A 276,400-nucleotide genomic window follows, 5' to 3' on the forward strand; every position below is an offset into this window, starting at 1 on the left:
TGAATGATCTATAGGGCTGGTAGTTGGATCTTTTTGGTTCTACTCTAAACATAGCTTTAATTCCACCAAGGACGAGCGGATGAGCTTGCCCTTGTTGTTTGGTGACGGGTTGCGTGCATGGCTTGATCTCATGTGGTCTTTGAGAATGAGCGCAATGATGTCGGTCGTCTTCTCCACACGACCCATCGTCGTCTTATCTTTCGTCCACGGTCAGCATGTGAAGCTGCTCGTCATGCATGCGCACAACTGCTAACGTCGGCCTCCTTTCCCTCTATTTAAGGCGACGATTCTAATATTTTCTGAGGAAAGTATTTAGGACAGTCATAAAAAAGGAAAGGAAAAGAGTGTTTTCGAGAATAAAGGGAGAGATCCCATGCACGTAGGAAGCAATTAACATGTCATATTGTGTGGAAACACAGGCAACCCGAGGGTGAACACCTTCATAAGCCGTCGAAGGAGCCGCCTGGTTGCATAACAATGGCCTCCGGCAACCGTCTTCACCTCATCATAGTCATCCTGCTTCTACTGAACATCCACCACGCAAACGGCAGCTGCTTTCCGGCCATGTTCAGCTTCGGCGACTCGCTTCAAGACACAGGCAACTTCGTCAACACCTACGCCAATACCTCCGTCAGCAAGCCGCCCTGGGGGCTGACCTACTTCCATCGTGCGACGGGGCGGTTCTCCAATGGCCGACTCATCTTGGACTTCATCGGTCTGTCGTCGCACTGATCAACCACTGCTGCGTCTCATAGTTGAATGAAACTTGACGCAGTAATCGTTTTCTTGTTCTCGGATGAAACTTGCAGCACAAGCCGTTGGATTGCCGCTGGTGCCGCCGATCCGTGGAGGAGGGGACTTCTCACGCGGCGCCAACTTCGCGTTTGCAGGGGCCACAGCGCAGGACAAGTCCGCCTTGGCCGGCCTTGGGCTTGATGTTACCGGTTGGGGTAACTACTCCTTGGCCGTCGAGATTGAGTGGTTTAAGGACCTGCTTCGATCCGAGCCGTCCCTTGCAGGTGAGATTCTTGACACTCATGTTCTTAACTTAGCTTCAGATCAAAGAGAGAGAGAGAGAGAGAGAGAGAGAGAGAGAGAGAGAGAGAGAGAGAGAGAGAGTTCTACGAAAACTTGAATTCTTGTTCTAACAAGGGATGCATTCCCAGAACCAACCTTCTTGGGCAACTCGCTGTTCATGGTGGGAGAGATTGGAGGCAATGACTACAACGCCGCGTTGGCTCAGAACATACCGGTAGATCAGATCACGAAAGTATTTGTGCCCTCTGTGCTTGGGGCAATCAGTTCCGGGATCACCGTAAGTCTCGTAACACTTGTTGTTTATGAACATGTAATCAGCTACATATATACACGTTGCTTCGTCAAACTCACTTCACCATTTGAAAGCTAGACTTTGATCGAACTCGGCGCGAGAAACTTCATAGTTCCCGGAAACCTACCGATCGGCTGTGTTCCGGAGTGGCTCGGAAAGTTCTACAGCACAGATTCTGGAGACTATGATGAACACGGCTGCCTCGTGTGGATGAATGACTTGTCGCTGTACCACAACAAAGCGTTGCAGGATGAGCTAAACTGGCTCATGGAGCTTTATCCGAATGTAACCATCGCCTACGCTGATCTTTTCGGATCCGGCATGAGGATGTTCGCCAATCCACAACAATTCGGTGAGCTTCTTACAGTTCCATGAATCCTCGTGTCCAAGAAATATGTTCTTGCCGCACCTCTCTTGATCAAAGGTTACTACTTACCATCGTTTTAACAGCATGATATTTATGTTGTTGCAGGCATCACAGTACCTTTTACTGCTTGCTGCGGAGGCCACGGACATGGATGCGATGAAACTGGACCTGTTTGCAGCAATCCATTAGCCTATGCTTCTTGGGAAGGATTCCACCCAACCGAGGCAACTTACCGTGCCATTTCTGATGGGTTGATCAGAGGGCCATTCGCCATTCCTTTGTTGAACCAAACTTGCTCGAGCTAAACATGCAAGAAAGAAAATAAGCTCGGCCACATATTTGTATGCTGCATTTTGCCATGAAGCTTATGAGAAAGGAGTAGAAAAGTCAGTTTGATCATCCAAAAAGCCTTGTTTATGCATTGCCTGGTAGAGCTTATAGTTTGGATTCCTAGAGTTCCAGGAGAACATGGAAGGTATCAAAGCAGGATAGTTAGAATCGTTTAAGTGTTCATTTTTCAGCATTGAATCAAACATATTCTTGCGGCACTCGTTCTTCATTTGCTCTTGCGCTACAGGAGATGCTAAAGTACAATGTTCTTCTTGCTTCTTTAATTTATAGGAATATTAGGACTCTGGAAATTAGTTGATTTCTGCATCAACTAGCAACATATGTTCCTAGAATAAAAATTTAGGTCACTGATTGAGAGATCAATCATGCATCACATGCTCAAAAAAATAATTAAATGCCCAAAAGCTTCAGTGGCCGTCCGTTCTCTCGCTATCGTGAACAAGCTGTGCCGGCCACTTCGCTTAAAGTGGTCGCGTCACGATCAAACAAAAAGCGTCTCAAAGACTTCTTTATTCCCTAAATTATTTGAACGAAAGGGCCCACGCGGGCCCCGCCTCTCCTCCAATAAGTGCAGAGCGTTTGGCGTACTATGCTGAAAGCGGTTTTTTTTTTATTCGTTTAGACTTCACCTACGTTCCTACTCCGCCTGTTGTTGGAGGATCCTTTGACCCCACATGCGGGTCCCACTATCTCGAATAAATCTCTGATCTCGGCTATTGTGGTTCGGTTGACCGAATACGTGCACCCGTCTTACTTGTTCCTCGGAGATTATTCGACTTACTTGGGGTCCCACATGAATTTTCTCCGATCAGTGTCCGAGACGACATTGATGTAAATGACGAACGCATATAACGCAGGTTCATCTCTTCTTCTGGATACCAAGTTCGGGGGAAAAATTGCGTTCGAGGGCGAATCTAGCCGACAAATGATTAGCTGTTCCTCCCCTCCGGTGGCCTCCGGCCGCGGCCTTCGCCTCCTCGTCGTGCTGTTCCTACTCTTCACCGGCACGGCCGTCGGATGCTATACTTCCATCTTCAGCTTCGGCGACTCGATCGCGGACACCGGAAATGCGATAAACAGCGGCATCATTGTCGAGTCTGTCCGCCATCTTCCGTACGGCCAGACTTACTTCGGCCACGCCACCGGCCGCTTCTCCGATGGCCGACTTATCGTCGACTTCATAGGTTCTGCAGTCTCTCTCTCTCTCTCTCTCTCTCTCTCTCTCTCTCTCTCTGCATTAATTGCGTTTGTTCTTGACATGAGCTTTTGGACGGTACTCAATGACTCTCCCCAATTGAACATCGATTTTCTTTATTTTCTTCTCATCTTCTATAGTAAAAGGCTATGATTTTTAAGCTTACAAAGATTGGATGTCTGAGATAGTGAGAGCTGTTGGTGAGCGCAGCGGAGGCGATGGGACTGCCGATGCTGCGCCCGTATCTCGCAGGAGGGAACGCCGAGGACTTCCGGTACGGGGCGAATTTTGCCTTCGCAGGAGCCACCGCGCTCAACGCCAGCTTCTTTGAGGACAAGGGATTTCAGTTTTCGCCCATGGAGTACTTCTTGGGTGTTCAACTTGAGTGGTTCAAACAACTACTGCCTATACTCTGCTCCGAATCAAGTGCGTACTTTACCTCCAAGCTTTCGAATTTTCTGCCTCGTCTTGTTTTTATCGGATGAGATTGTAGAGTCGGTCAAATGTTCCTCACATCAATCTCTAGGGAAAATTAATAGATTAAGTAATCTACTGAATAACATAGTAATAAGAAAAATATACATAAAGACATTAATTGTGGATTCAGCATTGAGTACTTATGAACTCAAACTTGATTGGTTCAACAAACTCTTCCTGTTGCCTTCCTCTATATTGTGTTTCATATTTCCCTCAAATATGAAGCAAAAAATTCACTTACTTATTCATCATATCATAGTTTTAATTGAATCATTCATGGAGCCTTTTCAGTTTTGAACTGTGCAAAAACTAAACACATTAATTGCTTTCTAACAAGTTTAGCTTTGAACTATGATCTTGATGATAGCACTAAACCTACTCCATGGCCTACAGATTTATCATATAGCTAAGCTACTTGGCCAAACTTGGTTTGAAAATTTTGCATAAATCTTTGCAAGTATTTATATAATCTCCTTGTGGAATGTTATAAGAAAATTTCTAATTCTTGGAGAGGCAGTGCATGTTGCTCCAGTGTTAGATGTTACGAATTTTATATTGATCTCAATGTTTTCTATTTACTGACAGACTCTAAGGACGTATTAAGCAATTCTCTGATCTTAATGGGCGAGATCGGAGGCAATGACTACAATTATGCATTTGCTCAAAAGCAAAGCATACAAGAGATACGAACTTATGTACCAAGTGTTATCGATGCTATTCGTCAGGCAGTCGAGGTAAGTCTACCTATCTTGATATGTTAATATTCTGGCTTCTGTGTGCATTTTTTTGGCATTTTGCAATGTTTCCTAAAAGAATTTGCTCCAGTGTAACACTCATTTTGATCGCTAGGTCTTGATCCAACTTGGGGCAACTACACTGGTTGTTCCAGGGAATTTCCCAATTGGATGTGTACCAGCATATCTTTCAGATTACCAGAGCACAGTAGCTGAAGAATATGACCCACAAACAGGCTGCATAAGCTGGTTGAATGAGCTGTCTGAGTACCACAATAGCATGCTTCTGGATGAACTCAATCAGCTTCGAAAAGTTTATCCACATGCCACAATCATATATGCTGATTATTATGAAGCTGTCCTGAATATACTCCGCTCTCCCCAACAATTTGGTATGCTCTCGTTATATTATCTTGGTACCACGATAAGTATGTTTTACCTGTCATTATTACATTATTATCACATTTGAATCGGAAACAAAGCTTAACAACTATATTCAGCCAGTTGTTACTGAAGTACTTTGTTACTTGGAAGTGAGCTTTGTGCTACATATACAAAAGCTTCTTGAAGTATTTTGTTTTAATAACTATGACATGCGTGTATAGCATCGAGTCCATACTAGCTTCCTATAATAATTTATTTCCAAAAATAAAAAGAAAAATTACCAATTTATTGAATTCTGGTCCTTTCCGTCAATATAAGGCCCTTGATCTTGCCAGGGATAAAGTAGTTTGCAAATTATGATCGTTATCATGCTAATTTTGAGACTCTAGGTATCAGAGGAACATGCATTCTTGTTGCAAAATTTGTCTCGTCATGCATCATGTACTTCACTATCGATCCGAAGTAGCTTTCTATTAAGCATGAAACGTGTTACAATATGAGAATTCATAGCTGCAGTAGACCTTAGGGCGGAGCAATGGAACAACTTATTTTTTGGGCTAAGACACCAACTGATGTTACCCAAATATACTATTTCATCTTTGAGCTAAGATCATCGATGTGGTTTCAGGATTTAAGACACCTCTTGCTGCCTGTTGCGGAAGTGATGGCCTCTACAATTTCAGCTGGTCCAAAATGTGTGGTACTCAAATGTCAAAGGTGTGCAGCGATTCATCGGATTCTTTGTCATGGGATGGGATTCACTTTACAGATGCAGCTTACAGCACCATCGCTCTCAGCTTATTGGATGGAACCTATGCTTATCCTTCATTCACTGAAGCATGCACAAACTTTCAGCAGAATGCAGCTCTCTCACAATAGTATGCTCTTTCATCGACTGCTAAGTAGTTTATTAAGGTGTTCTTCACCTTGTTTGCAAGCCAATAAATTGTTATTCCCTCCAAAGCTCGACATTTTGCCCAAAAGACAAACGTCATAAGTGGCAGCAGCTATAATATCTCAGCCATGTTCTGTCTCAATGTAGTTCATAACATTCTATTACATCTATCAACATAATCTTTTAGATGATTTAGTTATAAACTAGAATTTCGTATTGTATCAGAGCAAGAAAGACAAAGTTCACTATCACCTTTAATAGTTTGATGGTCAAGTTAAGTCTTTTTATAGTCTAATTTTTCTCACCAACGAATTCAAACTTTTTTTGTGTTGGATTTGAGGGGGAATTTCATGTATCAATTGGAGCTTTTAGATGCTCAGCAGTTGTCTAAACTTTATAATATTTGATTGCATTAGGTCCATGAGATTCTCTCCAATCAAACCATATGTTGCAATTAAGTGGAGTTGGTCATTTGAATATATGATACCTGTAAACTTGATTAATTGATTAGCAATTAACAGAAAATGTTTGATATCTTTCATGTTCTCTTTCCCCTGTGTGCAGTTGTTGCCAATCCAAACTACTGAGTATAAAGTGTCTTGTTGAGTAGGAAGTATCCTTTTATAGCTTGTCTAAGAGATTATGTACCGATGATTTTTTTCTCCCTTAATATAAATCAAGTTATCATAAATAATGTGTTATTTTATTTAAGTGATTAACTTTCTTGTTTGTATAATATAATTAATAAAATAATTAAAATTAAGTTTTAATCAAGTGTATAAGTTAATAATTTTATAAATCAATTAAATTATTAATTAATTTATTTCATAATGAGTGATGTGATTTTTAAAAAATAAATAATTAAATTTTATTTTTGTGTGTGAATCATAAAAAATAAATATTATAATTCTATCTTATATGTGAAATAATAAAAATTAGATTATTGTTTTTTTTGTGGAAAAATTTATCTTCTCTTATATAAAGGGTATTCCGAGAGTTAAGGAGAAGATTCCAGGAAGAGATAAGATCATTTACCTTTCTGTATTATATTTTAAAATATTTAATATTAAAATTAGTATAATTTATATGATGTATATTTTAATTTTAAAATTTTATGATTAATAAATAGTGATCATTTAATTATGATGTTAGAATGATTAGTTAATTTAATGTTAATAATAGTTTTAATTTCTTTAATTAGATATATTTATATTTTAAGAAATTATGTGTGAATTTTTTATGATTTAATTAGTTTTAAATTTGGAATCATGAATTTAAATTAGTTATTTCACGAAGAAGAATGAATTTAAGATTAATTATTATTTTATAATATTTTAAAGTACTTATAAAAATATTAAAATATAATTTAATAATAAAAGTCAAATTAGAGTTGACCTAAGTTAAGTTTATTAGTCAGCTCGGCCCATATGATCGGGCATGACCCAATACATATATATGTCTAGGTATGGTCTAACCTATGTGGTTAGATATGACCTAGTCTGTGTGATCAGGTATGACCCAATGGGTAGGTACAACCTAACACATTTGATCGGACCCAACTTATGTAGATATATACAACTCAACCCCATGTGATTAGGCATGACCTAACCTATGTGATCAGGTATGACTCATCCCATATGGCCATGTATGGCCTAGCCTATATAGCTAAGTATTGTCTAATCTATCTAGTTAAGCATGATCAAATTTATGTGGCTCGGTTTGACTCAGCTCATATGGCAAGCATAACTCAACTTATGTAGCGAGGTACGATGCAACTCATGTGGCCAAACAGAACCTAGCTAATGTAACCAAACATGGTCTGGCTCATATGGCCAAATACGACCCAGCCCATGTGGCCAAGCATGACCCAATCTATGTAGCTATGCATGACACAACCCGCAAGCTAAGCGTGATTAACTTCAGTGGTAAGGCTTAACTCAACTTGTGAGTAAGGCTCAACCTAAGCCGTGAAGTTATGCCCATCCAGTTATGCGACTGGCACTAAACACATCGTCGCCCTTCTATCCAACCTATTGTATCTCAACCTAACATACAACTTGAGATAGGTACGTGCGATGCACATGACTTGTTCAAGACTGATTCGATTTAAGCTAGCACTATATGATATAACCTAGTTTCTTCTTCCTTTATTGGTTTAAACCAACTGGATTAGACGTGTTTGAATGGTTCAAACCAATTCAAGATGATACCAAACTAACTTGAAGGCCACTTAACCTGATTGAAATTAAATAAATTTAAATTAAATCATGTTCCAAACTAGTATGTATGGTTTCAAATTAATCATAAAAATAATTTTTATGATTTTTCAAAGATTCCTATGGTTATTAATATGTTTTCATCACCCTAGTAAGAAGATTTAATTTTTTTAATTAAAAAAAACAATTGTAGAGATATTGATTTGAATTCAAAGATGCAAAAAAAAATCTTTGTAAATTATGAATAATAAAATAATATATTTTTTTTAAATAAATCTGAAATATGACAGATTAAGCCTAAAATTTGCACCATGATTGGAGTACTGCACGATAAAGTTACAGTGGTTTCATAATTTAGCATAGGTTTGTGTCATCTCATTCAAGAACATATTACTACTGCCATATAGGAGACTGTAAATGACATCTCGGCAATCAGTGCTCATAGGAGAAAGGAGGAACTCAGACAACCACAACATCGAATGTCCTTTCTTTATTACAGAACCATCACCTTGTCTTCCTCCTCGACTTCGCCTTGTTCCTTTTGTTGCGATCTCTGCCAACCATGAACATGATCACCACCGCGGCAGCAGCCACACCTACCGTGCAAAGAGTTCCCACACCGGCCAATCTCCACATCGAACAAAAGCCATTGCAGTCATCAGACATCTCCTGCTCCAAGTACTCCCCGACAAGGGCTTCATCTTCTTCGCTGACAACGAAGCTGGACGGCGGAGAGGACTCCTTTTCTTCCGGTTCCTCAAGATCGGCGGCCGCTGCCGGCGCAATCTCATGTGAAGTCGCTTCTGCATCGTGCCGAATCCACTCCTTTGTTGTTCTCGGGTAGCCTGCAAAGTAGTCGGCATCGATGCTGCAGGTTGCTGGGAAGAAATAGGGTCGCTGGTTTGCATCGAGGAGGCCATTCTCGGTGAGCAACTCCCACTCCTCCAGCTCCATACTGGACGACTCTGAGGTTTCCTACGCAAAAGGAGAGTAGATCAGGAAACGAAGGATGAAAGAAGAAGATGCATGGCATGATGTTATATATTGTGCAAATGCTACTACATGGTTGGTATCATTATTCGATGGAAGTCACTGCCAGACTTGTTCATCCTAGAATTCTTGTGCATGTTTTTGGTTGCAATTATGTGTAAGGAGTGGCCTCCATGCATCTATCTATCTATCTATCTATCTATCTATCTGCACTCACCAAGAAACTTCCTGAAAGGAAATGAGACCACTGTGATATCTACTACTCCTTCATATATATCAACTAATTATTTCTTATTTGTTTCAACACAGGAGTTTCTTGGAAGCTTTCCATTATTTTTGCCATTTCTTTAACAATTGGAATTATGATGACATGATTGTTGTATGAAGACCCACAAATGCTAAACAGAAATGATAGGGAGCAATTCATGTTGAGAAAAAGGCAAAAACAATAATAACAACACAACATTTTATATAATTACATTAGCATATATATATATATATATATATATATATATATATTACTAATCAAGATGTTTATGAACAAAGTTCCATTTTAATAAATGCATAAGGCAAATATTTCTAAGAATACATACAAATATAACACATTACAATTTTCATTTACCTATCTTTATCATATCACAGATCATTGATCAAGAAGAATAAATAGGATGATCCCACTTCTCAATAATAATTTGTGGAGCAGAATGAAACATATGGAATAGGACATTGGATTCCTGACATGAATGGATGACCTTAATATAATATGATAATTATGATGAAGACAAAATTTTGCTATCAACTATAATAAAATAGTTGGTCTTAAAATGAATTTAAATCAAACCAAATCACATTTGACTTAAAACCGAACGATCCGTAACGAGAGTTTGGGTTCCAATTAAACACGATTAGTTCGACAACCTAATCCACAGGGTTTAAACTGAGATCAAAATTTGACATTATTTACGAAAGAACAAAAAAATAAAAAAGAGAGGAGGAAGATGAGAATCTTTTAAATGAAAAAGTCAGCCTAAGAAAAGCTGAAGAGAAAACTTTGTTTGGTTGTCTCTGTTGAAAACAACAGCAGGTTGAGCCATCAGCTGCCATTTTCATTCTGTGATTGCTTTATGCCATTGCAAAAGCGAAGGTATGTTCTTAAACTTCAATCTGTCGAGACTAAGTTCTCAAAGTATAAATGTTGACCTCACTACTGTAGGATAAGCACAGGCAATTTTTGATCATGGTAGAGTCATTGTCACCCTTTCCATGACAAGAGATGCTTGTCTATTGGCATAAGTTGCAGAATAAATTAGTCAAAATCCAGACCACATAGTAGGGAATGAATGTTTCACACCAATCAAAAGCAGAAAAAGGGAAAAGTGGGCTGCCAAAGCCATTAGTTTTTTTGTACCAACCTGAAATCAGTCAGAAGAAGCCTCATTAGAAGTGACATAGTTTGAGAGGCATTAAGACTTTCTATCTCTACTAGATTAAACAATGTTTGGAATAGAATATACAAGAAGCTTTGGAATTTGATATGGATTACTCAAAAGATGCTTCTAATTCTTCTATTATGGGTTTACTTTACATTCTGCCTGTTGAGGGTCGATAACCATTTACATTCTTCTATTTGATCGTGTGTCGATCTTCCAATATCGATTAGCTAATTGATGAAAGAAATGTGGCAATGGTGCTCGCCAAGAGCCGAACACAATAGGTTCCTCGGTATCAGAATGATTCGTGGGGAGAATATAAACTTAGCTCAATTTTTTTGGCCCTCAGGGATTCATTCCTCCAGCAAATGGATATTTCCCAATTGCCTCTCGGAATTGCCACTTGCTCTTTGCCTTTTTCTATTGTGCTCGCTTTACTTTTGTGGTCGGCCGAGATTATACAGTGACCGAGCCAAAGCAAATTCTCTCGAGGTTGCCCCACTCCAGCTTCGGAGCCTCTCCAAGTGGCATCCTCTTCTTGGTACAAATACGATGCTATCCCTCGTCCTCTTCCTCGGTCCCCAAACGAGCTCTCACATGGCTCCGGCACTCGAGGTAGGTCAGCTCAAATTCGTGGTGTCTTGAAAGGATTCATGCACTGAGATGTGCTGTGTTGCACTCGCAGGCCAGATCGCCGGTCACGGAGTTGCAGGTCCGGATGGACTGCGGCGGCTGCGTGCGCAAGATCAAGAAGGCAGTGCACAGCGTCCATGGTAATGAATCACGTCGATGGTGAGAGAGAAGAAGGTTTGGGGTGATGGTTGCTGACTCTTGTGTCACTGATCAGGAGTGCATGACATCCACGTAGACTTCGCCCGGCAGAAGCTGACGGTGGTGGGGAGTGCTGATCCGGAGATGGTGGTGAAGGCCATCAAGAAGGCGGGGAAGTTCGCCACCATCTGCTCCCACTCGGAACCAGCTGCCGAGCCCGGCGGGTCCGAGCCGGCGGTCGACGCTGCTGACCAGCCTCCAAGCGAGTCTCCTCCGGAAACACCGGAAGAGCCACCTAAAGATGCTCCCCAAGTGACCCCATCCGCGGATGCCAAAGACGAAGCAGCAGAACCAGAAGGCGCGGCGGAGATCCATATGGTGCATCACTACCCGTACAGCTTCGACCACAGGGAGCAGTGGAGCCATGACCCCTCGGGCGCGCATGAGATCAGATACGAGGAGCCTTTTGTCATGCACAGCTACGGTACCAGCAGCGGCCATAGGCCGCATCCTTACGTATCAGCTGCACGAGACATGAGGTACGGCAGCGGAGATGGAAGCCAGATTGCCACTATGTTCAGTGACGAGAACCCAAATGCCTGCACCATAATCTGAGGTCGCAGAAGAATGAACGACAAGAACGATTCAGAATCCAAAGACAGCAAAGAAGTTGGCTCAAAACCATGTAAACTAAGAACATATATTTGAGTATCGAGGACAAGAAGAGATGCTCAGTTCGTCCTGGAACAAAAAGTATGACGTTATTGGTGAGATAAGAACTAAATTGACTTCATAATAACCAGTAATATATTGAAGCGATGTGAATTGCTACTGCTCTTGTTGATGAAAGCCGAAGCAAATCTTGTCGCAAAACACTGAGGACATCACAAACTTATCTGAACTAGTCAACAATACATGTATGCATATGGGAATGGATCTATGCAACCTCCACAACCCTGTCTGTCATTGGAATCATGTAAAGTTTCTCTGGAAATATTCGTCACTAAATGGACCTGAAAACTACTCCAATTATTACAAATCATATAATTATTTGCATTGTCCACAAGCTCCGAATTCTTAAATATAGTCGGATAGTAGTCAGCAAACTCAGCAACTGGAGTACTATCTCTGCATCAAACCTAGTGGCCACTTTTCGATATTATGTAGACTACATCCCTTGCAGCTGTGCTTGTGTGGCATGAGTTGCAGTTCTATAAACTCCTACAGCTTGGCTCTTCGAAGTTCCAATTTGGCTATGGTTCCCAGATGAACTTCGTCGGGGCCATCAGCAATCCGCAGAGTCCGAGAAGTAGCCCATAAATGTGCGAGAACAGTGTCCGATGACAAACCAGCAGCACCGTGGACTTGCATTGCAAAGTCCAGCACTTTCAGGGCCATACTTGGTGTGGCTACCTGCGACAAAGATGAGTAGTACCAGTACTTTTATACTTTTGTCATTCCAGATGCAAATTATTCCAAGGTAGCTGTCATCATTCTACCTTGGCCATGGCGATAGTTCCACGAGCTTTCTTGTTCCCAAGTCGATCCAGCTGATCTGCTGCTTCAAAAACCAAGAGTCTCGCTTGCTCCAATTCTACTCGGCACTATGAAAAACAAATGACAAATCTGTAAGATCTTAGGGATGCATCGACAAGGACATTTTATCTCAGATGTCCAAAATGATAGAAAATGGCAATAACAACTTTTTTAACATAGTTTTCACAAAAATAAAAACATAGTTTGTACTGGCTTGGCAAATTGTCAGTCGGATCAAACATTAGCAATGATGAATTTTTTCCATTTCTTAATTATTATTTTTCCCAATGATAATGACAGCATAGGTTGGCACATATCGATCCGACAATTCATTTAGTATTTGGAAGAGCTTACATGTTTTACATATATATAGGATAAAACAAACTTATAAAATCAAATGGACTGGACGGCTGGACCGAAAAAATCAGGAACAGTACCCTGAACTGGTTCGCCATCCAAAACTTGAAAAGCCTGAAAATCCCTTAACTTGTTATTTATTAGCAAAGATACTTGAATTTAACCCAAGGGCACTTGAGTGTTTTTATATAAAAAAGGAAAGAGAAGGAAATCATATTATATTCATTACCCTCTCATCCCTTCAATGTGTATGTTTTGTTCCTATCATCCTCTTTCACTATATTAAAGATTATTTTTCTATTTTATATTTTTACATAACCTATAAGTATATGTTACTTTTCAAAAAGAATTATAAACCTACACCGTGACCAGTTGACCCACCAATTCCACAAATGACCCAGTGATCCAAGACTCAATGCGTTGATAATCCGGTTCGGTTATGATAACTGTCGAACAAATTAACAAGCAATTTGTATGTTTTAGTATAGCACATGAGGCACCACCAGAAACCATTATATCTAACATAATTGCAGGTGAGGAGTGCTTGAACCTAACCTTTGACAAAGACCATTGATGGGCCAAACTGATGGGCAACAAGATGAGTTTTATAATGTTTTGATAATTAAAATGCTGGAAAGTTTATAATAAGCTATTCCCAGAGATCACAAGAGCACGAACATGAGCTACAATTTTGTAATAGGTGACTAAGAAGTATCAACAATAACAAAAAGAATTCTAAATAACAATGTGAATGAGGATTTAATAAATATCGATAGGTTTCAAAATCAAAGTAATACATTCACTAAATTGAGTGGTGTTTTTGAAGAAGGGGCTTGAAAATCTTATCCTATAGTAAAGGTAGTCCTCTATGACAAATGGCATGCTTAATGAACTCGAGAACCACCAAGGTTAGCAACTAGTTTCATCCATGTATTGAAGCAAAGGATCCTGCATGGGGATGGCAACAGGTAACACTTAAACAATTGTGATACCCTTTAATCAGGTACGAGACAGAATTTGTGTGCAAAAGATATATCCAAGTCAAATTCTGGTCCAGCTTTGGGTTAGAATAACCTACCTATTGTCATTTCTATCATCAGGCAGGGATGGCAGGGGTCGGGTTTTTTTGAGCGACCAGGTCTACCTTATGTACTTAAACCGGATACAAATACCCTTTAATTGGATTTGAAATGAGTCTGGGGAGGAAAGTGTATATCCAAGTTGGGTCAACATTGAGGTTTGGGTACCTAGATAGCTGGTTGGGTTCAGGTTTGGGGTTGGATAAAAATTGCGGATACCCAATCCACTGCCATATAAAATCCTCCTCCACATAATATGAATAAAGTAAATGGACTTTGAATCTACCTATGTTTAATCATCTTGGTGAATTACATGCCCATATGCTTAAAGTACATGCAAGTATGTGACCAAAAAGAAAGTATTTTTTTCTCACATAAAGACACTTGCACTTACATCTTAACAGTGGTCATACTTGTTTCAAGATAGGCAACTTCACAACAATAATCCAGTTAACATCCTTTTTTTATATTTTTGAATTTTCATTCCTCCGACACAAGATATCATATAACAAATACAATTCTTAACCCAAAAAAGAGTATCAAGGAGAAAGTACCTTGGCAAGATCTGACAAGAAGGATCCCTGCTCAGCTATCAACTTTCCAAAGACTCTCCTTCTGAGTGCTCTGTCAACTGTCATTTGCATACCGCGTTCTGCTGCCCCTATGAGTCTCATGCAGTGATGTAATCTGCCAGGACCAAGTCTACCCTGAAAATGTGAAGATGTGAAGATATCATGCAAATGTGAATATTCTGTGACAAATTCATGATGGAATGATGCTTACTTGTGCTATCTCAAATCCCCGGCCTTCCCCAAGCAGGATATTCTTCACTGGCACGCGGACATTTTCAAAAGTTATTTCAGCATGCCCGTGAGGTGCATCATCAAAACCAAAAACTAGTAACGGCCTTCTTATATGCACCCCTGGAGTATTGACATCCACTAAGATCATTGATTGCTGCTTATGCATAGGAGCAGAAAAATCTGTTTTTCCCTACATGGTTTTTTGTTTCAAATATTAAGATACCATAAAAAGAATAATATTATCATTCTAGTCTTGAACAACATGATAGTGATATCAAAACTTACCATTACTATTAGAACTTTGCACCTAGGATCCATTGCTCCACTTGTCCACCACTTCTTTCCATTTATGATATAAAAGTCACCTTGCCTATGTCACATTTTTGGAAACATCAGTTCAAAGTTGAAATTTCAAAACACATCATTTCGTGTTAAATAAATCTTAAGACAATAGCCAATCAAGAAGATGGAAAGAAAAATGGATGATAAAATTTACGAAAAGCATGGTCTCGGAGCAAGAGAAAGAGATGACCATAAACTTAAAGATAAGTAATGTTTAAGGATAACATGGAAAGCCCATATGAGTATTACTTGCATATATATGTTCCAGGTCATGAATTATATTATAGAGGAACACAATCTTTAACCTAGAAGAAGTCACTGAACTGGAAGAAGCTGATAATTGCAGGGCCTAACTACAAGCTATTAGACACTGTATAATTGTTTAGTTTGGAGGCTATTTTTTTCAGTTCTGAGGACAAGAAAGTGATTTGTTGAAAGGATTTTCCATATATTCACTCACTTGTCTAAGGCTGTTGTCAACTACCTTCAATGAATGAAAGTGATTGACCAAAGTGTCACGGACAAACTTCTAAACAAGGTGTTTGATGTAATGCTTATATCTGTCCGTGTCTGTTGGCATGTTCATGCCTTGTACAGCATGTAAAGGGGCGGCCGAAGGCTTAATAGTCCTATTTTAGTTGGGTTGGTGGCCTATTTAGGCTTGTAAATAAAGGTTGTGTCATGTGGACACGTGACAGAGCTTTTCGGTCTGTAATGGACCATTTTACCCTTTGTTGTGCCACTGTTCAGAGCTTGTAAAGTCTGTTTGTAATTTGCATTGTCTATGAAGTGTTTTTCGGAGATGTTTGCTTGTGGATCCCGATTGTGGTGTTCTCTTTAACCCGTTCTCTCTTTTGTTGGTCCTAAGGGACAATGGGAGGCTTCGGGGAGGCTGACCTTCGTGGACGGACGCGCGAGGGTGCCGCACGACTTAGGCAAAACCAGCTAAGTCCGTGTCATATGGTATCAGAGCGGGACAAGCACTCATAGAAACACTTGACATGCAAACGTGGGGGACCTAGCGGGGCTGCGTTGAGGGCAGTCAGCACACGCGCGACCGTTTGAGGGAAAACGGGCATGGAGATGTAGGGAAAAGAGTCGCTCAGAGGAGCGGGCATCTGAGATTGGCATTCAGAGGAATGGCCAACCCTTCGCGCAAGAGGCACCACGAGAACAGGCAAGCTTGGAAGAATTTGGAGCGCACAAAGGTTGGGATGGCTGAGTTTGAGCTACGGCTCAACGTTGACAACTATACTTGATGGTGCTCTAGGCAAGCGAGACGCTTGGCAAGAATGAGACTATGCAAGGTGAAATGAGTTGCTCAACGACCAAAAGAGTTATGCAAAGCTCACAGAGGTGAGGGGAATTGCTAACTCGAAGAATTTGGTACTCATGCATGGGCTTGTATGCGGACGACGGAATGTTCGTGGCCATCCCAAGGCGACCGAGACTCGGCGCCATGGAGCATTGAAACTTTCTCTTCGGCATGCGAAGGATACGTCCGGAGGAGGCTGAAGTGTGCAATGAGTTCAGCATGTTGCTAGGCCTTGAGGGGTGCAGCGGTGGTTGTATTGACGTGGAGGCGCAATCTAGCAAGTGCGTTTGCAAGAGGCAAAACAATGCACAGTTTGTTCAGCAGATCGGAGTAGTCCAAGGGGATGGTGATCTCCGAAACGAAGAGAGATGTTGCTCCAACGGGACAGTTATCCAGGAGGGATAAGTCTCGGCTCTCCAGAGGGAGAATCATGTGAGACGGACTTCACATGTTGAGGAGGAGTACCTCACAAACAACAACTCTATGAAACTCAATGGACCGAGCAAGCAGCGAGGAGTTGTCGCATGATCTCGCTCGAGAGAATGCATTGGTGGATGCATTGCGAGATCAAGTGGGGGAGCGACCTAAAGCAACTTATGAAGGCACACTGGGAGTCGATGTGGAGATCGGACTCAAGGGAGGGCTGACCCGTGGAATGGTGGGAGCGAGGGCCACCATCGACTCAATGCGAAAACGAGGAGCGGAGCAACTTGGGTGTAACTTGGCGAAGTACCCAAGCCGTATGAAGGGAGCCAGCATAGAAGTTGGAACGTGGAGCAGAGGCACAGTGCTTTCCTTAGACAGAGGTCAAGGACATGAACTCTTGCAGAGGCAATAGTAGGATCATGTTGTTCCATGGGTCCTTCATTCTGACGGAGCAGACTCATCTTGCATGGTGCCAAAGACGAAGGGAGCTTCGGGGCACATGCACCTTATCTCGGAGAAGCATTTGATGGAGGAACTAAGGCGACTCAATTTGCGGAGGCGAAGTTGGGGTCAGAAGGCCTTAGCACGGGGCAAGAGGACGCAGAGGCGGGTACTCTTGAAGAATATGCCACAGTGTTGCCATTCGAGTTGCTATGAAGGAAGCGGTGTGCAGTGGAGATTGTGCTGGTAGGGGCAGAGGCCCAGGATCCAGACAATGGTGCACAAATTACAGTGAAGTCGGTGGACTTCGGGAGCTACTAGGCGACGGACTGTCCTAGAGCGGTGCTTCATCTAGGTGTGACCCAAGAGTGGGTGGATGAAGGTCGATTGCCAAAGGAGCGAACAAAATCGAAGATGGAGGAGACCCTGCGATGTATTGGCAGAGGCCACACATGGAGGGTTCACAATTCGAGTTTATTCCACAAGGATCAGAATGCAATGGAGATGTCACCAGGAGGCGACATGGTGCAGCGGATTGTGGTGGAACAGTTTGTGGCAATGCGACACACACGACATAGTCCCGGGAGGGACTGGATCATATGGAGGTATGATCGGGAGCTACTGGAAGCTCAACTTCGGTGAACAACACGACGACAAGAAGGGCTATGGATTCAAGGAGTGAAGGCCATGGTACCGCAGAGGTGGGTCTTCCGTGCGTGCATCGAATTTTGCATCGGATGAAAACCTTGGTCATCAGCATATGGGGGCTGGGTTCCACCAAGGGAAAAGTTCGAATGCAAGTACCAGTGAGTTCCATGGGAGGAACTTGATCATGCAGAGGTATGATCGAAGCAGCTGGAGAGTTGGACTGCTCCAGAGCTCATATTTGCTTAAGGGAGCCCGGCAAGTCAGAGGACAAGGCCGAGTAAACGAACGTTGCTACCAAGGAAGCTAAGGAGAACAAAATCGGTGCAAACCCTACAACGTGATGGCAGAGGCCATGCATGGGAGTTGCAGTCTGTCTTTCCATCGACCAAACGGACTGCTTGGAGAACACAGAGGTGTTGAAGCAGGAGGTCGAAAGGGGCGAGGAAGCGACAACGAGTCCAGCGGGACTTAGCTACCCAAAATCAAGCATCAGTTAGAATGGAGGTGGACTCGGAGGAGTGCCACGGAGACATATCTACTGATCGTGAAGAAAAGGGATACAGATGTGAGGAGACGGATAGTAGGACCATGGGCATGGCAGCGCCATGGTACCGCAGAGGCGGGACTTCTGTGAAAGTCATTGATCCCTTGCTCTCATGGAGGGAGAGCGCTTGGTCGTGAAAGGGGCCGAGGAGGTGGAGAATGCAGAGGCAATCTTCAAGTACCGAGACAAGGCTGAAGGGCAGAGGCCGAAGAACTTCGTAAGACCGGTGTCAACAAGTTTCTCATCAAGATAGCCGTAAGTGAAGGACTTCGGGTCATGCAAGAGTGCACGACCAAGGAACGAAGCAAGCAGTACGCGGTGCTGTACCTTTGCTACTCAGTGGAGTAGGCGGCAGGGTTGATGGAGAAGACGGTACAATCCCAGAGGCGACCTCATCTATCAGAGAATTACTCCAAGTTGGGGTGAAAACTTCCCGCATTCCAGAAGTTCGATGGCATTGAGAAGGTGAATCACAGTAGCTAACTCAACGCAAGGAGTGCAAACACTTCAAGTGCTTCAGAAGTGTGAGCAAAGAGCAGACGAATACCAGTAACCAGCTCGATGCATGAAGTACAACCTCGAGGAGGCGGGCGAAGTCAAGTAACCTTTGCCTTCTCAACTCTTAAGAGGATGGGCGAAACCGAGTACCCCAATTCTCTTATCTATCCAGCAGAGGAGCTCTGCACAAGTTCAAAGACCCTTCGAAGATAATGGAAGACAATAGTTGTCAAATCTTCACCAACGGTGATCAGTGCTACTGAGAGTAGATTGTCCGCTTCATTTCCCAACGAAATGCCAATCGAAAGCGGAAGTGATGCGAACCTACTTGGATGCGACAACTAACTGAAAGAAGAGTCAATGAGCAGATTTTGTGGAGGAAGGACCCGAAACTTCAGAAGTTTGCGAGGCAATGCTCGTTAAAGCTCCAACAAGCATCCACCCAGTTCAAGTAGCATGTGGAAATTTTGAGAAACTGGCACAGTAAGAATGGTCTTTTCCTTCATTTGGTGGATCCGCAGGAATCAACGAGGATCAACACAACTCAGCCAACCCCACACCAGAGTCAGAGTCATTGGTGAGTTGAAGCAGCATGGCGGATCAAAGTTCGACTACTCAAAAACAGCAACGGAGAGCAGCTGGGAGCCAGGAGGCGCATTGCAGCTGGAGCAGAAGATTGAAGACTCAGTAAAGACGAAGAGTTGCAGTGTTCACAAAGGCTTCGACGAGGACGTCGAAGGGATAAGTGGGGGAGAATGTCACGGACAAACTTCTAAACAAGGTGTTTGATGTAATGCTTATATCTGTCCGTGTCTGTTGGCATGTTCATGTCTTGTACAGCATGTAAAGGGGCGGCCGAAGGCTTAATAGTCCCATTTTAGTTGGGTTGGTGGCCTCTTTAGGCTTGTAAATAAAGGTTGTGTCATGTGGACACGTGACAGAGCTTTTCGGTCTGTAATGGACCATTTTACCCTTTGTTGTGCCACTGTTCAAAGCTTGTAAAGTCTGTTTGTAATTTGCATTGTCTATGAAGTGTTTTTCCGAGATGTTTGCTTGTGGATCCCGATTGTGGTGTTCTCTTTAACCCGTTCTCTCTTTTGTTGGTCCTAAGGGACAATGGGAGGCTTCGGGGGGGCTGACCTTCGTGGACGGACGCGCGAGGGTGCCGCACGACTTAGGCAAAACCAGCTAAGTCCGTGTCAAAAGGGCGCTCCGCAGAGCAGTGGATGATTTAAAAATTCGACAGACTTTTGAATATACAACATGACCTCTTGTGGGCTGTGAATTCACCTACTCTATCTTGAAGTAGATTCCACGATTCTATCCTTCCTGAACCAACCTAACTTTGTGCTTCAACCACATTTGAACTTTTTCCTTAATTCTTACATGTAACAATTGACTATGGTAAAAGCCCAATTAAGCTCCATATATCAATTAGCTAACATATGAAAGGAATGGTTAATCCTGCACTATTTTTATCTGTTATGCAGCACTAGATTTACACATAAGAAATAAATAAAAGGTTCTTTTGATACATCTGTTATCGAAGTAGAAATACTATAAAATTTAGAGATCAGATTTGAACACTCAAAGGGTTTTACATATATCTTTTAAGACTGAAAACAACAATATGACCACAGTTGCAGCAGAAGACAGCAAAAGCAAGGAATAACAGGGAGGTATTCTGGTGTAGAAACTCTCTCTCTCTCTCTCTCTCTCTCTCTCTCTACACACACACAACAAGAAAAAGGCAGCATCCACCAAAGCACACCTTTCATTGAAGCAATCTTGTGTAAACAAGAAGTCGTGCTTCTACATTCTGTATAATACTCAACCAACATCCTCTATCACATACTATTAATCGAAAACAAGAATAGATATGATGTACGTCTGTTTTTTCCTGTAAGACATAATACATCTGCTTCAACTTCTTCATTCACTGAATGTCAATATTTTTCCAGACTAATTCATCCTAATAAGATTTTGATGATATACACATTGATTGTAATAAAAATGGAGATGAATGGCTCTTTAACAGAGAATGTAAACTTGCCATGTGGCAATTAACCAAAAGACAATAACAAAGAGAAGCATGTAGCATTAGCTAGAGACAAAAAAAGCCAAGCCCAACAAAGACACTGAGCACTATGTTGAGGAAAACATGTTCAAACAATAAATAAGCAGTCTGGACAGAAAAAAACTTGCCAGTGAATATTACCTAGTGAGTGAGCATTCAATGTTGGTTGCATCGGAAGATGCAACTTGTGGCTCAGTCATCGCAAATCCAGACCGAATCTTTCCTTCTAGTAGAGGAATTAGCCACTCTATTAGTTGTTCCTTAGTACCGTACCTCAATAAAACCTGAAAAAAGACAATACTGGAACAGAATAAATACCTTGATCTCTTACCATAGCATTGTCAACCATATTTTGGCTTAGCAAAGTGTTTGATATTGCTAAAATTATTGTTGCCTGCTTATAATACATCTTCCTGTTAAGAAGAAAGGACAGCTGAAGCTGACAGCATTCAGTCAGAAATTATGCAAATACTATTATGACACTGCATAATTACCATAAACACTAGATGAGTTTGCTTCTTGGCCTCTTGATTCAGAATACATAATGGACAATTATAGAAAAAGAAATTATGATAAACCATGATGAATTATTATTAGCAACTTATAAGTTCAAATCAGAGCAAATTATGCTTGATAAGCAAATATTAAGAAAGTATCTCAACATTCACCTTCAAAAATTCAAGATATTTAACAAATTCCAACAGCTTAGGTCCCTTCATCAGTAGAGGATTCAACCTTAAATTCATAATTTATCATCTCGATATGCTGATTTGTGATGATGTAAAGGGCATACCTAGTGCGCTGGCTTGTGATTATATATCGTAATTAATTTGATTATTAAGTTGATTATCTGGTTTGAGTCATCCGTACTGTGCATGGTTTCTCCATGAAAACAATCTTGCTTTTTCTGTTACCATCATTCGTCAATCTTGGTTTCTCCATGCTATAGCCATATTGACATGCCTACATTTAGGTATTTCTTGATCATTCTTAGGTCTAATAAATTTCACTGTGACCCTAAATCTTGTAACCTCCAGCCCAACACCTATTTTCTTCATAAACATGGCTACCGTTGGCCACCTAACAGTAAATCATAAATTTTGACTTACACCAGCAGCGTTCTTTAAGATTAAAAGATGTAATGCATAATGTGCTTCATTATACAGTAAAAAATTAGTAACAAAGCAATAAAGATCCAATAGTATTATATATAAATATATATTACTAATATACATGCAAAAATATGTTTGCATATACTGATTAGGCTGAAGTAAAAGATTCGCAATATAACAAAGGAAAATTTATAAGACTATAGAACGGAAATAACCCGGATGAGTATCACACTACCTCCATATTTCCTGTGTCCGGTGCACCACAGTTGAAAATTTGTGGTGCCCAAATTGAACGGCCCATAATCTCACACAAGTATCCATACTCAAGATTCGAAAGTCCAGCACCTAGCAAGTTACTATTCGAAGCTCCAGTAGAAAAATATTTTTGTTCTTCAAGCAGCTTTCTTGCCCTAGCAGCACTATCTAACTGCAAATGCATCAATGTGATATGCAACTGAAACAAAACACTAAATAATCATATGGAAACCAGAAAAGAAGGTATCTAACAATAATAGAAAGCAATAGATCCACCAAATTGCATCACATTTCTTGAAGATATTCTTAAGAATATTAGTGAAGTAAAAAGATAGAACATAAAGCCTTACTGGAATCCACAAGTTCCAGAGGCCTTCCTGCTTTGCTAACTCTTTTAACTTTTCTTCATCTGGATGAACTGTCCAACGCTGACTTGATTGTGCAAGTCTATAAAATTCACTCTCATTTTGGTATACATGATCTTGCATAAACTTTAACAATTTCTTCCTAAGCTCCAAAACCTTTTGACTAGGCACAGAACATCCCTGCTCCTTCATGGACAGTGAATGGTCATCTTCTAACCTTTCAGTTGCTCCTTGACTCAAAATTCCTGAAGACAGTACGCAAATAAACTTCTACATAATGGCAAGGAATAAATTTAGAGCTAAAGGGATACTGGTATGGAATTTTGCAGACTAACAAGAAAGATTCAAGCAAGTGCCTCTATTAAAAATCTATTATTTATTCTAGAATAAGCTATTCAACTGTAATATCTATCACCGACTTTAAGATTAATATGATATATTCATTATAGGAATAAATATTAATATTCAATAATACCTTAAAATTTTCTTATCTATCATACATATGGCACACAAAAAGATCCAAAACAAATTTGCTAGTAGTTTTAAAGAGAACAATGGGTCTAAAGTTGTGCTTCTCTAAACTTCATGCAGATGACATGTTGGACAATGAAACGATGACATGAAAATGACTATTTGAAGAGAGCACCCGTTGGATTTGGAATTAATCTCAAATTCAAAAGCATCTCCCCTTTTGTGATGATTCCCTTGAGAGATGAAGGGCTACTATATATTCTCCCCTTTGTATTGTGTGGTAGAGGACAGTGATAATTAACATAGTAGCAGTGAACACCCAACATTATAGCTTATGGCAAATGACAAACACAACAATAGCACGTCTCCTCTATTTCATATATATACTTATATAGTCATATGTTTTTTATTTCTCTTCTTTGGCATCCTTCTTGCCAGCCTCCTACATGTCACCTTTCTTCTTTTTCGAAAATAGAATTTATTTATAAGATAGAAAAATCAGTATAACCTTCAAATAATCATTAAAGTCCATACAAACTTAAACGTCTCAATAATATAATTCATGTTCTCCCAAAGCCACATGTGACCATCCTGAAACAAAATCATAGAATATGCAGTATGACAAATTTCCATATTAACATAAGTTCCTTATGACAGTAGGATTCTGGTAGTCAATAATGTCCTATTCATTCACGCAGAGGGAATCATATCAAAATTACCCAGTGGAGGCTGGTCAGGAAGAACAGACTCTCGAGTAATATATGCCCAGGCAGAATCAACTAAGACATTAGCCATCTTTCCAGCATACCGAGCACGCTCTCCACCTGAAGCATTACCCTGTATTTGTTCAAAACTATTACAGACTTATTTTTCAAAATGTCCAAACTTAATGATTTCTGATGCTAATACCAGAGTCCATCTATGATATACTCCTGCATAAATAGATGCACCACGGAACAAAGAAAACGCCATATAGAACTTCCATTCTCGAACTGGCCAGGGCCTTCTCTGAATTTCATCGATTTCAGGTGAGCAAACAAATTAATGATACCTCAAAAAAATGCAATGAAAATCGATGAAGCTACAAGCCTACAACTACATGTAGAAAAAAACTGTCAAAGTAATGCTTACAGCTGCAGAGCAATATACTGCCAAGTATTCCACCAAGGAAGGAATGCCTTCTGGGATGCCACTAAACTCGAGTCCATATGATTCACATTCTCCCAAAGCCACGTCAACAATATACAGCTGTACAATTATCATCAATAACTTCTGATTTTAATCAATGACATTGTCAAGCTTTGGACCCATTTTGAATCTTTTAAATCCAAAATTTCCAAGTATCCCATATTCCTTAATGATGACTCAAATGGTTCAGAATGCTTAAAGAAATATATTGTATTTCTACTTAAAGATTATATATGTCCCTGTCATGTCTAGCTCCCCTGGTTTATATTAGTAGTACAAGATGTGTAAGCCGTTTTGTATCTGTGACAACTGATATTATACAATCTGAGTTAAAACCATTTTCATGAAACATTCGAAGCTCATAAAAGCACAAAATAACAGAGATTTAACAATATAATGTTCGTAACAAGCTACTGACCAAGGCACTGTATGCAACATCACACATTTGGTTCCCTAAAGTTGATAGTTCCCAGTCAAGAATGCCAATCACTTGATCCTGCAAAAAAAGAGGATACTCGTTCTTAACCCATTATGCAATTTGTTGAATGCTGCGTGTTTTCTGAACAAAAATGAAACATTGGACAATAAATTGCTAGTTATGAAGCTATATAATATAGACAAACTTTTCATCCTTTAGTTTTCGTTTGTAGAAAAGATCAAGGCATGACATGAAAAATCAGAGTCCTTCTACTTTATATTGTAGCTACAATGCACGCAAAGTTACACAACTTTTTTAACTCTCTTTAATGCTTTACTATTGATCAGTACATCGACCATACATGAGTTACAATGCTAATTTCATCCCTTATAATTCTGAGATCAGCCCCTTGGTGGCTGGCCCATTATTGGGTTCGACCGACCCCAGAAAGGGCCAGAAAGGGCCAATTGAAGACCAGATAGTCCAAATTTGGTCCTGACACTCTGGTAGCAGTATGATAGATTTGTAGGTCCATATGGACTGTTCCTAGTCCTGAAAGCACTCCTGAGAGAAACTGAAGATTTGGAGGCCAACAGCAAGACCTTGACTTGTAGGGAAGAAACTGAACACAATGCATTGATAAAAGTCAACCCTTGATTTGGAAGGTCGACCAGCACTGTAAAGATCGCAAGCCATGTTACAAGGGATGAAGACAAGGGGTTCATCTAGGGCAGGACAACAGGCAAGGCTTTCGTACAGGTCTAATCCTAATAAATCTAGGACTCAAACATACAAATCTGAATATGCATGTGGCCAGTAAACAAATATAAATACTTGATTATTTTATTTCGAGCACAGAAAAGCTTTCTTCTATCTTCAACTTGGCCTTCCAGAGCAACCTTACTCTGTCAAAGCAAAGGATCCCTAGTTAAAAGGGGTTGTTTAAAACAAGGTCCGCCATACCGTACCGTACCGGAGTTTCGACCCGGGCTCGGTACGGTATGGTACCGGTGTACCGGGCGGTACACCAGGGCGTACCGAGCAGTACACCCTGGTGTACCGATATTGTAGCACTGTAGCGGTACAGGATGATCCGCGTACCGAGTACCTGGCGGACTGGTACGTACCGCCCGGTACGGCCGGTACGCTTCGGTACGGCAGACACTGGTTTAAAATGTTATTGTGTTTATGTGATGTATGTGTACAAGATAAGATTCTTTGTATTACTAATCCCACATTTATTCATGCAGCTCATGTGATTCAATTAAAGCAAGACTTGGCACAATAATAAGGTTGCTCCTATGCAATATAGGAGAACATGATTCCAGTCATGAAAACAACCTCTTTACTTCTAGACCTAAGATTGTGTACATTAACTCTTGTGAGATATCATATTGGCACGAGATTGGTGGATTGGTTTTGCCCTTTCTAGCTTATAAGTACTTTTATATAATTATGAATTCTATTTTACATTTATGTGAGCAGATTCATCAGAATTTAACACATGGAAATGCAGTATCTTTCTATAAAACAAGGAAAAAAATAAATAAATATCCAGAACAATCATTTTTACAACATATATGTGCATAAGGTGGACCGAAACAATATCAGTTAAAATAACAGGGCTCTGTTTACAGCTACCCTTATGAGAACCAAGAGTCATGAAAAGCAAATACCTAAATCTTTCCTCTAGAGGCTTACTTTTCAACTTGTTGATCTAGCATAGTTGTATAAATAAATTGTGATACAATTTGGAATTAAAATGCATATATTCTAGCTGATCAGAAACAAATTTTAAGAACCTTGACAGGGTGAAAAACTAGATTATCGATTCGATAGTCTCCATGAACAAGCCCAGTTCCTGTTGCTCCTAAAGAATCTTCAGCAGGGATATTTTCTCTGAGCCAAACAACCAGATCAAGCATTTTAGGATTTCGATCAGGTTTCCCTTGACCAGTTGAAGCAAGATACTGTTTTCCCCATCTTTCCACCTAACAGACAAAAACATCATCAAAGCATAAATAAGGTTTTACATCTTTCCTCATTTTTACAGTTATGTAGTTCAATCTAACAATAAACTTCATTAATCTTAGAAGGGAAAGATACCAAACATAACAATCTCTCAAGAACAGAAAAATGAACAGAGTTGTTAGAACCATGGAGCAGTAAGAGTTCCTCAAGGCACCAAGCCAAAATCTTAGGCCTGCAACTAAGTTAGCAGGTTGGAACAACTATGATGTAATAGTATGTATTGCAGCTTCTGTCACAGGTAGTATCCAGCATGACAAGTGGTTCTGATTCATATCAAATTGAACTTGAAAAGCTTAACATCTTTAGAACATAACTTAGTGCTTTGTAATGTAAAGCTAACAACTGTTGTACAAGCAAGCATATCATTCTGAGAAATAACGACACCTTGAGGGAAAAATAAAAAGAATTCCTGCACAACATGCAGACTAGCTTATCTTGTAAAAACTTTTCTTGAATGCTCAAGGCCTGGTTTAGTATTAGTTCCATATTCAAGCTATTTAAACCAGCCAAATGACATCACCTGTCTCTTGCAATAGTTGTCTCTCCTGCCAAACTTTTGCAACCCAATCAAATCCACATCAACTTTGTGTAAAGAAGCTAGAGTTTTCGCAGTAGCTTGATATATAACCTTCCTCCTTTCTGGGCTCAGTCCCTGAACATGAATAGTTGCAGATTGATATAAAAATTCAAAAATAAGGCAACTCACGAAAAGCTAAAGGTAAAGATAGATGGTGCGTTTCGAATTTTCTCCCCAAATCGAAACATCGAAGAAGATCATCATGTGCAAGCCTGCAACCATTCTTGGAAGCAGTTTAGACTTAAATTCACAAGATACTGCTTGCACAACCCAGGTGTTCCATTCATATGTGATGCATACATGAAACAGTTAAAATTATTTTTTTCCCTCAGAAAATATTTGAAAGTGACAGATAATTATGTGAACTACACATTAAGCAACAATAGAAAGTTAACCTACTGGTAACTTATTATCCATGAAAATCCGTCCCTCCAAGTACTCCATAATGTAGAAAGATGTACCAATTATGCTTGTATCATTGCACAAGCAGAAAACCTTTGGAACAGGAACATCTGTGTGCTCACCTAAAGCCTTGAGAACCTGTACAGAAGCAAAAAAAAAGACTGATGAAAATCAATTGGGTGATCCTCCAAAACACAAAAAAAGAACAGCCAACTAACAAATGGCCATTCAATGCATGGCACTAGAACATATTGCTAAAAGTAAAACTTTCCAAGTTAAAAGTAAACACTCAAAGATATCATTGTCCAGTTCATCCAAAAGCCCACACACTTAGCAACTATCTCTTAAATATGATGCACAAAAATACCTAGCCATTAACATGGACAAAGTTTGGAAATAAGTAAGGTCTTGCAGCAGTGACATTGTGTTCTGACTATAAAATCCAGGAAACAACTTGAAAAAGCAGGAAGAGCATAAGAAGAAATCATTTTAGATAAACAGCTCTTAAAACAATTTGTTTCCTAAGAGTAAATGACTCTTAGAGACATGTGAGCATATCTATTTACAAGAAATATTTGAATAAACAACTTCCACTCAAATCATTAATTAGCCATAACCAAGATTTATCCAAATTGGACCATTCAATCTTGTACGGAAAGAAAAAGAAAAACCAAAACACATGCATTGGAAGCTAAAAAATCATCCTGTGTGTGATTTACAACTATTCAAACGTTTCTTCATGCTCATAGAGCTTCAGTAAAGTACAGGCATAATAGGCGGATCAAACCAGCCTGCGAGAATTTGTTTCCTTCCTTTTTCTTTCTTCTCTAACTATCAAATAAAGAAGCACAAAAAGTCAATATTATGAACATATTAACCCTAAAAGTCAAATCTACCCTCTTTCAAAAAATTCCAGAAATAAACCGTCAGACAGACGAACTCTCTTCATAAATCGCACTCGTCCAATTCATGAAGCAAGATTCTTCTTTTCCAAAAATCAGACATTTTAAAAGCCCAATTGCTCTTGCACGCCCATGCCAACATATCCTATAAATCTTACAACGAAACGTAAGCATAAACGAGCAGATCGCATTCATCCCGAAGGCAAAGTTCGCTCCTTTCCTACTAATATTTAGTAATAACAGATCTACCTATTTAACCAACAAACGAAGCAGAAGGAAAGCTATACCTGAAATTCCCTCTCGACGGCATGGGCGGACTCGAGGAGAGCACCAGGAGGCTTCTTTCTCAGAACATAGCGCTTGACGACGCCGGGGGATCCATGGGAAGCGACCTCCAAACAGAAGGTCGGATTGGATTGGCCATAGCCGAACTGGGAGACGCTGAACTTAGCCGGCGCTGCGGGTAAGCCCGCCACGTTGGCGGCGGCATAGCGGAGAAGGGCCGCCTCGTCGAAGCGGTGCGCCGGCTGCACCGACCGGAGGAGATCCGACGTCGAGAAGGCCATCGCGACGTAGCAATCGAGAAGCTCGAGGGATTCCGGCGAGGGTAAGCGGGAGCACGGCCACGGAGGTGCGTCACGTTCTTTGGTATGCGATCGTGAAATTTAATGGGGAGAAATTAAAGGCACTGACAAGCTGCCGCGTGGGCTTCTCTCTAGCGACAAGCTGTAATATATATATATATATATATATATCTTAGGAACCACCACAATCTTAAAAAAATTTCACAATACACCTTGAAAATATCGTCTTATTTCTACTTCCATCATATCCATAATAGTCATCATCCATAACCCTCATATGAGGATCGTTATTACCGTCATTGTTGACCTCGCCGATCCTATCCCTATATCAACAACCCTTACACAAGGAAGTAAGGCGTGTGAGAGACATTATTATTCACTCATAATTCTTGTCGTCATCGCTTGCAACCCTAAACCTAAGCCTGAGTGTCGTCCTCTATCTTACCCATTAGCCTTCGTATGAGGAAGGAGAGGACGCAAGGGCCATCGTCGCCTCTATAGATTCCACTATTACCTTCACAGGCATAGGAGACGAGTCTGACAAGAGTCAAAGCAAAGACAACGATGACCCTCATGGCCCTTCATTCCTCACACGATGGCTACTCACAAGCATGATAAGGGCGAAGGCGATGACAAGTCTAATGGGGCTAAGGGCAAAACGATCATTTATATAAAAAAAAATTATAAGAATATTTTTCAATGTTGAGATGTCTTACAGCAAATTCTCAAAGTTGTGAGCTTTTTTAAAAAATTCACATATATATATATATATATATAACTTCAAAAATAATTTTATTTTTTCCCTAAAAGATTTCATTTTTAATTTATTTCCACGTAACATCTCCTATTTTTTAAAAGACAAGATTGGCCATGATCTCTACCTTGCCGATCGTACCTCTAACCCATAGCCCCATTATGGCCACTCATTGCCTTCATCTCGCTATGAGGCTCCGTCACCTTCTCATGGCCATGTTCACCCCATTGTCCTCACCCTCAACCTCATTTGTTACTATCGAGATATTGTTAAGGCCTTATCATCATCGTCATAAACCTCGATAAAGGAGGAGGTAGCCAAGGCAAAATTTTTCCACCCTCCTCCCCCATATGGCCCCCCACACTAAAGGAGCATGCTTTCGCCCCTTGTCACTCCTTCAGCATAAACGAATGTATACTTTCAATGTAAGGGAGAAGGGAGGAGAAGCCTCGTTGTGATCGCTTCCTTCCCCTCCATCAAACTTAACAATAGGGATGATAGGGTAGAAACAAGAACTTACAAGTGACAGGACAAAGACAATAGGGCCTCATAATGAGGCCTCAAGAAGAGGTTCAAGCGACGGATGACAACAAGAGATATAGGCCAGAGTAGTCTCATCTTTTAGATACCAATGGTCGTTCTTCGATAATAAACCAAAAAGAGAGTTCTCTATAAAAAAATTTATAAAGATTTAAGATTTTTTTAAAAAACTTATCCATATATATATGAAATAAAATTATTATATTTATTCTGTTAAAATATAAATGAATTAATTAAATTTATAATATGACAGCTATGTGAGAGAGGCAAAATCAATGACGAAAGGATTCACCAAATCAATGTAAGTGGGTTTTGTTTTCTTCTATTATTGAAAGATTCACATGATCTCTTGACAAGAAACTATTACACGTTGATGGAAAGGAGGCTTCTAAAAGGTAAAACCTCCCAGATAAAGAAAGAAATTTCTCATACAACTAACTCCATTGCTTTACTTCCTTTTAACTTGTGTTTCATCTTAACACTTAGAGCATCGTTGGATTTACCCTTCGATTGTTGTTCCTCTATAGCTTTACTCAGCCTTGCATGTTATCTTGACATGATGTTCATAGTGTTTTCTAAAATCTATCTGTTTATAATGTCGTCGTTCGGTATATTTATGTGTTTTTTTTTCTTATATTAAAAGATAAACGAAGCAGACAAAATTCAATTCTATGATCTTAATCAAAGATCTTACTAATTAAGCTAGATGACATATTCACCTATGCTGAATTTAATTAAAAACAATAAAAGATTCATGTCATAGTGTAAGGAAGAACATTAAGATCTCAAGATCTTTCACACATCAAATTATTATTTTTTTCATCTGGTTTTTTCTCCAATAATGTTTACACATTTTTTACATCAAATTACTGTTCATTTAAAATTGGCATACAAAATTATGTTCTACATTTCCTCATTATTTGTCCTCCGTGAAAAAGACCCACATCTTTGGACTTGAGTACTGGCTTAATTGGACTGGTCAATCAGAAAGACTTCGACAGTATCAGAAAAGGAAATATGATTTTCTACCTTAGTTCTCACAAGATCCTGGATTGACAGTATCAGAAAGGTTTTTTCTCTTGTTTTTCTCACCTTTATTTTCTTTTTCTTTAAGGTAGTCCAAAGATTCTTGGATGATCCTTTGGGTGTGTATCAGTAGCGGAAAAGCCTCCTTGCATGGTGTTAACTCAAAGAAGAGACCTGCTTGTGTTTATCAGCAGATAAGCAGGTCAGACTGCCTTCATAATAGCTCCACAAACATCTCTAATCACATGGCTTCACACATCAAAACCAACAGATACAACCAATCTGGCATAGTTGCTTGCATTTTCCAAGGACCCAAGACGGAGTAGAGTTTATAGTCACTAATCCTACTTGTCCAACATAATATGACCACATCAGTATTCAATCAAATCTACAAGTTATACACATTCTACGAACTAGAAATGCATTGCAACAGACACCAGTCTCCCTGCACAATACCACTCAGAATATATGTCAAGACAAGCACTGCACGACAAATTGCCGATCAACTAAAAGGCAAGTCGGTGACAACAAAGGTGCATAATGATTGATTGCGGGCGACACAGAATCCAAATATACAAGTTCATGTGAATCCTAGAAGATTTAAAGAAGAGGAAAGTCGTACATTTTCCTGCCCTTAGAATGTTGACCTTGCTCATTTTCGATGGCCCAGAGAAATCTGTTTGCTAATATGGCACAAATTTCAACCAAAAGTTAGGATATTTCCCTGATAGATCAACAAATACATTGTTCAAAGCGGTTCAAGGTGAAAGTGGAGATGTGCATGAGATATACAGGGAGTGCAGAAGATCCTTAATAAGATAGACAAGCCAAAGATTCGGAGCAGAATCCAGGCATCGGATTAGCAGGAAGAACTCACAGTCATCCAGATTTGAATAGCAAAACAGCCTTCGAGTCAACGTAAAAATAAAGGAAGTGGTTGGTCTCATGTGTTACATATGATCCTGCAAAGGCAGAAGCCAGATTAGAAAGAATACTTTACACAGTAGAGAGAATTGTGATGAGACAATAATGAAAATAATTAATTCAGTGAAGGAAAAACAAGTGCCAATCTATCTGAATAACAGAAATTGCCAGATTGATTCATCATATTATATAGGCACTTCATAGGAGAATTTATGTCCATTATCTGTTTGATGTTGCTTTATTATGATTCACAGTTACGATAATTTCTTTTATATTACAAATGAGGGAAGCCAAAAGACCACACAAGGTTATCTTAAAGGATAGCACAATCCACACGCCCTACATCAAGAATGACCCTGGGAAGGAAAGAGAGAAGTTTTGTCAGATGGATGATTCATGTTAAATGCTTTTTGCATGTCAATTCAGTGGCATATTATGTACAATAAAAACAGTGTAACGAGGAATCCCAAAATGAATCGGGTCGGGTGAATTAGAGAATAGACAGACGTATGTTGGCATTCCATAGCTTTCTGAGACTGAATTAGGGGGCTATTATATTCGTTATATGGGTCTCTTTAAACAGGTCTTTAAAAGTTAAAACTAATCATAAAACGGACAGAAATGTCAACATATTGGATCAGACTAGCCAGTTCATTCCAATTCTCAGAGGCCAGGTCACTGTATCTTATTGATACCCTCATCCCCTCAGCTCCCCAAATAAAGAATCATTAACGACTAATTTCAAAAACTGTGATTGGAAGTACAAATTTAAGATGTCACTCTTTTGTTATTTTCTAACATACAGCTTTATCCAGCATAATTATCCCTGTACGGAAAGAAAACATGTAAGACAGTAACCTTACTATTATCTCAATCAATTTTTGAATATTGACAAAATTGTGCAAATAAATTATAAGTTATAACTGAAAACCAGACTCAATACTGTTGTTCACAAGTCACTGTAACATCACAACATAGCGTAAACATGCCACATCTGAACAATGATGTCATGCAGAACCTGTATGTGGCAATTACCAAATGGAACAGAAAGTACTGCAGGAACAACTATGGCTACAGAAAGCTACTATGATCTACATGCCCCAGTGCACATGTGTAGCAACAAAATCTCTGTGGCCGCTGGTCCTAGAGATACAACAACTCCAGGTAATTTGTGTCCTAATTGCTTCCACTGAATATACTCCATTCAAAATAAATGAAGCACATCAAAATGTGGCACAGGATTGAAAGATTTTTGGTGGCAAGGTAACATAGCAATCAAGAAATGCAGTAGACAAGGAGATAAAGTATTGGACAATTTTGATAATTTCCTCTGCTTGCAATAGAAACATAGGAAGTATGCATCTCATGAACACTTCTCTATTGTTAGGGGAATAGAAGAGCTAACCTGCCAACAATTGCCATCAGAAAGCATAAATTTTGAAGTACCCTTTGTTAGAATAAAATTACCTGTATGATCATATTTTCATATGCAACACTAATAGGATAGTGATCCAAGATTTCCATGATATACTCAACAACTTACATAAACACAATTCAAAAATATATATCACACAGATAAACAGGTCACAGCAGTCTCACTTCATGTCACCTTATGCAGATGAAAAGGAAGTGACACAGGTGGTGGACGAGGCATTAGACTGTTGCAGAATAACTGAATTTTTTTATATCCAAAATTTAGACATATCACATACATATCTTCCAAAGGAAGAACATTTATAATTAGTCACTATGACTCAATTTCCAGTGGTGATATTGGTTACTAAGTCAAGATTAGGAAAATTGTCTCTCTATCTACTGAAGTAGGCCTACGACCAATGGCCCTCTCCAAACAGTGTAATTGCAAAAAGCCTCAAAAGCATTGGGGCCACCCCTCTTCATGGTTGACTTCCAATAGCTATTTTATTCTTGTTTCTGTTTAAGTGAAATCAGAGTAAAAAAGTGAAAGTTACCAGTCAACCAAGCATGACAGCAAGTTTAAAAAATGTGTGATTTCTTCCCATTACCTACAATAAATCTCCTCTATATAACAAGCATCCGCTTAACATTAAAAAGAAAATATCTTTACATCTGAAATAGAATTAGAAGAAACTTAACATATTAGGTCAAATATGTAATTAAAATATGTAAACAAAAGGAATTTCTTTATTAGCTAACCATCCAAATTCCTTTGATGACACAGGAAAACCGGGATTTGAGATTGGTAAAGATATAAGGAAAGAACATCGTAAGAGCATACATGAAAAAAACAGAGAGGTCTCCATAATGAAGAAATTAATGATTTTGAGCCACTAAACAATTGTCGTGGAAAAGAGTAGAGTGAGATAATTATTAGGGTGCACTTAGAGAATAGATACACATTTGAATATCAGTGCAAGTCAAATAATTATGTGAAAAAGGTTACATGGAATCCGTAAATACCTTAGATAGAATTTATTTATATAGGTAACAGGACAATCAGTCATATGATGAGAAAAAACATAAAACAACAAGTGACTTGGAGAGGTCAATGCACCAATCCAGTGACCCAATAGCAGGTCTACAGATTCTCTTACAGTATGTGCTAATCCACGGAATATATTTTTACAAAATATTTTTATTTTCTTTTTTCCTTTGGAACAGAGGGGGTCTGCCCTTTGCATGCATCCGTATATCAGAAGAACCATGGTGCTATGCTGGTAAGCCGGAATATCTAAAAACATTGACTGCCGTCTACTAGAACTACAGAGGTAAAAACTGTTTTGGGAAATGTTCATGTGGTATGCAATCAAACCAAAATTGTTTGACAACTATACTCTGATACCTTACGGTCAACAAAACTTGTGTCTATCGATATAAGATGAGAGAAAAAACATATATTAAAAACACAATATCGAAGGAAGAATAGATTGTGCACAGAAAAACCAACAACATGAAATAAGGCGAGGCAAGTTCTTGGCCGAATATTTTCTAGTAAACTAGCAACAAGAAAGGTTCTGTAAAGCAACTATAAGCACTAACCTGCAGAAACCCATTAATGAAGCATTTATGGTTAAGTTAATTACTAGGATACAAATCATAAAAGATAGACATTCAGATGCTTGGTGCACTTAGTTGGAAGTTTAATTACGTCCAAAACAGCAAAATATTCAAACGCAAACACTACTTCATGCTACAATTAACATGACTATGATACTGCAACATAACTCTCCGATCGTTGAGGTCCATCCACAGAACCACTGAAACTAAATAAGTACCTCTGACATCATCCTTCCGCATCAGTCTACAACTTAGTATAATCTATGGAAGAAAACAATATCCCTTCGAAACCTCACCAGCCCATCAGCTATAACTACAAATCTTCGATGGATGTATCTCTGTGAAGTAAAGCCCAAGTAGACCAAACAATACGAATCATGAAGCACTATAAATTGAAAATAAAGAAAAAGAGAAACTGATATTTACGTCCGAAGGATAAGAACGAAGCGAAAAAAAGGAAAGCAAGGAAAGGATGGATACCGAAGTTGCGCCCGACGATGCAGTGCCAAGTTTGCCCATACTTCTTATCGAATTCCTTTTTGATGTATTCGGCGATTTCCTTCTCCAACCTGTGTTTCTCAAACGCCTATTTGCGCCAACACAAACACGGAGAAACGAATCAAGGGAGAAACCAAAGATCGGTGAGCAAAGTTCTTCACGGATCGATGAAACGCAAACAAGGGGCTCGAGATCGAAGGAGGCGTACGGCGCGGGCGCAGTCGATCGCGTCGTTCCGCATCTTCTCGCTCATGTCGATGCTCTTCAGGACGATCTTGGGCGACGTCGCCGCCTGCGCCACCGCTCCTACGCCGCTCTTGCTCTCCTCCGCCATCGCGGCTCTCTGTCTCTGTGAATGGACGAGGAGAAATCAAAAAGAGCTCGGCGAAGCTCCGAGCCAAGAATAGGGAGAGGGGCGGATGGGGGAAACGCGATGTAATCGTAAGGTAACTCTCACCGCAACTCGTGGATCGGGTGCCGCCGCCGAGGCTCGATCCAGATAATGCATAGACGAGGGAGGCGTCCCATTGGTTAAAGGCCGACGTGGCTTTCTTTTCAAGTTCCTTCTCTCGTGTCTGGTACCTCTCCCGAGACACAGGATCCCCCGCCGACGTCGTGCGGCAGTACACGCAGTTGTACCAACGTGGCGCTGATGTGGCTGATCATGGACACTCAATCAAGTGGGTCCCAGTTGGTGTCCCACGCAGTTCAATTTTGCGATAAGTGACGCCAGCGGGGAGCCGAGTCGGCACGCCAACGCAACTTTCTCGGTGCGACGAGCCTCCTCTCACAAGGATCGATTCCGTCTCGCCAATCCGAAGGAGAGAGGCTCGGATGGAAGAACCTAAAAAAAGCTCAGAAACATTGTTCTGAAATTATTTCTTGTTCTCATACGGATTGCAGCCAAGAAAAGATGTAAGCAACTCAAATACCAGTATGAAATGGTGCAGCCAAAGGTAGTGGGCTTCCCCTGATGCCAAAAAGAAATATAGGAAGCATTTGAATTCAATTCAGTGGACATTGGCTTTTCAATGTCCAACATGCAAGAAAGAGGAATGAATGCTGATGGTCATTCTGCATAGAAATCGTAAGAAAGAGGAAAGTCACATTGCAGAGGTTGCTGAGGGAATTGGGTACACATAGAAACTGTGTACATTTGCATTGAGGAGGTGAGATTACTGTACAAGCTCTGCAGGGACTGAGGAATTAGAGTGGCGACATGACTGCATCCCACAGTTGCTATTGAAGGTACAATAAAAGCTCCGAGCTTTAAAGGTGTCTGAACTCAGCGTTCGATCTCCATTAAGGTCTGCATCAAACTGTCAATGGCTTCTCCATCTTCTGGAGGTTTGATGCCAAGTTGTTGAGCTGCAACCCATGTTTTGTGGAGACTGAGACGGAGCAGCAGGAGGTGGTCCTTATACGACAAGCAGGAATCATGGGGTCAGCAAGATCCATCATCACCATCATTACATGAAGCATGGATCAGGGACCAGTACTGATGCAACTCCCCAGGAAGGATTCCAGACGCCAATTTCTCGAGTTATCTTTGTACATACATCACATCAAAAACTATGTTTCAAGTTGGCTTATTATCCTATCAAGGAGCAGTTCATAGCTCTCTCTCTCTCTCTGTCTGTACTGCTGGGTTTAGATCAGGTTGTGGGCACAAGTGGCAATTAAATATTGGATGATGGGAACAGAAACGGGCACCGATGGAGTGGGGAATGGAAAGGAATCAATCTTCAGATCAGAAGAAATATCCAAAGACTCAAGTTTATTATGTGATCAAATCTTCTTGCGATAGAGGGAATGGGGGTGGGTTGGGGAGGGCAAAGCGGGTGGCTGCTGACCACCTCCTGTGGCTGTACTGGTGGCACGTGTATCTTCATCCCCATCGAGGTATATTTATTGCCTCCCCATGCCTCTGCTCCATGTTCCTTTGTCCCTGTCTTGATCTCCCCCTTCATTCACTTGCTCAAGAAATCCCTCTCGAGTCCCCTGTCCTCAGGTTCCCACACCATTCGTTTCCTCAAGGTCATGCTTTGATGCTTGCAGGAGCTGTTGCCAAACACATGGAGGTGGAGTACCAGGAGGTGATCCAGAACTTGATATCTCTGATCTCTGCCAAGCTTCTTCTGTCATCATCTTGTTTGTGTGTCTCGCTTTCCTTTAGCTCTTGCTTTTTTTGATCCTTCCTTCTTTCACGGTGATGATGATGGCAGGAGTACATTAGGAACTCAAGAGGTGTGCGGCTTTTCACATGCAGATGGCTGCCCACTTCTTCTTCTTCACCGAAAGCCCTCGTCTTCCTCTGTCATGGTCGTCATGATCTCTTCATTCACAGGCTACTTGGTTGTCTTCGGTCCATACATAACATCATCTCATTCTTGGTTGCAGGATACGGCATGGAATGCAGTGGATTCATGAAAGGTGAGATCATCACATCCATCTTCCCAAGTTGAATGGAATGGGTTCTTTGGTGCATGCTGGGTGCTGCTGTCCCCTTTCCCTGGACTCCATGACTGCAGCAAGTACTCTGTTCCAACTTCTTCAGAAGGCTAATAATTGCTTGTGCGGGCAATGGAAGGTTGGGTATTAATTGCATGGACTTTCTTGTGAGAACCTGTGACTTTTGGAGAAAAGGCCAAAGCCAAAGTCATGTCCGCTAAGAACTTTAGGGTAAAACATGGAGGGCTTGGCCGGTTGGGGAAGGAGGATGGGGACATTTATTTTCTTTGCTTCTTCCCATGCCTTCTTCATTTACTTTATTTATTTCTTTTGATGTCATCATGCTTTCAACTTGATATGGCATGAATTACTTCCTTCCATGCCACATTTTACTAATTAGATTTTAATAAAAATTATAAATAGAATTTTAAGTATTTTAAATTTAATTAAATATATAAATTTTTATAGATCTCAACAACGATAAAAAAAAATTCATATGATTTTTGTTATTGCTATTTCCTACTAATTAGTCATAAGCCATTGTTGTCTACTATAATCATCATTTATGTATTTGAAAAATTAGTTTTTTGAGTAGTGAAGCTAATTATGAGAATGTTAGTTAGCTTAGCTGATAATAAGAATCTTGACTAAGATTTTGGTATTAAGTTCTGTCTTCACTACTTATGATGTGGAAAAATGAAAAGAATGATGATGATTATGACATCATAATGTTATATTTTAGCTTAGTATTGCATTGTAGCAATGTATATGTTATCTTCAAGTGCCATTTTTAATGACTTATTTATGAGCATTTATAAAAACAGTCAGTTCCAATGAGGCCATGTCACTTTCGATACTACACAACTCTTAATGGTTGTAGTTTGGTGAACAAACAAGAAAGCCACCTCTTCCAATCTATTCCAAGTAAACACACCACTAATTAGCAAAGGTTGAGAATTTATTATGCAGCTGCATTGCCCTCGAGTTGTGGCGTCTCGTCTCGGTCGTCCGATCGGGGACCGACTCCGGTCGATGGAACGATCGGACGACCACGAGTGATTTGGTTCCATGTGGGGGCCCATGTAGTAATTGTGGTCGTCCTAGTTGTTGTTTGTTTGGGCTGGTGAGGCCCACAAAGTATGGTTGGTTGGTGACTGAACAATGTTTGATGAGCAGGGAAATTAATGTGGTTAGATTTATGGAGGAGGATTGGGTCCATTGTGTGTGATCTGATGACAGTGATTTATGATGGTGGTGTTAGGGTGCGGCACCAAGTTGGCGGCGGCCGGATTCGGCGTGTTCGGCCTCGATTATGAGGGACACGGGAGGTCGATGGGTGCCCGATGCTACATTAAAAAGTTCGATAATATCGTCGCCGATTGCGATTGGTTCTTCAAATCTGTTTGCGGTAAATTCTATGTTCTTAAGTCTTTATGTTTATCATAATATTGGTATTCGACATGGAAAATGCTTCTTACATCTTTAACTAAAAGGGTGTGAAGGTGATATTGTCATTTCTTTGTGCGTACAGTTCTTTGTCATCTTAGGCACTATTTATTGTTCTCACATGGATTGGTAGAAGTAAAGATGCCTTTGTCGATAAAAAGGGTTGCTAGACATGCATGAATGCTAAATGTAACGTGTCTTGGCCAAACATGCACATCTTGAAACATGCGAATAAATCCTTTGAATTCATGGTGGCAAATAGCAAATAGAGACATGTAGTATCGTCGTTGTCGTCGTCATCATCATCATATCACCATGTATCATTGTGGTACAGGATCGTCGGAGAACCAAGACAAGTGTCGATTTTTGTATGGGGAGTCGATGGGTGGCGCGGTGGCGCTCCTCCTCCATCGGAAGGACCCAACTTTCTGGGATGGTGCGGTTCTCGTGGCGCCGATGTGTAAGGTGGTGATATGTAGAATATATATATATTTTTTTTTACGAATGATAAATTATGAGAATATGATTTTATCGAATTTGTGATATGATAATATGATAAAGTCTTTATGATTGATATTCTACGAAGATTAACATACCTGATTACTGTGTTGCTTTACATTACGTGCAGATATCAGAGAAGGTGAAGCCTCATCCGGTGGTGGTCAATCTTCTAACTCGGATAGAGGAGATCATACCCAAATGGAAGATTGTTCCTACCAAGGACGTCATTGACTCTGCCTTCAAAGACCCAATCAAGCGTGAAGAGGTTATGTATTGACATTTCCATATGTTATATCTTAATATGAAATAATAATCTACTAACTATATATGTATATATATTATATGTAGATTAGGAACAACAAGTTGATCTACCAAGACAAGCCGCGGCTCAAGACCGCGCTGGAACTGCTTAGGACAAGCATGAACCTCGAGAGCAGCTTAACCATGGTATGCCTTCTTTTACTACCATAAACTTACCGCGGGTTTTCGGATACACTCAAGGCCGTTCCGGGAGTCGGTTACTGGCGGTGAGGTTACGCTGATCTGATGTCGTTGCTCGGGCGGCGGCGTCGGCCGCGGAAATGGCAGGTGACGCTGCCCTTCTTCGTGCTCCACGGGGAGGCCGACACGGTGACCGACCCGGAGGTAAGCCGAGCGCTGTACGAGCGGGCCGGGAGCAGCGACAAGACCATCAAGCTCTACCCGGGGATGTGGCACGGGCTGACCGCCGGGGAGCCCGACGACAACGTGGAGGCCGTGTTCGCCGACATCATCGCGTGGCTGGACCGTCGGAGCGTCTGCGGGGCGCACGACCGGGTCGATCGGTGGCCGATGAAGGCGAACGGGGACGTGTGGAACGCCAGCCCCGATTCGCCGGTGGGAGGGGGGCGGTGGTCGCGGCGACCCGGGAGGTTCCTCTGCGGGTGGAAGGGGCGGACGCAGCATCACTCTGCCATGTGAGAGAGATTGTCATGTGATGACGAACAAGAAATAACGATAACAACAACAATAATTATTAGTATTTTCAATTTTAGTAATTTGTCGAACAAATAGTGTGTTTTCGGTTCTTTACATAATGAAAATATCAATTTTGTAATTATAAATTCTAATATATATAATAAGCTCAAACTGATAATTGCTATTATCCTTAGCTAATATAAATATTAAAAATAAATCCAAAATATTCTCATTAGTGTCACAAATTATGTTGTCTTTATTCCTTTTTCTATAGTTATTTATTGTTGCACATGGATAGTTATTTCAGCAGTAAGCCTGCCTAAATCTTTAAATAAGGATTCACAACATAAATAAATTGGATAAACCATTACCACACTAATTACTTAGATAAAAAAAATAATTATGTTTATTTTGAAGTTCCGATAGAACAAAAATAGAACAGTTTATCACCAAGATATTGTTTAGCTCAGAGTATTTTAAGTTTCATAAATGGTATCAACCAAGTGATATGACAATTATTAGTAAAAGGAGTAGACACCCACTTACCAAAGTCAAATTTTGACATCTACATAGTGAATCTAATGATTGTGCCATCCAAAATGGCTTCTTCCCTGTTTATAAATGCATCACACATATATCTCAACTCATAGGCTTATCATGCAGTCTCCTGATATAGAGGCAAGATTAAAAAATAAAAAAGATAAACTATGATAAACACTATATTAAATTCATATAACCACAATAAAAGGACAGCTGATTCAATCTCTAAAAGAAGGAAGATAAAAAATTATGATGAAAAACACATAAGAGAGAGAGAGAGAGAAAGTGCATTGCAGCTAGCTCAGCCATCGGGCTACTGCAGCACGAAGAATTTAAAAGAAAAAACATGCTGAATCATTAGGAATATCAATGAAATATAAGCTGATTTTCCATTGTGCTTCTGTATGGGCCTTTCATCTTTGCATAGGAATCGGGTTTGAGAGTCAGAACAGCAACATGAGCAATGTGTGTCTTAAGGAGATCCATTGTCCGTGATGGTGGCGGTGCCCGATGTGGTTAAATCAACTTCGGAGTGATCACCAAAAATACGCTTGCGGAAATCAAAGACCATAAGAGGGAGACCCTCTCGTAGGGAGATCTTTGGTTCCCAGCCAAGCAGCTCTTTGGCGCGGGTGATATCAGGTTTGCGCTTGTGGGGATCATCTGCTGTGTTTGGTCGGAACTCTATCTTGGCATCAGGGTCGATCGTGTCCTGCACCACCTTTGCAAGCTCCAGCATGGTGAATTCTCCAGGGTTTCCCAGGTTGAATGGACCGACATGCTCACCCTCCATCAACTTAATCAGCCCCTCCACCTGCGTTTTGTGTTTAAAATTCAACTCAGGAAATCATAGGAAAATGTCAAAGCTACGTTCCATCTATTCCTTTAAGTCCCTCATAATTGAAAAAACTTCAACAACTACTGGATCCTTTTTTCCTGAAAATAATTCTGGGGATACCACCTGCAACTCTAATATAAATGACATATCAAACAAACGGAAACAACTCTATCGGGATCAAAATACAAGGGATGCTGGGAACCTTGAGGATGCTGCCTAATCGATCGATGACGATATCGGAGTATGGTGTTACAAGTTCAACAAATTTTTTTTTGCAAAAATGAGGTAAAATTTAGATAGAAAATGAAGTTTTACACTAAAATATTGGACTAATGATACCATGAACTAACTCAATGGAAAATCAGAGGCAATGAAGCAAAAAGAAGCATCGGCTAATTATCTACATCTAATAGTTTGGCCATATACATGAATGTAGTTGTTAGATATACAAATTCTCACTGGACCCATCCCTGCCAATTGCATGAACTTTGGGACCTACATGTCCGTATTGGTGGCACAGGTGACATTACAAACAGGAATGAAATATCCAAAGTTCCAGTGTTGCTAAGTTCGTTGGTAAACACAAATGTAAATCATTTATACCAAAAGTAAAATCCGAAAAACCATTTTAATTCACAGTTGCTAAAGTAGGAAGAAGGCCCTACCAGATCAGAGACATACTGGAAGCTCCTGGTTTGCTTTCCATCCCCATAAACAGTCAGAGCCTCCTTCCTCAAGGCCTACAAGAGATCATGTCAAAACTAGATGCCAATAACCTGTAACAAGATGGTTGAGGCTTATAAACATTAAATTAAAATACAATCTGTAGCACACCTGGGCAACAAAATTGCTCACTACCCGGCCATCATCGATGCACATCCGAGGCCCGTAAGTGTTGAAGATGCGAGCAATTCTCACCTGTAAACAAGATTTTATGTTACTCTTCCAAAAGACTGGTTCAAAGAGATTAAGTCAACAACAAAGTTTTCGCATCATTGAGTTTGGTTAGAGATCGATGACCTCGACTTGGGCACCACGGTGGTAATCCATGGTCAAGGTCTCTGCGGTTCGCTTGCCCTCGTCATAGCAGCTCCTAACCCCTGCAGTTGTCAAGCATAAAAAAAACAACGTGAGTCATAAGATATCCCATGCTTTGTCCCACAAATGAAAAGAAGCAGACCTCGGAACTGGTCCATTCCAAAGTCCCAACCACCCCAAGACAAGCTGTTCCTTGCAAAAGCAAATCTGATGATGGAGTTGCCACCTCAGGAGGCATGCATTTGCAGTAGAAGACTTTCCAAAGGCAAACAGCTGGAGAGATGGATCATGAAAGAGATTGGTGGAAGGAGTCATACCAATGGGATTGACGTTGCCCCAGTATGTCTCAGTTTGTGGATGCTGCAGGGGATCACCATAGACCTCACTGGTACTGGTGAGGAGAAATCTGGCTCCTACTCTCTTGGCCAGGCCGAGCATGTTGAGAGTTCCCACCACGTTGGTCTTGTGCACCGACAGCACAGGAGCTAGATGAATCAAGGCATTCAACAAGCAAAACGTGATACTTCTTTTTCCCATCTGCTTCGTGTAGAAGATCTCACCCAACCATTAAGCACCACTAATCAAACTGAAGAGTCCAAATCAAGATAAATAGTATCAAGAGAAGTCATCTTGTTCGCTACAAGGAATCGAACTCGCACCAGAGTAACAGCAGATGTTGTTGAAAGCAACGAATCTTAATCAAAGACAAAGAAGTTGTGACTCTATTTACAGAAATCCTTAGGATTAACAGTCCACACCAAAAATTCTAAATTGAATCAAGATCAATAACCCATAAAGAGATCTTAATAAAAGATAGGAATTTGCAAATGCGAAGGAATAAAAAATCTGAATGGCGACACAAGAGGAAAAAAAATCGCAACTTTATGAGATTCTATGAAAGAAAACCGAAAACCGATTGCCGAGGAGCGATCTTTATCACAGAATTATACGACCAAATCGGAGAAGAAGTTGAGAAAAGGATATGATCGTCTTAACGGGGTTGAACTTGTAGTGGACAGGGGACGCCGGGCAGGCAAGGTGGTAGATCTGATCCACCTCCAGGAGAAGCGGCTCCACCACATCGTGGCGGATGAGCTCGAAATTGGGGTTTCCGAAGTGATGCACCAGGTTCTCCTTGCGCCCCGTGAAGAAATTGTCCACCACGATGACGCTGTCCCCCCGCTCGATCAAGCGGTCCACCAGGTGGCTACCCACGAACCCCGCGCCGCCAGTGACCACGACGCGGAGCCGCTTCCGCTTCAGACCCAGCGGCACCTTTGCCCCGACGAAGCCCCTCTCGAGAGCCGTCCGGTACCCGCCGTGCACCGCCGGCACCGAGAATTGCCGGGCGCGGTCAACCACGAGGCGGGAGTCGTAGCTGGAAGGCGTGGCGGAGGGGGGCGCGAAGGCGAAGAAGACGGAGACCAGAGCCATCCCGACGAGCACGAAAAGGAGGCGCTGCTCGCGGAGGAGGTAGCGGAACGGCCGCGCGAGCCAAACGACCCGCTTTTCCGGCCTCGGGGAGTACTCGCCGCCGTCCTCCGCCGGCGGGCCGTCGTGACCGCGGTAGATGAGCTCGGAGCCCATCGCGGATTAGAGGGATTGCGATACCGAAGGCTTACAGGGAGTCGTAAGCACAATGGCGACGAAGACGCGCTCTTCTCGAGGGGAGAGAAGGGAGGGGTATTTTGTATCGAGTTTGGAGCACCAAGGGCTTAAACGTAATTTTATCACTTCCGAAATGACTCTTTTACCCTAAAAAGGCTTTCGATTGGTGCTTCGTGGAGCGAGCCGCGACGGCGTGTAATTTGTGAGACCCAAATGGGGCTTTCCTGTCTTTTCGAAATGTTTAATAGCTTCTTCCGATCGAATCATTAGATACGATGCCCCGATTAGGCCAAAAGTCCTCCTAATCCTTCTCATTGGAATATTATTACCAAAAAGCCTCGTTCGATGGTAAATATAGTTGGGGGGATGGTTGTTTCACATGATCCGGTCAACTCATTACCCATTAATCCTTTGTTAAATAGAGTGCATTATTTGTCTAATCAGTGCATCAATATCTTGATCATATCTAAATGATTTGATTAATGTCTTGACGTGTTTGATTAGGACTGATATTTTTATGCCTCCGTGGAAAAAGATTATCCAACTTCTCAATAATTTTATTATTTTGTGGCCTTTATTATTTGTATTCCCACAGCCACAGCTTTTTTATGGCGAATTTGCATCCTTTGGGACCTTATCTAATCATTTCGCGAGGCTATCGTATCCTTCCAGCCATCGGTCGAATCTCTCCTCCTTGGCCTCTTCCTCCGCCTCCTCCTCCTCTGCATCGTCCAGCCCCAAATTCCCACCTTCCTCACCTTCTCCTCTTCCGACTCATCGTCATCATCGTCATCCAGCGACTCGATGTAAAACCCACGAAAGGAATTGGGTGAGCACGCATCCTCCGCGTCGTAGAGATCGATGCAGTCGTCCCAACGCCAGAGCCGGGGCCTGCATTCTGGCTCCTCGCTGATCGTGGCACGGACTTCATGCCCTCTGATGACCACGCAATGGCCCGAGTTGGCTTCGAGGAACTCGACGGCGTCCCCGGAGTTAACGATCTATCACGATCTTAGTTGAAATTGCCTAAGGCATGAGGCACCATTGCGGCCACGACGCGAACTTAGCTTGCGTTGCTTAAGTCGCAAGGCACCCTTGCGACAAATATGCGAACTTAGTTTGCATTGTCTAAGTCACGCTTCGTCCTTGCGATATTGCTCCGCAAAGATCAGCCCACTTGTAACCTCTCGTAGGTCCTGAATGACCTATAAAAAGAGAAAGTTGATTAGTTTGAAGAACGAGCGATGGACAAATCCCGACATCTCACGAAAAGGGAAAGCTTTACAAGCAATTCAGCGAGCACCTTACGTGCACAAGAGAAAATAGGGAGAGGGGGAAAATAAGGACTTTAGAGGGTTGAACGAATAGTTGCAAATCCACAAACAGTTGCTCACTAGGTGCCGTGCATGACAACAAGTTCCCGTCAAGATAACGTATAAACTTACGAAAAGTTCAACACCCGATACTATACTGAAGCCCCATCTAGCCTTGTGCCACTCGGGGGGTTCAAAGGGGCTGAGATGGCTAACGTTTTGGTGAGCGGAAGCGGACTACAGAAAACAGCCCATGGCACATGAAAACGGAGCTGTTTTAGGCTGTTTTGCTCGGTTCGGTGAGCGGTCGCTTTGTAGTGCTGCAACTTGTTCGAACTTACATTTTTACAAGCAAAATGACTTAAAATCAAGACAAAACATGCTGTCAAGCAACTGTACATGTCGATGAGAGTGACGAACGGTTCGTTGAACAGAATTGTTGCAGGTGCATGATGATCGTTCATGACATTCTCCCCCACTTAAACTCTCGATGCCCTCGTCGACGCTTGTTAGTAGTTGTTGATGATTGCTTCTTCATGTCATAGGGCGTCTTCAGGCTCCCAACTGACTTCAGTTCGGGGAAGCTTTCACCACTTCATCAAGTACTCTGTCTGCTCATCTCCATTGGGCAACTTTATCTTACGGTTCGCTAGAATAGTTTCAACTCGTTTCTCGTAAGAGGCTATAATGGGAGGTAGCCGAGTTGGAACACTTCGGGAAGCATCTTGCTAATCCAAGTGGTAGGCTTTTAGGTTGCTGGCGTGAAGAACGTTGTGAATTTTGAACCACACCAGCAACTGTAACTTGTAGGAGACGTTGCCTACCCTGCTGATAATTGGGAAGGGCCCTTCATATTTACGCACCAATCCTTTTTGGACTTTTTTCCTAAAGAATTGGAGTGATGCTGGTTGGAGCTTTACCAACACCAAATCGCCAACCTTGAACTCTTGTGGTCGCCTTCCCAAGTCTGTGCACTTCTTTATCCTTTTTGTCACCTTCTCCAAGTAAGCTCGTACAATATCTGCATTTCGGTGCCACTCCTTTGCGAAGTGGTAGGCTGACGGACTACTCCCAGTATATCCAATTGCCATGGTGTGAGGAGTTGACGGTTGTTGTCCTGTAATGATCTCGAAGGGGCTCTTGTTGGATGCAGAGCTCCGCTACAAGTTGTAGGAGAATTGGGCAATGTCCAACAGCTTCACCCAATCTCGTTGATTGGCACTCACGTAGTGCCGAAGATATTACTCCAGGAGTGAGTTTATCCTCTCGGTTTGGCCATCCGTCTGGTGGTGGAGACTTATGGAGAAGTATAACTTGGATCCCAACAGTTTGAATAGCTCGGTCCAGAATCGTCCTAGGAACCGAGCATCTCGATCACTGATGATATTGTGCGGGACTCCCCAATGCTTCACTACATCCTTCATCATCAGCTTGGCCGCCTCCTCTACTGAACAATATAGGAGAGCAGTAATGAAAGTTGCATACTTTAAAAATCGATCAACTACCATGAGTATTGATCCGAGTCTCCCTACTAGTGGCAAGCTTGATATGAAGTCTAAGGAAATACTCTCCCACGGTCTTTCTGGTACGAGCAATGGCTCCAAAAGTCCTACCGGCTTCTACTGCTCCGCCTTGTCTTGTTGGCAAGTGAGGCACGTTCGAACGTATTCCTCCATATTAGTTCTCATCTTCGGCCAGTAGAAGGCCCTCTCCACGAGAGCCAACGTTCAATGAATACCTGGGTGTCCAGCCCAAAGGGAATCGTGACACTCTCTTAAGAGTTCATACCTTAAATTGTCCACCTCAATGTATACGAGTCCCTCCTGGACCCAAAATCGTCATGCCTTGCCTTCTTTGATGAGTTGCATTAGGATAATTGCTTGGGGGTCACTATACAGTCCATCCCTGATCCCGAAAAGGAAGTTGAAGTGCAATTGACTTGCTTTGCCTCCGCCCTCCAATTGTACGGCATTCACGTGCTCCACTTTCCGACTCAGTGCATCAACCATGACATTTGCCTTTCTAGGCTTATACTCCATTACCATATCAAATTTAACCAGAAAGTCCTGCCATCGTGCTTGCTTTGGGGAAAGTTTATTTTGTGTTTGGAAATAGCTCAGGGCGATGTTGTCTATCCTTAGCATAAATCGCGATCCGAGAAGGTAGTGTCACCAAACTCGTAGACAGTGCATCACCGTTGTCATCTCTTTCTTGTGCACTAGATACCGTCGCTCGGTCTCATTGAGCTTGCGGCTCTCGTAGGCCACCGGATGACCCTCCTGCATGAGTACTCCCCCAATAGCGAAGTCTGAAGCATCTATATGGACTTCAAAAGGCTCTCCGTAGTCCGACAATTTGAGCACCGGTTCTTTTAGAATAGCAGCCTTCAGATCTTGGAATGCTATTTCACATTTGTCATATCACTTCCAAGGCTGCTCCTTCTTCAGCAACTCTATCAGTGGAGTTATACGCTTTGAATACCCCGCTATGAAGCATCAATAGTAGTTAATGAAACTAATGAAGGATCTCAACTTTAGCACCTTCTTTGGAGTTCGCCATTCTGCAACCGCTTGCACTTTTGATTTGTCCATCCGAATGGAGCCATCACCGATTTGATGCCCCAAGAATAAAATCTCCATTTGGGCAAAGTAGCATTTCTCCCTTTTCACAAACAAAGTGTTCTCCCTGAGAACCTTGAAAATTGTCCGAATGTGCTTGACATGCTCCTCGAGAGTTTAACTGTAGACGACGATATCGTCCAAGTAGACAACCATGAACTTATCCAAATACTCCTTGAATAGTTGATTCATAAGAGTGCAAAACGTGGCCAAAGCGTTGGTTAAGCCAAAAGGCATCACTAAGAACTCAAATGCTCCATACCTGGTCACACAGGTAGTCTTCGCTTCATCGCCTTCAGTAATGCGCACCTGCCAATACCCCGACCTAAGGTCAAGTTTTGAGAAATACTTGGCTTTGCCCAACTGGTCGAACAAGTCTGCAATGAGCGGAATGGGATACTTGTTCTTCACTATCACTTTGTTGAGGGCTCTGTTGGGAAATCATAGGGGGGGCGACATCATATGCGCAGCGGAAGAACAAGAAAACAAAAATCCCCGATTCCCAAAAAGATGTTCATCGTCGTGCGAAGATTGGTGCGCAAAATCCGCAAAAACACAAAAACTGCGTATAGAGATTGTGTTACCTAGGGAGATCGTATATCCCTGTTTCCTTGCAGATCCTTAGGAGAGGGTGAAGGAGGTCAAGCGTCCTCCTCTCTAGCGGTGATCCACACAGCAGGGTTGCGACGACGCTCCTCAAAACTCCAGGCCTACTCTGAGGTGGAGAGGGAGAGGAGAATAGGAAGGGCAAGCAAAGACTCTAGCCTATGAGGCTGTGAATCCCTCCTATTTATAGAGATCCCGTGTCAAAACCCTAATGGGTCCTTTCCCTAGTGGGTATTGGATCTGCATCCAATAAGACAAGGGCTCCGTCGGATATCTCATATCCGAACCTCTACTCATCGCAATGCCTACCATATGTGTGTGACCCTCTAGGCCCAATATCGAGCTGGCCGTGAGTCATACCTGTCAGAACTCCTTCTAACTAAGTGAATTATTATCTCTGTAATAATTCACTCGACTCATCGACTACGGAAGTACTAGGCCACTACGCCGTAGTCCCCAGACGATACAGGGGAATCCAATCCATTAGACCTGTCTATCCTCAGTTACCATGTACCTATAGTCCCTCATCCATCTAATATCCCAGAGACCGTATATCGAGCATGGTGCTGTCAGACCCATACGGTTTCTACTTGAGTCTCGCTCTAATCGGATTCTCCCGGAGAACTCTTTCTCTCTCAACCCGAATGACCCTGGCCAGGGATTTGTCTGAGCAAGAACACATGGGATATTCCTCTCATGATACCGAGAGTGGATGATCCTCTATCGACACTCAATAGCCCTCGTAAGGTCGACTACCACTCCCAATGACCAGCTGTACTAGATCTGGGAACAGCCAAACCTATAAGTCTGGTATCAAAGAGTGGAGCACTCATACAGGACATCCTTGGTGTCTCAAGTCTAAGAACCAGATACACCACTAGGACTACGGAATCGTTGTCTGACAATAAGGCATCATCAACCATCCAGCATTCCGTAAGCGGATCAATCAGTGAACTCATTCTCCAATGAGCACATGTACTGTATCCCTAGTGTCCCTACACGAGCAGCTATGAGACCAGCTGCATCCATCATATGGACGAGTATACAGCACACCAGTCTATCCGGTTATCACGATGTCCCTCTCGAGTAACCTATGACCGGGATTATTTAGGATATGTGTTTAAAGGTGAATCGATCTCATTATCGTGATCTCATCACGATCCAATTCCCATTGCACAAATCCAAGGACATCACAATACATATGCATTTATGCAATAGTTATAAAGTGATATACACCAAAAATATGATAAGCAAAAAGATTCTGTATCAAGTCACACGTGCCATCACTCACGTGATTGGCTTGCTGGGCACTTTTGACTAGCAATCTCCCACTTGACCTAAAGCCAATCACCTATGTGTCTGATCCCCATCAGACCCCTGTGACGCTCAAAGACAATCTGAGACAATGGCTTTGTTAGTGGATCTGCAATGTTATCTTCGGATGGAACTCTTTCCACTGCTACATCTCCTCGGGTCACGATCTCTCTGATAAGGTGGAACCTCCTCAGAACATGCTTAGATTTCTGATGAGACCTTGGTTCCTTCGCTTGAACAATTGCCCTGTTGTTGTCGCAATATAGGGAAATCGGCTCCTCACTATCCGGCACGACTCCCAAATCTGTGATGAACTTCTTCAACCAGACTCCCTCCTTTGCTGCATCTGATGCAGCAATGTACTCCGCCTCTGTGGTCGAGTCAGCAGTGGTATCTTGCTTGGAACTCTTCCAGCACATTGCTCCTCCATTCAAGGTGTACACATACCTTGAATTCGACTTGCTATCATCGACATCAGACTGAAAACTTGAGTCAGTGTAGCCTTCAACCTTAAGGCTATTACCTCCATATACTAGTAAAAGATCCTTAGTCCTTCTCAAGTACTTAAGGATACACTTTACTGCTTTCCAGTGCTCCAAGCCTGGATCCGCCTGATACCTGCTCGTGACACTCAGAGCATGCGCTATATCAGGCCTAGTACATAGCATGGCATACATGATAGACCCTATTGCTGAGGCATAAGGTATCATATCCATGTTCGCCCTTTCTTCTGGAGTCTTTGGGGACATACTCGTAGAAAGCGATATCCCATGTCTCATCGGTATGAGACCTCTTTTGGAATTTTCCATGCCAAACCTTTTGACAATAGTTTCTATGTACCTGGACTGGGACAAGCCAAGCATCCTTTTGGATCTATCTCTATAGATTCTAATCCCCAAGATATAAGATGCTTCTCCTAAGTCCTTCATGGAGAAATGTCTAGATAACCAAGCCTTTATTGTGGATAGCATTCCTATGTCATTCCCAATGATGAGGATGTCATCCACATATAACACCAAAAAGCTAATAGCGCTCCCACTTACCTTTCTGTATACACAAGGCTCATCTTCGTTCTTAACGAAGTCATAAGATCTGATTGCCTCATCAAATCTTATGTTCCAACTTCGGGAAGCTTGCTTTAGTCCATAAATGGATCTAAGCAACCTACACACCTTATCTGGGCAGTTCTTGGACACGAATCCCTCAGGTTGCATCATATACACCTCCTCCTCCAGGTTCCCGTTGAGGAATGCGGTTTTCACATCCATCTGCCAGATCTCATAATCATAGTGTGCTGCAATAGCCAATAGAATTCTGATGGATTTTAGCATTGCTACGGGTGAGAAAGTTTCGTCGTAGTCAACACCTTGCCTTTGACGATACCCCTTAGCCACTAGCCTTGCTTTATAGGTCTCTACCTTTCCATCTACTCCGATCTTTTTCTTAAAGATCCACTTGCAACCGATGGGTACAATACCTTCGGGTGCATCAACTAGGTTCCAAACCTTATTGGAGTACATAGAATCCATTTCAGAATTCATGGCTTCTTTCCACTTCCCGGAGTCTATACTCATAATAGCCTCCTCGTAGGTCTAAGGATCAATATCCTCTACATCCTCTGCTCTAATATGTCCCACATATCTCTCAGGAGGATGGGATACTCTATCAGACCTGCGTAAAGTTGAAACTTGTGTATTAGATACCTGAACAGACTCGGGCTGTAGAGTGGTGCTTGAGCTTGGTTCCCTAACTTCGCTCAACTCTATCATTCTCCCACTGTCTCCGCCAAGAATGTGTTCCTTCTCAAGGAACACTGCTCTCTTAGCTACAAAGACCTTTTGGTCCTCGAGATGATAGAAATAATACCCACAAGTTTCCTTGGGGTATCCCACAAATTTACATCGCCCTGTCCTTGATTCTAACTTATCGGGGTTGTGTCTTTTAACATGGGCAGAGCAGCCCCAAATCTTAACTACTTTAAGATCAGGCTTCTTCCCTTTCCATATCTCATATGGTGTAGACACCACCGACTTAATTGGAACTCTGTTCAGAAGGTAAGCTGCGGTTTCTAGGGCATATCCCCAGAATGAGATGGGTAGGTCAGCGAAACTCATCATGGACCGTACCATATCTAATAATGTACGATTTCTCCTTTCAGAGACACCATTGAGCTGAGGTGTATAAGGAGGTGTCCATTGGGATAATATCCCATGGTCCTTGAGGAAGTGAGTAAACTCTGTACTTAAGTACTCACCTCCTCGATCTGATCGAAGAGTTTTGATACTCTTTCCAGTCTGGTTCTTCACCTCATTCTTATACTCTCTGAATTTCTCAAAGGCCTCGGACTTGTACTTCATTAAGTACACATATCCATACCTTGAGAAATCATCAGTAAATGTAATGAAGTAGGAGTAACCTCCAATGGCATGAGTTGACATGGGTCCACATACATCACTATGTATGAGTTCCAACAACTCAGTGGCTCTCTCTCCAGTTCCACTAAATGGAGAGTTGGTCAGTTTTCCACGAATGCAAGGCTCACAAGTTGCATATGACACATAGTCGAATGGATCTAGATATCCATCATTTAGCAACTTTTGAATCCTTCTTTCATGGATGTGACCTAGCCTACAATGCCACAGGTATGCACTGTTCAACTCATCTCGTTTCCTTTTGGACACATTTATATTCATGATATGTGGAGTGGTGTCTAACATAAATAAACCATTATGCAATGTTCCTTTCGTGATGATCTTATCATCTAATAATATCGAACAACCATTGTTCTCAAAAACAAATTTATATCCACTAACTGTTAAACATGAAATGGAGATAATGTTTTTGATAATAGAAGGAACAAAATAACATGCATCTAATGCAATAAAAGCTCCACTAGGCAGATGTAGGGCGACCTCGCCAACAGCTAATACAGCAACTTTTGCTCCATTACCCATCTTGAGGTCCATCTCGCCTCTCTCTAGTCTCCTAGGCCTTGCCAGAACCTGCAACGAATTGCATATATGATAAGCACTACCGGTATCTAATACCCATGTGTTATCATAAGAGTCTGACAAATGGAGACTGATCATGAATGTACCTGAAGCTTCATCAAGCTTTTGTTTCGCCCTTTCTGCAAGGTACTCTTTGCAGTTTCTCTTCCAGTGCCCATCTTTACCACAGTGGAAGCACTGGCCTTTGTCCTTTGTTGGGTCTTTCTTAGCAACCTTTGCTTTACCTTGTTTGCCCTTGCCCTTTCCCTTCTTAAGGGACCTTTCTGCTTTCCTTTTCTTTCTGGTCTCACCAGTGTAGAGAACTGGCTTCTCTTTCTTAATAGTACTCTCTGCCTCCCTCAACATATTGAGGAGCTCTGGGAGAGTCACCTCAAGCTTGTTCATATTAAAGTTCATTATGAACTGTGAAAAGGAATCTGGTAGGGACTGAAGCACAATGTCCACACACAAGTTATCCTCTAGGACCATTCCTAGACCTGTGAGTTTCTCTATCCACTCAATCATCTTTAGGACATGGTTCTGAACCGGTGTCCCCTCAGTCATCATAGCGCGGAAAAGGCTCTTGGATATCTCATATCGTTGAGTCCTTCCCTGTTCCTCAAACAATTTACGGACATGTAGGAGAATGGATCTGGCATCCATCTTTTCATGTTGTCTCTATAACTCTGGAGTCATAGAGCCCAACATATAGCACTGAGCAAGTGTGGAGTCATCAATGTACTTCACGTAGCGAGCGATCTCATCCTCGCTTGCCCCTTCTTCGGGCGTAGGCATCACTGTATCAAGGACGTACACGATTTTCTCCGCTGTGAGAACAATTCTCAAGTTACGGAGCCAATCCGTATAATTTGGACCAGTGAGGCGGTTGACATCAAGTATGCCACGTAAGGGATTTGAAAGCGACATTTTCTGAAAATAAAGATGTAGCAAAAATGAATAACATGCAGATTTTGCAAGAAATAAACTATCAAGATATGGACTTCTATCTTAATATGCTCCCACTATTTTACTAACGAGTCACGCGACACCCTCAGCACGTGAAACGGAAGTCTCCGGCAGACTTCTAGTGGGGATCAGGATCCAATCAGCGTCTTAGTGTAACCTCGAGGGACTCGACCAATCACACTAAGCCTAAAAGGTAGACAACTCTTGCCGATCACAACTCCTTGTGATTCCCGTCCTGTTCGGCCTCCGAATCACCATGGCCTCGAGGGACTCGACCAACCATGATGCTCGGTTAAGTCAACACCTTCGTTACAAGATGAGTCTGATTTGATGATATACCCTCGAGGGACTCGACCAAGCATATCATGCCCTCAGGTCACCGGTGACATCTCTATGTCGTAAGCAAGATAGCGAATCGCGATATAGGTGAGTCTCGAGGGACTCGACCAACTCAACCTACACCGGGATTCGGTTCCTACTCATAACGATGGAAGGCCACGTGGGTCAATCTAATTGCCTCACGTTTACCGACTTAATATTATCGAGAGATGTTTCTATGATTTGGTCTCCTAATATGACATGTCACACATATACATATTTAATATATATCTACATCGCATGCAAATATATATACATATCTAGTATGTGTATAAGCAATCACACCAGATGATCATGGACCACAACCTAATATGATTAGGCCCGAGCCAGTAGGCCTAATCACTCAAATCAAGATCTATGTGTGCAACGGTGCATCTCCATGCCTTGTGATCGTCCATCTCGTCCTCGTCGGTTCCGTCGACATCTTGATGCATCTCCATGCATCACGATCGTCCGTCTCGTGGGTCCCGCTATGGCTTCCACGCTCCCGCTGCGCCTCCTCATGTGATTACAACTTAATCATAGGCACGCAGGCCCGATAATAAACGAGAAATATAATGGAGGTTCGCAGACCTCAATAATAATAATCACAAGTACACACATCACACGGTCCATGATCATCCGTCCACACATCATACATCACATGTATAAATAATCATCATCATGTAGGACTACTAGATAATAATAAAAATAATAATCAACTAAACCTTTTAATTAATTAATATTTTCTGAAATCAGGGACATGTAGGGAATTTCTCAATTCCTAAGGGTATTTTCGTAATTTGGACAAAAGATAGAAACTGGAATTTCTCAAATTCACAGGGGCAAAACTGTCTTTTTGCCCAAAACCCTAATTCCCTCTGCTGCTTCCGTCGCCGCCACCCTGCCGGCGGAGCCTGTGCGGCGGGGCGAGGGCACTGCCCTCGCCTGCAGGCGGCACGCCCGCTGGCGGCGATGCCGCTGCGGGTGGGCGCCCTCTTCGGGCGCCGCCGCCTCCGCGGGCGGTGCTGTCCCGCCGGGCGGCCGCCCCTGTGGGGGGGGTTTCGCCCGCGGGAGTAGCGGCGGCAGGCGTCGCGCGTCGCTGCCCTGCGGCGGCAGGCGCCGCTTCCTTTCGGCGGTAGGCGCCGCTGCCCTGCGGCGCCTCTGCCCGTGGGTTGCCAGCCCCGCCGGCAGCAAGCCTGCTGCAAGCAGGCCGCCGGCCGGCTGCTGCAGGCACAGCGCTTGCGCATGCGCCGGCGCTGTGCTGCCTGGCTGCGGCTGCGGCTGCCGCTGCAGGTGGCTGCAGGCATGCAGATCGAGGGCAGCAACTGTTGTTGCCCTTCCTTGCTTTTGCGTCAACGATTTTGACGTCAAAATTCTTCCTAAACACAATACACGCAGTTCAAAACCCACGAACAACCTGGCTCTGATACCACTGTTGGGAAATCATAGGGGGGGCGACATCATATGCGCAGCGGAAGAACAAGAAAACAAAAATCCCCGATTCCCAAAAAGATGTTCATCGTCGTGCGAAGATTGGTGCGCAAAATCCGCAAAAACACAAAAACTGCGTATAGAGATTGTGTTACCTAGGGAGATCGTATATCCCTGTTTCCTTGCAGATCCTTAGGAGAGGGTGAAGGAGGTCAAGCGTCCTCCTCTCTAGCGGTGATCCACACAGCAGGGTTGCGACGACGCTCCTCAAAACTCCAGACCTACTCTGAGGTGGAGAGGGAGAGGAGAATAGGAAGGGCAAGCAAAGACTCTAGCCTATGAGGCTGTGAATCCCTCCTATTTATAGAGATCCCGTGTCAAAACCCTAATGGGTCCTTTCCCTAGTGGGTATTGGATCTGCATCCAATAAGACAAGGGCTCCGTCGGATATCTCATATCCGAACCTCTACTCATCGCAATGCCTACCATATGTGTGTGACCCTCTAGGCCCAATATCGAGCTGGCCGTGAGTCATACCTGTCAGAACTCCTTCTAACTAAGTGAATTATTATCTCTGTAATAATTCACTCGACTCATCGACTACGGAAGTACTAGGCCACTACGCCGTAGTCCCCAGACGATACAGGGGAATCCAATCCATTGGACCTGTCTGTCCTCAGTTACCATGTACCTATAGTCCCTCATCCATCTAATATCCCAGAGACCGTATATCGAGCATGGTGCTGTTAGACCCATACGGTTTCTACTTGAGTCTCGCTCTAATCGGATTCTCCCGGAGAACTCTTTCTCTCTCAACCCGAATGACCCTGGCCAGGGATTTGTCTGAGCAAGAACACATGGGATATTCCTCTCATGATACCGAGAGTGGATGATCCTCTATCGACACTCAATAGCCCTCGTAAGGTCGACTACCACTCCCAATGACCAGCTGTACTAGATCTGGGAACAGCCAAACCTATAAGTCTGGTATCAAAGAGTGGAGCACTCATACAGGACATCCTTGGTGTCTCAAGTCTAAGAACCAGATACACCACTAGGACTACGGAATCGTTGTCTGACAATAAGGCATCATCAACCATCCAGCATTCCGTAAGCGGATCAATCAGTGAACTCATTCTCCAATGAGCACATGTACTGTATCCCTAGTGTCCCTACACGAGCAGCTATGAGACCAGCTGCATCCATCATATGGACGAGTATACAGCACACCAGTCTATCCGGTTATCACGATGTCCCTCTCGAGTAACCTATGACCGGGATTATTTAGGATATGTGTTTAAAGGTGAATCGATCTCATTATCGTGATCTCATCACGATCCGATTCCCATTGCACAAATCCAAGGACATCACAATACATATGCATTTATGCAATAGTTATAAAGTGATATACGCCAAAAATATGATAAGCAAAAAGATTCTGTATCAAGTCACACGTGCCATCACTCACGTGATTGGCTTGCTGGGCACTTTTGACTAGCAGGCTCGATAATGGATGCATAGTCGGAGGCTCCCATCTTGTTTCTTCTGGAAGAGAACTAGAGCTCTAAATGGTACTTTAGTGCTACGGATGAGACCACCGCTTAGCAGTTCACCTAACTGCTTTCTGAGTTCTGCCAACTCTGGTGGGGGCATGCGGTAGGGTGGTCTCGTTGGAGGCTTCACTACTAGCTCCAGCTCGATGTTGTGATCCACACCTCTGCGTGGTGGAAGAGTCTTCGGTATCTCGGGTGGCATAACGTCAGTGAACTCTTTCGGGACGTTCGCCACCATAGCAGGTTCTTGAATGAACTTCTCATCGAGTGGCTCTAGCTTCATAGCAGCCACAAATGTTAATTCACCTTTTCGCACCCCTTTCTTCAATTGCAATGCCAATATATGTTGGGGTTCCTTGGTTTCTCTCCGAGAGATGGGAACCACGCAGGGGTCATCACCTCCCATTATACACAGGGAGTTTAGGAACGACATGGGAACCAACTTCATCGTGTGCATGAATTCCATTCCAAGAATCACTTGAAAGTTATCTAATGGCACCACCATCATGTTGGTGTTCCTGCTCCATGTTTCGATCTTGATGGGAACTCCCTTTGCCAACCCGAAGATTTGCCTGGCCTCCGAGTTCACCGCCTTCATTCAACTTGGGCTCTTCTCCAAGATCAACTCAACTCACTTTACTTCTCGATCGACTATGAAGTTGTGGGTAGCACCCGTGTCCACCATTGCACGGGTCGTTTGGTCATTTAGCTTGATGTCTACATACATCAGCTCACTACTTCCTGCTTTTTGTAGCTTTATCTTCGTGTTCTTCCCCACTTGACCCCACATGACATTCAACAAATGCATTGCTCATATCCGGGATCTTTGCAACTCCTCGTCGTTGTTGGATTCAGAACTGCTCAAACTAAGAGCAACAGCTTTGCCCTTGTTCGATCGGGGGGGGGTGGATGGAAGTTGTTAAAGCATTGAGTGCCTATTTTTGTGGGCACTCCCTCACCATGTGTGGCCCTCTACACAAGAAGCACCCGCCAGGTTTCGAGACCTTGCCCTTCGGGCTTGGCCGTTTGTGGGAACTCTTCTTCTTTTGTTCACCCCCGAGCTCCTTCCCTCGAGAATACTTTGGAGGGCGATTGCTTGAAGATTGTTTCCTTCTTCCCGAGTCTTCAGAGGAAACAAAGTCCGTGAGCCTTTCTGTAGTAGTAATTGCCCCGACCACATCGGTGATATTCCTTCGATTTAGTTCTTGTTGAGCCCATAGATTCAAACCATCGAGGAAGCTGAACAACATGTTATTCTTGGACATATCCTGTATGTCCAGCATTAGTGCAGAAAATTGTTTCACATAGTCTTGGATGGAAGTACTCTGGCGGAGTTGTCTCAACTTTCTTCTTGTGACAAACTCTGTGTTCTCCGGTAGGAACTAAGTTCTCAACTCCCGCTTTAAGTCCTCCCATGTGTCAACCCAACACCGACCTTATTGGATCTCCTCCCAACGGGTTTGCCACCAAAGTTTTGCATCTCTGTTCAAATATATTGTTGCTATAGAAACTTTGGTATATTCATAATCGAGCCTCATAGCTTGAAAGTATTATTCTATGTCGAACAGAAAATTCTCGAGCTCCTTGGCATCTCTGCCCCTCCATAACCATGAGGCTCGGGTGCCCTCAAGTTCTGTGATGGTACAATACGGGTGTTGCTTCCTCCCGCATTTAGTGCTCTGGTGAGCATGACCACCCTTGAAGTGAGTTCCGCCATAACTTCCTATAGGTGTTGCACGGAGTCTTTGGTGTCATCTGACAGTCGGTCGACTAGGGCCTCGACCTTGTCGATCCTGGACTCTACTTCCTCTTGCGAGCTCTCTACCCCAACAAGCCTTTATTGGTCATGGTAAAGTTCCTCCAAGCTTGCTTCGAGAACATCCAAGTGGGTTTCTGTCGTTGTGAGTCTCTCCTTGTGACTCTTTTTCTCGGTTGGCGCTCCAGATTGCACCTCCTCAGCTCGTGGAGAGTAGCCAAATTCTTACTCATCATGTTCGTTGTCATGCTCCTCTTGAGCGGCTCTAACAGCATGAGAGCGAGTGTGCACATGCAACCCACCTACTGCTGCTTGGGGCCAGGGTCCAGCTTGCCCCGCCTTACTTGATTCGCCACGATGCTTTGTCATGGCAAAGTTGCGAAGTTCCTTCGCTGCTCGCTTGAAGTGCTTGCCCGCTCTGATACCACAATATCATGACCTTAGCTGGAATTGCCTAAGGCGTGAGGCACCCTTGCGGCCACAATACAAACTTAGCTTGCGTTGCCTAAGTCGCGAGGCACCCTTGCCTAAGTCACGACCTTCGTCGCTGTCCTTGTCATCCGTGTAGTCGTCTTCGTCCTCGTCCTCCCTGTTGGTGTCCTCGTCGTCGGTGTACTCTTTGTCCTCCTCGTTGGTATACTCCTCGTCCTCCTTGTGGTCACCGTCCTCGTTGCCATAACAGCCGTCGGAGGCACGTTCGCGGGGAGGGGTGCAAGAGAGGGAGGAGTTGGTACCAACATCCGATAGGCGAAGCCAGCGGTTGGCGATGAGGTTTTGGAGGACGTGATCAACCCTTAGGGTTGTTCGGTCGACGGATTTGGGGGTGGCGGAGATGGATCCGGGAGATGTCGCGGCAGGTTTATCTTAGAATTAACTCATTGGCTATTCTTTTAACTAACCCTAGGTTTGATGAGAAGAAATACAAAACAAAAAAAATAATATATTTTGGTAACCATATAGAATTAGGTTAAAAATTAATACTTATGAAGCTTTTGATAAGCATTATCTGATCTACTGAGAGGATTTGTCTTTTGGTTGGGTGCAAAACTGCTACCAATAGAGGGAGAAGGAGGAAATTTTCTAATTGTGTTATAAATCTATTTGAAGGTTTGAACAAGTTTCAGGCTTATAAAGTGATATGTGAATTTAGATATGTTGATGGATGTGCGAGTTGGTTAGCTATTTTTCTTAATGTAACGAGGTATAATAATGTATTTAGAGCTCAAAAAATAAAAGAGCAACAACGATTACGCTATTTCATGATTCCTCCTTAAATGATAAATATAAGGCTCCGTATCAAATCTCTACATCTTGAATGAATTTACTCGTCATATGATAAACTATCATGATAAATATTATTTGTTAATGATTTTATCTTAATTAATGAGAATTGAGATGAAATTAATTATAAACTTATTGAGGCATGTCTTAGAAATTAAAAGTTTTGGATTAAATATGATTAAAACTTAATATATAAAATATAATCTTAGTGATTTTAGAAATAAATAACTGGATATAATTAAATTAGATGAATAAAACGTTAAAAAAAATTGGATATCTTAGATTAATTATTTAATATGATTGAGAGACTAATAAAGATATTATTCATATAATAAAAATATAATGATTAATAAAAATATACCGAGCGATATACCAGGTTGATTGAACAGTTTAATATATTTTCTTCCTGTATCACTGCTACATACAGGTTCCATCCGATACCGGATGATCCGCGTATCGGTATGTCGTCGGATCGGTACGTATTGCCTGTACCAGACGGTACCATTCGATATGACATACCATGGTTTCAAGTTATTAGAAAAGATAAAAAAATATTTTTATTCACGAAAAAATATTTTTAGAATTAAATAAATTTAATAAAAATTATAAATTATTTTGAATTTAACTAATATATGATTTTTTTAATCTATTTGAATGATATATATAATTGATCCCAAATAATTAAGATTTTTCAATACTAGCAAGGATATATATGTAAGAAGGCCATTGAAGACCGTCTATTTTATCTCTCCGGCCGCCGCCTCCGTCTGCGCCTACCTCTTTTCCCATTCCCGCTGGAACCCTTTCGTCGTCGTCGCACGAGATCCTACGGGTGGCGTCCGCATCCGCTATTAAACCTCCTCAGTCATTGTGGAATCAGTCCTCTCTTCCTTGTGGATAAGTATAGCCCGGCTTGTATGATTCCCTAATTCGTTTATTAGATTAGATCGTGCAAGCTAGAGCCCGGTAAGTGTTGGATCGTGTTTTATACCAAATAATATTTCTTAGCACTGGATCTTTATCTTTTATTTCAGATTCAACATGGGGTATCATCGATAGGGATCTTTGTTGCGAACAAGGAAAAAGTAGTTGACCTAGAACTTCTAATGAGACCCTTTATGTGTTGCAGAGGTATATACGGTCCGAAGATATGGATAAATTGTTTCAATTTGGAAGAAAGGCTTGGTTTCTGGTGAGAGTCCTCTCAGGGTATGAAGAAAGAAGAATCCGAGCATATAGATTGCACCTCCAAAAGCGAATCGAGCAGGTTTTTTGACATTTTTCGGCTGCTTAAGCACTAGTCATTGCCGGTGATGTTTCTGGTTGTTGTTTTTGTTGCATATATTATATACGGCTCCATTTGATTAACAGTAGTAATTTGATCTAACTTACTTTTCAGGAATGATCAGATTTTGCATGTTTACGTTTTAGGATGTGCTTTGGCAAGTTTGGCAGGTGTACGCATGTCATCACTGCCAGGTTAAAATCATCTTGATTTAAGCACAGCTGCATAGGAGACCAATATGGCGGCCTGTCAATTAAGTGATACAAGTATTTGGCTTACCAAACCTACATATATCCAAATTTCAAGTTTCACGGTGGACTTAGACTTGTACTGGTTTCCCAAATATCCATCGCATTCACAGATTCTCAGTGATTTTCTGCTCAAGAAATGGCTGATGGTATGACATAATTCTCATCAGAAGTCATATACTGGGATGGCAGAGTAGAGTTATTTGGAGGTTGTAACATAGATGGATTTTCATCTTCTTCAATCTTTTCGCTACCAATACATACGCTCTTAGTGTAGTCAAGAGCCATTTTTCAACCTGAGTTGCACCACCTGCCAGTGGTTTTTAAAGAATGCTTCATAAGTTCATATGACTTTGCAACCTTAACTCTTCATTTATTTGACTAGTTTCATTAAGCAAGATGCTGAAGGTGTAGAAATAGAAATTTTAAATATGCTATACAAGGATCTGGGGCCCATTTGGAGTTGTATGATTGATTCTCAACCTTTGATATGAATAACTAACAGTAGTGGAATTCTCTTATTGGATCATTGTAGTTTTTCTATAGATTTACTTGTTCCATAATGCTTATGATCTATTATATTATCCAGGCGCAAGCTAGGAAGGCAGATCTGAGAACAATTCCAGAGCAGGTCATCCTGTCAGAAGTTCGGCGCATGGTTGAGCAGATGCAAGCACTCAATCGTCAGCTGGTAGAAACTGTAAGTCATACTTTGACATATTTATCCTTTATTTCTTTTGATATTCGAATGCATTTAAACATCTCTTCCAATGCATGATTCATCAAGGGAAGTTTTCAACTTCACATATGCTCAAGAATTATGTTCTGTTGCAAAGTGTTCATGTATTTAGTAATGTTTATTGATCATACATTTGAAAGAGAAAGAATAACCACTACTAGAAACAAGTATCCTTAAGTCATAGGAAACATCAGAGATTTGCTGTATTTTCTTTTTTCTTGAGCAATTATTTTTCTAACCATTTATCACGTGCCTCTCTTGCCTACCTTTGTCATGTGATCTGAGGCAGTGATGAGGTCCATGCAGGACCTATCTGTTGAGTCATTTGCTACATCCAATCACAAGGTTGGTGGACAAGGCAGGTTGGTTAAAAACATGTTGGAAAAGTATTTTTTGTTTTCCGCTCTATAGTATACTCTAGCACACTGGTCACGGCGTAAGTTTCTAGTTCTAGAGTTTCAATAATACGTCTGAGATAGCAGCTGTGTTGGATGGCATGCCTGGAAGCATTCATTTAGGCATCATGTGAAAACTGACTAAAATGCTTATTATATTAGATGAATTTTCCTGAAAATGCATTTGTTGATAGCTTTGGTGATAAAATATTCTTACAATGGGCTTCTGGTGCATCTGAAGTTCTTTTCAGATACAATGCTATCAAAAAGTTATTGTCCACCTGTGACCTGATAGTATATTAGTTCAAGAAGCAATTATTACACGATGTTACTGATTGATCTCACTTCACTTTGATAAAATAATTGTGGTTGGAAATATTTTTGTTAGATTAACACCTTTGAAGCTACAAATAAATGATAGCAATAAATTTTTACCATAATATTTTTCTTCTATAATTTCAAAGATCCTAGAAATGTAGATTTCAAAGATCTTTGAACCATTATGATTTCTTCATGGATCATTTTTTAAAAAAATCCATATGGGCTTGAGGTTTTGGTCTATGCGGTAGATGCCAATGGATACAGTTTAGCTGTAGTTTATTTTCACGTTGGTGGTCATTGACTATGTTCTTTGGACAAGATTATAATCCCTCCGGTTCCAGTTGCTGTCTTTATGTAGGAATTTTTTAATATTCTTGTTTTCTGTTTTAGATTTAATTTAGGTCCTAAAAAGTATTCAAAGTTGTTGGTCAGTGCTCTATATGTAACTCTATTTAGCAGCCTTTAGTTCCAAAAAGAGTCATAGTGAAGTAGTGCTCAAATTTATCTTAAGTGATGTTCAGCTAAGATGCATTAAGAAGTTTATTGTGCTGATTGATGGATATTGTAATCAGACATAAAAGGGGTTTACTTCATGAAATATCTGACTTTTATATGTGACTTTGAGGATACGAGACAGACCCTTTTCCTTTTTCTCTTCATTTTTCTTAGTTTACCTTAGCCCCATTCTAAATTCATTTTGCTTTGGGGAATTGAACAAGCTGTAGGCCCCTTCATTTCACCTACATAAGATGCGTAAGTGTCTGGATAGTTTCCATCTGGAGAATTAGTCTAGGCTACCATCATTCATTCAAATGTAAGTCTTATCTAAAGATTAATAAGTCATGTTGCTGCAACTGGATTAGATACTTAATGCTGCTGTACATACTACACCGTGATTACAAATGCACATGATAAACAACTTGAATATATCTTATTTAAAGTTGAAAAATAGTAAGCAGCAACAGTTCTGATAAACCGAAAACATATGATGGAAAAAGGCAGACATATAATGGCACATAGGTTTTAGGTATATGACACAGGTGTAGGTGCATATAGCTTATTAATTTCCAGACAGTACGTAATGACAAACCATTGAACAATAAGATAGCCCTAGAGGATGGACTAAAGTTGACAAGATGAATCGATAAATCTCATGCCTAGAGAACTCGCATGGATTTACCTAAGCATGCATACATGTTCTTATATATATTTCTGCCTTGTATTTTTCTGTTGGTTGATTATGATACCGAGCTGCCGAAAGAAGGAATGCTAAATTCATTAAGAATAGCTAATATTCATTGCTTCTCTCGGTTGGATGGTAGAAGCTATAATCCTTGTTAAAATGTCTCTTTTGTAGGAAGCCGCGATAGAAGAGTACTTCAAACCAATTGACAAGAGTGCGGAGATCATCATGAATATGCAACTTCAGAAAGACGAAAAGCAAGCCAAAGAAATGTTGAAGGTAATGCAGGAGCAGGCGATGATACAGAGAGAAATGGCACAGAAGAAACTCGAAGTCAACAGTACTAATGTCAGCCAACCTGCACCAGAAAAGGAATCTATGCCTTCAAACCAAGAACATCTCAAGTAATCCTATACCATTTTCAGCACAAACTGTGGCTTAAAATCAGTGGCATGTTTGCTGTTGCTGATTTGGTTGATCAATAATACGTTAATGGCTGTGTGAGAAACTGCACACAGCCATACAACATTTGATGTCGTTGTATCGATTTTGGCTGTTGCTGAGCAGTAAGTAGCATGTCCAAAAAAAAGTTGTCGACCCTTGTGAGCACTTGGAAGAACGAGTAAATCTGATCTCTAAAAGAATTGCTGGCTTGTTAAGCAAATCAAGCAAATTCCAGCTGATGTCAGGCTGAACTAGGAGCCTATGCATCTAAAGTAATTGGGTGAGGCTGGACATCTTAACATATTTGACTTGGTCGTTGAGATGAAGATCCAAACTAGTGTAGTTGGAACCTGATGATGATCGTTTAGATATATTTGTCATGCTTGAATGATATCGGAGAAACAAGTGATGTCTAAGACATGCCAATTCATGTCATTCACATCATGGAATTTTAGTGACTGTAGAGGGCTGGAACTCTGTTCTTCTTTTCTAAGATTTATCTTTGAAATCCAGTTGGCAAGTACTTGGGGAGTATAATAATCTTTTTACCAGTTGTAACTTCAATGAGAATAAAAGATTTTTTTTGTACTACCTAATTGATTAGAGTTTGAGTAGTAAAAGTAAATCTCTTCAATATCAATGATAAGGTTGTGTACATTTGTCCTTCTCAATCCCATATTTTACTTTGAAGGATAAATTCGCTTAAAGACACCACACAACCTACTTTGCTATTGACTTGGATGGATTTGTGTGTGAAGTGTAGTAGACCACTTTGCTACTATTAAAGGTGATTGTGGGGACATAAAGTTCAGTGTCTTTTTCTCTGTGTGTGATCCTTAAATTAGTACATTCATATCCATTTCACAGTGGCCATGGCAACCATAAAGTTCCTGGGGGCTCTTCTGGCATAGAGGTCCACTGGTACCAACTCTGCTCTTGTCAGAATAGGTTTTCAGAAAAAAGAAGAGTAACTTTCCAAATCATTGAACTCCTACAGTACATATCTGCTTGACTCTCATGACAAATTCAATAACGAACAAATCATGAGATCTTGCAATGTTGGAATAAGGAGCAAGAAATCATAATTGTGTATGAAATCATAGTGCAGTTGACTGTGCAGCCACTTTACTTGGGTTTTTCATAACTCATGCATAGTTTTGTTGACTTTTTCCTCTTGTAATCTCACTTGATCACTGCACATTCATCATTATCAACTTCTGGTGGTAGAGAGACTGCATGACCATAACACAGACCAACAGATCTAAGAAAACAGATGTAGAACAAGTGCCATTGTTAGTGATAGGGCCACCTTTCAAGTTCACCAGCCAGCCATCCAATGATGGCTACAGCAGTGGTGCCACTGCAACATTGGCTCCACAAAGCTCTATTACTACTTACCTGCATCACATTCATGCCATCTTAAAGCTGCAGAGAGGAATTATTCTTCTGTGTGGAAGAAGTGTAGCAGAGGCCTGTTCTTAGCTTCAGTTTTACCCTCCTGAAGTGACTGGTAGGTAGAAAAGGAGGGAATAGAGATGCCTGAACCACCAAACAGACGCGTACATTCCAAATGTGCAGTAAAAGAAGATGCCAGGGAGAAAGAACATTCAGATCCAGCAAGAACACATCTAATTGCCTTGAAACTTTATGCTGACAACATGATGAGTTAGGTGGAAGGGGAAATCTCAGGCAGAGAAAGAGGTGAGTTGTCAGATCTGCAAGGTGTATCTAATATGCCATAATGGTCTCCATCATGTGGAAATGAAATGCTATCTGCAATTTTTCAGTGCTCACAAAGTTGATTTAGCAGATAAGATTTGCCTGTCACCAATTAGCAGCAGCTCATAAACATCCAAACCTTACACAGTACACTCTTCTTAGTAAGATCAAGTTCTTAAGATCCATGACACATGTAGTGACACAAACAGGCAAACTTCGACATCTGCTCCTCTTTGTTCTCATGCTTAACATGAGAAAAAAGCAGATCCCAAGAAACAAAGATCATGGCCTGTTTGTCAATTTAAATAGTCATATAGCAATCTTGACTGTAAGACACAGATCATAGTGAGTGCTGACTGGTGTCAGACATTTTATATTGGCCCTCCCTCCTTAATGTCTCATCTGCAAGTCTCATGTAGCTATCTAAAACCCTGTTTAGGAACAGTACAACAGGTTAGCAGTCTCCTCTAATTGTAGTTTATTAACCAATATAAAACAGAGAGATTAGGAGAGCGACAAAACAAGACAAGCAGAGGAGTTGAGACTGACAGCTGTTAGCTTTGGGCTAAGCTTATAATTAGAGCTAATGATACAAGGACAAAGCAGCGGGGGAGGAACAGCGGCAAGGGGTGCAATCCCTGCGCCCGAGGGCGGGAATAGTGCCGGCGCCGATTTGAAAGGGTTTAGGAAAACGGGAGTGATCCTCGGAAACGAAGTGGAGTAGAGCTGCGGAGTGTCGCCAAGGACGCTACTTTCCTCTCCCAATCGCATGCGCTGCCTCGGAGAGGGTGAGTTTAGCCTCTGCATGCAGGAAAGATCTCGAATCTGGGGAAGAAAACGACGCGATCGAGAACACTTCAGGAAAACAGAGAGTAAATATCGAGAACCCACGACGATTTCGTGCCCTACTTTTTTCTTGCGTGCTCTCTCGTCCATTCTGAACGTGACTATATTGGTCCCGAAAGGCGACATTTTGGGATGATGTGCAGGTTTCCTCAGGCTTGATCATCATCTCTCTTGGATTTTATCTTTACTTTCCGATGGATTGTTTGCGTTTCCTTGTATTGTGATTCTATCATGTGTAGAAAAGATGCGATCTTGGATGATTCTGGCATTTACTCTCAAGTCGTTAGATACGAGTGTCAAGAAAGTTTGAGCTTTTGGGCAATTAAATTCAAGGATGTTAATGTTTGATTCTTCTGAGCCGCATTTTGCGACGTATATTGTAGTTTCCATGTTCGAATCTTTGAGCAGAACTTCTTTCTGTTCGCAGGAGTCTCGTGTTTAAATTTCTAGGGATTTGGAGCTACTACAGAATTGGGAAGGTGGCATTCAGACATGGTTGATTAGACGGTTGACATCGTAGAATGGATCGCCGGAGTTGGCTCTGGAGGCGGAAGTCATCGGAGAAGAGCCCCGGAGAGACCGAGAGTTCGACATCTGTATCCTCTCATTCTGAGAGGTACTCGGACGACCAGGTTTGTCGTCTGCTGCCCTCTTTGATTCTTCTTCTAGTTTTTCTTTCAGTTTACGGATTTCCGAACTCTGTAGATGATGAAGGAATCCAGAATAGTGCCTGAAGTAAATATTGCATTGTAGATCTTCCTTGTGAACAGGGAAAGGTTTGTATCATCATGAAGGCAAACTCAATATGAGAGTGCTATGAAATTATTGTGATTTGGATCTTAGAGGATCTTATTGTTCCTTTGACAGCTGACTCAAAAATTCAGAATGAGACTGATCGAAGCATATAATCATTAGTAATTCTTGGAAAAGAGAATTTGTTCACCATTGATGAGGTCACTTTTTCCCCGCAAGACTAATCGCGATCGATCATCAAGCTGTTACAAAGCTTTTCTAACATTTTTTTGCTGTTAGGAAACTCATGTAATTTGGCCTACCGATCTGTGACTGAACACTCTCATCTCGAGCTTTAGCTGAAGAGCTTAGGATTTGTTAGCCGGGCCAAGTTCAAGCAACCTAGGGCTAGTAGGTATGTTGGTTGAAGTCTCAAAATTAGGGTGAAAGATGTTGAGGAATTTCTTCATACTCTTTACATAAATGTTTTTTGCAAATCCAACCGACTAGATTATTCATATGTGCTTCTGAAAACTAAGGATTTGTGCGCTTGGGGATAAATCTCAAAGTAATAATTCGTTATGTTGATTGTAAAACAGGAGCTATCGAGGGCTTCTCCGAATGATGCTTCAGTCAGCCAAGCGCAGTCGCGAGAGGTTTTATGCAATGCCTCTGATGGTGAAGTTCATGAAACTGTGAAGAGATTGACAGAGAAACTATCAGTTGCTCTTCTGAAGATAAGTGCCAAAGAGGATCTTGTCAAGCAGCATGCTAAAGTTGCAGAAGAAGCTGTTTCAGGTAATTGGCTCTAGATCTAGCAGTCCCTTGAAGTAAGAAGAGCTACTGCTGTAGACTTGAAGAGGTTAAGATAAATGACATAGTGAACTACTAGCACATAAATTAAGAATGCCTCCTTAAAACAGATATCTATTGATTCAGGTTTACAGAAAGATCAACCATGCTTTTTGCAATATTTTATGCCTGCTTAAGAATGCTAATCAAGATACAAAACTTATGCACATCATACGGGCATAGGCTAGACTTAGTTCTGTACTCCTTGCTTTTCTCCCATAGTCGCACTCTCATTTTATGTTAGGAAAGGTTTCCTCTTAGCATATACCGATGTCTTAGTTCCCTTAATCGTGGTTTTAAAGTTTTAAAGAGTTGTTTTCAATTTTTATTTTCTAGTTTGACAATGAAGCAGGTGTTGTGACATGTTTTGCGATCTAATGATATTAGCTTTTCTCTATGCATAATCTCTAACTCTATAATGAATAAACTAGTTGATGCCTAATGATACGAAGTTATGGCAACCTTTGGCATCAAGACTATATGAGTCACTGAGCATGTTTTCGATCTCTTCCTTATTATAAGAACAAACAAAGTTACTAAAAGTTCTATCAAGTTCTGTGCTTTTACGAGATTGAAGCACATCAACAACTAAGTTTACTGATATCTCACTGATTCGTACTCTGAACTATGAAATTTGATAGGCTGGGAACAGGCGGAAGCCGAAGTTGTAGCCCTGAAGCAGCAGCTTCAGACCACACTCCAGAAGAACTCTGCCCTCGAAGATAAAATTAGCCAACTGGATGGAGCACTCAAGGAGTGTGTCAGGCAGCTCCATCAATCGAGAGAAGAGAAGGAGGAGAAAGTTCGTTATTCCATATCCGAGAAGACACAAATGTGGGGATCTGAGAAGCATGTGCTTGAGAAACAACTTGTGGAACTCACAGCACAGCTTGAAGCCGCAAAGACCAAAGCTGGAACATTTGATCATGGATTGAAAGCAAGACTTGAAGCTGTTGAGAAAGAAAACATGGCTCTGAAGACTGAGCTCCGCTCTCAATCTGAAGATATCCAGGTTTTATTGTTGGAGAGGGAGCTAAGCAATAAAGCAGCAGAAACAGCTAGCAAGCAGCACTTAGAGAGCATAAAAAAGGTCACTAAGCTTGAAGCTGAATGTAGTAGGTTGCAGATTGCAAACCATAGATCATCTTCTGCAAGTGTTCACAAGCCCATTTCATGCTTAGTTTGCGTGGAATCTCTCACTGACAGTCAATCAGATAGCGGGGAGCGGTTCCTCGGTATAGATAACGGACCTGGACGCTCAGATTCATGGGCATCTGCATTAATTGCTGAGCTTGATCAGTTCAAGAGTGAGAAGGCAGATTCAAGGATCCTCACCAGATGTCCTGTAGAGATTGAGCTCATGGATGATTTCCTTGAGATGGAGAAACTCGTTGCTTTGCCTGAGACTGATCCTGGAAATTCTGATCTTGAACCAGAAGCTGATTCCAACCAACTTGTTAGGAGATACAACCTCCTAGAAGTTGACAAAGAGTTCATGCATCATATGTTGATCGAACTAGAAGAAAAGGTTGAGAGACTGGAACATGAGAAAGCAGAACTGGAGATAGCTTCGACTGAATCACATAATCGGCTCGAGGCATGTCGCAGTCTGGTGACAGCAGCTGAGAGCAAAGTGGTTGAACTGCAAACCAAACTGGACATGGAGAATGAATCAAAACAAACTGCCATGAGCGAGTTTATGGACTTGGAGGGAAAGAGGAAGGAATTGGAGACTCAGCTGGAGTCAGCGTACTTGGAAAATGGAAAACTTTGCGAGAAGGTATCTTTGTTGGAAGAAAGTTCTAAATCTGAGAGAGAATCATCTTTCGAACTCAAAGCTTCAATAGATAATACTGAGGCTGCTAGAGAGGCACTGAACTCTCAGCTAGAATCAGCTCATTCACAACTTAGCAGCCTAAATGAGACTATTGGAGTATTAGAACAACAGGTAAAGGAGGAACGGGCATTTTCTTCAGAGTTGGCATCAAAAGTGAAGGCGTTGGAGTCTCAGCTTGAACACGCACATTCCGAAGCAAGTAAGCTACAGGAGAAGGTCAACTTTTGGGAACTGAAAGCAGAGGAGGAGACTAAATTATCTGCAGAAATTGCAATTAAACTAGAAGCTACAGAGGCAGCAAGAAAGAAACTGGAGCTTGAGCTTCAATCAGCACATGAGTTTGCCACTAAAGCAGAGGCTATAGAAGCAGCAAAAAAGGCACTAGAAATTCAACTTGATTCAGCACTCGGAGAAACCAGGAAGCTGAGCGATAAGGTGGCTTTGTGTGAAGCAAAAATTGATGAGGAAAGAGCCCTTTCTGCAGAGTTTGCAGCTAAGTGTCATAAATTGGAGGCTGATTTGTCGAAGATCAAGCAAGAAGCTCATCTCCGGAGAGCTGCAAACCCCAATCCAGAACTGAAGATAAAACAGGTGAATCATTTGTTCACTTACTATATGCAGGTTAAAGCTGTACCTCATTAACTAACTAGTAGATGTTATCATGTTATGTGTAGCAGGAGAAAGAACTTGCTGTGGCTGCTGGGAAATTGGAAGAATGCCAGAAGACGATAGCCTCTTTGAACCGGCAGTTGAAATCATTGACAGATTTGGATGACTTCATGCTTGGAGCTGAGAAGCTGGAACATGATGAAAGCTTGCAAGATCCTGGTGGTAGCAAAGCCAAAGATTTCCACCACAATGACTCATCAGAGGTAGAAGGCAGTTGTACTCTTCCTGATGGAAAAGAAAGCATCCCCCTCCAGTCTTCTTTCTATTTGCTTTCATCTTCATCCTCGAGTTTGTCTGGGTTTGTGAGATCATTACCTCACAGTAGGAGCATCAGTCATTAGAAACAACAGGAAACAAAGATGTTGGTGTTCGGTGTGTTGCTATCAGAGGATTGTTCTGTTTGGCATAAGTCATCTAATAACTTCATACTGATGTCTTAACTGAAAAATATGAGAGATAACCATATCATAGTTACAAAACTCGGAACGAACCAATAGATCCAAACAGAAAAACCTAACAGCCCCTATCACAAAGCCGATAGATTTTTCACTTATTAAGAGGAATATGCATGATACATCCAAGATTTAAGAGATAAATCTAATACTTTGTGTGGAATATTTCCAAGATACAAGATGAATACAAAAGCCAGCCACCATGTGAAAAATGTGAGCGATCCCCTGATATGCTGTTGATCTGTTTCTCATGTAAAACCTAAGCTTACAGTGAATTGGTAGTCTTTCCATCAGAGAAGTAAAAGAAATGTTAGCTCATAGTCAACACAAAAGAGAGAGCAATTTTAGATTTGGATACACTGCTACTTTTACATCAAAATGCCTTGAAAATTTCCTAGTTAATTATGGACATTTTTTACAATCTAACAGCATTACCAGAGATGTCACATGTCGCCGTCATTGTTGTTCATGGAGAAATCAGGTTCATCTGGCTTCGCCAGCTTTGGCAACTTGATGCTAGTGGCAGCCTGAGTCAGCTGAGTGACCTTCTGATGACCTCTCTTTGTGTTCTTGGCAAATTTTGAAGCAAGTATCGTCACCCCCAGATGCTGAAAATTGCTCCCAGCTTCTGTTTCAGCTAACGGGGCCTCGATGCCATCAGCATAATCCAATAGCAAAGGAGCCCCGTCAGGCTCAATGATCAGGCTCTCATCATCATCATCATCATCCACCATTTGATCATAATAGAGGTACTCCTGTGCGGCCAGCTCCTTTGCCAATTTCCTCTTCTTGTACCGCCTCCATGCAGTTTGTATGAAGCAAGCTCCCCAAGTCCGCCATTGGTAAGAATAGAACCTGAAAGCATGCTGCAGTTTCTTGCTGTGGAGGCGCTTAAATTGGCTTGCTACAAACTTGAGATCTTCAGCTCGAAGCGCAAACGCTTCAACTTCACTGAGGGCACGGACTGTTCGAGTCGATGAGGGAAAGTTCACGCTTGGGTTGGGCATCAGAGCCCATGTCAACAACTCTTCACCACAGAAATCCCCAGGTCCCAGAGTGATTGAGTTGAAGAAACCACTTCTACCGCCGTTGGTGGTAGAGCTTTCAAGTTGGCCTCGGATAATAAAAAGCATTTCGTTGACTGGGTCACCCTCCCGGACAATGTAGGTATCCTTGGTGCTCAGGGATGAGACCAGTCGTTCACATATAGCATCTAGTAGCTGATCATCCATCTGTGAAAAAAATGGGACCTGCAGCAGAAGGGTTTGCTAATGAGGTTATTTCCACTTTGCATGAATTGTCTATATTTGATTGTCGAAGAACTGCACAAAGCTATGTGCCCGTAGAAAGCCTGTAATCTAAACATAAAGCCGAAACTTTTTATCATAGTTCAATGAAATGAAAGAAAACGGGGAAAAATGTAAGAATAAAGGGCCACACTCACTCGACGAACAAGAGCAAGACATAAATGTCGTTGAATTTCACGACGAAGATCCAAAGGCAAAGATTGCAAAATCGATTCTTCATCTACACCTCTAGTAGCGAGCCACTTGTATTGTACAAAACGCCGAACACGTTCTTGTAAGTCAGGCGGAAGTTGACGATGCCTCATCCACTCCTCAGTGTCCCTTTGCTTGACTCTCCATTCTTCAAGTCTAACGGTAATAGACTGCAAGTATGTCTGGAAGTAGAAGAAGAAAAAAGAACAATGGATTATGCAACTAGGTAAACATAAATTAGTTAAGAAACAAGATAGATAAAGGACTTTATATGCAATTATCATCTTCACACTAAACAACTTATCGATAAACTTGATACGAAAATATATAATTTATGAAGTGAATTCAGTGCAATGAGATACCAGCAATAGAAAAGCAGGTTTCACTTGGTCATATCCAGAATAATCATTCTCAGCTGCAGAAGTTTAAATGTTACATGAAATGGGCCACTGACCATTACAAAAATAACTTTTATTTTACAAAATAGATAACCTGTGAAAGAAACAAAAGAATTGAAACCATTATGAGATTCTCCAATAAACCGTAATGTAAGCAAGCAAATTGGTTGACCTGATATCTAAACCTTGAGTATTCTGATGCTTACAATACCAATGTCACATAAACTATCAAGAACACAAAAAATTAAGTGCATATCTGAGAAGTCATTCTAACGTATTGTTGGGCAGAAATGTTATTCTGCTAAGATCTGTACAGATTTATAGTTGTGATCTTAGAAGAACCAAGTTTGATGATAAGTATATCCTAGAAGAGGCTTTAATCCTAATGATGAAATAATTTCAAGTCCTCTACATCTGATCCTCGATCTGAGAGTTAACCCCACATATTCAAAGACTAGTATATAAAATGATGTGACACAACTTCACCTTAGTTTAGCTTTCTGAATGATTCTACAACATCCAGCAGAATCAGAATAATTTTCATATAGAAATGTATCCTCCACTTCTTTATCCCATTAATAATTGAACCAGGTTTGCCACTCCATAAAAAATTTAGTAATACCTTGTGGGTAAGAAATACTTTATTTATCACCAACTGAAATATATTTACCAAATGAAATATTTTCTGTATTACAAAGTAATACTTTCAGTTGATAACATTCTGTTCAATTGTTATCTATGACAGATAAAAATTGATGACAAAGTGAGCATGCATTAAAGCCAAAAATGTAAAACGAGTCACTTTATTATTATGACAAAGATGTAAAAGGACAAAGTGACTCCTATTAATTAAAGCCAACTTTATGGACAATGCAAAAGGACAAAATGAAGCATAACATATATCCACATATGAATTATCAAGACTAATGAAGAATCAAAAACACAGATAACTAGATGCCGCAGACCTGGAACAAGGAAAATGAACATGCAGGCCAAAAGCTATCCACTGATATGTCATATGTCAAATGCATAAATATGTGCGAATTCAGAGTAATGAGAAAAGATCTACATATTTAGATAAGCAGGTTTAACATCTTTTTACAGAAAAATGAACAACCTTATCAACTCAAATATATTCACCAATAGCAAGCAATTAAATTAAGTACATAAGCATGTGTAGCTCAAGAAAGTTAACAGAAATGGATCATCTTTTGTGATAATAAATGGTACCTGCATGTTTCCAATTAAATGTGAAAACAGAACAAGACCCATAATGCATATGAGAATGGCAAATGTTGTTTCTCCAATATAAGTGCTTGTTCCCAGATTCTGTCCATACGAACTGAACAGAAACAAGATAAAGCACTAATTAAGTTCATAAAAATGTAATCAATAATGCACTCTAGTCAATCTTTTCAATGAAAAAGAGAACATTAATGCACAAAATGAAGTCACAAGGCAGTTGAGTTTCACAACAAAAAAATACTATTGTCGATTGACTAAAACATAAGCAAAATAAAATGAATTATCTAGTGAAGTGCAAAGACAGTTGAGTTTCATGACAAAAAAATAATATTGTCAATTGACTAAAACATAAGCAAAATAAAATGAATTATTTAGTGAACTGTGAAGACAGACTCATGATTTATAAATCCCTTAAATACAAAGTGTCAAATTTCAAATATCTGATATTATAGCTGGTTGGATGAACATGCCTGCCTTCTACAGCCCGTCTTCTTTTCAGCAAAGTCCATAAGACTCCAGAAAATGATTGGATGAACATGCCTTACCATACTGTCATTGTCAAGCATGAAAGTTCTTTTTTATAACAATATGAAGTGGACTCCAGACTATAATAATCTACTTGGGTGTGCATAGTTGTACCACAAAAGTTAGAAAACACGTCAACATTACCAAACACTATGAGGCCCATTATTAATGCATTTGTACGAGGAACTATTCAAAATTATGTATAATTATCAGCTCTAATCAACATAAACATAGAGCTATTGAACACCAATGGAATTTTTTGCTCTGAACTATGTTCTTTTTCACATCTTTGCTACACTAAACTTGAAAATAAAAGAGCCATCTAAATTCGAGAGCAAGATATGAGACAAGATTTGGCCTATCAAAAATGATTTAGGCAATCAGAATATAGCTTCATCAAATTCACCTTAGATTTTTTAGTCCCCACCAGAGGCAATACAGATACTTTTCGATGAAAGTTGCTGCAACAATCTCACTAGTCAAAGCATCTGCAAACATGCCGAAATTGAACTTGATACCATCATTCGTGGCATCACAATTACTAAGCAGAAGGGTACTGTTGCGCCAGGCCTTTCGTTCAGGCAGCTCTAAGCTACTACAGTCCAAAAAACTAGGGTTGCAAATTGGCATTGTCGTCGTGCTGACATTTTCTGCCAGGCATTCTGTGATCCAGCAGGTGTACTGGCGCTCAATGGACAAAAGATACCATAAAGCTCCCAGAACCTGTAAAGGGGAAAAAATGGTCAATTTTCTTACTCAGGAAAATATACTGTGGTAACTGAGTAGGGATAAGTGAAAAAAGAATCATACATGGCTTGCCAGCATATATAGAAGGAGATTGTATGCAGCTCCTGCCCATGCAGTTTTTGTAACTACTCCTGTGGCCTTGACGATTCGTGCATTCAAAGGAAAAATGAGAAATAACCTTGGAATATATTGGATGAAAACAATCAATGAAAGTGTATTGTTAGTGTGATTAGCCGAAGAGCTGCTCACAGCTGGAATCACAAACCAGATTATTATCTGTAAAAAAGAAAGAAGTTGTCATATTTTCCCTAAAGTGAATGAATAAGAAAATCAACAACATTTGAACATATTACATTATTTTCATGAATGTAGAGATCAATTAGAGTATCCAACAACGACTTGGTTCTGGTCAACATGTGTTATGCCGATATGGGGCCAATTAGTACAATAAAAATATCTGAAACTCAAAGAAACACCAGGAAATTCAAAATCATGGAATTTGAAGGCCTTAGATGTCATACAAAACATGTTGGATTTCTAACATTCGAAGGTTAAACCTCCTTTGGTGGTATGAAAAGAAAAGAGATAGTTATCAAGGATCCAAAATCATAGTCCCAACCAAATCATGCCAACCAAACCACAGATATGAAATCAAAAGTAAACTAGAAACATACAAAATAAACCATAGTGGAAAACAGAAAAAGAAAATATCTTAGTCAATATCGAAGTTAAATTAGAACTTCTGGAACTAGCTACAGAAATCCAAGCCAAATTCATAATTTAGCAATTGACCGAGCACAACCTCAATCCAATTCATCTCATTTGTCTACCTGTCTTTCCTTGATAATCTTTTCATCTTTCCATGTAATTTATTTCCTCAATTCATAAATGTAATAAAAAATCGATATTCCAACTTTAAGCTACAGTATGTAAGAATTTCTTTTCTTTCCCTCACTGTCTAAAAGGATCAAAATTGTTAGACAGCTCAAGATTTTTCTCATATGTTGATTGATTAGTCAAACAGGCTAATTGGTTGTAAATTAGCTAACAGGGAATTTGGACCCAAAATTTGTTCAGGACCAGAGAAATCTTTGATATACACACCTAAAGCAAGAAACATTCATATAGTAAGACAACTTATAATTGTAATTTGAGAGTTCCAAAGCACCTTGGTTTCTGGGCAGTCTTGAATAGTCGCTCTGTAAAGGATTCTTATGCTAATGATTTATGCACAAACTACAATTAATGTGTATGATAATAATATGCTTTTGCTCTTTGAATGAAAGGAAGATGACGAGAATATAGCGGAATGCAAGAAACAAACACAGAAAAAGAAGAGAAAGACAATCGGATAGGTGGATCGCGATAAATACCTACCTGGGGGATGGGGAGCATGGCGATAAGATCGATGAAAAAATCGCCTTTCAGGTAGCGCATAGCAATCTGATGGGGATCCGTGACAAGCTCGCCCCTGCCGAAGACCCTGGAGCTGGGGGCCACAAAGGCGATCCGGAACTTGAGTAGCATGTGGCCCAGGTAAAAGAGGTCGGCGACGGTGCGAAAGAAGGTGACGATGATGCCGATATTGAAGTCAATGCGGACACAGGCAGGGCCGCCGATGAAGAGGAGGTAGAAGTAGAGAGGATCAACGAAAAGGGCCACGAGGCAAGAGACAAGGAATATGCGGTTCCAGCGGAGGACAGCGTCGCCTCCGGGGTCGAGGATCCGGCGTGGCCGCCAAGGCCGGTGGCGGAGGTGGTTGAGGACAGAGGCCGGGCGAGGGGGGATCCCCGGGCGACGACGGAAGGGGAGAAACCAGGCGGGGCCAGGGCCGATGGCCCTCATCTTCCGCGCCGGAGCTCGGGCCTGCGGGCGGCGTCGGCGTGAGCGCGGCGGCGGCGGAGGGAGGGCAAGGCGGCCATACGAGGGGAGGGGTCGAGGACGAAGAAGAGGAGACTGAGAGGGTTTGGGTACGGATGGTCAGGGAAGTGCGGGGAGGCGAGAAAGACGGAGGGAAGTGCGGAGGCGTCACCATGACAGCGTCCATTGTCCGTCGACGCCTGCGAACACCAATACACTCTTAAACCTGTCACAAGATATATATATATATATATATATATATATATATCCATGCAAAGTTTGGAATACATATTTGCCATTATAAATTTTAACATATATACATAATTCCAGAAACCTAATTTTCTCATTTTAATTAAGATAACAAAAATTAGTCTTTCTTCACTCTTTGTGAGATAACAATGTCTATGTAATTTTAGGGCCACGGTCCGGTCGAGCATCTACCGAACTGAACCGGACCTACCGGGTCCGGCGACCATCCGGTTCGCGACTCAGCAAACTCGTACCGCTTACCGTCTTGCCGACCGTGTGAGTGCGGAACCCAGACACGTCCAAGCAAACGTGGCGAGAAGACGCACACGTGTTTGTCCCGCGCTTGGCCAACGAGCCACGTGGTGTTCGCCTACAGCTGATCTTCGGGAACAGCGACCGGATAAACCCCTTCCTCTTGTTGGTTGCTGTTCTTTTCCTCGAACACCAAGCCTTCAACGCCAACTAGGAAAAATGATGAACCTTGTGACGTTGGGCCTTCTCCTCTCCTCCCTCGCCGCTGCCGGCGTCTGGTCGCCTCACCACGAACCCAAGCCCAGCCATCACCAGCAGCGCCACCCCGCCGATGACCACGTCCTCCGAGAAGGCCATCGCGTCGTCGTCGTGGAGTATGAGCGCCAAGTCCCTCCTGACTTCGCTGAACAGGTTCTTCACCCTCCCGCCACCCACCGGCTCATCGAAGAAGCCAAGGATAAGATTCAGGAAGCCGCTTCGGTCCTCCCTAACGTCGGCCAAGGTGTCTCGACACCCCCTGCGCGGCCGGATGAAGCGCAAGCAGCCGGTTCCGCGAAGAGCATGATATGTGATGCCTATGGCGTGTGCAAGGAGAAGGTCGCTGCTCTCATCGGTAGAAGTAAGGAGAAAACGACCGAGATCGAGGATATCTCGAAAGATGCCGTTAAGAAGGCAGGCGAGAAAGCTAGCCAGCTGAAGGAAGGCGCGAAGGGCGCTGTGAGGGACGCTGAAGAGAGAGCATCGCAACTCAAGGAGAGTGCAAAGGATACTGTCAAGGACACTATAGACGCTGCCAAACAGAAGGCTTCCTTGGCGAGGGACAAAGTGGAGAGCACCATAGACAAAGCTTCACAGATCAAGGAGGATACCAAGGATGCCATGGAGAAGGTAGTGGAGTCCGCGAAAGAAACAGGGCAGGATATAGCTCGAAACATCTCGGGTATCGCAAAGAGGGCAGAGCACAAAGCCGAGAAGACGGCAAGAGAAACACGAGGCAACCTAACAGACATAATTAGACGAGCAAAAGAAGTGGCCTTTGACGCCGCAGTTTATGTTTGGGCGCCGGAGACTGGGCAGGCTGCGGCCGCGATACTGCACCTTCTTGGCTTCGCGACCGCGTACGGGGCCTCTGTGTGGGTGACATTTGTGTCGGGCAACGTCTTGGCGACGGCGTTACCGAGGCAGCAGTTCGGGTTGGTACAGAGCAAGCAGTATCCGGTGTACTTCCGACTGGTGGCATACAGCACCGCCCTTACTCTTGTAGCGCATTTCTTCGGTCGTGACCGGAGAATTCTGGCTGAAAGAGTGCAGGGCTACAACTTGCTCGGTGCTCTGGTGCTGGTCCTGATTAATATGTTCTTCCTGGAGCCTAAAGCTACAAAGGTGAGTCGAAGTTGCTACCGAGTCGCCTTTCTGCCGCTACGCTGCCTGTCTAACTTGTCTAAACTGGCAGGTTATGTTCGAGAGAATGAAGATAGAGAAAGAAGAAGGGAGGGGTAGGGACATGGCAGATGTGATGGCGGAGCCACCGGTGATGGCATCGGCCCCAGTTGGGACGACGACGACAGCAACGAAGAGGGCGAGGGCGACTTCAGCGTCGGTGGAGCAGGACGGGGTAAAGTGTGGATTGGTGCATCTAAACATAAGGCTGAAGAAGCTCAACACCTACTCATCCCTTCTCAATTTACTAACGTTGATGAGTCTCTCCTGGCACCTGGTGCACCTCGCACGGCAGTTGCAGGTGAGCTGTTGATGCCGGGGTCTTTGTGAGCTTAAGTCTGAACAGTTCCTGATCTAACAGAAGTACGGAGTACTCCATACTGAAAAGCTTTCGGTGATTGCGAAGATGGTAGCCTTGTAACTACAGGATTTCCCGTCTATATGAATTAGAAGTAGTAGCTAATTGAAAGATCGGAAGAAGCCTCTAAAAGCCAATATCTACTCATGTTCATGTCGTCTGTATCCATGCATACTCAATCGCTCATCCAACATATGTATCCAATTATAAATTGCGAAGATGGCTGTCTGCGTGTGGTGCGCATATTTCTCTCTCGTTTCGATACCAAATCCCTTAATTATGAGCGATGGAGTTGCTAACCCAATCAATCATCTAAAACGAATGCATTCAAGCGAACGTTTTAGGAGGGAAAAAGGAAGAATTTTGTAACGAGGGGTCAGTCAGATCTATGACGACTAAAAGAGGGCAATCAAATGCCAAATTCTTAGATGAACAGATGCGACGCAAGTGCATCGAAGAAAAGGGGTTTGGGCATCACGGAGAAAGGAAAGAGAGAACGAACAGAGGGTAATACCGAGGATTAGAACAGAACGGGACCGGCTTTTAGGGTAAACAGAATACGGGTCCGGGCCAGATCTTGAGGAGGCAGAAGACAAGGAGGTCGTCCACCACCACGAAGAAGGCGGTGGAGCCGCGCCATCGATTGGTGGCGACCTCCTTCCTCTTGCTTTTCTCCTCCCTCTTGCCGTCGCCGAAGGCTCGCGCTCGCCGATTGCTTCTCCGTCCCTTTCTTGGCTTCCCGTCCCATGTTAAGGGTGGGAACAGGCCGGGTCGGATCCTGAGTGCAACTTGCTCGATGAGAGACCCGATAGGTGGTGTAGGGTTCGGCTAGTGCTATCGGATTGGGTCCGGGGCGGAGCCAATTCGAGCGAGCGGGGAACTTGTGTAAACTTCAACTGGTACTGTCGGATTGGGTCCAGGTCCAATTCGAGAAATCCGATCCGATCCCAAATAGGTCCAAAATACGTAAGTGGTCGACACAAAATGTCAATTATATAGTTTTGTGCGAGCAAATTAGACGAGTAATGAAATTACTCTACAAATATTATCATAAATAGAAAATAATGTTTGTTTGTATGTCCTATTAAATATGAAATCATAGGGATTTATGATTTTATTATTGTTATTATATAAAAATACATACATTTTATTTGAATTTGATAATATAAATAGGGTTTGGGTTATTGGTTGATACATTATATAAAAAATAAAATATGATTATACATGTATTAAAATACTAAAGAATTTAATAATATTACAAAATATTATATAAAAACAATGGAAAATAATTATATAATAAAAAATTATATAGGGTGATTTAATCAGCCTAAATAATATTTTCGCATCATTTTAGTTGATTTGTACATGTTCAAGCACTCATAATGCTGATTAAAGAATAGGGATAATAAGATAAGTATATATTGGAGGACTCCAGATTTTCTAAAACTTTTTTATATTTTCTCTATCTATATTCTAGCATATATATCAAACATTATATCTAAAAAATCTTAATTATTGATTTTTTATCTAATGGTATCTCCCAAAATGATTTTTATCTACGAACATCTCTTTTTTTATCATTTTAATGAGAATATATATATATATTATCATCTATCAATTATCATCGATCATTAATGTATTATTATTATATTTATCTAAAGAAATAAGAAAGGGACTATAAACGGAGGTGACGATGATATAATGATTGATAAAGAACACAGAGATATTATTATGAAAATATCTTAAAAAATATTCTCAAGATAGAAACGATGTCATTCGTAAAATTCTAATAATAAAAAATATTAGGTAAAATATCTCTAAGCATTTGAACAAAATGCCCAATTTAATATATACCTTTGGCATCTAAGCAATTCCAATTTAATTAGGTATCAATAGGTTGGCACTTAGCAGGGAGGATGGCATTTACTAACATATAAACAAAATATAAACAAGTTGTGGATCTATTTTGGCAACTTTGATTCTGCATAGGTTGGGTATAGGTGGGAATAAAGCAGCAGACATGTCAGAGTGCCTGCTGAGGCTTTGATTCTATGTTGGCATTGAGCATTAATGAAGCAGACAAAAGCTTCCATAATACTATGTTTCTATTCCCTTTCCTCTCTCCGAGATCAAGGAATCTTTAGGCCCCCTCCCTCCCCTCCTCATCTTGTCCCAGTGGAATCATTAGTGACAGGCTGAAGTGACACAGGAAGTGATGGAAGGTGGGAGACTCGGAAACAGAGAGAGAGAGAGAGAGAGAGAGAGAGAGTAAGAAAGGTTATGATATCATTTGCATTCACCGAATGCTCGCAGTTTCCACAAGTATGGCCTGGTGGTTGGATTGTGCAGAAGAACAAAAGCCACCTTTCCTCTGAAAGTTCTTACAGTGAGAAGAAGGGCTGCTGTTGGAGATGTGATGCTTCTCTTTTCCACCGTTCCCATGTCATCTCTTCTCTTGTGGAACTGCAAACCTCATTGCTTCTCTCTCTTCATGCAAACCAATAATACTTTGTAGTATAATTTATATTGTCCTTCTCCACTTCAATCTTCCATATGGTGATTGATCTGAGAGCAGAGAGCAGAAAAGAGCACCTCAAAAGTCTATTGCACCCTCCCTTCTCTCTCTCTCTCTCTCTCTCTTTACATATCTACCTTTCTTCTACCTACGACTGCAGACATCCAAGAGCTTCTTCCTCCCTGCTACTATCTCATCAAGGAAGTCGTCCAGCTGCAAAGCTATGTTCTCGGTTCCATTCCTGAGTAGGCCAAACGAAACTTTCAAGCTCTCCACCCTCTCCTGGATGCTTCCGCTTTCTGCGTCATGCCCTCCACTCCTCTCCAGCTCCTCTCTGAGCTCTTCTAAGCAAGCCCTCACCCTTTGGAACTCGAACAACAGGATTCCTGGCCGACCACCCGCTCTCTCGACCTCGGCTTCCACCCTCTGCTGCAATCTCGACGTGGACACCATGAAACCTGAGCCCGAGAACAGTGAGCCCTCGCCAGCAGCAGACGTAGTGGAGCTCGAGTTCGGCCACCAATGCACCAAACCCCATACAAGGATCGTCAGGAGGAAGCAACTAACGTTTCTGCTTGCGAGTAGCACTCCTGTGAATCCATTGAACCCGTTTAGCTTAGATTCGGCAGGGATCTTCTCGTCGAACCGGAGAGACAGAGGTGCGATCCTCGTCTCCACCATCACTCTGTTCTCCCCTTCAAGCCCCACGAGGCCTCTCCGGCAGACTGAGATCGCCCGCATCACCTGTTACATTTAGAAGCAGGACAATTCAGATGGTTCTTGGCAACGAAATGGTCGTAGAACGAGTGAGGATTTCTCCAAGTAGGACCTGTCGGGTGAGCTGAGGATTGCTGCGATGGCTATCGTCGAGCGCGGAGATCATGCCGGCTCCGGTAGCGTAAAAGGTCTCCATGCTCGAGATGCCTGTCTTGAGGGCATGACAAGCCTCCCAAAGGCGAGAGCTCTCGTCCATGCACTCGTCGAGCCACTTCTCACCCGCAGGCAGATGGAGCTTCTGGACTAGGTGGGTGAGGTTGGCGTGGACCGACCGCAGCAGCGCGATGGCCTTCTCAAGGAACTGAAGTGACATGAAGTTGTTCGACTCGAAAGAGCTTTCAAGATCATCGAGGCCATGCGCAAGGAAGGCGTAGAAGCCATTGACAGAGCTGGAAGAAGGCTTCATGAGGTCTATATGACTGTGACCGAGGGAGCAGATGGGATGTGAATTGGGTGAAGCAGAGAGGAGGAGATTTAAAGAGGAGGAGGAGGAGGAGGAGGAGGAGGGAGGGAGAGGGGGGTGGCTTGGAAGCTCAACTTCCTAAGCTGAAAAGGACAGCTTGGGAGCAATCATGGGTGTTTCCTTTTGAGGGGAAAAGATTAATGGAGTTGTGCCATTGGCATTGTTTACTCCCATGGCTTCTTCTCCTCCTCTTCCTAGTTTCAAGAGAGGGGAGGTTGTCTTCTTCCTCTTCTTGCTTTGAGCTGAGTGTTGGTTTCACAGCTTCTTCGTGGGAGATTGGGGGTGCAATCCTTTCTATGTTGACTGACTTGACCGGTATCTCTTCCGAAACGTAGAAAAGAAACCTTGTTATTCTCATCTGACTGCTCTCTGCATCTCTGCTTCTTTTCCTGAGGGCTGCAGCTCCATGTGAGGTTCATGTACAATCTCACTGGGTTGGAACAGGTCATGGCATCTTCCAAGAGGAGGAGACGATGGTTGGAGGCCGTGGGTGCTCTCCAATTGGCCAAGCAGTGGGCGGGTTCCTCTGGTCTCCAGTCCAGCTAAAGCTTGCCATATGTCAAACTGGGTTCGGTGTCGAGAATGATTGGCTCATGTGGTGAGGCCATTTCAAGGCAAGAGATGATGGTGGTGGGTCAGCAGGGTTAGCTCAGTGGCAATGGCGATTTGACCTGTCTTCATACAAAACCCTAAAGCCTTGTACTGCGCCTGCTCCGTACGAGGGCCCAAATCTGTGCTCACCACTTGACGAAGAATAAGAATGATGGATTCCATTGCATCAGTCCACACTGCAAATCTTCTTTTGAGGTCCCTTTCCACCTCCACCTCCACCTCCCCCGCCCTCTCTCTCTCTCTCTCGCTCTCTCTATACTCGTGTGTTGATTAGAGAGGAGGGATGTGCCCGTGGGTTTTTGGAGAACGGGAAGGAGAGATTGGGGAGAGCACGTTGGTCTTTTGAGATCTCATCGGAAAGTGGAGGCTAATGAGCATTCGCACAATGGGTGGCCTTTTTATTATGGCCACTAAGAATAAACCTACACTGCTATACTGCTACTAAGTAATTTTTTTATCAGAATTATCAGATAAAAAATAAATTATTATCAGAGAGATATTTTGAAGAATAAAATAATAATTTTGATTCAAAATAATAAATAATAGAATGAGAATCTGAATCAAACTAAAATAGCCTAAAATCATTTTTATTCTAATTCAAAATTCAACATAATTGAAACTACTGATTCTAAAATTGAGAATGGAGATATGCCAAAATGTAAAGCCCTCAACAACACTACTATGAGCATGAAGTATAGAAAGAGATTACAAACAAGTCTATAACATCCTCATGAACAAAACATTGATCTTATCTCTTTCACCCCATTGGAGACATAAGTTGTTGCTGTTGCTCTTCTCAGCTGAACGAGATAGCAATTCTGGTGTTTACATGAGTGAAACTTAGAGCATATCATGACAGGTGCAATATCTAAGTTGTAAGATGTTGTAATTAGATATTAAACTAATCCATAAATTAAACATAACATCAGGTTTACATCAATTGACGTGATTCCAAGCTTAACATAATGTAATATGACATGGACATCATTATTTGGCATTTACCTAACATGACTTATCATGATCATGACATTTGTTAGATTTTATGATCCTATCTAATTAAATCATATATATTATAAATATAATAAAATTTTGATGATGATCATTGATTAATATAAAAAAAATTTAATTATGATAAAATTCTTTATGAGATAATTTTGATGTGAGAAATTCTCTTAATTACTTATCCGAGACCTTCTGTTCTCACATAAAAATATATATATACTCTTAGGAACTAAACACATGATACGTGAATATGCAAACATAGTGGATATGTGATATAATTAAAATATTATATATATATTCTCTTATTTCTATTTAGTCATATAAACTAGTCAATGAGATATTATATATTTGTTTTATCTTCTCATTATTTCTAAATCCATCGATCATAGTAATCATCTGTAGAATAAGAAGAGAGAATAAGACAAATATAATTCTCATTATAGATCGATATTACTAAAGATCTTATATCGAATGACAATATGCTTACAAATCAGATAAATACTTAATTTTAATTTAGAGATGCATTATTATTTAATTTTAATTTTTGATCTTAAAATCTTTTGTAAAATAATAATATATTATGATTTTTATGTTGACTATCTTAACTTATTTTTGACACGATGAAGCATAAGAATTCATAGTTACCCATTTCATTATCTAAAAAAAAAACCACTATCTATCATCTATGATGCATAAATGGTGATCAGTAGATAAATAGTATTATTTTTGTTGAAATACTAATATACTAAATTACATTAATAATACATCATAACACCGTATTTGATAAAGTTATATATACAATTGAAAATGATAGGACAAACATGCCAATCATGCATGATCAACTACATGAAGACCTCAAAAGGTACATTATTGCTTTCTATTAATGGAACAATTATTGCTCATTATAAGTATCCGGGACACAAAAATAGATATAGAAAGTCCATAAATAGGTTGATAATGGAATAATTCAGGCTCTCTGTGGTTCATCAGAAGAAATAAATATACTTGCTTGTTTTTTTTCTTAGTCTTTTTTTCAACACTAAATATAAAACACATGTAGCTGTGCAGCAACATTTGTTGGCAATAATAAAATAGTTATTTCTCCAATCTAATTTTATCAAGATAATCGATTCATCATAATTATATATATATATATATATATGTATATATATATATATATGTATATATATATATGTATATATATATATATATGTATATATATATATGTATATATATATATGTATATATATATATATGTATATATATATATATGTATATATATATATATGTATATATATATATATGTATATATATATATATGTATATATATATATATATATATCTTTTCTTTATGCTCTAAGTAGTGACAATATCTAAAAGGAATTTATAAGATAAGTACCCATCTTTTGGACCCCCTAATTTGCCTATTGGGTTTTATTTATATTAAAATATTAAAATGATGAAAATATTAAAATATTAAAATTATGATAATATTAAATATAAAAATGATGATAATATATATATTTTTATTTATATTAAAATATGATAATATTAAAATAAAATAAATAATGGCTTATCAAATTTTTATTTATATTAATATATTATCAAGAATAATTCTTATTTTATTTTATTTTAATATTATCATATTGTATGTTATAGTGATTTTCTAGACATAGTTGGGTAGGTAGATTAGTTATATCCATTTGTATCCTAAAATTAGTGAACCTCATATCCTAACAAAAATTTTAATTCTATATTTAATCATAAATTTAAATAATCCTAAAACTAAGAGATTGGGTGTGTGTAATTTGGCATGAGATTTTATAGACAATCCACTATGAAGATCCTCACATAGTAAATGTTATGAAGAAATTCTCACATTGATCCTTTTTAGGATGTCAAATCACCCAATTTTGTGTCTCTCATTATCTTGAGAATTTATGGAATTATAGCTTGATGAGAAAAACTGTAATTTGATGAACTTGATAATTTATATCTTATTATTTTGTGCCCATTATTGAGATAACACTTAGGAAATTCAAGAAATAGAGATTGTTTATCTCCATTTTATGAGGTAGTATGAAATTTCTACTAATTTTAATTTGATGGATTTTCCATACATTAAAGCAAAAATTAAATATTAAAGAACATATTTAATATTTCAAAAATTGGGAAAATGTTTTTTTTTTTCATTTTTTAAGGCTGTCAAAATGAGAATAATAGAAAAAGAAACTCCGTGTGTAATTGTACCGCGGGAACAGTATAACCTAAAATGTCTTCTCGCACGCGTAAGGATATGCTCACTCCCGGTCTTCTTACCCCTTTACGCCCCACCTCTCCCCCCCCGCTCGTGCGCCATTAGCTCCCACTTCTCTCCCGTTCCGAGCCCTCCTCGCCCAGCTCCGCCCATGTCGCCCGCTTCCCCTTCTCTCCCCTCTTCAGGTAAACGCTTACTCTCGCTCGCTCTCTCTCTCTCTCTCTCTAGGGTTTTCGCTTTTTTCTTCTTCTCCTTCTCCTCCTCCTCGAAATCTTTCGATGTCACTTCATTTGACGCCAATATCGCCTCCAAACTCTGGCAGATTCGCGGCTCAAATGGCGGAAGAGGAAGCGCGACGCCAATTCCAGGCGCCAGAAGCCGCCGGACGACGACGAGGATGACGAGGACAACGAGGATGCTGGGCCCGCCGCGGAGGAGGCGCAGGAGGACGGCCACGACTCCCCCGCGAACCCCGCCGCCGCCGACCCCGTCCTCGACCTCCGCGGGTCTGAGGTCCTTTCCGACGGTGGCCACCGGATCTCCGACTTCCCAGCCGCCGTACGCCACATCGTCAATCGCCCCCACCCTTCCGTCCTCGCCCTCGTTGCCGCCGAGCGCTCCAACTTTGCAGCCCGCCCGTGCGTTCCCCCCCTTTTGGAGAACATCTCTTACGGCCAGCTGCAGGCCCTCTCAGCGGTGCTCCCCGATAACCCTTCGCTGCTGCAGCCGTCAGACCTTGAAAAGCCCTCGGCTTATGTTTGTACACCGCCGCCTCTCATGGAAGGGAAGGGCATGGTGAAGCGGTTCGGCAAAGAACAGCTTCTCCTTGTTCCAATGCACTCCGGTCCGTAGTAGCAGTGCTTGGATTTTTTGCTCGTCGTTTCTTTCCGCTCTTAGAAGCTTTGAGGTCATTTTCATTCTAAAAATTTCTTCTTTGACGTCTTTAGATTGGTTTTCTGGAAGCACTGTGCATCGGCTGGAGAGGCAAGTTGTGCCGCACTTCTTCTCAGGGAAATCTGGCGATCACAGCCCAGAAAAGTACATAGGGCTTCGAAACAAGATAATTTCCAAGTACCTGGAGAATCCCGGGAAGAGGCTATCTTTTGCGGATTGCCAATCGTTGGTTCCAAACAATGAGCTTTATGATCTTAGTCGAATAGTTAGGTTTCTGGATCACTGGGGGATTATTAATTATCTTGCAGCTTCTTCTGTGCATCGTGGTCTTAGGATGGCTGGCTCCCTTCTTAAGGAGGATGTCAGTGGGGAGCTTCAGCTTCAGACTGCACCACTGAGGTCCATAGACAGTTTGATCTTGTTTGATAGACCAAAATGTAGCCTCCGTCTAGATGATGTTGCTTTGCTTTCTCATTCTGCATCAGTAGATTTTGATGCTGGCATTGGTGATTTGGATAGTAGAATTAGGGAACGGTTTGCTGAACATACATGCAATTTCTGTTCTTGCCCACTCACCAATTTGCACTATCAATCACAAAAAGAGGTATGTTTTTCTTTTATCTGCTCTGTTTACTTTTAATTTTACCTTCTTACTTCATATACATACAAATAGTATATAAATAATGAATGTCCTAGCACAATGCAGTTTGTTGTTACGTTGTTGTTTGTTTAGTTTCTCACTAATGTGAATGTCACCAAAACTTATCATCATTTTGGATCATATATTGCTCCATTGTAGTAATTACATTGCATTACCATAATTTTTTATTTTTCATTACTCTTTCCATTTACTATCATTAAATAGAGGTAAACTATCAGTAGCACACTTTGTAGATTTTGCTGTATATTTTTAAATCATTTTTCATGCTTTATCTCACAAGTCCACCTCATGCTTCTAATATTAGTTTTCTCTATGATAAGGGATATCTTCACTATAAACAGTCTCATTAAGACATTGAAAATGATTAAGATTGGCAAGTGCTTTGATCCGCTTAGTGGCTTAAACTGAGGAATACATGTTCTCACATGATTATCAAAAATTGCACTACCACAGAGAGAGAGAGAGAGAGAGAGAGGGGGGGGGGGGGGGGGGGGGAAGGGCCCTTTATATTTTATTCTGCTTCATACATGCATGTGCCGATCATGATTTCTATATTATATAACTAAAATGTACTATGCATCATATATATCATGGTCTACTAACAAATATGAATAAATGAGAATATCATCTTTTCTTTTCTACCTTCTTCACTTGTCTGGCCATTGATTACTAGTCCATGAACTAGGTGGTATTATCTGATTTTCAACTTTTATCATTGATTCGTGATGGTGATTTCACTAGTCATTTAGTTTCTATATTTTCAGCATAAACCTAGCAAATGCTATGGAGTGCCAACCATAATGGACAAGTTCCAACTCCCTTGACTGCTTATATCTGTTAAATTCTGATTTTTTATCATATTAAGCTGTGAAATCCTTTGAACAGGATGATATTATGCTTTGCTTGGACTGCTTCCATGATGCAAAATTTGTTACGGGCCATTCGAGCCTAGATTTTATAAGAATGGATTCGAGAAATGATCATCCAGATCTTGATGGGGATAACTGGACAGATCAGGAAACATTGCTGTTACTTGAAGCCTTAGAAAAATATAATGAAAACTGGAACGAAGTTGCAGAATATGTGGGCAGCAAGACAAAAGCACAATGTATTTTGCATTTTCTTCGCCTTCCGATGGAAAATGGTCTACTAGAAAACATTGAACTTCCACATATGCCCACTTCAGTTGATTCATCAAATGTACCTGATCCCGTGATTCAAAATTCAAATTCTAATGGTAATATCGTAGGTAATTCTTAAAGAATCTATTTGGAGACTACAAGAAAAGTTTATTTTGAACTAATTACCTTTTGTACTTTGGTCTAAAACCCTCTTATGCTAATTGTGTTATGATTAGGCAATCGAGATTTCTGTAATGGTAGCGAGCTCCCATTTTCAAATTCCGCCAATCCAGTTCTGTCCCTGGTGAGTAGTTGAGTTTCTGCATCTTTGTGTTTTCATTTCATTGCAAAAGAACAGAATGAACGCAACACATAAATCTAGCTCCAAGCAGACTTCTTGGTTGCGTATATTTATGCTGTTATTAACCTTGCACCATGTTGTAATTGGTGAGAGTGAAGTCAGACCAAGTGGACTAGATTTAGGTTCTGATCTACTGTGATTACAAAACTTTGTTATCACTTAGTCAACTGGAAAAACATAATAACTACAATAGGTGCCCTGGGAATGGGTAATCTTAAATTTGCCTATGTTGGTGCTATTAGGCCATAAATCTGGGGACAGACGTACTGAAGAGAATGCTCAAACAAACCAGGAGCCTTACATAAACGTTAATATTCATATCGTTGACCTATCACCTATGTAGAAGTTGGTTGTGTATATTTATGCTGATGTCGACCTTTCATTTTGATGTTCTAATGGTGAGAGGGAAGATGGACTAAATGGACTAGTTGATTTAGGTTCTGATCTGCTGTGATTACAGAACCTTTATGAAGGCATGGGTTTGATTGCTTGGTCAACAATAAAGGCTCAGGGACTACAATGTATGTGTGCTTGGAATGGGTGGTCTTAACTTTGCTTATGTTGGTGCTATGGCCCTAGATCAGGGAGATTGAACTACAGGAACCATTTGTGAATGCTCAAACAGCTATGGATCCTTATGGTGCTATGGCCCTAGATCAGGGAGATTGAACTACAGGAACCATTTGTGAATGCTCAAACAGCTATTGATCCTTTTTTGAACATTCATCTTGATATGCTTTACCTCCTCAGTACCTAAAATTCCTCCTAGTGATTGATTTATACATTGACCTTAATGCATTATAATGAAACCTATGATAAATAGCTTGGTTTTTGTTCATTCAAAGTTTCAAATCTTGCTTTTGCCCAATTGGATATGGAGATTCAATTCAATGATATCAATTTTAATAATTTGACTCCAAATTCATGAGTTTGATCTATAAAAGAATGAAAATATATAAAAAATATAGAAAGCAATATCAATGAAAAAAAGGTTATATTTCATATCTCCAATATTAATTTGAAAAAAGTTATATTTCATATCTCCAATATTAATTTGAAAAAAGTTTGATATTATGAGAAAAAAGTTCATAATACATATCCAAGAGGTACCTTACAAATATTAGATTGGACATATATTTGATACAAATATGTAAGTGATTCAAGTATTTGCCCTCATAGTTCAAGCTTCTTTATTATTCTAGTGTGAATTGTCCGCATCATATTAGTGACATTCTATTTCAATTTTCATCTTCATGGGCAAAGAACTTTTACATTGTAGTTGAATTTGCCTTATTATCACGAACTTACTTGGTTTTGCTTAAGTTGTGCAACATCCTTTCGTGTTTATCCGCAAAGGGTTAGTCTCCAAAAACCTCTTATAGTTCCTTAAGGACATGCAAAAGAGATGAAACGTTTAATTCAGGATATCACAAACAGACATTTTAGCAAACACTTGATAGACAATGCAAATTACAAACATAGACTTTGCAAGCTCTGATTAGTAGCACGACAAAGGGTCTAAGGTGCCACCATAGCCAAAAGTTCCCACAGATGCCCACATGACATTGTTGTGGAACAAGACAATGAACCAGGCTTAGGCATTGCCCCAAAGGCACATCCAGCCATGTGCCACCCGAGTAGCTCCTAGGTGCAGTGCTGACTGACACTTCACACCACTCTACAAAGCTACAAAACCCTAGAATAACTATCTGGATGATCTTTTTTTTGGGCAATTTTGCTTTTGTGTGACGACTGCACAAGACCTACACTTATAGGACTAAAACGACCACAAGTGTTAACCAAAATGGGGCTGCTAAGTCTACTGCAAGCCTTCTACATGCTGTGTAAAGCAGGAACAAAACTGAAAGATATGGACATACATAAGCATTACATTGAATACCATGTATACAGATTTATTCGTGGTATTCTCTCCTACTTATTCTTTCTATGTCCTCGTTGAAGCCTTTATAGACGTTGTATCTTCTTGCCTTTGTTGAATCTTTAATCTTTTGCTCCAGTTGCAACACTTCTCTTGGCTCCCAATTGCTCTTCGGCTGTTGTTGAGTTATCGAACTTTGATTCACCAATGCTACTTCAACACGCCAATGACTCTGTGGTGAGGTCGGTCGAGTTGTGTTGATCTTTGTTGGTTTCTGCAGATCCCTTAAATGAAGAAAAGGACCTTCTTATTGTGCGCCAGTCTCTTAAATGACTCGCGCCGCTTGAATTGGGTGGATGCTTGGTGGAGCTTTAACAAGCATTGACTCGCGAACTTTGAAGTTTTGAGGTTTTTCCTCGATAAAATTTGTCCATCGATTTCTCTTTTACTTAGTTGTCGCCTCAAAGTAGGTTTACATCAGTCCTACCTTCGATTGATATTCTGTTGGGAAATAAAGTAGATAATCTACTCTCGATGAAATCGACTACCATTGGTGAGGATTTGACAATTGTTGTATTTGACTAAGTTTCTTTAAAAGGTCTTTGAACATGTGCAAAGCTCTTCTACTGGATAAATAAGAGAACTGGGGTATTCGGTTTCGTCCATCCTCTTAAGAGTTGAGAAGTCAAAGGTTACTTGACCCTGCCCGCCTCCTTGAGGGTTGTGCTTCATGCATCAAACCGGTTCCTAGCTTTCGCCTGCTTTTTGCTCACACTTCTGAAGTACCTAAAGTATTTGTACTCCTCATGTTGAGTTAGCTATTGCAATTCGCTTTCTCATTGTCATCAAACTTATGGAATGTTAGAAATTTTGCTTGAAAAAAATAAAAATTTACCCTGACTTGGAGAAAGTCTTCAATAGTTTTGATCGCCTTTGAGATTATACCATATTCTCCATCATTTCCATTGCCTACTAAGTAGAAAGGGTACAACATCATGTATTGCCTACTCCATTCCTTGATTGAGCACTCTTGCATTGACTCAAAGTTTCCATTTTCGGCTCTCTTGATGAGAAGCCCATTGACATCGATCTTATGAAGTTCTCTAGTCTCTGTCCTTCGGACTTGTCTTGCTATCTAGAGTTTGCATCTGCATTCTCCACATCCTTGGCCCATTTTACGACTATGCACTCTTCTTCCATGAGAGGAAGGGATCGATGACTCTACGTAACTCCCCGCTTCTGCGGTACCATGGTATTACCTTGCCATGCCCATGACTTTACTATCCATCACCTTACATCTGCGTCCTTTTTTTGTGATTGATGGATTTGCCTCTACGACACTGTGGCATTCCTCTAATTCCACTTCCATTCTAACCGACGCTTGATTTTGGTTAGCCAAGTCCCTTTCGACTCGTCATTGTTTTCTCGTCCCTTTCTATCACTTGCTTTAACACATTTGTATTCTCCGAGCAATTTCTCTTGGTTGATGGAAAGACAAGCTACAACTCCCATGCATAGCCTCTGCCATCATGTTGCAGGGCTCATGCTGATTTGTTCTCCTTTACGTCCTTGGTAGCAACGTTTGCTCACTTGGTCTTGTCTTTTACAAGCTCCCTCAAGCGAATATGAGCTCTGGAGCAGTCTAACTCTCTAGTCGCTTTGATCATACCTTAGTATGATCAAGTTCTCCCCCATAGGACTCATTAGTACTTACACACGGAATCCCCCTCGGTGGTACACAATCCCATATGTTGATGACCAAGATCGAATGCAATGGAGATATCGTAATCTGTTGCACTATCGGTGCACTTGAATGGCAGCAGTGCGACATATTCTTCAAGTGTATCTTCTTTCTTGTCCTCTTGTCCCGTGCCAAGACCTTTTGACCTTAACTTCGTCTCTACAAGTTGAGTCGTCTTAATCCTTCCGTCAATTGCCTCGTCAAGATAAGGTTTATGTGCCTCGAAGCTCTTTTCGATTTTGGCACCATATAAGATGAGTCTGATCCATCAAAACGAGGGACCCACAGAACAACATAATCTTGCTCTTGCCTCTGTAAGAGTTCATGCTTTTGACCACTGTCTAAGGAAAGCTTCGTGCCTTTGCTCCATGTTTCGTCTTCTATGTCGACTCCCTTCATACGACCCGGGCACTTCACCAAGTTTTACCTAAGTTGCTATGTTCCTCAGTTTGTATTGAGTTAATGGTGGCCCTCTTGCCTGCCATTTTATGTGTCAGCCCTCTATTGAGTTCGATCTCTATATCGTCTCTAAGTGTGCTTTCGTTTAGTGTTATTGCCTAGGGTCGCTCCCCCACTTGATCTCGTAATGCGTCCTCCAATACATTACCTCGTAGGAGATTATACAACAACTCCTCACCACTTGCTTGAACCATTGATTTTTATGGAGTTGTTATCTTAAGGTATCCCCTCAACATGTGCGGTCTGTTGTACATAATTCTCCTTTTGGATAACTGGGACTTATCCCTTTTGGATATTTGTTGGAATAACTTTTTTCGTCGGATCCTTCCCTTTGGAAGTTTTAGTGACCATCATCCCCTTGGACTACTTCATCTTGTTAAATAAATTGTGCACTGTTTGGCCATCACGAACACACTTGCTAGATTGCGACTCTTTGCCAATATAGCCCTCGCTGCGATCCTCAAGGCCTAACAACATGCTGAACTTACTACACACTTGAGCCTTCTATGGACGTATCTTTCTCATGCTCTATGACGTCGAGTTTCGGTCACCTTGGGATGGCTATGGATAGTCCATTGTCCGCATATAAGCCCTTGCATGAGTATTGAATTCTTTGACTTAGCAATTTCCCTCGCCTCTATGAGCTTTACACAACTTTTTCAATCATTGAACGACTCATCCCTCCTTGTATGGTTTCTTCCTTTACTAAGCGCCTCACTTGCCTTGAGCACCGTCAAGTTTGGTTGTCAACATCGAGCAATAGCTTGAACTCAACCATCCTAACCTTTGTGTGCTATGCATTCTTTCTAGCTCACTTGTCGTCATTGTGCCTCGCGTGAAGGGTTGGCCATTCTTTTGAATATCAGTCTCGGATGCTTGCTCCTTTGAGCGACTCTTTCCTTGCGTCTCTACGTTCGTTTCCCTCAAATGGTCGTGTGTGTTGGCTACCCTCAATGCAGCCCCACTAAGTCCCCTATGTTTATATGCCAAGTGTTCCTAAGTGTGATTGTCTCGCTCTAACACTATCTATTTTTATCACAGGCTTAGTTGGTTTTGCCTAAGTCGTGCGACACCCTTACGTGTCCATCCGCAAAGGGTCAACCTCCCGAAAACCTCTTATGGTCTCTTAAGTGTTTGCAAAAGGGAAGACGAGTGAGTGAAAACATTTCACTCAGGATTTCACAAATAGATATTTTATTAAATATTTGATAGAAAATTCAAATTACAAACATATATTTCGCAAGCTCTAAATAGTCGCACGACAAAGGGTCTAAGGTGGTCCATTGTGGTCAAAAGTTTCCACAAGTGCCCACATGACATTGTTGCAAAACAAGGCAGCGAACTACTCGTAGACACTACCTACCCCAAAGGCCCATCTAGCCATGTGTCACATGGGTAGCTCTTGGGTGCAATGCTGGTTGACACTCTGCATTACGCTGCGGAGCTAGAAAACCTTGAAAATAGTTGTCTTGATGAACTGTTTTTGGGTAGTTTTGCCTCTACACGATGACTACACAACCTGTATTTATAGGACTAAAATGACCATAAGAGCTAATCAAAATGGAATTGTCAAGTTTACTGTAAGCCCTTTACATGCTGTGCAAAGCATGAATAAAATTGAAAGATATGAACATACACAAACATTACATTGAACACCTACAGAATTATTCGTGATATTATGTCCTAGCTGATTTTACTTTAAGATGATTAGCTCCAGGGAATGACTTAAACTAGTTCTGAGCTAGATTCTTGATCCTGCCTCGATCGGGTGACATTGACTGGTCATTTCTGATGGTCCTGTCTGGTTTAAAGAAAAACAAGTTCTAAAAACCCTTGATGCCTTTAGGGCTGGCAAGCCCTCTTGGTCTCACCCAAGTGTTGCTATTGTTGTCAGTTACCACCCATCCACCTACAGCCTGTTGTTACTTGTCCACCCTCCGCTTGCACTTGTACTTGTGCCTACCTCTTCATCGGTAATTCTCCTCTTCTTCTTGTCCTCCTTTTCCTCGTCATCCTTTTTCTTGCTTTCTTCTTCGTTCCTCATTCTTCTTGCTCCTCCTCTTTCCCTCCGCTGGGTACTGTAGGATGTTCTGGCATTCCATGTATCGGTATGCAGAAATGGACCTGGCGGATCCGGTGCCTGAAAGGACCTTTACTGGTCTGGTACCTAAAATTGGAAATCTTGGTTCTGTGCCAGCTTCACAACATTGGCTGATTCCTATATGAAACAATTGTGTTAGTATGGTCTGATTTAGTCTTTTTCTCAGTCTTGTAGCTACCAGAATCAGCTCACATCGATTGAGCTCGGTTATAGTTAATTGACTTTGGGCAATTCCAACCAATTTGATAGCATAACAGAAAGAGGAAAAAAAAAAGAGTGGGGAAGAGTGAAAGAAGGGGAGGTAGCAGAAGGGGAAGACAAGAAAGAAATATGACCGACTATGGTACAAAGTAATACTACTACTATGAAATTTGCTATTTGTTGCTATCATCACAAATATAATGTTCACCATTTCGTAAGACAGGAAAGGATGAAAAATATCTATCCATTTTAAATCTTCTTCCAATTGGATTAATGGATCTTCCGATTGGAAATGATAACCGAATACATAGGTCATTAGGAGTTCTAATAAGCATATGCATATAGTATACCATCTAAACATCTTATTTCCTTTATGAGGAAGAGAGAAAATGGTAGAGCTGATGAATATCGGCAAAACAAGTATTGTTAACCAAGGAAAACTTTAAGAACTAAAATGACAATTGTTTCCGATTAAATCACATTAGCAAATGTCAAATACTTTGCATTTGAATTCTTAAAATTACCTAGATGTTGATTGCTTCTTGTAGAAATATTTTGCTTGTAATATTTCAGTACCTTATTCGAACATTGTGAAATTTGTAGGTTGCCTTCTTGACCTCCGCAATTGGACCAAGAGTTGCTGCAGCTTGTGCAAGTGCAGCATTGTCTATCCTGACTAGAGAGGACTCCAGGTTAGTGCTAAAATGCTTCAGTTCTTCATGGGATTGGTACATGATTGCAATCGTATTATGGTGCTCAGTATTTACATTAGTATTCAATTTAAATTGTTACTTTTCTCTTCAAAAGATGTGAGGTGATACAAGACATGCTAAAATCAGTTGTACATGTTTTAGGATTACATTTATATTCTTCCTGGTGCCCAATCTAGCATATCATTCTAGTTTTCTTTATTGCTTTATATACACATTTAGAGGCCACTGTTTCTGCTGTCAATTAATTATATTTCACTTCTTTTACATGTTTGAAGGATCAGATCTGAGAGCTGGCATTCCGAAGTTGGCATCTGTGGGCCACATGGAAACTTGGGTCCTCACAAAGGTATATTGCTGATATTCTTCTGGTTTAGATTTCATGATTGTGGAAGTTGTCCCTTGATATTTTAATTCACTGTCAGATGGAACTCTAGAAGTTCAAGTGCCACAGTCTACTTCGCTTGCTCCTGAACTTGTGAAATATGCTGCCATGTGTGGCCTATCTGCAGCTGCAGTGAAAGCAAAATTATTTGCAGATCAAGAGGAGCGTGAAATTCAGAGACTGGCTGCAACTATCATAAATCACCAGGTTTTATTAGTGTTTGTTGCTTCTTTCATGATTTATGGTACATTTGAGATGGATAATTGGTAGTTTGATTAGTTTGGCCAATTTTGACAGGGGTAAACTGAAAACAAGTTCTTGGGTGAATTTGATGGAAGAATTTAGAATAATTCACTGAATAGGAATTCACAACTTTTGCTTCCAATGCAAGATAAAGAATTGGTTGTCTTGCCTCTGCTTGTTACCTTCTTCACAATTTACTGTTTAAACTTTTAGAGCGTAAATTTTTATGCTGAAGTCCTTTACAATCAGGTTAATAATATTCCTAATTAACTGGGACATCCAATTAAGCAAGCTAATGGTGTTTTTTCAAATAATACTGCCATGATGCTTTTTCACATGCTACAAATGAGTAATGAAATCCAGAAAGTGAAATGGCTATATCCACTTATTTTCCCAGAAACAGTTATGGATATGGAACGTATTAATGATGTTTCCATTCCTAATTGACCACTTGGTTTGTTCGCATGGGGATTGTAAACTTTGATGGAATTTAAACTTTAAAGTATGACAGATCGAAAGAGTTTTTATGTAAATATGTGCAAATTTCACTTTTGTAGGTGCACCCATGCTCAAAGGCAGCTCAAGTTGCATATACAAAATTTTGGCTGCACAATTACTCCTGAAAAACCAATATTCTTTTTAAAGCTTCTCGAGGAAAAAATTGACATGTTTAATGAATTCTATTACGAAAAGGTTCATCTTCAATATTCTTTGACAATCATGATCTGCATAAATTATTGCCTCTTGCTTTCTCACCTAAAAAAAGAAATAAAACCCAGGGGCCCCCTACAGCAGTAATGACTTTTTGGTATTATAAATTTGGTAGATTTAAGTTACATTCAGCCTGTAATCAATTAGCAGAGTTTAAAGTTCAACAACCCCGATGATGAAATTGGCCTTACCTTTAATTATTACTAATAAGCTCCTTGGTGAGTAAAACGGTTACATTTTCCCCTTCCCTTTTTTCTATTCTTCCTTTATCTTCACCTCTCTTTTTTCCCACACTTTCTTCCTTTTGGATCAACCTAATCCTTAATTTTCTTTTTTCTCTCCTTCTTTCATCATCCTCTATCCGTATTTGCTTAACTTGTTGCTTATTGGTTAAAACTTTTATTGGTGAAAAAAACTATCACGGAGGTGTTTGTTGTAATTCTCTCATAATGGAAGTTTCTTGTGTTGCTAAAACTTTGATTAACTCAAGGGTATTTTTGTACATGTCAAGCTTGAGTTAATTGGACTCTTTAGGTAATCATATATCATGGATATTTAGGGCCTCACCGATGTTGCAGGGAGCAAAGTGTTACTATCTAGGAACACACAGGGTGCAAATTGTAGTTAAAAATTAGGAAAGGCGTAAATTGTGATTTCTAGCAAACATAACGTTTTAATTAAATATTTCTTAAAAGTCATGTTAGCATTTAAGTGATTCCTCAAATATCAAACCACCTGAACAAGAACAAAAATAAATTGACGCTAGGAACATATGCTTGAAATATTGTTAATGTTGAAATTCATGTTCTTGAGTTGGGTTGACATGTGCTGTACTTTGAACACAATGAACTTCAAAGTGGCATTTTACTGACATTGCACTTCATCGATCACATTTCGACTATAATCTATTAAATTCCTAGCACCATTTCCATATCTGTATCGGCTGTTATGAAAAGAGTACTAAGGATATACTTGAAGTGATTTTAATAGTGCTTAGCTTAGTCCTGCTTGTCGTAATGCAATGATGTTTAGTATTATTGTAAAATTCCAAGGTTAATTTTGATCTTATGTTTTCAAAAATTGTGTTTGTAATGTTGCAAGTTTGAATTTGAACTCGTGTCCGAAAATCATGGTTATGTGCAGCTAAAGAGGTTGGAGCTGAAGCTGAAACAGTTTGCAGAATTGGAAACCTTACTGCTCAAGGAATGTGAACAGGCTGAGAGGATGAGACAAAGGCTTTCATCTGAACGCCTCCGAATGATGTCCACCCGATTTGGATCAGCCGCAAACAATTTATCATCATCATCATCATCATCATCATCAGTAGCAGCGTCTGCGCCAACCGCTGTCAGTGCAAACACCGTGCCGCCTACCATGTCACCCTCGGTTGGTCAGGCGAATGTGCCAGCTACTTACGGCAGCAATCTTCCCGGCCATCGGCAGATGCAGTTCCTGCAACGGCAGCAAATGTTTGGTTTTGGGCCGCGGTTACCTCTCTCGGCAATCCACCCTGCTCCTGCCCCCTCTCAAAATGTCGCGTTCAGTTCTGGTGTACCTAACACTTCGACTCCTAACCATCATCCATTGTTAAGACCCTCTTCGGGGAATAATCAATAGGATAAAAATGTTTATTCTGTTGTTCATGTTGATCATTGTAACGTGTCTGAGCATAGTTTTAACAGATAATGTGAGTTGATCGTCAGAATAGTCTTTGTCGAATTGCTTGGCTTAGTTTCTTCCCTCCAGCTTTCATAGCTCCTCTGCTGACCTACAGACATCCACTTGTTGGTTCTAACGATAACTCGGCCTTTGCCAATCAATTTCTCAGTACTTATCACATTAGGTTTTCAATCTCCATACTAAAAGCCCTGATAAGTGAAAACTGTACATCCATAACAGATGTGAGACGCAGAAGACAAGCTTGTTGCTACAATCACAAAGGAAAAAAGCTCCGGACGCCATGGGAAAGACTCACATGAGACAAATACGATCGAGTTCTATCTTCATCAAAGGAGTAATCCATAAAAGGTACAAGTTTTTGTCAACCCAATCTTTGTTTCCTCGCCATTGGTTTGCAAATTGGCATAGCAATTAATGAACCCCTTATTTCATTCATATAGATTGTCCACTGTCATGTCAATTAATGGAGTCCAAACCTTCTTTATGTAATATGATGGGGGCAGTTAACTGTCTGCCAATTTCCTACCTTCTCTCTATGGCATGCAAGCCACGCGACTGAGACTTGTGGAAGGAGTCTAAAAGAGACGTCCTACATATAATAATACCACACACTGATGTAATGGAGTCCAATTAATGGTTATATATAATGATTTTACAATGCATGGCTTGTTAGATATCTTATCAGAATATATTAGGAGGTTAAAAGAAATGTTCATTTAGCTATAAAGGACTTGTAGTAACTCTGCAATAAATTGGCACTGCTGCCTATGGTGAATTTTAAGGATAATCACACACACACACACACACACACACACACTCTCTCTCTCTCTCTCTTTATCAACCTTTTTTTTTTTTTTTCTTTTGCTACACTTTTCTTCTTCTTCTTCTTCTTCTTCTCCTCTTTTCCTTCTCTTGTTAGCTGCTTAAGAAAGTTTGAAGGAATTCCTACAAAACTGTCCATCCCACTTACATTTTTTAATTATTCCATTTACTTGCATGCTTTGTGAAAGAAAATAATTATCATCAACTTGAGTTGATCAAATAAGGCAGGCAAATAAAACAAGGAGTGAGATGGAAGGTTGTGAATGAAGTTTTTATGACTTGTATGCATAGAATATCCACCTACATGGAATTTTGCATTCATGGGAAAGATATTGGATTATAGACTCAGGTCAGGCTAAGATATTAGATTAAGTCTCTTAAAAGAAACTTGAAGGGTAGGCTAAACCCTCTTTGTTTCCTTGCCCTTCCTGTGTAGATTAACTTACCAAAGGTGATGAATCCATCCCTCACCTAATTCAATGGTTTGGCCACTGGTCATTGTCTCTCAATATTTCTAATCTAATCCTCCTTCATTAACATGCAAGCTGTTGCTGCTTGGACTTGTCCAATTCAAAATATCAGGTCAAGTGGTGATGGAACCCAACCCAACCCATCCTTCATTCATAAAACAGCCATTAAGACCATAATAAGCTTTATCTCAATATTTATGTGTCTCTGTACAATTTATTAGGATGCTGTATTAAGAATGTGACAACATAACATGTTGCAGTTAATGCTTATTTAAAATGTTCATTTATTATTACAAGGACTTGTGGCAAACTTGGAACAAAATGACAGTGTGACATATTTTGAGGGCAATCAGTTACTTGTGTCATAGATTAATTAGGAGAATTTTGTATGTTTGATGTTATAGATATTATGAGATTACATAAAAGTTGATATTAAACACTAATTTGATCACCTAAGGGATCTGATCTTCCTTGTGATGATATATATATATATATATATATATATATATATATATATATATATATATATATATATATATATATATATATATATATATATATGATTGTAAAGTCATTGAGGATTTTTACATCCCACATTGGTTTTCATATTAGACAAATTAAATATTATGTACAAGATTTTATCAGGAAAAGCAAATAATTTAGATGTAAAATAGAAAAATGGATAGATGATTTTGGAGTAAATTCTCTTGCAAAATAATACCATGGAAGGGATTGCATTACAATTTCTAATCATCGAATTTCTACAAGTATTTGGATCTATGTAAACTCACATGAACAAAAATTGGCTTAATAAAGATCAAATATGCACGAGATTTGATTTCAAGAAAGAAACTTGAGGTTAGGTTTTTCTCATAGGTTTGATGAGTCACTATCATTAATAATTGTAAAAATCAAATCATCTTGTCGGATTCAAAAAAGCAAAAAATAGACCCACGATTGACTATTTAAATTTTATATTTTTTTTTCTTACAAGAACTAAAAAGAAAAATCCATATTATACTAATTATACTTACATGATAGGGATAAAATATTGATTGGAATGCTCAATTTGTTTGAATCGGTCCCTCACTTACACTTTCGGCAGAGTTCCTTTCGATATTTAATGTGGGGTCAATTTGTACTTAAGACTATTATTAGATAGGGATTCCTTCTCGACATGATCCGTCGAATGTCTATTTTAGGTTTCTAGAAGTAGATTAAGCATATATGAAAATGAAAAAGATAAGACTTAGATAATTATATCTTGATTTACCTTTTATACTCGATCATTTCTTAAGTGCTATCAATCAAAAAAATATTTTTCTATTCGACAAATGCTAATAAACGCTATAATATAAAATTATTATCGACGAATGCAACAACGTGTTGAGTTTCGATTAGATACGAATGTGTTCACTATAAACACTATAGTATAAAATTATTATTTTTAGTATTATCCATATATCTTATATTTTTTTACACAACATACAATTTATATTATTTTTATAATTTTATTAAATCTATGAGTTAAAATCCATCCATCCGTCCATCGATCGGTTCAATTCAATCAATCAATGACTCATGCATCCAAAGGTTCCAATGGTCAACGTCCGGTCCGATACCCTCTCATTCATAGTCTTCTATAGAAGGTAAGTAAATCTCGAATAATAAACCATCTTCATTTGACTACCTCTCATAGTTTACACAATGATGGCATCAAATTCTTCATTTGTAAAACAATTGTCACTACTTTGACTTGTTTTATCACCACAAACACACAACTTAATTAAAATTAATATTACAATAATCTACAACTCGGATGACCTATTTTATTTATCGAATTATTATACATGTGCCGGCCACTAATTAATATGATTTATAATTTTCATTAGTATATTATTGTATATATGATAATTTTATCCACATTTGAAGGTGATGTTTTTCACTATTTAATATTATATATATATATATATATATAATTTTTCTAAAAATATATAATGAAAATATCTTTTAATTAAAAAAAATATATTGAAAAATAAAATATCCTTATCATCATCATCATCATCATTACTAATATTATTGAAGGTACGAATTAGGTTACGAAGCAATGATCAATGTGACAAGGGAAGAGAGACTATGGGCCCCACCCCATCTGTGTATCCGATCCCTTCGTGACCTTAAAGTACACACACACACACACAGACGAAGTACTACGACTTAGGATAATATTTTCAGAATTATTATTGTATGGAATAATAGTGAGGAGGTGAAGACGTCGTCTCGCCGGCCACAACGCTGCAGTTAAGACATTTCGCCATCGACGTGAGAGACTCGCTTGGGATTGCGCTGTTAAATGATCTGAATTCGACGTGGCCCAATTCCACCGTAACCGTGTGATTGCCGTCACCCCGACGACGGAGCCCGACGCAGAAAGAACACACGTAACGAGGAACTCGGCGTGCAGTGTAAGAACACAGCTCTCGAGTCTCCGCCGATTGCGTGCCAAAAAGATTTCGTGGCGATTTTGTGTCCGATCGTAGAAGAAAAGATCTCCTTTGTTGTCCCTTCCCCTACCTCGGTTTCAGATCTACTTTGTGGACTTTTCGTTGTCTTTTTCCTACGTATATTGAGGCCTCTGGGGTTGGCCTTTCGCTGTCGGCGTCTTTGGAGCGTGAAGTTTGGAGCTTTGGGGATCGGGAGCGATGGGGAGTGGAGGGGAGGAGAGGGGGAAGGGGGCGGGCTTCGATGGCGCGATGGCGGCGGAGCTGGTGGCGGGACTGAGGCGGAGCTTCGCGTCCGGACGGACGCGGAGCCACGAGTGGCGGGCGGCGCAGCTGAAGGGAATCGTGAGGATGATCGACGAGAAGGAGTCGGCCATCATGGCCGCGCTCCACGAGGACCTCGCCAAGCCCCAGATGGAGTCCTACCTCCACGAGGTGCCCGAATCCTCATCCTTGTTCCGTCTTTTTCTAGCCCTCGGTTTTCGACCGCTGCAAAGTTGTGATCTTGTTGTAGGTACATGATGATGTTCCTACCAAATTGGATTACTTGTAGCTACATGTTTATGCTGCCGTAGTATTTATGGTCTGCACGAACTTGTAGGAGTCTTGATACAAAAAAACTTCTCTATTTAATCGGATTAATTAGCGAGACAGTGAATTTAGTGGATTAGTCCTCTGATGTCCTCCATTATTTGGTTACAAATGATGATTTGATAGCTAGTTTGTAGTTGTTTTCTGCATCTTTAATTGCTATCCGAGAGTCATTAATATTGTGTGAATTTATCATGGACCGATTAACACAATTATATCTTTTGTCACGATAACAAGCCATATGGAGTCGATCAGAGTTTTCTTGATGAGAACATCTCCTATTCAGCTTTAAGGCATAGGTGGAGTGTAAGATGTCGATATAACAGTTCTTGGTTTTTGCATTCTGTCATTGCTGCATATGTTTCAACTTGGGATGTTGTAGTTATGTTAAGCTGATTTCTACTTGATACCTCCAAGTTCTAATAGCAATTGTTAAATCAATTATTAAATCTATTTCAAAGTTCAAATCAATCAAGAAATTTACATTGGAGAGTGATATATATATGTTTAGTTCTGTAATCAAATCACAAATGGTTAGTCAAAGCAGAGACACTTTGCGGCGAAATACTATCTCCTGTCTGCTTGTGTTATATGATATTTGTCTGGTTATGGTGGATATAATGACTCAATTATTCATGCTCATATCCTCGGATTTGATTGTTACTCAAAAATTTGCAGTAATACACCGAAATAATCATAAATTAGCATTCAACTAACCATAAAGATAAATTCATACAGAATTTAACAGTTGTCATTATTAACATAATTCGAAAATGACAGTACTTATGCATGGAGTAGAAGTTTATTGAATTGTTGCACCGTTAGCCTTACACGATAAGATTATATAATAATGAAATCAAGCTTAGGTAAGCAATAATTCAAACCCTTCTTGCAGTGTGATGCCTCGGAATTTTTCCGAGGTACCGGAGCCTCATCTGTCTTAGCCTTATCTAGAGATTGGCATGGTACACTCAGTTAGGACTGTTAAAAGTCCTAACTTAAAAGATACAGAGTAGTAAAGGACTAAAGAATGTGAACAGAAGATTGACATAAAGTACATGGAAGATGGGGAAGTCAGCTCTCATCAATTATTCCTTGTTAGGAATTGTCAAGACCTTTTGATATAGGATGGTCAAATAACTGCAAGTCAATGGACCTTTGTGTTTTGATCAAAAATATCCAACTGGCTTAGTCCACAATGGCTAAAACACCATCAATATCTTTACGTACATTGACTAGATCAAAATTTTCAGCAAGACTACCTGCAAATCAAATAAATAAGACTAACTTTAACAAATTAGTTTAGTTCGACAAATTCTTGAGTTTCTGACAAGCTAAAGTAGTAGCAACAGCATGTGTCACAACCATTTCATGACTTTGTTAATTTGATGAAAAGCTGTTGTTTGAAGTGCTGTGAATCTCCTTGGATATACAATCTCATACTTTTCACTAACATCAATGACCTTCTAACATGGAATTCAATTGGCAACGTAGGCATAGACAAAAGCTCTTGTTGTTTCTATAGTTGAAAGGGTTTTATTTGGGCAAATTGATGCTCTCTCATGCCTTTCTACTAGTGAGTATTCTGAGAAAACTTGTCATCTGTATATGACCAATTGATCATGGTGCAGATTTCACTTGCAAAAGCAGCATGTACCTTTGCCTTGAAAGAAATGAAACGCTGGATGAAACCTGAAAAGGTATCCTCAATATCATTCTTGCTAAAAAATCAAAGTCACATAACTGTTTGGCGTTCTTTAAATTAGCCTTGTAATATTAATGTCTTTAAATCTCTTCAGGTGCCAACTTCTCTTACAACTTTTCCATCATCAGCAGAGATCATTTCAGAGCCCCTAGGTGTCGTGCTGGTCATTTCAGCTTGGAACTATCCATTTCGTAAGTGCAAACTATGTGCATTTTATAAGTGTGTGGACAGAAGGTGGCTTGTTGGTTGTGGAATAAAAGGGCTCTTCCTATTATATTGTCACCGACTAGCTTTGGTATCTATATATAGCTATAGTTTGATAATTCCCGAACGGCTTCCATTTTATATATCTTATGTTATTACCTTAATTGGAGAGTATTAGATCTGTCTTGGCTTATACTGCTAGTTCACAATTCTATGGTGCTTGGATCCTACTTGACATGAATAAGTAACGGTAGTGATGTTCGATCTTTGCTTCTCCTTTTTGTGTCATTGCTCGAGTGTTTTTTATTTAGTTGTTCTATTCTTTGGGTTGCATGAGTTTCTTCAATCTGAACTCAATGCAGAATTCTTTTGTCTTTCTCTTTGATAGAATAGTCATTCCCAAGTTACTCAGCAAGAAACCAATAAAAATGATCGATGTATGCAACATCTCTAAAATGCAACAGTAGATATCTTTGGTTCATATCGGAAGATTAATGTATGCAAGCTGGGTATAATTTTTGTATTTTAAGTTTTACTGTGTTTTTTGGCTACACCTGAATATCAACTAAGTCTGCTATGTTATAGATCTGTCGGATTCCAGAATCTGTCAAAAAAATTTTAAAACCATGCTTTCAGTCGTTTAACTTACCAAGTTGGGAAATTGTTGTTCCATTATAATATATGGAGTGAATGCACTTAAAATGTCCTGTTAGTGTCACTTGTACTTTTCTCAATGTTTGTTGATGTCAAGGTCATTGCCGTTCATTTTCTTGCTGTAATTACGTTTAGACTGTATTCCAGTTTGCTCTTTTAAAATGGCACTGTCAAATTTAAGGTACTTTGTTGCGACCCGGATTCTTGTACATCCCTGATTTTCTCTTTCTCAAGAGCAATAACAGTTCTTTTCTTTTGTTTTTCCCAGTGCTGTCTATTGACCCTGTAATCGGAGCACTTGTGGCTGGCAATGCTGTTGTTCTAAAACCATCAGAAGTTGCACCTGCCACATCATATTTTTTTGCAAAAGTTTTACCTGAGTACATAGATAACTCTTGTGTAAAAATAGTTGAGGGTTCAATCCCTGAAACAACAGCACTTCTGGAGCAAAAGTGGGACAAAATATTCTATACAGGTACTGACCGACTACTTCATGCTTCTTACCTTAATATAACTTTCTAAAGTTTTTGATAGATTTTTCAAACATTTTAAAGTGTGAGTCTGCATATTATTCCTATGATTTTTATGTACTTATTTTTTTATTGCTCTATAGCCATTTAGACTTTAAAGAGCCTGGCTTTTGCAATTTTAACCGGCGGAAACTCCACAGGTAATGGCAAAGTGGGCCGCATTGTGATGGCAGCAGCCGCAAAGCATCTAACTCCAGTAGCCTTGGAGCTTGGTGGAAAATGTCCTGCTCTTGTGGATTCAAGTGTCGATGTTAAAGTAATTATCTTTTTGTTTTCTTCTTTGCTACAGATGTAGGATTCCTTGCATTGGCATTAATGAGGGCTTACTCATGAAACTAATGTAGACTTGCATCTGAGTCTGTTTTTTCAAAACTGATGTATCCTTGTTTCTTGATCTTTCAAGGTTGCAGCAAAGAGAATTGCCGTAGGCAAGTGGGGATGCAACAATGGGCAAGCTTGTATCGCTCCAGATTACATCCTTACAACGAAGTCATTTGCTCCGACACTGGTAGAAGTTTCAGTATGAAATTTGATGAAAGTTTGATCCTGCTTGTTCTAGTTTTAATCTTTTGACGACATTGACAGGTGGATGCTATGAAAAGAACATTAGAGAAATTCTACGGGAAGGATCCCTTGGAATCAGCAGATTTGTCTCGCATTGTAAACTCTAACCATTTCAAACGCTTGATGAGCCTTTTAGATGATGAGAACGTTTCTGGCACGATCGTCTACGGAGGCCAGCGGGATGAACAGCACTTGTAAGATTCAAATATTATTACCGCTCTTTCTTAAAATGAAATCGAAGCTGTTTAACCTTAACATCACCATATATCCTTGCAGGAAGATAGCTCCTACGCTCTTGTTAGATGTGCCACATGATTCATCAATAATGAAGGAGGAAATATTTGGCCCTTTCCTTCCAATTGTTACAGTAAGATACTCTCAACACCACAAAACATGATCTTATAGAAGCCATCCTTTGTAGACTCACAAAGTTTCTGATAAAGGACACATATCTTGATCTGTCAGTTCGACGAGGTGGAAGATTGTATTGACTTTATAAACTCAAAGTCAAAGCCACTTGCAGCCTATCTCTTCACCAAAGACCGAAAAATAGAAGATCAGTTTGTAAAAAACGTCTCTGCTGGTGGAATGCTCGTCAACGATGTCGCCTTGCATGTGAGTTCCCTTATCCGATTCCGATAAATATATGTTCTACGTGCAGTTATGCCTTCAAGTCCACTGCTACTATCAATTCTTTTAATCATGAGATAAAATGACTCGAAAACATTTTGCAACTCAACTCTTTTTTCTGTTCATGCAGCTCGCAAACCCACATCTGCCATTCGGTGGCGTAGGCGAGAGTGGAATCGGTGCTTACCATGGCAAATTCTCATTTGATGCGTTTAGTCACAAGAAAGCCATCTTATATCGTGGATTTGGCGGGGAAGCTCCTGCTAGATATCCTCCATATACACCACAAAAGCAGAGAATTCTTAGGGGACTCATCAATGGCAGCATCATCGCACTTGTTCTTGCTATACTTGGATTTCCGCGAGATTAAGCATATTATCTATTTGATGGTCATGTATGTATGTATGTATGTACGTTGTATGAGATGTTCTCTTCCTTGCCCTACGTATGTATGTATGTACGATCAAATTACTCAGATTCAGTAACATAAACTATCATGAAAAGATGAGTTGCATGCATTTGTCAAAGCTATGATGGTCTCCTTTCAAAGATTTGGATTGGGTGCCTCTTGATTCAAAAGCTTAAGTTACTGATAGGTCATATTATCCCTATTTTTAATCAGAATATTTTTTTTACAAAAAATATAATTTTGACCTAACCACGATTAAATGGAGTCAAATTTGACCTAAATCGAATCGTTCCGATCATGATGACGATGAATAGGTGTGTTTAAATCGGTACTCATTCCGATCACGACGACGATGAATAGAATCGTTATAGGTAGGTTCAAACCGTAATTGATTTCAACCTACTAAAACTAATTTATGATTTTAAACTGTAATATTAAAATTAGCTCATGAATTAACATTTATAAATTGTGATATTAAAATTGGCTCAATATTACTACTGAAATTTTAGATTTCAGAGAACTATTATTTTTTAAATTAAAATCAATTCGATTTGATTTGAACAGATTCTTCGAACTTAAAGAAGAATATCTCTTAAATCAAAACTATTTATAACATTAAAAATTAAATTATTACTGAACCAGTTTGGACCAAATTGATTTGGTTCGGTTCGATTCTGATTTGATTTGGTTCGATTTCGATTTGAACGGGCCTAACTAAGATGGGAATGGATGAATGAGTTGAGGCACACATATTGGCGCTCGCCTTCAAAGCCGGGGTTCGTGTGGCCACCCTCTTCTCTCTCGTCGCTCGCTTCCTCGCCATGGAAGCAGTAAACACCGCTTTCTTTTCTATCCGGCAAAAAGGAGTAATTTTTGCTCCCTAAATCCGCTCCTCGTCTCTCATAATCTTGTGGCGTTGTCATCTTCTTCTCTCTTCTTCTACTTCGTTTGCGATCCAATGCTCCGTCGAGCTCAAAAAGGTGCGATCTTTCTCTCTGCCCGATTGCTTTCTTTATTTTCCTCTGTTATGCTTCAATCATTGCTACTGGATGCCTGAGCTTGAACTGGAGAAGATTTCTCGCTTCCAGGAGATAAATTAGTGAGTTTTCCTGCTAGTTTGTAGTCATCATAATTTGATTTCTTGGCATTTTAATCTGGACTTCTCAACCGCTCTGATGATCGACAAATTGAGTACCTCTCTAAACTTGACTCTGCTTTTAGATACATAGATCGAGCAGTATTGGTGTGTGAATCGAAATGCCATTCGGGAAAAGCTCCACGATGGACTTTAGGAGGTCATCATCGTCATCGTCGTCGTCGCAGTGCTCGACAGCGACCCTTGTTGTGTTCGTTGCTCTTTGCTTGGTCGGTGTTTGGATGATGACATCGTCCACTGTAGTCCCCGTCGACATGTCTGCCACCGAGATCAACTCGGAGATGAAGCAACAAGCTTCCGAGACTTATTCAGCGCCACTCGAAGAGAGTTCAACGGAGGTCTCCGGTGAAGCAACGAGAAGAGATGCCGACACCAGCGTGAGCGATCCTACAACTGAAACCAAATCCGAGTCGTCGGAAGAGCAGAAGCTGCTCGACAAAACAGCTGAAAACATGGCAGAAAAGACCCAAGAAGGCGAGCTTGGGGAGGATGGCAAGGATAAGAAGGATGATGATTCCACAAAAGCTCAGGCATATAGTGATGAGAACGGGAATACAGAAGGTGAAGAAGTGATCAAAGAAGGTGGCGAGAGAAAAGAAGGTGATCCGGAGAACGCTCAAGACAGGAGCTCAGAGGAGAATCCTCGAGAATCTGCAAATGGTGCGCAGGAAAATACAGCAGACCAGCAGACATATAGTGATGAGAATGGCACTGCAGAGGGTGGAGAAATGATTAAAGAAGGTGGTCAGGAGAATAGCCTCGACAAGAGCAGGGAAGGGAGTTCTCAAGAAACTACGGATGGTGAGCAGGAAAAGAAAGCCGACCAGAAGTTTGATGAAACGACAGAAAGTGAGCAAGACAAAAGCCCAGAACAGAGTTCAGATGAAACTACTAATGGTGATGAGAAACCAGAGGGTGCAGAGATGATCAAAGAAGGTGTTCAGGAGTATGGCCAAGACAAGAGCAGCACAGAGGAGCCTTACCAAGTAACTACTGATGGTGAACAGGAAAAGAAAGCAGATCAGAAGGTTAATGAAACAGCAGATGGTGAGCAAAACAAGATTTCCGAGCAGAATTCAGATGAAGCTAAGGGAGATGAGCAACAGAAGTCCGATAGCAACAACACATCAGAGCAAGATGGAAAGGATCAGGGTCAGATAGAGGAGAAAGGTGAGCAAAACGAAGACAAGGAGGCCGAAGTAAAATCCAACGAGACCATTACAGGGACAGGGAACAAAACGGAGGACAGTGTCTCCAGCGAGTTGTTTCCCGACGGAGCTCAGTCGGAGCTTCTAAATGAGACGGCCAGAACTCAGAATGATGCATGGTCTACTCAAGCTGCCGAGTCCAAGAAAGAGAAAGAAGTGCAAGCTACACCCAAGGAAGATGGTACTGGGTACAACTGGAAGCTCTGCAATGTTTCCACTGGGCCTGACTACATTCCTTGCCTTGACAACGAGGACGCCATCAAGAAGCTCAAGACTACTAAGCACTATGAACACCGGGAGAGGCATTGCCCTGATGAAGCTCCCACCTGTCTTCTTCCTCTTCCCGAAGGATACAAACAGCCAATCGAGTGGCCAAATAGCAGGAACAAGGTACCTCTCGTGCATTGCATCTATGTCAGAGAAAATTCATTTTCACAGTTCTAATGTTACTGCAGATATGGTATCATAATGTACCTCACACAGAGCTTGCAACCATAAAGGGGCATCAAAATTGGGTGAAAGTGTCTGGTGAGTACCTCACTTTTCCCGGTGGAGGAACTCAGTTCAAGCATGGAGCACTGCACTACATTGATTTCATCCAGGAGGTTTGCTTGTTACTCTTTTCTGCTTCTTGCTTACAAGTACTTTTGTCTTCATGATGTCAATTTATGGAGCCTCAAATGTCAGATCAGGTGTCATCATATACAATTCCTTTTGTTGTTTAAAGCTGTATCATTACTATCATCAGCTCTATGGCATGCTTGAACTGGTATTTTATGTTGATTACAGCTTCCAATTAATTCCTAATCAAAATAGTTCTTTAGTCCTCATCAGTTTCTCTAGTATTTTATGCTTTACTCTATGAAAGATGGATTCCTAGTGCAAATTGTTTGATCAGTTTTAGCATGATTTTGATCATTTCTTCTGTGCTACTCTGGTCTGTAGTCTGTGCCTGAAATAGCCTGGGGGCAAAATAGCCGTGTTGTATTGGATGTTGGCTGTGGAGTGGCCAGTTTCGGAGGCTATCTATTCGACAGAGACGTGCTCACCATGTCATTTGCTCCTAAAGATGAGCATGAAGCGCAAGTGCAGTTTGCTCTTGAAAGAGGAATTCCAGCTTTCTCAGCAGTCATGGGTACCAAAAGGCTTCCTTTCCCTGGAATCGTCTTTGATGTTATCCATTGTGCCCGCTGTAGGGTCCCTTGGCATATCGAAGGTAGCTCAACACGAGAACAAAGCTTCATGCCATGGATGAGGTGACTCACAGGTAATCTGCTGGAATACCTTGCAGGTGGAATGCTGTTGCTCGAGTTGAACCGGTTGCTGCGTCCTGGTGGTTACTTTGTCTGGTCTGCCACACCGGTTTACCAAAAACTTGAGGAGGATGTTGAGATCTGGAATGGTAATTGTTCTTTGATCCACATGAACTTTCCTAGTATCAGCTTGTAAGAATTCTTTGTGTAGTAGTATGATCACTAACCTCTGCTGTGAATGTGAATGGTTGCAGCCATGACAGAATTGACCAAGTCCATGTGCTGGGAGATGGTGAACAAGACGAAGGATAAAATCAACAAGGTCGGCATCGTAACATACAGAAAGCCTTCGAACAACGAATGCTACGCGAAACGAAGCGAAAGCAGCCCTCCACTCTGCCAAGGCTCTGATGACCCCAACGCCGCCTGGTAACTCTTTTACTTGTCTTTCGATTTCATGGCAGTATGAGTTCAATGAATCAACGTGTTTGCACATGGCACGTCTATCTCCAGGAACGTCCCCTTGCAAGCGTGCATGCACGAAGTACCTTTGGATTCGGCCGTCCGGGGATCACAGTGGCCGCAGCAATGGCCGCAGAGGTCGGAGAATCCACCGTATTGGCTGAATAGCTCACAGATTGGAGTATATGGAAAGCCTGCACCACAGGACTTCAAGGCAGACTTCCAGCACTGGAAACGCGTTGTAAGCAATTCGTATCTCAAGGGACTGGGGATCGACTGGTCTGGTGTGAGGAACGTCATGGACATGAGAGCCGTCTACGGAGGGTACGTGAAAACCATGCATTGTTAAGCTGCTCTTTCTGCTATCAGAAAGGATGTATACGAAGCTAAGAACCATCCTTTGTTTCTGAACACAGTTTCCATGCTATCAAACAATGGTGTTTCTCATCACTGCTTCTTTCAGTTTTGCTGCAGCTTTGCAAGAGGTGAACGCATGGGTGATGAACATCGTCACCATCGACTCACCGGACACTCTTCCTGTTATTTATGAGCGTGGACTTTTCGGGATGTATCACGACTGGTGTGAATCTTTCAGCACCTATCCTAGATCATATGATCTACTTCACGCGGATCATCTCTTCTCCAAAACAAAGAAGAGGTCGGCATCATGATATCCTTTTCGCACTCCTGTGGAGTTCATACATCACATCACTGACCAATTTGTCTCTCGCTCGGAGGGACTGTTACTATGCAGATGTAAACTACTGCCAGTGATCGCTGAAGTGGATAGGATTCTGAGACCGCAAGGCAAGCTTATCGTAAGGGATAATGCAGAGACACTTGAAGAGGTCGAGAGCATGGCAAAATCACTGAACTGGGAAGTCAGAATGGGCTACTCAAAGGAAAAAGGAGGATTGTTGTGTGTTCAAAAGACACTGTGGAGGCCAGAAGAAGTTGAGGCAACTGTGTCATCATTGTCTTAGAGCAAATGTAAATCTCAGATGTGTTTCTTCTTCTTCTTCTTCTTCTTCTTTTCTTTGTGTTCATTTGCTGTTGGCAATAGAGGGATAGGCAATGGTTTGTGATTCTGAGTGGATTGTAGAATCACACAGTTGAGAATTCTTGGGATTTGATGTTTATATTGGGACCATGCACAGTGAGTCCTTTTATGAGTCATTTAGTAAGCTGAATTAAATTAAATATGCTGCTGGCTGCTCTCAAGTAATTAGAAGTTAATTGAAAGGATTATGACAATAAATTGGCACAAGAAAGTAAGAAATAAATTTTAGGTGTCACAATATTCAGCATTTATTATTTTTTGTGTAAATAATAAAATGTTGGAGTGGTATGAAAATGCTAATTTTAACTACAAATTAATTTTTTTGGGTTGTGTTGTTGTTCAATGATTACATAGTGGTTTGAATAAGTTTGAAATAATACTTATCTGACCAAAATAATAATTTCATTTTGAATATGTTTACTTTGACACATCCCATTTGAGTTCGCCTTTAGAGGTGGTTTCGGATGCGGGTTTCTCAATATCCAGTCCATACCCGATCCGATTTGATCGAGAATGACATAATTGGGAGACCTTTCTCGGTATGGAAGAAGTATCGTTGGGGCGCGGCTTTTGTTCGAAGCCCACCGAGGAAGGAGCGGTAGCGAGCGCGCAGGAGTAGGAGAGATGTGGAAGAAGGGGTGGAAGAGGAAGAACGAGGAGGGGGCCGGAGGCGATGGTGCTGCTCCCTCCAGGAAGTTCGCCAAGAAGGATTCGGATGATGATGGCGGAGACGATGGCATCGTCGTCTGTCAGGTTTGGACCGCGCACAAACCCTAGATTTATCTTCTTTTATTTTTCTAGTCTTGGGGTATCGCGATGTCGTGGATTTGCTTACGTGTGTTGTTCGTGTGGTAGATATCGAAGAACCGGAGGGTTTCGGTACGGCTGTGGCAGGGTAAGGTCGTGGTTGACATCAGAGAGTTCTATGTCAAAGATGGCAAGGAACTGCCCGGGAAGAAAGGTCCTTTCGTATTCTCTATCCCTTTCTTTCGGCCTCCTTCAGGCTATCGTTTTATGTTGTGTCATTTGACGAGGGAAAGCATTGCCTATATTGCATCGAGTCATATCGTTTTGGTGGTTGTTATTGTGCAATATGTGTCCCTTTTTCATAAGTAAGATGCACTGTGCTTACTGTTGTTGGAGTGGAAGTTGGACCACCATGGAAGCTTATCGGGAGGGTGGAACAATGGGCGCGTGATCATGTTAGCCTACTATCTCGATAGGGTTTGGCATACTAAGAATAATTTTGGACCAAAAGTTATAGTATATGTTCAGTAGTTTAAGGTACTCAATTATTATGTTTGTACAAAGCATTGATAAGTGTATGGAGTTTTTTGAATGACATGGAAACAAATTAATCGGTACTTCGTAGCAACGTCTGGAAAGAAGTTAGTTGGGACTGGTTTAAAGATATAAAAAGTAGTTGATTTGGCGGCATGAAAGATTGGAATAATAACTTCATATGTTGCATTAGGATGAAAGAAGTTGGGTGGTGTAGAATAAAGACATAATTCTATGAGCTGTGAGCTGCCAATAAACTTTGAAGATTGGAATGTTATAAAGTAGAAAGTTTTTAGATATATCTCTTGCCATTTAATTCAATAAATATAAGGCAATAGAATGTGAGCTTAGTGCTAGTTTTGACAAAGCCTTCCAGGTACTTATCATTGTTATTGTGAGGCTTGATGGAGACATTCTATCATTTTCACATTTCAATTTAACCAAACTAGTGCTAATTATTGTTTCAGGAGTTGAAGCCCTTTCATGTAGTAAACTTTCAAGCTTGTGATAATGAGCAAGGAGAAATTACCATAAAAGATTTCTATAGTTATGAAATTTTCACCGATGTGAAATTCAGATATCTGTGGTGCCAAAATTGTTCCTGTTGTGAAATCCGGGATCTTTTTTATACATGATGAATCTGATTGATATGTCATTTAGATACAAGCGAGAAGAAACTTGGATAAAGTTTATCTGAATCCAAAGCTTTCCTCCAAGAGGGTATGGTTCTCTGATAGTTCCTGAAACAATTTCTTTGGAAATTGGAACTATTCCAGGTTCGTGATATATTAGTGTATATGCTACATTCGAAGTGGCTCTATATTTTCATAGATTTATGGGCATTAATCAACATTTGGAGTGTTTCATTAACTATAACTCTGGGGAAGTAGAATTATCAAGCATTAATGGAATAGGATTATTAAGTTGATGTATACAATAGGAACTTGATTCTTTGAATAAATGTGATTTATATCATGCACGATTGATCAAATCCTAGTGATTCTATGTTTTATACTTTTTATTATTTGCAATCAAAGCTAATGTCTTGAAGTTTGGACTTCTCATTTGCCACCAATTGCATTTCAATTTTCAGTTTTATGACCTGTAAGATGCATCATGCAGTACTTGCTTTTCTGACTTCTTACGTCTAAGTAATAAGGACTATTTAATAGAGGATCAGCTACAGTAGACAGGATATCTTGGTGATTTTGGAATAATTTATTAGTAATGGAGATTCAATTTTGCTTTGAACAGATACACATTATGGAATGATTTTCAGTGGTTAAGATGCAAGAGATTGCTTGCAATTCGTGACTTTGTCCAATGCACTCATACAATTGTTATCAAGTGTTTTTGTTAGTTAATTTTAGTCTTCTTCAAGTCCAATTTTTTAGTCTTCTATGGCCAACTAAAGAAATATTAGTTAATATAGTTTAAGGTTGATGGAGTCCAATAGCGATATAGTCAACTTAAGCATGTTTATTCTTTAAACAAATTTATCAAGTTGTTTGAACTATGAGTTTAAACTGTGTGATTTGCCTTGGGAAAGGATGTTGAAGTGTTTTCTTTAAGCAATATTAAAACAGATTGCTCTATACTTCTTATTACGTAATTTGATTACAAGTTTTACTTTTTATTTACTTGCCTTTCCTTAATGAACTCTTGATTCAAATTTGCTTTTGCTTGTGTTTGGTAGAATTTGCAATGTGAATCTAACATTTAGAATTCTCTAGCTCATTCTCATAGGAACCTTGAATTTTGTTCCTTGTATATAGGACAGTGAAATTTTTTTTTTCGAGTTTAATTTTTTTTAATAAGTAAAAATATTGTACCTAATATTATCATGAAGGGAATGATAGCTGGGTGAGCAAAGAAGCTTTTGTAGGGTTATGTTAGCCTTTATTTTTTGCCCAAAATATCTGTATATATTGTTAGTAGATGAAGCTATGAAGGTCCTTAGAAATGTTTCAAATGCTGATCACTACCTGCATAAAGTATGAAGTTTTCTAAATATTAAAAAACAATTTAACTGATAGTTGTTGATAGTAAGAAACCAGTTGGAACTAGTTCAAAGATATAAAAATGTGGTGAACTTGTGGGTATGAAACTTGGAAGAGTGACTTCATATGTTACATATATGAAGAAGGAAAAACAGTTTTAAGGAATCAATACACATAAATTTTTGACAATTGGTATTTGTAAAGAGGGAAGGGAGCAATTCATTGCCACTATTGTGAGACTCTGTTAATGTATTCTTGAAAATTCAGGAATATGATGACAGACTTAAATGTTTAAGTTAGATATTGTATTAGTAGTTGAAGATTTTTCATGTGGTAAACTTTATATTTGGTAGAATGAAAAAAAATGCTGATTTAGCACATAAAATTGTAATAGTAATGAACCAATGATGCCATTAACCATTGGAAATCCAACATTTCTGTCAGACATAATTTGTGTTATTGGCTTATCTCATCTGAAAAGAAATGAAAAGTAACTTGGATTAGATTCATTTTACTTTGAAGCTGCTTTCTGAGAGGGTATTGGTCTTTGGTAGATCCTGTGACAATGTCTTAGGAAGCTGGGCCCATTACAGAGTACTTGTTTGTGCAATTGAATGTCACTAGTGTATATCTGAATGCAGTTTTAATGAAGCTCATAATATTATTGTCATGACAAGATGTAGGATATTTCATCTAATAAATTTGTGGGATAGAATTATCTAACCCTCACAGAGTTAGATTATTCAGTTAATGTATACACACTAGAAAATCAATTCTTTGTGTAAATGTGATTTGGTATGCAAATGGAAAATCCTATTGTCATAGCTTATATGTGCCTGAATGACTCCGATGTTGATATTTCATTTAGTGGAGATACTTATACATACATTTATGTTATTAGAGTCTGGGCTTTTCATTTGCCTGTCATTGGTTTCCAACTTGTAGCATTATAAGGTTGAAGACCTTGAATCATTGAAGTTAAACACTTCTTAGTAGTTAGGATTATTAAGCAATACATTGCACAACAGTGATAGTAACATCTTGAAGACACACTTAGAATGTGACTGTTGTGTCTTATAGTATTTAATTAACAGTTCAGATACAAATTTGTTTTTGATGAAGGCGTGTTGCAAAACAAAATCTTGTGGTAGTTTGCCTACAAATTTCGAATGTATTTTATCAAAGGTTTGCATGTGCATATATCATTATACCGGTCATGTTTTTGTGTTAATAAATTGTAGTTTCTTCAAGTCTAATTTTTTAACATTGTTTTTCTGTGTAATTGATGCTGGTTTCTGAATAAATATTTTTATATAGCAAACTAAACATATTAGATAATATGTACTTAAGTTTAGCAGAGTGTAATTAAGGCATAATTGGCATTAGAACAATAACAATAACAATAACAAACGTTGTCCCAACAATTTTGGATCAGCAGGTATGGTCAAAGTTGAGCCTCCCTAAACCCAGGAGCCTTGTGCAGTGAACTGTCATTTTTCTATATATATTCAACTCCTGTCATCATTATTTTCAAGACAAATGTTTAAAATGTTTAAACTACAACACTAGCATGTCATGTTGTTTTTTTACCTTAGCATTTGAACATAGCAATATTATGTTTCTTTGAGCATATTTTGTATAAACTTGTGGAATTCTTCAACTGTTAAGTCTATCATATGGCTTTTCACTAATTATAGCTATATGCTTTCGCCCTTCAGGTATATCACTTCCAATGGATCAGGTATGTGTATACATATCTTCTTTAGTTTTGTTCTGAGCTCTTGTTACTTATGCAAACCATCCCATTTACTGCTGATTGCCTCAAACCCAAGGAATACAATAACATGAGATGAAACTTAATCTGAATCCACCAGTGCTATTTTTGCTACATCTATGCATGAATTTGGAGGACAGCGGTCTGCCCCTGTTTATTGTCAAAAGACAAGAAAAGAGCTCAAACAAGCTTGATAGGATTATTAACAATATGATAAAATGATAATTAATTACATTATGTGTTCTCTTGTCAAGTTGATCCATTATTCTCTTGTTCTGTGTAGTGGAAAGTTATGCTGGACCACATCGACGAAATTGATGAGGCAGTAAAGGAGAATTCATAGTTTCCAACAGACCAAGAACTTGGAAGGAATTGGATCAGCTGTGTTTTGGCTTGGAGTAGTGGTCTGTCTTTATGGCTGGCGTGGATATACTCTTCAGCAATGTTGTGTGGCTAACAATGTGACTTCTATGTTATGTTTTAGATTGGACCGTGTGCCTTGCTTTTCCGTAGATCATGCTAATATATCCATCAGGATCATCTGGTAGTATGAGAAGCAGTTATCCTTACACTCTTGGTGAAATTCCTGCGTTTCATCTGTTGTCATTGACTTCATAATTTGCTGGGCTTTGGGTTGCCAAAGCTTCTGAACTTGTGGAATCATTAATGGACTTGCATTCTTTGTCAACCAACGTGGATCAACATTTTCTGGCTGGTTGCGGCAGCAGATACATCTTTTTTACTTGGTAGACAATTATCGAATTAAAAGTCCGGGTAAGAGCATCGAGCTAACTAATTATAGATTGTCCTATCTAGTTAGTTGTTTTTAGATGTTTATATTTAAAAAAAATTATATTAGTATTCTTATAATTATGAAAATAGAATATTTAGGTTTATTTATTCAAACGGTATCAATTTTATTGACAAAAATATTAAAATAAAAAATAAAAAATAATTTTAATATTTAGTGGTAGACTCAATGCTGGTGGATGGTGATGTAGCGCTTAGTTCATGTGTTTCAAATCTTCAACGTTGGTCCTCTCCATTCGTTGTCATGATCGGGTCATGTGTTTCAAATCTTCAACGTTGGTCCTCTCCATTCGTTGTCATGATCGGGCCATCAAATCTCTCTGTTGCAGTTAACGACTCTTGGGTGGTTAACAGTTGACGGGTGTCGATGTGGACTCTACCAGCTACGATAACGTTAGGCAAATCCCAACCTCAACTCGAAGTTGGGGTCGTTAGAGCTCCTATCACTCTTATCGTTGCCACAATCATCGTTGTAGTTGGTGGAGTCCAAGTCGGTGCTCGTAAGCTGTCAACCCCCGACACCCACATATGTAACCAATTTTAATGAGTTAAGCCTAGCTATAGTTAAGCGTTTTCATGGCGATGAGGCCCTCACCGTTCGCTATGAGACTAAGCGTTGTGGTATGCCTAAGAGCCACTAGTAGTGATAGGAGATTTTTAAGCCTAGCAATAGTTAAGCGCTTTCATGGCGATGAGGCCCTCACCGTTCGCTATGAGGCTAAGCGTTATGGTATGCCTAAGAGCCACTAATCGTGATAGGAGATTTTTAAGCCTAGCCATAGTTAAGCGCTTTCATGGCGATGAGGCCCTCACCGTTCGCTATGAGGCTAAGCGTTGTGGTATGCCTGGGAGCCACTAGTCGTGATAGGAGATTTAGCGATCAACTGACGAGCACGATGCAGACTTGGAGGAGGCTAATGCTAGGGATTTTGAGCATATAGTGCTACGGATTTGGAGCATATGAGTTGGGAGTGACGTCGACATCCATCACGACCGACTCCATCATCGAACGTTAAAATTATCTTTTTACCCTTTATTTTCATATTTCATCGATAAAATTAACGTTATTAGAGTAAATAAACCTAGATATTTCACTTTCACTATAACTATGTCAATATAATTTTTTAAAGTTTTTAAAGTATAAGAACTGATATACGAAAGACAACTAACTATACGAAATAATACTTGGCCCAACAGTAGTTTAATATAATATTTATGGAAGAAAATTATTAAAATAATATAAATATTTCTTAGCTGGCTTTGACTGCTAATGTAAATATAGGATTTGCTATTTCTATTGTTAGGATTTGTTAATGATATGATCAGGTGTCGGTTATTAAAAAAATATTAATTAATAATCGAGAATCCGATTTTTCATGAGTTTATATATATATATATATATTGATTTAATTCAGTTATTGATAACCATTATGAATGGTGGTTTAAATAACCCCCTTTTGAATAACCATTATTAATTCAATTTTTTAAAATAACGCCCTTTGGACACAAGTATTTCAATCGGCAATTGATACACGTAACCCCCCTTCTGATGCATGTATCGACCTCGACTTCGGTAACGGCGCAAATAAAGGGTCCTTCCGGCTGCCGGCGACGCCAGCGTAAGCGGAGATCACGTGAAGAGAGCAACAGCGAGCAAGAAAATGGGGTGGGTTGCCGACAGCTTGGATTCCATCCGATCTTCTCAGATCAGGCACGTACTCACCCAGATCGTCAGCCTCGGTTCGTTTTCCCCCGTCATATAATCTCACCCTTAGGGTATTTCTTTCTCTCCAAGATTGGGAGATGACGCTGTTGAATAACGGTTTTCCTGTTCTCTTTGATTTTCTTGTCTTCTCTACCGAACCCTTGTGTAGCCTTGGAGCACGAACTGGAATCATTTAAATCCTCTTGTTGATGCTGTAATTGGGGTTATTTGTCGCAGGTATGATCGTGACCTCGGCCCTCATCGTATGGAAAGGCTTGACGTGTGTGACGGGAAGCGAATCGCCTGTCGTTGTCGTTCTGTCGGGAAGTATGGAGCCTGGATTCAAGAGGGTGAGATCCTTTGGGTACCCGCTTCTTTTAATTGAATGTATTTTTGATGCAGAACAGTGGGCATGTTTGGTTTAGAAATTGTTGCTATTATGAAATTTTTGTATATTTGTTAGTACTATAACAGATAGTTGAATATATCACGAAAGAGAGTTGGGGCGGGAAAAAGGGTGAATGATATAGATGTAGAAATTGATGTTCAAAGAAGGAGACAGCATAAGGGGCCATCCTTCACTCAAAAAGAACCTTCCCTTGGCTCGAAGGGTTGTTACAATGAAAAGCTGACCAGTTGTTCATTTTATTTTCGCTGTATGTACTGCTTACTTTCTCCCCATATTATATGTCATAACTTTTGGCCTTTAAAGCAATGTTCTTCGAAGATTGTTCTACGAAGAAACATGGCACCCATATTTTTTCAAAAAAAAAAAAGGTTATATGAACTTCCAGTAAAATATTTTAACACTAAAACCCTTCCATGTGATTTGATTTTGTGAGATTCCAGCTTTCTTTTGTTCCTTATGCACCATGATCTGTGAACCACTTCGTGCTTAGCTTGCCCTTTTCTGACTATGGTTTGGTTTAGAATAATGTATTCTTGGGCATTGTTCTAGGTCTGTAGAACATGGTTTTGATTTTAAAATTTGTTTTAGGGTATCCATTAGTTGATATTGCAGCACACTTAATTGACATCTTCGTTCCACGATGTTCTCATTTATGTTAAATTTTATTTTATCTTTTTTATCTGTTTAAATACAAAAAAATCTCTTAGTCATCTATGCTGAAGTATGTTTTTTAAACTTCCAGAGGTTTATTATGCTATGAAACTGTTTTCTTATTGTTGCAGGGAGACATTCTGTTCCTGCAGATGAATAAGGATCCTATTCGAGTTGGAGAAATAGTTGTATTCAATGTTGATGTAAGTACAATTGTGACTGTGGACACTACCATAAACTTCTGTTTATTATGTTTTGGTGCCAACTCCCCTCCATGTCTATCATCTTGTGGTTTTTTTATTGGCAAAATTATTTACTAGTTTAAAGTTTGTATCTGACTTTTAGTGCCTCTCATTTATGCTAATTATTGATCTGTGTTTAGGCTTTAGCAACGTAACATGCTGTTTCAGTGTTAAGTTCTTCCCCTTCATTATGGAAAAAAGAGCTACACCGTTTTTCTTCTCCCAAGCTCTTCCCTTTTCACTAAACCAGAAAATTGCCTGAAATTTTGTTGTATGTTCAGTTTTCAGTTTGTTTTCTTATTCTAAAGATTATTTGCTGCCGCTGCCATATAACATATGTTCTTTCTACTAGTAATTTGACTAAAAGATAAGATGCTTGGCGAATTTTTTGGGACAATCGATTATATTCTTATTTCTACATTCTCTACGGCCATCATGAGTTCATTGCAACTAATAAGATCCATTCTAATATCTTATTAACATTTAGTTTTTCGATAAACTCAAAGACATGGTTAAATTAGTAAATTTTGTATTGTGGGTCTAACAAGCTCTTTTCTCCCTTGAGTTTGACAATGAGTTAATTGCATGCAAATGCGGTCATAAAGATGCTTTATGAAACTAGTTACTGATAGTTGGCGGCAGAGCTAAATAGGCAAGCGAAGAAGAGAGACAGATTAATAGAGGGAAAGACAATTAGGCATTAGACCCCAGAATACTTAATTATGTCAAATGATCATCATGAGACACTCATAGAATCCTTAAACTTGCTCCTACCTATCTGTTAATACATGACTGAAGAGTGTAACCGATATGACTCTTCTTTAAGATTACAAAGAAATAATAAAAAACAATTATTACAGTGTTCAACCTCTATTTTGGAGATAAATGTAACATATTGGTTACCTGATCAGACATGTAATTCCAAGGTACAAGGATAAGGAAATAAACAGTAGAATCAGATTGATGAGTGCTAAATTTTGTAATCAGTTGTTATATGCACGCTCTTCACCTGGATCACCATTGTGCTTGATTTGATTTTGTGTTGATAAAATATATATGGAGATACTTCTGTTATTTCGACCTTTAAATAGAGTCTCCTACATAGTTCTACAAATCTTGTCACTCATTTATATATGTCAAATACTTGTGCAACTAGTGACACTTTGACAATTCATGCTGATAATTTCACAGGCCTACTCATATATGTTTTGCAATTTACTAATATTGATCTGTGAAATTCTATTATCTAATTTTGCAGGGACGTGATATTCCAATTGTTCATCGTGTAATTAAGGTGTGCTTTTATCCTGTGCTAGTATTGTCACTTTCTTCTATGATCATGAAGTTTTCATTTGCTTGAGCCCATGTTTTGTGTGTTTCAAATAGGATTCCGGTTCTATTTCTCAGGTTTGAATTTTCTGATCTTTTTTATTTTTTTATATATACCCAGGTCCATGAGCGGCACAATACTGGAGAAATTCAGATTCTTACAAAAGGTACAATCTAAATTTCTCTGGGTAATAAAGGATGCTTAACCTTTGAACTAACATATGTAATATGTAGCCTTGTGTATCTTCAACTTGCGAGGTTCCAAATTACATTAATTCCTGTATTTGTTTTCCACCTTGTTTGTCTCCTTCAATGGCATGGTATGGTGAGAGGTTACAGTTCTAATAATTTTCTGATCTAATACTCAGGGGATAATAACGGTGAAGATGATCGAGTTCTGTATGCTCATGGTCAGCTCTGGCTCGAACAGCACCACATCATGGGGCGGGCTGTAGGGTGAGACCAATTTTACTCAGCTTAAGATTTGCATCCTCCTCCTAGATTTCTTTGGCACAACTGTCCTTCAACCATCAGCATAGCCCACTTTGTTAATCATCAGCAGCAGTCTTGTCTCAATGAATGACATTTACATCTTAATCGTATCAGGTTTTTACCATATGTTGGCTGGGTTACAATCATCATGACCGAGAAGCCAATTTTTAAGGTATGTTTTCTTCCAAATAGCTGTCATTCAGATATTGTGAAAATCTTGCACTTCAGTATTAAGGAATGACAAACATAGATATAGTGGCTGCTCTCCTATTTAGATTTTTTTTTTTTTTGCCTTGCAGCAAAAATAAAATCTATATTTCTTGCAGACCAAAGCTTTGTCAGATGAATAAATATCAAATTTAGATTGTGTATACCATGATTTCTTCATTTTGTTTCTTGCAGTACTTGCTGATTGGTGCTTTGGGATTACTCATTATAACCTCAAAGGAGTAGGAACTGTTTGTTGCAGTTGCATATGAGTCTAACCATAACTTGCTTCGCATAACATTTCACATATTCAACCTGGCGATTACTAGGACGGACTTTGACGTCTTCATGTGTGAGAAAAGGAGTATTAGTTCAAATTGTTTGTATGCACAAAAACTAATATATGGCTTTCCTGTACTGCTAGAATAGTTGGCATTACAATTTCTCTCACTCCTTTATTGATATTTTTATTTTTCTCTCTTTTCCTGCCACATTTGAGCAACTCTCACAATTGCTGACAGTTAGCTTTAGCAAAGTATAATCCATAACGTAATCTTTATTTATTTAAAGCTTTATTTATGCATTAAATCCCATATGTGGAGAGAACATCATTGTTCACATTATTCATCAAGGTGATTTTAAAGGTGTTATTAGATGGATTATCGAATCTCCCATGGCATCCCAGATGGGCTTGCTTATAGTAGCAATTTGGGAAAGCCAAGGTTTGATTCTCAAATAGGATTTTGCTGAGCCTTGGATGGTGTAGAATGGCATATGATTGTACTATCGCCAAGTAATGTTGTACTGCTTCATGGTCTTCCAGGTGTAAGTGCTGATTGCATCTATCTTATTCGTTCCTTGGGATCACAGAGCTTGTTCTTCTTATGATTTCACTGCTGATTGCACTTCCATTTGAACACTTCCCACGATTACCAAGCTAGTCATAAGTTCCAAATATTCACAACATTCAAACCTTTTTGATCCTTTTCATGCACAGTCTTCATCAGGAAAAGACCGACTGCATTTGATCTTGTAAACCCGAAGGAGACTTGCTTGACAGAGAAACAAAATTTATGGAAAACCATTATGCCGAGATCGTCATCGCAAACACGATCGAATATACACACCGCGGGGTTCACCATATGGCTTGGCGCCGCCTCTTCTGAAACAAGAGACGGGCATCGGACGCTGCCTTGGCGCTCAAGGGCTTGACGTCGACCCTCATCCGGAACAGAGCGCTCAGCTTGCTCAAGTTCTTGGTGAAAGATCGGAGTAGTTTGTTGGCAGGGTTGGCGCGCACGAGCTCCTGCTTCATGGAAACATGATCCTTCTCGAGATCAGTCAGCCTTATCCTCATCCTCGCTACCTCCAGCTTCAGCTCCCTGTTCTCTCTTCTCACCGACGCGTAGTTGTCCCTTGGAGAGATGGCGCCGCTCCCCACCCCACTGCCTGATCTCTGAGCGCACTGGCCGATTGCGGAGCCGAAGAAGAACTGGTCATGGCCTCCGTTGATGACGTTCCGCAGCCTGATCTGCTCCAAGTACAGCACTTGCACCGCCATTTGGATGGGCAGCCGTTCGTTCTGTGCCGCGTGGCTGCACGCCTCCTGAGACAGCTTCTGGCAGTCTATGGTTTTGCAGAGGCGGTAGCGCTCCGAATCCTTGATGTTGGGATGAACCTGCGATTTGATCCGATCCGTCATGATGAGAGACGACGCTTCCACTTCTCTCGCATGATCAGCAATCGAATGGAAGATCAGGAACAGGAATATGTACCTACCTTCAAGAAGATATCCACGGCTCGATATAGACCATCGTTCACAACTCGAGCATGATCCGGGAGTAGCTCCGCAAGAGCGATGAACTTGGATGGAGTCAGGTTGGAATCCAGTGCGACCTCGGCGAGGTAACTGTCCAAAAGCTTGGATACTTTGACTATCGCGCTTTGCTTCGGAGATCTCGGGCTATCCAACTCGTAGCAGCCGTCTCTTTCCTCTCTCAAAGTACCGCCGTCTTCCTCCTCTTCCTCCAGATTCAGGAAGATGGAGAAGATCCTCGCCACCGACTCCGTGTCGTACAACGAGGATTGGCACCCACCGTGAGCGTTCGCGGCAGGGATCAGTACGTCCTCGAGGATGGCTTGGTCGAGTTGGAGCCCAATTCTTCTCTCCAGATCTGCTCTGCAGATGGTCGACGCCGAGACCATGGTTGCAGTTTTCAGGAGTCCTGAAAGAAACGCCATCGGCACGGGGCTCCTCCTTGACTGGCTCGGGAGCAGGGCAACGATGGTTTCTACCACGATCTTTTGCTGCTTCAGCATGTCTGCATCTGAGAAGCCACCTTTAGATGATTGCATGTCTCTCACCGTGAGTCCTTGGAGAGAGCTCTGTGCGTAATTGATCAGGATCTTGCTCACAGTCTCCTGCTTCAGGCCTTTAGATTTCATTGCTGAGAGAGCCCTTTGGAAGAAGTCTAAGCTCAGCACTGCCAGCGACTTCCCCCACCAGTCTTTTGGCGGTTCCACCCCTGCCATTGCAGGCTTATGAGGCAAGCTGTGGTCGAGTTTGGAGAGGCCTGAGGTTAGCTGCTCTTTGCATACGGTGGTTGCCACCGCTGTGAGGATCCTGTTGATCAGATTGATCTCTTCTGCCACAGGAAGGAGGCTTTCGCAGTGGTGGAGGACGGTGATTGAGTTGACGATGTTGGGGATGACTGCTTCCTTGAGGTAGACCTCTGTTCGGAGTTCCAAATTCTTCTCTGCAAACTCCTCAGTCATCTCCAGGTAATGTGCTGCACACCGCAGCATGGCAACATTGGATGGGTTGAGCTCTGTGTTGATGCCGTAGCAGAACTTGGCAGCGATTTCGAATGCTTCTGCTCCTCCCGGTGTGCCATGGAGATTGATGCGCGTCACCTTTGAGTTCTTTGCGTCGGATATGAGCTTTCTGATCCTTCCACTCCGGGAAACAAGAGGGAACTGCAGAGATCGATGGCTATGTGGTGAGCTTTGAACTGCTAAAAGTAAGCATTTCACATTTGTTTATGAAGTATTTATGGATAGTATCATGATAAAGAACATCGAAGAAAAGGAAGAAACTTGCTAGCTAGCGAAGAGCTAATTTATGAAATGGAACTTTTTATAAATGTTCTGCTGATGTTTTTAATTGTTGTGTTTCTGTTCATGAAAATTGATAGAAACACAACAATTTGACCATAGTCTACCAAAAGATTTAAGTCATTCGAAATCGAGTTATTCTCACCTTGTGCAGTGCAAAGCTTGATGTACCAACTTCAACTGTGAGATCACTAGAAACATCAGAAAGTGGCCTGAAAGGTCAGGTCAGGAAGTTTAAGAGTTAGAACTACACAATGGAAATTTGTTTAGTTAACAGAACAGTCTTCTACGAGCATGATGTTTGACATGTTTTTTAGGAACAAGATGTAACTAATGCAGTGAAATTTTTCGTTTGATGACAGATAGCATTCCTACTTTCATTTTCATTTTTCCTCCTATCTTTTTCACTAGAACTTTATTTCAGACAATACTCATCTACTCAGGTGCATTTCTTAGGTTTAACGCATTGGTGAAACGTAGTTCCATCTTTTTGTAATGCTAACAGTAGTATGGCATTTATGTTGCTGCCAAAGTTCACTAAATAGCCAGAAGTTGACAGTCGCCAATCCTCTTGTTTCCTTCTCTTCAGCTTTCTTCAGTTTTACCAATTAACACCAGCAATGATAAATATGTACAGCATGCTAGCCAAGCCAATTTGATTTCAAATGTGCAGCAAAAAATTCATATGTAGTGCATCTTTTAGACAGAATTATTTTCTTCTCCTGTATTACACTGTGAATTAGCAGAGAGACAGATACGTAAAAGATAACTAATATGCAGAATTTTGCGGCAAACATGCATGAGGCGACGTAAAGGTTTATCATGTAAAGTTTAGAAGGGGAGAAGAAAATGTTTGTGATGAAACATAGAAATTAGATGTCCATCATAAGATTTTTCTTTTTGTCAGATGTCTAGAAGCTCATGAACCAAAGCAAATATGTGGAATACCAATACACCTATCAGTAGAACACTCAAATAGAAATGAATTCATGCATGGTTACAAGAGCACTGTTACCATTCGGTGGCCTGCCGTGTGCTCAAACTGGATCGGAAAATTCGCTTTGCAGGAACAACACTCAGCTGCTTCAGCTCAGTGACAGTGGCCACCCCCATCTCTCTGTGCCTCTGATAACAATGAGGCTGTTCTTGTATGTTCCTAGGCTGCTGTAAGGAAGGAGAAAGTCCAAGTTTTGGTGGATGTATGAGGAGAGAAGGGAGTGTGAGCTTTATGAGGGTGGAGTGGTGGCAGGGAGAAAAGCCATAGGCTTGATGAGAAGTAAATTTATTTGAACAGTGAGATAGTTGATGATCTGATTTGCACTTTTGGATGACACTTTCAACTACATTGTGCAAAAGGTAGAATTTATAGCAGCATTGTTATAAAAAAGCATAGAATAAACGTATACTGGGATGCATGTCTTTTAGTCAAAACTCTGGAGGTAAAAACCTTTACTCTCTTCTCTGTACACTGAAAGATTCATGATAAAAGATGGTATGCAGATGATTATTTTAGTATGACATGAGCTGGAGTTCTTTTTTCCTATTTATTTATCCAAAAATTTGTGTCTATGTTGGCATTATTGATGCTGCCCTATAGGAAATCCTACCCCAGATAATAAACTATGCTTGATGCTTTTATCTTAAAATGTCTTTGGTCACTAAATAAACACTACTGTTCTCTGAAGCTGATCAGAGAAGTTAGAATCATAAGCTTGAATACAGTTTCCAGTAGCAGCAAAACCACCATTTATGATGACAGTAATAAATCTGTGGTCTCAAATTTATTATTTTATTTCCCCAGGAAAGCAAAGGTGCATTTCAACTGTTCGAAGGTAATTAGGTTCTCCTTCAAATGGACAAGAAACGGGTTCTTTAAGAGCACCTAGTGACATGAGAAACTGTACAACAAAAAGAATGGTAGCCTTTCTGGATTGTAGGGGTCATGAGTTAAACATCTACAGAGTGATCAACATCTGAATGGTTTAGTAATAAGTGCACAAGTTTGGTAGGGTTTTATTTGCAAATGGCTGATTAATAAAGGAGTAGACAGCTGTGCCTTTCTCTTGTCTTTTGGAGTTAAAAGTAATGTTTGAGGTTAGTGGGGTGATTGGATCCATTCATGAAACCTAATTCAATATTAATTGCTTTATGTTGCTGTAGTTTTCAGGACTCTGGTAGGGTGTGCATTGTCTCTTTAAGAAGAAGAAGAGAAAAGAAAAGAACATGACACAAAAGTGAAAGCCAAGCCAACTGTGAGCAAAAAAAAAACAGGTATATTTTAAAGCAAATTTCCTGGAAAGCTTGGCAGGTTATGATGAAGGTGAACAAGAAATAGTTTAGTGTGAGACACATTATGTGCTTTAGATCTAGCTCTCATTCTACAGCTGCAGTTTTTACTTACCTAAATAATCCTGTTACCCCAAGGAACTTAGATTTGACCATCCAATTGATGTTTGATCTTTTGATCTTTTATTGGTGAGACAGGATCAGCAATTTTCTCTGAACTATTGATTAATTATGAACAGAAGTAATTGGGATAGGGATGGGGAAAAGGAGAAAAAAATTGAGAGTGTACATTTCTTCTCCATGACATGATGGTAAAGCCACGAATCATTAGCACAGTTGAAGCTGGTGACCCTCATTATGGCAAATCGAAAAGAAACGACTATGAAATGTCTGGGCCCATAAAAAACCTAATCTTTTTTAGTGACTTCAATTAATCCATATGATTGTGCTTCATGTTAAAAGCAGATGGTCCAACCTCTCACATAACCATCATGTTTGTAAAGATGTTCTCTTCCTTGCAGGACTGCAGGAAGTATGCATACACAATTGCTAAGATTTGTACCACCAATCCAACAAAAGGTGACCTGCAATGAGTCATGACAGCTCAATATATTCTCATATACTGGGGTTCTTTTATTATGATAAGTTCACTTGATTTTATGTTGTCTCCCACATAGTTTATATTGGATGAGCATATGAGTGAAATCATGGTAAGGTTCTTCGAGATGATTAGATCAACAGCCTCCATGATCCCTCCTAATTCCTTCCTCTTTTGGCTGAGTATTAATGCTCAGGTTAGCTCATAGTAAAGTAAAGAAGACCATTTACTTTGAGATCCAGGCTTTCAGCACAAGAGGCTTTTTAACTGCTGCCTAACTCTGTTGCAAGTCTTGGGAGTCTTGAGCCACTGAATCATGATCATGAACTTCAAAATTTCTGGAAGCTACCGTAGTCTCTAAAGCTGGTTAATCAGAACTTTTGCTTGGAGAATGTAATTGTAAAGGTATGGTCTCTGTAAGATATGCATCATCTGACACTTTTTACTGGCATTTTATAGTTCTAACAGATGATTGTGGAGCTAATGAACATGAAGTGAATGAACTGGAAAGAAAGCGGAGAAAAGTAGCTGGTTCTACTTTAGAGCAAAGGGTTATGGAAAATAGTAGTTAAAAAATGAAAGCTCATGAGGGGATAAAGATGCAGACTTAGAATTGGATCAGAACACCCAATGGGTGAACTCTCAAATACTTCACAGGGTACTCAAAAGACTGGATGCAGAGCACAATGAAACAGATCAAATTGATTGTTATGGTGTGTCAGATGGACATGATAAGCACTTTGCCCTGCGGAAAAGGAAAGATCAGCAGCTGATGATGGGGTTGGGACTTGCACTGTGCATAGCATGAGAGAAGTTGCACAATGTAAAGGAATCTCTGGTCTTCTTGTATGGTAACCATTATAGTGAACAGCAATCCTACTTGAGTGAGTCAGAAGGCTGAGTGCTGGCAGAAAGAAATGTTCAGGTAATGTCAAACATAGCTGCAGACTCGGTAAAACTTCAAAGCTGTGTGTTCTAGTTTCCTTGCTTTGATTCTTGTAGAGTAATTTAGTACCTATATGTTTTCTAGAGTAATTGATCTCATCAATTTTTGAAGCTTTGATTCTTGAAGATTAGAAACATCTTTTGGAGTTTGATCAAGAAGTTTAGAAATGACAAGTGGTAAGATGTTTGTTAGTCTCATCAAACTTGACTATCTACCCAAATCCAAAACCAATCTCAAGTTAAAATATTTCCAATTGAATTTATCTCATTGATCTGGATTAATATATATATATATATATAAGATTTAATATCAATTTAATCCAAAAACTTAAATTTATCTGATTGTATATGTAATTCGACTTTCTTAATTTTTGCGAATGTGAAATTATATTGTCAGTCCAACTTCACTCTTCAACTCTTAATATTTCCTAACCTATAATGCAATGAAATTGGAATTTAAGTAGGGAAAACGGAGCACAGACCTATGGGTGCATTAACCGAAAGATTAATGTGATGGATTAATTTGTAGCTGGTAGATTTGTTCGTCTACATGCCTTACATCATATTAGCTTCTGATTAATCAATATAATGTGGCATTAACTGTTTACTCCATATCATAAGCTCTTTGCAGAATAGTTCAGAGACACCGGTGCAAATGGAGGCTGATAAGGCATATTTGATTCCGTCCATAAATCTATTTTCTTCCCGGTGAGTACCATAAGAATTTTAGTTTTTACTGTTCATATGTTATGGTATGAATATAATATACCAATTTGTTATGTATGTATGATGAGATTCCATTGACACAAAGCCAATAGATTTATTGAAATTGAACTTACGATACCGGATCAAATGTGTCCGTATATATGGATTCAAAAGTCCCAACAAAATAAATATACTGAAAGGGTATCTGAACTTTCTAAGATCCGATGCCAAAAGGTCTAACTAATAATAAAATTAAATGAATTTGTAAGGTATTATTGTATCATGGATTTGGTGCAACACAAATGTAATTGAGTCCGAGATAAACATGTTATGTGTGGATCATGAGAACAACGATCCAAAGAATCTACCGTAAAATAAAAGATAAAGACTTGTTAGAAATGCTCTTTGCTGCATCTTACAAGGTTTGACACTCTCAGAATAGATCAAGTAAGTGCTTGACCAAGATTCGACTAGAACACATACAAAGAAGAATGCCTCGTACCTATATGTTTTTGAGATTGTATAATATCATTGTTTTATGAGATAGTGTATGTGGAGAATCTAATTACTCTCATTTAGATCTTGCACCTATGTGCGGCCAAAGCCCAATCTACCAGCTTTCCCCAACATCATGCATGCATGTGTCTTGCTCCTGCATCTTCGTCTTCATGGATAAGGACTTCCTCAACCCAAATAACATCCCAGTGTGTCCACCAAAGAGGTAGGCATTTAAATATATGTAGAACCATTTTAATGAACAGAAATAAAATAAACTCCAGTGGCATGAAACCAACACAGTCATTGCTTTGTACCACAAGCGCTGGCAAGTTATGTACATCATTTGCAGATACCTCTGACTAAATTGTGAAGTAGCTTTGCCATCTGCAGGTTTGTGTTTCAACACACAGCAGTTGTTTAGTGTGGTTTAAGTAGCTGCTAAACCAGTAAAATACTAAGCATGAACTTCTAATCAGACTTTAAATATTCTCATGCATGCGTGCATCGTGATATAGTTTAGGAACACAACCAGCTGATCATGTCTGAGGCATTAATGATCTAAGACTGTACATGATCTTTCCCTTTCTTCTAAGGGTAGGAGAAGGAGCAGTATGTGCAGCAGGGAAAGTACGAATATGAGATTGTCTGTCAGATTAAGTTTCTACGCTGATGCCTTTTTACCTTCCAAAGACAAAAAATAAAATGCATGCCTTGATAGAAGACCAAATATATATATATATCTATATACTTCAGCTAGAACTCCCCATGGAAGCAAAGAGGAAGAATGTTGCACAAGGAAAAGCTAATACATATCATCATTGTTCTTCTTCTAAATAGGTAAAAAAGCCCTTTTGGAGGACTTGACGACTTGCGTGAAACCACAAAGACACGGACAAAAGGAAGCCCACAGGTGCGTGCGTGTGTGTGCTTTCTGAATCTCCCCTAAAGCCTATGAGTGATGTCTCAGTGAAGAGTGAGAGCGGAATGCTGCATTTGTGTCTCATGGAAATGAGCGCTCAGAAAAGTGGGTAACCTAAGTCGAAAACATCAGTCAGTGAAGACACCGATGGTGAGGTGGAGACGGAGACGGAGACCTGCGGTAGTGAAGCGCCAAGGTTGTCCATATTAATGTCGTTGGCGTCAGGGAATCCGCATGCACTGAGTTCCCACACAGGCTCGTCCATCCAGAATCCCTTGCTCATCTCTGCAAGACAAGGGAAGTCCTCTGAGCTCATCGAACCCACTCCACCACCCAACGGGTCTCCATTCGTTGCACCGCAACTGCTGGTGGATACTTGACACTGCACTTGGTTGGAAGGGGAGAGCACCTGAGCATTCGACTCACTCGAGCTGCTGTTACCCCTGTTCGCAGAAGAGTGTTTGCGGGAGGACCTGAGGCGGCTCTCTTGGACGATGCTGCTCAAGTAACCCGACCTAGTGTCATCAGAAAATAAGAAGTCATTAGACATGTCCATCTCTGCTGGAGATCCGAATGCGGGCATGTTGGTGGCGTCCCGACTTGATCGGAAGAGAAGGCTGTCGACATCACGGCGACTCGGAGCGGAGATGCTATGGCGATGACTTTGAATCGAGAAGCTGCTGTGGTTGGAAGGTTGTATGGCGGTTGCAGCGCCGACGAGCTGGTGAGGCTGGCCGGGAAGCGGTGGCATCGGCTGAGGGATGAAGCTCTGGGAGTGGAAAGGGGTGACGGCGTGAAATGTGGTCAGAGGGGTGTCAGCGTAGACGAAGTTGGTTCGAGCTTGGGTGCCTTTCATGGCGAGGGCTGCCCTGTCGTACGCCATGGCAGCCTCTTGAGCGGTGTCGAACGTTCCTAACCAATGCCTCTCCTTAGTCGTAGGGTCCCTTATCTCGGCGGCATATCTCCCCCAAGGCCTTCTCCTCACACCGAGGAACCTCCCTGGCTCTGTGGGCTTCCTCCTCCCTCTCCTCTCGCCGGAGGAGGTCCCTGCCACTGGCGACGACGAGGAAGGCGACGACAACGACGATGAATGATAAGGCTTACCTTGGCAGAAGTCCATCATGGGTGGGGTGTATCCTTGAGCTTTTACTGTTGTATTGTCCGAGGCCTTTGAGGAAGACATCAGTGGGAAAAGGTGGATACGAGCAGAAAGGGAGATGGCGGAGTTCAGAGAGGTGTTCGAGGGATGAGAGGGTGTCTCAGCTCGGGGTGGTGTGGGTGGGAGGGAGGTTGGGGGGGGGGCTTTAAATGAGTGATGTTGGATATCTTGGGAGGGAAAAGGACACTGTAGATGTGATAGGGGTGGGGTGGGGTGGGGATGTCATGGATTCCTGACCCCATCTTGACAAGCTTAAAATCATTCTCCAAAACCAGATGGATCTTTCGCTTTCTTATCCTTTGTAATTTCCTCTCTCTTGCTTCTTAAAAGCTTAAACTGTTGAGCTCCCAGACAGCACACAGTGGAGTAACCAAGATCGAGCAACTAATCCTCTCAGGTTCTCTCATCCTTGTCTAAACAATCAACTCCATTGTTCTCATCCTAAGTGGTGTGATTAGATTAATGAATCCGAACATGGGTGCATATGTCGTCTACAAGTAGCATAGGATGATCCATGCAGTTTTATGGGATAGTTTATGATGCCCGCCTGCTTTATTTGATTACTCTCTTTTGTTCTTTAGCTCTCCGGGAGGCTTCGTTTAAGATGACAAAGATGAGAAATCTGCGCCGAGTTCAAACCACCACGATCTAACGACTGTGTCGTAGGAGGGCATAGATGTCTGATAAAGCCAAATCCAAAGCTAGACTTGATAATCTATGGCGGTTGACATATCAATCATCATAAGATTTTGCGTCGTCGTAGGCTCGTGAAGGATCTCTCTCTCTCTCTCTCTCTCTCTCTCTCTCTCTCTATATGTTTGAACTTAAACCAATGGTCTCGGTCCATCATCGTTCCTAACACAAAATCTCACATGTGCTTCCGCGTTTTAAGGGTGTTATATATGGATCAAATTGCAGTGGACTTTCTTGTCTGCTCCTTTAAAGTTTGAAATGGAGCAGTTAGAATGGTGTCAAGACATCTCAGGGAAACCTTCAGCTGCATCAAGACATTCTTTCCATGGCATTGTCTTGCTATGTGAGGGCAGTCTCTGGTTTAAGTGACCGTCACATGAAGGAGGATGCTAAGAAGGGCCCCATGCTTCTCCTCCCTTTGACTACCTTAATGCCGCCTCTCCCCCCCCCCCACCCCCCTCTTTCTTCTGTCTGCTTCATGTGATGAGCGAAGTGGAACTGTGCTGATGATTTCTTAGTTCCTAATCGAAGATAATCATTTCGGACATTGGTAAGCAACAGAAGCTGAGCTTTCGTGTCTCGCAAAAGCCATTAGGAAAGGAGACGTGAAGACATTTCAGTCAAAAAGAGAGGAAAAGGATCGACATATAGAATGGGAATGTGGGACAGATGAGAGAGCCTGGGAAGTACATGGAGGCAAGAAGTGGAAACAGATGAGTTGTCCCAACATAAAAGAGATTTGATGGAAGAACACCGGACTCGAAATTAAGGCCACTGTCCCTACTCACTGTCTCACTCGCACAACTGTTGCTGGAATCACCAAAAACAAAAAAAAAAAAACACTTCATTTCTTTCCTTGTTTCCCTATCTCAGTCCTGCCACTGTTACAAAAAGTACGCCATGCAGGTGTGTGTGTGTTGGGTTAGCAAAAGAAGAAGAAGAAGAAGCAACAGCAGCTGCTGCAACAACAGCTCACACCGGAGCTTGCATTAGCATTTTAAATCCCGCATGATACGACACGGTCGGTCTTGGAATCTATGACCATTGACTTCCCCACTCAGGTCTTGAGAACTTTGATGCATATGATGAGCTCTCTCTCCCATTATAGGATAAGAAATCAGCTCCACTCGCAATTACAGTATTACTTTTGAGAATGACCTTTTTGGCCCACTCTTAACCCTGTCGACGGAACAAAGCAGAAGAACACACGCATATTTAGAAAAAGGCATGGTTTGCGGGGAATTTTTCTGGGATATAATGGTGATAAACACCATGTACATGGCATCGGTAATGGAACGAAGGAGTTTAGCAGTCACAGGAGAGTCAAGCCCATCTAAAAAGGTGTGAGGAAAAGGTGGTCTACAAGTGTTTGATATAATGCAAGGCAAAGGAAGAGAAGGGAAATAGGGTGTGAGTAGGGGGATAACTTGGATGGGTGCAGTAAAAAACACAACAACAACAACAAAATAGAGGAGGAAAATAGACAACAAGCGGACAGTTCTTCTTCACACCCAAGTGTAGCGGAAATATAAGTGGCACGACACCCAAAACACATATGCTTTTGTCCACAGCATAGGTCGCCCGGGATTTGGGGGATGTCTTTATACTACTTTGACTTTGGGTTCATAACGCGCGGGTGAGGGAGTAGCGTTAGAGAGGGGTGGGAGAACAGTGGCCTTTTTGTGTGGGTGAGCGAGCGAAGACACTAGGCTGTACGTGAGGTGTGGTGTGGTGCTGCTGTTGCTGCTGCTGCGAGTGCACGAGAGAGAGAGAGAGAGAGAGAGAGAGAGAGAGAGAGAGAGAGGGGTGTGTGCAGTGGGTTTCCGCCGCATGCTGCGAGTGCCGCACAGTGCCACTGTGCCGCACAAGTGACGGAGAGAGAAGAAGAAGGAGGAGAAGATGACGATAGTGACGATAGAGAGAAATTGTTACTTTGATTATGATTTCATATGATCATTCAAGATTATCTTGATGGCTTCACCTATCCATTTACATTATATTGTCCACATAATAAGATTCTTGTTCATGATGATTACTTCCAAGTATTGTACTTACCGGCTCTAAACTATGTACGTACATGTATCATGTGTAAGTATATGTATCGAGTGTATGTGGACCATGACATCCCCATTCCTCTAATCTCAATCCTTTACCTTCGTCCATGTCATCCTTACTATCTCAATCAAATTCTAATAAGTTGGTCAAAACTATAAAAACCCTGATATTAACATTATTTTTTATCGATGACACATGAAATATTTTTCTCATTAAATCATAAGTACTTCTTCAGTTCCACGTCGATAAAACATATAAAAGAAATATTCTCTCGTTAAACCAATGTTATATAACATTATCGTTAATATTTCTCTCATTAAACCAAAGTAAATTTGAGTTAAAAAGACAATGAAATCATCAACTGTCAATCAAATAATGCCCCATGAAGAGACCAAGAACGAACTAAGAACAATAGAGTGACGAAGAAGTTGCACGTCGCCTCCAAAGGCAGTAGTGTTCCCTGTGTACCTAAAACAGTGGCCATTACAAGTCCACAGGAAAAGATGTACGAGTACAAATATTCTGCTTGTCAACTACTGTTAATTCCATTCCTCACAGCTGAAAAATTCTGTGTCAACAATCTTTTCGATGTGTATATCGAAATTAAGATCATCCACTTCTTACCTAAATCAACAGTGTTCTTAGAGGTGTATCTCACACAACAGTGTTCACTGTTCTACACGTAATATTCTCCCTTCATCTCCTGCATTCTGCGTACTCGAAGTCTCATGCCATCTTCGGAACGTGACTCGTTGAAGGGAAGGAAGAAGGAGAGGGGGAGAACAGTGGAGTGTGTTCACTGTAGCACACTTCAATATTCTCTTGTGATCTTTTGCTGTTCTGAGTACTTGCCGTCGTCTACCATCTCCGAAACGTGGCTCACCCGAAGGAAAGGGAACAGTAGCGAGGGAGAGACAGCATTCTCCTACGTTGTATAGGCAGGTAGAGACGAGGAAATCTACATCCTGCAGACTGGACGTACGTACGTACGTACGTACTCTCTCGATCTCCACCGAGGTAGGGAAGCAAGTTCACTTCCGTATCCGTGTTGCGTCTTCCATAGAAACGTAGGAGGAATAATAGATTGCTTTCCACCAAGAGAGAGAGAGAGAGAGAGAGAGAGTAGGGAGAGGGGGAGGTGAAGGGAGGAATGGGACATGGTGTGGGAGCAAATGATCTTCCCGTCAAGTCGAGTTTTGGACCGGTGGCTAATGGATTTTGCATGGCTTGGACCGATGGACTTTGTGCCAGTGTAACCCAATCATGGTGGCTTCTTCCACCAGCCGAATGAAAGAGAGATCTGTTCGTAATCGCAATAACACCTCCTCATCATGGTTGGAGAGAGCGTCATTCTTAACGTGCCCCTTGGATCGAATAGAACATTGGGCATCTATAAGTCGGGCCTCGATCGAGTTCATCATTCTGTCGGAGTCCAAACCACATGGGCTTACGACGGGATAAGAAGCCTAGCTCACACATTTTAGTCAAAAAGATCTCTTTACTTAGACATGTGTATGTCACTGTTGGACAATGATTAAGAGAGGAGGTCATGCCATCCTTTACAATATAAAAATAATAATAATTTTTCTTGCAAGAACCAAAGGGCATGCAAAAATGACCAAAAAAAAAATGGACTTCCCAAACAGAAAACAGGAAATTCAGGAAACAAACACCTTCCACGTGTCCGAAACTGGCTGGACACACGCCTCCTGCCTCGCCGCCAACGTCTTGGGGCGTCCGACCCTTCGCACCCGATCCCTCTCGGTAGTCGGCCAACGGTTGTTCGCTGCGTGAGACCCGACAGCAAACACCCACCCGTCGCAACCTGCATGGCAGCCTTGTCTTACGTGAATAAAATGCTTCTTGTTCACGGCCAAAGTCACGACTCTGATGCCTGCCGATCGATCTGTTCACAAAGCCACAGTCCAAAATCACAATATCTAATATACAAACAATTATTATTCCTACTGATCCATATCGATGCACACAGCTTTCGTGTCCGAAGTCGTTGGCGTCTGCCTAACCCACTGAGACATTACACTTCTGTGCGGAAGAAAATTCCAATTACATCCCAACATCATAAGATTATTTCTTTGTTGCTTGGTTTATTATGAATCAAATTATGAAAATAATTTTTAGATTTAATATTGAATATAACTATTTGTCCAATAGAAAATTCTGTATAACATTGATTTATAATTAGATCATCCTTGTGATCTTCGTCAGACATCAGCACTCGGTCACCTACTTATGATTGGAAGTATCTGTGGAACCCACCTGGGGATCACCGCGGGCTGGTTTCGAATGCAGTCTAAAGGCAGGTACAGATTGGGTAACCGAAAATGACTGTGCATTATTAGACACTTCTATTTTATCCCCCATTCTATCATTCGGAAATATAAATAAATAAATATATTTTTTCTATTAACTATAAGAGCGACTCACCTATTTTTGGCTCTGACCTCCGCCTCTCCGCTCGCTCTCTCGCTGTCGCTCTCGCTTCGCTCGTCTTGTCGTCGATTGATTTCTTCCTTGTTTCGTCCAAGTCACAGCAAGCGACGCCAATCTCCGGGCAGCGTTCGGTGCGTCCTCTTCTTTTGAATCTCGTACTGCTTTCGCTTCTTTTTCCCGTTCGTTAGCTTTCTTGAACGCCTTGTTTTTACCTCGGCCGTCGACGTGGTGATGCGTACAATTTGGTGAATCACCACGGAAATCGTCGTCGAGATGTGTTCCTTCTTCGGAGGATTCGCAGCGTGTAAGGTCGGGAGGTTGATGATTTGGCTCGTCGCCTCGTGATTTGCTCGCTGGCCGCGGGATCGCTAATTGCTTGAGGCTGTTGTTAGGTGAAAACTGAAGAAGGGTTTCGTGTTCTGGTGTGGTCTTTTCGCGATGTGAGGGGTCGTCGGGATCTGCTTCGTGCTTGCTATTTAGGGCCGGCTACTTGTTTTTGATCGCCCGATCCAGAACCTTTTAATTTTGACTAGTCTTCAACATTTTTGGTGGAGCGTACCTGTTCAATATTGATCAATCTTTCGACTAGTTCGAAGGCGTGATATCTTTGTACTTACCGATCGTTTATGGGTTTTCCTTCTTGATACTTGGGACACCATGTCTTTCTCCAGGGAATAGCTGTTTGCAGACGCAAGTATACTTGCGCACCGACGATCTGGAAAAGCACGTTAATTCAAGGATGATCCGACCACTTTTTTCTTAATTGTTGATTCAACGTTTGAGCTTTTTTTCTCTTTAAAATTTGGGATGCAATGCAGAGGTTTGTTTTTTATCTTTCAATTCAATGTGTTGACAGATGGATACTGTTGAAATGGACTACATGGAGGAGGAGCAAACTGCTAGGACATTTCCTGACCAATTTCCTTCACCAGATCCCGTTTGCAGAAATGGTATTTACGATGAACCACAACTATGTCCTCGGATAGGAGATGAGTACCAAGTGGAGATTCCGCCACTAGCAACAGAATCACAATGCCTTTCGGTAAAAGCATGCGTAACTAGTACCAGCAACGTGCTTGCTGTTGACCATCATGTTGGAGTAGGATTACCCATTTCAATTATGTGGGTTCAACGTGTAGGTGATGATACCAAAGTTGCTCAGAAAGAGTTTTCTGGTACCAACACTGAAAAAATTCGAGCTGATGATGTCAAAGTTGATCAAAGCTGTTCTATTAAAAGCGAGTCAGTGGACTACGGAAACACTGAGATAAGTCAAGCTGATGCTGTACACAAGATAATGACTAAATCTCCAGAAAAAAGTTCAAATAATTGTGTAAATCTTTGTAGCCTTACATGTGAAGATGAATGTATTGGCACACAAAATGGTTGCAAAGAATTTGGTGAATCTATAAACAAGAGGAGAATGGATAGTGGTGTTCCTCTGCAGCGATTTAGTGAAGCTAATGGTGACAGTGCATTGCCTGGTTCACCATCTTCCTCTTGGAGTGAGGATGAGATGCAAAGTTTTCTCCTTGGTCTTTACATTTTCGGAAAGAATCTAGGTCAAGTGAAAAGGTTTATTGAATGTAAGAAGATGGGAGATATACTCTCCCATTATTATGGAAATTTCTACAAATCTGAGGCCTATTGTAGATGGTCAGAATGTAGAAAGATAAGAAGCAGGAGGAGCATTCTTGGACACCGTATTTTTACTGGATGGAGACAACAAGAATTTTTATCCCGTGTGCTACCTAGAATACCAAAGGATGTCCAACACACTCTGATGGAGGTACTTTCCATCTATTTCTAGCATTTTTTTCCTAATTATATAACTATCTCTTGTTGATTGTAATATATTAAAGGTTCATAGTTGAGAAGTGCAGTAGCTTAAACTCATGTCCATGTGTAGTGGCAACCCTCTAGTCTCATCTGTCAACTAAGGAAATCTTATAGACATTTGTGTTTTGAGTATATTGGAAATCCTTCTAGAGCATGAAGGAAGTTCTGCAAATTCTCATAAACTGTCAACATATATGTACTATGGCTGTTCAATTTTATTTCGAAGACTCATGCTCATGCCCAATGACAGATGAGAACCAGAGAATGAGAATTTGTGTCACTGCCCTCTATTATTATAGAAACCAGATTTTGTCAAGATTAGCTATTAGATTTAGAACATCAACTTGCAAGAATGGTACCTGTTAAAATTATCAGTAGTGGATGAAATGGTTAGTTTCATAAATTTAGTTCCGCCAATATTGTCACTTAAGAAGAATTCCCCCCATTCCATATCCATGTGGGCTCAATCATAATTTCACACTTATGATGATGATCATTTTAAGCATGTCTCAGCTTTATGTTAATGAAAATCATGCTAAAATTAAGATACTTCAGGATCAGATTAACTCACTAAAAGTCAATATTTTATATAATACTTATGAAAGGGAAACAAAAATGTGTTATATTTTTTTCTTTGAAGAAATAGACTACCTGATTGAAGAATAGTAACCAAAGTGGCTTTGTAGATATGAACAAGAATAATAGCTAGTACAATTTACATATTATAATATTTCAAAAAATAAACATAAAAGAACCCTTAATCCTATTATGAATTAGTAATTTTCGTAAAAGAACACTCAAACATAAAAGTATAAAAAGCATATTTCTCTTAAGATATTAAACTAGTTAACAGAGGTTTTGAATTGTTGGAAAGAACTTTAGAAAAAATTCCTATAAATAAAAAAAAATTACAAAGGGAAATCAGTCCAAAATCCTTACTTTTAAATGAACCTTGTATTTGGAAATGAAAACAATGGAAGTCCTAGTCCAAGATATGTAATAGAAGTGCTTAGGAACCTTTTACATGGACCCTCAATAATAGCCTATTAGTATTAATAGTACGTATAAAATGTCCAAGCCTCTTGTCCATCTCGAAAAGACTAAAACCTCACAACCTCGTAGATCTCAATACTAATAAAAGGAGAATGACTATATTTTGTTTCTTGATTTGGATATCCAACCACCTAGGGCCGTCCCATCCCTCCCTCATCAACAGTTTCACTACTATTTGACAAGTTGTAGTAAAAGGAGACAAATTCATTCATAGTAAGACTTAGTTTCTTGGCAATGTCATTTTGAATCTTAACGTGATGAATAAAATCACATCTATGACACGGAGAAATCAAATTGTGACAATATTTGGTATATTAGTTCCTTTTACTAATCCATTTAGTTAGCCAACCATTTTAAGTTAATTTGCCTAAGTAGAGCATGAAATTTGTTCTAAACATAGGATAGCTTGGTATATTCAAATCAATGAGGCCACGAGTTGACTATTATTCCTCTAAAACAAGTTGACTATTAATTTTGTTCATATACCATGAACAAAATTAATATAGGACAATGGTCAGAGACTGCCCTAGGATGAGGCCTGATAGTAGAATCGCCAACAATATTAAGTCAAGTTAGAATTGAAAAAGCTTGATCTAACTTAACCAGACCTTATGAAATAAAGATTGACAAAGTATCTATCGAATCTTTTGAATGTAAATTTTGAAAATGAACATTAACAATTGGAAACTCTTAAAAAGTATCTGACATTCATCTAAAAAACACTCTACAAATGTCAGTGTTTGGCACATATTTAAATTCGAGACAACACACAATTTGAAGCATCTTTGTTTTATATCCCATTACTTAAGCTAGCTCTCCATTGAGATCTATCTTATGGTTATACCCCCACTTCTTGTTTCAGACTTTCAGTTACTCTTCATACATCTTGAATGATCTTTTGTTGTAATTTATTGGTCAACGAATAAAGGAAAGCCTTTTATGCGTTTCTTACCACTTTGAGTATACTAGTTGATGAGCCTGCTCTCGAGACATGAACCATGATGATCATTAAATTAGCCTTTTGAACTTTGTTAAATGTTGCTATTTGGCCTCAATAGGAATTGTCTACACAAAGAACATCCTTTTGGAATCTGATATTCGTTTGATTGGGATTTTTTTTGCCAAAGAGGAATTTTTTAATATCTCAAGGATCTACAAGTGACCAATGTAGGTTCATAATGCAAAATACAAGTCAACTCTGGGGAATGGATTTCACCCATAAAACAGTAGATTTTTTGGTTCTAGCCCTTAAGTTTGGTCAATTTGCAGCATGATTACTTTTGTGAAAGTAGTGCCTTACATCAAAGTATGAAAGTTTTTTATTGGAATTTTGAGTACATCCTGTTCTAGATAATCTTTTTTTTTTTACTGTGGGAGCGGATTTTCCTGCTTATATCTAGTTTGAGGATTCATTCTGTCTTAAGCAGCTTTTTTAACTTAATCTCTCCTGTGGCCTTTTCATGATTCTACTATGCAATAGAAAGCTCAGGAAATCCATGTCTATGTTTTTAACTTAATCTCTCCTGTGGCCTTTTCATGATTACTGTGGGACTCGGACTTTTACTTTTGTGGCTTTTATCCTATTCTCCCTCGCATTTGATCTGTCTGCTTTTGATGGGTGGTGAAGTTTGTGAAAAAGTAAAAAATGCACTATTTTTAAACTTCAGCCTGTTGGAATTGGTTTATATTTAAGGCCATCGTTAAACCTGATGATTTGAAGATTATAGTAGTATGACAAAACCTTTATAAGAGTATGCACTATAAAGTAGTATGCACTATACAGTTATAATTTGCTCTAGAAAATATAACTGCTTTAACAAACAAGGAAGAGACGCACTATATAAGAAGAGAGTTTTGTTGCCTCAGCTGGAAAGGATTATATAGAAACCTGATGATTTGAAGATTATAGTAGTATGACAAAAAAGAACATGAGTTGAAGTTTCTCTTTTATATATAATTTGCTCTAGAAAATATAATTGCTTTAACAAACAAAGAAGAGATGCACTATATAAGAAGAGTTTTGTTGCCTCAGCTAGAAAGGATTATATAGAAAATTTTTCAACAGTTCAAGAGTCGCTCTTGACTGAAGACACAACTGTCAAAAATATTTAGTTCCTGATTAGTGTAAGGTTTAGAGTTCTTTAAACCCTTAAAAATTGTATTGTTCATCTTGTTCTTTGGTGACTAAAAATTGCATAAATGCTATCTCCAGTTTTATGTATAACATTTTTGTTTCTGTCGCTTCATTCTGGAGGTAGCTTTCTGTTGTTCTCTGTTGATCTCGTTAACCTGAAAGGAACAAGGATTAGTTTAATGTTAGAAACAAGCTTTACATTTTATACAGATACTACATTTGTGTTCATTTCTGGATATTCTCTGTTTAAAGTTGCAACTCTTTTTTTCTTCAGGCCACAAATATACTTAATGAGGGCAGGGTTTCTTTGGAAGAATTTGTTTGTACTTTAAAGACAACAGTTGGTTTGCAAGCTTTAGTTGAAGCCATCGGAATTGGAAAAGGACATGACCTCACTTCCATTATCTCGGATCCAGTTAGATCAAATCAGTCACTATCTATTCGGTCTGAGATTCCTGTTGGCAAAGCATGTTCTTCTCTTACGTCTGGAGACATCATCAAGATTCTAACAGGTGATTTTAGGTTAAGCAAGGCAAAGTCAAATGATCTGTTTTGGGAAGCTGTTTGGCCTCGTCTGCTAGCCAGGGGATGGCACTCAGAACAACCGAAAGATGTTAGTTCCAAGGATGCATTAGTGTTTCTTATCCCTGGTATAAAGAAATTCTCGAGAAAAAAACTTGTCAAAGGTCATCACTACTTTGATTCCGTTAGTGATGTCCTAAATAAAGTAGCATCAGACCCCAGCCTTGTGGAGTTAGAGGTTGAAGGAGCTGATGGCACTAAGGATGAAAATGGGTGTGCCATGGATACTGAATCGATCCAAAATGGTCTGCTTGATCGTCAACGTCACCGCTACCTCCGTCCTAAGGTTTCAATTTACAATTCTGAACTTATGAAGTTCACTATTGTGGATACTAGTTTGGTGCAAGGTGATGAACCATTTAAGGTGAGAGAACTGAGGAGTCTACCCATTGAGGCCCTAAGTAACTGCAGTCCTTTAACTCATACAGGACAAACAGGAAGTGATAGTTCAGGAGATTCAGATGATAGTTCATCAGATGATCAAGGAGACTATGATTCAGACGCATTTGACAATAAGAAGCCCAAAGTGAGCAGCAAGGGCATCGTTGACAAGGCAGTGCATGCTGCTCCATCTGGGAATGCACTGACTTTATCAAGCACAATAGTACCAGCGAATGGTTACATTTCAAGTGATCAATGCCTTGGTCAGCTAAATGGAAAGCTGCACATAAAAGATACCAAGTCTCAATTCAGCCGCAGGGCAAAATCTGAACGACAGTCTTATTTAGCACCTATGCCTAAACGAAGAAGGTTGACTGCCTGCAAGGAACAAAGTGGTCACCGTGCTTACTCTCTTTTGAATAGCCATAAACTAATGGAGGAAGGAGCTCAGCCCAAGTTGGGTGCACAGAAAGTAAGTGATGATATTGTTGGAGACATGCATCCCAAAATTTCAACCAATGCTGGTCCAGGTCAGTTGGAAAAATGTGATTTTAAGGAAGAATGTTGCGGTAATGCTGCTACACTCGAGGCAACATTCTGTGATGGAAAGCCTGGATCACGAAATTTGATTGATCTAAATGTACCATTGGATTTTGAGAATGGCGAACATCTCAACTCAGAGTTGGCTGACAGTCAGCATGATCTGAATGAAGTGGAAGCTGTAAACCTCACAGAAACAAAGCAGCAGCTTGATGGTTTTGGGGCAGCGGAGAATCTTACTGAAGAACCTGGTGATCAACAGCCTCTGGTCAAGTCTCGGAGGCAGAGTACCAGGAACCGACCTCCAACTACCAAAGCTTTAGAAGCTCTTGCATGTGGGTTTCTCGGAACAAAGCGGAGGGGAAGAGACACGAGGGCTTTATTGCCAGGTAGTGTGACAAAAAGACCTTCCCGTCATGTGCATAAGACCGTGGAGGCCCCAGATCCAGCTCCCCCAACAAATACCATCAGTTCCGCAATTGGACTTTCAAATGCCACCACAGTTAATGACTTGTACAAGGTCAATATTCACCAGGTACATACGTCCGGTGAGTCCTGTGTTCAGCCTGATGGTGATGGGATCCATAATCTGCTTAGGTTTTCTTAGCATGAACATCACCCTGGCATCATAAATGAGAACTACATTTGGCCAAGGAGATATATGATGTGTCCCAACTGTTGGCGTCATCAGCAGCAGGCTGGTTCTTACAGTGAGGAGTACCTGACCATGGAATATAATAGATCCATGTCAACGGGAGCCACTCACACAGGTGGTCGAGAATGTGTTCATTCTACAACATGCCTTTCTGGTCAGTTAGCATCCTCTAGTAGATTTGCTTGTTCCCATTAACGAGAATCAGAATAACAGAGAAAGATTCTTCTGCAAGGTTCATTGGATAAGAAGAATAAGTTGATCCTGAAGGCACGACACCTCTGTTGACTCCACAGATTCTTCATCCTTCTGGTCACACGATAGAGGCTGTTCATATTGGTTTGTTTCATCGTCTGGTACCATATACCAAGCTTTCAAGTAGCAGTATCCGGTCTACAAAGAGCGATGGCAAGAACTTCAAAGTGGCCAAGTAGATTTTCTTTGACTATATGCAGCATTTGGCACTTGATGATGATGATGATGATGTCCGTATTGAAACTGCAGTTGGTATCCATTTGGATCGTCGCTAGAGGCATGATGTCTCTTCTCAGCATGCATTATCACATAATGTGCCCTTTAAATCCAGTTTTCGTGAGCATCGATTACAAATTTGTGGCAGCATTTATGCAGGTACCATTGTCAAACCCTGTAATGATTATATATGCAAGATATTTATCCTTTGACAATACTAGTTTTCTACTGCAATTATACAGTTATGTTCATTTTTAAGCGGGACATGCTGCAACTTGGGGCAGTTTACGCACCAGCATGCATAGTGTAGGTGGGTAGGAAGTAAACATCACGTTCATGTGTATGTTCTACCAGGAAACTCCCAATCCAGACGATCCAACCTAACTTGCTAAGAGAGAGAGAGAGAGAGAGACATGTTGATAAATGAAGGCTTAGCTATCTATTTGTATTTTCCTGCTCCATCTTCTTTCCTCCTCATTCTATAGTTAGGAACATAAAAGATAATGTACACGAAGAAGTTAAGGGGTAAACCCATATTATATCCCCAAACAAGTGAATTTTTCATGGGGTTGGCTAATAACTGATAATTCTTTTTTATGAAAAGTTAGTTGAAGATGCAATCAGAGAACACTAGTTAAGATGGTAGAAAATTTAAATACCTCGTAATTTAAACAAAGGATAAAATATGAGAAAATGTTTAAAATAATTTAAATGCTTTTAAAAGTAATAGAATATATGAATAGAGATCTAACCGTTCCTTTGCACGGCTTACACACAAACTGAACAGAAAACACAACTCAATCAACAAGAGGCACAACACAAAAACAAAACTCAGATAACAAACGACACATTAGCACCAACCAAGTCTCAAATCTGCATATTGCATGTGCCCCAAAGAATGATTTGACCATAGATAAACAAAATCAAGTTGACCAACAAAATGTCAATTACTATGACCAAATTCATTAGAGAGCACAGCAGGAACAGCAGCAAGTTTTTTTTTTTTTGTCTACCCAACCTATTTAAACAGTCCTTTAATTGTGTTTGGAACAGGTTTGGATAGCAAAATTGGTCTCAAGTAGCCTTCTTGGATCACATACCTAAGCAGTTAATTGGGATCAGTGTTATTCCTTATGTACGTTAGGGACAATAGCAGGTTGGATTTTTTTCTGGAATTAGCTTCTTCGCCACAACATACAAAACACCTACCAACTGAAGCCAAATAAAATTGATCTGTCAAAAGCCATCATCTCAAACTCTAAAAGCATTAAAAGTCATTCAGGGATAAATTTATGTGTTCTCACTTCTACGAAACCTTCAGATAACTGAAAATAAATTCATCCAAAAGAAAAAATGCTATCACAATTCCATTACCACAAATGCATGTTGCTCATTCTTCATCATCCTCATCACCATCGCCTCCTGCTGCCTTCTTTGCTGCTGCCTTCTGATTCCTTCTCTTCACCCTTCCGGGCCGTCCACCACCAAATGGACTAGTAAGGGAGAAATCAATGTGCTTTGCTGAATCCACCCTCACCATGAACGATGGGATGTTAACCACTTGTCTCCCAACTCTGCAGATTTAGTTCAAACATATGACAAGTAGAAAATATGGTATACCGAACAGCATGATAAGGCGAACCCACAGAAATGATAATGTAGCAACTAAGTATAGAAAGACATGCCATAAAGATAGACAAGTCTGCAAAAATAATCAGGAATTTGAAAGACTTCAAAGAAAAATTGATAATACATAATACAAGTTAAACCAATCTATTTCTAAAATAATAACAAAATGTCAGATATCAATCTGTTTTTAAGATCACAAAGGAATTGCCTGCATGTTGTCCTAATCTGATTAGGAAGCCTGCCACAAGAGTCCTAATCTACTAATATAAACAAGAAATCTATATATGCAAACACTACCTATTGGTCATGGTTTAAAGAAGTCACTTAACATAATCTTTTACAAGTCTGAAGACTTCAAAATTATTAGAGGTATTTACCAAGATCAACCATATTAGATCATCACAATAGGAGCAACAGATTAAACAAAAATTATAGAATCTTTTTCAAAGAGGAAAATAGTGGCCAAAAAAATTTTCATTTTAAATGAGGTAAAAGCTCAAGAAAAAGAAAGAAAGGAGTGTCTTAAAAACAGATTGATATTAGATTACTAGATATTAAAAACAGATTATCTTAAGAATCCCATCTAACACTATGAGGACTGTAATTTGGCAGAATAACTAGATAGATTATTAGATTACTTTCCGAATAGTTTAATTCAGCAACATTGTAAATAATACTGTTCAAGGAATAGCTCAATGCAGAAATTACACCAAATCCATGATAATATACATAGACCAACAAAAGCAAATGAAATTAGCTTTTTGACTACAGGAATGTATTACCCCAGCAATGATGTTAACTGCCTCAATGAAAGACCACAGAATCTAAAGAAAGTATTGTATTTAAAAAATGCCAATAAAAATGAAGCATATTAAAAACTGTTGATGCATACAAATTCTGCTCATTTAATTAGAATGCATGTAAAACTATCGAATAAACCAAAAACATAGAAAGGAAAAGAAAAAAGAACAGAGCAATAATCGATACCTGATGTGACGCTGCCTGATGAGTACCCTAGCGTGGTGGATGGACTTCGCCATGCCGGACTTGAAGACGAGAGTCTGCAGGCGGCGCTCCAAGAAGTTCTCCACGGTGAGGGCCAGGACGTAATCGAGCTTGTTCTGGCCTTCCTCGAGAAGCCCATAGCGGTTCATCCGGCGAAGGAGGGCCTCTCCCTCAAAAATCCGACGAGGGTTCTTCTCGTCGAGCGTGAGAAGATCCCTGGCAGCGTTACGAATTCGGCTCAGGGCGTACTGGACCCTCCAGAGTTCCCGCTTGCAGCGGAGCCCATACTCGCCCACCAGCTTCAGCTCAGCATCGAGCCGCTCCTTCTCGTAGGGACGACGGGGCTTCTTAAAGGTCTTCCCATCTGAAAAGATCGAGACGTAATCACAACACCCAGAAGTGTTCTCATCGCAAAAATTAGATTTTGAGAGAAGAAACGATCGACGCACCAAGAAATCATAAGGAAGACAAAAAAACCAAAGCAGAAACAAGATCCGCTCAACCAAAATCAAAACCCTAATGAGGGTATCCATCACGATAAACAAGTTTTAGAGAAGAAATGAAACATACATGCCAAGAATCAGAAGGAGAGCAAGGAAACATGACGGGTTTTAGATCCACTTCATGAGGGTAAAACGAGAGAAAATGAGATCGAAAAAACCGAAGATCCAAAGGTTCTTGGGTGAGAGATCGCCGAGGGCGGCTTACAGTTCCTGTAGAAACTAACGTGCACCATGGCTAGTTCGTCTCCTCAGCCGCCTCCGGCGCTCGCCTGCGGAGATCAAAAGAGGTGCGCGAAGTGGGCGGCGAACGGGGACGCAGGCGCTGTTATATACGAGATCCCAAAACCCTAATCCTGAGAGCGGAGACAATTAATCTACCCGGAACCGGTCGAAGCGAACCGAACCGGAAGCGGATTTTTTATTGGCTTTTGGGTCGTCCGTTTCAAGCCTTTGGGCTTTCTGGGGAGTCCGTCCGCCAAGTGCTATTAACGGACGACTGTTCCAGCCCTCCGGGATATTAACGGACGACTATTCCAGCTTTTCTCACAAACCTTTCATCGAACACCTGAAGCATGCATGCCCTTAAACGCCTCCTCTCCCAGTCAGCTCCCAAACTCCGTCCTCCTACCGTCGCCACTGTGATAATTGGATCAAGAAAGTCTCTCTCCACACGGCCTCGCTCCTCCTCCCCCAATTCCGCCACCGGCGACGATGAGTGGAACGACGCCTGGGAGACTGCCTGGCTCCCCGACGACCTCTCCCCCGCCGACGACCGCGCTCCCTGGGAGCCTGCCAGCCCCTCCGACACCTCTGCCGGCGCTGATGTTGTCCCTCCTGCCGAGGTCGACGCCGACACGCAGGCCTTCGTCGCCGAGATGAACGAGCGGTGGAGCGAGCGCCGTGGCGCCAGGAGGTCGCAGCAGGGGACAGAGTCGGTGGAGCGGGCAGAGGGAGGCGCTAAGAAGGGCGCAGATGAGTATAGGGTTCGGAAGCAGAGGATCCACTCCGGCCTGTGGATGAAGGAGATCGAAAAGTTGGAAGAAGCCAAGCTGGGGGGTGCCAACGCCAGCGACGACATTGACCGCCTTCTTGATTCCTGCTCCGAGTAAGTGCATTTAAATAAGGGATTTGAGTTTTTGGAAGATGCATATCGTTGCCTCTGGTTCTAACTTGTTCTTTCTTTCGAATTTTATTTTGTTCGAGACATGGATCAATCGATTTTGATGGCAATAGGATTTTGTCTCTCATGTTTCCACTCTTGGATGCCTATTAATCTTGCTAGTATTTAGTCCAAGTTCTGATCTTGATCGAAAATATTAGACTTGTTTGTGTTGTGTATATCGAAGAAACAAAATATTGCCAATATTCATCTGGATGTTTTGGATGTAGGAATCATGGAAAACGAAATATGTGGTTCTATTGACTTCATACAGTGTATCATCTTGTATCAATGGACCATAAATAGTACAGAAAGCCACATGGAATAGAACAATGGCTGCTACCTTTGCTCCCAACTAAATATCTATGCAGTTCGGGCAAGAAGGAAACTTAGATGTGTACTAGATCTAGAGGCCGTATACAGGAGCAGAATATATATATCTGCTAGTTCTTATACTTCAAACTTTTTGTCTGGATAGGAATGCAGCCTTGTGCGATAAAAATAGAGAAGAACTATAGGTTTTTTGGCCAAATACAAGAAATTCATGGGATATAGGATTGTGCTGGAATCATCAATCAAGTAGTTAATTGGGATGTGGCACAGCAACATTGATGCGAGTTTCTACACAGACCATTAGCTTTCTCTTTACGGACCCTCTACATAAACCAAAGTCAATGTACCTGTTGGATCCCATTTTCCTTTTTGGTAATAGAGAGGACTTGGTGAGATAAATGTGTTAGTTAAAGATTTAGACTTTTTAAAAGTAGCAGGCTCCCACAATTTTCCATAAAGTAACTACGGTCACTAAATTCATCATGCATTGACCTATTGGATCATGTAGTTTTTATTAATCTTGTGTTTGATTTCATTCTTATGGCATCCCTAACTTCAGTTTAGTTAAGCTTAGAAGACCTTTTTACTATCCACAATCAGCCATTTAACAAAGTAAAGTAGCAATTTATATTGAAAGAGCAACTTCTTCCTTAAATCAATCTCTCTGCTTGTGCCCTAGCTTGGAATGCTTATTCGGGAACCATCAATGGATGTACAGTTAAGTTAGTTTATGTACGAAGCAAGATCTTAGTATTGCGAGCTGACATGGCAAATGTTTGGTTCTACTTATCTTTCTCTGTCGAGTGTAATCAGATGGTAGGTTGGAATATCAATCTATATTTCTTATTAGAGTAATGCAACACTAACAGTCATTGTGTTCGATCAAGCTATTTCTATCCGGCATGCATTTGCATTAACTTCTTGGATTGTCTCTTCTTCTAACTCTATACCTTCGTGATCATAAGTTATTCTAAACAGTAATTCTGTTACAAATCTTTTGAAAAAATGTAGCTAGCAAACAAGGCTCCTTTTAGATTGTTGTCTTGGTTTGATCTGTACATTCATATTTATGCATATTGTTATAATAGTTCCTTGATTGAATTGTGTTGCTATCCCAGTTGATACCCTTTTATGCTAATGTCTGTTTTTTAGTCTAAGTAAAGTCTACCTTGTTATGCAAAACCAAGAGAAAAGATAGTTACGTAATTTTGTTACCAGATTTGAATTGTTATACCATGATTTATTACAAGCATACTATGGTGCAACATGATGATCGAGAAAATGATCTACCAAGCTTTCAGCTCTATGGAGTATATTTTTTTCAAGATTCTTTCTGTTGGTTGTGATGTTTATTCTAATCTTTGTCGTTGCTTTTTGTTTCTTCTCTATAGTGTCTTAAGTCCAAACTGCTGTAACAGTTCCTGTCTTTTTTAGTACCATTTGTTTTATTCCCCCTATCCATTTCAATTTGTTTGCTATGGCTAATTTCCTTGACAAAATACTAAAAGAATTAAATTATTTAGGAACATATGAATTGTCTTCATGAATTTTATGGACTAGGAAATGAGACCACCTTGGCATGGTAATTTGAAAACTACACTATCCAATATATTGGCTATTCTTCTTAAGGAAAAAAAAAAAACATTCAAGGAGGGTTACATTATTCTATTTGATATAGAGAGACATTAAGACTAGTGAAGTCTAGCCTACTAAAAGGTTTTCTTAAATTTGACGACTAATTATAGTGTGAGCCATTAAGGGTCCATATTCTAATTCATTTGCATTTTGCTGATAGAAGGTTCATTTTGAGTTACCAAACATCTGATTTTCACAAAAAAAAAAAAAAAGATCGCTGCGAATTAGAGGTCATAAATTCATATATTTAAATTGATTGAGGATAACTATTAATGAAACTCATAAGTCATCAGAGCTGCCTTTGCAATAGGAAAACCAGTTTCAGTCTAATAAATGATGATTAAGAAGTATTGTCTTCTCATGCATTCTACTATCACCTGTATTCCCCAAGGTTACGGTATCTTTTGTCTTTATATATGAATTGTTAGTGCTGTCCTATCTGCTTCAGGCTGCAGCTCAAACACTTAGCATGTCTTATCTTGATTGTCACTGTAATGCAGGATTTTTGATTCCGGGAACATTGGGCTGAATGATTCTAAGATTCCTAGCACTCAAGAGTTCAAAACTAAGCCCGATGGTTGGGAGACAACGTCAAAAAGTCAAGATGGAAATATATGGGAAATATCTCAAAGGGAAGAGGATATTCTCCTCCAAGAATTCGAGCGCCGGATTGCTTTCAGCAAATATCAGGTATGCCAACTCACAATCGGTAATATCCCGTAACAAAAATTTTGGGCTGTCAAAACCCTGAGATTGAAATGACTCAAGTTGTCTTAATTCTCTCTCTGCTGTAACTTTTTTTTAACCTGTATTTGGATTCATGTACATCACTTTCGCTGATGCATGCATACCCATGGATGCACAAACTTCATAAGTAATTTCTCTATCATTATTGTCAATCATAATCATCTTGCCTTATCTTTTGTGCTTCTCAAACAAGTCGATGCCTAATGCAGATTTCTAGCTTCATCAAAACTCATATTTTTAGTCGGAGGCGGCCTGTCGATGGTTGGAAGTACATGATAGAGGTAATAGGCCCTAATGCCAGGAGAGGGAAGGGGAGCGTCCAACGGCTTCCAAGTGTGACTGATCCATCAACGCAGCCTTACCAAGAAGAAAAGCCGAACATCAGGCCTAATTTGACCCTTAGAGGGAGCTAATAGTGTGTGATAGTATATGCTTCTTAAATCTTTTGATATGTTATTCGAATCCTGTTTTATTTTCTTGAATATGGGATTGTGGAAACAACGATTATGCTCTCAAGCTTATGATGATGAATGTACCACCTATTTCTGGATCAAAATTTCTGATTGCTCTTCTAGTTTCATACCAGTGTTCATGTGTAAGATTTCATTGGATGGGTGGAATCTAAACTTGTCATGTTTGTAATGGATTTGGTTCTCGTCTTTCTTTCTGACCTGATACATGACATTTCTTAGTGTACCTTAGCAACTTGGTGACTGTTAATGCTCTCAATGAATTAATTATCAATCTCAATTTCTTAAAATAAAGATTATAAGGTGCAATTGTTGTTTTAATTAAAAGTCGTGCATAAATATTATCATATTAAATTTTTATTTTTATTTTTCTTTTTATTTTTTCAAAGGGTAAATGATGAAGACAAAATTTGAGTGAGCCCAAGATTTTTACTAACCAAATTAGCTGACACTTTTACAATATTATCATATATAAATACTATCATATCAAAATTTTAACCGATCAATAAGAGATTATCTATTGCCAATATTTTATTTTCAAGAGTAGTAATTGCATAGAGGTGTAAAGTAAGATATATTGAAACCATCCGTTATTTATAAGATATATTAATCAATTATCTCAAGTTTATCCCAAGAGGAGTCTAGAATTCTATATGATAAAAATAAGGGCAAATTCTATAAAAAAAAATTGAAGTTTTCATTTTTTTTTTTTCATACCCTTTTTCACTTTATTTTCATATAGTATTTATTATTTTGTAAAGGATAAGATTATCTTTGGCCTAGTGTATTCTCTTTTTGTTGTAGTTGCCTTTGTCCCGTTGTCCTATTATGGTCGCCTTCGCCCCCTTATGATTGTCCCTTTTGTCATATCCTCATGAAGGCCGATAAAGTCCTCGATCACTTCCTCACTCCCATCCATCACTATTATCATATCGACCTCCTTCGTCATATCGTTGCTTCTAATTGCTAGCACTGATATAATCTAGCGAGGATTGAGGTGATACTCGTAGCGAACGATAGTGATAAACAAGGACTTTGGTGATCTCGATAAGGACGTGACAAAAAAGACAGTCATAGGAGACGAAAGTAGCCATAACAGGGTGAAGACATTCACGGTGAGGCGGATGCCAATACTAAAATAGTAAAGATGATCAAAAGGAGGTATTCTAGGAAATAAAATAAAAAGGGGGTAATTTGTGAGAAATAATGGGAAAACTATTTTTTAAAATAATTTATCCTAAAAGTAACTATTTATATTTTTCTAAATTCGATACATTTCCTTCTTGAAACATCAACGATATTACCATCAAATTAAAAAAAAATTACGAACAAGTTATTGACACGGAGAAATCATCAAAATTACCCTAAAAGGATTTATACTAAATTGAAAAAAAAAAATATAAGCACTCACAGCAAGTATTCGGAAAAGTAAAATACATGTACATATATAACAATAAATAAATTTGATGAAAGAAACCAAAAGTTGGTGCATTATCTTTAATTCTTTTCACGTGAAGAGAGGAATTGATGTAAGCCTCGCTATCTCCCCATCCCCACGTGGCATCCACACGCGATGACGAATCCTCACCACACTCGATGGGAAGGAATAAATCCCCCCCCCCTCTTTCGTAGCATGCAAAGCTTTACGACGTTTTGGTAAAGGAATCGATCCAACATTATAAATCTCACACGACTTTGTTCTCATTGTTGTCATCAACTTCTTAGGTAAAGTTAGGCTCTCAAAACTTGGCCTACTGCTTAATCATCAACTTCCATGAGCTCTTTCTGGTCTCACATTTCTCATCGTTTTTTGATGAGTCAAGCATAATGAATGCTAATGCAAACCCAATGGATGTGCCAATTAGTGGAATTAACACCATTAAGTAGTGGTGATTAAAGCTTGGATTTTTTTTCTTTTTCTTCTTTTTTTTTGTTGCTTGCATGGGGCCATAGGTCTTTAGGTAAGAGGAGGGAAAAGGGAACACTCATTAGGAAAATGGCAGTATCTTGTGCTTAAGAATTGATTCCAAATGAAAATGAAGCATATAATATAATTAATTGGAAGATCTTTTAAAGATGATAATAGGATAGTAATATTAATATTTTTCTTTATTTTATTTTTTTTGGGGGGGGGGGGGGTTATTAAAGAGGATAAGCTGAAGTGCTGACCTTTTTGTTATTATCTTGGATGCATATAATAAATAACTTTAGCTGCTTTTCCTTCTTGTTTAACCTGAGAATATTCCTTTTGTAGGGCAATCCTTATTCTATACAGAAAAAAAGACTGTCATGTGAAGGAGAAGATACATAAATTACTAAAGTTTGTTTTACTAACCATTAATTTTATTGAAAATGTGATCTCAAGTTGACTATGAGATCACAGTTGTTTGCTTGTTGGTTGGTTCAAGCTTTTCTTGCTGTCTAGCATTAATGAATTAGGTAAGAATCATAATGTGGATTTTGAGACTAATGAATGAATAGGGAATTGAGGTTGATTTGCAGCACAAGAAACAAAGGAGATGATGGAAGGTTGAAGGATTGGGGGTCTTTTCTTTATAGCAAGCATACTTTCTGATCCCAGAAATCACACTACTTCTTAATCTTATTGTTTTAGTAGATGAAATCTCTCAAATCTCCTAACTTGTGCATAATATTTCATGTATGCCATGAACAATAATCCAAATATGATAGATATTGGTATGCCATGAATAGTATCCAGATGATGTGCACATTTCTTGATGTGATGGTTCTACATGCATGCTTATTATCACTACATCATCAAAGGTACTAATGTGATGATGATCCCACTTTAGGGGTTTAGATGTATGAAGCCAACCTACATGGTGACATCACTAATGAGTATAATGGAGCTCATTTTGTACATGTATGATTTGAAAGGTCATATTCCTTCCTTCAAATCATCTTTATCCAATTTTTTTTTTTGTAGAATTACATGGATCCTTCCTTCAATGTCTCAAAAAAAGAAAAAAGGGGACCCATCAATATCCTATTTTACTCCATGGATTCAACCATTGATTAAGCATAGTTTTTAAGCTTCATGTTTTTTTTTTCTTTACAAACACTTTCCATTTTGATAAAGAGAAATTCTAATGGACTTTTTATGAGAAGATAAATTGAAACATCAAAACTTGTGATCACTTTGGACTGTAACTATTGAAAAGAGACATCTATAACTTTTTCCACCCAATCCTTATTGATCAAGTTGGGATAGCCTTTTAGCTTCCCAAGACACCAAATAACAAGTATGTGATGGATTGTGCCATTCAGAACAACATAAAAAGCACTATCTTTTAGTCCTTTCTTGTACCTCTGATCATGTTTAACAATACATGCATCATCAAGTAGAGAAAAGACAACATAATTCCTCAAGGCTTATTATACCTTGTTAGATATTATATTTACTCTTCTCTTCACTGGTCAGAATCACAATATACTTATTTTATATTTGATCAAACTTCTGAACTTTTATATGTGAATCTATAACTTGATATATCTAATCAAAAACTTGGGATGTTGTGAAAGATTTAGAATGTAATAATCATATCTTGGAAGTGGGTTGAATTTATTTAGACAAAACTGTTCTTTTGAGAATCTGCAACAAATAGCTCAAATAGTACAAATTAGTGCTGTCACAGAGTTGCTAGCCTTCATAAAGATGCACTTCTTTTTCTCCAACCAAGTAGAAAAAGCTGCAGCAAAAAATAGCACTTGATCATAAATTTAGACAACATAGTCTGTCCATCAATCTCATCAAGCAATTTTCCCCTGTTTGAGCTTGATAAATCACATTTACAATAAATATGCTTGATTATTCTGGCAAAGGATGGAACATACATAATCTGTTACTTGTTCTTTTCCTTTTGAAAGATACTGCATGTACAGCCAGCAATGTGTGATTAGCCAAACAAGGATTTCTGAACATGATTCCAGGTTAGATCTCTGGATCACTCTGACCTCTTTCTGTCTAATATTGATGAATTGTGTATCTTACCATCTATCATTTAGATCAGGAAAGTCTGAAATCTGATAACCTTCAGAGCAGAGTTTATTTACCATCACCAATTCCTAGTGTCTGAGGCAGGACCTTCTGTCAAGCCAACTACAAGCAAAAGGTGGTTTGATGGACCCAAAAATGCCATGATATTTAACAGTTTCATCACAAGAATCCATCTTGTCCTTAAAAAGATTAAGCTTCTCCCAGGATCATGATTAATTCTCATAAAAGAATGTTAGCTTCCATCACAAAACACAGTTGGATAATAATTGTTTTTCTTCATCCAAGATGAAAGCCAAATCCCTGTTGTCCAGCAATATTCTGAGGTCTTAATCCTGAGGTATTCTATTTCAATGACAGTAAGGAAAGGTGGCAAAAGCAAGCTTTACCAAGGAAGTATCCAAGCATATTGCTATTCAGATTGATGGAAAGTCGTTGGGGAACTGGTGCAAGGATCCAAGACACCATTTTTAGCACCATTTCTTCTGAGAGAGATCATGAAGCTGAATCCAATGCCTTCCTGACATCAACTTTGATGAGACATCTCCAACAGACATCCTTAAACTTGAGGGCAATCCCTTTGCATGAGAAAAATTACTTTTTGACTGATTGCCAGTTCATCCAAAACTTGTGTGTGAGGTGAAAGATGATGGCAGGGCTTTAGCATCTCTCTCTCTCTCTCTCTCTCTCTCTCTCTCTCTCTCTCTCAATCAAACAAAAAAAAAAAGCAAAAGTGAAGAGAACAAGAAGTTAAAACAGAGTGACAAAAAGCATAAAAAAGATGATGAGAATCAACATAGCTAAGATTCAATTCGTAGGTGTTTGAAAGGTCCCAGGAATCTCCTTTTCCTATTACTATTCCCACGCATTAAAAGCAGGGATTGAGTTATAACTTTCATGTTAAAAGAATTCCACCAATAAATCCATGCATCCAAGTGGTGGAGTTCTTCAGCAAAAAGCCTTCTTGCGTAGCCCATCAGTGAGTGACACGAGAGGGAAAGAAACACCACAATAACTATCGATTCAACGAGGGTGTACAAATCGAACCGAATTAATCAGTTTTGAATTGGTTAGATATTGAATCGAATTGAAAATTATGATTCGATTCGGTTTGACTCTCTCCCTGTTAGTACTGAGATATCGTGTGTTTTTTGTTACATGCATGCATGCATGCATGCATCCTCTCTCTCTCTCTCTCTCTCTCTCTCTCTCTCTCTCTCTCTCTCTCTTGCTGTTTACTTTGAACTGATTCCCTCCATCACCGAGAACAAAAGAAAAACACTGAAACGAAAGACGTACTACACTTTACAACTATTCTCATATCGATGATCTTACAGCATAACGAAAAGCAAGATAGTGAGAGAATAACTCAGATGAAATCTCATGGAACGTACGATCCCGGATATATGAGAGTTGTGCACGCCATTGCTTAGGAGCCTAAACAGTCGATCATTTTGAGCAGAATTGCTCGATCTAATGTGACTTACTCTTCTATGGACGAAGTTTTGTGATAGATTCCACTGGTAGGGTTGCACCAACAATTGCTTTGCTGCCAACATATATGTGTGCCTGCCTGCCTGCCTGCCATGAGCAGCCAAATAGCATCTTTGTGGCCGAAGAACCCACGAAAAGACACAGCAACATTGAGCATTAACACCATTGATATGTTTATTGGCATGCAGTACCCCACATGTCCAGTCTTTTCCATCTATATATACCTGAGGAAGGCCTCCTTCCAAGACACCACCAGGCAGCCACAGCTCCTCTCCACTTGGATAGAACAGTAGCACAAAGGAGGTCAGATCAGTATGTCAGGTGTTTGGGTGTTCAAGAACGGCGTTGTCCGGCTGATCGAGAACCCCGCCAATGAGCAGTCGTCGACGATCCGCCGCAAGGTGCTGCTGCACATCCCCACCAACGAAGTCATCACCTCCTACGATAACCTGGAGCGCAAGCTGATGAGCCTGGGGTGGGAGCGGTACTACGACGACCCCGGCCTCCTCCAGTTCCACAAGCGGTCGTCGGTCGACCTCATCTCCCTCCCCAAGGAGTTCAGCCGGTTCAAGTCGATGCACATGTACGACATCGTCGTCAAGAACCGCGAGTCCTTCAGAGTCGTCGACATGTAGATACGTGCACAGAGATGGATGGATGGATGGACCGGCTCTCCGTCCACCCCACCCCGAGCTGCTTCCGCTCTGCTACTACCGTCGTTACCGTGTTGTGTGAATCTTCTCATGGGTTGCTGTTGCATGGTGAATTGTATTGGTGTGCTTCTTTCCTGTAATATTCGGGTCGTATGTTGTGATGTGCAGTAATGGTTTCATGTTGGTGATTCTTGCGTGCTCATCGTGCTTGTCTTGCTCGACAATTTGCGTCCAACTTGTGAAATGGACAAGAAAGCGGGGGAGTTGCGGAAGCTTCTACGATCGTGTTAAGGTTAGCCGACTTGATCGGGGATTAAGAGGAGGAAAAGAGATGAAGCAGGTCACAAGGGAAGAAGGATTCGAGCGAAGAAGCATGGGCATGGGGGGTGGTGGGGGAGAGACAAAAGGGTGCAACCTCCACGTGAAGGGATCCCGGTGGAGAGCGGTTCCACGTGTGGCGGCGAAGGGCATCAAGATCGCAAGAGGGCAAGATAAAAGATCGGATAGCAAGAGCATCAAATCATTCGTCCGTGTCCTTCTCAAAGCTTTCCGAGCCCGGCCAAGCTTTCTCCATGCCCACAGTCACTTGCATTCTCAAGCATAGTGCTCAGTTGCGATTGGGAGGATTTAGTATTGTTGTTGTTATAATCTCAGTCTGTATATCTACCAAATGAAAGCTTGCAGGCAGGAAGAACATAAACTATTTGCATCACATATGCTCGGATTCATCTACACCTCTGATTGAGGACATATTCAGCGACAGAAAACAAAGACGAAGACTAAAGCAATATTGATGCTCCCAGAAATGCAATGGAGGGAATCAGAATAGTTTGTTGATCGCTTCCCTTTTCATTTTCTTTTGATCTAAACGATCTTTGGCAGGACATAGCGACACTGGTTTCTGCTGCAAATCCATCAAAGCGATGTTCACAGAGATCGCCAAGTTCTCCACGTTATGGTAAACAAAATGCTCAGTGCAGCAGATTCTTATACATAGTTTTAGGACAACGAATAGGATAAGGACCACTGCCGTGATGTACCTGCCTTCACGGATGCTTCATCCCTAAACTTCATAGCAGCAGCAACCTGACGATTCTGCCACTATCGCTTCTGTCTCGTCTTGACGTCACGAGTCCTTCATCGCTGAATCGTCCGACGAATGCTTGCGAGTGTTAGACCTCATCGAAGGTTCTCACAGTAGATAAAAGCATATAGATGAATGCGCTGTGTCACACACCGTCTTATTGATGATCGAAACCTCAATTCCTTGCATTAATTACAAGTTCTTGAGTCACCCGCATCAGCTTGTCCTTCAGATTTATGTGAGATATCGGTGTGGTGTTTTGATTCCTTATCATTCTAACATCGATTAGATATCAGAAGTACACCCAAACGAGTTGGTCTCGTTCTCACAACTCGAGGAGGATTTGAATCCTCGTTGAATTCATATTGTACATCCAACATTCAAGAAACTGGGTGGGACTTGTGTGTTCGATCTGCCTCTTCTCCTCTCTCTGTTTCTCTTTGGTACATTAGCATACTAACGTCCCAATACCAATCATACCAATTCTTGTCTCAGAATGCGTTAAAAAAACTGATAGAGAGAGAGATATTTCTATGGAATTTTAATCTTTTTTTTATTTCAACGTATTATTCTCTAGTAGGCAGGAGAAGAATCCAATTGAATTTTGGGGAAGAAGAAGAATCCCTGCTTTTAAAAGGTCATCTTTTTGGCATCTAATCTGATACGATGGAATATTTTTCTCCTCTCCTATCCATCGTCTCAATGGAAGTCTTTTTTGTGGCTGCAGTCTCTTGTCAAACGTTTTATACTTAATGGTTAGAAAATACAGTATTCCATAAACTTGTTCAGAGGCAATGCAGCAGATGTATTGCTTTATTGTAGCTTCTGTAATGGGAGCAGACAGAAGAGGCTTCAGTGAGGCCCTTAAGCAGATGGAAATAACTAAGTGGATCAAGATGTATAGATTGCACATAGTAAGGATCTTGGAAAACAGAGTCAAAGGGGTCAAGAACACTAGAAGTTCTGCACAGTGGCCACATGAACTGTCATGAGAGACCAGGGTGTTTGTTCTCAGTCTTGAAGGATGAAGCTCTCCCTATGTGAGTGTAATATTTGCTTGTCAACTATTCAACTAATGTGAGACTATAATATTAAAAAAGTTAATCGATTCCTCATCTCCAAAATGCATGATTTTATTATTCCCTTCCAAAGGTTTGATCTATGTGATTGTTAGGTTTCTATCATGAGATCTTATCCTGAAAGCTGACTCTAAAATAAATGTTTCTCTATCTTGTTCAATATTCAGATTTGTTGGAGTCAAATCTTTATACTGCCATAAATTTCTATGGGGTGGACCTGAATTCATTGCTTAAGATTTGATTCAGGTAAAGATTACTATGATTCAATCATGAAGCCCGCAAGTTTGCTTTTGTCCATTGCTTGGAATTGAATTGGAAAAGAGAAGACATAGGACAAGCTCCTAGCAAGAGGAATTAGTATCCAATTAGGATTTTGTATAGTTTCATACATGACAATTTAGCATCATGGGACAAAATAATGTCTCTCCATAGCCATGACAGATTTTGTATTTGCAAGAATGATCCAACAAAGCTCCTTCAGGATCTGGTTCTCAACATGCTGGAGTTATGGCCTGTGTTGCAAGTATTTTAGCAGAAGAAGCACAGCCACCAGGAATCTCTGAGTTACTACTGGTATGGGCAGGGAGGTACCAACTTTGGATTGGATAAGGGCATTCATTACTTGTCCACACTTTTAGCCTGTCAAGGATTTCTTTCTTCTCCCTCTTCTTTCCAGCCTCAGCCCCCATTCCCTGGAACCTGGAGTGCCCCCCTACATATCTTATGCCTATGATGAAAAGAAAGCAACTGATGAACTTCCACACTTGCCTGTGGAGGAGACAAACATCATCCTATCCTCAAGTATAGGGTGGAGATGCTAGTCTTAATAGCCTTTGGGCTTTATTTTTGGGTAGTTTTGCTGCAATTATCATTTACTGGTGATTAAGATATGGAGTAACTTGATGCTGCATACTTTGTGTCTTCTTCCATGCATGCTTTTTTGACTGTAGCATAAACAGAAGTGCATGAGGACTCTGTCTACATAAATAAACATGCTATTTTCTTTCTGCATGCATTTTGTTTTTTGATCAGCAGCAACTGCATCATTCAGAACTGACACATTCAAGTCATCAGGTAATGCTATCACATCAATCATCCATATTTTGACTGAGACACAGAATGAAGCAGTGGCATCTCAAGGCACAGCATTCATTGTCTAGTTTGCAAACCAAAAGGAAACTAACTTATCTCTTCAAGCTTTTCTAATTAAATTGTTGGAAAGATACATAGAAGTTTTTGGTTCTTCACCAGAAAGCAATCAGATATCCTTGGAACATTTTTAACACAGAATTCTCTAAAGAAGGTACAGATTCCTTCAAGTTTTAGTACAAGAAGGTACAGATGTATGTGTTTATTTAGGTGAGATGCTCATCACACTTGGGGATTCCAATGTTATTAGAATCTTGTACATTTCATTATAAGTTAGTGTTGGTTAACTTTATTCTTGAGACCACAAGTTAATCTACATAAAGGTATGGTAATGAAGAATCTGTCCCCTGACATCCATGGTAATCAATTTGTACTGCATGTTTTGATTCTCATCTTATGCTGCCCACAATATTTTTTTGGAGACTCTTCTTTTGCTATTTTGGAAGCCAGATCACAGTGGCAAGTGTCCTGAGAATGTAGAGTTAGAGTTGAAGTCAGACAAGTACTGCTGAAGCTTGCTTCTTAAGTTAGTAATAGCCTTTTGCTTTCATGTAGACACAAAGCTCTTTTGGTGTGATGCCCCATCTTATATAATTGCCTAATGATCATATAGATGCTGGTACCTAAGCAAGTTAGGTTAGATGTTTAACTTAATATGGATCATAATAGTATACTGGTATTTTTAGTTTGATTTTGACTTATCTACACTTCTTTTTTCTGCAAAGTCCTCAGATTACATACTTCCAAAGTGATAAAAAAAAAAACATTAGAGAATCTGGGCTTAGCAATTCAAAAGCTTAGGCATTATGTCATCCTAATCCATTCAATTGATAATGCTTATAAATGTATTGGATACTTTCTTAATAGCCTAAATCCTTAAGATTTATGGTCAATCAATCAAAATCATATTTGTCATCGTATTTGTTAAGTCAAAAATTGATTATTCGAATAGAAGTTGATTCAAAGCCAATTGATATTCTTTTTTTTGTGTCACTCGATCTCGATTTATAATACATCAGTCTATCTTCGAAGATGCCACGCATTACAAAATTACATAGGGAATATTTTCGATAATACTCCTCCAATATTTAAGTTAGCCTTCAATCGTATTGAAAATATCTTCAGAGATATACTTGAGGTCTATGACTATTACTTTCGTGATCAATACTAATTATAAGAAATTATTTGTGTGTCTCTCCCATGCTTAATCGCAATTATGCTATGCTAAATCTATAATAAAATAACATCCAACTAATTCTACTTCATGTTAAGATATCGATCATATGTTGGTCACATGGTGTTAAGATATCAATCACATACATTGAGATATCGATCATATAATTAATGTTTTAGGTAGGTCAATTGACGCTGAGGTATTGATTATGTTTATATCCTTGCATTAATATTAAAATAATTTATGAATACTCGTGAGAGGAGATGATAAGACTAGTGAATATATTATATTATTTCATAATTATTTTTTTTATTAGAAAAATCTTCATTGTTTATTGATCAATACAACATGCTATTAATTTGCACACAATCCATTATTATATCTCCTCCTCTAATTAATGTACTACAATGACTTAATTCCCACATTTAACTTTGGACTGAAGATAAAAAGAAAAGGATAATGAAATCAAAGATGCTCATCTTGTTCAACACCAAAGTGTGCTAAGTTTCTGATGAAGCTTGCCATGCCCAACTGTGCTATGGGGCTAAACAACCCAATGACCATATATAAGTGCAAGCCCACCAAGTCCTATACCTTGAGCAGTCAATTGGTGACCCATCTCACTACACAATCCTCAAATTTCATTTGTATAACTCCATGGATATGTATGTCAGATTATACAAGAGTCAACAAAGTTAGTCAAGATTTGCATGAATTATCATTCAATTTGGCATGCTTGGTTCAACAATTAACACTTGCTCAGCACATGCTGTCTCTTTTAGATCAGTCCTGAGTTCCTACAGAGGTCGAACAATGCTCAGGAAGAATAACTAGAGTTATATTACCATGGGGAAGGACTCTTCACCTTCTTAGTCGATCAACTAGAGTTTAATCTTTAGATGGTATAGTGAGTGATAGGCTGCTCAACCCTCAATTCAACAGTTGGTGTTGTAGCATCCATGAGGAAGTTTGATTGAATGCAGAGCCTTGTGGTGTGGAATATTTGTGGCAACTAATAATCCCTCCTTGCCTCAACCACTTCACCTCTCTCAACCATAACATGTAGAAGATTGGTAACTTTGCTGATCCTGTTGGGGTTGCAGAGTCCACAAGCCATTGTGTTACACATGTAAACATTCGATTCCTTCTCCATTGTAGCTGTCAAGTTGAGTGCTTTGGGCCTTTCCTGCAGTATCCAGCAATCACACTGTGTTGGATATAATCTGCCTGGAGTCAATTCCTTTGTTCTGCATTTAGTTCATCAGCATCTATCCATGCTTTCTCCAACTTGCAGTTAGCAAGCTTGAAAGCCTGCATTTAACCTCAAGGGAAAAGATTGGATATCAATCCACCTTCTGCTAATTTTCTTGGTGTACTTCTCTACCAAGGAAAAGAGCATCTGCAGTTCCTAGACATAGTTTATGGTGACAGAACATAGCTAAAAATTTGATATAATCTCAAAGGGAAAAGATTGTACCTTAATTCACCTTCTGCTATTCCTCGTAGTTGTGTTCCTGACAAGGAAAAGAACATCTTTGGCTGGTAGATACATTGATTCTGAGCCATAGCCACTTGTCATCTACCTAAAAGGATGAGCGTAACCTGAAAGGAAAAGATTAGACCTTAGTCCACATCCATCTATATATATCCTCAACAAAAAAAAGTAAATGAGCTGAGTCCTTCTTGCCACCAATTTGCACGGCCATTAAAAGCCTCAATCTATCAGTCATCACCTAACCAGTCATCTCGAAGTAGTCGGATTATTGTTTCACATAAATAAAAAAAGAAAAGTATCGGATATTTTATCTTTAAAAAACTTCTCAATATTAAGTTTTTGTCAAAGATACTCCTTAATTAGTTTTTCTATTCGACATCTCTTTTTTATCAATTTGATAAAAATACTCCTTCATCCTCTTCATTCGTCTTAACTGTTGTTGTCTTTGTTATCACCTATCGATCGAACTTTCTCTTTCGCCTCCCTTTCTCCTTTCCTTTTCTATGTGATAGCGATGACATTACTAGAGGGAATGTATATTTTCATTAAATTGATAAAAAATATCTTTAAGTAAAAATCGATATTTGATAAATATTAAGAATAATTTTGGATAAAATGCCCAAAAAGTATGCTATGAGATTTCTGCTCCATTTCTTTGTCTTCAAGTTTGTTTGAGATTGAGATTGTCGCAAGTTATGCATTCGTTCCGTCTGAGTGGGCGAGAATAACTTCTTAGATAAACTTCCTCTCGAGGTTGAGATGTCTATATTAATTTCTCCTGTTAACAGCTTCAGCCACTTGGCAGAAAACAAGAGAGATCTTTCTATGTCAATCCATGCCAGCGTCAACATCAAAAACCATGAAAGGAATGGAACTGCTGCAGGTCCACAACTTGAATCCTTCACCTAATTGCCATAGAAACCAGCAAAACCTAACACACAAATAGCGTATGAGTGTAAAACTTACCCATCTCTCATCTACTACTCTTCCTCCTTACTTTATAATATACAAAAAGTCCTAAATGACATGAGAGTTTAATGTATTCTAAGACTGAAGTATTATTGTAGAATATCACTAGTTTTATGATCTAAAAGCACTTAAAATCTATCTGGGAAGCTTCGAAAGTTTAGTCGTCTAAAGCTCGTCTTGAAGTTGCGTGCAATGAGCTTCTCATTGCACATAATTGGACAGCTGAGTCTGTCTTGACCTTATCAGTTACCTCGTTACAAGATTACTTATCTTAATGCTTATGTGCTGGACTTAGTCCTCGATCATCTATAAATTGAGATGCCATTCACCTCCTTGTAGCTCATACTCGTCTGCTTCTACCCCAAACGTAGCTCCAATGGTTCCCTTCCTTCCTCTCATTCTCCTCCTCCTCTCGCCGGAAATTGTGTCGCTGGGACTGTCTAATCCGACTTGTGCCCCGATGCCTCCGGTCATCGCGATTCCCATATTTCGCTTAGATGTCGATCTCCTGCAGTTTGCCTTGAACTTGGAACACATAGAGGCTGACTTCTTCCTCTTCGCCGCTCTCGGGAGGGGGCTCGATTCCATCGCACCGGAGCTGGCCATGGGCGGTCCGCCTCCTATCGGTGCCAGGAAAGCAAACCTTGACGAGACCACAAGGCTCATCATCGAGGAGTTTGGTTACCAAGAAGTTGGCCATTTGAGGTCTCTCTCTTTCTTTCTCCGTAAACTTGCACCCCAAGTAAAACACTTCTGCATCCATGCATACATATTCTTGCGTCACCGTTCAACACTTCAAACCTCCTCACTGCCAAACAGGGCTGCAACTTCATTCGACTAGACAGAAGTTAAGAGTTTCACTTTACTAGATGACTAATCCTTAAGATCTTTCTTTGTAACACCTTTGTTCATTCATTTCAACATGAATGTATCATCACTATACCATGTACTGACTGCTTGACGTATGTTGTGAATGAGAAAGGGCTATCAAGACTACTGTAGGTGGGTTCCCGAGGCCTCTGCTGGACTTGAGTTCACACAACTTTGCAAAGATCATGAATGATGCATTTGGGTACCATCTCGACCCTCCATTTGATCCCTACATCGACACCATCAACTTCCTCCTGGCTTCTTACGTGATACCATACATGGGCCTTGTGGGTTACGTAGGGGCAAACCCTAACATCAACGGCTACGTCTCAAAAAGAGTAATGACAAATTGCGGGCCAATTCTTACATATCATCTAATATTATCTATCTCGTAGCAGTATGAGACTAATCAGTTCCTCACACAGCTTCTGGCGGGATTATTAGCCGTGGAAGCCGCCAAGATGCAATCATCAGAGATCGGCTGTACCAGCACATGCACGAATTCGTGCCGCCGTATCGGATCACGGTCGCCGAGTTCACCGACCGGATCTCCGCCCTGAGGAACCGGCTGGCGATGTGCGGCATCAAGGACGAAGGCCTCCTCGTCCCGCCGGTGCTTGGCGCCGAGGGAAGGATCGCCACCAACGTAATCTCCGCCAACCGCAACTCCCTCGCCTACCGGCGAACGCCCGCCGAGGTGCTCAGGGTGGTGTATGGAACCGGTAACGAGCATCAGCCCGGCGGTTTCCTCCCCAAAGGAGGCAACGGAACGATCGCCAGAGAACTGTTGGCTCCGTAGGGGAATCCTCGTTTCTGCATGCATAGGCAGTCCGAGGGGTTTCGATGTTGCTGTCGTACTTGACATAAGAAGATAAATGTATTGATTGTCCACTATGATGTATGTTGTTATTATGATGTATTGGATATACTCGAAATTGCCTTGTGCTCGTGAAATGCTCGCAGGGCTAATTTTGGAAACAAAGCCACACGGAGACTATTCGCTCCCATGGCGCGCTCGCTTTTGTAACCATCTCAGCATCCCATCTCTGCAAACGCTCGTGATTTTGCCACGTCGTCACCCGTAAGGTCTAGATAGCTTTCCCATCGAGCCCGACGTCCTCCAAAAGGCCCCCCGCCCTCTTTGATTCTGGGAAGTGTGTAGAAGCACATGGAGGAGTCCTAAAAAGCGGGGCGGGAGCGATAAGAAAAGGTGGAAATCGCAGAGGCCGTGGAGCAAAAGATTTCTTGCTTTGTCCTGCACATCGAGATCGTTGGAGCCCTGCGACGATGGCAGACTACCATGCCCAAACTGAAGAGATCGTAAGGAGTTTCATCTCATACATTTAGGATTTCCTTTTCTTTTCGTCTTTTGGATTTGATCTGGTTTCGGTTCGGATTGACGAGGGATTTCTTGTTGCTCGGGTTGTGTGGATGGTTGTAGAGCCGGGAGGGAGAGGGGCTGAAGTACTTGAACTTCGTGCACCTGGCGGCGATGCAGGCGGTTGTGTGCCTGGCGATGCTGTACCAGTTCGCGAAGATGAGCTCGGGGCCGCTGAAGCCGGGGGTGTACCTCGCGGAGGGAACCGTCAAGGTCGTGATCGGCCCCGTGTGTGAGAGGTTCCGTGATGTGCCTTTCGAGTTCCTCAAGTTCCTCGATCGCAAGGTATGAATCTCTCTCTCTCTCTCTCTCTCTCTCTCTCTCTCTCGTTTGCTATGCCATGGTTTTTTGTGTGTGTACAGTGTCCTTGGCCTTTGATTCCGTTATAGTGATATCGGGGTGACGACCTATCTACTCCCGTCACCGGAACGTTATGTTCGCATCTAATCAACCTTAATAACTTCTTACGGCCGCCGTCTACTACTACCAGCCGTGCACACCCTCTGTCTCCGTCAACTTACGGCGTCATTCCAGCGTTATAGATTTTTTTTCGCATATTTTTAAATGAAAAATACCTAATTTAGATGTGAGTAATAACTTTACCAGTCACGTGTCAGACGGGCGAGTCGCTCACCGCGGTGGCACGGAACGTGGCGGCACTCCTGAAGTCGGCGTCGGCCCAGGCGTACAAAGCGATCCAGAAGGCGCGGGCCGGGGCGGTGGCAATGGCGTCGGGGGTGGCGAAGGAAGTGTACGTGCGCTGCGAGCTGGTGGCGGAGCGGTACGCTGTCGCGGCCTGGCGGTCGCTGAACCGCCTGCCGCTTTTCCCGCGGGTGGCGCTGGTCCTCGTTCACATGGCGGCTTATTGGGCTGCGAAGTACAACAGCGAGGTGGGAACCGCGGCGGGAAGGGGCTACGCGGTGGCACAGTACCTACCGACGGTGCCTATCGAGAGGATCACGAATGTCTTCCTGGAGGATTCGGAGAAGGCAAGGCGTGAACGCACCGCCAAAGCTGTAGCGGCGGCAGAGTGACCGGTGGTACTGTTGATGGAAAGCGTGCGGCTTCCTAATAGTTTATCTACTATGAAAGAATACGTATTTGGTGTGCTGTGCTCCGAATACGAATAAGTATCGATGCTATCGAAACCAACGGATGGTGTAGGATAGGATAGAATTTGTCCGAATTAAAGGTTGCTTGTTGTAGAAAATGTTGTCAATCACATGGCTAAATGAAGAATTGAGTATGAAAATATCGTTCTACTTGGAAATATTCCACGTGATTCCTCGTATGTTATCAACGATAAGAAGGAAGATTGCATTTGTTGATTTCAATAACAGGAATGAAATTAATGAGTATATTTGTGGAAATCCTTGAATTTAATTTATGCATAATAATCGTGTCCTGCTATTTAGTTGACAGGTTGACTATTTGGTCTCGGAATGGTTGGTTTGAACTATTGGTATCAGGAAATATGGTTCTCGAGAGAATTAACATGGTTGTTTGGAATGGTTGCTGTCATTGACGAGCACTTGGCACCCACCTATCAAAATAATGTCTTCATGAGAAATAAGTAGCATCTCACGTGCCAATAGCAAGGCAATTCTGTCGTCCATGAAGGGATCAAGTTAAATTTATATTAAGGGTTAAGATTGATTTTAATACTGATTCATAATCAATTATTAATATAATAATATATATAATTTAAGTTTTTTAAAAAAAAATTATTTTAGCCCTTATGGTTTTCGTCAAATACCAATTAAGTTCTTATGGTTTTGTTTAAGCCTAAGATAACCTATATTTTAAAAAACGTATAGTATCTCCCATCAAGTCTAAGTTGATAGACGTTAAAATTTATTTACGTGACATACTGATTTATAATAAATCAATTAATATAATGACATATGTAATTTAAGTTAAAAAAAGTATATCTTGTCGACAAAAAGAAAGCGACGGAGATTTTAACGGCGAACGAAAGCGGAGAGACAAAGGTAGGAGAGGTCGGAGGCGAAGGTGAAAGAAAACTAGACCACCACATTTTAGGTGCGACAGACGAAAGTGCAAGAGGGAATGAAGTAGGAGATTGTATGCCTGAAGACGCCCAAGAGGAGGAAGAGGGACCAAGAGACATTGTAGGCTTAGCATCGGACTAGTCAATACACATCCACTTGAGGTAAGATCGGAAGCTCTTAATCTATCGTTAGCACAAGAGAAGTTGCGTGCGTACAACACCCTATTAGGTAGCAGCAGTTCGGTGTTGTTGCTAGTGGTGGTTCCACAACGAGACCACGATCAATAGTGGGAGGAGATAGTCTCAATTTTTTTAATTTAAATTACACATGTTATATTAATAGTTTATTATGAATCAACATGTCATGTAAACAGATTCGAACGTTTGTTAATTTAGACTTGATAGGAGGAGCTTATATATTATGTTTTTGAAAATATATGAGTTATTTTAGACATGAGGACTTAAGTGATCCATAACCAAAATCACATAGGCTGAAATGAATATTTTTTAAACTTAAATTATATGTATTATTATATTAATAATATAATATGAGTCAACATGTAAACAGATTCTAATATTTGTTAACTCATACTTGATGGGAAGGACTTATATGTTATATTTTTAAAGATGTAAAGATTATTTTAAACATGAGTAAACTATAAGAGTTTAAGTAATCCATAATCAAAATCACATGGGTTAAAATAGACCTTAACCCTTTATTAATAAATCTTATTTTTAATATATATCATAATTTAATTTATGTAAAAATAGTTATATTAGAAACATGTCAATTAAAGAGGTTCATTAAAAAAAAATATCTTGAAAACCAGTATTTTTTTTTTTCTAATTCTTGAAGGATACCTAGTCACAATAAAAAATAAGAAATGTCGTACATAGGGATTACAATCAGCGCAATTCTTTTTTCCTTTGACATTGTAAGTTATCTGAGCTTCTTAAATCAAGTTTTGATATCCATTAGCTGCGTATGATTATTTTGAAAATTAATTAGATTTATGGGTATTTTTATCTATTGCCATTCTATTATTCCTTTGGGTATTTACATTTGCGTTATTCGATTAAACTAAATTTAATTTTATTTTCCTCCGCCTTTCACATCAATCAATATTTATATGGGATCTGTTCCCCAAATGTTAGGTAGTATTATTTGGTTAACTAACCGTCGTGTCCCCTCCAATGGCGGACGGAGGAGACGAGCCCGACGAAGCCGAGGAACTCGGCGGCAGGCAGAAGGCGGAGATCGCCAAATGGTTCCTCGCCAATGCCCCCGCCGGGGAGATCCAATACGTCGCCAAAGGTGCTACCCCTCTTTCTTCCTTCTCTTATATTTTCCCTCATCTGTTCTCCGTTGTGAGAAGGTTTTGATCTCGTTTGTGCTTTGCAGACATGCGATCGATCCTTGGGGATGACGCAATCTACGAGATGGCTGCAGCAGAGGCCTACCCCGTCTACAACAAGGCGCATTTGATTGCTCTCCAGATGCCTGATCGGAGTGGTGATGTGAGTCCCCTATGTTAATTCGCATCGATTTCTTGAAACCGCGATCGTACGTTGGTCTCTATATGAGTTGAACATGTCGATCAGTTTTCTTCTGTTCTTTTTTATGATGTGGCTAGTTTGAAGATATACTATTGATAGAATGGTTCTTAATCTGGGCCGTCTCTAAATCCTTTGGGTTGAAGAAAACTAGCCAAAGAGATAAAAGGTAGCTGGTCCACATGATGGCTCCATTGCATGCTTGTAATTTGGGCGCAATTTTTCTTGCTTTCTGCAGCTTTAGATGAGTTAGATCATCGGACATGGTTGTAGTGGTGTTACGTCTTGCTGTCATAATGGACATAATTGGTGATGGTGTGACCACCGGTAGCTACTTTTTTTAGTGGAGACGGTACACACATGGTCGGTGATGGTGTGACCATTGGACATCTGCTTCCTTGTATGAATTTAGCTATGCCACTATGTCTGGGTATATCCTCGGTATAACCACCAAGCTGACTTTCACTGAGTGGTAGTGACTAAAGCAAATGAAATGAGGAAGTGTTGGAGAATTGAAAATATTAAGTTAATTTTGTCATTTTGTATGCTGAAAAATCTCCTTGTCCATACATTTATAATATGTAGGCATGACTAAATCAATGACATTGTGTTATATGTAAATCAAGTGTCCTACTGCACAATGTTGACTATGAACTGAATACTCAAACTACTATTTAGTCGACTTTTAATTTCACATGGATACATATGGTTGATATTGAGGTTAATTCTACATAATATAAAATTTGTGATTAAAAAGCAAAAGACATGGTAAAAGTTCTTGCCACACTTGGTTATCGAAACTATACACTCGAAATATGTACTAGTCCAGCTATGCTTTGTGTGTTAGAAAATTGAATTATTAGAACATATGCAAATTTTGTCACCATGATTAGGATGTTGAGGTGAATGCTTGGGGATGCTAGGATAGATATAGAAGGAAAGGGAAATGTGACTGCCGCCAACTTATCAGTTGGGACCTTACAGATTGTTGTTGTTATTGTTGCATCTACTAATATAATATGTTGGACTGATACTACTACCTCAGCTGATACTAATGTCCCCCAAAATAAATCTTTTGTTCTAGGGGTCATTATATTATAGTTTTCTAATGCTAATTCTCCAGAAGAAAGGATTTCAGCTCTTTAGACAATAGAAGCTTTAGCAGTTTCCTTTTTAGAACTTATCCACACATTGTACCTTTTCCTTTTCTCTGTTGGGGGTGCATAGAGGATAAACTGTATGCTAGCCTAGATACCATAAGCACAGCTGTCAATGAGGTCATATAGTAAAAAGTTATCTTAGTTTCACATATGATTGCCCGCCCATGTATAAAAGCATAGTACGATATATTGCTGGTTTTAGTATTGTTAATGTGGAGGCACTACGATATCAATTATAGAATCTTTAAAAAATAAACATTATTGTACTTCCAATATGTCTATAATCTATTAACAATAAATTGCAGTATGTCTGACTGAAAAAGTAGAGAAAGAAATTGCTGTTTTGGAAAAAGAAAAGTGATATCTTCATATGCTTGAGTGTTTGATTGTTGAAAATTGTATTTATGACTATTAATTCTGTTGTTCACATTTAGGTACTTATTACGGCATATGGAGAACTTGACAAAAACAATTATTTTGATCCCAGGACTGCTCAAGTTGCTACAGTGGATCATGTCAAACAAGTAATCTCATATATTTTCTATCTGTTCCTGCTCACTTCGAGTGTTAATGATAGATTTACTTTTTTTGTTTTAGCTTAAAGTGGCTTTACAGGTTTTGTGAAACATTAGGATATGTGATTTGCCATCTGATATGTTCATGTGTATGATCTAGACAAGTTTTTATTGTCCTGAGTCGGTGAGAAGTTCTGATTATCTGTTGGAGTCATTGATTCTCACTTTCTGCACATGGTTTGTTATGTCAAAAATCAGACATCCAACTTTAAAATATACTAGCAGATTGTTAAATATGTCCATAGAGAGATAGGAGCACGGACAAAATGATGTGAAGAGACTACAAAAGGTTGAGCAAACTTCACTTCAAAAGATATCCAGAGGTTATAATCATGAGTCATGATCACACAGAGAAACTTTGTTCATTCACATCACAGTGTTGAAGAGGATAAGCATACAAACCAAACATAAACCTTCTCTTGTATAGAAGAATAGCTATCGTGATATAATTAGCTCAGAATGTTATTGTGAACTGAGTAAAGATTGATGTATTAACTATTAGGAATTGGTGGCAACAAAAACAAGCAATGTTGCATAAGCAAGTTTGATGTTCATACAAGTTTACATAAACTTGTAATCTTTAAGGTTGATGAACAGAAGAGGGTCCTGTTATTTAATCCTTTTTTCCTTGTGGTTACTCTTTTCCTCTCTCTTTGGTAGTTTTTTTCTTGGGATTCAACATGTATATTTATTTATGACTGACATCTGATGAGCTTAGGAAGGCATTAAATTCAACTATTAAAATGCCAGTCTTATGCTATAGTAAGTTTGTCTTTATCAAACTAAAAGTTAAAATTGGTAAAGCATCTAGGATGATAACTAAATTTCATGATCTCATTCTTGGTGATAGTATGCGACTGTTTTTCTCCTCTCTTTGAAGTAATATCCTTAGTCTGCATGGAGCTGAGTACTCTTAGTTTTTTTTGTGAATTCCAATTTGTCATTCATTGTTTCTCCCTGAATATTTGACATAGTTGTCATGTGGCCTAGTGTTGTTAAAATCCACCACCTAGGCTGCCAGTGTTATTTATAGTGTCTTCTGTAAAAATTTTTGTTCTGTTTACTGGTTTGGATATTCATTCTTGAATTGTCAGTACAATCAGTAAATTGAATATTATTCATCTGATGCATCATTTTTTTTTTTTTTTCATATTGACCTCTTGCAACAAGCTTCGATAATGTAATTTTGTTTTGTAACTGGCCTTGTCTTGATAACAGTACTAAACAAGTTCTATCACAATCATTATTGTTGTAGACTATCTTAGAATTTTAATCTTTGAACTGATTACATTGTTGTGAATTTCTTTAGGTATGTACAAATGTAAGACCTGCTAGTGATGAGGAGCTCCCATCTCCATATATTGAGGAGTTCCGGTATGTTGTGGACTTTTGAGGAATGAGCTTCACTTTTCAGTGTAAAACTGTCCAAATCATTGTTTGCTCCAATAGCACCATGATGGTCATCCTTATTTGCTTTTTTTTGCTAATTTTTGTCCATTTGACAAATAAAAGTTGAGGTTGTGGAATAAGGTCATAAGCATACTGTTATTATATAATTTTTTGTAAGTTTCTTTATCCACATGTTTCATGTATGCTGTGTGAATAATTTGTTTATTGTTTCTCAAAATAAGATGTGTCAAGATAAATCTGTGCCTCTGAGCCTCAGTAATTTGCATTTGCATTTAATTATTGGGAGGAAGTCATCATGTATGTCTATCCTGGCTTTTCATCTGAGCTTCATCCCATGTTCTCTATCCTACCAGAGGCAGTGATCCAAATTAATCAACTAGTTCATAACATCCTCCATTTATACTTCAGCTCCAAGCATGTAATGTAGGTCAGAAACTCATTTGGCTCTCCAACTGTCAATGAATGCGTTTTTCACACTCTTTTATTAATATTTAGGTCAAATACTTGGACACTCATCATAAGTGTAGGTTTTTGCTTTCTAGTGGATAATCATTTTTGGTAACATGTTCAATGTTGCTATTCTGCAGAATTTATGTAAGTCAACAATAAAACAAATACCTGCTAAAAAGCCTAAGATTTCCATCCATTTCGTGAATTACCTAAAACCTACATACTTTTAGTTCAAGTGTATCATTTTTATATAATATCTTGGTATCCATGCAGGAGTACCCTGGCTGATGAACTCAGCAAATATGTTGGAGAAACTTATCCAAAGGGAACCTGTGCAGTTTACTGCATTAGTGGTAAAGATGCAGAAGGACCAGGAGCTGATTTTGAGTTTGTAATCGTGATTTCTGCTACTAAGTATAGCCCACAAAATTTCTGGTTTGTGAATCTTCAGTAGTTCAATTAGTTGGATTCTGAAGTTCGTCATCTTTTTGGTTATCTTCTGGCATAATTTTTCCAGTTGTTCACTATTGTTCTTTATGTTACATGATGTTCTTTTATTTGGTGACTCCTGTGAGGAACGTGCAGTAGATAATCATGTTAAACATGGTTTAGTTCTATCAAGAAAATGAAGATATTCCTTATCAGTCCCTTGACCAAAAAATTCTTAGATTTCTGCAGACCATGAAGCCATAAGTGGTGGTAAATATGTTGTCTTACTCTTACATGCTTGTTCCACTACATAATGCAGATCCAATCTTCTGATGATTGCATTTTGGTTTGCTCTCTAGGGTGTTTGACTCAGTTGAAAGACATTTGTTGCTGAACAACTTACATATAAAACAATCCTAGTTATGCTAGTTTTTCTGTGTTTTATATTCACATGTCACCAAAGATTCTGTTCATATGGCTCATAACACAAAGCATCCTGTGTGTATCTGCTATCACTGAGCCAAGTGGAAGTTGGAAAGAAGCTTAACAGAGTTCTGTATACATTAAAGACAACAACTGCATCTGTTTTCATTTTTCATAATTTTATAACGAAGTTTCAAAAAGGAGGTCCATCAAACAAATATCTTATCAAGAAGGAAGATCTTCCATTAAAACAAATTTAAAAATTGTTCATTTTCTAAAGAATGAAAGTAATAAGGACCGATATTTATTGATGTAATTTTCTTGATTGTATTTTTTTTTCTTATTTTTCTGTACCTAGAGGAATGTTAAAAAGGGGAAGAGATTGTAACATAGGATATCATTGAATGAACGAGTGAACGAATATAGTTTCTCTTCCTCATAATGTGTTAGTGGTGTGACACCAGATTCTTTGATACTTCAACCCATAATTTCTATCATGTTGCACTTTCAGCAATGGAAGATGGCAGTCAACTTGGAATGTGGATTTCAAGGATGATCTGCAGTTTGTGGAAATAAAAGGAAAGATACTAGTAGGTCATTCATCCCAACCACCACACTGAGTTGAGGTTTTAATAATTGTTGATGATTGCTACTATTGTTTCAATTTGCAGTATGTTTGACACTCAATGTCCCTGTCAGGTAGGATCCCATTACTTTGAAGAAGGAAATGTCCACTTGGATGCTAAAAATGAATTCAAGGACTCCACCATCTTCCAGGTGATATGAATAAACAATTAACTGCGGTGATTAAGAATGAACAGTTTATCTGAAAAAATTAGTTGCTTAACTTTCGTGGCCTATACTTAATGCACTAAGAATGACAAACTTTTGGTTGGCTGGTTTTACAGATCCATATTTTCTGGTGTTTCTTCCACTTAGCATGCTTTTACATATCAAACTTCCCAAAATGTTCTTTTTTCTGTTTGTTATTTCCTTTCTCCTGATCTTTTGGTCTATATCTACTTAATGCCCTAGCATGCAACTAGTAATTATATGTCAGCATAATCATAAACATTGAAAGAATGACAAACCTTTGCTTGGCTGATTTTATAGATCTAAATTTTCTGGCAGTTCTTCCACTTAACATACTTATATGATTGAACAACCGGGATCAATTTACTTATGATACATATTTGACATTCATAAAAAGTATCTAATGAATTATGAGTTCAATAGATCTTGTTTAGCAGAAAGACGGATATTTCTTGCTTATTATTAGACAATCACCTATTCACAAACCTTGTGTGAGGCTAATAGTTTTTATTTTTCATGATGCAGCTCTTTCCCTCTGTCTTTTTAGCTCAGATGCATTTTTCAGATAGGGTACTAACCAAGCACCATTATCCCACTGGTCCTTAGCTTTATGGAACCACAATTACATCAAATCATTGTAGAAACATAAGGCTGATGGCTATGAAGCTCAGCAAGGTCTCAACTATTGGTCTGATCAAGATCAGTATTTAATTTTTTTATTATTTTTTCAATGATATCCGGTGGTACAGTTTGCGTAACACTCCATATACCAATACTGTGCCAGTCTGATCGGTTGCTGAAATTGGTATTGGACCAAAAATTCCTTGCTGCTTAGCATCCTCTATGGATGGAGATTGCATAATTAGATCCATGCAATATGCATCTTTGTTTGATGCCATTGTTCACATAATTGATGTGTTGAGTAGTAGCTATTCAAGTATGATTCTCCTTTTTCCTTAAGGCAACACTATCTGTTGCTTAATATTCTCAGTTGAGGTTGCCTTTGCTGGAAGATCATGTTCTCGTATGCTAATGAATTTCATCAGTATTACTCACACCATCACTGTCATTTTCAGTCTCCTGAAGATTGTGCTGCCTCAATAACCAACATTATTTGCCACCATGAAACTGAATTTATGGCATCTCTTGAGGTTTTATCCTATGTCCTATCTCACTGTTTCTTATATTCAGTCAACTGAAAACAGAGCATTAACTTTTGGCATATGCAGGCATCGTATGTGCATTTACCTGACACCACTTTCAAGGTATCATCAGGCATTCAAAACGTGAATCTGTTTGAATTTTTCCGTATGCATATCCTTGCATAAATTCATACTTGATGTCTGTCAGTATATATATGATCATGTTGACATGAGATTAGGCAAATTAGATCACCTTCCAAATTATGATTATCCACAACAATAAAATTGATCTATACCTTATGAAGTTCCCATACAATAAAATCATCAAATTTGAACCTTTTGCATTTTGTTTACTTAAGTAATAAAAAAATTGTAACATTATTCCTTTTTACCCACTTTTTAGACAACATAACATATTTGAAGTCTCATGATTTTAGAACGGGAATATTTTAGAGGGTGAAGATCAAACTTAAATGGTTGTATGCCGATGGAATTCTTCTATTACTGAATCGGTAGCTCTCTCTGTAAATAATATTATGAAAATAAATATATAAATATATTAAGCATACATATTCACACACACACATATATATATATATATATATATATATATATATGTATAATTTTTTTACTATTAAATTAGAATATTAAAATATTAAAATCAAAGTTCTCATATTTTTGCTGAAGCATATTAGAGGTGCCTCATAAGTTTCTATATTTAATGTGTGGTTTTAGTATATGCTAGTTGGACTGTCCGGGGGTAGTTGCCATAGGAGGTGCTGGGAGATAATACGATGATCAAGACTTTCAAGAAACTTTTATATTGTTAGTGCTGTCATGGGATAATCAATTGATCTCCATATAAAATACAATAGCATGCAAGGCTTCGATAATCAATCATGGTGATAAAACATCTTTCCTTTGGTCATTAAGCTGTGAAGATAGTTGTTTGCTATACATGATTTCACATACACAGGGTTAAAAGGGATATAATTACTCATTTCATGTTGATTCATTACTCATCTTATTTAATCCTCATCTTTGGTGCTAACAAAATCCCATTTTCTCCAATTCCGTCATCTGTAGTAATCCTAAATTTTCTCTGTGTTTAAACTTTCTCATCTACCAACATTAATGATCTTTATATATGTATATATTATCCTCATACAGGATCTGAGAAGGAAACTTCCAGTTACTCGTACGCTTTTCCCATGGCACAGTACTTTGCAGTTCAGCCTTACAAGGGACATAACAAGGGAACTTGAAATTGGACAGTGAAGGTAAAAAGACATTGATGAGATTGGAAATCTTTTGTTTGTATTTTAAACTCCAGAGTTCATTTTATTGCTGACATGAAGTTCTAATTCTTTTTCCAAGTTTTCCAGGAACGATCGTTGTAAAGATAGACTTGCCTCTCTTCACACCTAGAAATACCCATCGTTCACAGATATGTACAACCTTTTGTATTCTACTTGCACTCTCTGGTTTATTTGTCTGTTGCACGGAGTTTGAAAAGAAAATAATGTCCTCTGCAATTTGTTGTACGTGGTTCACTGATCTTATTTAGAAGCTCACTGTTGACTGATTCAGTAGGGCAAAGACCTGAACCGTGGATGACCTCGTCTCCGAACAAGCACTGCGGGGCAGCAGCTGTACACAGCCTTTAGTAGTATGATGTATGACGTGAGAACCATATGTTACAAAACTCATTTTAACCATGTCAGCATGCTAATCTGGAATCTCTATAGCCTTAAACTCGATTAACTGCTATACTGCAGGCATTTCTTTTTTTACTATACTCATGACATGATCCAAGCAATTGGCATCCTGTGTTGCACCTTGCTTTAAAAGTAGATATCTCTTATGCAATGCTTTCACACACTGTCAAATTGGATTCTGACAGGGTTGCCTCTTTGGGATTGAACTTAGATGTGCTCTTGGTAATGGATATAGCAGAACAGTTGTCCCCATTGCATGAGATAATTCTTTCTGCAAATGCTGTTTTGCTTGGTGGTCACTACAATTTCCTTCATGACCTTTGCTAAGGGTATATATAATTCACAATCTTTTCACACATCATAGCCCATACGTTCTAGTTCAGGTGCAGCATCACTTATTTTCATTTCTTAGCTAACTAAAATCATGTTGTTTGAATTGCCAGTGACGGAATCTTATCACCAAACATCTTATCACCAAACATGCATTTATTTTTGGAGTTGTATTATCATTAGTGAAGTTCATGTCATATATGTCATCAGTGGTCAGCGCTCTTTTTTTATTAGGTCTTAAAAGGAAACATTTAGTTTTCCAGCTCACTAGCATTAGGATGCACAAGAAGTGATCACCGTGAGAAGACCCACTCAGCTCTACTGCATCTTCAAGAAGAGATCTACACAAGCGTGATGCCTCGCATCCATTTTTTAAGCTTAAAAACATAAATGATGAGATGACTTGACAAAAGAACATTGTTTTTAACAGACTTGTTTTTTTTTTAATAGAATTATATCATCTAGGGAACAAAATACGGTAGGTCTGTAACAATAGTGCAACAACATATTTATTATATCATCCATCTATCATTTAATAGATAGTATAGTGAACAATTTATTTATGACACCAAATGTAAAGAAACTGCCTCAGCCTTGCTTGTGATGTTACCAAGGAAACCCACCAAATCCCAGCAAACAAAAAGAAAGGCAGCAGCAGGTAGTAAGTAAATAAATACACATCTATCTATTTTATCACACACTCATGCAAATGACACGAAATGACAACTCTGATCCCGGAAGAAGAGCCAGGGGTGCTACGGTAATTTTAGCACGGTCCGTCCCCTGCTGCTACTCGTCGGAGTCGTCCTCCCCGCCGAAGATGGAGAAGCGGTAGTAGAGGAGGAAAAGTATCAGCAGCAGCAGGAGCGCCACGCCGACGGGGGAGCCCCCGACGCGGTGGATGGAGTCCGGGGAGCCGGCGGCGAAGATGTCCGAGAGGACGGCGCCGCGGTCGGACGACAGGAACCGAATCACCAGCACGAGGACGACCGGGAGCAGCAGAAGCCCCGTCGGGCTGAGGACGTCGGAGATGGCCCCCGTTATGGCCTCCCCGCCTCCACCGACGAGGAACGGCGCCGCCACCACCACCCCCACCACCACCGCCAGCAGAACCCCATGGGGCGGAGCTCCCTGCCCTTCCTGATCCAGCATCGGTACTCCTCTGCGCCCCTTCCTCTCTTCACCTCACCTCACTGCACCACTGCTCCTGACTCGCTGCCCCCTCACCGCCTTAGGTTGGTAGAAGAAAGCGATTGCCTGTGCGTCTCAGAGAGAGAGAGGAAGAAAGAGAGTAGCAAAGCGACACATTTATGATGGGAAGTGGGCCGTGGCGCCCAGCTTTGGGAGGTAGATGAGAGATGTGCCCTCTTTAACTCGGAAGAGGGAAAGAGGAAGCTGTGTGGTGATATGGGCATCGGTAGTTGGGAAAGCAGAAAACAAAAAGGGGTTGAAAGTTTCAAACAGGGGGAGGCACATGGTGGCACGTGACGCCACCGACTCGGATCACGTGAGGATAGGAACGGGGATTTACAACCGACGCAGCCGGCACGTGGTAGAATCGCTGGAATGCCGCAGCGTGACGGGGCCAATCGGTTCTCTTTCTTTTCTCCTCGAGTGAGTTGACCATAATAATGCAAAGTACGGAGCAAATGATTCGATTGCATCGTTGGTAGAGTATGAGGTTTAGAATATGCAGCTTCCAATTTGCCAATGGCGACACAAGACCAGTATCTGAAATCAAATCCAAGACTCGTAATCATCTACTATCGGACGTTACAGCTGCATGTCCTCGTCTTAATACACCTAGACACAGCATCTTGCAATAATTAAAACTACGACTTAGTTGGAATTCAATACATGTATATACGATCGAGAATGATCGTCTTTATTCCCTCTCCCATGACACGGCCCACACCAAGTCATCCATCGATCAGCATGTGCGTGCAGGTCATCCTTGTATCTTCTTCTTCTTGTTGCTGCTTCTGCTTGTAGTAGTACTACTCAAATCGATCCAGTCCAAGCTGCTGGTAGTGGTGGTGGATGTCCTCCGGGTGGTCATCAATCTTTTGCCTCTCGGGCTGCGCCCATCGCCCTTCTTGAGACCTCATCATGCCCTTGTTCTCGTCCTGCCTCCAGTTGGGCGGCACCATGAGATGCTCGTGTAGGAAATCGCAGGACTTGTTCACCAGCGCCGGGTCTCGCCCGGTGGTCGGTGCAAACTTCCGACCCTTCCCCTGGAATCTGCGAGCCCAAACCAGCAGGTGTTAGACCAAGACACGACTCTTGCATTCAGGAGAATAGCAGGGCGGGGGACCTCTAGCGATGAGGGATCGTACCCGTCCAAGAGATGGAGATGGGCTTCCAAATTATGGTAGTTGGAGGGGTCGAGGGAGTCCTTGAGGAAGGGCGAGTGCTTGTGGTCCAGAAGCAGCTCCACCCCGACGTGAACGTACCCGTCCATCGCCCTCAGCATGAACTCCGGCATGTGCTCGTTGATCAGCACGCCCGGCACCGTGGGCACCTTGTCGTGGACGTTCACCACCCGCAGCACCTTCAGCCCCAGCTTGTCGCACCGCTCCTTGAAGTGCTCGTTGCCCACCCTTGGCCCCCCGTATGAGAACACCGCCATCGGCACCTGCTTCCCGTCGGCCCCCTTGATGAGCTCCATCTCCGCGATGTCGTACGCGTTCAGCGTCGCCAGCGCGCTGCCGAGGCTGTGCCCCGCCACCGTTATGCTCACCTCCTCCCCGGCCTCGGTGTACTGGGCCACCAGCTTCCTCACCTCGGTCAGCACTTGCTCCCTAGCGGAGTACTTGCAGAACCGGCACGTCGAGTCCTTCTCGATGTACAAGTCAACGAAGCCGGTCTCCACCTTGACCCGGGTGTCCGGGCAGGGGATCCCCGCAGATCTCACCGGCTGCATCTTGGCCATGAAGTCGTGGATCCACTCCAGCCGCGTCACCGTCCCCCTCCACGAGATCAGGATGTCGCGGCGCCCCAGCCGGGCGGTGGTCTCGTCGTTGGACACCGAGACGTAGCCGATCCAGTTGGCGCGCTCGCTCCACGTCCGGGAGCCCATGACGGACTTGGCAAAGAACTTGGGCACCTTGACGTTGGAGGTGGCGTAGAGGTACCTGGTAACGTCGTAGCCGGCGCTTTCCATGCCCAGGCTGTAGAAGAACTGGCGGCGGCTGTACTTGCAGCTGCCGCAGTAGCGGGAGAACTTGTCATAGTCGAACGAGTCGTAGCAGGCCTGCACGAACTCACCGTAGCGGATGAGCTCCGTACGAAGGAGGGGGTCGATCGGGTCCAGCAGGCCAGCCCAGTCGTCGCGGCCGTGGATCACGCGCCACCGGTTGGCTAGACCGTCCTGCGGCTGGCGGGTATCCACTTGCTCTGCTGTCTTCTGGAGCTCAAGGTCGGAGATGATCGCGGACATGGAATCTTCCCTGGCCGCCCTTGGTGGCTGAATTCTCACTCCCCGGTTGAGGGTGCGCAGCACCGGCACCGGAGACGGCTTAACGAGGGAGAGGGACGGGAGAGGTGGACCGGGCTGAGAAGGGGATCTGTGAAAGACGCCAGGGAACCAGACAGGGAGTGAAGACTGATAAATCGCCATCGGAGGCGACGGCTTCGAGGGGCTCTGAGGGCGGGCTATAGAAGGGACGGTGATGGCGTTACAGTGGAAGCGCTGCGTATGATTGTGTTGGGCACTATATGTCGGGCATGGGGATGGATTTATACAGGCAGGAGGTACGGTGAGAAGTAGAAATACGCAAGTAGTACGAGCTACGCTCGTGCATCGCGTCTTAAGGCGGGACACACTTCGCGTCGACGAACCAATAATGGATGCCAGATTTTTATTACTCGGTTTCCGAAAACGGACGAGAAGAGCACAAGTCGGACACAAAATGGATGAGAAGGGATGACGCGGCACCTCTCCACCTGTCACGTCGATCGGACGGAAGCGCGATTGTACCGTATCGCTCGCGACTTGAGTCGTTACATCCAGCAATGGTTACACGTGATACGCGAGAGTCGCTTGGTCTCGATCGACGTTTCTCGGTGGAGCATTTTGCCTTCCTTGTGTCCCAACTTAGTGCTTTTGCCTCAACATCTACGGGTGATTGAAGATGATGTTTCACTTGTCAGTTCAATTATTGCTCTTGGTATCACGAGACATGTTAATCTTATTCATGGAATGGAAACAATCCCTTGGATTTATATAAATGTACCTTTTTTCTTGCCTAATTTTTATTATTATTCATGTCATCGATCATAATCTTATCGGACGATTGGTCAACTATAAAATTAGATGGATGATCAAACTATAGGTCACAACAACATGTCATCATTTATCCACATAACATAGTGACGAGATAGAAATCTCACTATTGATTTTATTTGTATCATTCATATAAATAAATATATATATATATATATATATATATATATATATATATATATATATATATATATATATATATATATATATATTAAGAATAGATTAACGCAAGTATGAGAGTGATGCCAACAATGGTGACGATAATAACAGAAACGTTGATAATGACTAGAATAATTAATGGTGATAGCATTATCGAAGAGATGGCAATGTCCATTTTTTTAATAAATAAGATTATTTTATTTCTTACCCCCAAAAGATCTTTCAAAAAAATATTACTAAAAAACAAACCCTCCAAAGAATATAAAAATATAAAAATATTTTTGTTTGACAAATAAGTAAAACAAATCTTAGATGTACAATGGTAAAATATTTTTTTTATATGTAATTGGAGAAAGAAGTTTGAGTGAATATATAATTGTGGAATGCTTTTAGTATTTATAAGTAAGTGTTATTTAGTAAAATTATATTTCAAAAGTCTATTAAATACTTTATTATATAGTTATCTTTTAATATTTTTAATATTTATTTAAAAATAAATACATATTTTTTTATATATAAATAAAAATAAAAAATGAATGTATATAATCCTATAAAAAATTTCAATGGCCCAAATATATAATAAATAAAAAATATAATCATATAAATAAATATAAAAACAATTCTTAAATATAAATCATATTGATTTCTAGCTAAATCATTTTGACAATCTTATAATTTTAAATAAAATCACAAGACACTTTCAAAATTTAAAAATTATATTAACATATACTAATGCTGAAATATTAATACCATCTCGAAGTAACGTCAACATTTAAATATTTCTAATGTAGCATCCAGTTTATATTTGACCTACATATTTAAAATATATTATCAAACGCATGATACACATGTGGTACGAATATAAATATTTTATTTGTAACTTTAATGCATAAAATTCATGTCACATCATAATACTTCAATGGTCACCGACGTTGCAAGAGTCGGCAAAATCCTTGAAAGATCGGAGAAAATTGAAGATAAGAAATATGAAGATAATTGTTTGTCTTTGGTCAATTTTGAGCAGAATTTTGAAATAGCAGTCATCATACTCTAATGACTCTGATGTTTGTTGCTGACAACATTGTGTTGATGTTTGTTGCTGACAACATTGTGTACAAACCGGTAGAAATCGTTCAATTATTAGGTTATGATCCAAATTAATAATGTGTGTAGGGTCTTTTTCTAATGTGTCTCCACTTTCTTTATTCGAAATCTCATTTTTTTTTTCATGTTACAAAAAAAATATCATCGATGTCGTGATCAATCCGATAAGGTACGAACTCGTGCGTGTAGTATTGTTCAAGGTACATTGTGTCCAATAATGATTGTTCAATTATTAGGTTATGGTCCAAATTAATAATATATCATATTATGGTCTTTTTCTAATGTGTCTCCACTTTATTCAAGATCTTATATTTTTTTCATGTTATAAAAAAAATATCATCGATGTCGTGATCAATCCCATAAGGTGCGAACTCGTGTGTGTAGGATTGTTCAAGATACATTATGTCCAATAAGGATTGTTCAATTATTAGGTTATGATTCAAATTAATAATATGTCATATTAGGGTCTTTTTCTAAGATGTCTCCATTTTATTCCAGATCTCATGTTTTTTTTATGTTACAAAAAAAATATCATCGATGTCGTGATTAATCCAATAAGGTGCGAACTCCTGTGTGTAGGCTTATTTGAGGTACATTGTATCCAATAAGGTTTATTCAATTATTAGGTTATGATCCAAATTAATAATATGTCATATTAGGGTCTTTTTCTAAGGTGTGTCCACTTTATTCGAGATCTCATGTTTTTTTCATGTTACAAAAAATATATCATCGATGTCGTGATCAATCCAATACGGTGCAAACTCGTGTGTGTAGACTTGTTTAAGGTATATTGTGTCCAATAAGGATTGTTCAATTATTAGGTTATGATCCAAATTAATAATATGTCATATTAGGGTCTTTTTCTAATGTGTCTTCACTTTATTCGAGATCTCATGTTTTTTTCATGTTACAAAAAAAATATCATCGATGTCGTAATCAATCCAATAAGGTGCGAACTTGTGTGTGTAAGATTGTTCAAGGTACATTGTGTCCAATAAGGATTGTTCAATTATTAAGTTATGATCCAAATTAATAATATGTCATATTAGGGTCTTTTTCTAAGGTGTCTCCACTTTATTCGAGATCTTATGTTTTTTTCATGTTACAAAAAAAAAATCATCGATGTCGTGATCAATCCCATAAGGTGCGAACTCGTGTGTGTAGGATTGTTCAAAGTACATTGTGTCCAATAAGGATTGTTCAATTATTAGGTTATGGTTCAAATTAATAATATATCATATTAGGGTCTTTTTCTAATGTGTGTCCACTTTATTCGAGATCTCATTTTTTTTTTCATGTTACAAAAAAAATATCATCAATGTCATGATCAATACAATAAGGTACAAACTCGTGTGTAGGCTTGTTCAAGGTACATTGGGTCCAATAAGGATTGTTCAATTATTAGGGTCTTTTTCTAAGGTGTCTCAATTTTATTCGATATCTCAAATGTTTTTCATGTTATAAAAAAAAATATCATCGATGTCGTGATCAATCCAATAAGGTGCAAACTCGTGTGTGTAAGATTGTTCAAGGTATATTGTGTCCAATAAGGATTGTTCAATTATTAGGTTATGGTCCAAATTAATAATATATCATATTAAGGTCTTTTTCTAAGGTGTCTTCACTTTATTCAAGATCTCATGTTTTTTTAATGTTATAAAAAAAATATCATCGATATCGTGATCAATCTGATAAGGTGCGAACTCGTGTGTGTAGGATTGTTCAAGATACATTATGTCCAATAAGGATTGTTCAATTATTAGGTTATGATTCAAATTAATAATATGTCATATTAGGGTCTTTTTCTAAGATGTCTCCACTTTATTCCAGATCTCATATTTTTTTCATGTTACAAAAAAAATATCATCGATGTCGTGATCAATCCAATAAGGTGCGAACTCATGTGTGTAGGCTTGTTCGAGGTAGATTGTGTCCAATAAGGTTTATTCAATTATTAGGTTATGATCCAAATTAATAATATGTCATATTAGGGTCTTTTTCTAAGGTATCTCCACTTTAATCGAGATCTCATGTTTTTTTCATGTTACAAAAAAAATATCATCGATGTCGTGATCAATCCCATAAGGTGCGAACTCAGGATTGTTCAATTATTAGGTTATGATCCAAATTAATAATATATCATATTAGGGTCTTTTTCTAAGGTGTCTCCACTTTATTCGAGATCTTTTTTTTTTTATGTTTCAAAAAAAATATCATCGATATCGTGATTAATCCCATAAGGTGCGAACTAGTGTATGTAGGATTGTTTAAGATACATTGTGTCCAATAAGGATTGTTCAATTATTAGGTTATGGTCCAAATTAATAATATGTCATATTAGGATCTTTTTCTAAGGTGTCTCCACTTTATTCGAGATCTCATTTTTTTTTCATGTTATAAAAAAAATATCATCGATGTCGTGATCAATCCCATAAGGTGCGAGTGTGTAGGATTGTTCAAGGTACATTGTGTCCAATAAGGATTGTTCAATTATTATGGTCTTTTTCTAAGGTGTCTTCACTTTATTCGAGATCTCAAATGTTTTTCATGTTACCAAAAAAAATATCATTGATGTCGTGATCAATCCAATAAGGTACGAAGGATTATTCAAGGGACATTACCAAGATCAAGGTTAGAAAAAATCTTTTGATTTAATCTTAGTAACATGAGATAAGTGAGTTTATACATGAGTGTTTAAAAGATGATTTTTTTTTATTATGTTGAATATGAGCTTTTTATATCTAATCGTAAAGAGGTAAAATATTTCATAAATATTTTACGTGATGATAATATCTAACTGCTTCTAACAATCTTATCTGTATCTTTTATTCGTACAGTACAGGAGATAAAAAAAAAGGAAAAATAATCATCTGCCCTTGCCACATGGATAGATAAGTAAATTATATCTTTTATCTTTTTCAACTCGAACATCATCACATGAATACTATACATCGAATCGAATGATAATTTCCTGACGATATTTTTTCTATGTTCTTACCGTCGTATGGAATGATAGTTTCACTTCTAACAACTTGTAGATAGATACAGATGCATAGTGTTCGGATGCTTTCCGCTGGTGAACATCCCACGAGATTAGCATGACCCAATTCGACAGGATAATTGCGCAGAGCATGAGGTCGTCCATGGGGACCGCACATGCACATGCACATGCCTGGTGAGGCTGCCGACGCAAACTCTTAGCCATGGCAACAGCTTGTGTGAGTTGTTGCAGGCGACAAGACTACCTGTTAGAGCTCATTCTCACTGCGTCACTCTCCCTCCTCAACTTGTGAAGAAAATGAGAAAGGTGGTGGGGTTGGATTCCCTTTGCCATTGTCTTCATCGTTGCCCCAAGTCAACACTGCCTGCAGCCATGGCTGTTTTCTATCGGCATCACATTGTTGGAATCTGATCTGCAACTTTTATATCTTCGTGATTCTGAAAGAAATAACACTGATGAGGAATTATTCATGACTCACAAGTTTCTCAATTGATGGTCAAGCTTAAGAATTCGTCTTTACCATCTAAATTACCAGTCACCATTTACTCGAATCGATTGCAAGCAATCATCAACACTTCAGCAGCTAAAAAAGAAAAAAATGTTGTATTTTGTCTTCACACGCTCATATTATCTTCACAAGCTTGATGAGATCATCTTCGTGTATGTCGTCCTCAAAACTCTATATTGGTCCTATGCTAATAACTCTCCTAATAATTTATCATAGATTTTATGTTTTTATTTATAAATAAACAATATATCTCATAATATACATAGATTATAGTTTTTCTCTCAACCTCCTTAAGATGTGTTCAATTCATGGTTTTTGAATCTAGAAACAATGCCTTTGTAGATCACGTAGAGATTTTTTTATCTAATGTTATTTGAATTTAATCTTGACATAAAATTTTTTTCGCATTATATATAACATAATATATATATAATTATATAATTATATATATATAATTTAATCTTTGGTCTTTCTCACTTTGACCAAAGATTGATCTTTCTCATATAACTTTCTTTCTTTTATACTATAATCAAATAAGATATATAATATAATTAATTAGATTATGGTGACATATATTGACCCTCTGTTAATAACTCTACTAATAACTTATCATATATTCTTTTTTTGTCTATAAATAAGATTATAGTTTCTCTCTCAACCTACCTCTCTAATATGAGATATGTTTAGTCCTCGTTGATAATAGTTTTTGAATCTAGGGATAATGCATTTGTAGATCACATACAGATTTTTTTATAAATCTGATCTAACGTTATTTGAATTTAATCTTGACATAAAATTTTTTCACATTATATATATATATATATATATATATATATATATATATATATATATATATATCTTTCTTTCTTTCTTTGGTACTATAATCGAATCTTCTATCTTTATAATTTCCCAACTGAATATCTAATTTATACATTATTGTTGTAAATTAGATCTATCTTCCATCATGTTTCATCGTTGAAAGCTTTCTACTTGGGCTCATAGTCTTTCTTACTTTGACTCAGATCAATCTTCTTAATGTGACCTTCTTTATGCAGTGACGATCTTCCCCTATTCTTCGTCGGTGCTATCTTATGTACGATGTTCTTCCATGATACAATGTATCTTATTTATTATAAATCATATTTTTTTTCTTCCTTTCCCCTCATACCATGGCTTCTCGATCCAAGAAGGAGAAGCACAGTCTTCCATTTTTGTCACTGAGCATAGTTGGCATCGATTTATAACATATTTGATTTCTTAGTTTCTAATGATTTTTATTAAATCATCTTAAATTTAAAGTTATAATATAATAAAAGGGGTCTCATATCCCTTCATATCCCCTTTTCTCAATTTATGAGATTCATTAGATTCTTTTTCATCCTATCAATAGGGTAAATTTTTTCTTCTTTTTTTTTTTATCTTCTAACACAAAAATAATAGCAAAGAATAAGATAATATAGGTAGTAAACAACATAATACATAAAACGACTTTAATTATAAAAAAATAGAAAAAAAACCTACACACGTACCCAAATAATATAAAAGGCAACATACAAATTAAATAAATAATGAATGAAAAAGAGCATAATACAGATACACAAAAATAAATACAAAAATAAGTATAGAAAGCAAGTTATTATGTGACTGATAAGGCATATATTTTGGTCCCCAGATGAGTCACCATCGACATCACACACCACGTCCCAACTAGTGTCAGAATCCGGCGCCGCACGTCACCCGTGACACATGTCAAATCAGGTTCTGTATCAAGATACTATGCGACACGACTATCTTGAGGGCTCGAGGTGGTACCGTCTAACGCCGCTCAAACATCCCCCAAGACGCCAACTTGTCAGAAAAGTCATCCCATCCCACAAAGGTCAACGGTCACACCAAACTAAGGCGCAACCAATCCTCGCACAATAGTATATAAACCCCTAGTCGACGCCCGGTAGGGGGAAGAAAAGAACTCGATATAAAAATACTCCACTAACTTGCCCGTCGAAGGATTCAAAGTCGGAAAACACCAGACGAAGACCATTTTGTAAGAAGGCGGACACCCCCGAGCGGTGAGCGTCTCGACCCAAGAGATACCTTCCATCACACAAGGGAGAGCAATGAGACGGCCCGGATCTCGACCAATGCCGACCAATATTCCTTTCCGAGGGTGCAACCACCTTATCATCCTACTCACTCCATAAAAAGCTCTCGACGTCATCCTACTCATTAACCACGGTACTTTTGTTCACTAATAATGATATAAATGATCAATTTCATACTATTAGTTATCGTGACAAGTCGTTTTAGATTCATTCCTTCATCAAAGGATTTAATCATATATCCATTCGTTTTTTGTAATATATAAACGAAAAAAATTAAGTCAAAGCAATTTGGTCATTTCTTTGATCCCATTTGACACAAAGCACTCAAAAGACGGAAACGCCCTCGCCATCTCATCCCTCTTTCGGCAGTTGTCGAGTCTATACTCGTAATGACGACAAAGTTTAAGGGCTTTGCAGTAATATTGCACCAGTGTCCGCAAGCCATCCGATTCATCTTTTTCTTTTGGCGGACTCAAATAAAAGGCGAAATAGGAAGCCATCGAGGTCAAAAAGCTACGGTTTGTGTACGGACCGGTAACATCGCATCGATCGATCTCGTCGACGGCGAGATGTCTACCTTCAGCGGAGACGAGACCGCCCCCTTCTTCGGCTTCCTCGGCGCCGCGGCCGCGCTCGTCTTCTCCTGTAATCCCTCTCCCCGTTCATCTTTTCGTCGATCTAGGTATGGAGTTTGTGGTTTTGACGAAGTCCTTCGGTCTTTTTAGGCATGGGAGCTGCGTACGGGACGGCCAAGAGCGGGGTCGGTGTGGCGTCGATGGGGGTTATGCGGCCGGAGCTCGTGATGAAGTCGATCGTGCCCGTGGTGATGGCTGGAGTGCTCGGGATCTACGGATTGATCATTGCTGTGATCATAAGCACCGGGATCAACCCCAAGGCCAAGTCGTATTACCTCTTCGATGGGTATGCGCATCTATCGTCCGGCCTGGCTTGTGGCCTCGCGGGCTTGTCCGCCGGCATGGCTATCGGGATCGTCGGTGATGCCGGAGTCCGGTATAGATCTTCTTCTGCTGCTTCTCGGAATTCCTACATTTTAATTTTTTTGTCGTTTTCGTGGATTCTTTGGATCATAGCACTTGTTGGTAATTTGTCTTCAAGGGTGCTTGTGCAATGCGTTGATATATGGAGGCATACGAGACCAAATACCGTACATTTGGTGAATAGCTTCGTCTGATTTAGGTGGATTGTAGGAGTCTAAAATCTGATCTTTTGGATTGTAGTAGTCTACAAATATGATTTGCTTCTTTTGGTTTTAGGTGGATCGTACTAGTGTACAAATCTGATCTTATTTGATCTACGCTTTAGACATATTAGCTGGCCTATATAATTATTTCATGATACGTAGTGCCGACTGAAATCAGGGAAGGCCATAATTAGGAGCATGAGTATTCTAAATTGTTCTAAAGTTAGCAGGCTGTTTCATCTGTTCTATGGCCACTATGGTCATTTGCTAATTTTGATTCCTAAATGGCATTTTCTATGCAAGATGCACTCATATTGTTGTCATCACTTTCATTTTTGCATAGACATAACCTTTACAATGCTATAGTTTCTGTTTCGAATCGTACGGTCATTTGCTATTTTGCTGATTTCTTCTGTTGAATTAGATAGGTCCTTGAGCTTTAATTATATAGTCATTTATCTACCCTCGTGTGTAAGTGTATGTGTCAACGTAGGTAAATGAGTGATCTTTTGTCTTGCGTTCCATAAGCTCCTTTAGGTTTCTGCTGGTCAATTGAATATGTCCATGAGCTTTAGTTTTCAAGCCATGATTCTATTGGAAGATTGATTCTCTTTGTGCGAGCAGCTCGCTATTATTTCCTGGCTTTAGATTAAGTGTCTGATTGGTTCATATGATCCTTGGCCAACGCATTTGATCCTCATGATATGTATCACTTTCATTATTTTTCTCCAGAACTGCACCACATTGAGCACTACTCGAGCACTAAATTTCATCAAAACGATGTTATCGTAAAGGTGGAAATGAGTGAGGTACACAAAGTGATGTTAGCAGAGAACTATCATATAATAGGTAAGTAGGGGCTAGGAGGGTAGTGAAACAAAAATTGAGGAGCTGATTATATAAGGATACCGTTCGTTAGGATTGGCTGGGGTCCAATTGATTTTAACTGATTTCTTGTCTTATTGTGAGAAACCATCCAAAATCAATTTGACTCAACCAGAATTGGTCAAAAATTGGATGGATTGGCACAACTTGATTGATTTTGTTGACTCATAAGTTTTTTTCTTTTTCTCCTTTGCAATCCAATAAGGAGAAGATGGTTCATCTTTGTCAGACTCACCTCATCAGAAACCAGTGGCTCATTCCCTTGCCAATGTGATTTGCTGTTATGTCACTACTGCCTCTGAACAGGTACTTGAAACAGATTGTACTCTGAGTTAACCTTAACTGAAGTGTCGAAGACAACTTTCCTCGGTACGATGACAGTAGGAAATGTATTCTCCTCCCAATATGCTCTTCAGGTATCTCAGACAAGTGGTTATGACTTAGATATCTGATATTGTGGATGAAGTGGGTGGTAATTTACTATCAGTATCTTCTTTAGAGTTGACCTATGCTCCAACATATGGTTGTGATTTTGCTCGAGAGACTATTATTAGATTTTATAGATCTAACTGGATTTTGATTAAAGTTATTGACTAATGGAAAAGAAGCTTATATCTTAAGAAATCTTAGAAGATAATCTTGATGGGAGAGACTCTCTTAATTATCGTTTCCTAGGCCTTGTACTCTCGCTTATATAATGACAGGACCCTAGGAATCCCATAATATCATTTGAGATCTTTTGTCTCACCTCCCTGATGGATCCCTACTACATCAATGTCCTGAGAAAAGTAGCAAGAGAAAAGAAGAACCCAACTTCTTCCTATGTAGATCTACGTGTGGAACATCATGACGATCAAAATATCATATTTCAGAAAGTTACACATCATATTCTCGATCTATTGTAATTTAGATTTCATTCGTTGCTTAATTGTATTCTACATGATATTTTAAGGACCTTACTATTTATAGCCTCCTTCTTATGATTTTCAATCTTTTAATAAATTAATAAAATAATAATTTACTATTCATAACCCCTATAATTTTGCTTTTACCATTTTTTTTTTCTTTTCTTCCTTCCCCACGGCCCCCATTTGTTGTGCCCTCTATTGTCGCTAGCTCTCCCCATCGCCCGTGCACCCTATTGGACAATTTCCAAAGGCTCGGAACATGACATCTTCTGAGTTAATGTAACTAACTTTGAAGATTCTATCTTTTGAGCTTATTATAGAATGTACATAACATTAAATCAGTATAATAAACGTCAAAAACTATTTCTCACCTCCTCCTCTTTGATCTTCAGTTTGTGCATTTCATCATTTGCCTTTTTTTTTTCATCATCTTATGTCATTTCCAATGATTAAGAGAAAAGGAAAAAAAAAGGGGGGGTGGGGGGAGGAAGAGATTGTGAGTAAGAAGTAAACATATTTTATTAGAATTAAATTATAAATCGAGGGTATATATGTCTATTTGACAAAGGAATAACTTAGGAATATTCAAAATTCTTAACATGGGGTTGTAAATAACAAAAAAAAAAGATGTGCAAATAGTAATCTCCTATTGCAATCTTACAACCATTTCTTTGTTCTTTTCCCTTTTTTTTTCATTTAATTGGTTACTTTAATTGTGTTTTTCCTGAAGCATGTTAAAAATTCTGTTGATGCAATCTAAATCAGTTTCTAGCGTGCTGTATATTTAATAATCTATGCAGTCGATTAATTTTGAACTTCATTGTTTGATGATAACTGGCGTTTTCTTTGTTTCAGGGCCAACGCTCAGCAGCCAAAGCTATTTGTAGGCATGATTCTCATCCTCATTTTTGCCGAAGCCCTTGCGCTATATGGCCTTATCGTCGGCATCATCCTCTCCTCTCGTGCTGGCCAATCTCGAGCCGAGTGAGAAACAAAAGTTGTATGTGTTACATGCTCATTTTCTATTTATATCAAACATCAATTCTAAGTTTTCGCTGTACTTGTCACTAAAGATTCTTTACGTGTTATGGTATCCAAAATGTATCGAACTGTTGACGATTACGTCTGACAAATAATTAGCACCCCTATCTTAACTCTTAAGCTAACCTGTCATAAAGTTGAAGTTAATCTTCCATCTGTAATAATAGTCACAGAGATTTAAGCTACAGTTTCTAAGATTCCATCAAGAACACATTGTAAGAGGATGTTAGCCTCCCACAGACCTGGCACGTGGGTGGTGACCTCGCCTGTCAGCCACCTATGTCGAGTCTGTGGGGAAGAGGGCACATATTATTAGAAAGTATAACCTGTGCCATGTCATCCATTATTGCAAGACTAGCTAATCTGCTCTATGAAGGTGGCAACATGCAGCCAAAATCCTTTTTTTTTTTTATTAGCATCCTCTTTTCTATTTATTCTTTTTTTTATTAGCACCCTTTTTCTATTCATTCTTTTTCTTTTTAATCAGCATCCTCTTTTTTTATTAGCATTCTCTTTTCTATTTATTCCCAGAGAACAGCCATTGACTCTACAAGGTAAAATTGGCCTTGGTCTCCGCCCCACCTCCTCTTTCTTGTCATCCCTTGTATTCAATAAAACAAAAAACGAAATAGCCTTTAATCTCCGCCCCCACCTCTTTTGATCATCCTTCTCCTGCAGATTGTCTAAGTGAGGACGATGACAAGCGAGGGACGATAATGAAAACTAGGGTGCAAAATTAAAAATCATGCTGAGGACAAACAAGAAAAAACAATAACGGGAGCATACAGACCAAGATGGGACGTAGATAGACGACCGAGAAGGCTTAAGGCCAAGAGCAATTTTATCTTCTAGGATATAAAAGCATGCATGCTTTACGAGAATAAATAAATAAAAGAAGAAGAGGCTTTTGTTACATGAAAAAAAAAGGGGGGTCATTTTGAAGTAATGATCTTTCATCGCTGGCCTTCGTAGCATTGTTTCTGGAGCATCATTCACAGAGAAAAAGAAAGAAAAACACAGAAATGGCCCAGCTTTGTCACTGTGTAAATAGGTGGTAGGTGCAGCTCAGATTCACGGTAAATACATAAAATTTCTAATACGTGGTAAATAGGTGCAGCTCTACGCACCTCCTCTCTTAAAGTAACTCAGATTCACGCATATAAATTTGCAAGGTCATCAGCAAACGCCTTCCGAATAACTTCTCTCTTGAGCTTGAGTGCAGCAGTGACCAGACCAGATTCCGGGGTCCATGGTTCAGGAAGCAACTTTATCTTGGCTGGCGTCTCAAACTTTTCTAATTTTGCTTGTTTTGCTGCCTGTAAAGTAAAAATAACACAACTAATAATCAGTCCACTGTTTTCTACTTGTATCAAGACTATTGATTGAGCTATTAGAATCAAATACCACCCGGTATATACATTGTTTGTCCAAGTTGTCCGGATGGACCTCATGGGCATCAGAGTCGAGAGTTACAGATTCAATGAACTCGATGATCAGCTACAAGCTGATCTTATATTATATGATGGAGCCTTCCAATGTGAAATCACATGCATAACTTGTAAGGACCATAGGTTGCAAAGAACCAACCAGAATAAGGAGAGAGGGTTTACAGTTTCTACATGTGAAAACAACATTCTATGATCGTTTCAGATCATGAAACTATATAAGAATAGATATTTCGACAAAATTTTTTACCGTTCCAAACACAAAGACATCTTTTGGTAAACAGAATCAACCAATCAGAAAATATCTTCCAAGAAGTTGAAGTAGATGAATCACTCAGGTAGAAAAAGACAAAACTTGCGTATGTATCATAGATGGAAGGGCAAAAGGGACACCAACCTTAATCAATGACCCATGCACTTCTTTCACTGTTTCCTCTTTTTGGCACAGATCTGAAAAATCACTGTAACTTATTCCTCGCTTTAAAGCCCATTCTTCTAAGGCATGGGGTGCAGCAACAACAAGTGCCACACAGAAATTGTGAAAAGGATCAGCGTGCAGCATGATGTTGTCCACATAGGGGCTCACGATTAGAGCAGACTCAACCTGAGAAAGAGAAGGTAAGTTTGCTAAAACTGAAAATTTAACCAATAGACATGAACAGTCCTACCTTTCCAAGAGAGACATATTCACCATGCTGAAGTTTCACTATATCCTTTTTGCGATCAATGATCTCTAGGCAACCGTCAGGGTAAAATCTTCCAATATCGCCAGTGTAAAACCACCGCATTCCTCTCTCATCAACCTTTTGTCAGTTGGACATTAAGGCACCTGATTAGTCTCAAACAGACCGTGTTTAAGGTAACAAGCAATATTTAAAGTGCCAACCTTGTAAACTTCCTTTGTTTTCTCTTCATTCTTGAAGTACCCAAGTGTAACATTTGGACCACCAATAACAATCTCCCCACGAGGCATTGGTGAATCTGTAACTAAATATCCACCTTCTGCCCAATCAATCAACTGATATAAAAAAACAAATAACAATATGTAAGAGATCATTTAAACTTAAGGTAATATAAATTAGTCATTGACTATCCATAAAAAACCTCCTATGGAGATCTATGTAAATATATGGACACATGTTTTCTTTTTCTAAAATAGTGATGCAAAAGAACTTTAGAACCCAACAGTGCTAGCAACTTCAAAGTAGCTAAAGAGGATAAGGATACTGTTGAATGTTTTAGTAATTATTAATATATAAATTTGCTTGTATCTAATGCAGAAGAAGATTTCAGGAAAGTATCTTTTCTGAACCATTGAGGTTCTACTTGACTTTGATACCAGAAAATAGTGCAAAATAACATGGACATTGTGGGAAAAAGGGATTGGTAAAGGGTACAAGCCATCACTAAAGATCGGCAGCAAAGCATAAGCCAACAAGAAACCCTATGTGCATTTGATAGAACAATGAATTCTTCAACAATCATGGTTATATGGTACAGAAATGTTAGAGCCCTAACCTAAAGAATAATAACTGATGCCATGTTATATCAATAGAAATAATCTTAAAGTTGCAAGATCTAATAGAATTATAAAAGTCTAAATTAGTTCAGCATAGGAGTTCACTCCGAAGTTATCACTTTAAATAGACAAGAAAAAAAAAGTTGTCTGAGAAGGTATAAAATAATTTACAGCATAAAAAAATGAGCCTAGGTGGAACAAACTGTAGATAGAAAACCCTCAAATTTCATTAGCAAAGCAAGTGTGTGATGACAAGGTTTTCATACGCAAAGGTTAAAAGAGTAAGCACCAGGAATGAGGTTACATCATGCATTCGGGTAAAAAAGATTGTAGCAAAGACTAAAGATAACTACACGGAATTCTGAAAGAACTTTTCTTCATAAACATTGACTTCTATTGGCAGCCACAGCAGCATATCTGAAGTGTTAATATCATGAATAGGTGTACAAAATTTTATGCGGTTAGTAAATCAAACTTTGTAGTAACATCAATGCCATGGATGGCTATTGTCCACAAATCTATAAAATTATGGCAAAATTGTTATTAACTGCAACTAAAAGAATAATCTTAAACAAGCACTCTGAAAAATTTTGCAAATAAAGATAAAAAGGAGCAACCAGAACAACATTACATCTGATTTTAGACAAAAAAAAAAAAAAGGTGATATATCACACCAGTCAAACAACCAATGTCCTCAAGGTCTTCACTTCTCATAACAATGGACTAGTTTACTCTTTATTACCTTGATATATGAACATGGAAGTGGAGCACCAACACGACCAACAGAAGTGTCATCATATTCGGAAAATGTTCCACCAGCACAAGTTTCAGTCAGACCATATCCTTGTCCTATTGGAGCTCTGGCAGATATATGAGAAGGTCAATTACAAGGTTTAAGGCATTCAAGCTTCTATAGATCTATAGATGTCTGTAAAGTGAAACAATTCATAGCTAAAGAATCAAATTATCTACAACAAAGAATAAATATGTTGTGTGTTTACAAGGGTCAACTTCATTTGCAGTCTCAATAGTTCCTTGCCATGGAAAATTATTTTGGTTAATATTTCTTGATGTATCTTTACATCTCTTTCGTTTTTTTATTTACTTATCAAATATCAAGGAATCCGATATTGTTTGGACCAAGGATTTTAATTTCGAATGATACTGCCCATACTGGGTGGTACGTACCGGTCCACCAGTAGACTAATACTCAGACCGCCCGCTATCGGGCGGTATCAGCGTAGCTGCGACGAGGGAAGAAGAAGGGTCGAGGAAGAAGAGGGAGAATCGGGGAAACCTCGACGCTTTCCGATTCAACACCAACCCTCCCTCAACAATCCTGATCCAGGAGGTAACGGAGAGGTAGCAGCTCGGCTTCTTCTTCGCCAAAGGCTGGAGACGCCTACGGCCTTTGCCACGTTCTTAGTTAAAGGCCGAAGACGTCTGTAACCTTCGACGCCTTTGCCGAATGCCATAGATGAGGAGAAGATCGCACTCTTCTCCTCATCTGACCTGACGAGGAGAAGAAAGGGAGGCGACATCGCCAAGGCAGCGTACGCCTCCTTTTAAAATTTTTTATATTACACACACACACACTTGGCGACGTACTGTCACGGACAAACTTCTAAACAAGGTATTTGATGTAATGCTTATATATGTCCGTGTCTATTGGCATGTTCATGCCTTGTACAGCATGTAAAGGGGCGGCCGAAGGCTTAATAGTCCCATTTTAGTTGGGTTGGTGGCCTCTTTAGGCTTGTAAATAAAGGTTGTGTCATGTGGACACGTGCGAGAGCTTTTCGGTCTGTAATGGACCATTTTACCCTTTGTTGTGCCACTGTTCAGAGCTTGTAAAGTCTGTTTGTATTTTGCATTGTCTATAAAGTGTTTTTCGGACATGTCTGCTTGTGGATCCCGATTGAAGCGTTCTTTTTAACCCGTTCTCTCTTTGGTTGGTCCTAAGGGACAATGGGAGGCTTCGGGGAGGCTGACCTTTGCGGACGGACACGCAAGGGTGCCGCACGACTTAGGCAAATCCAGCTAAGTCCGTGTCATATGGTATCAGAGCGGGACAAGCACTCATAGAAACACTTGACATGCAAACGTGGGGGACCTAGCGGGGCTGCGTTGAGGGCAATCAGCACACGCGCGACCGTTTGAGGGAAAACGGGCATGGAGATGTAGGGAAAAGAGTCGCTCAGAGGAGCGGGCATCTGATCTTGGCATTCAGAGGAATGGCCAACCCTTCGCGCAAGAGGCACCACTAGAACAGGCAAGCTTGGAAGAATTTGGAGCGCACAAAGGTTGGGATGGCTGAGTTTGAGCTACGGCTCAACGTTGACAACTATACTTGATGGTGCTCTAGGCAAGCGAGGCGCTTGGCAAGAATGAGACCATGCAAGGTGGAATGAGTTGCTCAACGACCAAAAGAGTTATGCAAAGCTCACAGAGGTGAGGGGAATTGCTAACTCGAAGAATTTGGTACTCATGCATGGGCTTGTATGCGGACGACGGAATGTTCGTGGCCATCCCAAGGCGACCGAAACTCGACGCCATGGAGCATTGAAACTTTCTCTTCGGCATGTGAAGGATACGTCCGTCGGAGGCTAAAGTGTGCAACGAGTTCAGCATGTTGCTAGGCCTTGAGGGGTGCAGCGGGGGCTGTATTGACATGGAGTCGCAATCTAGCAAGTGCGTTTGCAGGAGGCAGAACAGTGCACAGTTTGTTCAGCAGATCGGAGTAGTCCAAGGGGATGGTGGTCTCCGAAACGAAGAGAGATGTTGCTCCAACGGGATAGTTATCCAGGAGGGATAAGTCCCGGCTCTCCAGAGGGAGAATCATGTGAGACGGACCTCACATGTTGAGGAGGAGTACCTCAACAAACAACAACTCCACGAAGCTCGATGGACTGAGCAAGCGGCGAGGAGTTGTCGCATGATCTCGCTCGAGAGAATGCATTGGTGGATGCATTGCGAGATCAAGTGGGGAAGCAACCTAAAGCAACTTAAATGAAGGCACACTTGGAGTCGATGTGGAGATCGGACTCAAGGGAGGGCTGACCCGTGGAATGGTGGGCACGAGGGCCACCATCGGCTCAATGCAAAAACGAGGAGCGGAGCAACTTGGGCGTAACTTGGCGAAGTACCCAAGCCGCATGAAGGGAGCCAACATAGAAGTTGGAACGTGGAGCAGAGGCACAGTGCTTTCCTTAGACAGAGGTCAAGGACATGAACTCTTGCAGAGGCAATAGTAGGATCATGTTGTTCCATGGGTCCTTCATTCTGACGGAGCGGACTCATCTTGCATGGTGCCAAAGACGAAGGGAGCTTCGGGGCACATGCACCTTATCTTGGAGAAGCATTTGATGGAGGAACTAAGGCGACTCAATTTGCGGAGGCGAAGTTGGGTTCAGAAGGCCTTAGCACGGGGCAAGAGGACGCAGAGGCGGGTACTCTTGAAGAATATGCCACAGTGTTGCCATTCGAGTTGCTATGAAGGAAGCGGTGCGCAGCGGAGATTGTGCTGGTAGGGGCAGAGGCCCAGGATCCAGACAATGGTGCACAAATTACAGTGAAGTCGGTGGACTTCGGGAGCTACTAGGCGACGGACTGTCCTAGAGCGGTGCTTCATCTAGGTGTGACCCAAGAGTGGGTGGATGAAGGTCGATTGCCAAAGGAGCGAACAAAATCGAAGGTGGAGGAGACCCTGCGATGTATTGGTAGAGGCCACACATGGAGGGTTCACAATTCGAGTTTATTCCACAAGGATCAGAATGCAATGGAGATGTCACCAGGAGGCGACATGGTGCAGCGGATCATGGTGGAACAGTTCGTGGCAATGCGACACACACGACATTGTCCCGGGAGGGACTAGATCATATGGATTCAAGGAGTGAAGGCCATGGTACCGCAGAGGCGGGTCTTCCGGGCGTGCATCGAATTTTGCATCGGATGGAAACCTTGGTCATCAGCATATGGGGGCTGTGTTCCACTAAGGGAAAAGTTCGAATGCAAGTACCAGTGAGTCCCATGGGAGGGACTTGATCATGCAGAGGTATGATCGAAGCAGCTGGAGAGTTGGACTGCTCCAGAGCTCATATTCGCTTAAGGGAGCCCGACAAGTCAGAGGACAAGGTCGAGTAAGCGAACGTTGCTACCAAGGAAGCTAAGGAGAACAGAATCGGTGCAAACCCTACAATGTGATGGCAGAGGCCATGCATGGGAGTTGCAGTCTGTCTTTCCATCGACCAAATGGACTGCTTGGAAAACACAGAGGTGTTGAAGCAGGGGGTCGAAAGGGGCGAGGAAGCGACGACGAGTCCAGAGGGACTTAGCTACCCAAATTCAAGGATCAGTTAGAATGGAGGTGGACTCAGAGGAGTGCCACAGAGACATATCTACTGATCGTGAAGAAAAGGGATGCAGATGCGAGGCGACGGATAGTAGGACCATGGGCATGGCAGCGCCATGGTACCGCAGAGGCGGGACTTCCGTAAAGTCATTGATCCCTTGCTCTCACGGAGGGAGAGCGCTTGGTCGTGAAAGGGGCCGAGGAGGTGGAGCATGCAGAGGCAATCTCCAAGTACCGAGACAAGGCTGAAGGGCAGAGGCCAAGAAACTTCGTAAGACCAGTGTCAACAAGTTTCTCATCAAGATAGCCGTAAGTGAAGGACTTCGGGTCATGCAAGAGTGCACGACCAAGGAACGAAGCATGCAGTACGTGGTGCTGTACCTTTGCTACTCAGTAGAGTAGGCGACAGGGTTGATGGAGAAGACGGTACAATCCCAGAGGCGACCTCATCTATCAGAGAATTACTCCAAGTTGGGGTGAAAACTTCCTGCATTCCAGAAGTTCAATGGCATTGAGAAGGTGAATCACAGTAGCTAACTCAACGCAAGGAGTGCAAACACTTCAAGTGCTTCAGAAGTGTGAGCAAAGAGCAGGCGAAGGCCAGTAACCAGCTCGATGCATGAAGTACAATCTCGAGAAGGCGGGCAAAGTCAAGTAACCTTTGCCTTCTCAACTCTTAAGAGAATGGGCGAAACCGAGTACCCCAGTTCTCTTATCTATCCAGCAGAGGAGCTCTGCACAAGTTCAAAGACCCTTCGAAGATAATGGAAGATAATAGTTGTCAAATCCTCACCAACGGTGATCAGTGCTACTGAGAGTAGATTGTCCGCTTCATTTTCCAACGAAATGCCAATCGAAAGCGGAAGTGATGCGAACCTACTTGGATGTGACAACTAACTGAAAGAAGAGTCAATGAGCAGATTTTGTGGAGGAAGGACCCAAAACTTCAGAAGTTTGCGAGGCGATGCTCGTTAAAGCTCCAACAAGCATCCACCCAGTTCAAGCAACATGTGGAAATTTTGAGAAACTGGCGCAGTAAGAATGGTCTTGTCCTTCATTTGGTGGATCCGCAGGAATCAACGAGGATCAACACAACTCAGCCAACCCCACACCAGAGTCAGAGTCATTGGCGAGTTGAAGCAGCATAGCGGATCAAGGGTTCGACGACTCAAAAACAGCAGCGGAGAGCAGCTGGGAGCCAAGAGGCGCATTGCAGCTGGAGCAGAAGATTGAAGACTTAGCAAAGGCGAAGAGTTGCAGTGTTCACAAAGGCTTCGACGAGGACGTCGAAGGGATAAGTGGGGGAGAATGTCACGGACAAACTTCTAAACAAGGTATTTGATGTAATGCTTATATATGTCCGTGTCTATTGGCATGTTCATGCCTTGTACAGCATGTAAAGGGGCGGCCGAAGGCTTAATAGTCCCATTTTAGTTGGGTTGGTGGCCTCTTTAGGCTTGTAAATAAATGTTGTGTCATGTGGACACGTGCGAGAGCTTTTCGGTCTGTAATGGACCATTTTACCCTTTGTTGTGCCACTGTTCAGAACTTGTAAAGTCTGTTTGTATTTTGCATTATCTATAAAGTGTTTTTCGGACATGTCTGCTTGTGGATCCCGATTGAGGCGTTCTTTTTAACCCGTTCTCTCTTTGGTTGGTCCTAAGGGACAATGGGAGGCTTCGGGGAGGCTGACCTTTGCGGACGGACACGCAAGGGTACCGCACGACTTAGGCAAATCCAGCTAAGTCCGTGTCAATACGCCTCTTTTTAATTTTTTTATATTACACACACACACGTACCGAGTGTTACACCGTAGCATAACGCTCGATACGCCTATATCGTACCGTACCAAGCAAAGCTCAAAATGTCGGTACGATACGAAATTACGATCCTTGATTTGAACTAATATGTGCCAGACCATATTTAACGATGCGACCAAAGACTGATACTTGATCATAAAGGGCAGTATTTATTTACTTTTTATTTTTGGTTAATGGACTGAAACCTCAAACAATGGTACTTGTACAAGAAATCTAGAACTCAGAAACAATGGATTTTTACCATACTTTAAAAATGTGTTGCTACCAATGATATTAAATTAAAGTTTCAAATATCCAAAATCTTAAATCCAATAATACTAAATATAAAAATTGCAATAGGTTTTTTTGATTTATAATAATATAATGTATTTTGATCCACTTGAATGTGAGAATGGCTTTTGCTATCTAAAATTATCATATGAATCCACAAATTTGATCAGATAAGCAGACATACTTATATGTGGTTAAGAAAAGCCATGGCTTTTGGCACAGGAAAAAGAATATTTTGTCACAAACTAGCGTGTCTAGGAATTATTTTGAAGAAACAAATCTCAAAAATCCACTTTTAATCCAAGATGCCACTCATGCACTTCTATGCTTTAACATCCAGATGCCACACTAGAATGAATCAGAAAACATTTGCAGCACCATGTAGTAAAAAATTATGAATAATTTCAAAGTAGCCTATGTAACCAAAAACTTCAGCTAGTTTCTTGTATATTTTGGGTATGAATAAATTGCTAAGACACTCAAAAAACTTGTGTTGCTATTTTTAGTAGTGAAACCTGCAGGTCTATCAAGAAAATTTGGTTGATAAATTCGACCAATGGAATTTAGAGCCTGTTTAGATTTCATAAATGACCAACATCAAACTCAAAAAATTATTACTACAGGAAATATTGACCTTCTAAAACTTGTCTTTCAAAAGTTATTGTATGGTTTGTCAAGAAAGTCAAGAATGAAAACTTATGCTTTATAGTTTATTGTTTCAAGTACTGAATTGTCTGTAATTCAAATTAATGGTAAAATGATCATTGGTCCCACCATTTAGTTGGCAGAAATCTTGAGTTAAATAATAAATCATAAATCAAGCAAAGATAAAATGACTCTAATATAATATCTTTTAGATGTTACATCACATTATTATCTAAAATTCTGATACGTGAGGATGCTATAGTATATTGGAGTTATCTATGTACATCACCATAAAACAACCTTACATTCACTATATAATTTCTTCTATATTCTCAGGAAAGTCAATATGTAAAAACGTTACTAATATGTATTAGTCCTTAAACTATCAAATTTGCAAGTTTGTCCCTCATCAAATTTGCAAATATCAGTTAGGGGATTGCAGTTTATCCCACCTCCATCTTCTGACTCCTTTGATGATTGGTCCTATCACACTTCGAAAATCACAGTGGTCAAAATTTCAAAATTTCAAAATTTCAAGCAAAAGTAAGCACCAAGCTAATTTTCAACAACCAAACATTCCAAAGTAAACAACTTCCCAGAAGTATCATTGTCAAATGTCCACTCTCAACCAAAATAGCCTGCCCTCGGTAAAAAATATTTAAACAAACTCAATTTCATATATTTACAGGTTGACACTCATTTAATACTCTCAAAATCAATTTTGCTTTGTCTGGTGAAGTTAAAGCATCAAGTCCATCTAGCTAAAACTGAAGTTTCATACTGGAGTCCCACTAAAAAGTCAAGCATTACCATCACTCAAGTTAAATGCTTTCTGAACAAATGAGAGACATAAGGACACCAATAGTGGAAGGTTATTAAAGAAAAACATGTCAGAAAAACAATTGAACTAGCTTTTTTAACTTCAATGAGAAGTTTAAGAAGCCAATAAAACTAATGAAGAAATACAACTCATACAAAATAATGAGTTCAACATTTGAATGTTGCATCATATATAGAATGGAACCCAGAGTTATATCCTATTAACATAATACAGAAACCAGAAGTGAGAAATTAAAACACACTTCTCAACTACACTATGGTGCCATTTCCCATGTATTTCTCCACTATAGTGTACAGTGACATTCAAGCATCCAACTGACTGGTAAACAAATATAAATCTTCTACAAATTAGGTGACAGATATTGACTACACTCTCAGTCTAGAATGAGGTAGAATGTTAGGTGACCAAGAGATGTTCACAGAATACAGATGTACATCAATTAAAGGATTTAATAAGTTTGATCATCAAAATGTATTTTTAGAATTCAGAAAAAAAGGTTTGTGCAGTACTTTGTATGTATGAAGTGGCAGAGGAACTGTCACTCAGATATCTTAACAAGCATAACAGCATCTGTGAAACCTACAACAGAATCAAAGCAGCTGCAACTGCATCTATGCATCCAGGACTTAAAAATTCAGGTTTATTTTACTTGTGTGTTCCGTAAAGAAATGATATAAAGGTTATACTAACCCGAGACATATATTGATAAATCTTTGAGTATCACCAGATAAAGGAGCACCACCGGAAAGTAGAAATCGTACATGTCCTCCCAAAACTGCTCGAACCTTTCTAAAGACAAGCAAATCCCACAAAACTTTTTCTAAACCCCACGCTCCAAACCAACTTCCATTAATAGCAGCTAATCTACGACCATATGCAACATCAAATAATTTCTTCGATAACCCACCCGTAGCACCAACCTGAAATGCATTAAGAACATAATACAAGATAATTAGTCTCATGGAAACCATGTCAAAGAAATTATGATATTCTATGCAAGGAAAAGTCAAGACCTTTTTCCGCACACCATCACGGACACGATCAAGGATAGCAGGGACAGCAGTCATCAGTGTAGGTCTCAAAACTGAAGCATCACCTTTGGTTCCTTTCTTTATCTTGTTTGACGTATCAGTGAGAGTCAAAGGTGATCCATATCCTATAGCAATCCCTGCAGCAACCATTACATTCTGCATATGAATTATACACAAAATTAGTACTGAATCAAGAACAGATAAATGAAACTAGACCGTCAGCAAGTTATGATGTGGATCGTGTTTAAATTTAGAGGTAAACATATCTAATGCCCCGCACCTCTGCAGCCAACTCAAGAATATGGGCTAGTGGCAGGTACGCCATGTATATATCTTTAGTCCCAATGGAAGGAACAATAGTCATAACAGCTGAAACTGTAGCTAGAACATTGCGATGTGTCATCATTACTCCCTGCATGAAAACTGAAGGAATTATAAAGGGAATTGGCATAAGATAAGCAACACACAAAATTTCTGAGACATCAACAATCAACATTCTAAATTTAATAATGAGACCACAAATCATTAGCACAGAGGTAGTGTGTACAACGATATATATGCAGGTACATGCAATGTAAACATACACTGCAGATGTATCAGTAGAAAGCCGGGAGTATGCTTCATAAGTGTCTTCATTGGTTTGTTTATGCCTTTGTGTGTCTGCTGGTGGCAATAGTATTTCATTTTGTTCCCCTCCTAGGTTGTTCATCTTGTGTTTTGAATCCTTTAATTCGAGGATTTCCATTGTCAGTGACTTTTATATCAATCATCTAAAATCCGCAGGTTTAGATAAGTCAATATAAAATCAAATTACTTCTATCACCACCATATTTGAAGTAAGCTATCATATCAAATTTTGGTTTTTCATTTAATTCAAAAACCTGTGATTTTATTTATGATGGCCAAATTTGCATTTATTACATTATCGGGATTCATGCTTCTGTTCTTCTGTAATTCTATCCTATATATTAATGTAGGGAAATTTCAACCAAACCAATGCAAACTATTATGATGCACAATTCGTCTGATTCTAGCAAAACCAATATGGAGTTTTACTACATCTATCCGACGCTCAAATAACCATGGTTGGCGTAGTCATAAAAACCAAACTGGACCAATTGTTTGGATCTGAAAAACTGAGAACCAGAAATATCAACCGGTCTAGTCCACTTATTAGATCAATTTTGTTCAAAAACTGAAATGAATTGACTGGAGATCAATAAAACTCCAACAGATACACTTGTATACCAAGATATCAAATTAAGTGGTCTCCAGCAACCAGCAATCCTGACTGTCCATCCCAAACACAAGGAGAAGCCAACTAGTGCTTTGAAGTTGTAAAGGTTGATTTTATCTCAATAGATTACATCAAGTACTATTTTAATGATAAAAATTAGACTACATATCATTTATTTTTTAAGGAATTAAAGTTAAGACTTTTCAGAAAGGATCTTTGAATAATAGGATGGAACAAGATTCAAAAGAAGTCTAACAGATACCACACCTGTCCCTGTCAAGAGTGGACAATATCTCATGTATGGCATTGCTCATGAGAGTATATGACATATGCCCTGTTACATGGCAATAACTCACCTAATGAAATAATAATAGGTGAACTTGTAGATAACTATAATGCACAGAAAGATAAGCCACTTGATATGGGCATGTCAAGATCAGATCCTAACATATATCAGAGTTAGTTCCAGACTCCATTCCTGGAGGTATGAATAAAGAACAATACTGGGGGATTGGATAGCATTTGAATCGAAAGAACTCAACAAAACAAATGCTACCATTTAGTATGATCAATTTTATGGCATAAACCCCTCAGTTGCCACAATTGTACAACAACAACAACAAAGCCGCTTGTGTATTGAGGACATGCAGGCAAACTGCAAAAGACAAAGCTTAGGCCAATGCAATTGATAGTAATAACAATACTTATATATGAGTTCAACAAACCTTTGGTAGACCAGTGCTACCGCTTGTGTACATTATCACGGCAATGTCAGCTGCAAGAGGCAGAACTGCATCCACAGGCTTTTCCCTGCCCATTGTCTCTACTTCACCAAATGATGCAATCATCCAACTGGTACTCTTCTTGGCCAGTGAAACCTCACTTGAAACCCCATCCTCATCGATATAAATAACATGTTTTACAGTGTCTAATTGTCGACTTATATCAATCAGTTTTTTAAGTTCCTTATGTCCACAAATTACAGTCGATGCCTCTGTCTGGGTCAATCGAAAACCAAATTAATAAGCGAGAGATTGAAACAAAATGATCATCTCCATTGACAAGAAATACTAAGAAACAAAATTCATATATAACCACATTGTCGAAATAATGCTGTATTTATTGTTAGGATTATAATATGTTTAGTATATTTTCATGTCATTGTGCAGTATAATTGTTCACTAAACTGGCTCATTAAGATATCAAAAAAATTGCAAGATCAATAATAAGAAAGAACTAAGCATAATTTAAAAAATGCTAGATACTACCAAGAACTAAGAAAAGGATGAGATGATCAAATCTAAATTTTCTTGCACCATTTTGTATTTGCTCAGGGGTTTTGCCCACCAAGCTAACCAAGAAGTCCAAGGTGCATAAGCATCCTTCGAAAAGGAAGAGATTAGAAGATGTGATTTGGAATTTCATAAAAATGGCATTTCTTTTGAGCAATTTCAAGAAGCTAAAATGATTATCTTTCATTCAGTTCACACAGGTAAAGAATTGATCATTCAAATTTCAGACAAATGTACATCAAATGCTGCAGAACCACTCAGAAATACTGGGTAACTTTATTGTAAGCTGTGAATGTTCCCCCCAGTCAAAGACACTAGTGTCAGAGACTCAGAATGAGATAGCCATTCTAGACCTATGTATTTCAAGTTAAAAAATTTAGTGGTTACAGATTAGTCATCAAGGATACAGAAGTCATCCAGATCAAAACAATGCCATGTAAAGAAAGGAGATTATCACTCCCCCCATCTAATCTTAGACAAGTAATTCATGTAGAAAATGCAATTTGTATCATCAGCATGGTTACCCGTGAGGATGAAGAAAAAGATTGATGGAACTGAATGAACTTAAGTAGGGTCACTTCACACAATATAAATCTACATTTTATGCATCATAACATCACTTAAGAATAACCAGCTACTGTTCCATATGTTTGCACGGTGTGATCCAAAATCTTAGTGTGGTTTTACCTCAATGCTGAAAGTAGTTGATTGCATGTTCTAGATCGTAAATGAACTAAAACGGAAGATAGAATAATAGCTACATTAATGAAAAGACAAAGCCCAAACATCACAAAAGCCATCTCACTAATAGCTTATTGCAGCATTAGAAATCAGAGATGCCTCCTGACTAATAGATCATAACTAATTCTCTACAGATAGAAAACCTAAGAACAAAATAATATATAGAATATCTTCTCTCTGTTAACTTAAACCATTTCCTGACATTGAACCCTATAAAAAGCAATATCTCAAGTTAAATTGGGAGTACTCATATCTCTTTTAATCATTTCTACTTTATAATAAAGTCTTCTCTTGTCACGCCACTAATATTAATTGAAAGTTTGAAACCACGGTACTTAAACATGCCTGCACCATCTGAAGAATTTTCTCTCACTTTACCTTCTATTGGATGCTTGGAGGCTTGGAGCCACACCTAATTGTTCACAATTTTTTTTTTTATCCTACATAGTAAATTTGTACCTCCACCTCAACATTCTCATCTATAACCAATATAAGTTCACAAATTTTTATACCCTTTACACACGAAATAATTAAACATGGTTGGCCTAGCAACTTTTTATGAAATATATCTTTTAATCTAAAAGACACTCAACAATCACAAAAAATCCAACACCCCTCTCCACTTTAACCACTTAAATTTTACTCTATGAATATATTAATCAACTTCTCTATTTTATTTAAAAATACATCTAAGATACTTAAAACTTACTTGTAAGAACTTGTTCACCTAGCTAACTACATCCTCAGTCCTTTTCTTAATATTAGTAAAATTATATCTTGCATACTCAGTTTTAAGAATACACTAAGCAATCACAAGAAAAACATACCAAAAGAATTATATAAAGATGAAATGCCTGGTAGTCATTTTCTACAAGACTAAACTGTAGAATTATTAAAATCAAATAAGAGGAAAACAATGATTTAAATGTAAATAAGCCTTGAAAGATCAAACCTCATTTAGTGAGTGACAAAGAGCATCCTCCCCCAATGAAGCATATATCGTAACAACTGTGATATTTTGCCTGAAGCAACCCTGTGTTATGAAAATAGACCAATTGTGTTAGGGAGCTAACATACAATCTTTTGACAAGATATAAAACAAAAAAGGTGTGCAGATTCTTTTACCATAGTTAAATGCTATAGGTAAGACTTTAGCATTTAGTATTAATTATTAAGCAACTGTTACAGTTCCAATATCAAGATAATCATCAACAGCTCAAGACACATAGATCCTTTTAAACAGATGACATGCTAATCTCATAGCTCACCTATTAATTTCCCATTTTTAAAGCAAAATTATGATCAAAATAAGCTATCTAATCTATATTTTTATCTCCAACAAATAAAAATTTCCACTATGATCAACAGGAGGACAACATAGGTTGAGCATCGTGCAGCATGAACATGTTCCAGATGCAACAAATATTTTCTTTCCAGATAAGAAAAAACACCTGTAAAGCAATGAACCATTCGGCTCGTGTATCAGCAAAAATGGCAATCCGCTCATCTTTTTTGTGGCCAAGTTGCACTAGACCAGATGCAAAACTGCAGACAGCTCTAAAAGCCTCACCATAACTAACCCATTCATAGCTTCCCAGATGAAGCTTCTCAAAGGATCTCCCATCTTGGCTTACTTCAATTGCCTTTGTTATAAGCTTTCGAGATCCAAGTAAAGGCCTGTATGCGAAGCATTTGCAGGATTGCTCAAATAGCTCAGCCAGCGTCGTAACCCCTTCCCAAAGAGACTCCACTGGAGAAGTAAATCGGTAGTTGCGAACTGCATATCCAGGCTCTCCACCAACATCCACAGGCAACCCTCTTTTCTTTCCATTATTCGATTTTCGGAACATAAGTGAAGCTATAAGTGGAACGAAAATGCCAACAATATACGGATTCATCCTTGGAGAAAAGCAAATGATGTGTGACCCAATTCTCAGAAAGTGCAGAATCTTTCAGAGGGAATAGCCCCACCCAACCTGTCATTTTGTTATTTTCAGAAGAAAAAGCATCTATAACATCAATAATCAAAACATTTAGGTAAATAATTGAAAGAAACAAACTTTCGTTCATGAAATTTAAAAAAAAAAAGCTAATTAATAATAAGTAAAATGGCTCAATTTTTATCATGTTTATCCCTCCGCTATACTGCTAACATCATCATCCTCTTTTATGAGGATTGTATTCGGCACATATTCATAAACAGAAACATCCTATACAAACATTATAAATTCACGAACTAAAATTACCAAAACAGGAAAGAAACATATATGAACTTCTGGAAGTTCTTTCCGTCAAAAATCTCTCCATTCCCTTTCACAGGGAATAACACTTTCTGTCATCCTTTTCGGAGAGAAGAGAAAAGACATCAATTCGAAATCCATCTAGACCACCACCAAGCACACATGATCGCGGGATAAAAAAGGCCACATCAAACCCACAATGGTTCATGTGATCGGATCGGTGTTCTCTTATTGAAACAAATTTTGCCGAGAAGGTAGCAAAGCGACCGTAACAGAAGTGCGCACCTCGTAGGCAGCAGCAAAATGCAGAGAAGAAAAGCCCTATGGCAGATCAGTTGGGGGGTGGGGATTAGGGCTCGGAGGGGCTCTTGATACGGATGGGTGTAAGGAAGAGGACGTGAAAGGAGTGACGGCGGAGGGATCGAGGATTTGTGCGGCGGAGATCTCAGAACGCGAGACGACGTCAATTTATTGAGGCCTTCTGGGTTTGATGTCGCTCAGGTCCTCCCTATCTTCTCATTCGCTGACGGATCGTCGTAGTCTGTAATCGTTTCTGTTCAGATATCTTACGAAGGCCGAGCTGTACTCTCAGACTCCACGAGAATTAATTGCATCAGCCCCAGCCATATTGACCTGTTTAAAGCCTTTCCCAAATATATATTTATATTTATATACACATGAATCATATAAAACTTGACATTGTATATTTTATTGGAAGACAGCAAAAATAATAGAATATATTCTTGATCCATGATCGTTGCTCGACACTTAATTAATGATCTCCGATGTAGATGGGCATTAGATCTATGATGGACCATACAAGATGGTGCTTGTGTTAATATATTTTGGACCAGGCTTTTATAGATTTTATGAGTCTTTTCTAGAAAATATCATTTTTGAATATTAAAAGGATTATATAACATAAAGTGAAGAAGATAGATAATTAAGATTTTTTTTTTATTTTAGGTTTTTGGAGTTGAAGGTAAGTCTGGCGTTAGAGATGAGTTGGCCGAATCAAGCTAGATTAGTGGAGGGTAGTAGTTGGTCTGCACACAACCCCACTAAATGCTAGAGCAAATCCTTCTATATGGAATTAGAAATCGGGTGAAGTGTGGATCTTAGTATAAATCGATTGAAGTTAGGTTTAATTAGGATTGATTGATTGTGTTGCGATGATTTTTCCTTGGATTAAATCTTGGTCCTGGGTAGATAACCTAATCCGGTTCTCCAATCATAAACGTACAGGTGTTAGAAAAACAAATGCAATTTGGTCTGACAATTGACCACCCCATCTCAACAAATGGGCCAAAATAATTTATCAGATTAATATAACATTCGGACGATCGATCGATCGATCTTACGAATCAAAGATCTAATTAATTGTTTCGATAAATCATTATATGATGCATCATCTAACCTCTCGCATTCTCTTAGACCCTCTACCTATACCTAATAGTTGAATATTCTATTCTGAATCTTCAGAATCCATTAAGTATTGGGGAGACATGCTCAACACAATTTTTGTGAGACATACCCCCAACATAGTTTTATAGAACATCCAATCCGATTGAACTCAAGACTACTTCTGAGGCTTACGACCTATTTGAAAGTTGGACACACGAGCTCCCAATCCTCCCCTACTACACATTACACACCAAAATATGCTTTAACCAAAAATAAAAACACAAAAAAAACACTTATAGATGGCCCGCCCCATGAGTAATTTCCCAGTGATGCATTAACAATAGGCTATAATTGGTCAAATTACGTCCAAGAACAGATGATGAGGAAACACAATCAAGATTAAACAAGACCCATGCATGTTTCAGGTGGCCAAGTTTGTTTGAGCAAGAATTGGTCCACAACGTGAAACATAAGCTGCAGTGGCTTCCTAGAACGAAAAATCGGGATGAGTCAAAGCATCAGGATACCTAAATGGACAAAAACCAACCATGTCCCAAAGAAGATGATCGGGCACTCAACCATCAACACCAATCCGAAAGAAATTTTCTTCACCAGTATTACACCAACCATGAAATCCCAAAAGAAACCGAACAAACTGGCACCAAAGTATAGCTGCAAAAGCATAAAAGAGGAGTGATAGCAAAGAGTTACAAACCAAGCTATGCTGCACCTTTGCTCAAAAATAAAATCCCAAGATCATCAAACTTAAATTATAAGCTGAATTGCTATTTCCCGATTCATGCTTCACTTTCATAAGAAAGATATTGTGGATCTTGGATGTAATTTCCATGTTTACCTAATAAAATGACATCTCTGAGGAAATGTTTACCCAACATCATTGTGACGCTTTTTTAAACAGCAAGTAGCACAGGCAGAAAATGAAGCACATTATGTTATACTATGACACATCCACACCAAGCCAAACTCCAAAGTCAAACCCATCAAGAAGTGAAACATTAAAATCTTTCCAGAAGCAAAGTCCAAGAATAAGAATTAATATTTACTTATCAACCAACAGGCCATTACTGTCCTAAATTTAACTAATGCCAGGTGTTCAATCCCCTCCTTTCTCCCATCCCCTCTCCCTATCCACATTACCAACATAAGAAACTTTTGGATTCTTAATTGAAAATTTGCTTCTGATGTTTTTGTCATTAAGAATGCTGCTGTTTAATGATATATTTGGTAAAAGTATCAGAGTAAAGGCAAGTCTTATCAAAGAGGAATAAAGGAGTGCAATAATATCAAGTGTAATGGTTAATAGAAACTAAAGAGGAATAAAGGAAATACACTTACGAGTTGCAGGGGTTACCTTAGGTCAATGACAAAGCAATAGAACCAGTTGAGATGGTAAGTATTGTGCAAGAAAAAATTGAAGCATTTAAATTTATCAAGATCGATGTTTTAGTTCACAATGTATCATCCGGAGGTGCTCAAGTTTGTTCTGAGGTATCCCAAGAAACAGTACCATGGTTTAAGTGCATGAAATATTACTTAGAGGAGTGCAATAATATTACATAACTCTTACAATAAACAATTAGCATCTGAACTTCCAAAAGCCAAAACTTTAGTAGACCTCAATAACTCGGAAGCAGTTTCACTTTATTATAACAAACTTTTTTACTGCAAACGGTCCTGATAAAAAAATTTAAAAAGATAAAGAACTAACTACCAATAGCTCACAATGTCTCTAATGGAAGATTCCTTCAAGAATTGACCAACAAAACCTTTGAATATGCAAAAGATGACATTTATATTCTTGACACAGAACCGTTATTTTCCTCAAAATGAGAATAAACAAGTCATATTTTTACCATTCTAGCAAGCAAGAAAGTCTACGGTTATTATGAATTCAGATGCTCCGGTTTACAGCAAAACATAGATTACACCTATATTCTCGCTAATGTACATGACATACTTGCACTGAAGATGGTCCTCTAGATTATTTTGCAACTAAAGACCAAATATAATACAGAGATGACACTAAGAACATTATTGTAAAGAAACATGTCCACTTTTTCTTCAATTTCCAAAAATTAAAAAAAAAAAGATAGCTTCTTCTATGTTCACAGATCGCTTGCCACTATTGGCAGCATCACAAGTTATTCTATGATATGAAGTTAGTTAATGGGGGGAAGCAGTTTCATGATTAACCTCCACTAATTTCAGGTGAAAATGCCAACCAAAGCAACAACAATTAAAGCATAACAATCATGTTTATACATAAGCTTTAAAGACAACTATAATCAAAAATCAAGTTTCAAGTCCTGATTCATCTAATCTCACCTTTTCTCATGTCATACCTGCTATACAATGTAATTGTCTTTTGATGGCTTTGAAGAAGAATGCTTGATGGCACAATGACCATCATGACAAGAAGTCTGACAACAGCAGGCTTTCAGATGAGGTAATTTGTCTCGCTGCTGTGATGAAATACAACAGATCCAACTGCTGAATTGCTCACCAGCAGATAAAAGTAGGGGCAGGGAGGAGAGAAAGATGGGTTGAGTAATTTTGTTGTATTAAGTCACATTAAAATTATAAAAAGAAAACAAATGCAGGGTCATGTGACAAATAAGAAGGAAACATAGAAAAATCAGGAAATAGATGAACATAAAGAACATGCTAAGAAAACCCAGCATTATTTTTTTGCATTTTAAATTTATCTTTTATCTAAGGAACAGATACTCCTTAAAACAAAATTACATGCAATTCAGACACTTTTTGTTAATTAGGATTCTGAAAAGAAAGGGAGAAAAATCACTAATCAGCCTATAGTAGGCACCCAAAAAAGCCTGCAGGTTGCATTTTGTAAGAGTTTGGTTCCAAATGAAAAACTATCAATAGGTCTCTTGAACCAAGCTCAAATCAAAATAAAGCTGGTCAAGAAGGGTGATAAAGTATCTTCTTCCTCCTCATAACTGGTATGTGTTAGAATTTACATTACTTGTTCTTTCATTGTTTCGACTGAAATTTTAGTGAATTAAGTATGTTAAATTGAATCCTCCCCCTTTATTTTGTCCCCCTTTTTTACCTTTCATCAACTCTCTTCTCAAATTCTTAAGCCTACCACCCTTTAGGTTGTTCTAAATCACTACCCTTGAATTGATTAAATCAACCACTACCATTGAGTTCATAAAAACTATGAACCCACATCCAATCCAAGTCTATTTCCCAAAGAAAACTATTTCACCTTTGGCTATTGAGTAATGCTAAGAGCAAACAGCCTGGTAAGCCAAGCTTCTCTATCTTTGCCTTCAAATACTATCAATCCTTTCTAGGTAGATTGCCTAGGCAACATTCACGCTCAATAGATGTAGGAATGTCCTCTGCAAGAACTATTTGCCTTTCAGGTTAATTATGCACCATGTCTGACTTTCCATTGTAGAAACATATAACAATTGGTCTTGTGAAACATCCAAGTTCTGCTTCAATTTCTAAAGCAACATGGTACAACTAAGAACAATGGTCAAATGTGTGATCCTAGACCACTTCCTTCAGCCGAACCATGTGTTTAGGTACCGACAGCTCTTCATGGAATATAAACGTTCTTGTTGCCAGCTCATGAATCTTATCGGTTGAGGCTTCAATTAACCAATCCTCTTCGACAATTTACCAAACCTTAGACATAATTATCCATCATAACAAAAAAGAAATGTCTACCACATCAAATTCTTCTACTCTGTCCGAATAACATTCTCTTAAGTCTTACCCTTTCTTCTGTTATCATCCTGTTGCTTTGTTACCATGTATATGTCCTTAAGTTGGTCCCATTCCTGTATGGATCTGGGCAATTTAGTTGGCACAAAATAATACCTCTGGTGAACCCTTACACTAGTTCAGCAAATTGATTCCAGGATCATTGGTTTTATCCTGAATTGGTCCAATCAGCTCGAGAAGTTTAGCACAGTATGGGAACAACTCATTGACACTTCAGATGCTAATTGTTAGATGGCTTCTTCAATGAAGGTGGACGGTGATATTATTTATAAGAGATTCACCTCTCCATATGGCTGCCAAAAATGGAGGAGGTACTCAGTTATTCTTTTTTTAAAGAGAAAAAAGCAAATAAAACAGGGTTAAGAACACAATAAAAAAACATGCATGTACTACTGATCAGCATGTCAACATCAAGGATTTTTGTATATGTCATGGTACACAATGAAGGCAGATTTAGAAAAATATAATCATCTTCAGAAGGCTAGATTTCAGTAATGTCATAAAAAAACTACATTTTAGTAATCTTTAGGCATAAATTTTATATATGACAATAAGTAGCTCCTGATGATCTTTGTCTGATGTTTCCATATATGATACATGATTAGCCAGAGCTAGACTATTAGAGTTTCTTTTCACAAGTAATCAAAGATGAAAATAGAAAGTTGGAAATTTTGGTGAAATTCAAAATTCATAAATTGAACATTTAGGGGATTTTATCTAGAAAATTGAGTAGTTTTTCTTGAACTTTCTGTTGTAGTTTCAAAAGTTGAGGAAAATAACAAGCTTTAAGTATTTTTATTTTTAATTTTAATTTTTCCCCAAATTTAGGTTCCTTTAATATTTTAATTATTTTTATCTCAAATCTGATGTTTTTATTACACATTGTCCAATTTGACAAACCTAATGCAACACAAATCTTTATATCCTTGAGCATTCAATCCAGTAAAAGACTTGGTTCAAATTTCATGGACCTTTCTAACAGCAATAAAAAGTTCCATTCACTCTTCATTATATGGTTTCGCATGCCAATTCTTTGAACACTAGTCGTCCACTTCTTTACAAAATTTTCATACTTGTGTCGTCTCATTCTCACTTCCTTTCCCTGGAAAGCCAAGAGGCAACCTCTAGAATTTCTAATTTATCTTGATAAAATATACTAGAAATCGAACTTAGATGTGTTACAAGGATCTACCAACTGCAAGCCAATCTAGCACTAAACATAAGATTAGTGGGAAAAAGAACATCTGGAAATATAATGAGATAAAACATCAACTGATAATGATACTTCAGCAACATTAGCTACATAGAGCACAATTAAGTTAATCAATGTTAACCTTCATCATCAAACAATAGACTATTGAATTAGATGAAAGCCTCTCCTCAAACAGGCAAACAGAAGTTACTGAACAAGGTACAAAACAACCATTCTCACAAGGTAAGGACAAAGTTAATGGCAGGAATTTAAAGCAGCAGACAACAAAAGCAGAACACAACTTTGTGACATGTGGTTTAGATACTGGACACAGCAACTGATAGTTGATACATCAATGTGCTATTTATTGTCTAAAATCCTAGATGTTTGAAATCCAGATACTGGCTGGAGGATAAGTAATAAGCAGCCTTACTTAAATTGCCACAACACAGTTAAAGGTTCAAAAGAACTTCTCGTAATCTTGTGTTGGCTGGTCCCAGACCTCCATGAATCCTACAAGTGAAAAATATTGTTAAAATTATAAAACAAAATGTTGTGTAGCAAACATTTAAAACAAACTTGGAGAACTATCTAATATGCTTCAATATCCAAACTTAATCATTCATGTAAAGCAATTTGCAATGAATACAACCACACATCAGATGAATCCTCAAGCAAAAAGAGAGAGAATAAATAATAAAGTACAACAGTAAATACACTCCGTTTTCACTAGCTTATTACCGTAACAAGTACTTCGAAACCATTATGAATTGAGCTTGGAAATGTTTGTGCCAATATGCAAATTCAGCCTAACCCAATTCAGATGATCTGGCATACCTAGTGTTCTGATGTGAACATACTTGGACATGTTTTTGGCATGGCTTATCTTTACAACATTTGACATAGGTTTTCAAATGACAAGAATTTTGAAAATTGCCTAGTATACGAGACTCTATACCAAGGTTGGGTCTAGGGACCCCTCAAGCTGCTATTTTCATGAAACGTGGTCACCTGGTTGTGAAAAGAGCAACCTCACTGTAATCCATGACCCAACCTCACAATTGATTCCTACTAAGATACTGTACACAGATAGTGAACCAGAATTTGACAGCATTTAGTTGCACTCGTGTTAGTCTTGCATGTATTTAGTTAACATATGGGTTGTTTATGTACATGTACTAAAAGACTATTGCGAAGGAAACTGAACTTGAACTCAACCTTAGCAAGACTCTCCAGTTGAACTGCCCGCATCGACTATGTAACTGGCTAAGTCAAGGTGGGCTTCAGCTCCAATCATGACTATCCTACATGATTGGCCATTTGGACAGCCTCGTGCTGCTGTGTGTCGCTACAAGATGCATGTGACAAGGCTTACTTTCACTCAGATGGTAGGAAGATTAATATGCATGGCAGGCATTTGAGGTGTTCCAAGTTCAACCAGGATTTCTAGATGGATTAGGCAAGGCTCAAGATACAATTTCAGCACCTGGCACTTTCATATTTGGATTTGAAAGTGGAATCTAGCCCCAAGTCCCACTTAGCACTGGAACTGAGATGAAGGAAGACAGAGTAGGGGACTACTTCTCATTCCAAGTTTTTTCCCTAGCTTTTGTGTTGTACCAAAATGTTAGCTCTAATCTTATCTACTAAATTTAAATGGCTTTGCCTTCTATTTCATGAAAAGAAAAATCTCATGAACATCCAACAGTAGTAATAACTTTGAATTTTAATATGTTAAAGAACTTTCAAAATTCAAATGATTGCAAAAATAAAAAGTTAACTGCTAAGAAAAGACTAATTTTGTGGGGGGGTGAACAAAAAATAGCAGTGAATTAATTGCACTAATCAAAGTTAACTTCTGAAAAATGATAATTTGTATAGAAAACAACAAAAACTGCAGCAAATAATACAAACCTATATCTCCAAGAGATCCATATATTGAATCATCAACACCAGGAAACCCCTAAAAACAGACAAAAAAGAAAAAAAATAGCAGATTTATATTTGTAACAGGATTATATGAAAGAACAGAAAGATTTTCTTCAAGAGACTAACTAGCAGAAGAAGAATTTAATCTGAAGAACAGGATTTCTGTTAACAAGCCATGCATATACCTCAGCACCATGAAGATCAATTCCAACTTGAAGGTTATTAAGGTCTGCTTGTACTGATGGGCTGCATGACATATCAGCTCCCAGGTAGTCAGAAATGGCTAGACTGTAGCTGTCCTGAATGACAGGAAGGTCATCTGAATGTGTTGTGTGGTTCATAACATTCTCTACAGGATATATCAATTCGTTCCTGCTTTATTACCACATCAGGAATAACTCATCTAGTGAGGGAAGAGCACAAATATTAAGGTCTAATAAATTCAAGAACAAATGGCATAGAAATATCAAACATTCCACAAATTGACCAGCTATACGAAAAAAACTTACTTGGCCTTCGAAGGATTACAGGCATTCACTTCAATTGGAGAATCGTCTTCCAAATCAATTACTGGAATCACTTTGTCATCACCTGAAAGACGGTTGAAGTCATAAGTAACTTTGGCCTTGCTATTTATCGACAGGCCAAAATCAACCGAAAGTTGTTTCTCAGTTTCCAGAGGAGGAGCTGAAATATTACAATCATTCAAAAGAGGATCACTGGGAATCTCAGTTATCTCAGGAGCTTCCATTAGGTTCAGATCACAGATTTTAAATGAAGTTGGTTGGTTTTGCTTTACATCTTCCATCTCCATGAATGATTGAGCTTCAACTTTTGGAGGTAAATTGGCAGTGACTTGTTTCAATTGATCGATTGCCTCCATTTCTACACTCTGAGGTGGCATCTCCATGAACAGGCTAGCCTGAGTTTGTCTAGAGCCATCAAGCTGAGAGAATTGATTTTGCTGAGATGCAGTAGGCGAAGATGAGTTAATTTGTTTCTCAAGTTCCTCCTCTTGACTCACATGATTAGCAAACTTATCCTCCTTCCCTACATCTACCATCATAGCAGATGATGTTGAACGCAGGAGGTTCATCTGTGGCTCACAGGGAGACTCTATTGTTTCTTTAGAGGATTTGATATCAACATCACCAGAATTAGCTTGTTCTTCACATTTCAAACGGTCAGAGTGATCCACATGCGATTCTTTTAAGAAGCCATCAGTTGGAACATCATCTATAACCATCTCAAAATCTCCTTTAGGAACAACTTCAATCTTGTTTCCACCATCAGTACTGAGGCAATGGTCATCTGTAGGACCTTTATGTGACAGTGATGACCGCGGTCGCGTTGGCACTTTTGGAAAACCACTGAGCTTCAATAGATCACTGCCATCATTGCTGACAGAGGAGACGCCTTCCTCGACTCCATCAGGCTTCACGGTTGAGTACTCTTCCGTGGAAATCTTTTTCTCTAACTCATCATGCTTACCACTCTTAACTCCTCCAGCTTCTGAATTTGAAGCCAACACTTCGTCTGCCCCTTTGTTCTCATCGGCATCCACTTCCGCGGGAACATCCTTCCTGGTACTGTTTGAGCTCGCCTTCGATCCAGCATCATCAAGCTCTGAACCCGATTCACCCACCACTTCTCCCTTCGAGTGCTGTTCATTTTCAGCGATACTGCTTCCCACTTCCTCGTACCCACTTAGCCGATCTCTACGATACCCAGGGGCAAAGTCATCGTTGTCCTCTTCCATACTATCAGAATAGTCTCTGCTTCGTTCGTTCCACGGCCCGTTTCTTTTCCTCTCTCTACCCCAATCCGGACCATCATACCCTCTGTTATAGAACCCTGATCTTTTCCTGCCTCTACCATTCTTCCTTGACCCCATTCGATCGTAGTCGTCGTTGAATCTTTTCCTTCCATACCCAACATCGGAACCCGCGTCCCCCAGCCGGGCAAGGGCCGAGGTCCTGCCTACGCTAAACGGCGGAGGAGCAGATGGGTTCTCCCGGCCCTGGCCTCTGAATTCTTGAAGGCCGCTCTTGGACATGGTACTGGGGAGCGAGCTCGCGGGAAGCACGCCCTTGGACACCAGGTACTCGGCCGCAAGCCGGCCAGCCTCCATTAGGATCTCCATTTTGCTTGCAGGAGGGCTTTGGGGCTTCGAGTAACTGCGGCTGAAGCCGCCACGACTACGATTACGACCGAACGGCGAACCCGGCCGGAAACCATCCCTGGGGTTCCGATACTTGGGCTGCATTTTTCTCGGTTCTTGTACCAATCACTTGCAGAACAAATAAGAAAGTGATGGATCGATCTCCCAATGACGAGCTCCGAGCTATTAAACAATTAGAGCTCAAGAAAAGCCCTAGTTCGCAGAACGAATCAACCGTCGCTGGGCTCCAATCCGAAGGACTCACCGATTTGGTTGGATCAAAAAACCAAATAGACGCCGAAAACCCATGAATCCCGCGTAGAACCGCTCAAGATTCAGCTGGATGGTCCGGGGAAAAGGTCAAAAAAACCCTAAAATTCGACCTCCGATCGTTCCGAGTCCGGTCTCCGATCGAAGCCCCACCAATATCGAATGAACCGAGGAAGGGAGTTAGCATACGCCTCGGGAGAGGATAAGTAATCCTAGGCCGACAAGGTGTCATGACAAAACTCTCTTACTCTTTCCGGCCAACGCGTTCGATTACCTGCCTTATAATTGGACAAATAAAAGTGAGCATCGTGAGAGAGCGAGAACAACTCAACGACCTACCGGTTTTCCTGGCGCAGATACGTATCAAAGGAAGGGTGGAAAGCATACGCAAAGACTGTTTCATCCCACACGTCATGTCAACAACAACAACAACAAAAGAAAAATCGCCTTATTTGGATTTTTTTTATAGTCGTTTTTGTGTTTCCATGTCATAAAATCAATTTCTAAATAAAGATAAACTTTATTTAATCTCGGTTGAGTTGATTGGATCGTCAATTTTGTTAAGTTGAAATCACTATTTAAAATTTTAAATTAAAATTAATAAATAAAAAATTTTAATTTTTATAAATTATATTAATTTTATATCTAAGTTGAGTCGAGATATTACAAATTCTACATAATCTAATTATAACCTGATGTATGTGAGGTATAATATTATGTCGTGACGAATCGTATATAATTAATTATATAATTATTAAAATATTTTAATAAAAAAAATATTATATCATTTAAAATTTTCTAATATGGTAAGAAAAAGCCTTGTAGAAGAACATATCTCCATGATTCACATACATTTGCTTAAGCAGAAATGGACTTCCTTTTTAATCTCACTGACGAAATCATCATGATTTAATTTATATTATAAGTCCCCTCATCCAACCAACTCCCAGTTTATATCCAGCAAGCTATAGTAAAATTCAAGATAACCCTTTGTGAATATTATAAAAATAAAAAAAAATAAAAAAAAATAAATTGAAATAAGAAATTGATTCGATGAGAAATATTTCGGATGATACAAGAAGCTGCAATGACCATATAGGATTACAGTTCGGATGATGCTAAGGCCATTGACTAATCGTGGACTCTCCTGCAAATGCCGGATTAGACATGATAAGATATTATTTTTATCTCGATTGATCCACGATCGATCGAGATAAAAATAATATCTTATCATGTCTAATCGGTTGATCCACGATCGACCTCTAGCACCATTACAAACATAGGCTCTCAGGACATGGACTAGACACCATGTCGGATACACCCCTACATATTATGTACAAGAGTCGCCTTCCTCCTACACCGAGCCGAAGCCCGTATAGAGAGGCATCCTCTCAGCAACTCCCGTTCCAAAAAGCTCGAGACGACGCCGCATAGTATCATTTCACGTATATCGAGTGACAATCACACGAAGGTACGAACTTACCGGGGGGTCGATCGCCATGTCAAATCCATATACGATCGATCGTTGGTTAACAGTATAAAAGTCCCTTACCGACATCTGACCGGAGAGGAGAGAAAACAAAGGACAAACCATTAACTTAATCTACGAGGGACCCAAGTTGGGAATCCCGAGTCTATGTGCAAGAACGTGGCCACTCCCAAGCCAGCTCAATCCTATGTTGGAGATGCGGCCACCCCGACCTCTGATCCAGCCCGACCTTGATATCTCCAATCGATCGAGACACACACTATCGAACCTTAACGACTCTGGACATCGACTCGTGGATCAAGCCGTGCTGATTTTTCGACAAGTGAGTTCATTAACAGAGACTTAGTTCACTAACAGAAACTTTTCATGTGCTATAAGTAAAAACTACTTATGTGTCTCATTTCTCATTATGCAGCATTCAAGCCGTGTCTTTGATTTCAGAAGGTGCGTTTATTGTGAACATGTTCATCCTCAGGTTGTATTATTCTGTTTCTATATAATCCGATAATGTGATGATATTACCAAAAATAAAATCCCTGAATACCTTTTAATTATATATTTATTTAAGAGAAATATTCATTCTAAATGTTGGTGAAGACCATGGCCTCTGTAGCACCAGCAAATTTGGGTCCAACAAAACCAAAGCTTGCACACATTGAGCTGTCCCATACACGGAGCTCTCAGACCATGCATGTCTTTTAACCATGTCACAGCTCCTTTTACCCAGCCAGATTAGCAGCGCACAGTATGCAGCCTGTTCTTTGACTTCTTTATCAGATGATTCCCCGCTTTGTTTCACTTTCTCTGAAACAAGCTGCAGCAATGGAGTCACTGTTTGTACCATAAATTAGATGAGCACAGTTGTTCGGTCGAACAGAGGGGCAGAGACAAGACAAACGAGTTGGATGTCTGTCTGATACTTTTTTGTTGGCCTCTGCTTTATCTCCACCAACACACAAGTAGAACTACTGTTCAGATGAAGACACTTAGAAAGCCACATCCGTCAAATGCTTCTCCGACCAATCTCTCTCTATATTTGAGGTTCTTTTAATGCTACACAACACCAACAAAATTAGATTTCTGTTCCTATTTCACGATTATTTGGTCAGTTGTGTCACCAGAGTCATCTCCATATATAATTACTGACGAAGAAAGCTGCCTATCGAGATAGGTAGCAGCAGAACAATGAATCCACATAAAGAAGCAGAACTTGCAATGATGATGACACCAGAAACCTCTAGACATCACAACACAAAATGCACGAGACAATGAATCCAAGCAAAGAACCATGACATACAGTGATGACACTAAAAACCTGTATATATCACCACGAAACATGGCAATATGGCTTTGGGGCTGAACACAAACAGCTCATCTATGTTGGAGTACGTTCCTGCAGAACCCGCAACCGAGTCGAACTCATCGACGGCATCTTGGCTCTTCTTCTTCACCCGCCCCGCGATCACCCTGCAAACCAGCATCGCTCTCTTCTCCTCGTCCGACGAGCTTACGCGAGCCATGTCATGCGCCCTCCCGCTGGTCGCCATGGTTTGGACCTTCCCGGCCTCATCGAGCTTGAACCCGTCTCGGATGATGCTGCACACGTTGCAGCGTTCCATCGACTGACACAGATTGGTGGAGCCGTTGAAGCCAAGGGAACACGCGAGGGTGGTGCAGTGGAACCTCAGGAGCTCGTTCCCATCGGCGACGCACCTCGGATGCTTTTTGGCGAGCTTGTTGTCGGCTTTGGTCTTGATGGAGTCTCTGTAGTCTTCGAACCTTGTGATGGCCTTCGGGGTGTTGTGGACCTTCAGGATCCTGTCTATCTTGCAAACTGGAGTTTGATTCTTGAGCCAGCTTGACTGGAAAATGATCTCGATGATGTTTCTGCTGGTGTCCTCAGGACCCAATTCTGATACTGTTGCAGAGAAAGGAGAACGCAGAGGTCATACATCGTAGAGATTTGTGAGAAAAGGTGTAATGAAATGTAAAGAAGAGAGTTTTTACCTGCATGTCTGACCGCCTGGTGAAGCTCCAAAGACTCAGGCCTCACAAATATCTCCCCGCAGTGCGGGCAAGAACAGATTGAAACCCTCATGGAAGGATCCCTGGATGGTCCATTAATGGGATCAACCATCACATGACACTCGTAGCACCCAGAAAGCCTCCTGAGGTGCATTCCAGTAAGAGATCCTCCGACAGAAGAAGAGGATGATGATGAAGAAGACGCAGTAGCAGAGGCAACGATAGAGGCGGATGAATAAGAAGCGAAGGAAGTGGATATATCCCCACTGACATCCTTGCAAGGAGATCTCAGGGATCTGCTAGAAGTATTACAAGGATTCACTGCAGCGGCTGTGGTTGCTTCCTGACTCGTCTCACTCGTGCTGTCCCTCTTCTTGTCTTTCTTCCTCCCTCGTGCATCTCTCTGATCCTTACACGAGAATAAGTTTCTCAGGGCTCTCCAAGCAGGTGACTTCTTGGCTCTCCTCTGTTCTTGCTTCTTGCTTCTGTTGCTTCTCTTGAGCTTCCTCCTGGCTTCACCTGTCTCTGCCATCGCACAAGGGGCTTGGTTTCTTGTGGTTTCTCCCATGGAGAAGAGGCCTGAAGTGGTTCTACTCCCTTGGGATCAGATGGTATTTGTATTTTAGAGGGAAGTGTTGCTTGTATCGATCAAAATGCATACCTTGTGATGCTGCTTGCTGTGACAACTCTACAGGCAAAAGGAACAGTAGAATGTGAGGTCTGAGACCAGGAAATGATGGTCATTGGTCATGAGCCATGATAGCCTTCTTTTCTGCAAAGAAAGGGATCATGTGCTCACCTATTGCTGCATTAAACATGGGTAGCAACAAAAGATCTACAGTAAGCTTTTCTTCCTCAGAACTACTGTTTCTGCATCAGGACAGGCCATGGTTATCGTTCATCGATCACTCAGATTTAGGTCAATGAGCCCCCCAATCTTGCCTTCGAACAAGCAAAAGCAGCCCACGGTTTAAATCCAGAACGGCTAGTAAATTTGAATAGAGTGAGATGTGGTATTGTGCTGTCACCAAAGAGTAAGAAGTACACTTGTTGGGTTGTCATGCGGGGAAGATGGGAAGAGAGACCCAACTCCCAGCTGCCCCTTTGGCATGACTCCATTAACATTATGTCGTGCTCACCAGAGGACACAGCAGTCTCTGAACCCATTTATAGGACACAGGCATGTGGTCATCGGTCATGGTAAGGGAGATGAATGCGATCCCGGAGGTAGGGGATGAACATCGATGACAGAAACGTAATGGATAAGAGTTCAGTAAGGTCACCCGCAACGCGAGAATGCATCAGAAACATGTGAATAGCTGAGAACAGGAACCGAAGGACATGGAAGTTCATCATCTGACAACAACAGGGTTGTCTTCCACCTTGGAAACCTTCATGGACTCCGGAAAACAGATGAAAGATACAGATTACTGGAAGCAAATGAGTAAAAGTTCTAGACGAGTAAAAATTCACAACTCAACTATGGTTTTACAACAGCGGTATATATTTGTGACACTTCATTTAGTAAGTGAGTAATAACTTATGATTGATTTATATGAGCCTGATGAATACATTATGATAATTTTGATTTAGATTAAACGAAATTATTGACTAATTAGCTCATTAAACTCGTAGATGGGACAAAAAAAACTCATGAGAGTCATCGAGTTATATTGCTTAAATATTTTGATCAATGATTCAGACCAAACGAAATTATTGACCAGTTAACTCATTCGGGATAGACAATTTATGTTCTAATTGATCGAACAAAATTATCTTCTCACCTAACTAGTTTTCTAATCAAAACTCCTTATTTTTAGGATTCTTAAACCAGCTTATCAGAAAAACAATGCAACATATTATAAAAATATTACAACATAATATTTATGTAAAATTTTATAAAATATTATGTTTATAGTATTTTTAAACTATGTTACATGTTATAGTTTATAGTGTTCTCAATAATACTAGAAAAACACTATAATACAGTATAAAATTATTCTAATATAATATATTTTAAATAATACTAAGACTATTATAAAGTAATACAAAAGTATTATAACAAAATATTTTTATATTATAGTATATTATTTTTCTTATATTACTGAAAATATAATAACATAATGTAAAAATACTATTATTTAGACCGAGAGTATAACAATTAGTCCCACCGAATAAGATTATTAATTTATAAATATCTTATGTTATTATATTTTATATATAATAACATAAGATATTTATATATTATAGTATATTTTATATATTATAGTATATTAAATAAGATTATTAATTTTATATATATATATATATATATATATATATAATAAGAAAATTGAAGTCGATGTCAGCTTAGTCTATTTCAGTTCCATCATATGAGGTTGGGCCGAGGAGATCCAACCACCTACCAATGAGAATAAAAAGAAAAAGCTTAATTCATGACATGTGCATTAAGTTGCACATGTGATGTTGTCACTTCCTATGCCTTTTAAAGTATATGGCACTTGGGATTCCTTCCCACTCTAATAATTTAACACTCATATGTGGGAAGGCTTCTTCTTCGATTCACATCACAAAAAACTAAATAAACAACAAAATGGTATTCCTTCTCGAGATTATTATTACTCCTCAGTATATTTTATTATCATTTGTTTTATATACCAAATACATAAGCTAGCAAAAATAATTCATACATCAACCCACATGACATGAATACCACCAAGTCTCAACTCGGTGTTACTTCCACCTCATTCGATATAGCCCTTGCCAACAAGTCACGGAACCTCAGCCCTGACCTCCTGCAGAGGAACAGCTCATGTCCCACAGCTGTCCTCCCATTCGAGGAAGGAGAGAGCAGCGGACTGGTAAATGTGAGCTCATCGGAGATCTGCAAGACTTTGACGATCCAAACTCGAAAGAAAGAAAGAAAGAAACTAATAGTAATTAAGCAACCATGAAGAAGCCTCCATCTACATTCGGCTCTCAGTTGTACTGGCAAGAGTTCTTGAGGGAGACTGGTGAGTTGAGCTTGGTCTGATCCATGAGGACCGAGCACTGGACGTTGTTGTAGAACTTGGGCTTCACCAGCTTCCCCAGCACGTACGCGCGTGACCTGATCGTGAAGCTCAGGGTCATGTTCACGGGCCCCGCGGTCTTGCCGCCGGTGCTGCTGAGACTCGGCCCTCCGCCGTAGAGCGGCACCTTGTTGCCCATCACCACCACGTTGACGTCCCTGCGGCTCTTCCTTGACTGGTAGAAACTTTTCATCTGCATAGAAGAAACACGTATAAGATGCATGAGCGAGAGAAGCGCGAAGAGAAAGGGGATGGGCGGTGGCGGTGGTGATTACGTCTCCGTTGGCCATTGTGAGTTGGTAGTAGTTGAGATATAATGGCGTGGAGGTCACGTGGACGCCGAAGAAGCTCCCGGTGTTGCGGTACGTGAACTTGACGGTCGAGTTCAGGGTCGACATGTCCGTCGGCACGAGCGACGCGTCGGTGCCGGCTTGGATTATGAAGTTCTCAAATTTGATGCTCTGTGTTCGAGCGAGGAATCAGCGATCGGTTTCTCTCCGACTCTAAAACGAGAATCAAAAGAACAGACATGAGGGGGAAGCGATCACCTTCATGACGATTTGAGGCTTCTGGTTCCGGCTGGCGCCCCACAGAATCAACGCGAAGAAAGAGAAGAGGACGAAGAAAGCGAGGACGAATCCGAGGACGTAGCACCTGCGAGGAATGCCCTTGTCGTCCGCCTCGCCGTCGAGCAGCCCTTCCTCCTCGATCACCGCGCACTCCTTCCACGCCTTGTCGCTCTTGCGGCGGCCGCCCCTTCCGGCCCCGTCATTCGGCAGGATCTTCCTGGAGCCGGGCTTCAGCGACCCGGAGAACCGGCTGGAGGAGGAGTCCCTGGAGTGGCGGCCGACGGACGAGTGGGAGTGCGGGGGGGAGTGGGCCGGGCTGAGGACGGGGCTGGAGTGGAACGACGTCGCCGTCTTTTCGCCGTCATGGGAGTCACGCGACGGGCTCTGTACGTAGTACACCGGCCGGGCGGGCGACGAGGGCGCGATGCTCGTGACCTCGGAGTCGGTCTTGGCGTGCATCTTTGGATCTCAGCAACCCACAATTGGCTCCTCCTCCTCCTTTCTCCTTTTATTTCTACCCTCCTCTTCGGTGGCCGGAGAAGTTTCCGCGTGCCAACGCTAGACTTTGTCGCTTTTTGTGCCTTACTGTGGGTTTTGGCATTAGTTTACAGTGGCAATGGTGTATTGGTAATTTAGTCTGTGTTCTTAGCTTCCGTCACCGCGGCGTGACACCCCACGTGCAGTTATTCGGTGACAGGTCACAGGTTAGCTGTATTCCTCCTTCCCCCCCATCCGCCCCACGAAACATTTTTCTTGTGACAGACAGCACATTATTTATTTGGTCTACGAGGAGATGATGTTTTGTTTTCCTTGTATTGCGACGGTGATCGAAGCATGTGAGCACTGCCGTAGATTGTGGAACTGATAGCAAGTGAATCGACGAACGCGATTGGAGTTGATTCTGCATACTATATGCGATGGAGTCAATGCTGCACATGAGAGCAGACTCGACCTTGTAGAGGGCCACTAACAGTGTCCGTTCACTTCTTTCCTTGCATGCCTGCATACACACACTGTCAATTGTCAATGCATGGGGAAATCAATTTCCCTCGTATTAGAATTGTTGATCATCGATCGAACAGTATCCCATTACAGGACGTGACAACTTGCAGGCATCAGCCACAGGCTGTAGGCAGCTGCAGGCCGCTGGCCTTCCTACAGCGGCCGTGGACTCGTAACAGTCCACGAAGCTGTGTCGCCACAGTCCGAGCACATGGCGAACCGCTCGCAGGCTTTACAGCTGCGCCAATAAAAGGCCGCCGGCGGAGAGTAGGCCCCGGCGACCGAGCCCGAAGGTTCTCCTCCTCTTCGGATTCACCGCGTTGTTCACCCGTGTCGGTCTTGCATGGTTCGATCAACGCATTGTTCAACCAACACAATGGAATTCTTTGTCCTCACTATATATATATATATATATATATATATATATATATATATATATATATACACGCATCAGAGTACACTCACGTGTAGTATCTACGCGACATAACCGTGTGTTTCTTTCCTTAAACGGGATTCCGAACCGTCCACCAACCGTGGTGTGTTGTGCTTGTACACTACCGGTTGGATACAATTGTATGGATCAACGTGTCATTGATTCGACTTCGCCCTATTCTGCTACATTTGGGACCAAACTCGTGCCCGTTAGTTCAAATTTTGTAGATCTCGGTAATGGGGTTGGCCACCCTCGTACGACATACATTATCTCATTACATGTTCTCTCCTCTGACATTTCTGTGACTCGGAAGACAAAAGCTGCAGTACGCCATCATCCTCCCAAAAACTCCATTCCTTCGCACTCCATCGTCTCCATTTCCGTCTTGCTCCGTAAGGGCAGAGAGAAGACTGTAATCCAGTAATCGTTGATCACAGTGATGCAGGTATGTTGTTATATCTCTGTTGTCGCTCAAATCTATCTTGGTTCAGAGCTTCAGCCCTCTACTGCAGCTGCTGCCACTGCTTTTGCTGCTACTGCTCCATTCACGCCTTCTTCCTTCGTCTTCTGCTGCTCAGGTTCTTTGCCACCCTCTTCTCTTCCGTCACCTTTCTTCATCTCTCCTCTTCACTTTGGGTTTTCTTCTGCTCCGTAACACACAGCTCGGTTCGATCTGCTTGTCCAACGGGAACTGCAACGCCGGGCTGCATTGCGAGACATGTCTGGCCAACGGCAACCTCCGGCCCAGGTGTACACGAATCCAGCCCTCTGATCCCAAATCGAAGGTCCTGATCTCCTCCCTCTTGCCGCCGCAGTTACTGATCCTTCGTTGCCACCCTTTACATGTTTGGCGATGGGTGACGAGTTCTTTCTCCTCTACTATGACACAGGGAAATGGGCTGCCGTTCAATAGATACGCGTGGCTGACGACTCACAACTCGTTCGCGCGACTCGGCCAGCAATCGCGCACCGGAACGCCCGTCATCGCCCCGGAGAACCAGCAGGACTCGGTCACCGGCCAGCTCAACGTAAGCGCCACTATCTTGCTTTGCTTTGACGGATGCGGTTCGTCATCAACCCGCTCTCCGGTGTCGCGCGTGGCCCGGAACCGCTCCCCCGTTGCCCGGTCGAAGCGCGTGGGACGAGTTCGTTCGTTCCACCGCTCAGACGTGCCAAAATGCTCGGCACGTAACATGGCATTTACCAGCGTTCTAATTAGATTAACAGCGTTCCACTAAGCAATTGCGTGATGCTGATACAAGTAATTTATATACAGAAAGCATGACCTATATATGAACCTAATTAGAACGTGCAGTGAATGCATTAAGCTCTTGTTCGGATGTGTTCTGCATGCATGACCTGTATGAATACTTCAGTTCTGCTTGCTATTGTTGCTAATGCATCTTCTGCTCATGCATACTGCACTCTTACCAATACAGAACGGTGTTAGGGGCTTAATGCTGGATATGTATGACTTTGAGAACGACATCTGGTTGTGCCATTCCTTCGGCGGCAACTGTTTCAACTTCACTGCCTTTGTAAGTTGTCGATGTCATAGAATTAAACCATTTTTTGTGCATTCATTATACTCATCATTAGAGATGATCCATGGCCAGCAACCTGCTATCGATGTGCTCAAGGAAATCCAGCTGTTTCTCGAAGCAAACCCTTCAGAAGTCATAACAATCTTTATCGAAGACTATGTCACATCCCCTAAGGGTCTCACAAAGGTCTTCAATGCTTCCGGACTGATGAAATATTGGTTCCCTGTTGAAAGAATGCCCAAGAATGGAGGAGACTGGCCACTGCTCGGTGACATGATAAGCAGGAACGAACGCCTGCTGGTGTTCACTTCTAAAGCTGCCAAAGAGGCCTCTGAAGGCATTGCGTACGAGTGGAGATACGTTGTGGAAAACCAATGTGAGGAATCATCACCCAACCCTTCGTCTTCTTCAGCAGCAGTCTTCTGTATCATTGGATGCTGGTGCTTGAAATTTTGCAGACGGAGATGGAGGAATGGAAGCAGGTTCTTGCCCGAACCGAGCCGAGTCATTGCCCATGAACGCGATGTCGAGATCTCTGGTTTTGATGAACCATTTCCCTTCCAATCCAGACATGGCAACAGCGTGCAAGCACAATTCTGCTCCTCTTGTGAGCATGCTGAGTACATGCCACGGTTCGTCGGCTAATCGCTGGCCCAACTTTATTGCTGTAGACTTCTATAAGGCAAGTGCTGCATGCCATTTATCGGGTTGGAAAGATCATTTAGTGGCTATCCCTAACCTCGTGATCTCTGTTCCAGAGGAGTGACGGAGGTGGAGCCCCTGAAGCTACAGATATAGCAAATGGGCACCTGGTTTGCGGATGCAACAGTATAGCCTACTGCAAAGTAAGTCACATCTCCTATTCACGATCAGGAACAGTGTCTGACGGTGATTGTGATCTAAGATCAAATCTACAGTGCCAAACGATACTAATATGTCTGCTGGAGCAGTAACTCTGTGTATCAGAGATAGCTAATTCCTCCATATCTTATTCCGCAGGTTAATGCTTCATTCGGGGTATGTGATGATCCAGCGAAGCCCGGGGCTGCAACAACTTCAGCTTCCTGCAGATTAAGCTCTCCAGCTCTTGCAAGTCAGCTCCAGTATTTATCGTTGCTAGCAATCGTGTTGGTCTCCATGGACCTGTGACTCTTTTGCGACCCATAAATCCTGTATTGCAGCATCACTGTTGCTTAATATGGTTTCGGCAACTTGTAAAAGACCGTAGGAAATTGATGGCTGCTACGAACACTATCAGAAAGTATTTATTGTCAATTGTTGTTGATCATAAAACACATGCAGATCACCAATCCAAATATATATCTGAATACAGATGTTTTGCTGTTGGTCTTATCTTATGCGATCAATAACTCGGCATCCGGACCGGTCGCCTTCTTTCGTACTCAAAGCGATCAAACCAAACCCGAATTGATCCGTCATCAACAGGGTTCCCGAATTTTGAAGCAAATCGAACGGTGATTTGTAGGAGTAACGCCGTTGCTTGCTCCGCCCTGTAGATCTTGGTCGGACCGGAGGCGGGACGCGTTTGCAGGCCGGTCATTGGAGTCAAGAGGCAAGCGACGAGAAAGAACCAAAGCCTCAGCAAAGGGAGTTGGGGGACGAGAGGGATAGTGAGAGGGGAGAGAGGTGAGGGATGGGGACGACGCTGCGGTATGCTATGGTGTGCTCGTCGAACCAGAACCGGAGCATGGAGGCGCACGCGCTCCTGAAGCGCCAGGGCTTCGACGTTTCTTCCTACGGGACTGGGGCGCACGTCAAGCTCCCCGGCCCCTCGCTGCGGGAGCCCAACGTCTACGACTTCGGCACCCCCTACAAGTTCATGCACGATGAACTCCGCCGCAAAGACCCCGACTTGTAAACGTCTCCCCTTCCCGCGCCCCCTCTCCTTACTCCCATCGCGAAGCCCTGATTTTGGATGTCGGTGTCGGGTGTAGGTACAAGCGAAATGGGATACTGCCGATGCTCAAGAGGAACCTCGGGGTCAAGAATGCGCCGCAGCGGTGGCAGGACAACGCTGCTGATGGCTGCTTCGACGTCGTTATGACCTTCGAGGAGAAGGTCTTCGATACCGTCATCGAAGGTCGGTCTTTCCTCTTTTCTCTGCTACGGCCGCCCTATTGCTTAAGAATTTAGGGTTAAGAGTTCAAAATTGCCGGATTTGGGGGTTTTCTTTACCTGAACATTGCAATTCATGATGATGCAACTGCAAGCACTACGCTAAGAATTACATTTTAATCTATCATGATTTTAACGAGCAATTGAACTATATCAGGGTTTTCGATTATCAATGCCTTTTGGCTTTAATGACAAATAATAAATGTGTATCGCTGTGCAACATATTAAAGTAGTCTTTTGCATTGTTTTATTGTCATACAGATCTTAATAATCGGGAACAGAAGGTGATAAGAAGTGTTCTGATAATCAACTTGGAAGTAAAAGATAACCATGAAGAAGCTGCCACTGGTGCCAAGCTCGCTTTAGATTTATGTCAAGATGTAAGTATCTTATGCACAGGTTTACATATCAAATGATCTATGCATGCTTATGTTGAACGCTACCAAAGATGTCCGGATGTTTGTATCTTTCTGTGTTGGATATACTCCTTTTGAAGTTTAATAAGTTCAGGTTCTCTATGTTGAGAGAGATTATGCAAGTCTCCTTTTGAAAATTATCCGTTCTCACATAAAATCTTCACTCAAGTATTCCCTTGTCATTCTTATCAAAATAAAAAATGGACAACCTGAATTCTGTATCCACTCGAGGACAAATGATATATTAGGGAACTTATACTAATGGGTTGTTGATTACCGAACTACTTTCGTTGAGGCAACCAGTACTATCTTTCTGAGGTCACAGTTAAATCTCATTTCACACTTCTAATTAGCCACTATATTATTCATTTTCTTTCAGAAAATTCTGGTTAAGTTTCCAATGAACCCAATTGCCTTTCTGGGGTCCCTGATAAGCTACCATATTCCATGTATAGAGTTATGTTTGTTTGAACTATATATAACTACAATCAAATATATAATTTCCAGATGTTTTGGCTTTTATTGAGTTAAAAGTTCTCACGTGTCAGTTTTCTGGCACTCATTATAAGTGTTCTTCCAGTTAAATAGGACTTCTTCATTGGTTGAGTGCATTTTGGCCTGTCTTTCCATGTTTTGTGATGTTTAGGATTGTTTGAGGCCTATTTCACACCTTATAATTGGACAAGTCTTTTAATAGACTGAACTGGCACTTTTAGATTGAAAATGACCAAATCAGTCATTTAACTTTGAGGTGTTGTTGTTTATATCATGACCATGACTGTGTACTTTTTGTTGGAGTTATTTTCTTTTTCTTTTTCCTTCTTCTTTCTGCTATGGCAGCAACTTGTTTGTGTTGACGAGCAGCATGCCAAAATCCATTCCACAAGTTAACCAAAAACCTTCGTACTTCAAGAACCTAAAACCATAAATTTAATTCATGACATTTTTATTATCAAGAGCGCATAAATATTCAACTATTGAGTGCATTTTACTATGTCAAAGTAGCTTGTCTTAATTTATTTTACACCTAATCCTAATCCTATTAGAAGGAGACCTTTTACTTATTCCACATAGATCCTTTCCTTATCCTAGTCAGAGAAGAGGTGCACATGATTAGGATATAAAGATGGAGCTGATAGTAACTTTGAGAAAAATTTCGACATTGCACAGAATCAACTAAAGAGTTTTGTTTATCTAAAAGAGAACTTCCTTTGGTACTTGTGATCTGTTCCATTGTGTATATGTAAGAAATGTATTGCATTTTACAATTCATTCCTAGTGGCCTGAATGACTCGGGTATTATGGAAGACATATTTAATTTATCATCTTTCTTTTTTTATTTATAGGAGTGAAACTGGACTAGTACTTCAGTCTATGAGACTGTTTAGACTGCTAAGGTTCATGGTTCCGTCAATAAATAGATCTGTAAGGATACTTTATACTTCGTCTTGTTTGTTGTTATAAAAGGAAAAAAATAATTTGAAGTAGACAATATTTTGCTATTTTAAGGAAGATTGGAGGGGGATAGGAAAGGCAAAAAGTAAAGAACCTTTTGAAAAATCATATTGAAAATTGGCCTGTTATTTAAACAAGTAGACCCATGTTGTCTTAAATAGAGAAGAAACATTCACAAAGTGGTTCAAACAAAATTTCTTTTTTCTCTTTTTTTTTTTGGGACAACATATAAATGTCTCTCTTACAAGACAAAAGTTTGCGAGTAATGTAGTCTTATATATACTTGACTATCGCCTCCAGAAGAATCCTTTTGGTTAAAATTTGCTTCTTAAAATAAATGAAAAAAACAATTCAATGAACTTACAAAGTGTCACTGTTGAAAGAGCTGCTAGAAATGCAAAAGTGGAGAAGAGCCTCTGAGAACCACAAAAATTGTCCAAAGATAAGCTAAAATATCAACATAAGAGATTCTTTTAATAAAAATGCCTCTGAAATCTTGTATCCATGTCTCTTTCATGTAAGCATGCCTGTACATTTGCCAGTTTCAAGTAATTTCAGGGAAAAAGTTGTTCTTGAGAACTTAGAACTGATTTTGGAAAGGAAGTGAAAAAATGTTTCTCCTTATGGGTTCAATGATAATTTTTTTTTACTTTTGCTTAGCTACCAGATGTTTCCTTACTATACGGGGAAAAGACTGCTTGATAACTGTTACCTTTTTTTGTATCGAAATCTGTTGCTTAGATTTTTTAAAATATTACTGATGCCTACATTTGAAAATGCCAAATGGAGATTTGCAATATTATTAAGCTAATAAGAGATATATGGTGGTGCAGATTGAATCTGCAGACTGCTGGGAGGATGCAATCGATGACATTGTTGTTGCATTTGAGAGACAACAGAAGCGAAAACTACTCTACACCATCTCATTCTATTAGATGTGTAGTGGGTCTATTAAACCTTCTGAAAGTGTATTAGGTTGGCCGAAATGAAAAGAAGATTAATCCTTATCTCTTGCCTAAATTTTGTTGGTTTTCATGTAGTAGAACATTCACAGCATGACCCCTTGGTCCGGTAGGGTTCAGGTAGACCGAGCTAGGTTACATCCAGCTACTTGTACAACAGACTGATACGGTTTCACTTGGCCTGGGGGGATGTGTTTGTACTTGTACTATTTTCTGTTCTTGGGATGACCCAATTATATAAAAGATTATCTTATAAGTTGCTATGAAATATGCATTAAAACAATATCTGGATGATTTATAGTTAAGACTTTTGTTCCAGAGGTTGAAATTGGTATGAACAGAGTTCTAGATCTAAATAATCAGGCAGAAAGCTGTATCTTTCCTCTATCTGCGAAAGGTTCGCTTGCCGACATGTTCCTCTATCTGCGAAAGGTTCGCTTGCCGACATGTTGGTGAGCTTTCGTTTATGTCATTCCCAAACACACAAATAAATTATTAGATGATGAAAATTCAGAAATCCCATCTTTTGAGACATGAGATTTTTTTTTTATAGACAACTTGCAAATTAGGTGGTAGATTTTTTGTATGTTTTTCGTGGTCCCTGTTCCACAGTTGACTATAAATTATTCTTTTTTGGGGATTAATATGTCAAAAGAAATTTTAACCATAGAGAACAGTGTTTATATTATTTGATTTAACAGGGAATTAGGATTCTATTCATTTTGCATGAATCCGATGAATGAATGGTCAAAAAAGGAAAAGAAATTAAATGTTCAAATCCATAAACGAAACGACATATCTAACACACAGTATGATCCGTTGGCGTCACGCTAGATTTTAATTAATCGATCGCTGTTACGGGATCCACTTGTTATTGTTAGGTGAGACGTGTCACGGGCACGATGATATTAAACGAACGGTTGAGATCGATCATCGATGATGATGATGATTCGGATCCTTACCCGAATCCGAAGACCCGAATGTGACCCAAGATGCCGGTGGATATTTCCTCGCCGACACTATCCGTTAGTCCATTATTTGTGGACGCTATCGTTGACGTGGAATACCCCACCCACCGTCGTCTTCCTGGGCCCCGCTTTATCAGATATATCGGTTCATAATTTCCACGGATTAGACCACGAAATATCTACCCTCTTTCATTTCCATTCACAAAAAAACGATCTCATAATAATTCGTCACGAATAACACGTAAATTCGACGTGTCTCTGGTCGTGTCTCAGATCACAGCGTCGGCTTCCGTCGTCGTACCGTGTCGTGTCCCTCTCCGTGACACGTGGAAGAACGCTTCTCCCGTCGGCCCCGAGAACGAGATCATTGGGTGATCGGGGTGCCAATCACGTCGTCATCTAAAACTCACAGCGATCTCACTGCCCCGCCGGTAAACGATCGAACAGCAAGTCTCGTGATTAACCCAACCACCACCACTCTTCGATAAATCTCCACTTTTTGACGGCAAGGTCGAACCACATCCGTGATCACAGAAGCCCACTTGCTTCCATCAGACCGTTCCCACGGCTTCGCCCCCACTATATATATCCCACCCCCTCCCTCCATCCGCAGTGCACAAGCAGCGGTCATATCCCACTCGGTTCACTTCGCAAGCAACAGCCCTTCGTGCCAAAGATGTCCGAGGAGAGGCACCACCACCACCTCTTCCACCACCGCCAGGAGGAGGAGAAGCCCTCCGAGGAGGTGGTCTACTCGGAGACCGCCTATAACCCCAGCGGCGATGACTACACCTCCGGCTACACGGAGACCGCCGTCGCCGAGTCCGCTTCAGATGAGTTCGAGAGGTACGAGAAGGAAGAGAAGCATCACAAGCACAAGGAGCACCTCGGCGAGATGGGCGCCCTCGCCGCCGGTGCCTTTGCCTTGGTACTCCTCTTTCTTCACATATTGCATAGACATCGGTTTCTTGATCCTTTTTCCTATTTCTTAGAGACCATCAAAAGAACTATGTAGTCGACTACATGTGACTAAGTCGAACTTACAATAAATGGTGATCCAACAGTACGAGAAGCATGAGGCCAAGAAGGACCCTGAGCACGCCCACAAGCACAAGATCGAGGAGGAGATCGCTGCAGCGGTGGGCGTCGGTAGCGGAGGGTATGCCTTCCATGAGCACCACGAGAAGAAGGATGCCAAGAAAGAAGCCGAGGAGGCGAGCGGACAGACACATCACCACCACCACCTCTTTTGAGGGCGCTATATGTGAATCTATGCCCTTTATGATCCATCTTATGCTAAGTCGATAATTTGGTGTTTTATTACCCCCAAATAAGCGCTGGTTTATCGAGTGCAACAATAACATATGTATTTCTTTAAAATTTGGGTCAGTGTGCGATGGTTCGTACTTTTTTAATCTTTATATATTATTAAAATCTTAAAAAGAGTCACTTGTGTAATTTTCTTTTTGTCTCACCAATTTTCCCTTCTTTTCTATTAAAACAACCAAATATCAATACGTCATATCCGATTGCCACTTAATGAATGATACGTTTGATACGATATAATGATCCATTTGGCATCGTTTTAGATAGTCTATTTATCGAAACAACTCTGATTAGGACACTGATCCATCTGTATCCATTAATAACACTTATCGGGTTTAAGACCGAATCCGATTAGCGTGACAGAGACTTTAATAATAATGGGTGTATTTTTTTAAGATTCATGTCAGTGATGCTTCGTCCGTTTAATTGTTGTATGCTATCAAAATCTTAAAAAGAGCGCTTATGTAATTTTCTTTTTGTCTTATCAATCTTCTCTTCTCTTCTATTAAAATAACCAAATATCAATATGTGATTGCCACGTAATAAATGATACGTCCGATACGATACAAGGATCTATTTGACACCGTTTTAGATGGACTATTTATTGGATCAGGTCCGAATAGGATATTGGTATATATGGATCCATTAACAACTTTTATCGAGTTTAAGATCGAATCCGATACTCGTGACAAAGGCTTTAACAATAATGGGTGTATTTCTTTAAGATTCATGTCAGTGTGGGATGCTTCATCTTTTTAATCGTTGTATACTATCAAAATCCTAAAAAGAGCCGCTTGTGTAATTTTTCTTTTTGTCCCGTCAATCTTCCTTTCTCTTCTATTAAAATAACCAAATACCAATATGTCAAATCAGATTGCCACATAATGAATGATATGTCCGATATAATACAATGATCCATTAGGCATCATTTTAGATGGTCTATTTACCGGATCAGGTTCAGGTTCGATTAGGATATTGGTCCATATGGATCCATTAACAACTCTTATCGGGTTTAAGACCGAATCTGATCCGTGTGACAGAGGCTTTAACAATAACGGGTGTATTTCTTTAAGATTTGTGTCAGTGTGGGATGTTTCATCTTTTTCGTTGTATGCTATCAAAATCCTAAAAAGAGCTGATTGTGTAATTTTCTTTTTTTCTCGTCAATCTTCCCTTCTCTTATATTAAAATAACCAAATACCAATATATCAGACCCGATTGTCACATAATGAATGATACGTCCAATAAGATACAATGATCCATTTGGCATCATTTTAGATGGTCTATTTACCGGATCAGGTCCGATTATGATATTGGTCCATCTGGATCCATTAACAACTCTTATCGGGTTTAAGATCGAATCTGATCTCCATTACAGAGGCTTTAACAATAACGGGTGTATTTCTTTATGATTCATGTCAGTGTGGGATGCTTCTTCTTTTTAATCATTGTATGCTATCAAAATCCTAAAAAGAGTCGCTTGTTTAATTTTCATTTTGTCTCGTCAATCTTCCATTCTCTTCTATTAAAATAACCAAATATCAATATGTCAGATCCGATTGCCACCTAATGAATGATACATCCGATACGATACAAGGATCCATTTGACATCATTTTAGATGGTCTATTTATCGGATCAAGTCCGATTAGGATATTGGTCCATATGGATCCATTAACAACTCTTGTTCTAAAACGATGCCAAATGGATCTTTGTATTATATCGGATATATTATTCATTAGGTGGCAATCAGATATGACATATTGGTATTTTGTTATTTTAATAGAAGAGAAGGGAAGATTGACGAGACGAAAATAAAATTAAATAAGCGACTCTTTTTAAAATTTTGATAACATACAACGATTAAAAGGACGAAGCATCCTACACTGACACGAATCTTAAAGAAATACACCCGTTATTATTAAAGCCTTTGTCACGCGGATCGGATTCGGTCTTAAACCCGATAAGCGTTGTTAATGGATCCATATGGACCAATATCCTAATCGAACCTGATCCAGTAAATAGACCATCTAAAACGATGCCAAATGGATGACATATTAGTATTTGGTTATTTTAATAGAAGAGAAAGGAAGATTGACGGGACAAAAAGAAAAATTACACAAGCGACTCTTTTTAGGATTTTGATAGCATACAACGATTAAAGAGATGAAGCATCCCACACTGACAAAAATCTTAAAGAAATACATCCGTTATTGTTAAAGCCTCTGTCACGCGGATCAGATTCGGTCTTAAAGAAATCTTAAAGAAATACACAAATTTTGAGTGATGTAGATCTACTGATCAACATTAGACAGTTGACACAGGAGGAATTGACGTTGCGCCAGAGGAGATCATGTCAGGATATTGTCCGACAGCATGTTACTGCGGCCGCATGGCTAACACACGACGATACTGCTATCGCCAAGGAGGAAATGAGTGGATGAGCAGAGCCAAGACGGTGCTCGTTAGCACTGGCTATGAATCCGTGTCTTGGTACTTCTTCAATGACTCCGCTTGAGGCAGCATGTTACTGCGGTCGCTTGGCTAACACACGACGATACTACTGTCGCCAAGGAGGAACTGCTCTGATACCATGATAGAAAATAAATAGATAAACAAGTTATAGAAAAAAATTATTGTTATTAACATGTCCCCTTCCTTTTATACATCAGAGATTTACTCAATTAGGGAAATCTATCTACTATCAAATATCACCGATCCAAATATATATCTGAATACAGATGTTTTGCTGTTGGTCTTATCTTATGCGATCAATAACTCGGCATCCGGACCGGTCGCCTTCTTTGGTACTCAAAGAGATCAAACCAAACCCGAATTGATCCGTCATCAACTGGGTTCCCGAATTTTGAAGCAAATCGAACGGTGATTTGTAGGAGTAACGCCGTCGCGTGGTCCGCCCTGTAGATCTTGATTGGACCGGAGGCGGGACGCGTTTGCAGGTCGGTCATTGGAGTCAAGAAGCAAGCGACGAGAAAGAACCAAAGCCTCAGCAAAGGGAGTTGGGGGACGAGAGGGATAGTGAGAGGGGAGAGAGGTGGGGGATGGGGACGACGCTGCGATACGCGATGGTGTGCTCGTCGAACCAGAATTAGGGCTTTGCTTGAGCCCTAATTGTTTGGACCGAAGGCGGGACGCGTTTGGAGGTCGGTCATTGGAGTCAAGAAGCAAGCGACGAGAAAGAACCAAAGCCTCAGCAAAGGGAGTTGGGGGACTAGAGGGATAGTGAGAGGGGAGAGAGGTGGGGGATGGGGACGACGTTGCGGTACGCGATGGTGTGCTCGTCGAACCAGAATTAGGGCTCTGCTTGAGCCCTAATTGTTTGGACCGGAGGCGGGACGCGTTTGCAGGTCGGTCATTGGAGTCAAGAAGCAAGCGACGAGAAAGAACCAAAGCCTCGGCAAAGGGAGTTGGGGGACGAGAGGGATAGTGAGAGGGGAGAGGGGTGGGGGATGGGGACGACGCTGCGGTATGCGATGGTGTGCTCGTCGAACCAGAATTAGGGCTTTGCTTGAGCCCTAATTGTTTAAGAGCTCGGAGCTCGTCATTGGGAGGAAGAAGAGCCGGTGAGCGCGAGGGATGAAGAAGTACGGACTTCGGCTTCGATTTCCGCCGGCGCAGAAGACCTCGAAGCCAGCTCCTCCTCGCCCTCCCCCTCCTGCCTTCGCTTTCGGCGGCGGCGACGACGAGGATGACATCGAGAGAGAAATCTCACGGCAGGCGGCCAAAAACAAGTCTCTCCAAAAGGTTTGTTGAAATGGTTTCCTTATTCCTGGTATTGATGAGTAAATGAACTTGCGGATTGGTTGATTGATGGTGGAATTTGGTAGATCGAGGAGCAGCACAAAAAGGCAATGGAAGAGGATCCCTCGGTCTTCGACTACGACGGAGTTTACGACGAGATGAAGGGGAAGATTGCGCGCCCAAAGGTTCAGGATCGAACGGAGAGAAAGGTACTTCACTTTTGCGTACGTTTAGATGAAAACATGATCCTTTTGATTACGCCGATGATCACATGGAATTGCGTTTCGGTCTTACGTGAGACCCCTTTATGCCCTTCTTTCATGGTCATTTTGAATGATCAAATTGAAAGAAGTGATCTTTTAGATGAGACTATGGCGGTGATAATTGGGCTCCAAGAAGATTTCTCAGAGGAAGAAAACCAGTAGATATGTACCCAAAGTCGGATACTCTACAAAACGAACTCACCTTATTACACTTTTTGAAATTGGTTTTCCCTCTTGTGTTTAGGGTGGGGCAGGTGTGACGGTGATTATTTATCGTATCTTATCCATTCCTTTCTTGAAATAAACATGGGATACCTTTTCCAGTTTTTTTTTCTTTTTCAAGTTAGTCGATCTCTCATACAAAGACAAAGAGTATTGAATTATATTTTGGTTGAAATTGAGATGAATAATAGGATACAAAGTAAAGCTTTGTGGACTTTGTATGTTTGCTTTGGCACAATAATTAGCATTTTAATTTTCAATTGTGCTTTGTTCAATTATGATGTGAATTCAAAAATCCTAATTCGGCAGTTCTTTTTCGGCGGCATCGTTTTTGTATTAAACCTAAATTGTGGGAGAGGATCGACCTTATTTTTTGAGTGCTTAACGATTAAGAATGCAAGTTAAAAATTTTATGTCTGTGTTTTATCTTGGTTGCAGTCAAAGTATATAGAAACACTTGTGGAGAAAGCAAAACAACGTGAGCGGGAACATGAAATTGTATATGAGAGGAAGCTGCTGAAAGAGAGGAGCAAGGATGATCACCTTTTTGCAGATAAGGAAAAGTTTGTAACCAGTGCCTACAAGAAAAAGCTAGCAGAACAAGCAAAATGGTTGGACGAAGAGAGGCTGCGCCAAATTCGTGAAGAAAGAGATGATGTAAGTGGCTCATATCTTTCTTTTTGCTGCTTTGCTTTATTTTTCTTGTTGCATATGTAATGTGATTTATGCAACCTTTTGTGCATAAAAAACATCCACTGTTCAACAAAATGTGGTGTATTCGACAATTGATTTTGTTTTTCTCTGGTGGAAGAATAAAAGCTTAAAATCACTTCATTGTCGTAGAATCAGCTCATCAGCAATTGCCTTTTGTATGTTTATCTGGACTTTTTTGAGAAGCCAAAACCATGAGTTTGTCGGGGTCATGAAACATGGTAATACTTTTATTAGAACTTATCAATTTATTGTTTGAATGTGCTTCCAATTTGGAGTCCTGTTGTACATACTTGTGTCATCTTCTTTTGTTAAATTTAAATCCTTTTGGTATTAACATCAGATAGAAATACTTTCGATAACTTTTGTAGATTTATAGTGATGAAAGTTATTAAGTGTATATTTCGCCTTCGGGAGTATTGCATTTGTGAGCATAATTATTGAATTTATCTATTAGCTAATTGATGAATTGTAATATTAGCTATCAAGTATTAGATGCTATTTGGTGTTGGCCACATGGAATGAGACCTTGGTAAAAGTATTGCATCCAAGGTTCACATCTTAGTCATCTATTTATATAAGCTTGGTGGTAATTTTGATTTTTTCCATAAAAATTGAATTTATCTGATTTTGGTTTTTTGTATTGATTTTAATTTTTCTGTGACCTTATCCTATCATCATCTTTGTCCAATACTCCAACCATATTGTCCCAACCAATTGTTGCATTATTATCCCCTTCTTGTTTACCAGTCTTGACCTTCATCTCGATTTTTAAAACCTTGATCAGATCAGAATTTGGACAGTTTTGGTTAGGGGTTTGATTCATACCCAGTTTAGTCAGATAGGCTATCAGATCACATCGTGTTAAGATATGCGACACTTGTAGTCTTATAAACTATAATCTTCCAATTATGAAGCACAGTGAGGTGTCTTGAGGTTTTGAGTGGATTTGACAACCTGGCTAACTTATGATCAGCATGGTTCATGTCTTTAACATCAGTTAGGGCAAGACTTAGGAGAGGACAAGACTTATGATGGTTCTCATGTTATTGTGAAACATGGATCACCATAATTTTTTTACGCTTAGCCAGTAAGATTGGTCCTTCTGGTGACAATACGCATGTTTAATGTTCCGAAACTTAATGTGAATTTTCTTTTATGTTATCAACCATAGTGCAAGAAGATCCATTATGAGTGAAGGCTTCTAGTTATTGTATGTCGAATCCAATTCAAATGGCTGCTTTCAGCAATGATACAATTCAAATTTGACTAGTATTTGAGTGATAAGTTGTTTTATGATGCAATTAAGTGGGACTAGAAATTTCATTATTTCTCAGGAGTGATCACACTTCTCTTCGATGCTTTTACTTTTTTAGTTGGTTATCATGGTCATTGTTATGGTAAGTAACTTTTTTAGCCGTGGCCTCGGGGGCCGTCGCGGCTTGGTTCAGGTCCGGATGACGGGGATCTTCCTGGGGACGCTCCTCGGGGTCTCCCGGCGGCCGAGCTCGGTGGTTCGGGTCGGGAGGTTGGGTCGGTGGATCGGGTCGGTAGGTCGGGTCGGGAAGAAGCTCCGCCGCAGCGTCGGGAAGAGGCGACACCGTCTCGCACCTGCACACAGGTCGGGCCGGGAGTTCGGCCCGACCCCTCCGACGATCAAGTTAGCGAAAGATGTGGGGGGGGGTTTAGGAGGAGAAGAAACCTCCGTGTGGTGTGTTGAGTGTGTCCCCTCCCTCTTTGCCAAGGGCTCGGGGGTATTTATAGAGGAGGTTTGATGTTACCTGATGTAGCTGTCTGCAGGGCAGGACTGTACCTTTGGTTGCGTGGGAGGCCGAGCTGCTGCAGGGTATGGCGAGCCTCGGGCAGTGTGTTGCTCAGGGGGATGGCGTGTCACACTGCCATTTTTGTCCATATCATATGCCCCCCCCGAAAGGAGCTATGCGTCGGTTTTTGCATGCAGGGAGTCCGATGCATGGCTTCTTACTTCAAGTCGGCTGTTCCTGCGGATCCGAGGGGCATGACGCAGACGGGTCGGTCGCGCGAACGCGTCTCGAGCAGCACGAGGCCGAGGTGCGCAATTCAGTCAAGAAGTCCAGCAGAGTTGTACTCGGGAGAAATGGAGCTGATGAGGGCCGAGGAGCACTGCGCAGGCGAGCTGGGTGGCGTAAAGCCGAAGATCCGAGGAGCACGACGCAGGCGGGCAGGCCGCGCAGGCGTGGTCTCGGGTGGCGTAAAGCCAAAGAGCCGAGGAGCACGACGCAGGCGGGCAGGCCGCGCAGGCGTGGTCTTGGGTGGCGTAATGCCGAAGAGCCGAGGAGCACGGCGCAGGCGGGCAGGCCGCGCAGGCGTGGTCTCGGGTGGCGTAAAGCCGGAGAGCCGAGGAGCACGACGCAGGCGGGCAGGCCGCGCAGGCGTGGTCTCGGGTGGCGTAAAGCCGAAGAGCCGAGGAGCACGACGCAGGCGGGCAGGCCGCGCTGGCGTGGTCTCGGGTGGCGTAAAGCCGAAGAGCCGAGGAGCACGGCGCAGGCGGGCAGGCCGCGCAGGCGTGGTCTCGGGTGGCGTAAAGCCGGAGAGCCGAGGAGCACGACGCAGGCGGGCAGGCCGCGCAGGCGTGGTCTCGGGTGGCGTAAAGCCGAAGAGCCGAGGAGCACGACGCAGGCGGGCAGGCCACGCTGGCGTGGTCTCGGGTGGCGTAAAGCCGAAGAGCCGAGGAGCACGGCGCAGGCGGGCAGGCCGCGCTGGCGTGGTCTCGGGTGGCGTAAAGCCGAAGAGCCGAGGAGCACGGCGCAGGCGGGCAGGCCGCGCAGGCGTGGTCTCGGGTGGCGTAAAGCCGAAGAGCCGAGGAGCACGGCGCAGGCGGGCAGGCCGCGCTGGCGTGGTCTCGGGTGGCGTAAAGCCGGAGAGCCGAGGAGCACGACGCAGGCAGGCAGGCCGCGCAGGCGTGGTCTCGGGTGGCGTAAAGCCGAAGAGCCGAGGAGCACGACGCAGGCGGGCATGCCGCGCTGGCGTAAAGCCGAAGAGCCGAGGAGCACGACGTAGGCGGGCAGGCCGCGTAGGGCGTGGTCTCGGGTGTTGTGTGACCGAGGTTGTGGCCTCCGGCGTTACACGACCGAGGAGGTGGGCTCGGCAAGCATGGAGCCGAGGCATTCGGCGCAGGCAGGCTGCGACCGAGGGGTGTAACCCAGGTGGGTATGGTCGAGGAGTTCGGCGCGGGCCGGTTGACCGCACAGGCGAGTCTCGGGGTTTATGGAGCCGAGGGGCACGACGCAGGCGTACTGGCGGCACTGCCCTGTCTCGGAAACATGGAGCCAAGGAGCACGGCGCAGGCGAGTTGGTCGCGCAGGTGTGTCTCGGGGATGATGAAAGCGAGGAGCACGACGCAGGCGGGCAGGCCGCGCAGGTGTGGTCTCGGTCATCACGTTGCCGAGGAGCACGACGCAAGCGAGCAGGCCGCGCAGGCGTGGTCGCGAGGGCCATGCAGCCGAGTAGCACGAGCAGGCGGGCAGGACGCGAGGAAGCGGTCTCGGGCACCATACGGCCGAGGAACACGTCGGAGGCGGGTAGGGCGCGCCGAGGTAGATCTCGGCAGTGTGTGTCCGAGGTGTTCGGTGCAGGCAGGCTGCGTCCGAGGGGCATAACCCAGGTGGGCATGCCGCCTTGAGATAGACTCGGCAGTGAATACAGCCGAGGAGCTCGGCGCAGGCAGGCTGCGACCGAGCGGGTGCTGCTCAGGCGGGCAGGCCGCGCTGGGGTGGGCTCGGCGCAGGCAGGCTGCGCAGGGGGCCGAGGTAGCGTAGTGCTTGCTGCGCATGAGGCCGAGTGGCCGAGGCAGCGAGGCTGCGTGCTGGCTGCGCACGAGGCCGAGTGGCCGAGGCAGCGTGCTGGCTGCGCATGAGGCCGAGTGGCCGAGGCAGCGAGGCAGCGTGTTTGTTGCGCATGAGGCCGAGTGGCCGAGGCTGCGAGGCTGCTCGCTGGCTGCGAACGAGGCCGAGGGGCCGAGGCAGTGAGGCTACGTGCTGGCTGCGTACGGGGCCGAGTGGCCGAGGCAGCGAGGCAGTGTGTTGGCTGCACATGAGGCCGAGTGGCCGAGGCAGCGAGGCTGCGTGCTGGCTGCGCATGAGGCCGAGTGGCCGAGGCAGCGTGTTGGCTGCGCATGAGGCCGAGTGGCCGAGGCAGCGAGGCTGCGTGCTAGCCGCGCACGAGGCCGAGTGGCCGAGGCAGCGAGGCTGCTTGCTGGCTGCGAACGAGGCCGAGGGGCCGAGGCAGCGAGGCAGCGTGTTGGCTGCGCATGAGGCCGAGTGGCCGAGGCTGCGAGGCAGCGTGTTGGCTGCACAGGAGGCTGAGTGGCCGAGGCAGCGAGGCTGCGTGCTGGCTGCGCACGAGGCCGAGTGGCCGAGGCAGCAAGGCAGCGTGTTGGCTGCGCATGAGGCCGAGTGGCCGAGGCAGCGTGCTGGCTGCGCATGAGCCAAGTCTCTCAGGCGACGCCATATCTCTCCTTATGCATGCTGTGGCCGAGGAGCTACTTGTGCATGCATAGAGGAAGTCTCGGGCAAGCCATGGCCGAGGAGGTCTCGGGTAGGCTGTGGCCGAGGAGCTCTCGGGCATGCTATGGCCGAGGAGCTACTTAGGCCGCGTAGAGGAAGTCTCGGGCAAGCCGTGGCCGAGGAGGTCTCGGGTAGGCTGTGGCCGAGGAGCTCTCGGGCATGCCATGGCCGAGGAGGTCTCGGGTAGGCTGTGGCCGAGGTGTTCGGCGCGGGCAGGCTGGTCGCGCGCGTGGGACCGAGGGGTCGAGGCGCTTGTGGCCGAGGCAGCGAAGCAGCAAGGCAGCGTGTTTGCCGCGCATGAGGCCGAGTGGCCGAGGCAACGAGGCTGCTTGCTGGCTGCGCACGAGGCCGAGTAGCCGAGGCAGCGAGGCAGCAAGGCTACGTGCTGGCTGCGTACGAGGCCGAGTGGCCGAGGCAGCAAGGCAGCGTGACAGCATGTTGCATGAGGCCGAGTGGCCGAGGCAGCGAGGCTGCGTGCTGGCTGCGCATGGGCCAAGTCTCTCAAGCGACGCCATATCTCTCCTTATGCATGCTGTGGCCGAGGAGCTACTTGTGCATGCATAGAGGAAGTCTCGGGCAAGCCATGGCCGAGGAGGTCTCGGGTAGGCTGTGGCCGAGGAGCTCTCGGGCATGCTATGGCCGAGGAGCTACTTAGGCCGCGTAGAGGAAGTCTCGGGCAAGCTGTGGCCGAGGAGGTCTCGGGTAGGCTGTGGCCGAGGAGCTCTCGGGCATGCCATGGCCGAGGAGGTCTCGGGTAGGTTGTGGCCGAGGTGTTCGGCGCGGGCAGGCTGGTCGTGCGCGTGGGACCGAGGAGCCGAGGCGCGCGGGATGGCCGCGCGCGTGGGGCCGAGTGGCCGAGACGCTCGGCGCGGTCGGGCTGGCCGCGCGCATGAGACGCGGGCGGTTTGGCCGCGCGCGTGGGACACGGGCGGTTTGGCCGCGCGTGAGGCGCGCGGGTTGGCCGCGCGTGGGACCGAGGGGCCTAGGCGCGCTGGCTGGTCGCGCGCGTGGGACCGAGGGGCCCACGAGAGGTCGAGGCGCGCGGGCTGGTCGCGCGCGTGGGACCGAGGGGCCGAGGCGCGCGGGCTGGCCGCGCGCGTGGGGCCGAGTGGCCGAGACGCGCGGGCTGGCCGCGCGCGTGGGGCCGAGGGGCCGAGGCGCGCGGGGCCGAGAAGCCGAGACCGATCCCAAAAGTCGCTGCTGCTGGTGCAGGTCGGCTGCAGTGGAGCAACCAAGGAGAAAGCTAACGTACCGTCATTTCGGGCCCTCCTTCTAGCGCCATTCTGTTATGGTAAGTAACTTTTTTAGCCGTGGCCTCGGGGGCCGTCGCGGCTTGGTTCAGGTCCGGATGACGGGGATCTTCCTGGGGACGCTCCTCGGGGTCTCCCGGCGGCCGAGCTCGGTGGTTCGGGTCGGGAGGTCGGGTCGGTGGATCGGGTCGGTAGGTCGGGTCGGGAAGAAGCTCCGCCGCAGCGTCGGGAAGAGGCGACACTGTCTCGCACCTGCACACAGGTCGGGCCGGGAGTTCGGCCCGACCCCTCCGACGATCAAGTTAGCGAAAGATGTGGGGGGGGGTTTAGGAGGAGAAGAAACCTCCGTGTGGTGTGTTGAGTGTGTCCCCTCCCTCTTTGCCAAGGGCTCGGGGGTATTTATAGAGGAGGTTTGATGTTACCTGATGTAGCTGTCTGCAGGGCAGGACTGTACCTTTGGTTGCGTGGGAGGCCGAGCTGCTGCAGGGTATGGCGAGCCTCGGGCAGTGTGTTGCTCAGGGGGATGGCGTGTCACACTGCCATTTTTGTCCATATCAGTCATTAAATTTCATTATGCAGCAGCCATTTCTTTTCTTTAATCAGTTAATGTAACCGACATGACTGCTTCATGTAGGTAACCAAGAAGAGTGACTTGAGCGATTTTTACTTTGCGCTCGGTGAGAATGTAGCTTTTGGTGCTCAGTCAGAAGATGCCACAAAACGGAAGGAACAAAAGCCACCCGGAGGCACTTCAGCGGTACCTGAACATGGCCCTACTGAGAAGAATGCACAGACAGATTATACTCAGGATACAGAGAAAGATGATACTCAAGCCAAGACTTCTAGTCATACACAGAACAACTCTGAGCAAGCTGCAGAGTTAACAACATCAGATGTTACTGTAAAAGATAACGATGATGGTGATAAATTGGCAGCTGTGGATCAATCAACTGAACGTTACAAGAGAGGTGATGACGCATTGGCTTCAGCAAGAGAGCGTTTTCTAACTCGAAAGAGAGCAAGACAGCAGTTGGAAAGCAGTTGTTTCGTCTCTATTTAGCACTTATATCTGGAGTTAAAATTGGTATTCTCTGATGCCATTTATAGTAACCTCATCGGTTATTTAGTTTTTGAGGAACTCAAGAAGTGCACCTCTTGGTAAGTTTGCTGTAAGCATTTCTCCAAAATAAGCAAAAGAAGCATCAAACGTTTCATGTTAAAAGACGCTTATTTATACACATAAAAGTTGTTTGAAGTGACAGTGGTCAGTCTATATATGATTATGAACAGAGGAGGATGCAGCCGAGGCTGGTGAAGTCGAAGTTGCTATTATCAAAATTGCACCAAGATAAAAGTGATGTAAACGCAAAAGTTGCAATACCATAGACCTCATTTGTAGCTTCTTCAGTTATTTGTATCAGTCTGAACAGCAGTAAGATGAACATAGAAGTTCAATTCTGAGAAGAATTCTATCAGGAGAAGTATTTGCTTGTCTGGGGAAGTGGCAGAATTCTTTTTTTGTCACTGCAGATTGTTGTCCAATAATAAATAATAGAATTTAGGCCTTCTCTAATGGCAAACAGAGAACAAAACCACTTCTAAACAGACAACAAATTTTGCAGGGAAATGATGAGCCACCGCTTCAACAATTGGAGAAATAAAAAAGAGAGACGATTCTATTATTAGGGAATAAACAAACAAAAGCTTTAACTTTAGTTGGAGCCAAAAACAAAAGCTAAAGATGGAGGGGAAGAAATTATAATGTCACCTCACCATGATTTCAGATGTTGTGGGGAGAAGCAACAGGAAAGATATCTCCTTCACATTCCATCTTCATCCTTGGGGGTATCATTAGAACCCGAGAGAGCGTGCAATAATATATAGTCAGACTACAGGAAAGCTGTCATAATCCTATAGCGAAAATGCCATTTAAGATTCCTCCTAAATCTAATCTTCTAACCACCTTTGGTCTCCCCCCACTCATCATTCACCACCAATAAAATCTTGGTTCCAGACAAATCTCAAAAAGACTATAGACCGAAGAGGAGAAAAGACGGGGTCAATATTCTAGATTAGGACTTCTACTAAGATAGAACTTGATTCTTTTTTATGGTGTCTATCCAAACAATTCCCGCCGGTAGAATTGTCTAATTAAACTATACCATCTCTGAGAAAATGCTTAAAGAAATATATAAGATAGAGAGTCTATCCTCAACACTTTAATAACAACATGATTGAATGAATAGATAATATAAAGTCTTGAGACACTTCTTTATATGGATCAAGTAGGGTTCGAATTAATAATTTCTTTATATATATATGTGAGATAGATAGAGAGAGAGAGAGAGAGAGAGAGAGAGAGAATTCCGGGCTTACTGAATGAAGATGGCATTGCAATGAGAACTTCCGGGCAGATGATGCCAGATAAAGCTTTTATATCGCTGCTTTACTTTCAAGACGGGCAGTGAGATGAGAAGGCTATTCCATTGGAGAAGAGAGGGAAGAAGATGTAAAAGTAAGGTGCAAAACTGCAGTGGATTTCTTCTCACTTTTAACATGCATCTCTTGGTCAGTTCAAGGACTTTCTGCATTCCTTCACCGCAATTTCTTCCTTCGAGCCTTCTTTTTGCTGCATCTCAGGTTCCTTTTGGCTTTCTAATTATTAGAGCTGTCCTCTGCGCGTGTCTTTTGGACCATTATATGCCCAGCTTTTGACTGTGGCCCGGACTCGTTTGAAGCACAAAGTTTCAGAATTCAAACTGAGATTTAAACCCATGATTGATCGATATGTGTTTATTGGCAAAGTGTACTGAATCATTTCGAATTGGGATGCACAGAACAAATGCATATTTTAATGCTTGTTTCTCTGAGTTGGGTTAAATCTTACCGAAGCAGCAGCCGCAGCAATATCGGTGACATCTAAATCAGCACAATTCAATTCGGATTCGTATGCATAGAAAATTTGATAAGAGGTTTTAGCGTTCGTTTAACAATCGACTTATACCAAGATCGATATCGGATGTAATTTCTTATAAGATCCTTCGGACGTTCAAGTTAATTCTAAGATAAAAAATAAAAGTTTCTATGATATAGACGAAATATTTTTTAAAATTTTATATTAAACTAATATCTATCTGATTGAATTATTGATGGGGATCTTCTTGTACTTACTGACTATACTGTCATGTGTAGAACCGTGTGATCGGAGATAGAATATTTTCTCTATCAATATGATTCTCGTATTATATTTCAGATCAAAATTTTCTGCCTAAAACTCTCTTTTGGTCTCGAAGTTATAGACGACAAAGTAATATGATTGAGGAATGAAGAGAGATCTCTCGGAAGGAGTGTGAGGTGAATTTTGTGTCATCTTCTTTTCCACTCCACCATTAAAGCGATCTTAGAGCTCTGCTTTCCATGCAAAGGCACGCTAATAAAGACCAATATATGCAGACTGCCCCAAACAAGTTAAGTATCCCTTCAAACAACTATTTGGCCACCATAAAAGAAGTTGTTCTTGATGTCCTCGAGAAAGAAGCTGTACGTACGCAAATTACCAATTCCTTGAGGCCAGAAAAGACTTCTCAAGGAGATTATGAATTTGAGCTCGATCTGATCACCCTTATCACGGGATGATAAAGACACTTAATCTCATGTTGATCGAAGAATAGAGGAATCAAAAACTTATAAACCTTTAACATCACCTTTACTCTTAGAAGTGTGTTTTAAGATTTATCCCGAAAAGATAAAACTGTATCACCTCAAAAATAATTTCATATAAGCCTTTGTGTTGTCTCTATCGTTCGGGCGTTGATAAGAATATTTAGTTTCATCTAAAAAATATTATTATTATTATTATTAAATAATTAATATATTAATTTTATTAAATTTTAAATAATTAAATTTTAATTAATAATTATATATCGATTAGACTGTTATATATATATATATATATATATATATATATATATTAATTACATGGAAAGAAAGAAAAAGGTAATGTGCCTTTGGATGCCGCTTGTCATCACATGCATTCCACTTTCCAATCACAAAATGGACTTTGGACCCCTCCATTTTACCTCCCCCTACAAGAAAAGCACAGCTCAAAATCAAATTAAATGCCACTCTTCTCCTCCACCATAAAAAGAAGAATACTTCTCCTGTCACCTTCTCACGCAGCTTAAATGAAGATTGACAAGCCAACAGCAGCTCCCTCATATTCTCCAACAACTCCCCCTCCTTGTCATCTCCCCACTCTTTTCTTCTCTGTCTTGCAAAGTTCAACATAATCCATCGACACAACCACTTGATCCTTTTTTATTCTCCTTCTCCCTTTGACAATTGGAATCACCGGAGGTGGAAGCAGATCCCGGAAGATGAGAGCGGGAGGTTGCACTGTGCATCAAGGCTTAACCCCCGAAGCAGCCACTGTCGTGAAGCAATCCATAAACCTAGCTCGACGACGAGGCCATGCACAGGTGACGCCCCTCCATGTGGCCAACACCATGCTTTCGTCGTCCACTGGCCTCCTCCGCGCCGCCTGCCTCCGCTGTCACTCCCACCCGCTTCAGTGCAAGGCCCTGGAGCTTTGCTTCAACGTCGCCCTCAACCGCATGCCCGCCTCCACCTTGTCCGCTCCGGTGCTCGGTCTTCCCCAAGCCCACCACCCGCCGTCCCTCTCCAACGCCCTCGTTGCTGCTTTCAAGAGAGCTCAGGCGCACCAGCGTCGGGGATGCATCGACACCCAGCAGCAGCCTCTGCTCGCGGTTAAGATCGAGCTTGAGCAGCTCATCATCTCCATCCTGGACGACCCGAGCGTGAGTAGGGTCATGAGGGAGGCTGGCTTCTCCAGCACTCAAGTGAAGAGCAACGTGGAGCAGGCCGTGTCCATGGACATATGCGCATCCACCCCACCTAATCGCAGTCCTAGCAAGCCCAAGGATGCCTCCGGTCCCTTCACAATCCCTCGCGCGATCACTACAAAGCCTCTGGTTCAAGTGAAGAACGAGGATGTGGTGAGCGTCGTCGAGACTTTGGCCACCAGGAAGAAGAGGAGTCTTGTGATAGTGGGAGAGTGCTTGGCTACCACCGAGGCTGTGGTCGGAGGGGTGATGGACAGAGTAAATAAAGGAGAAGTGCCCGAGGTTTTAAGGAACGTACAGTTCATACCACTCCCACTCTTCTCCTTCATCCACATGCCATTGCAGGAGGTGAATCAGAAGGTTGGGGAGCTGAGGTGCCTCGTGAAGAGCTGCGGCGCGGAGAGGGGGGCAATCTTGTACCTGAAGGATCTCAACTGGGCTGCGGAATATAGGGCGAGCGGGGAGAAGGGAAGAAATATCTATTGTCCTCTTGAGCATGCAATCTTGGAGATCAGGAACATGTTCTGCGAGGGAGAGAATAGCGGTGGGAGACTTTGGCTCATGGGGAGTGCAACATATCAGACCTACATAAGGTGTAGGGTTGGAAATCCATCGTTGGAGACTCTATGGGGCCTTCGGCCTCATACCATTCCTACCGGAAGCTTAGGATTAAGCCTCAACTGTGACAGGTATTAACGCATCTCCTCCTCAGCATTCATCAACATCTAATTTCCTTCCTCGAGATCTTTTCCTCTGATTGCCAGTCCATTCAGTAGCCTAATCACTGACTATTCTTTGGATTGTCTGCTTTCTCGATGTTTTCTTTCGATGGTATTTGTTCTTCTAAACCGAAACTAATGTGCTCCAACTCTTTTCTGACTCGATAAGAAGAGATCCTACCTCAGCATTCTACGCGTTACGAAAGAGAGAATAACTCTGTTATATTCATTTTTTGCTCAGTGATTTAAGCCAAATGCCAATCAAGATCAGCGGAGGCTCCCAATTTCTGACAAAAACAGAACATGAAATCGGAAGTCATCCATCTTGCTGCGCAGATTCTGCTATCAATTTCGAAACGGATGCTCGGAGCGCGAATAGAACTTGTTATGGCAGCTACGCATCCATATCCTCGAGCCTACCATCATGGCTCCGACGATACAAAGAAGAGAAGAGGGGAGCGATCAGCGATGATCAGGTAATTAAATCTCCGATGAATTTTGCCCAAATATTATCTTTCTTTTTGTGCATAAACATCAACGCGTGATAGATTTATTTGCAGGGCTCCCTCCAGCTGAAAGATGTGCGCAGGAAGTGTAACTCTATTTCTGCTTCAGCCCATAAAACCCATAACCATCCATCTGAAATAACATTTAACTTCTCTTCGGTTTCTCCATCTTCTTCTTCTATCTCTTCCTACGATCATGGCTGTCCGAGCTTGCACCCACACCAGCACCAGCAGCAAGCTTGCCTGCAGTCTCTCGAGGCAAAACATCAACGGAGCGAACAAAACCTCTGGATATCAGAAGTGGCTGATGAATGCCCCGAGCACAAGTCAAGAAGCAGTGGTCCAGAGCATGCGGGGCAAACTCGGTCTAACCCTAACTCGGCTACTACAAGTGGCACGATGGAGATGGAGTACGTTTCGAGATTCAAGGAGCTTACCGCCGAGAATCTAAAGACCATTTGCGACGCATTGGAGAGAAGGGTCACCCGGAAGAAGGATCTCATTCCTGAGATTGCGAGCACCATCCTCCGGTGCAGGTCAGGATTGATAACAAGGAAAGAGAAGTCGAATTCTTCTTCGGAGAAAAAGGAAGACACATGGCTCTTCTTCCGAGGCGGTGACACCGAAGGCAAGGAGAGGATAGCCAGAGAGCTCGCCGGCATTGTCTTTGCCTCTTACGCCAATTTCATCACCATTGGACTCGGTAACTTCTCATCCACACCGTCGGACTCCACGGATGATGTACGAAATAAAAGGTCGCGGGAACAAGTCAGAAATAGCTATCTCGAGAGCCTCTTCGAAGCCATACGCGAAAACCCACACCGAGTCATCGTGATGGAAGACATCGAGCAAGTGGACTACCACGCTCGGGCTGGCATCAAGACCTCGATGGAGAGAGGGAAGATACAGAGCAGCAGCGGTGAGGAAGTCAGGCTTTGTGACGCCATCATCATCTTGAGCTGTGAAAGCTTTGATTCCAGGTCAAGAGCTTGCTCTCCTCCGGTCAAGCACAAGGCTGACACCGAAGACGAGAAGGAAGAGGCGTGCAGGTTAGATTTGAATCTTTGTGCCGAAGACGAAGAAGATCTCCATGATCATTTCTCGGATGACATGGGGCTCCTCGAGTCTGTGGACGGTGCATTCTTTTTTGAGTTGCCTGAGGAACTATGATTTGTTTGATTATTAGATCCGCAGTTTTTGATTCCTCATTCTGAACCTTTTGTCGTTTAATACTGTTCAGTGAAATACAAGATGAGAGGAAGAGAAGGTTTGGGTGGATGGGTTAGTCTGCATGTAGGGAAGGGAACACAGTGTGTAATTGGTTGATGAGCTCTTTCTGATGCTAATTTTAATGTCTTCTTGATGGTCTTATCTTTCTACTCGTCAAATCATCATATCGGCCTTTGTTTTAGCTGAGGTTTCCTCGTTACAGGTGTCATCAGAAACTTGGAATGGAATGCTTCTACTGCATGCAGCCAACCACTTAACATAAACCCTAAGTCTCATAGAGTTTGGGTGTCATCAGAAGTTTGATACTAATTTAATGTAAAAAATAATTTTTTTTTTAGATCTTAGGTGGAATCCAATATTTATTAACGCGAGACTATCTTCTAGTCTATTTATTTTTTCTCATACATATGAATATGATTTTTAATAACATATTATGTTGAGTTGATATCGATAGAGAATATATAAGTTAATGGTTAGTTTTAATACTAAACTAAGGTTTTTGTTTCCTGATAAATAAGATATGGAACAATGAACAAAGAAGAAAGATAGAGAAAAATGTTATTTATTACCACAATGGTGATTGGTTGTGATTTTATAAGATATTTATTTGTATACTTACGCCTTTATCATGTATTTTTTTCGGATAATATACCACTATACAAGATTTGAATAAAAGAAACTAGGGAAACTCAAACTCTTTTTTTTTTTTTCCAAAAAAACACTATATCACATGCTTAGCTATAATGTTTATCTTTTTTTTTTCCTAGCTAAAGTGACCACTCAATATATTGCTTGATTATGAGATCAAAATAAGAACATTAGTATTAGATGATTGATGACGAATGATTCAAAGCCACATCAACCACATGCGATTCACAGGCAGCATACCAACATCACATAGCCAACATGTCGATCGCTCGAGCTCGAAGACGATCATACATGGTTGTGGCTATAGGTCAATAGCCTAGATTAAGTTAATTAAGAAGCATGTCAGATTTAATGAACATGATGTCAATACCCCTACTCAACTGGACAATGTCACATGATTGTCGATGTTCCCTGATGTAATAATTTTCAGAGACACCTATAAAAGAGACCCCAAGTGCGTCTATACTTACTAAATAATTCTTCTATTTAGTATTATATGACTAGTGTGATCATTTTAAACTCATTACTAATTTAACCATTGAAAGAATATTTATTGAGACTACTCATAGATAAATGACTCATAACATATATACAACTCGTATGTTATGTTATGTATAATTCACATCGCGTAAATAATATATAAAATATATTATGTGAGAACTTTTGGGTTGTACTAGGTAATGTAAACATCTAGAAAAGTAGTTTAGGCTTAACAAGTTAATGGATTAATGATATGATCTAATCAAGTCGTAAAAGATGGGATTAAATGTGATGAAAGACTGCAAACGATGTAGTAGAGGTAATGAAACATATGCACAAAAGGACCAAAAGGCACGATTCGTAACTTAATGGTTATGCAAAGGAGGCAATTGAGAAAGCAAGAAGAGCACGACAATCTTCTTCCTCCTCCTCATCAAAAGTGCACTACTTTTCATGGCATTTGAAAAGGAACCCTCTTTTCTCTGCTTTTGATATCACAACTCAACATTCCCTTCTCCAAAAAGTAGTAGTAGTGGGGGACTTGGAAAGATTAACCAAGCAAAGATAAGCATCTATCGACTCTTTAGACCGACCTTAAGGTTGGTGCTCTAAGAATCCTAAAAAGTTTATCTTCTCTTGTCTCCCTTTACAGACTTCGAGGCCGAACGAATCTTACAAAATAGTTTATCTTATCAATCATGTACCATCATTTAAGGATTCATGCACTCTTTTAATCTTCCTTTTCTCTCTCTCTCTCTCTCTCTCATCTTAGAAAGAACGTGTTGTGCAAGCGAGATTAAGAATGACAAAAGGAAGAGGAGGTAAAGAAGTAGAGAGATACGGTTCAAATACCGAGGGATAGGATATAAAGACACCCTCGTTTTCTACAACATAAACACCTTCCTGATCGGTTATTTTTAGTAAATAACTAAATCGAATATGTTTGGGCACATTGGAGATTCAATTTCGTGGAGCATATGATCTAAATATTTCAATTTGGTAAAACAATGAATAGCCACTTTTTAATGTTTCAAGAGGATTTGATATCCACATGGAATGATATTGATTCGGATGATTTGTATTCTTAATAGTGATCAATCAAAATCAATCAATCAATCAATCGAATACCATGTTAGAAATAAAATATTGATCAATCAAAATCGTCAGAATTATTTGGATTCTTAATAGTGTAGAATTATCCTCTTAAATAAATTATAGATAAATACTTTTTACGTATAATATAAAAGAGTATTATATTATTATGCAAATGATCGACTCCACTAAGATACGATGTTGAAAATATTTATATGAGTATATTTTAGATCCAAGATATGTCACAATAGATGTCACGTCGCGCTACAACCGAGTCAGTAAGGGGAGTACCCCCACACAAGTCAGAATTCGTGCCAAGGTATTGTTTGGAATGTCTCGTCCCGGAAGCTCGAGACGATGTCATCTGGCACCGTTCCGCGTGTCCTGAGATGACGACCGCATAAAAATACCATCTCATCTCTCGAGGATCGGCCACCACGCCAAACCCGCATACGATCGACCCTCGTACAATAGTATAAAAACTCTTGGTCAGTATCCGACTAAGGGAGAGGACAAAAAAGAGAAAAACAACTATTGACTTGCTCGTCGGAGGGGCCAAAGTCGGGAATCACCCGACGAAGGTCATTTTTGTAGGAAAACGATCACTCTCGAGTCACAAGTGTCTCGACCCGGGAGTTGCCATCCAGTATACGAACGCGAGCCGCTAACCAGCCTGGAGACAGAGAGATGTTGATCAACACCCCGTCGCAAGGGCCCGATCGACCTCGACATCCAACTCAGCCGACAAAAAACTCCCGACATCGACTCGTGGACTCGATCGTGCTGACTCATCAGCCACGACACATCAGTTCACCAACAATACATACCAATTTTAAGCCCTTAAGAATAAGAAAAGGCTTGCAAGCAAAACGCATCATAAACAAAAGCGTCTTACAATAGCCAAATCCTAATGAACTTGTTTTCATTCGGTATCTGCCGTGGCTGGTAATGCGCAATCTAACGAAAGAGAATTCGAACGCTACTTCTTCTACAGGTGAAGCTACTTTATGTCTTGTTGGCCAGCCGAAAGCAGCACCTTTTCCAATGAAAAAAGAACTCGGAGATGATGAATCATTCATTCATCGTCCACAGACCGCTGCTGGAAGTGTAATTGAATTTTTAGCTCTTAAACTCTAGTGATTTATTATGTAAAGGATTTCAGCTTTAATGATTGCTTATATCATAATCTCAGTGCACTTTTCCATCACTAACTATCAGACAAATGCTAAACATACTTGTCTCATCGGTGCAGAGAACCAAGTCGAAACCACATCAGTCATACATCTTTACAGCCAATCTAAACAGCATCATCATGTGTGTAGGTTGTGCTGCAAATGGAGACTCACCCATGGCTTCACTTTTAGAGTGGCCTGCTTGTCGGTCTTTACAGCTCGGACCTAATTCTCGGCATCATATGTTACCTTAAACTCGAAACGGATAACCCATCTAATTTATGAACCATCTCTCTTGACGCCAACCTAGCAAGATGCCTTACCTAAGGCAGACCATCGTCTTCCTTCTTCGATAACCATGGAACATAGGTCTCCTTTAAGCTGTCAATCTTCGTGAGTTTTATGTACTAAGGAGGAGATGCGTCCTATAATGTCATGGTGGTTTTCAGACATGTCACATTGCCACCACCTCTTGGTCTTTTTTGATAGTGCACTGGTCATCACAGTGGAGGCAGTGTGGAAAAGAAAAGATTCATGCATGCGTCTTGGATCACGTAAAGAATTTGGATTTCTTTTATTCCCACCTTTGTTTTCTATTTTAGGCTACATTTCCGAAATCAGAAGGCTTTAATGCGTCTCATTGGGTAGCTATATATTGCAAGGGTTCTTTTCTTTATGGCCTTCATGGTGACATGAAAGACGAGGCCTCGAGCTTTGCAGGAGATAAAGAGAGAGACATCACTGTAGGCATGCACGGTCTTTAAGTGACAGCCCATCAGCGGATTGAAAGATAAAGGAGGAAAAGAAACAAAGAGTTTTATGATTAGCTGTACAGGATGAGAAGCACACTCATGACGACAACGTCGTCCACACTTCACAGTAGCCTATGAGTTTGCTAAAGCTCGACGTCCCTTTCAAGCCGAACGAATACCCAACGAAAAGAGAGGGTGTCTTTTAGCTCTTATCATCTTTCTCAGTTGTGCTTCTTCTCGTTGAGGTACTTTGCATGCCTTGTGAACTTAACCGAGTGCTGCGCTGCGATCCTCGATGGCCAACATAGGCTGCGCAGACTGTAACTTAAACTGGATCAAACAGTGATAGTTGTGCAGCCAACAAAGTGCAGTGCAAGATCACAAGTTGGATGGTGAAGAAAGCTTGCGGTAGAACTCGCGATGAGAGCACCGTAAAGCACGGGTGGTGACACCATGTGCGACGACTGACAGTAGCTATGGCATTCATCATTAGACTATTGACCTACGTAGGCTTGAGATCAGTTCTTTTCGTTGGAAGAGCCACGGCATCTGCGCATCAAAAGCTTGACATTTCAGAATGCAAAGCATCGTACCGTAGGCATCGTAAGATCATTTCAACTGGGAGCAGCCTTCAACGATGCTACTCATTTCCTAGCAGATAAAAGACAAAACAAAGATACGGATGTTCTTTGAGAACCACAAGTCGTACAGCTTTGTCAGCCACAGTTCATCCGATTGGTATCCTTCAAAAGCAACATGTATCTTCTTCATGGCGACTGCTCAGTCTATAACGAAGAGCAGCTGCCAAACCTCCCGTGGTTCACTCAAAGCCCTCGAGGAAAAAAGAACACCCCATCGGCATCTGCAAAAGAAACACAAGCATGGAGACAAAGTTTTCACACCTATGATCTTTTGCAGTCTTTAGGAAAAGGAAGCTCGCACTGGCTTCTTTTGCTAAGAGTCTCCATCCGAGCCTTTAACTTTTTCGTCTTTCCTCTAAGCTTGCATGTGAGAATGCCTGCATGGAAGTAAGGGAATTCTCGGATCTGGAAGCTCTGCAACCTGCAATGATGGCTTGTCTATCCAATGCAGATATCCTTGTCTTTGATCATATCTTAATTTCAATGTGATGATTGGAGGATCCAAGGAGATGAGTGGCTATGTGTGATGATGCTTCGGTTCCATGGAGAAGAAGGGCACCGATCCATGTGCTCTTCTTTGGCTTTTCCTTTTACGTTCAGTAAGAGGAGGAGGTGGGCTGGTCAAAAAGGGAGAGTAGTGGTAGATACAAGTTGCATGCATCGCATGAAGAATGACAACGTTGGGGAATGATGGTGTTTTCGTGGTGGATGGCTACGACATTGGAGAACTTAGGATAGGAGGATAATAGCGTGTCTTGGGTCGACCTAAACGTTGACCGGGCCTTAACGTTACATTCCCCGAGCTTGGCCCAATCGGCCCATTTACGGATCTTAATGGTTCTCAATTTTTAATTTTTTTATTTGATTTTTTTAATATCTTAAATATCTCCGCCCCACCATAAGGGCCTCCTTCCCTTTTGCAAGGCCCATCACGGGACCCGTCGAAGAGGTGGGACAAAGGTGGTGGGGTCTTACAGCATGACAAACGAATGATGATAAAAATATATTTAAGATATTAAAGAAAAAATATGAAATAAAAAAACTAAAAACTGAAAATTAGTAGTACCTTCTGAAAAAAAAAAAGAAGAAAAATTATCATTTACTTTTTATTCATACAAATATTATGTAATCTACGGTTTAACCAATAGGATATCTCCTCAAAACGCCACGGAGAATAACATACATTTACTAAAGGACGATCTCAGACATCTTCCGTGCCACTATGAGAAGAAACTCATCTATTTTAATCACCTACTACTGCATAGCCGGCATTATTATTATTATTATTATACAATCAAATCTCTTCACCCTTCTTACGAAAGAAGGATGCAACGATAATAGAAATGGATAGAACGGAAACAACTTGCAGGACAAATTAATGCACAGTCCCTTCCCTATTAACCATGGTCCATCTTCCATTATGTGGCTAAACCATAAAATTTCTACATTCTTGATATAGTCCAAGAACTGGTATTTTTGTGCACAACTGCTCCAGACATTTTAAGCAAAAAACACTCCTGTATAAGTTGATTCTGATGGAGCTTTCATCCTCAGCAAGGTCAATAAAAGCTTCATGAATATCCTTGAGCTTCCACCAACATTTCTGCACAACATGAACCAAGGAGATGTGCTTCGTCAGTGTAACAAGATACTAATCACAAACTACATGGTGCAAATATGATAGGCACATCAGCCAATGTCCATACCATGCTTCCAAGCTAAACGTTCATGTCTAAGAAACTTCCTTCTCCTAATATTCATAATCATGATATTCCAGGAAAGAGACACACGATAGCACCTATGACCAAAATTTTACCCTATAGTCAAATGGTACTGTCAACTCAGTGGTACACAACCAACACAACACATCACATGCCCTAGTGATGAATGAAGGTGGTCAGATGCCTCCCACATACAATAACTCAGCAGAAACGAAACAAACAGTGCACAACCTACCAACTAGATAATATAACAGTTGTATCTCAACTGCACACTACTGTCATCATCGACATAATTAACTTTTAAGTAAAGCGTTTGAATCTCGGAATCATAACTACTGTCATCACAAGCGTCCTTTCGTGAGGGCCTCAAGTTTCAAACATAGCCAGAGAAGCCAATACTGCTATGGCAGAAAGACCCAAATCAAGCTGTACAAAGATGGTTCTCGAAACTCTATCCAATGGTTTAACCATTATGAAAATTCAAGTAAACAACATGGCAGTGAGAAGCTAATACTAAAAGAAAAGGAAAGATGCAAGAAGTTAAGCTGTACTGAGACAGCCATTACTGATCTAAGCTAAGGATTGAAGTACTTTGTACCATGTTTCTTCCTTCCGTTCAACCAATATGATACATTTCGGTAATGGAGCCTAATAAAGTCACTAAGCTGAGAGACTAGGATTCGAGTCACGAAAACAATCTCTTTGAATACTTAAAGTTAAGACTGTGTATATTAATCCTCCCCGGCTTCAACATTAGCAGGAGCGAGCCTTGTGCACTAGGTCCGTCCTTTTTTAAGCCTAATAAAGTTACTAATAGAATAACCTGATGGAAAATCGCAAAGAAAATCATTGTTCTCAACATATATATTGAGCGGTTTAATACTTGATACCAAGTACCATCCCATGCCAGACTGGCAAATACTGCAGACTGTACCAGGAATGTCTACTATTCTGAACTCCAAAAGACAACAAAACATTATTTATCTGGCTGTTACTCGCATATTTCTATACCACAGAGAGAGCCAAAATTACATTTACTGGAAAGAGCACATATTGATTACCTTTAGTAAATTCTAGGGTTAAACAGCCACAGATGCATACCACCTTATATCCCATCTTAAAAATTTTGCTCCCGTATATTTTTTGCTGCAGAAGGCTCAAACATGTCCATTGATTTTCATCAGTTCCACCGTTCCCGAAATCATTGTTCAGTCTACTACCATCTGAACAAGGTGAACAGTTTTTTGTCTTTCTTTTTTGCCAGTGTTTTTGGCTAACTAGCTTTGATAAGCTAAATGCACTAGACAGCGTCAGAGAATTCATCTTACGGCACCTTTACCCAGCACTTCCATTTTAATAATCATCCTCACATTTACCTAGCCTTGATAAATAACCACTTTTGTAAAATATCTCAGACCATATCTCAGGATGCCTTCTCTCGTCATATGAAGTTCTTGAACTGAATTCTTTTATTATTGGTTCATTATTTTCTTTTTATCGGTACCAACATACAGAGGGCAGTTCCATTGGGTACAGTAACAAAATGGCAGCCTAACCAGGGACCAATAAAGGCATCATCACAAAGATTTAAAACCTTGCTAAAAAAAAAAAACAAATACTTTAAAATACAGTACCCTATCAAGTTTTAGTGCCCACAAACCTCAATTTGGGTACCAAGTTGGCACTTGCAATTTTGCAGTGTTCACAAACTAGGGCAAAAAAGAATTAATTTTATGCAACGACAGAAAGAAACTTAGCTACTTGAAATTTATAAATCAACGTTAAATTGATCAACTATTTCCTTCTTAGTGACAATATACAAATAATGTAGAGCAATGCAGTGAAACAATACACTCTTTAAATCCACAAGCATGTACAATAACATTGACGTCATGCCTAAGCATGTGAAAAATAAAAGGAGATGTCGAAGGTGAAGAATGTGATCTAACAACATGGACTCCGCCCTCCACCTCACGTTGAGGGAAATATGATCCTGTCCTAAATTAAGTCATGTCAACCTTTAATCAAGTTCAATTATTCAGCTTAAAACCACTTTGCTGGGACCTTGCCAAAAATGAGAAATCTTAGGTTCCAATCAATTAATGTGAAGACCTGAACATCGTCGATTCTCTATGATTTGGATTAGAAAACTGTGGAGATGGTTTTAGTTGGTTTGCTTGGTAATTTCTAGACAAGAGACGATTCCTTAAGCCAAAAGAAGAAGATCTCTGTTATTTAAATCTTCATCTCTATCTTACTACTTTCCAAACTAGTTGTCTTTTCTTGGAAAAAGCCTCCAAATTGCTTTTTATCTACAGATATAGTTGTAAACTAGCAATGAGTCAGAAATCAACCTAAAACTTACAACGTGCTGAGAACATTTACAAGAATTCGAAAACAAAACAGAGATCGCATAATATGTACTTAACATGGCTCGAGAAGAACAAAAACAATAAGAAAGTTTATCCATATGAACTAAAAATACATTTTATATAGAATTTATCATAGTTATTATTTTCTTTAAATTTAATAGTGGACAGGAAAAAGTCAGAAAAGGATTTAACAATCAAATCATAGGTAGATAGTTACAGTATCAGAGCAACTCAGTCTCGTATCGCTATAAGATAATCCTAAAGAAGTTAAGAAGTCCAAAACAAGGATGATTGTTCACGAACTTACTCAGAGATTAGCCACGCATTTCTTCGGTGTCGATCCGACCAAGTACCCTGAGGCCGATGAAGTTGTCCCATTTTTCAACCCGATCGGGACATCATCACAGTATACCCTCATGGTGTGCCACCTCGTTCGCCATGCCCCAGATCTAAATCTCACCCAGGCCAAAACCGTAACCTGAAAGCCCACCGCCCCATCACCCCGGCTCTGGTCCGAACGGATCCCTTTCACCGCATCGGGATCCACGTACTCACCGACCGCCACGAACCGAGCCCGGACGGCGATGGTGTTTCCCTTCTCCTGATAGAAAGGTGCCAGCGAGGCTTCCGATATGGTCTCGGTGCCATAGAGGACGGCGGCGGTGACGTGGTCATAGTAGATCCCCATTTTTCTGTTGGGGTTATGGACAGCGAGGTTGAGGTCGAAGTCGGCGGAGAGCTGCTGCTCGGAAGCCGATAGGTTGAAGCCGGAGACGGCGACGGAAGTGACCCCGATCTCGGGAAGGCGGGGGCGGAGGACGAGCCATACGATGAAGACGGCCAGGCCGACGAGGAGAAAGAGGGCGACGAAGAAGGAGAGGAGGCGGCGAAGGAAGAGAGGGTTGTAGGCGGGTGCGGCGACAGCGGCGGCAGCGTAGGGTCGGGGGTAGTACTGCGGCTGGGGCGGGGGAGGAGCGACGTTGGAGTAGTAGGAGGGGGGCGGCGGAGCGGGGTAAGGGTAGGCGGCGGCGGCGGCAAGGGGAGCGGGGTATCCGGTAACGACGGGCTTAGGATCGCCGGAGGAGGAACTCATGGCGACGGCCGCAAGAAGCGGAGTGGGGAGTGGAGGGTTGGTTCAACGACTCCCACCACGACGACGACGACGACTATAAGACCCGTGGGTTGGTCCAACAGAGTTCAAATTCCATTGACATTGAACCGGTTAAAGGCAGAAGCCGCGTGAGCCGTTAGGCTAAAACGCGTGCAGGGGATTCGCCTTCGTGGCTGTGCTCTGTGGCGTTGCTTACGAGGGAAGGATAACTTTTACCCGCACTCGCCACTCGTGCCGCAAAAACTGTGTGACAGCCACGTGGCAGATGCTTAGATAGTGACAAAAGTGAATGTGTTCCGAGCACCCTTTTTTTTTTTTTTTTTAATCTTTCTACAAGTATTACATTGTATTGGATTATAGTACTTCATCTCTTAGATGGATTTTTTTTTATAAAAAGTATATTAACCATCTGGATATGTTAATATAAAAATTTTAAATATCTTTTTGACTGTTTAAAAAGGTGTGTTTGGAGATTATATATATATATATATATATATATATATATATATATATATATATATATGAAAAAAAGTATAAATAGATAACTTAATATATTTTGATTAATGTTAATTAAGAAGTCTAAAATATGATTGAGATGATCCGATAACATATTATATTCGAACAGATATCTACGACGGAATGATTTGTCAATATCAAGACTCGATACATATCAAATGCTCACTCATCTTAACACAAGTTGAAAACTCTTAACATCGATATTATTGTGATATTTTATATCGTGGCTCAAGAAGGGGCACGGTTTGGTTCAATTCCAATAATGTAAGGTCATTCGTGTGATTACTTGGAAGAAATAATTCATGGAGAAGGAACGAAGAATTATGGTCATCATTTCCTAGGGTGCTTTCTGACGGATCCATGAGAGGCTTCTGATCTTAAGTCCCTACACAATAGGTCAATGCTAAAGATGGGAGTTTCGACTTAACTCCTCTCAAGCTTAAGTCTGTTTTTGTGGATAGTGAATCTTGTCCCCTGACATCTACCTGTGGGTGATTTTTATACTTTTCATAAGGGATCAACTCCCTCTGTGCTTTCTAACGTCTATCGATATTTTCGACAAGCAATTTGTTTGTCCCAGGGTCATCCTCCTGACCCCATGCATTGCTAAGTTATATCCTTGCTAGCAAGCGTCACTTGATTCCGAATGATGTGGATTTGCTATGCATCGCTTCGGAGCCAAGCAACATCACTTCTTAGGTGGGTTGTATCGCTTCATGATGCAGTCATTCCTGAATCGATCTATGTCGTTTCGTACTGCTTTAAGATATGTACGTTATTTTGATTAGAGTGACACTATATGTGATCTGAAGTGGCTGTCAACGGGATGATATCAAAATATTCTCTATCAAATATAAATCTTCGTATACCAATATATCAATTGTAACATTTGATGGCTCGACACATGTTTGGACGGTGAAAATACTACTAACGATTCCACAAAATTATCTCGTTGATTAATTTTTTGCTTAACTACAATAATTATCCAAACTCTTCATGTAAGTGGCCACAAGTGCACATCATAAATTTCTTAAGTAGTTTAATCTCACAAACCCGTTATATTATTGAAACTCTTTCATTCTACTAACTTAAAAAT

The 276,400-nt window shown here is 40.6% G+C and overlaps 38 protein-coding genes and 1 pseudogene across 60 annotated transcripts; 24 read left to right on the plus strand and 15 right to left on the minus strand.

Moving 5' to 3' along the window:
• Positions 1–300: 300 nt before the first annotated feature.
• Positions 301–2,247, plus strand: LOC103995893 (GDSL esterase/lipase At1g28590). Its single transcript, XM_009416626.3, has 5 exons — positions 301–715; positions 810–1,019; positions 1,167–1,315; positions 1,409–1,682; positions 1,803–2,247. Exons 1-5 carry the CDS (start codon positions 478–480, stop codon positions 2,000–2,002), a joined length of 1,071 nt encoding a protein of 356 aa, XP_009414901.2. The 5' UTR covers positions 301–477; the 3' UTR covers positions 2,003–2,247.
• Positions 2,248–2,868: 621 nt separating this feature from the next.
• LOC103995892 (GDSL esterase/lipase At1g28570) lies at positions 2,869–5,928 on the plus strand. The gene is made up of 5 exons (XM_009416625.3): positions 2,869–3,232; positions 3,454–3,669; positions 4,306–4,454; positions 4,570–4,846; positions 5,467–5,928. The coding sequence occupies exons 1-5, from the start codon at positions 2,884–2,886 to the stop codon at positions 5,715–5,717; spliced, it is 1,242 nt and encodes a 413-aa protein (XP_009414900.3). The 5' UTR covers positions 2,869–2,883; the 3' UTR covers positions 5,718–5,928.
• A 4,987-nt stretch (positions 5,929–10,915) lies between these two features.
• LOC135588560 (uncharacterized) lies at positions 10,916–11,971 on the plus strand. The gene is made up of 3 exons (XM_065080745.1): positions 10,916–10,984; positions 11,055–11,142; positions 11,217–11,971. Exons 1-3 carry the CDS (start codon positions 10,922–10,924, stop codon positions 11,753–11,755), a joined length of 690 nt encoding a protein of 229 aa, XP_064936817.1. The 5' UTR covers positions 10,916–10,921; the 3' UTR covers positions 11,756–11,971.
• Positions 11,972–12,060: 89 nt separating this feature from the next.
• On the minus strand, positions 12,061–29,627 carry LOC135588559 (probable acyl-CoA dehydrogenase IBR3). Of its 2 annotated transcripts, none has more exons than XM_065080744.1 (16): positions 29,215–29,627; positions 28,023–28,163; positions 27,567–27,698; positions 26,818–27,006; positions 25,016–25,093; positions 24,541–24,657; positions 24,319–24,417; positions 24,129–24,246; positions 22,924–23,183; positions 22,554–22,745; positions 21,348–21,490; positions 15,201–15,285; positions 14,896–15,105; positions 14,667–14,819; positions 12,640–12,744; positions 12,061–12,553 (listed from the first exon to the last, which is right to left on the minus strand). In XM_065080744.1, exons 1-16 carry the CDS (start codon positions 29,491–29,493, stop codon positions 12,362–12,364), a joined length of 2,493 nt encoding a protein of 830 aa, XP_064936816.1. In that variant the 5' UTR covers positions 29,494–29,627; the 3' UTR covers positions 12,061–12,361. The 2 variants fall into 2 exon arrangements, with proteins under 2 accessions (XP_064936816.1, XP_064936815.1); XM_065080743.1 differs by having other exon boundaries at positions 22,554–22,772.
• Positions 29,628–32,529: 2,902 nt separating this feature from the next.
• On the minus strand, positions 32,530–36,688 carry LOC135588561 (uncharacterized). The gene is made up of 3 exons (XM_065080746.1): positions 36,498–36,688; positions 36,272–36,377; positions 32,530–32,793 (listed from the first exon to the last, which is right to left on the minus strand). The coding sequence occupies exons 1-3, from the start codon at positions 36,621–36,623 to the stop codon at positions 32,711–32,713; spliced, it is 315 nt and encodes a 104-aa protein (XP_064936818.1). The 5' UTR covers positions 36,624–36,688; the 3' UTR covers positions 32,530–32,710.
• A 1,405-nt stretch (positions 36,689–38,093) lies between these two features.
• Positions 38,094–41,831, plus strand: LOC103995887 (caffeoylshikimate esterase). 2 transcript variants are annotated; one of them, XM_065080748.1, is made up of 9 exons: positions 38,094–38,191; positions 38,348–38,385; positions 38,515–38,611; positions 38,690–38,722; positions 40,002–40,148; positions 40,521–40,651; positions 40,815–40,952; positions 41,036–41,134; positions 41,276–41,831. In XM_065080748.1, exons 2-9 carry the CDS (start codon positions 38,365–38,367, stop codon positions 41,645–41,647), a joined length of 1,038 nt encoding a protein of 345 aa, XP_064936820.1. In that variant the 5' UTR covers positions 38,094–38,191; positions 38,348–38,364; the 3' UTR covers positions 41,648–41,831. The 2 variants fall into 2 exon arrangements, with proteins under 2 accessions (XP_064936820.1, XP_009414895.2); XM_009416620.3 differs by lacking the exon at positions 38,094–38,191 and having other exon boundaries at positions 38,227–38,385.
• Positions 41,832–42,336: 505 nt separating this feature from the next.
• LOC135588562 (UDP-glucuronic acid decarboxylase 2-like) lies at positions 42,337–45,728 on the minus strand. Its single transcript, XM_065080747.1, has 6 exons — positions 45,044–45,728; positions 44,378–44,524; positions 44,043–44,122; positions 43,857–43,940; positions 43,688–43,762; positions 42,337–42,998 (listed from the first exon to the last, which is right to left on the minus strand). The coding sequence occupies exons 1-6, from the start codon at positions 45,645–45,647 to the stop codon at positions 42,657–42,659; spliced, it is 1,332 nt and encodes a 443-aa protein (XP_064936819.1). The 5' UTR covers positions 45,648–45,728; the 3' UTR covers positions 42,337–42,656.
• A 16,857-nt stretch (positions 45,729–62,585) lies between these two features.
• Positions 62,586–66,691, plus strand: LOC135588564 (uncharacterized). 6 transcript variants are annotated; one of them, XR_010476335.1, is made up of 5 exons: positions 62,586–63,123; positions 63,256–63,598; positions 63,979–64,089; positions 64,418–64,490; positions 66,202–66,339. XR_010476335.1 is itself a non-coding variant. In XM_065080749.1 (4 exons), exons 2-4 carry the CDS (start codon positions 63,380–63,382, stop codon positions 66,433–66,435), a joined length of 504 nt encoding a protein of 167 aa, XP_064936821.1. In that variant the 5' UTR covers positions 62,593–63,123; positions 63,256–63,379; the 3' UTR covers positions 66,436–66,691. The 6 variants fall into 6 exon arrangements, 4 of the variants coding, with proteins under 4 accessions (XP_064936821.1, XP_064936823.1, XP_064936824.1 ...); XR_010476334.1 differs by having other exon boundaries at positions 62,589–63,123; positions 63,256–63,538; XM_065080749.1 differs by lacking the exon at positions 64,418–64,490 and having other exon boundaries at positions 62,593–63,123; positions 63,256–63,538; positions 66,202–66,691.
• Positions 66,692–68,636: 1,945 nt separating this feature from the next.
• On the plus strand, positions 68,637–73,535 carry LOC135581239 (filament-like plant protein 3). Of its 4 annotated transcripts, none has more exons than XM_065080754.1 (5): positions 68,637–69,179; positions 69,464–69,668; positions 70,368–70,566; positions 71,262–73,048; positions 73,132–73,535. In XM_065080754.1, the coding sequence occupies exons 2-5, from the start codon at positions 69,558–69,560 to the stop codon at positions 73,465–73,467; spliced, it is 2,433 nt and encodes an 810-aa protein (XP_064936826.1). In that variant the 5' UTR covers positions 68,637–69,179; positions 69,464–69,557; the 3' UTR covers positions 73,468–73,535. The 4 variants fall into 4 exon arrangements, with proteins under 4 accessions (XP_064936826.1, XP_064936825.1, XP_064936827.1 ...); XM_065080753.1 differs by having other exon boundaries at positions 68,637–69,062; XM_065080755.1 differs by having other exon boundaries at positions 68,637–68,978.
• A 248-nt stretch (positions 73,536–73,783) lies between these two features.
• On the minus strand, positions 73,784–81,161 carry LOC103995881 (cyclic nucleotide-gated ion channel 18). The gene is made up of 7 exons (XM_009416609.3): positions 80,363–81,161; positions 79,370–80,052; positions 78,056–78,268; positions 77,652–77,968; positions 76,706–76,817; positions 75,023–75,259; positions 73,784–74,828 (listed from the first exon to the last, which is right to left on the minus strand). The coding sequence occupies exons 2-7, from the start codon at positions 79,835–79,837 to the stop codon at positions 74,022–74,024; spliced, it is 2,154 nt and encodes a 717-aa protein (XP_009414884.2). The 5' UTR covers positions 79,838–80,052; positions 80,363–81,161; the 3' UTR covers positions 73,784–74,021.
• Positions 80,573–82,223, plus strand: LOC103995882 (uncharacterized). The gene is made up of 2 exons (XM_009416612.3): positions 80,573–81,736; positions 81,807–82,223. The coding sequence occupies exons 1-2, from the start codon at positions 80,573–80,575 to the stop codon at positions 82,104–82,106; spliced, it is 1,464 nt and encodes a 487-aa protein (XP_009414887.2). The 3' UTR covers positions 82,107–82,223.
• Positions 82,224–84,015: 1,792 nt separating this feature from the next.
• LOC135588566 (uncharacterized) lies at positions 84,016–85,901 on the minus strand. Its single transcript, XM_065080757.1, has 2 exons — positions 85,496–85,901; positions 84,016–85,410 (listed from the first exon to the last, which is right to left on the minus strand). Exons 1-2 carry the CDS (start codon positions 85,847–85,849, stop codon positions 84,811–84,813), a joined length of 954 nt encoding a protein of 317 aa, XP_064936829.1. The 5' UTR covers positions 85,850–85,901; the 3' UTR covers positions 84,016–84,810.
• A 3,950-nt stretch (positions 85,902–89,851) lies between these two features.
• On the plus strand, positions 89,852–102,963 carry LOC135588567 (SWI/SNF complex subunit SWI3C homolog). 5 transcript variants are annotated; one of them, XM_065080758.1, is made up of 9 exons: positions 89,852–89,962; positions 90,100–90,621; positions 90,725–91,275; positions 92,218–92,581; positions 92,690–92,757; positions 99,799–99,887; positions 100,184–100,254; positions 100,331–100,497; positions 102,388–102,963. In XM_065080758.1, the coding sequence occupies exons 1-9, from the start codon at positions 89,929–89,931 to the stop codon at positions 102,859–102,861; spliced, it is 2,340 nt and encodes a 779-aa protein (XP_064936830.1). In that variant the 5' UTR covers positions 89,852–89,928; the 3' UTR covers positions 102,862–102,963. The 5 variants fall into 5 exon arrangements, with proteins under 5 accessions (XP_064936830.1, XP_064936833.1, XP_064936831.1 ...); XM_065080761.1 differs by having other exon boundaries at positions 100,343–100,497; XM_065080759.1 differs by having other exon boundaries at positions 100,190–100,254.
• A 3,546-nt stretch (positions 102,964–106,509) lies between these two features.
• LOC103995877 (aldehyde dehydrogenase family 3 member H1) lies at positions 106,510–112,113 on the plus strand. The gene is made up of 10 exons (XM_009416602.3): positions 106,510–107,152; positions 108,940–109,008; positions 109,108–109,204; positions 110,140–110,346; positions 110,542–110,657; positions 110,805–110,909; positions 110,987–111,159; positions 111,242–111,332; positions 111,431–111,580; positions 111,726–112,113. Exons 1-10 carry the CDS (start codon positions 106,919–106,921, stop codon positions 111,963–111,965), a joined length of 1,482 nt encoding a protein of 493 aa, XP_009414877.2. The 5' UTR covers positions 106,510–106,918; the 3' UTR covers positions 111,966–112,113.
• Positions 112,114–112,792: 679 nt separating this feature from the next.
• On the plus strand, positions 112,793–117,304 carry LOC103995876 (probable methyltransferase PMT24). The gene is made up of 9 exons (XM_065081499.1): positions 112,793–112,984; positions 113,226–114,758; positions 114,824–114,973; positions 115,314–115,584; positions 115,660–115,770; positions 115,876–116,050; positions 116,135–116,407; positions 116,547–116,741; positions 116,838–117,304. Exons 2-9 carry the CDS (start codon positions 113,262–113,264, stop codon positions 117,064–117,066), a joined length of 2,901 nt encoding a protein of 966 aa, XP_064937571.1. The 5' UTR covers positions 112,793–112,984; positions 113,226–113,261; the 3' UTR covers positions 117,067–117,304.
• A 397-nt stretch (positions 117,305–117,701) lies between these two features.
• Positions 117,702–122,781, plus strand: LOC135588569 (RNA polymerase II transcriptional coactivator KIWI-like). Its single transcript, XM_065080763.1, has 4 exons — positions 117,702–117,896; positions 117,999–118,104; positions 122,143–122,165; positions 122,482–122,781. Exons 1-4 carry the CDS (start codon positions 117,768–117,770, stop codon positions 122,539–122,541), a joined length of 318 nt encoding a protein of 105 aa, XP_064936835.1. The 5' UTR covers positions 117,702–117,767; the 3' UTR covers positions 122,542–122,781.
• Positions 122,782–124,542: 1,761 nt separating this feature from the next.
• On the plus strand, positions 124,543–128,534 carry LOC135588572 (uncharacterized). Of its 2 annotated transcripts, none has more exons than XM_065080767.1 (8): positions 124,543–124,748; positions 124,951–125,063; positions 125,905–125,976; positions 127,274–127,309; positions 127,466–127,511; positions 127,713–127,800; positions 127,951–128,008; positions 128,239–128,534. In XM_065080767.1, the coding sequence occupies exons 1-8, from the start codon at positions 124,670–124,672 to the stop codon at positions 128,287–128,289; spliced, it is 543 nt and encodes a 180-aa protein (XP_064936839.1). In that variant the 5' UTR covers positions 124,543–124,669; the 3' UTR covers positions 128,290–128,534. The 2 variants fall into 2 exon arrangements, with proteins under 2 accessions (XP_064936839.1, XP_064936840.1); XM_065080768.1 differs by having other exon boundaries at positions 124,564–124,719.
• Positions 128,535–128,989: 455 nt separating this feature from the next.
• Positions 128,990–132,531, minus strand: LOC135588570 (BTB/POZ domain-containing protein At1g03010-like). 2 transcript variants are annotated; one of them, XM_065080764.1, is made up of 4 exons: positions 132,173–132,531; positions 131,303–131,369; positions 129,823–131,019; positions 128,990–129,721 (listed from the first exon to the last, which is right to left on the minus strand). In XM_065080764.1, exons 1-4 carry the CDS (start codon positions 132,268–132,270, stop codon positions 129,179–129,181), a joined length of 1,905 nt encoding a protein of 634 aa, XP_064936836.1. In that variant the 5' UTR covers positions 132,271–132,531; the 3' UTR covers positions 128,990–129,178. The 2 variants fall into 2 exon arrangements, with proteins under 2 accessions (XP_064936836.1, XP_064936837.1); XM_065080765.1 differs by lacking the exon at positions 131,303–131,369.
• A 4,409-nt stretch (positions 132,532–136,940) lies between these two features.
• On the minus strand, positions 136,941–138,378 carry LOC135588571 (ethylene-responsive transcription factor FZP-like). Its single transcript, XM_065080766.1, has one exon. The coding sequence runs from the start codon at positions 138,289–138,291 to the stop codon at positions 137,206–137,208; it is 1,086 nt and encodes a 361-aa protein (XP_064936838.1). The 5' UTR covers positions 138,292–138,378; the 3' UTR covers positions 136,941–137,205.
• A 5,065-nt stretch (positions 138,379–143,443) lies between these two features.
• LOC135586886 (uncharacterized) lies at positions 143,444–151,369 on the plus strand. Of its 3 annotated transcripts, XR_010476338.1 has the most exons (4): positions 143,444–143,597; positions 144,323–145,255; positions 148,767–150,804; positions 150,883–151,369. XR_010476338.1 is itself a non-coding variant. In XM_065080769.1 (3 exons), the coding sequence occupies exons 2-3, from the start codon at positions 144,323–144,325 to the stop codon at positions 150,600–150,602; spliced, it is 2,769 nt and encodes a 922-aa protein (XP_064936841.1). In that variant the 5' UTR covers positions 143,444–143,597; the 3' UTR covers positions 150,603–151,369. The 3 variants fall into 3 exon arrangements, 2 of the variants coding, with proteins under 2 accessions (XP_064936841.1, XP_064936842.1); XM_065080769.1 differs by having other exon boundaries at positions 148,767–151,369; XM_065080770.1 differs by having other exon boundaries at positions 143,458–143,597; positions 144,138–145,255; positions 148,767–151,369.
• Positions 151,370–152,369: 1,000 nt separating this feature from the next.
• On the minus strand, positions 152,370–154,619 carry LOC103995869 (small ribosomal subunit protein uS4y). Its single transcript, XM_009416591.3, has 3 exons — positions 154,461–154,619; positions 153,735–154,116; positions 152,370–152,692 (listed from the first exon to the last, which is right to left on the minus strand). The coding sequence occupies exons 1-3, from the start codon at positions 154,486–154,488 to the stop codon at positions 152,509–152,511; spliced, it is 594 nt and encodes a 197-aa protein (XP_009414866.1). The 5' UTR covers positions 154,489–154,619; the 3' UTR covers positions 152,370–152,508.
• An 81-nt stretch (positions 154,620–154,700) lies between these two features.
• LOC103995868 (protein GAMETE CELL DEFECTIVE 1, mitochondrial) lies at positions 154,701–158,709 on the plus strand. The gene is made up of 3 exons (XM_009416590.3): positions 154,701–155,360; positions 157,883–158,072; positions 158,339–158,709. The coding sequence occupies exons 1-3, from the start codon at positions 154,828–154,830 to the stop codon at positions 158,540–158,542; spliced, it is 927 nt and encodes a 308-aa protein (XP_009414865.2). The 5' UTR covers positions 154,701–154,827; the 3' UTR covers positions 158,543–158,709.
• A 5,659-nt stretch (positions 158,710–164,368) lies between these two features.
• Positions 164,369–164,963, plus strand: LOC135589215 (flowering-promoting factor 1-like protein 2). Its single transcript, XM_065081500.1, has one exon. The coding sequence runs from the start codon at positions 164,423–164,425 to the stop codon at positions 164,741–164,743; it is 321 nt and encodes a 106-aa protein (XP_064937572.1). The 5' UTR covers positions 164,369–164,422; the 3' UTR covers positions 164,744–164,963.
• Positions 164,964–172,059: 7,096 nt separating this feature from the next.
• LOC135588574 (ferritin-like catalase Nec2) lies at positions 172,060–173,535 on the plus strand (annotated as a pseudogene).
• A 169-nt stretch (positions 173,536–173,704) lies between these two features.
• Positions 173,705–175,231, plus strand: LOC135588575 (stress-related protein-like). The gene is made up of 3 exons (XM_065080771.1): positions 173,705–173,901; positions 174,023–174,244; positions 174,577–175,231. The coding sequence occupies exons 1-3, from the start codon at positions 173,869–173,871 to the stop codon at positions 174,991–174,993; spliced, it is 672 nt and encodes a 223-aa protein (XP_064936843.1). The 5' UTR covers positions 173,705–173,868; the 3' UTR covers positions 174,994–175,231.
• A 1,900-nt stretch (positions 175,232–177,131) lies between these two features.
• Positions 177,132–185,754, plus strand: LOC135588578 (F-actin-capping protein subunit alpha-like). 3 transcript variants are annotated; one of them, XM_065080774.1, is made up of 11 exons: positions 177,132–177,285; positions 177,373–177,488; positions 179,119–179,208; positions 180,569–180,633; positions 181,393–181,554; positions 182,483–182,561; positions 182,671–182,748; positions 183,861–183,935; positions 184,014–184,049; positions 185,097–185,206; positions 185,304–185,754. In XM_065080774.1, the coding sequence occupies exons 1-10, from the start codon at positions 177,165–177,167 to the stop codon at positions 185,202–185,204; spliced, it is 930 nt and encodes a 309-aa protein (XP_064936846.1). In that variant the 5' UTR covers positions 177,132–177,164; the 3' UTR covers positions 185,205–185,206; positions 185,304–185,754. The 3 variants fall into 3 exon arrangements, with proteins under 3 accessions (XP_064936846.1, XP_064936845.1, XP_064936847.1); XM_065080773.1 differs by having other exon boundaries at positions 185,312–185,754; XM_065080775.1 differs by having other exon boundaries at positions 181,393–181,533; positions 185,312–185,470.
• Positions 185,755–186,549: 795 nt separating this feature from the next.
• Positions 186,550–187,260, minus strand: LOC135588579 (uncharacterized). The gene has a single exon (XM_065080776.1). The coding sequence runs from the start codon at positions 187,124–187,126 to the stop codon at positions 186,764–186,766; it is 363 nt and encodes a 120-aa protein (XP_064936848.1). The 5' UTR covers positions 187,127–187,260; the 3' UTR covers positions 186,550–186,763.
• Positions 187,261–187,706: 446 nt separating this feature from the next.
• LOC135588576 (phospholipase A1-Igamma2, chloroplastic-like) lies at positions 187,707–189,694 on the minus strand. The gene is made up of 2 exons (XM_065080772.1): positions 188,311–189,694; positions 187,707–188,215 (listed from the first exon to the last, which is right to left on the minus strand). The coding sequence occupies exons 1-2, from the start codon at positions 189,591–189,593 to the stop codon at positions 187,972–187,974; spliced, it is 1,527 nt and encodes a 508-aa protein (XP_064936844.1). The 5' UTR covers positions 189,594–189,694; the 3' UTR covers positions 187,707–187,971.
• Positions 189,695–197,619: 7,925 nt separating this feature from the next.
• On the plus strand, positions 197,620–201,288 carry LOC103995861 (V-type proton ATPase subunit c1). The gene is made up of 3 exons (XM_009416581.3): positions 197,620–197,778; positions 197,859–198,144; positions 200,983–201,288. The coding sequence occupies exons 1-3, from the start codon at positions 197,703–197,705 to the stop codon at positions 201,113–201,115; spliced, it is 495 nt and encodes a 164-aa protein (XP_009414856.1). The 5' UTR covers positions 197,620–197,702; the 3' UTR covers positions 201,116–201,288.
• A 795-nt stretch (positions 201,289–202,083) lies between these two features.
• LOC103995860 (long chain acyl-CoA synthetase 9, chloroplastic) lies at positions 202,084–219,198 on the minus strand. The gene is made up of 12 exons (XM_009416580.3): positions 218,886–219,198; positions 217,812–218,336; positions 217,313–217,393; positions 215,053–215,325; positions 213,371–213,502; positions 213,073–213,246; positions 212,750–212,979; positions 204,875–204,992; positions 203,500–203,631; positions 203,282–203,416; positions 203,011–203,217; positions 202,084–202,484 (listed from the first exon to the last, which is right to left on the minus strand). The coding sequence occupies exons 2-12, from the start codon at positions 218,256–218,258 to the stop codon at positions 202,320–202,322; spliced, it is 2,094 nt and encodes a 697-aa protein (XP_009414855.2). The 5' UTR covers positions 218,259–218,336; positions 218,886–219,198; the 3' UTR covers positions 202,084–202,319.
• Positions 219,199–225,146: 5,948 nt separating this feature from the next.
• LOC103995859 (uncharacterized protein At4g26450) lies at positions 225,147–229,498 on the minus strand. Its single transcript, XM_065080777.1, has 4 exons — positions 227,415–229,498; positions 227,091–227,277; positions 226,891–226,939; positions 225,147–225,489 (listed from the first exon to the last, which is right to left on the minus strand). The coding sequence occupies exons 1-4, from the start codon at positions 229,169–229,171 to the stop codon at positions 225,437–225,439; spliced, it is 2,046 nt and encodes a 681-aa protein (XP_064936849.1). The 5' UTR covers positions 229,172–229,498; the 3' UTR covers positions 225,147–225,436.
• Positions 229,499–232,027: 2,529 nt separating this feature from the next.
• Positions 232,028–233,739, minus strand: LOC103995858 (uncharacterized). Its single transcript, XM_009416576.3, has 3 exons — positions 233,512–233,739; positions 232,833–233,429; positions 232,028–232,743 (listed from the first exon to the last, which is right to left on the minus strand). Exons 2-3 carry the CDS (start codon positions 233,416–233,418, stop codon positions 232,133–232,135), a joined length of 1,197 nt encoding a protein of 398 aa, XP_009414851.2. The 5' UTR covers positions 233,419–233,429; positions 233,512–233,739; the 3' UTR covers positions 232,028–232,132.
• Positions 233,740–235,434: 1,695 nt separating this feature from the next.
• Positions 235,435–237,047, minus strand: LOC135588582 (uncharacterized). Of its 2 annotated transcripts, XM_065080778.1 has the most exons (3): positions 236,470–237,041; positions 236,197–236,382; positions 235,435–236,114 (listed from the first exon to the last, which is right to left on the minus strand). In XM_065080778.1, the coding sequence occupies exons 1-3, from the start codon at positions 236,947–236,949 to the stop codon at positions 235,830–235,832; spliced, it is 951 nt and encodes a 316-aa protein (XP_064936850.1). In that variant the 5' UTR covers positions 236,950–237,041; the 3' UTR covers positions 235,435–235,829. The 2 variants fall into 2 exon arrangements, with proteins under 2 accessions (XP_064936850.1, XP_064936851.1); XM_065080779.1 differs by lacking the exon at positions 236,197–236,382 and having other exon boundaries at positions 236,470–237,047.
• Positions 237,048–238,190: 1,143 nt separating this feature from the next.
• Positions 238,191–240,235, plus strand: LOC135589216 (PI-PLC X domain-containing protein At5g67130-like). Its single transcript, XM_065081501.1, has 7 exons — positions 238,191–238,370; positions 238,438–238,503; positions 238,588–238,710; positions 238,816–238,953; positions 239,365–239,463; positions 239,542–239,845; positions 239,928–240,235. The coding sequence occupies exons 1-7, from the start codon at positions 238,365–238,367 to the stop codon at positions 240,233–240,235; spliced, it is 1,044 nt and encodes a 347-aa protein (XP_064937573.1). The 5' UTR covers positions 238,191–238,364.
• A 746-nt stretch (positions 240,236–240,981) lies between these two features.
• LOC135588583 (uncharacterized) lies at positions 240,982–244,706 on the plus strand. The gene is made up of 4 exons (XM_065080780.1): positions 240,982–241,344; positions 241,425–241,570; positions 241,867–241,985; positions 244,310–244,706. The coding sequence occupies exons 1-4, from the start codon at positions 241,124–241,126 to the stop codon at positions 244,409–244,411; spliced, it is 588 nt and encodes a 195-aa protein (XP_064936852.1). The 5' UTR covers positions 240,982–241,123; the 3' UTR covers positions 244,412–244,706.
• A 1,124-nt stretch (positions 244,707–245,830) lies between these two features.
• On the plus strand, positions 245,831–246,851 carry LOC103995854 (abscisic stress-ripening protein 5). Its single transcript, XM_009416572.3, has 2 exons — positions 245,831–246,334; positions 246,471–246,851. Exons 1-2 carry the CDS (start codon positions 246,083–246,085, stop codon positions 246,657–246,659), a joined length of 441 nt encoding a protein of 146 aa, XP_009414847.2. The 5' UTR covers positions 245,831–246,082; the 3' UTR covers positions 246,660–246,851.
• Positions 246,852–249,764: 2,913 nt separating this feature from the next.
• Positions 249,765–258,572, plus strand: LOC103995853 (uncharacterized). Its single transcript, XM_065081502.1, has 4 exons — positions 249,765–250,495; positions 250,579–250,701; positions 251,416–251,634; positions 258,117–258,572. Exons 1-4 carry the CDS (start codon positions 250,328–250,330, stop codon positions 258,540–258,542), a joined length of 936 nt encoding a protein of 311 aa, XP_064937574.1. The 5' UTR covers positions 249,765–250,327; the 3' UTR covers positions 258,543–258,572.
• A 3,113-nt stretch (positions 258,573–261,685) lies between these two features.
• Positions 261,686–264,940, plus strand: LOC135588584 (protein SMAX1-LIKE 3-like). Of its 2 annotated transcripts, none has more exons than XM_065080781.1 (3): positions 261,686–263,033; positions 263,305–263,539; positions 263,612–264,940. In XM_065080781.1, exons 1-3 carry the CDS (start codon positions 261,859–261,861, stop codon positions 264,737–264,739), a joined length of 2,538 nt encoding a protein of 845 aa, XP_064936853.1. In that variant the 5' UTR covers positions 261,686–261,858; the 3' UTR covers positions 264,740–264,940. The 2 variants fall into 2 exon arrangements, with proteins under 2 accessions (XP_064936853.1, XP_064936854.1); XM_065080782.1 differs by having other exon boundaries at positions 263,624–264,940.
• A 5,867-nt stretch (positions 264,941–270,807) lies between these two features.
• On the minus strand, positions 270,808–274,879 carry LOC135588585 (NDR1/HIN1-like protein 10). The gene is made up of 2 exons (XM_065080783.1): positions 273,985–274,879; positions 270,808–271,187 (listed from the first exon to the last, which is right to left on the minus strand). The coding sequence occupies exon 1, from the start codon at positions 274,768–274,770 to the stop codon at positions 273,985–273,987; it is 786 nt and encodes a 261-aa protein (XP_064936855.1). The 5' UTR covers positions 274,771–274,879; the 3' UTR covers positions 270,808–271,187.
• Positions 274,880–276,400: the final 1,521 nt, after the last annotated feature.

Source organism: Musa acuminata, chromosome BXJ1-8 (assembly GCF_036884655.1).
Source record: "Musa acuminata AAA Group cultivar baxijiao chromosome BXJ1-8, Cavendish_Baxijiao_AAA, whole genome shotgun sequence".
In the NCBI taxonomy this organism is placed as follows: Eukaryota; Viridiplantae; Streptophyta; class Magnoliopsida; order Zingiberales; family Musaceae; genus Musa; species Musa acuminata.

Excerpts from the sequence above, each read along its gene's own strand:
- LOC103995893 (XM_009416626.3), top strand. The coding sequence starts at position 478 with ATGGCCTCCGGCAACCGTCTTCACCTCATCATAGTCATCCTGCTTCTA. Across the intron at positions 716-809 it reads ACTCATCTTGGACTTCATCG|CACAAGCCGTTGGATTGCCG; the intron begins GTCTGTCGTCGC and ends TGAAACTTGCAG. Across the intron at positions 1,020-1,166 it reads ATCCGAGCCGTCCCTTGCAG|AACCAACCTTCTTGGGCAAC; the intron begins GTGAGATTCTTG and ends ATGCATTCCCAG.
- LOC103995892 (XM_009416625.3), top strand. The coding sequence starts at position 2,884 with ATGACGAACGCATATAACGCAGGTTCATCTCTTCTTCTGGATACCAAG. Across the intron at positions 3,670-4,305 it reads TATACTCTGCTCCGAATCAA|ACTCTAAGGACGTATTAAGC; the intron begins GTGCGTACTTTA and ends ATTTACTGACAG. Across the intron at positions 4,455-4,569 it reads CTATTCGTCAGGCAGTCGAG|GTCTTGATCCAACTTGGGGC; the intron begins GTAAGTCTACCT and ends TTTGATCGCTAG.
- LOC135588560 (XM_065080745.1), top strand. The coding sequence starts at position 10,922 with ATGCTATCCCTCGTCCTCTTCCTCGGTCCCCAAACGAGCTCTCACATG. Across the intron at positions 10,985-11,054 it reads ACATGGCTCCGGCACTCGAG|GCCAGATCGCCGGTCACGGA; the intron begins GTAGGTCAGCTC and ends TTGCACTCGCAG. Across the intron at positions 11,143-11,216 it reads GGCAGTGCACAGCGTCCATG|GAGTGCATGACATCCACGTA; the intron begins GTAATGAATCAC and ends GTCACTGATCAG.
- LOC135588559 (XM_065080743.1), bottom strand. The coding sequence starts at position 29,493 with ATGGCCTTCTCGACGTCGGATCTCCTCCGGTCGGTGCAGCCGGCGCAC. Across the intron at positions 22,773-22,923 it reads TCTGGAACTTGTGGATTCCA|TTGCATATCACATTGATGCA; the intron begins GTAAGGCTTTAT and ends GTTTTGTTTCAG. Across the intron at positions 12,554-12,639 it reads GAACTATCGCCATGGCCAAG|GTAGCCACACCAAGTATGGC; the intron begins GTAGAATGATGA and ends TCTTTGTCGCAG.
- LOC135588561 (XM_065080746.1), bottom strand. The coding sequence starts at position 36,623 with ATGGCGGAGGAGAGCAAGAGCGGCGTAGGAGCGGTGGCGCAGGCGGCG. Across the intron at positions 36,378-36,497 it reads CGATCGACTGCGCCCGCGCC|GCGTTTGAGAAACACAGGTT; the intron begins GTACGCCTCCTT and ends TGGCGCAAATAG. Across the intron at positions 32,794-36,271 it reads CATCGTCGGGCGCAACTTCG|GATCATATGTAACACATGAG; the intron begins GTATCCATCCTT and ends CTGCCTTTGCAG.
- LOC103995887 (XM_009416620.3), top strand. The coding sequence starts at position 38,338 with ATGCTTGCAGGAGCTGTTGCCAAACACATGGAGGTGGAGTACCAGGAG. Across the intron at positions 40,953-41,035 it reads ACCCAATCAAGCGTGAAGAG|ATTAGGAACAACAAGTTGAT; the intron begins GTTATGTATTGA and ends TATTATATGTAG. Across the intron at positions 41,135-41,275 it reads TCGAGAGCAGCTTAACCATG|GTGACGCTGCCCTTCTTCGT; the intron begins GTATGCCTTCTT and ends CGGAAATGGCAG.
- LOC135588562 (XM_065080747.1), bottom strand. The coding sequence starts at position 45,647 with ATGGGCTCCGAGCTCATCTACCGCGGTCACGACGGCCCGCCGGCGGAG. Across the intron at positions 44,123-44,377 it reads GGGCAACGTCAATCCCATTG|GGGTTAGGAGCTGCTATGAC; the intron begins GTATGACTCCTT and ends TGACAACTGCAG. Across the intron at positions 42,999-43,687 it reads TCCAGTATGTCTCTGATCTG|GTGGAGGGGCTGATTAAGTT; the intron begins GTAGGGCCTTCT and ends CACAAAACGCAG.
- LOC135588564 (XM_065080749.1), top strand. The coding sequence starts at position 63,380 with ATGGCGGCCTGTCAATTAAGTGATACAAGTATTTGGCTTACCAAACCT. Across the intron at positions 63,539-63,978 it reads TGCTCAAGAAATGGCTGATG|GCGCAAGCTAGGAAGGCAGA; the intron begins GTATGACATAAT and ends TATATTATCCAG. Across the intron at positions 64,090-66,201 it reads ATCGTCAGCTGGTAGAAACT|GAAGCCGCGATAGAAGAGTA; the intron begins GTAAGTCATACT and ends TCTCTTTTGTAG.
- LOC135581239 (XM_065080754.1), top strand. The coding sequence starts at position 69,558 with ATGGATCGCCGGAGTTGGCTCTGGAGGCGGAAGTCATCGGAGAAGAGC. Across the intron at positions 69,669-70,367 it reads AGAGGTACTCGGACGACCAG|GAGCTATCGAGGGCTTCTCC; the intron begins GTTTGTCGTCTG and ends ATTGTAAAACAG. Across the intron at positions 73,049-73,131 it reads CAGAACTGAAGATAAAACAG|CAGGAGAAAGAACTTGCTGT; the intron begins GTGAATCATTTG and ends TGTTATGTGTAG.
- LOC103995881 (XM_009416609.3), bottom strand. The coding sequence starts at position 79,837 with ATGAGGGCCATCGGCCCTGGCCCCGCCTGGTTTCTCCCCTTCCGTCGT. Across the intron at positions 75,260-76,705 it reads ATTTAATTGGAAACATGCAG|ACATACTTGCAGTCTATTAC; the intron begins GTACCATTTATT and ends TTCTACTTCCAG. Across the intron at positions 74,829-75,022 it reads GTCTTGCTCTTGTTCGTCGA|GTCCCATTTTTTTCACAGAT; the intron begins GTGAGTGTGGCC and ends CTTCTGCTGCAG.
- LOC103995882 (XM_009416612.3), top strand. The coding sequence starts at position 80,573 with ATGATGAACCTTGTGACGTTGGGCCTTCTCCTCTCCTCCCTCGCCGCT. Across the intron at positions 81,737-81,806 it reads TGGAGCCTAAAGCTACAAAG|GTTATGTTCGAGAGAATGAA; the intron begins GTGAGTCGAAGT and ends CTAAACTGGCAG.
- LOC135588566 (XM_065080757.1), bottom strand. The coding sequence starts at position 85,849 with ATGAAGCCTTCTTCCAGCTCTGTCAATGGCTTCTACGCCTTCCTTGCG. Across the intron at positions 85,411-85,495 it reads ATCCTCAGCTCACCCGACAG|GTGATGCGGGCGATCTCAGT; the intron begins GTCCTACTTGGA and ends TAAATGTAACAG.
- LOC135588567 (XM_065080758.1), top strand. The coding sequence starts at position 89,929 with ATGTCGCCCGCTTCCCCTTCTCTCCCCTCTTCAG. Across the intron at positions 89,963-90,099 it reads CCCTTCTCTCCCCTCTTCAG|ATTCGCGGCTCAAATGGCGG; the intron begins GTAAACGCTTAC and ends AAACTCTGGCAG. Across the intron at positions 100,498-102,387 it reads CAACTATCATAAATCACCAG|CTAAAGAGGTTGGAGCTGAA; the intron begins GTTTTATTAGTG and ends GGTTATGTGCAG.
- LOC103995877 (XM_009416602.3), top strand. The coding sequence starts at position 106,919 with ATGGGGAGTGGAGGGGAGGAGAGGGGGAAGGGGGCGGGCTTCGATGGC. Across the intron at positions 109,009-109,107 it reads GCTGGATGAAACCTGAAAAG|GTGCCAACTTCTCTTACAAC; the intron begins GTATCCTCAATA and ends AAATCTCTTCAG. Across the intron at positions 111,581-111,725 it reads TCAACGATGTCGCCTTGCAT|CTCGCAAACCCACATCTGCC; the intron begins GTGAGTTCCCTT and ends CTGTTCATGCAG.
- LOC103995876 (XM_065081499.1), top strand. The coding sequence starts at position 113,262 with ATGCCATTCGGGAAAAGCTCCACGATGGACTTTAGGAGGTCATCATCG. Across the intron at positions 114,759-114,823 it reads GGCCAAATAGCAGGAACAAG|ATATGGTATCATAATGTACC; the intron begins GTACCTCTCGTG and ends ATGTTACTGCAG. Across the intron at positions 115,585-115,659 it reads GGTCCCTTGGCATATCGAAG|GTGGAATGCTGTTGCTCGAG; the intron begins GTAGCTCAACAC and ends AATACCTTGCAG.
- LOC135588569 (XM_065080763.1), top strand. The coding sequence starts at position 117,768 with ATGTGGAAGAAGGGGTGGAAGAGGAAGAACGAGGAGGGGGCCGGAGGC. Across the intron at positions 117,897-117,998 it reads ATGGCATCGTCGTCTGTCAG|ATATCGAAGAACCGGAGGGT; the intron begins GTTTGGACCGCG and ends TTCGTGTGGTAG. Across the intron at positions 118,105-122,142 it reads GGAACTGCCCGGGAAGAAAG|GTATATCACTTCCAATGGAT; the intron begins GTCCTTTCGTAT and ends TTCGCCCTTCAG.
- LOC135588572 (XM_065080767.1), top strand. The coding sequence starts at position 124,670 with ATGGGGTGGGTTGCCGACAGCTTGGATTCCATCCGATCTTCTCAGATC. Across the intron at positions 124,749-124,950 it reads CACCCAGATCGTCAGCCTCG|GTATGATCGTGACCTCGGCC; the intron begins GTTCGTTTTCCC and ends TATTTGTCGCAG. Across the intron at positions 125,064-125,904 it reads TGGAGCCTGGATTCAAGAGG|GGAGACATTCTGTTCCTGCA; the intron begins GTGAGATCCTTT and ends TTATTGTTGCAG.
- LOC135588570 (XM_065080764.1), bottom strand. The coding sequence starts at position 132,270 with ATGGGGGTGGCCACTGTCACTGAGCTGAAGCAGCTGAGTGTTGTTCCT. Across the intron at positions 131,020-131,302 it reads CAAGCTTTGCACTGCACAAG|TTCCCTCTTGTTTCCCGGAG; the intron begins GTGAGAATAACT and ends CGATCTCTGCAG. Across the intron at positions 129,722-129,822 it reads CCGTGGATATCTTCTTGAAG|GTTCATCCCAACATCAAGGA; the intron begins GTAGGTACATAT and ends ATCAAATCGCAG.
- LOC135588571 (XM_065080766.1), bottom strand. The coding sequence starts at position 138,291 with ATGTCTTCCTCAAAGGCCTCGGACAATACAACAGTAAAAGCTCAAGGA.
- LOC135586886 (XM_065080769.1), top strand. The coding sequence starts at position 144,323 with ATGGATACTGTTGAAATGGACTACATGGAGGAGGAGCAAACTGCTAGG. Across the intron at positions 145,256-148,766 it reads TCCAACACACTCTGATGGAG|GCCACAAATATACTTAATGA; the intron begins GTACTTTCCATC and ends TTTTTTCTTCAG.
- LOC103995869 (XM_009416591.3), bottom strand. The coding sequence starts at position 154,488 with ATGGTGCACGTTAGTTTCTACAGGAACT. Across the intron at positions 154,117-154,460 it reads CGTTAGTTTCTACAGGAACT|ATGGGAAGACCTTTAAGAAG; the intron begins GTAAGCCGCCCT and ends CGATCTTTTCAG. Across the intron at positions 152,693-153,734 it reads ATCAGGCAGCGTCACATCAG|AGTTGGGAGACAAGTGGTTA; the intron begins GTATCGATTATT and ends CTAAATCTGCAG.
- LOC103995868 (XM_009416590.3), top strand. The coding sequence starts at position 154,828 with ATGCATGCCCTTAAACGCCTCCTCTCCCAGTCAGCTCCCAAACTCCGT. Across the intron at positions 155,361-157,882 it reads CTTCTTGATTCCTGCTCCGA|GATTTTTGATTCCGGGAACA; the intron begins GTAAGTGCATTT and ends ACTGTAATGCAG. Across the intron at positions 158,073-158,338 it reads TTGCTTTCAGCAAATATCAG|ATTTCTAGCTTCATCAAAAC; the intron begins GTATGCCAACTC and ends TGCCTAATGCAG.
- LOC135589215 (XM_065081500.1), top strand. The coding sequence starts at position 164,423 with ATGTCAGGTGTTTGGGTGTTCAAGAACGGCGTTGTCCGGCTGATCGAG.
- LOC135588575 (XM_065080771.1), top strand. The coding sequence starts at position 173,869 with ATGGCAGACTACCATGCCCAAACTGAAGAGATC. Across the intron at positions 173,902-174,022 it reads ATGCCCAAACTGAAGAGATC|AGCCGGGAGGGAGAGGGGCT; the intron begins GTAAGGAGTTTC and ends GGATGGTTGTAG. Across the intron at positions 174,245-174,576 it reads TCAAGTTCCTCGATCGCAAG|ACGGGCGAGTCGCTCACCGC; the intron begins GTATGAATCTCT and ends GTCACGTGTCAG.
- LOC135588578 (XM_065080774.1), top strand. The coding sequence starts at position 177,165 with ATGGCGGACGGAGGAGACGAGCCCGACGAAGCCGAGGAACTCGGCGGC. Across the intron at positions 183,936-184,013 it reads AATTTATGGCATCTCTTGAG|GCATCGTATGTGCATTTACC; the intron begins GTTTTATCCTAT and ends TGGCATATGCAG. Across the intron at positions 184,050-185,096 it reads TACCTGACACCACTTTCAAG|GATCTGAGAAGGAAACTTCC; the intron begins GTATCATCAGGC and ends ATCCTCATACAG.
- LOC135588579 (XM_065080776.1), bottom strand. The coding sequence starts at position 187,126 with ATGCTGGATCAGGAAGGGCAGGGAGCTCCGCCCCATGGGGTTCTGCTG.
- LOC135588576 (XM_065080772.1), bottom strand. The coding sequence starts at position 189,593 with ATGGCGATTTATCAGTCTTCACTCCCTGTCTGGTTCCCTGGCGTCTTT. Across the intron at positions 188,216-188,310 it reads CATCTCCATCTCTTGGACGG|ATTCCAGGGGAAGGGTCGGA; the intron begins GTACGATCCCTC and ends TTGGGCTCGCAG.
- LOC103995861 (XM_009416581.3), top strand. The coding sequence starts at position 197,703 with ATGTCTACCTTCAGCGGAGACGAGACCGCCCCCTTCTTCGGCTTCCTC. Across the intron at positions 197,779-197,858 it reads GGCCGCGCTCGTCTTCTCCT|GCATGGGAGCTGCGTACGGG; the intron begins GTAATCCCTCTC and ends CGGTCTTTTTAG. Across the intron at positions 198,145-200,982 it reads GTCGGTGATGCCGGAGTCCG|GGCCAACGCTCAGCAGCCAA; the intron begins GTATAGATCTTC and ends TCTTTGTTTCAG.
- LOC103995860 (XM_009416580.3), bottom strand. The coding sequence starts at position 218,258 with ATGAATCCGTATATTGTTGGCATTTTCGTTCCACTTATAGCTTCACTT. Across the intron at positions 215,326-217,312 it reads TTTGTCACTCACTAAATGAG|ACAGAGGCATCGACTGTAAT; the intron begins GTTTGATCTTTC and ends CGATTGACCCAG. Across the intron at positions 204,993-212,749 it reads TTTATCAATATATGTCTCGG|AGCTCCAATAGGACAAGGAT; the intron begins GTTAGTATAACC and ends TATATCTGCCAG.
- LOC103995859 (XM_065080777.1), bottom strand. The coding sequence starts at position 229,171 with ATGCAGCCCAAGTATCGGAACCCCAGGGATGGTTTCCGGCCGGGTTCG. Across the intron at positions 226,940-227,090 it reads TTGATCTTCATGGTGCTGAG|GGGTTTCCTGGTGTTGATGA; the intron begins GTATATGCATGG and ends GTCTGTTTTTAG. Across the intron at positions 225,490-226,890 it reads TGGATCTCTTGGAGATATAG|GATTCATGGAGGTCTGGGAC; the intron begins GTTTGTATTATT and ends TTTCACTTGTAG.
- LOC103995858 (XM_009416576.3), bottom strand. The coding sequence starts at position 233,418 with ATGGGAGAAACCACAAGAAACCAAGCCCCTTGTGCGATGGCAGAGACA. Across the intron at positions 232,744-232,832 it reads CCAGGCGGTCAGACATGCAG|TATCAGAATTGGGTCCTGAG; the intron begins GTAAAAACTCTC and ends TCTCTGCAACAG.
- LOC135588582 (XM_065080778.1), bottom strand. The coding sequence starts at position 236,949 with ATGCACGCCAAGACCGACTCCGAGGTCACGAGCATCGCGCCCTCGTCG. Across the intron at positions 236,383-236,469 it reads AGCCTCAAATCGTCATGAAG|AGCATCAAATTTGAGAACTT; the intron begins GTGATCGCTTCC and ends GCTCGAACACAG. Across the intron at positions 236,115-236,196 it reads TCACAATGGCCAACGGAGAC|ATGAAAAGTTTCTACCAGTC; the intron begins GTAATCACCACC and ends TCTTCTATGCAG.
- LOC135589216 (XM_065081501.1), top strand. Across the intron at positions 238,954-239,364 it reads CGGTCACCGGCCAGCTCAAC|AACGGTGTTAGGGGCTTAAT; the intron begins GTAAGCGCCACT and ends TTACCAATACAG. Across the intron at positions 239,464-239,541 it reads GTTTCAACTTCACTGCCTTT|CAACCTGCTATCGATGTGCT; the intron begins GTAAGTTGTCGA and ends ATCCATGGCCAG.
- LOC135588583 (XM_065080780.1), top strand. The coding sequence starts at position 241,124 with ATGGGGACGACGCTGCGGTATGCTATGGTGTGCTCGTCGAACCAGAAC. Across the intron at positions 241,345-241,424 it reads CGCCGCAAAGACCCCGACTT|GTACAAGCGAAATGGGATAC; the intron begins GTAAACGTCTCC and ends TGTCGGGTGTAG. Across the intron at positions 241,571-241,866 it reads CTTCGATACCGTCATCGAAG|ATCTTAATAATCGGGAACAG; the intron begins GTCGGTCTTTCC and ends ATTGTCATACAG.
- LOC103995854 (XM_009416572.3), top strand. The coding sequence starts at position 246,083 with ATGTCCGAGGAGAGGCACCACCACCACCTCTTCCACCACCGCCAGGAG. Across the intron at positions 246,335-246,470 it reads CCGCCGGTGCCTTTGCCTTG|TACGAGAAGCATGAGGCCAA; the intron begins GTACTCCTCTTT and ends GTGATCCAACAG.
- LOC103995853 (XM_065081502.1), top strand. The coding sequence starts at position 250,328 with ATGAAGAAGTACGGACTTCGGCTTCGATTTCCGCCGGCGCAGAAGACC. Across the intron at positions 250,702-251,415 it reads AGGATCGAACGGAGAGAAAG|TCAAAGTATATAGAAACACT; the intron begins GTACTTCACTTT and ends TCTTGGTTGCAG. Across the intron at positions 251,635-258,116 it reads TTCGTGAAGAAAGAGATGAT|GTAACCAAGAAGAGTGACTT; the intron begins GTAAGTGGCTCA and ends TGCTTCATGTAG.
- LOC135588584 (XM_065080781.1), top strand. The coding sequence starts at position 261,859 with ATGAGAGCGGGAGGTTGCACTGTGCATCAAGGCTTAACCCCCGAAGCA. Across the intron at positions 263,034-263,304 it reads TTAAGCCTCAACTGTGACAG|TGATTTAAGCCAAATGCCAA; the intron begins GTATTAACGCAT and ends TTTTTTGCTCAG. Across the intron at positions 263,540-263,611 it reads GAGCGATCAGCGATGATCAG|ATTTATTTGCAGGGCTCCCT; the intron begins GTAATTAAATCT and ends AACGCGTGATAG.
- LOC135588585 (XM_065080783.1), bottom strand. The coding sequence starts at position 274,770 with ATGAGTTCCTCCTCCGGCGATCCTAAGCCCGTCGTTACCGGATACCCC.